Source organism: Dermacentor variabilis, chromosome 10, assembly GCF_050947875.1.
Source record: "Dermacentor variabilis isolate Ectoservices chromosome 10, ASM5094787v1, whole genome shotgun sequence".
In the NCBI taxonomy this organism is placed as follows: Eukaryota; Metazoa; Arthropoda; class Arachnida; order Ixodida; family Ixodidae; genus Dermacentor; species Dermacentor variabilis.
In genome coordinates, this window is record NC_134577.1 from 91,144,085 (window position 1) to 91,432,442 (window position 288,358).

The 288,358-nt window shown below is 46.7% G+C and overlaps 4 protein-coding genes and 1 long non-coding RNA gene across 6 annotated transcripts; 4 read left to right on the top strand and 1 right to left on the bottom strand.

The window, feature by feature from the left end:
* Positions 1-3,607: 3,607 nt before the first annotated feature.
* LOC142559656 (uncharacterized) lies at positions 3,608-93,198 on the top strand. The gene is made up of 7 exons (XM_075671226.1): positions 3,608-3,615; positions 10,744-10,939; positions 24,990-25,041; positions 63,201-63,295; positions 73,741-73,826; positions 77,156-77,381; positions 92,865-93,198. The coding sequence occupies exons 2-7, from the start codon at positions 10,796-10,798 to the stop codon at positions 92,883-92,885; spliced, it is 624 nt and encodes a 207-aa protein (XP_075527341.1). The 5' UTR covers positions 3,608-3,615; positions 10,744-10,795; the 3' UTR covers positions 92,886-93,198.
* Positions 93,199-100,835: 7,637 nt separating this feature from the next.
* LOC142560817 (uncharacterized) lies at positions 100,836-102,888 on the top strand. Its single transcript, XR_012823439.1, has 2 exons — positions 100,836-100,998; positions 101,084-102,888. It is a non-coding gene; the product is annotated as an uncharacterized LOC142560817 (long non-coding RNA).
* A 3,602-nt stretch (positions 102,889-106,490) lies between these two features.
* Positions 106,491-111,092, bottom strand: Mzt1 (Mitotic spindle organizing protein 1). Of its 2 annotated transcripts, none has more exons than XR_012823438.1 (4): positions 110,947-111,092; positions 110,705-110,859; positions 109,060-109,151; positions 106,491-106,961 (listed from the first exon to the last, which is right to left on the bottom strand). XR_012823438.1 is itself a non-coding variant. In XM_075673185.1 (4 exons), the coding sequence occupies exons 1-3, from the start codon at positions 110,999-111,001 to the stop codon at positions 109,122-109,124; spliced, it is 240 nt and encodes a 79-aa protein (XP_075529300.1). In that variant the 5' UTR covers positions 111,002-111,092; the 3' UTR covers positions 106,491-106,961; positions 109,081-109,121. The 2 variants fall into 2 exon arrangements, 1 of the variants encoding a protein (XP_075529300.1); XM_075673185.1 differs by having other exon boundaries at positions 109,081-109,151.
* Positions 111,093-111,474: 382 nt separating this feature from the next.
* LOC142560818 (protein aurora borealis-like) lies at positions 111,475-173,817 on the top strand. Its single transcript, XM_075673187.1, has 12 exons — positions 111,475-111,844; positions 116,910-117,147; positions 126,839-126,930; positions 128,913-129,037; positions 132,591-132,644; positions 137,521-137,577; positions 148,354-148,480; positions 150,664-150,708; positions 155,037-155,106; positions 157,593-157,722; positions 160,790-160,852; positions 170,394-173,817. Exons 1-12 carry the CDS (start codon positions 111,816-111,818, stop codon positions 170,540-170,542), a joined length of 1,179 nt encoding a protein of 392 aa, XP_075529302.1. The 5' UTR covers positions 111,475-111,815; the 3' UTR covers positions 170,543-173,817.
* Positions 173,818-185,786: 11,969 nt separating this feature from the next.
* On the top strand, positions 185,787-241,803 carry LOC142559334 (solute carrier organic anion transporter family member 4A1-like). The gene is made up of 11 exons (XM_075670948.1): positions 185,787-185,819; positions 199,835-200,187; positions 205,879-206,075; positions 207,423-207,522; positions 212,102-212,376; positions 214,114-214,203; positions 230,222-230,414; positions 232,611-232,752; positions 238,821-239,005; positions 240,046-240,110; positions 241,568-241,803. Exons 1-11 carry the CDS (start codon positions 185,787-185,789, stop codon positions 241,801-241,803), a joined length of 1,869 nt encoding a protein of 622 aa, XP_075527063.1.
* Positions 241,804-288,358: the final 46,555 nt, after the last annotated feature.

Below are 288,358 nucleotides of genomic sequence, written 5' to 3' on the forward strand. Positions count from 1 at the left end.
ACACAATCCATGTTACAGCTGTACAGGGTGTTGTTTGTCGGGTTCCTCCGGTACAGACTACCTGTAATATCCAACACCTGCAAAACCAATTTGCGTACATTTCAGAGTGTTCAAGCCGAAGCTCTGAGGATATGCCTTGGATTACCACGCAGTGCGTCTACGCCTGAAACTATTGCCATTGCTCAAGATTATTCCATCACGACGCACATCGTCGTCGAGACAATGCGTGCATATGTCAGGCACCCAGCCCGGACCCCTTGCCACGACCTCGCAGCACTCACCGTGGAAAGACCCCGCGCGTCATTTAGCACAACTGTTAGTGCATACCGTGCCTCGCTTACATAGGGATACACACCTGCGGCCAGGCCGGTTTCTCCTGCATGGTGCTTGTGCCGTCCTGAAGTACACATCAGATTCCAAGACATCAGAAAAAGTCAGATCTACCACCTCTTGCACTAAAACAATTGAGCTTACTCCTGTTGCATGAGAAATACAGTAGCCACATACACATCTTTACTGACTGATTGACCACATCGACCAGTTCTGTGGGTGCTGTGTTTATACCGACAAGAAGAGTAACGCTGTTATTCTAGACTTCACATGTCACGACGTCCACAGCTGCAGAACTCCCGGCTCTTCGTAGTGCGCTTCAGTTTATTGACACAGAATGTCCGGGTACATGGGGCGTGTTTTCCGACTCGAGATCGGCTTTACACAGCATGCAGTCAATTCTCAGACGTGGAGCTCACGAACAGCTAACATACGAAATCGTCAAACTTCATCACGACGTCAAACAGAAAGGGCATGAAATTATTTTCCACTGGCTACCTGGCCATTGCGAGATCAGTGGAAGTGATCAAGCAGACAAAGCTGCCCGAGAGTCACATCATGGACATCGTTCACACACATCGTTCTCATTACTCTTTCCAGGACAGACGCTGCAAGGCAGCTTCATCTGGCACGCAAGCTCTCTTTAACAGAGCGCAACGCCCCAAATATAAGGCACACCTGGTTGTACGAACTGAACCCTTCGCCACAAATCCGACCTCCACCCGGGATTAACCGACGTGAGGCATCGCTTCTATGCCGGCTGTGGTTGGGAGTGGCTTTCACGAAGGCGTACACTACTTTGATTGGAATTCCCGACAGTGCTGCATGCGACGTCTGTGGCGTAGAAGAGAATATCGAACATTTATCGCGCCATTGCCATCGGTTTCAGTCGGAAAGACAAACATTAGCTATCGCATTGCGACTACTAGACGATGGCCCGTTGTCTGTGCAGGTGCTACTTGAAGACCGTCCCCATCGCTCGTCGGCCCACAAAGCCATGAAGACACTTTTGTCTTTCTTGAGGGCGACTGGCCTATGTGAACATCTTCGACTCGCTGAGGCCCTCCGCGTGCGTGCGCAAGCTCCCCGCGGCTTTCCTCCCCCTCCCCTTCCTCTCTCTATCTTATCTTTCTATTTCCTCTTTCCCCTCCCCCATAGTAGGGTGGCCAACCAGACGCATTTCTGATTAACATCCCTGCCTTCTCTCCATATTTCCTCCTCTTTCTGGCAAGTTCTAAACCCTGATCACGCGCCAATCAGCCAATCATCACACTTACTAACACATTTGGCGAGGAAACGAGAGACGTTAAATGGGGAAATATATTTCACACCACATTCTCATCCGTCTCCGCAACCGGCACTAATATGTCATCATCTGGCCAACTGGCCAACCGAGATGACTTATGCCATCAGTTATATCTTCTGCGCACGGCATCACCTCTATCATCGAAAATATTAGGATGTCATCTTCTGCAGGCACTGACGAAATCAGCAGCAAACTTAAAAAATACTCGGCATGCTTCCTCAGTGTATCTATCATTAGTGTCCACGCAACCACTTGTCACGGGTGCCATACCCAGCGATTGCAAGATGGGGAAGGTCGTCCCGGTCTTCAAATTAGGTAACAAAGAATCACCCCTTAATTACCGCCCCATCTGTTTAATAAGTGTGCCATCCAAAATTATGGAACATATAATCTAATCTCACATAAAGAATTTTCTTGACTCTATTAATTCTTTCATCTTTCTCAACACGGATTCCGTAAGAAACTATCCTGTGAAACACGATTAGCTATTTTCGCCTATGAATTGCGTAATGCCAGTTTGCTACTAAATCTTTCTCGTTTAAACTTGCATCCTAAGATATTGCAGTGGATAAAGTAACTTCTGGCCTACCGTACCCAATTTGTTCATGTCAATAACCAAGCCTTTAGTTCTCTTCCAGTAACACCAGGCGTCCCACAAGGGCCGCCCTTGGTTCCCTCCTGTTGTTAATATGTAATAGCGACCTACCTGCAACGTAATATCTCCCGTGCCGTCCGCATCTTTGCCGATGACTGTGTTATCTATCACACCAGACACTATCACAAATCTATCACACAGTCACTAACCCCTTTGCCCGATCAACTCTTGAAACTGACTTATATTGTATCCAGGACTGGTGTAACCAATGGCTTATGGAACTCATCATTTAACCGAAAACGTAATCCGCTCCTGTTCCCTTATAGAGTTTCGCACGTCACAATAGAATTACCAGTCTTATAAATATCTCGGCGTGACGTTGTCCAATGATCTATCCTGGAGCGCGCATGTCACTGAAGTTATATCTGCTAAGAGAAGCCTTGAATTCTTAAAACGTTATCTACGACAGGCGCCACCAAACCTGAAATTGCTTGCCTGAAACGCTCTATAAGCTGGAGTATTCCTCTGCCATTTGGCGCCCTAACCAAAAATATTTAACAAACTGCCTAGAATCAGTACTAAATCGTGCCACAAGATTCATTCATTCATGTTATATACATAATACTAGTGTGTCACCTTTAAAACAGAATCCGGCCTAAAAGTTAACCCTGGCTTATCGGCGTCGTATCGCTAGTGTGTATACTTATTCCATAAGTTCTTTTTTTACAGCTCGCTTCATCATTCACCCAACATCATTCCTCCGGCACGCATTTCACTCCGCACTTGTCATCCCCTTCAAGTCATCCGTCCACTTGCTCACACTACCACATCTGCTTATCATTCGTTCCACGCTCAACCTCGGACTGGAACGACCTTCCACACGACATCGCCGCAATCGCCTACCCAGTCACATTGTTCAACTGATAACTACCATATTTAACAGAGAGCAAACGCGTACTTCAGCGTCTTTTCCTTGCGTATTTACTTTGCTTTATGTTTTTTTGTCCCACCCCTTATGTAATGCCCCCTGCCCTGGGGGGCCTTTAAGGTAATAGAGTGAAGTAAGAGGCTAGACAGATAAATAGGCTGAAAGCGCCGAATATTGACAAAACATGCTAATCGCATTAAAAAAGGAACGACAGGTTTTTTTCGATTCAAGTGGTCGTTGACGGCAATTATCTGTCGTTGTGATGGATTATTTTTGGGGGATGTTGCATTGTCAAGCGACGTGTTCGCCCTGACGTGATACTCAAGGTAACGAAAGCACGCCTTTTGTTTTCTTTCAGTACGGATACACAACGCTAAGCTGGAAGAATGACGAAACTCCCTCACCTAAAGTGATCGGATACACGGTGCGAATTTTCGGATTCTTCACGAACGACGGGTGAGGCGCCATTTGAAGGAACTGGCCGCACGGCATTGCAGTAGTGAGACGAATGGTCTTGAAAAAAAAGACATTGCTAAAGATATAGCTTTTAGAGCGCCGCTCTTAGGCGCTCATTCCTGTGGCAGACGTCGGCGTCAGGGTCCTACCTCGTAACTGAGCGAACGAGCACAGCTAAGGATGAAAGTGAACGCGGAGCGCAGCGGCAGATGAAAGACGGCAATAGCGAAGAGAGCGCGAGCAGTAGAGTGGCGTAGGAGGGTGCAGCGGAAAACAGGAGGCGGAAAGTAGAGGAGAAGGGTGCGGCAAAAGCGTGAGGAGAAAAGCGGCGACGGTGGCGACGAGATGGCACCAGATTAGCGCGCGTCGTCTGTATGGAAACAAAGCGCTGCATGAGCGGAGGTTGTCTGCGGAGGCAAATATGTGGCGAAATGAAAACACTTATACAGCTGCGCTCAAATTTAAAAAAATAATTAGATTACGGGATTTACGTGCCAAAACTGACATGCAAGGTTCGTAAAGTGCACACTAACGCTAAATCTCTGCCCTTTAAAATACCGTCCATTATCATTTATTTCACGTTGCATATTTCGGCCCGTATAGCAATTTATGAGTCCATTTGTGGCCCACCACGCAATGTCTCTTCGTAAATCTGCTTGATGAAATAGTCCTTCAAAATAATTGTTTTTGCGTCCGGTGGGAATTTAATTATAACATTCGTTACGTCTTAAAAGCGAAAAAGATATGGCTTCTTGTGCATAAAAAGTGATGATTCACCCGTGAACAAATGTATACGGACCACAAGGTCGCTGAAAATACAGAATTTCTTCGTGATTAACAGGCATAAACGGAAACAGACGAGAGCATTAGAAAATTCGCAACGACTGCAGTTTTTCATTTGAAGTTACACTCACAGCAGAGCAGAAAGTTAGTTTTATCACGCAATTCTTGGTTCGTACTCTTTTGCTCACGGGTGTACATTTGGTTGTTTTTTTTCGAACCAACCTCAGGCATTCATTTGTAAGCCACGGTTTGCGCAGCTCTTACACTTACGTGCATTTTTGCACTTAAAGGAATTGTATGTTTCATTTAGTATCCACATAAAAGCGTCGTAAGATTCATTGACGTTTGTGCATTGAAGTACCGAGCTCCAATGTTGCGTGAAGCAGCAGTCTCTCATTGAAGCCCCACAATACTCCCTGTCTCGTGGCAATATGCACAGCTTACGAATGAATTGCGCAGACAGACAGACAGACAATGAACTTTTATTCAGGTCCTGAGGGACTAGCCGGCGGAGACCCGTTGGGGCCCCCGGCTCGCCGCTGGCTGCTCCCATGTCGGAATGGGGAGGCCAAGCCTCTCCGCTCTTTCACGGGCCCTCTGGACGGCCATGGACTGGAGCTTAAGTTGCGTGCTAGATATGGCCTCGTCCCAGTCCCGTTCGCTGGTGAGGGACGTATCCCGTAACGCAGGACACTGCCAGAGCATATGAGGTAGAGTGCTAACCTCCCCACAATCCGGGCACTGTCGGTCAATTTCTGGAGAAATCCTGCTTAAGAAACTTCGGGAGGGATATGACCTCGTCTGAAGCATCCTAAGCGTGATCGATTGTGATCTGCATAGATTTGGATGCGGAGGCGGGAAGCGCCTGCGTTGTGGAAAATTTTAATGCGTTGGCATTCTTTGGGGTACCTAACGCACTTTCCGGGGGGCATTGAGTGCACTGGGTACGTGCGGCTTCTCAATGCACGTGTCGCCAACTTGAGTCGCTGAGAATGTATCGCGGAGTGTGTGGAGAGCGGGGTAGCAATTCTCAGCGTTCTCAGGCACCAGCGCGCTACGCTTCTAGTATCGGAGGCCACGCACGGACTACGCGGCAGCGCCGCTAGATGGCGCAACGTGTCCAGAGAGAAGCGCGAGGGAGGAGCCCGGTTGCCGTGTGACGCGTTTCTCAGCTGTTGCACACACCGGCACGCCAGGCATTTCGGAGGCTATGCGCAGGGTTCGCGTCGCCGCTACTAGATGGCGCCGAAAGTTCTTAAGAGAGCGCGAAAGGGGAGTTCCCCTGCAGTACACGCCTCATACAAAACTCGTTTCGACGGTGGCAATACTGGCTATACTGAATCAATGATGACGCATTACCGTCGACATGCAATCTTCGTGAAATGGGTTCTGCCGAAGTTTCTTATATATTTATCAAAGACAGAGTTGATTAGTGATAACACTCGTGTCGGCACGAACTGGGCTTTGATTCTACGCCTTGATAGCAGCATAGACAGCTAAGTCAGCAAATTTTTCGTTTTCTTGTGCAATGAGTACAGGACATGTGGTGAGCGAACTGTAGCGTATGATTTGAGGCGTCGCATACAGCACTAATTCGCACTGTATTACATAAATTTCAACTCGACGCTTTTAGTCCGTAGCAAACAAAGAGGCCAGAAATTGACATTTAGCTCAGTTTTATGCTTTTGAAAAAAAAACGAAGACAAAAGTAGCTTAGTATACTGGTGCCGTTGAACCCAGAGTCGTGCGCCGACTACACGCGGACAAAAAAGTCCAAATCACTCAGACTGTGCCCTGGGGATGACTTGCAGAAATCGAAACGCGTTGTACTCAGCTTGGAAGCGCCAAACGTGCATCAAACCATGGCGCGCAACAAAAGCAGATTTCTCGTGCCATTTACAGCCTTTGTATCAGCGCACCGATAATATGGCAGCATTCATTAGCGACCGCAGTGTCATCTGTGTTACCGTTACAAGAAACCTTGCCGATAAACTCCTGGGTTTACCTAGTTTCCCTTCTCGAGAACACCGTCTTTCTTGCTCTCCGTGTACTCTGGAATGCGCGTTTTACTGTTTATCTAGCAATATAGTAGTGAGCTGATCTTACAGCCTAATAGAGAGCTTCAACAGAAAACTCATTCTACGGAGCCCCTGAAACAACGTTGCAGCGGCGGAACACAACTTGCATGGCTCAGTTCAGAAGTGCAAGCGTCTCTACCTGGGTGCCCGTATAGCTGCCAGCACACACCTATGGTCTATCCTCATTCTCGTACACAACTCGGCTCGTGAGTCGTAACCTGCAAGTGTAGTACGCCGACTGAAGAAGTAATTATTTCGAAGACTCCCCTACCTATCAGCACCCGTTTTCACCATCCACCTTCAACCGTGTCCTGCCGAACCGGTAACCGACATGAATAGTTTTTTTTTTCGGTTCAATCGCGATTCAGATTCGGGAACGTTCAAAGAATATCGCTTCGAGTTCGGGTTCAGTTAAGGCTAAAATTTCCGTTCGATTACAGCTTTCGGTTCGGGTTCCGTTCGACACTCTGCTTAGAACAAAGACCTAACCGGAAGTTACTCAATATGTAGTCAATGTGTTTAAAACTATTTTCATCAGAACTTCCGGTTATGGCGCATTTGTACACGCAGCGCTTTAAAGAGAAATTTCCCTTCGGTGAAACGAAACTTCACCTTAGTATTGTGCTTACAAATGAACGCAATCTTGGACAAGCTTCAGGACTGATAATTACCTCATTATCTTATCAGAGACCCCTAAATAGCACGTATGCAGATAGCGTAATCACCTGTAAAACCCAGACCACAGCCTCTGAGATATCGGGCGCGCCGCGGGCGCCATCAAATCTCGGAGGTCGTACCGACAAACAGCGTTGGTTCTCAACGTTATGGGTTCTGTGTCATTTCCGGTGCGCGTACACCGCACCGCTCTTTGTATCTTTCTTTTTTTCATGTTGTGGCGTCAAAAGCATTCATGTTTGCGAGCTTTCCGTGCTGCAAGCACTCGTATTTCGAATGCAAAATTTTTTAGTGGAATTTGCTTAACTCACACTCAGGTTTTTTACACGGTCACAAATTTAATGGCGGTTGGCTCTTGAGGGTCTATGGGCGACCTGCACCAATCCTCCTGCGTAGACAATCAGACTCATCTTGAGTGAAACTTGTCGAAGATAAATAAGAAAGGTCACTGTTTCGCCCGAAAGGCGAAGCAGCGATTGCGATAGCAAATCAGCAGACAGCCATACGAAGTAAATTTAGTGCTTTTACTGGCCGTACCAACTTGTAAACATTCGCTTGCTAACTAAATGAACAAGCATGGTCTGAGCGCGCACAGCGAATATGAACACATCACACTCAATGACGCAGACATTCGCAGTCAAAGCGCTGGCGTGAGGAAACGCGACAGCAGCAGTGAGCGAAGTGAACTTCGTAGTGAGGGTGTCGAACCAGAACCGAACCGAAAACCGACACAAAACCCGAATTTTTGCCAGGAACCGGAACCGAACCGAAGCCGTATTTCTTCCGCCATTTTGGAACTGAACCCGAACCTGAACGAATCGAAGGAATTTCCGAATTGGTTCGGGAAAAGGAGATTTCGAGCAGAGCAGTATGGTAAAGAGAAAACTTTACTTGCTTTAAGCATTGTTGAGAAAAATGGGGAGACGCTGCCGAGAGATAACGCGGCGGCATCGTCCGTCCACGCTCTGCACATCCTTATAGAATCATCGTAAGTCGTAATAAACAAGTTAATTTTATCACCTTATCAACCTCTCGTGATCACCGTTTGTTTCAAGAAATCGGCGCACATGTGAAAAAGCCTACGCTGCTCGTGGAAACACGCGGGCGCGCGCCGTAGAAGCCTCCAGAACGATGGTGAGATATCGACTCGCGGTCCGCGTGTAGCCTTTGCAAGAGTGCTAAGGGGATCCATAGCCACTTTTCCTCGAGGACGGCTGCGCCGTGCCGGAGAGAACCGACTCGAACGCGCGGTTCTAAAATACGTGTGCGTGGTGACATTTGATGGTATCAGAAAAGATGGCGGACGGGAAGGCTGTCTGCTGCCCAGAGAAGTTGCCTGCCCGCCAAAGAGGCTGCCCGCTTGCCAGTACTATAGGTTACCTGCCTGCCTGCCTGCCAGCCAGGAGATTCAGGCGAGGATGCATGATTTGGAGAACGGCCCGTCACCGGCCGGCCACAGAGGGGGGCGTCGGCGGCCCCGGGGCGCTGCCCACCGGCCAGAAGATTGCCTTCCTGCTAGAAGGTTGCGACGAGGATGCATTATTTGGGGACGAGGTGCGGCCGGTCACTGGTCGACGAAGCGGGTGGAGCGCAAGTCGGCACCGCCGCAGCTACGCGGAGCCATTGTTGTTCTTTTCTTCAAGAAAACAACTGCAGAGTATGAAGCTGCGCGCTTATGAGCCAAGAATTAAATAACATTTAATGATATTAATGAGCTAAAAGGAACTTGCGGCCATAAATAGTAATGCTTTCATACTCACACACGTAAGCAACCTTAAAAGTCCCTGCGAACCTTTTATTTCGCTTCAGTTAGCGTTGCAATCGTTGCCGTCCCATGAAAAACATTTCGCTGTGGATTGCAAAGTGAAGTTGGCCAAGTCACAATATTTGCAAAAAGAAACGTACATTATTAATGTATTTTTATACCGACGTGACAGAGAAACGAAAATGCAGGACTAAAAGAGTAAAATAAGAAATACAGTCCTGCTTTTTATTCTCCGAACCCGTTTGAACCGGTTCGGAACCATGTCGAACCGGAAGGGAATGGTGCTCTGGAACCGAACCCGCAACAGAACCCGAAAGGCTTGAACCCGAACCCGAACCGAACCCGGAAAATTTCCGATTCTGCTGTGGATCATTTCAGCACAAAATGAGCGCCGACGACACAACACGCACAAAGCTACGAGCCGCCGGCAGACCTAACACTCTGGCCCCAACGCAGATCGCTCTCAAATATAGACCACACGCGGCTGCGTGTGGTCTATAGTGTGGTCTATTGCTCTATTGAGGCTTATAGCGCACCAAAGGACGAGTACACTGAAAGACGCGGTACACATGCAGGCGCTGACTTACAGCAGTGCTTATTTACTCGAAATAAACACTGTTGCAAGTCAGCGCCTGTGTGTGCCACGCCTTTCTGTGTCCTCGTCCTTTTGTGCGCTACAAGCCCGATCACGTCATACCAAGGCGCCCACAAGGGCTGCGTTGCCGAGCCGGTGTAGAGCGCCGCCCCTCCAACTCCCTTTCCTCCCCCTGGTGCCTCGCAGCGTTGGCTGCCTCATGCGCGAGAGAAGGCGCGCTTCCTCTTTCGCTTTTCCCGTCCGTTCCGCGCGGGCGAGATTGAGCCGCGATCGTCGGCTCCCCTCGCACGCCTTCATTCGCACGTGCAGCGTAGGGCGCGCGGCAGCGATGCTTGGACTTTATATACGCCGATGCCTACGGCAGGAATGCGCGTGGAGTGTCCATATAATTGCTGTCGCGATAAAAGAAAGAAGCCGCAGTTTCGCCCGAATGACGAAGCATCGATTACGATAGCAAATCAGTGGACAGCTATACGAAGTAAGGATAAAACTTTTATCGGCCGTACATACTTGTAAAGATAGGTATACTAACTCAATGAACAAACATGGTGTAACGTGCGCACAAGCCAACATGGATGCATCTCACTCGATCACAATGGGAACTCGCTGTCAAAACGCTGCAGTTTGGAAACGCGGCAGCAGCGGCGAACGATTCGACTTTCGTGCAGCCACTAGCATCAACGAGGAGTACGCCGCAAAAACACAGCGCAGCACTAACTCTGCACCCGTCGCAGACGGCTTTCAAGAAACAGTGGGCCCGTCCGGGGGCGCGTGGCCGCCCGGGCCACCCGGAGTAGAATGCCTCCCTCTCCCGTCATCCCATCCCCCCCCCCCCAAAGTCTTGCGCGCGACGGAAGGCGGCGCGCTTCCTCCCAGTTTCCCCCCGTTGCGTGCGCGAGATTAAGCCACGCTCGCCGGCTCACCCTCGCACGCTTTCCCTCACACATCAACACATACAGCACACGGCGACGATTTTATCGCCCTTGGATTTTATACGGAACATCACGCCGACGCCGACGCGGAACCAGACGGCAGAAATGCGCCTGGAGTGTGCACATAATTGCTATCGCAAGAAGAAAAAGTGAGAGCTAACTAGCTACATGAGTGCAATCGCTCTGTTTCCCGCTCCTCCGCACCTCCCATGCAGCGAATAACATTTTGTTGCAACAAGGTCACCTTGTGTCATAAAGGGTCCTTGATTTACTAAGTATGCATTCCTTTCTTTCTTTCAGTGGCACAACCGAAGTCAGACTTCGCTATTCAAATAAATACTTCCTGTCCACAATGATAGAGCAGAGCCAATACAAATGTTACTCATCCGGGTACGACAACACCGATAAGAAAAGGTCTCCCAAGAAACAGATACGACTGCCCGAGCAGAGCTTCTTTTCTATTGCTGTCAGAATACAGAAGTCGGACACACTTGCCGTGAGTATATCGAAGCGAAGTGTATTTCGCAAAGAACTGTCAACGCGTTAGGTGTAAGGATGCGCGATGTAAATTTTGAGCAGAAATTCGGAACAAGCGCAGGCAGCGCACGTAGATGCCTCGAGCGTAAAATAAGTGCTGACGCTGCCTGCGCCAGTGATGGAAGAAATAATACTGCGTACTTTTAAAAAAAGTTTGCACCATACCTGGCTTATCTCGTCCCAAAACGGTAATCGTCATCTGCCTGGCTTGCCCTTCCTTCCGTGAAAACTCTGCACTCGCTACTTTCCTGTAGAGAATACTATGTCATGCTGGTAACGCGCATGCCCTTCGTGACCGTGGAGTACCGGACTCGCGGCGCTAAATAAATGCGGCTAGGATTGATGACGATTACCGTTATATAAGCCGGTAAGGCTGCAAGCTGTCTTTGGCGAACTCGGCAAATCACACTGGTGCGCACCGGGCCGCGCTGGTGTGACGATGATTGGATGGAACGGGCGCACGAGGGCACCCCGAGTGGTACCAGTTCGATTTGTCGAGCATGCCATTAAAGGGACTGACAACCAATTCTCAAGGACTTCGTTTTCATGGCTCAACGCAAAGCTTATCCTCGGTAATGTTTACATCTGTAGCGGTTACTTCCAAAAGCGCGTGGATATTTGGTAAGCAGAACTTTTCGATCTGAGCAACCTATAAAAAATTTGGAGTCCCTCCTTCTTGCAACGCTGAGAAGTGAGAGCGATACCGGTAGCCCTCCTCACAAACCGTGAAAGCCGCCCACCGTTCCGGTTTCACAGGAGGGACTGTAGCTGTAGTTAACCACCTCCATTTTGACCTTTTCAACCACTTTTGAAAATAAAAAGCGGGTGCATTGAGTTTGTGTTGTTGTACAGACATTTTTTTTTATATTTCTACCGCGTTTTTCCCCAAGTACACGCCTACGTCATGCCTAGCTGGTCCCCATCGTCGTTACTCTGTCGATCGCCGAGCCAAGCCAACTCATCGATAACGAAGGCAAAGGTAGTGCCACTACAGTCAGTACAAACGAAGGCTTATCTGCACATTGTAAGTCAGGAAAAACTTATAATAATAAAAAGCACACTCCATTTCAATATCTTAAAAAGACCAGGAATCGCGTGCACTAGTAGAAGGTCAAGTGGTGGACCTCTTATGCAGCTTCATATTTTTGCCGCGTGGGGCGCCAAATGTAATTTTTTTTTTGCGACTTTTAGTGACGAATTAAAGATATCAACCAACGTGTAATGAGAAAAACATGGCTTGTTTTAGCCACTACAACAGGGAATCCTTCTATCAGCCGTGCTATCTCGATTCATGTTCTGAGCGGTTTTCTTTTCCTTTAAGAGGGTACCTTCTTTTACAATCTTCTTTGTTTGTCCTGCCACAACAATAATCGTCGTCTGTCTGCTTGCGTTTCTTTTCTTTAAAACTCCGCGTTCGCTGTCTTCCTGTCAAGAATGCTATGTCACGCTCATAACGCGCATGTCAGTACTGACCCTAATCATAGCATCTTATAGGAGGCTATGCCTGGATATACGGAACGCAGGGTTGCAAAATTGGGCTATTAATAGCCAAATTGGGCTACTTTTTATGCAGGTTGGGATACACGGCTATATTTTGGCTATTTTTGTCTTAAAGAGACACTAAATACAAGTACTAGATCGACGTGGACTTTATAAATACCATTCCAGAAACCGCTCAACGCTTGTTTCGCGCCAAGAAAAGACTTAGTTTACCAGAAAATTGCATCTGAAAGGTCCGAATACCTTTATCGCAATTCAAATCTCCCGCCACCTAGCCCGGGGGAATGGTGACGTTGCATACGCCTTCGCCACCCTTTGCCGTCGGTGAGTAAAACGGCGCCCGACAGACGGCGGTACCGAGCCAAGACCGAGCGGTGGATTCGCCGCTGCAGCTGCTTTCTTTGGTCAAGTGCCGTAGACCGTTCGGTCATCCCACGACCATCACATGAAAGTTGAATTCTCCGCTACTTGCAGTTTGTGCGAGTTTCGCGAGTCAGCAAAACCAGCGCAGCATTGCGCGATAAGAAAACTACTGAAACGCGAAAGCGTGGGCGGCGAGGAGTCGAGCGAAAACGAAGCCTTTCGTCAGCCCGCGTCGTTTTCATGAACTGAAATTGAACCGGAGAAGTAGCATTTTATTCCGTCTTATAATACCGTGCAATGATGTTTTTTTGCAACGAGTGGTTCACTACTATTGACACAATTTAGGTGAGGAGTGCGTTGGTCATCGGGCAAGTACTTGAATTTCCGGGGGAGTCTCTAGTCATGTCCGGCATTTACTTCAATTTATCGACTATTAAGGCTCTGTTCTCAATAATATCGACGCCTTAGGGATTCTCGAGCACTAATCTATTCACTTTACCTTGACTTAATATTCACCTTTAGTGTCCCTTTGGGTACTTCAGAGTCCCGAGGACCACGTCAACGCTGACAAAATTCGGGAACGGCTGTTTATGAAAACCCAAATCTCATTGCTGCTTCAAAGATATGTATGTAGTCTCAAAGGTTGTGTTTGCAGGCAATGCCGGCGCTTGGAGGATGGCGTTAAGTCATGGCTCCCATGTTTACACGTCATTAAAACACAAGGCTCTCTTCTTTTTGTTTTGGTTTAGGCGCCACGAGCGGTTCAGTAAGAAAAACGGTGGGACTGACAGGTGTCTAGTGCGTGTTCCGTGCCAGCTGCCACACAGCAAACTATAACGTGGATTTACACAACAGCTCACACATTCGCACGCATGTCGCGGCGAATCATTTTCGTCATTTCATTGTTTACGAAGGGTTCCCCGAAACCTCTTGCTTGGTTTTCCTGCCAATCACTGCGTTATTTATTTGCGCAGTAGCTTCACGAAAAAAAAATTCGCAAGTCGCTTTAAACAAGAAGTTCTCGTTTGACTATTACGTCAAACGAGAAATGTCCCCCCTATTGTATGTAGCGGGGACATTATATATATATATATATATATATATATATATATATATATATATATATATATATATATATATATATATATATATATGTGTGTGTGTGTGTGTGTGTGTGTGTGTGTGTGTGTGTGTGTGTGTGTGTGTGTGTGTGTGTGTGTGTGTGTGTGTGTGTGAAAGTGATCGCAGTATACAAGCCACCTGGAATTGCTCTGCCGCCGCTACTCTGTCCGCATTGACGCCCCACGCGAACGACAGCTGCACTACCTTGCATATAATTTTCCCCTATGACTTCTGCAGTACATTTTCGTTTTTCGTATGCTTGACCACAAAGCCGGACACTGAGGGCTCCTTCAGGCTAGGAGGGAGGTTAGGTAGATGCCACTTTAGCGGCCACAAACCAGTAAACGATGACACGTTCTTTTATTTGATTTGTTGATGACGCGTGGATTTGTTGGAAAATATTCAATGAATGTTATATGGAAGGTCACGTTCACGACTGGGCGGAGAATGCATACGCAGAGGGGGCCCAGGTGGCACGTATAATAAAGTTCGCCTCCTTGCGGATTACCCGACTGCCACTGCAATAAAAAAAGGACTGAAAAATGCATCAGTGAACGTTATCTTTGTCATCCACAGATCTAGTTTTCAATAGTACATTACGAACCATCACAGTCTTGTGTTGCCAAGATTTTAGGAAGCGTGCCACTGAAGTTAGACAAAAAAAAATCGCTAAAACTCTCGCTCTAACTGTGAAGTGCATTTTAAGAATGTAGGTATTTTGAAACACTCTAATGTAAGCTAGCGTGAAGTAAATATTTCACTTACACGTGTCATGTTGGTCTAATGTTTGTGCAGCTGAAGGAAAGCAGTGAATTTAGCAATAGAGTATAGAGCGTTTTAGCTTTAGTAATGTATTTACTCTAGGATAGCTGAATATCGAAGTTTCAAATATGAATAGTTGGTGTGTAATATTTTATTCGTATTCGAAAATTAACTATTTGGTAATTTCGAATATCAAAACGAACCAAATATCGCAACAACAGACAGTTCAAATCGGGTTACTGTTCTCCACCCGCTGAACAAAGTGTCGCAAATTATAATTATCAGCAGTAAAACTGCGAGAAGGTTTTTGGCGCAATGCAAAAACCAGATCGGTAATAGAAGCTTTGTTTTCGATTTTGCGGGACCCGCCTCGGTTGCTTAGTGGCTGTGGTGTTGGGCTGTAAAGATAAGGTCGCCGGATCGAACCCCGACTAGGGCGGCCGCATTTCGATCGGGGTGAAAGCACACCAGTGCACTTAAATTTACGTGCGTGTTAAAGAATCCTAGTTAGTCCAAATTTTCTGGACACTGAGTCCCCGGACACTACGGCGTGCCTCATGATCAAATGGTTCTAGCACGTAAAACCCCTTAATTTATTTTTTATTTATTTATTTTTTTTTTGCGGTGGAAGTTTTGCGCTGATCCCTGGGTTAGATCTTGTATACATACATAAACACCCAAAACTGCATGGACGTGGCAACTGCCGTCGTCATCATAGCACAATATTTAGGGCAACGCGCGCGTAATGCAGAGGTTGTGGATTCGGCTCTCACCGTCAGCAAGTTGAGTTTTCTTCCATTTCCGATTACCTGCTCATTTTTGCACTTCAACTACGAATAATAAATCATTTGCTTTCCGTTTCCTCATTCTCTCATTATCCTCATTATCTATCTTTTTTTCATATGGTTCTGACTAAAAACCGAGCACCTCGGTTCCCCTTTCCATCCAATACTTGACAATAGGCTATATTGTGCTTATGGCCTACCAATTAGTCTTTCTTGCAGTCTAGTCATGTAGGAGTTTTATCTCTTACGTTACAACCAGTGATCTTCTTTTCTTGTAAAAAGGCTCTGTATTCTTTCTACGGCTCACAAATACCTCCTTAGCGATTTATCTTCCTTTTCCATAACTTCTGATATTTTTTCAACAACTATTTATTATGCGTCTTTGAAAAGTTGGTCAGTTTCAAATGCCTGTCATTCTTGGAAAGCTTGTTTGCCACCAGGCTTAAAGGTGTCAGGCGGCTGTTCGTGCAGTTCTTTTCATGGCTGTTGTGATCTTGTGTTTAAAACGATCTTAATTCTGCGTGATAGTTCACTGCCTATTCAGTGCAAGCGTGTTCCTAATTAAACTGAAACAAGCATTCTTTCTGTAAATATTTCCTTCTGCGTTTGTCCGTTTGATATTCGATACTTACTATTCATATTCGATTCGTATTTGAAAAAGTCGACATTCGATCGTCCCTACCTGTGATATTTACATACTGGATTATGACAGCTTAAGTTGTTCATTATCTTGAGATTGGAAGGTTTCAAATACAGCACGATTCAAAAGAACACAAACAAAGTGCTTTTCTTAGCATTAAAATGCATTTAGTCTGCATATTATCCCAAATTTTTTTGTGCTTGTCGACTTTCGTGGTAGCAGAACTAGATTCTGTGGAACACGCTTGGCCGCATGTTGTTAACATGGTAATGACAATTGCCCGACCTTTGTACAGATTAAATACCGTATTTTTGCCCTTGATCTAGCTGAAATTAGCCGTGAAGTAGTGAATAGACCGAAAGGCGAGAAAGGGAAGCGATTTGTTCAGTCGCGCGTGAACAAGCTAGACCGTTCCTATATTTACGCTGTTACGCAGCCGATCTGTCTTATTCATCCGCTGAGTCCTAAATCTTGACAGAAAATTTATCCCACTTCGTTTTCGTAAATTAGTTCCCTGACACGCTTGCTAAGTGTCTACCAATCGAATGGATTTAGTGACACGCTGCGGATTCACATAGGTTTCGTGATATTCAATTATATGTATATTCAGTAGGTTTTATGAATAATAAATAAATTTCAATTTTGTGACGAGAATGTCAAGGCTATGGTTACCACTGTGCTGTAAAGCACTATCACAATGTGAAAGCTACCACTTTGAAGGCAACCGTTGGTGCATGATAGTCACGGAGCTTATGCGTCGTACAGCGAGTTTCGGCCACTAGCACGCGGCTTTTGAATATCAAAGCACGTTCTTTAAGGCCATTTTCCAGGCAATCTTTCTAACTTATCAGTCGTTAACGTATCGCCAACTGTTCATTCGTCACTTAAAAAGTCACTGATTTGCTAAATAGCAAGCTTTGCCGTAAACAGACAAAAAAAAATCACGATATCTAGCGTCAAAATCGCTAAAATGGCAACACTGATAAAGTGCCGGTAAATTATAAAAAACGAATTTGATTTTGTGTTTTCAAAGATGGTTAGGTAATTAGACGGCCCCAGCAAGCACGGGTTCATGCAAGTCATTGTCTTTTGGACAGCCTATAGCGATAGCTTTGTCAGCAATGCAGATTTGTGAGTCCCTCAAGTATTTCGCACCGCAAAGTGCGGTGTAACGCGTCATCTGCTGCAGCACGTGGAGGCGAGGCCTGAAAGCATGGGATACGTAATAAGTAAACCGTACGTGTGTGAGCCCAATTGTGAGAGAAAACGCGGCCTGAGCTGTTGTTTTGGTTGTATTTGTGCAGTGTGCAGCCGACAGCGCCCACTTTCCCAAGTGTGTGCGCGTGGGGGGGCGGATAAATGGCATACTTTTCATTTCAATTGTGGCTGTGGGGGAAGGGGCACACCTCCCCCGAAACCGGTGGATACGTGCCAAGGTTGAAGAGTGGGCGTGTTGCTATAGCATATTAGATGTCGGATTGCGCAACATTCTGACGATACACACAGAAGATAAAAAGCGTGTGTTTCTCTTCTGTGTGTCTCGACAAAGTGTTGCGCAATCCAACCTCTAGTAGGGTAGATACACCTATGACAAGCACGGAGTCACGCACGTACAGGCAAGCATAAACACATCTGACTCGATGACTACGAGCACGCGCTGTCACAACGCTCACGTGATGAAGACCGCCGGCAGCGAAAAGCGAACGCTTCGTGTTGCCTCAGTTTCACCGCGAGAACACCTTTCCCGACCAAGATGTGAAAGAAATCGCGAAAGTTCAGGAAACATCGATTGCGCTATTGAGGTTCAATTGCACTGTTGACAGACCGAGTAGCCAGAATCAATGTCTTGATGAAGACTTGAAAGACTACTGCAGACTTGCATAGGTGGGGAAATTTGCGAACTGTTGCCGAGTAGACTGTGTGCTTTATGAATACCAGTGATTAGTGCGCTGAAGAACCGATGTGGCTGAGATTCCAAGTAAAGCTGGTGAAGAGGCCAGAACCCTATAATCAGTGATTCAAGCCGCTTTCTGTAGAACCGAGGGATCTTGATTAGGACTCTAGGTGCATATACGCATTCACGGGTGTTACGATGGTGGACGGGCGGAGGCAACGCCCCTCCCGTAGTGAACGAGACAGTCGTTCTGGCCGAAGAACACCGTGTTTATTCACGCTCGGAAATATAAAGAAAAGTTAAGGAGAGAGGGAAGGTGTGACAAAGAGTGCGCACATGCGCACTGAAGGAAATAGCTTGCTTGTCATGTTCATGGCATTTGACATGTTCATTTCATGTTTGCCATGTTCATCGCATTTCTTCACCCTTAGTAACCAAAACGCACAACAGGTTTCTTTGATCGTGTGGAGCGACGTAGCTCCTGAGGTTGCGCTTCTGGTATTCTCTCAGATGTTTCAGAGGTCCTTGGTTCCTTTAATACCGGGGAACCCGTTGCAAGAAGCCTAGAAAGGTCGACGGCTGCTGGGGTCTCAGCTTTGCTCCGCTTACGAACTTGATCCTAGTGGCGGCGGACAAACCCGTCCGCAGTCTTAACATCCAGGAGGCGAGCGCCGGAAGTAGCTTCCACAGTGCCTGGGGCCCACTTATCGCCGACACCGTAATTTCGCACGTACACATAGCCTCCCGGTGCAAAGTTGCAGCTCGAGTCATTTACAACTTTGGCAGGGCAGGCTCTGGAAGGAAAAGACATGTCCAGTCTTGTGCGCAACCGGTAACCTAATAGCATCTCTGAAGGAAAAGGGCCTCCTTGGTGTGGTGCGTTTCGATAATTGCACAACAGCCGGGCCAACGACGTTATGATGCAACCGCCTCCTATCTTCCTCAAGCCTTCTTTGACGGTGCGCACGGCTCGATCGGCTAGGCCATTACTCTGGGGGTGATAGGGGGGTGCCCGAATATGCACTATTCCATTTCGTTTCATAAACTGCTCGAACTCCCATGCTGTGAATGGCGTCCCGTTGTCTGACACGACCGTGAGCGGTATACCGAAACGGCTAAATATTGTCCCGAGGGCATTAATGGTGCTGTGAGCGTTAGCCTGCGACATGGGTACCGCCTCAATCCACTTTGTGTGTGAATCAACGACTACCAGAATCATTTTCCCTTTGATTGGTCCCGCATAGTCGATATGCAAACACGACCACCTTTCGCGCGTATCGGGCCAACTTACTGATTCTTTCGCCTGAGGTGTGGGTAACGTTTGCACGCAGTTATGGCAGGTCGCTGCAATGCGCTCGAAGTCGTGGTCTAAGCCGGGCCACCAAAATTAAGTCCTGGCTTTTGCCTTCATAGCGGACACGCCTTGGTGGGCTGCATGTAGTAGCTTTAACAGCTTCCCTCGCGCATTTGTCGGCACTACAAGGCGATGACACCAGTAGAGCACTTCTTCAGTAACAGACAGCTCACGCCGCTTTTTGTTGAACTCTGCCATCTCTTTCGTTTCCATGTCAAAACTGCTCGGCCAACCTTCCCGTGTGTACTTGCGTACCTGTGAGAGTACCTTGTGTACTTGCGTACCTGTGAGAGTACCTCATCAGCGACAGCGAGTGCTTCGAGTTCCTTTAACGGCATGGAAGGCTGATCCCACTGGTCCAGGGTCAGTACAATTTGGGCCTCATCCTCTTGGTCCGCATCGTCCTGTAACGGTTGAGGTAGGCGGCTCAGGGCAAAAGGCATTGCACATGAATTTTCCAGGCTTATGTTGCAATCGATATCGGTAGGCCCCGAGTATCATTGCCCATCGCTGAATGCGGGCAGCGGCCATAACCGGCGTTTGCCTGTCCGCTCTTAGGAGACCCAACACGGGCTGGTGGTCAGTTATTAGTATGAATTGCCTGCCCAGCAGATAATCTCGGAACCTCGTGACTCCGTAGACGAGAGCTAATGCCTCACGCTCGATCTGCGAATAATTCTTTTCTGCGGCAGTGAGCGTCCGAGATCGGAATCCTAGGGGCTGATACTGTCCTGCAATGCGATGGAATAAAGCCGCTCCCACGCCGAAGGGTGACGCATCAGCCTCCAAAAACAGCTCTTTTGCGGAGTCGAAGTGAGTCAGCACCGGAACGGAACACAAAACGGCTTTAGCCTTCCGGAATGCCTCATCCTCAGGCCCCAAGATCATTTCGATTTCTTTTGCAGAAGTCGGTATAAGGGGCTGAGGAGCGTGGACAGATTAGGCAAGAATTTGTTATAAAAAGTTAGCATGCCCAAAAAGGACCGAAGCTCCGTAACGTTTCGAGGAGTCGGAGTTGGCTTAATTGCCTCGATGTTCTTCTCTAACGGGTGCAGCCCTGCGGCATCAATTCTATGTCCTGGATACGTAACGGACGGTTCGCCTACTCGGCACTTGTCCGCCCGGAGCTTGATGCCGTATTCCATGAAACGCTGCAGAACTGCTTGCAGATTCGTATTTGGCTGATCCTTCGCATCTGCTATTAAGACATCATCTAAGTACGCTTGAACCCCCGGAAGACCTTGCAGAACATACTCAATCGTGCTTTGAAAAATCGCAGGTGCAGACGCAATTCCAAATGGCAGTCGATGACAGTAGAAGAGGCCCTTGTGTGTGTTTATGACAGCTAATGTACGCGAATCTTCGTCTAGAAGAATTCGGTTGTAGGCATCGCGTAAATCCAAGATTCTGAACTGCTGTCCCTGGCGAAGCGGGGCGAAAATGTCGTCTACCACGGGTAGAGGATACCTTTCCATTTCACAAACTGGGTTCAGTGTTACATTAAAATTTCCACAGATGCGAACTGTCCCATCGCTTTTCAATACGGGAAACACCGGGTTGGCCCATTCTGCATAGGAAACAGGCGAGATAATGCCTACGGCCACGAGTCGGTCTAACTCGGGGGAGACCTTGTCTAACAGAGCGAACAGAACGTTTCTTGCCTTGCAGAACCGTAGTGTGGTTCCGTCCTTTATATGCAGCCGTGCGGGTGGCCCCTTGATGAGTCCCAGGCCCTCCGTGAAAAGGTCAGCGTACTGCTCCATCACGGGTGCGGCTCCTTGGCTTTCCAGCTTCACTTCGGTTGACTGCGACGTGATCTGAAGAAGCGGTGCCCCTTTTATTTCGAGTTTCTGCAGTAAGTCACGGCCACAAAGGCTAGGGCCTTCGCAGTTTAACACTACGAGATTGCAGTCAACTGTCGCAGACTTCTAGGAAGCTTGCATTTGCCAAACGCCCAGCACTGGTAGCTTTCCAAGGTAACATGAAAGGGTTAGCGCAGCCTCACAAAACGTGGCCACTTATGACGATGAGCTTCGTATATTGCTTTAGGCACCACGCAGACAGGCGAACCGGTGTCGATTATCAGCTTCAGCGGAATTCCATTCCACGTGACAAGTTTCTGTATGGGCGGGACCAGACATACATTGCTTTTTACTGACCGTATTTGCAATGCATTGCTGCCGCTGTCTTCAATTTCAGCTGAACATTCGGTTATCGCCAAGGTTCGATGGGCGGGAACTGTTTGCGAGCATACTCGCGCCAAGTGACCTTGTCGCCCACATTTGTAACAGCGGCGCCTTCGCAGCGAGCACGCAATGGCTTGACACCCTTGTCTGCGACAGCAGCTACATTGTTGCTCTGACATTCTCGGTTCATTCCTTGATATTGCGGGTTCCCCTTTCCGCTGAAAGTTGAGCCCATCGATGGCGTCACCTTGACTGTTCATCTGTTGCGAACCTAGCTCTGGGGGGGGGGGGGGCAAGTACCCCCTTGACCCCCCCCTCCCCGGTAGACACGCCTATGAGAAACGGCATTTCGAATGAGACACTGCAAGATTCCCTTCACGTTATACTTGGTCTGGCAGAGAGTGTGGACTGTTGCAAAGATTTTGAGCCATGCAGATGAACAGTTTCTGTCGCGCTTCAACTCTGAAGTTCCATGTGGTCCAAGTGGAAGTGGAAGTTAATTCAAATGGGACTAGATTATTTGTGTAATACATTTGCTAAATCCCCAGCGTGAGAAGTATGAACTGGGACTCTACGCAATGCCTTTTTTCAGTCTTTGTTTTAGTCAAGCAGCTTTGTATAACGTGAAATTTGTGATTGTTTCATAGGACTTCTTGAACGTTGCACATTATTAAAATGATAAGCTCTGTAAATATATAAAAAGCGATGTGACGATGGCAAGGCGATGACTCACCAAAGGTCGGTGAGTGATTGTCTTGCCAACGTCAGGTTGATAATTCGTCGGTTTTCCATCCGTACTCCTGCTACAATTTTTCCCTATTTAAGCATTGTGTGTACGATCGCGTAATTGCGATTGCGACATACTTTTTATATGCAAGTACTTTATGATTATTGTAATTATTCTTTGTTTGTCTTACTAGTCATTACAGTGTATTTGCTCAAGCGTATCTTCCAGCTGTGCTATCCAAGCCTCGTCACAAGTCCGTAGAAGCACCTTTCACATCAAGGACATAAATGCGACATCCCACATTTTTATACGAACTGACGCCACTTGGCGGTCTCTGGGGTCTCCATATATGGGACTGCATATTGTTTGAGTCGTAAGGGAAGTCGTAAGGGAATACATCTACTTAGGGCAGGTAGTGATGGCGGATCCGGATCATGAGACGGAAATAATCAGAAGAATAAGAATGGGCTGGAGTGCGTTTGGCAGGCATTCCCAAATCATGAACAGCAGGTTGCCGTTATCCCTCAAGAAAAAAGTATATAATAGCTGTGTCTTACCAGTACTCACCTACGGGGCAGAAACCTGGAGGCTTACGAAAAGAGTTCTACTCAAATTGAGGACGACACAACGAGCTATGGAAAGAAGAATGATAGGTGTAACGTTAAGGGATAAGAAAAGAGCTGATTGGGTGAGGGAACAAACGCGAGTTAATGACATCTTAGTTGAAATCAAGAAAAAGAAATGGGTATGGGCAGGACATGTAATGAGGAGGGAAGATAACCGATGGTCATTAAGGGTTACGGACTGGATCCCAAGGGAAGGGAAGCGTAGCAGGGGGCGGCAGAAAGTCAGGTGGGCGGATGAGATTAGGAAGTTTGCAGGGACGGCATGGCCACAATTAGTACATGACCGGGGTTGTTGGAGAAGTATGAGAGAGGCCTTTGCCCTGCAGTGCGCGTAACCTGGCTGATGATGATGATATTGTTTGAGACAGCAAGACCAAACACTTCCCAATTAACGTCGGTGGCAAGCTAACAGTCGCTTCTTTGACGTACTGAAACCTGCTTTCATCGACGACACCACCGTTGATAGTTTTGGCATTGCTCCGTTTTGTCCTCTTCCCTCGCCATCACTTCCTCCAGACTCTCGATGTTGCAAGCGCGTTCACTGGCAAACACACTCCGTCTCTCGAATCGGCGGCCCCTGAGGCGAAGTCTGGCCACGAAGCGCCCGGTGTTGGCGAAAGAAGAGGAGGCAGAAGAGACGTGAGCTCTGCGTTCGAAAAAAGAAAAAAAAAAACAGTGTGAAGGGTTATCCCTGCAGGAAGGTCGTATCTTAGGTCTTTCCTACTCTCGCGACACCTTAAGTCTCTCTTAAATAACAGGGGTAATTGGAGATCGCAAGGAGAGGCCTTCGTCCTGCAGTGGACATAAAACAGGATGATGATGATGATGATGATGATGATGATGATGATGATGATGATGATGATGATGATGACGACGACGACGACGACGACGACGACGACGACGACGACGATGATGATGAAATAAGTTCAACTTGATTAGCACCAAAGGTCATGGGTTCGGCCCCCAACAGTATTCGTAGGTTTGACTCCCACCAAAGGTCGTGGGTGCGAGTCCCAACAATGCTCGTGGGTGGCACCGTCAATTTTGGTGCCATAACGCCGGATGGTCAATTTTTCGATAACGCCGGGCAGCGGATTTCGAAACGTATTTCCTGGCAACGAATGTTTCGACTGATGAGGCGCTTAAGGCTTTCGCCTTAATAAGAACATTTGCTAGCTTGTTTTTTACAGCGAAGCTGTATATATAGTTACCCTTCGACGGTGGTCGATGTTCGTCCATCTTCGCGTCGCGTCGACACGAAAAAATTTTCGTCTCCAGTTTCCAGCGAATACTCTGCGGCTCTCAGTATAATGTAGGTATCTTGGAAAAAATAAACTGAAATTGGTGGCTAAGATGACTATGTCATTACGGCGAGTTTCATTTACTTATCTTAATTAGTTAGTCCACAGTGAAGTTATAAACGTTACAGAATATCCTTCTGCTGTCAATACATGGCCGTCTACGGAGGAAGTATTATGGTTACAGAAAACGGCTGTAACTCTTGTTTTATCGAAACTATCCTGAAACGAATTATATGACAATTAGCCGCTTAGACGACTCCAATATTATGCCGTGTTTCATATACTCTTCACTATTACGTAGTTCACAGAGAAGTTGTAAATATTGTGGAATTCCCGTCTGCCATGCGGCGGTACTTGCAGACGTCTCTACTTCATAAAAGAATAAGAACAAATCACTCCACAGTCGAAACATGTATTCGTTGTCTGTGTCCTTCTATAGTAATAATAATAACAATAGCTGTATATACAAAGCTGCGTCGATGGAGGTAAAACACACCACAGCTTCGCTACGCGTCCGTTTCCGCAGAGTGGAAGGGCTGATGAATCTTTGATTGCACTTTATCTTGTTTTGCACGATTTTGGTCACGGTCGTTCGCTCTAGCAGATAGAAAATAATTCGTGTTTTTTTTTTGTGCCTGAGGACGTTGTCGATGATTTCTTACGAATAGTAGCTTGATTTCTACCTTCGCGCAAGAACACTCAGAATTTATCTGCCATTCCATTTTAATTCGCTAACCCTTCTATTTCAGTCGCTGTACGAGGAGGACGTCATGTTCACCGAGAATGTTGGCGACATCCTGTGTAAGTTACAACTTTTCCCGTACTTAAGACCTAACGGTGGTACAGCACTCGAAATCTCGAATGCCAATTGAATTGTCTTTCCTCTTTGATGTCCGATGCACTGAAAGCTTTGCAGGATAAAACAAAGAAATCACGTCATTAAAAACTTCCTTCTACTGAAAACAGATACCATTATAACCGCATAATTCAACAAAGTCTGGACATGGGACGCAAACTAAAGGCGATATTTGGCAGAAGTACTACATTTGCCTATTACAAAGTTGATCAAAGACAACGTGGAAACTTCTGTGGCTGTACTAGCAAATGCATTTAATTATTCATTGCTTCCTAGCGACCGGTAATCTTTTGGAGGCAACAGCTTGTCCTACATGCAGCAGCCGCCCTGCAAGTTTCTGCCGCCAGTTCTTGTGACCAGTGTCTGAATCTGAAGTTATTAAAGCCTAGTTTAAATAAGAGCCCACCCACAGATATGATGGGTCTTCAAATAAAACTGGTGAGATTCGCTACTGACTTGATCAAGCATTGATAAATATATATAAATCTTGTCTGTCATCTGCTATGTTTTCTCGTAATTTTCTACAGCAATTTACAACAAAGGTAGATAAGAGTTATATTACGAAATACCGTCCCATTTTCATTCTAGCACATCTTTTTCGAAGTCTTTCGAAAATAATTTTAATACGTTTAGTTCATTTAGTAGTCGCTACAGCATACTAATTGTCTCACAGTAAGACTTCATAAAGAACAAATCTACCAAGCTCGCACTGCTCACGCAAGAAAAAATAAATATTACTGGAAACGTTTGAAAGTCAGAACTTGGTCCTTGGCACCTTTCTGGATTTCACAAAAGCATTCGATATAGTAGCCTTGCTCACATGGTCTGGGGTTACCCCCTGGCGCCGCGGCCAGGGCCACCAAGGAAGAGTATTACCGAGCTCTGAGCAGTTCGGACCTTGAAGCACAGCTGTAGGCTGTCCACCGGACCCGCGACATGGCGGAGGGGCGTGGCCTCTCTGTCCCAACGTGAGAGCGGCCCACTGCGCGACAATCGAGTGCACCGACAGACCTCAACAAAGTTATTCATCCATCCATTCGATAATATTAACCACACCATAGTTCTTTAAAAAATTGTAGCAGATGTTACTCGGGAGAAATCTCTCTCACTTATTTCGTCGTACCTACCGCATCAGTCGTAGTTATGTCATGGTTAATTGTCAGTATTCTTCAGTCAAGCCGTTTAATTTAGGTGTTCCACCAGAAAATATTGTCACAGTTTGTAATGTTTGAAGAAGAGGACATGGATGGTGGCCTTGGAGACGATGAAGATTTTGGGCTATCGCTTCTCTACACATGTTGGCTCCGCCATTAAAAATGAACTTCTTGCTTCACGACGTTATCTTTCACCACGCGCACCTCGTCAGTTCTCACCGATCGCGGAATATACTTTCTCGCCAAATTCATCGAGGGCTTACATCGATCATGTGCTACTAAACACAAACTTACTGCCGCTTACCATCCTCAAACTAACCGTCACACCCAAGCCTGAACCGCACATTAACTGACATGCTAGCAATGTTTGTTTTCTCCGATCCTCGCGAGTGGGACACTGCTGCTCTACCTTTTGTCACGTTCGCTTACAATTCCTCGCGCCACGACACAGTTGGCTACTCACCCTTCTATCTCCTCTTCCGCCGTGAGTACACTCGGGATGTCATAGCGACAGCGACCCAAGCACGCCAGATTGCCCGCTTTCGTCTTTCTGCTTCACAGACACGCCAAAAGTGCCGTTACGACCAGCGCCATCACGACGTGCATTACGAACCAGGTGCTCTTGTGCTAGTCTGGTATCCAACTCGGCGTGTTGGTCTTTCGGAGAAACTCCTCCCGTGATACCACGGCTCTTACCGCATCTTTCGCCTGGTGAGCCCTGTCACCTACAAAGTGTCTCCTCTGGATGCCACCGTACCTTCACCTCTATCTGACAACATCCACGTCAGCCGCTTCAAACCGCACCCTTCTCGAGCCAGTGAGCCGCACCAATAAGGCGCTTTTTCCCCCGGGTGTGTTGTCACAGCATGTAATGTTGGAAGAAGAGCATGGCGGCCTTGGGGACGAAGGAGATACTGGGCTATCGCTTCTCTACTCATGTTGGCTCCTACATTAAAAGCCATCTGTAAATAGACGTGCGCTGCTTCCTTCCCATCAGAATGTTCTGACCCTCTTCTTCTTGCTATTTTCATTAACGGTATAGTCTTCACATTGATCATATCGCCAAGCGTCTGATATACGCTGACGACACTAGGCTATATTTCGCCGGCTTGGATGTGGCATGCCTCTCTTTTGGCGCAAGTGAAACGTTTCGTTGCATTCACGCGGGAGCAACAGATAACGAATTAAAGCTAAACATTAGTAAAACTAAGACCATGTTGTTTTACCGCGAAACGAATTCTGCGAACTCTCCTAAGTGGTGCTTAATGATCTGTAAATACAGGCTATACCAAGTTTGAAAACGTTTCGCATAATTTCCTGCGATAATTTTTTCTGTAATGCTCACAATATTTACCTATCTAAAAAAACTACCCGAAGTGTTTAGTATTATGCGTCTACATTGCTTTACGTTCTATGTTAGCGTTAATAATATTTGTACACTGCTCTATTATCATACACGCTAAACTATGGTTCACTAGTATGGGGAACAACAGAAGAAGATCTTAAGAAACTTCTTTCACTTTAGAAGCCTGCAATACGCCTAAAGTTTAAAGTGCCTTACCTAAACCAGATATGACATGTTCAATCAATTTAAGATTGTTAACGAACAACGTATGTGCAATTTCAGACTAACGCGACACTACAAGTAGGACCAAATGAGCAACCTTCTGAAATCACTGGCTAGGTTGAAAAAAAAATTCTCCTACGTACCACACACGCAATCCAAAAATATGGAAAATTGACAAATGCCGCACAGCCAACGGTAACCAAATGTTAAGGCACACATTAACGACCGTGCTAAATGAGTTAGACACAAATGACAGAGATGTAGAATTGATCTCCTTGAGTGTGCTACGAAGCATACAAGTATAACTCTCCACTGATTTACCTTTTGCTGGAATACTGATCGTACGTCTCCATTTCTTTCGGATTTGACCAAGTGACTACTTCGTAATATTTTTGTGTGATTTATAGATTTCCTCTTTGAATATATTTACCTCCTCTTTCTATTGCTTGGTAGTTTTCTGTAGCTCTGTCGCATGTCCGGCATATTTATTTTCTCCTGTACATGTATAGAGTTGATACCACTGAGTGCTATGCTTTGGCGTACGGACCTAGTAAAGCCTTCTAAAGCTTCTCAAGCTCCTGATTTGTGGTTCTATTGGGGGCTCCCAAAGCTAACCGGCCTACCGATCTTTGGTTAACCTCCAACCGCGACAAACTATCCGATTTGAAGCATATAATGGCAATTGCGAACGTTAGCGCTGGCACCATTACTCGTTCCCAGATTCCACGCGCCCTCTGTGGTAAACTTAAGGCCTATATTTGTCGCTACGCTACCAGAGACATTGCAAAGTGTCTATAAATCTTTAATTGCCCGCTAGTAGCACTATGTCGTTCACTTGCATCAGTCCGGGGACTTCTGTTGCAGCATTGATCCATTACGCAAGCAGGATAAACCAAACCTTAAATCACTGTTTTCCAGTAATTTTTCTATGCCCTTAACATAACGCGTGAACAACAATGGAGACGAAGGACACCTCTGCTTCAGACCTCGCTGAATTTCCACTACTTCATTATATTTTCTGCCTTCTCATACAATTTGTCCTCGGTTGTATCTATATATTTCCCTCAGCAGTTCCACGAAATTGTAATCTACGCCTTCGTGCATGACAATATCCAATATCAATTTCCTATCTAAGTTGTCGTAAGCTCCTTTAATATATAGAAATGCTATCCATAAATGCATATTCTAAGCTACTGAAATCTCTACCCACTAAGTTAGTAGAAACACATTATTATTTAAACGTCTGCGTAGTCTGAACATATCCTGTAGTTCCCCTTGTACATCATTTTTCCGACCAACTTCGACCGTTCTAAATTTATGGCTTGCATTGCCATTCTAGATATCACCGACATTACCGCAACCGACCTGTACGAGCTCGTTCTGTCCTTATCACCTTTGCCTTTGTAGATGAGGTTCATCTTGGTTTCACACCATCCGACCGTAATTCTCTTCCTTCTAAAGACTCGCTCTGTGGCATTAGCCAGCACTGCCTTGCTCTATGGGCCGAGGTTTTTGATTAGATGTGTTGGGATTTCATCGGGTCCTGAGGCCTTTGTTATTAGGTACATTTTCTTCCTCTTTTTTTCAGTAAAAGTTTTCTATGCTGAGTTTTGATCTCTCGGGCTTCTCTGTCGCTGCGGAATCTGTTTGAGCCTGAACTACGTTCTATTTTGTACCTGCGTTATCCCTAATAGCATTCCTGATGTACCGCAGCGTGTGTCCTTCGAAGATGTTACCATCCTCATCCCTTATAACCATCTTCGAATTTTTTAGTTGGAGCTCTGAGGGCTCTTACATGGTTCCATAATCCTTTTGGTGTGCCTTTGTCTCCTTTGCGAATGTTGTGCATCCAACGTTCACTTGTGCAACGAATTTCCCTTGCACGACCTATCTCACCACACCTTACTTTTCTATGTATTTGTTCCACCGAAGAAGCACCTCTAATTCGTACAATCCCAACTTTCTGGCCTCTCGATGAAGCGTTGACGCCTCCTTACGCTCTTCTATGGTTTTATTTCCATGTTCCACCACTTACGTGATTCCCGCTTTCCAATCCAACAATTTTACAGTGAAGCTGTATATGACCAGGATCCCGAGATTTCTTTGTCTCCGCAGCCTAAAAGTCGACCGGTCACAGCGAGAGGTACGCGCCGCGTGCGCCTCTGGTTTCCTTGCAGTACCACGAGATGGCGCTCGCCTCTGCGTATCCGGTGCAGCGGGCGCGGGCCATGCGGGAGAAATAAAAAAAAACCAGAAAGCTCGCCTTCGTGCATAGCGTTTGCCGCAAGCGTTTCCTGGTAAAGATTACGGTCGCATAAGTTGCAGTTGCCCGGAAGTGGCAACTGTAGCCAGGGGCGTAGCCGGGGATGGGGGGAGGAGCCTATGGGGCTTCGTCAGCCCCCCCCCCCCCCCCGAATTTGTTGCGTGCTGTGCATGCACCGCCGACCAAAGCAACCCCCTGCACCGGAAATCATTCTGGATTCTGTCTATAATGTCTTTTTCACGCTCGAAAAGACATTTCACCGCAAACATTCCGAAATCGCGCTGGATTTTGCGGCAACGCCCATGCACCGGGAGTCACATAACGCAAGGAGCCCCATCCGACCACAAAGTTTCAAGGGCATTTTGGTGGTGAACGGGCTCGTCGCGGCATCTCGCGGAGGCCACGGAATCTATGGAGCGCATGGATTTCAATTCCGAAACTTTATTCGTATAAAGTTCTAAAACTTTTGATGTGAAAGGTGCATTGACATCGCCAAGGTTGTGCTTCAGATTTTCAATTCTCTAACTTTAGGGTTTGATGTTGTTATAAACATTTGACGGCAAAGGTGCATTGACTTTTCTAAAGTCGTACATCGGATCATACAACGAGACAAGCCAAATCAGCACACTATCAGACAAGTTGACAAAGCATGCACTGAGGTCCGATGAGACGAAGCGTTGTGGTGGTTCATTTGTGCCGTCGTGTCACAGAAAAAAATGCCATCATTTTTTTCATCTACGCCAAGGCATCCATCTCAAGACACTAAAGCCAGTAAAGATAACTACGTTCTTATTTATTTTTTCTACTTTGACTTTTAATCGCGAGGATGCATTGAGCATCCTCATTTTTTTTTCTCGCTACCCTACCCGCGGGCTGCCAGAGCCAGCCAGAGTGCATGCGTTTTTCTCCTGTTAACCCTAACACCGCGCGGCGCACTTCGGTGCGCGTTCAGTCTTCTCTGTCCTAGTGGAAGTGGATTTTCACCTGACAGAGTTTTGGACGCTTTCCAGCTAGCAGACGACAAACAAATAACTGGTCGCTCACCGCCATCACAGTGGGGACTCGACGGATTGCAACGCGTTCACTTGAGCGCAACCTCTCCGGAAAGTCTTGTCTCGCGGGTGTAGGATACCGAACAGTACGCGTATGGGTTGCACCAAGCGTCAAGTGCACCAAGCGTCTCACGTTTTCTTCAATATTCCTTCGTTAGCCACATTAGGTGCCCAAAATAGTCCTCTGATTGTGGCCAACATGCTTTCCTTGGCGGTTTTATTTTTTTCTCATTTCGGTGCCCCCGCCTCACTGTAGCGGGGCAGCGAAATGTCGCATGGTGAAAGTTCGATTTGTTACTTCTTCTTTTGCGGAAAGTAATGGGCCACGGGACCATTGAGTTGCCTGGATACTCTTATTATATTATTGCGATACAATTATATGGACACTCCAGGCGTATTCCTGCCGTCACCGTCGCCCTCATGTTCCGTTAAATGCAAAGCGCGATTGGATTGGATTGGGAAAACGCTTATTGAGCCTGCAGTATAGCGCGCAGGCGCACTTCGGACGTGGCCTACATCGTCATCGTAGCGGGTGCTCTGCGAGGATCCCCACTCGCCGTTGCCGGCTCGCCAGGCTCCTTTCGGACGTGGCCTACATCGTCATCGTAGCGGTTGCTCTGCGAGGATCCCCACTCGCCGTTGCCGGCTCGCCAGGCTCCTGCCTAGCCAGCGCCTCGATGACCTGCTAGACGGCCTGGAGTTGTTTCAACGCGATAGCGTTAAGGAGCTCGTGTCGCAGAAAAGCCGGTGTCGTCGGCGTCGGTGTCGGCGTCGGCGTCCGCGGCGTTGGCCGTGAGCGATAAATCACGGCAGGCACTTCATAAATAAAAAGCAACTTCCAAGATGGGATGGGTGGGAATCGAACCAGGGCCTCCGGAGTGTGAGACGGAGACGTTACCACTGAGCCACGAGTTTTTTTTCCTTTATTACCGGCTTGGCAAGTACGTACAAATATTGTCAAATAAAACCGAATGTTAAAACGTCTATTCGTTACTAAGACTGACGTGTCATGTTAAAATGGCTTCATCGAAGCCAAACTGTCCAACACTGAAAGCCAATTTGGCGGATCACTCAGCAGTTTCAACATTTCGCTTGTATAATTAACTTTCTCAGTAAAATAACACATTGCTGACCTTGCATCAACATCAGCATTGCGTACAGCCATACGAGTTCGCCACACACTTTGCATACACAATAGCATCAACATGTCCACCGGCACACCGCCAGGTTCAGCACATGGCAAAAACCTTATTCCGAACGCAGTGATAGGAAGCTCCTTTTTTAATGTTCTTTGCAGGATGTCCCAAAGAAAGCGGGCATCGTGGCAGTCAAGAAAAATATGTTCGACAGTTTCTTCCTTGTTACATATAAGACCGTTGTCTGACCATGGGACAAACAAGCCCTTGCTTCTTAGCCATGGCTTAACAGGCAGTGTGCCGGTATGCAGTTTGAAAAAGAATGATTTTGTGTTAGCTCGTACAGGCATATTATTGACTCGCTTGAAAACATCTCGTTCAGGCCCTAAGTAATTGTCACAGACCGGCGCCAACCATGTTATATGTATATTTCTTTAGAGTGCGTTTTCGGGCATACCGTTCCGAGGCTACGGGAAGAGGCCGCGAGAGAGGGCGGAGAGGACTGCCCAGGGTCGAGGGGCATCTGGAGACGGTCGGCTTTGTGAGCCGCGCAAGCGGCTGTTCTTCGGAGGCGGCTTCGCTGTCCCCTTCGACAGGAGTCGGGGCTTGGCCGCGGTGTAAGATTACCAGAGTGGAGCAGGCAGAGCGCACGGTGAAGAGAGTTGTGCGCCCTGTGTCCACCCACTGTTCGGTCGCTTCCGCTGGTCGGGATCGCGGAGACGGCCGGGCCATAAATCGACAGTGCGCATGCTGTCTTCGGTGGCGCCGAGGAAAAAAAAACGCCCGTAAATAACCGCTGGGCACAGCGCTGTCTTTAACCAGCGTCTTCGCTCCGCCAGCTCGTTAGCAGTTCGGTGGGAAGGGACACAGTCGGTTGGAAAGAGGCAGCGAAGAAGGTTGTGTGAGTCTTTGCGGCGTGCGGGGCCGAATTCCTGACGGCGAGGCGCGCGCTTCATCGCACCGGGCCCGCCGTCTTCGAGCCATCGCCGCAACGACTGCCACATGAGCCGTCCCCGTTCTTCGCCGCGCTCCGATATGGTCTGTCCGCCGGCTTGTCCTCTTCTTCTTTGTTCTGTTAACTCTCAATGACTCCTGTGCCTCTAAACTCCTTTGTTTACTGTTGTTGTAACCCTGCCTGATTATTGTATGTTCTGGTCGTGTTTCGAATTGTGTGTGCTTCTCGCCAATTCTGTTCGTTCCTACTTTGAATCCTTTGTTCTCTTACTGACCTTGATCAGTTTTGTGTATGATTAAATGCTTGTTGTCCCCTTTCAACGAGTTGCTTCGTGATTGCCGACGCACCGATACACGGGCGCCTTGCTCGGGCTGACCAACCCTGAATAAATAAATGTTGCACAAAGACCACTCGCTTGTAGGCCGGGGCGAAGCGTAAAGCGGACCCCTGTGCTCCGTCGGCTTGCGCCTGGCAGCCGGATCGGCGAGCGAGGTGCAAGTTTTTGTGACAATAATTGGCGTCCGCGACAGGACTTGGTCAGCCGCGTGTCGGTGCTGAGGATACGAAGGGATTCGTTTGAGGGGTCGTGCTAGTGGCAAGAAGTCCACTGTTTCGTTGAGCACGATGGCAGAGGCAGAGTTTGATAAACTCGTTGATCAGGGACGGAGCTTCGGCTTCGAAGGTAAAGAATTGTTTTCTTGGATAGAGCAAGAGAGAGCTAGACGTCGAGAAGAGCGCAATGCAGAACGCACTTGGCGGAGGGAAGAAGCTGAACGCGAAAAGACTATGAGAGAGGAAGAGTCCACCTTAAGAATGGCCATGCTTGAAAAAGAAAAGGAGGTGTTGTTGCTGAGGCAGCAACTCGGCAGTTCCTCGGAAACGGACTCTAGGTCCGGGTCGGAAGAGAGGGGGGCTATGCCGCGAAGCAAAGTGAACCCGCACAAAGTTATGCCTGTGTTCAATGAGCAACGTGATGACCTCGACGCGTATTTGATGCGTTTTGAGCGTGTGGCTCGAGGTCAAGGTTGGCCACAAGACCAGTGGTCCACGGCATTGAGCCTGTGTTTGAGCGGTGAGGCACTGAGCGTTTTCAGCAGGATGTCAGCGCCAGATTGCACGGATTATGATAAGTTAAAGCAAGCATTGATGCTACGTTTTAGAATGACCGAGGAAGGGTTTAGAGAAAAGTTTAAGGGTGCATCCCCCATGAACGGGGAAACGTGCTCCCAGTTTGTTACTCGGCTCACGAATTTCCTTGAGCGGTGGGTCGAGCTGTCCAACACCAAGAAGGAATACAATGATCTGTTCGAGCTGATGGTGAAGGACCAGTTCCTTTCAAGCTGCGCGGCACCACTGGAACTCTTCCTAAAAGAGAAAAAAGATGCTACTCTTCAAGAAATGATAGAAAGAGCGGAGCATTACGTAGACGCTCATGGATGGCCGAATTTCGCAAGACGTCCAGCTGCGAGGAAAGAGCCGTCAGCTACAACAGATGCGGAACAAAGAGCTGAAAGGAAAGACAGGAGCCAGTCAGCTGTGCAGGTGAGGGATCAGGAAGTGCAGAAATGCTTCCTTTGCTCTCGTATCGGCCATCGAGCCGAAAACTGTCGCGTAGACAAAGCGGAGGGTAACAACCAACCTCTGAAATGTTTCAATTGTGGCAAAAGCGGCCACACTAGTTGGAAGTGTTGGCAGAAGGGTCCAAGCAAGCCACAAGGCAAGGCAGAAGAATCGGCGTCGTTGTGCATTGAGAACGGATACGTTGAGCTGAAGAATGGGGAAAAGGTCCCGGTCGTTGGCGTGGGCCTGACAGATGAGCCCGTGAATGTTAATGAGAAACTTCCAGTAGTCACCGGGGTGGTTGGTAACCAAAGGGTTCGGGTGCTTAGAGACACTGGATGCAACACAGTGATAGTAAGGAGGAGTCTGGTCAATGATGGTGACCTCATAGGGTCCAACTCTCCCGTGTACCTCCTCGATCGGTCGGTTCTCCTGCTTCCAGAGGCTTGGATCAGCGTGGACACACCTTATTTCAAGGGCCGCCTTCGGGCGAAGTGTATGAAGGATCCCCTTTATGACCTGGTACTCGGCAACGTTGAAGGAGTTAGAAATGCCGCCGATCCGGATCTCGACTGGAGATTGGAGACGATGGCCGCGACTGTGCCCTTCTCGAAAGAAGTACAACCGTCAACGAGTATTAGCGCTGAGCAGGAGTGCGACACTGCTGGAAACGAGCGCTCGGCTATTGCAGACTCGGATGGGGACCAGGCAAACGCCGTAGTGACGAGATCGCAAGCCCGTGAGAAAAGACCGTTAAGAGGCCTTCGGGTGTCGGAGGATTCAGATAACGTAAGCCGGGAAGACCTAATCGAGGAGCAGACTATAGGAGTCGGATAGACTAATTCGCGGAGGCGTGTTGTTATCACTGTATAATGATGTTTGTTTTTCTCAACGTCAGGGCTTCTATGTATTCATGCCACTGACGATCTCATGCAGTATTCTTTATTATGTTCTTCCATGTGTTCTGTATGGAGGCATTAGGTCTAGCTTTGTGCAGCTATGATAATTACGATGTGGTTGCTGTCTTTGTGCCGTGCGTTATCATGTGCTTCTTAGTATGGACAATACTGTGGACTTCGCGAGTGCAGTGGGTGCGCGTCAGCTGACAGTGCCAGAGAACTGACAGTGCCCATGAGACTGGGTCCAGATCCTCATGCCATTGGAATTGGACTATATATATATATATATATATTTTTTGGACAATGCAACCGTGAAGTGTGCATATCCACCTGTTTGTCCGTAGATTCTACACTAGTTTTGAGAGTACATTCCTGCTCTGACGTTCGACGCTCACAGGTTTCTTGTTGTTATTGTGTGTGATTTGTCGCTGGCCTGTGGCTAGTAAAATATTACTCTGTAATATTCTTGAGCGGGGAGCAGTGTCACAGACCGGCGCCAACCATGTTATATGTATATTTCTTTAGAGTGCGTTTTCGGGCATACCGTTCCGAGGCTACGGGAAGAGGCCGCGAGAGAGGGCGGAGAGGACTGCCCAGGGTCGAGGGGCATCTGGAGACGGTCGGCTTTGTGAGCCGCGCAAGCGGCTGTTCTTCGGAGGCGGCTTCGCTGTCCCCTTCGACAGGAGTCGGGGCTTGGCCGCGGTGTAAGATTACCAGAGTGGAGCAGGCAGAGCGCACGGTGAAGAGAGTTGTGCGCCCTGTGTCCACCCACTGTTCGGTCGCTTCCGCTGGTCGGGATCGCGGAGACGGCCGGGCCATAAATCGACAGTGCGCATGCTGTCTTCGGTGGCGCCGAGGAAAAAAAAACGCCCGTAAATAACCGCTGGGCACAGCGCTGTCTTTAACCAGCGTCTTCGCTCCGCCAGCTCGTTAGCAGTTCGGTGGGAAGGGACACAGTCGGTTGGAAAGAGGCAGCGAAGAAGGTTGTGTGAGTCTTTGCGGCGTGCGGGGCCGAATTCCTGACGGCGAGGCGCGCGCTTCATCGCACCGGGCCCGCCGTCTTCGAGCCATCGCCGCAACGACTGCCACATGAGCCGTCCCCGTTCTTCGCCGCGCTCCGATATGGTCTGTCCGCCGGCTTGTCCTCTTCTTCTTTGTTCTGTTAACTCTCAATGACTCCTGTGCCTCTAAACTCCTTTGTTTACTGTTGTTGTAACCCTGCCTGATTATTGTATGTTCTGGTCGTGTTTCGAATTGTGTGTGCTTCTCGCCAATTCTGTTCGTTCCTACTTTGAATCCTTTGTTCTCTTACTGACCTTGATCAGTTTTGTGTATGATTAAATGCTTGTTGTCCCCTTTCAACGAGTTGCTTCGTGATTGCCGACGCACCGATACACGGGCGCCTTGCTCGGGCTGACCAACCCTGAATAAATAAATGTTGCACAAAGACCACTCGCTTGTAGGCCGGGGCGAAGCGTAAAGCGGACCCCTGTGCTCCGTCGGCTTGCGCCTGGCAGCCGGATCGGCGAGCGAGGTGTAAGTTTTTGTGACAGTAATACATAGAACGATACACTGGTGTAGGTACAAACACTTCAACAAGATCCTTATACAATTGTTTTCGTGAGACTGCAAACAAGTAGTCTTTCGAAAAACGAGCGTTCAGAAGACGTATCGCCATGGAAACTTCACGCAGATAGCCCTTTAGTGCCATCGGTTTGCTTGCGTGCGACGATACAACAAAATCGGGCAAAGCATCGCGCAATCTCACTTGGATTACCGTCCGCAGAAACCCATCGCTTTGGTCGCGGAAGAAAACAAATCTGGATACAAGTTGCTTGAAAAACAAATGCGTTAAACCAAGTCCCCCATCGCGCAATGTGTGAAACAAATTACTTCTGCTCGTGCGTTCCCACACCGATCCCCAAATAAACTCTGCAAACACTCTGTGTATTTTTTTTAATTGAAGATCGGCTCATGCATAGCACCTGCAGGACGTAGAACACTTTAGCTACTAAAAAGACATTACATACTTTGGCCCTAGCAAACATCGAAAAGTTGTGGCCTCCCCATTTGTTCGTTTGCTCTTTCATTCCGTCTCTCTCGTTCGTCCAGTATTCGATTGGCTCACGGTAGGCACTGAGCGGAACCCCAAGATAAGTGCCGGGTAATACACTCCACTGCATTTTGCAAGACTTCTGGTGCATCTGACCAATTCCCGTGCCAAAGCCCTAAACATTTTGACCAACTTATGGCACTACCAGAAGCATTGCAAAAAGCTTCAGCTTCTCTCACAGCTTCTGCAATGCTCTGTTTATCGCGACAGAACACTGCTATGTCGTCGGCATAAGCTAAAACTTTTATTTCTCTACCAAAGAATGTGTACCCGCGACTATTATGGCTATGTAGTAACTTTAAACAGAAAGGTTCTAAATAAAGTGCAAAGAGCAAGGCCGAGGTCGGACAGCCTTGCTTGATGCTAGACATTACTGCAATCCGCCTGCTCAGTTTGTTGTTAATAATTAAGTTTGTGGTACAACCATCATACATCATTTTTACCCCGTCCAAAATGACTGATCCGACATTAACATAATCAAGAAGCATAAGCAGGATTTCGTGGGACACCCTGTCAAAAGCTTTGGCCAAATCTAGTTGTAGCATAGCTACATGATCTCCCATCGTATCGCAACATTCAAGTATGCTTCGCGCTATATGTATATTTGTGAATATAGTCCTGCCTTTTATACCGCATGTCTGATGTGTACCTACTAGGGATTTGACTACACTTTGAAGGCGATGGGCGAGCACCTTCATAAATACTTTATAATCAATATTTGCTAAGCTTATTGGCCGGTAGGCCTCTACGGATTGAAGTTTAATGTGGTCTGTTGATTTAGGTATCAGTACTACGTGTGTCTGTCGGAAAGAAGGAGGCGTCCATTTTTGTTCGTAACACTTGGTTATGACGCGGTGCAGAGCCTCAGCCATTTCAACCTTGAAAATTTTATATATTGCTGCCCCAAGTCCGTCCGGTCCAGGCGATTTCCTTAAACTAAGGTCATCTATAGCCTTTTCAATTTCTGCTACAGAAATCGGCCTCTCAAGGGCATCCTTAAGTTCACCATCAATTTTCGGCATAAGAGGCAAATATTCACTCTTAAACGCAGAGATCTCGCTTGTCCTCTTGCTTAGCAGCGTGCTATAGTAGTCAACGAAGGCACGTTCTATCATTTCCCCGTCATTTGTAAGCTGCCCTTGATAAACGATTTCTTTTACTTCCTTGGTCATAGCGTACCTCTTCTCTTCACTTAAAGCTCGCTTGGTGGGCGTTTCACCCAGCCATACACGTTCAGCGCGTGCTCTTAAAACCGCGCCACGATATCTCTCTTCATCAATCACTTCAACTTTCACTTTAAGTTCTTTAATATCATGTGCAAATATACCAGCCCCACCGCTTTCCATGTTCAACAGGTATGCTAACGTGCATTGTAGTTGCTTTTCTTCTTGCTTTTGTTTCTGCCGCAACACGCATGCTCTCTCTAAAGCAATTGTTTTCGCTTCGGTTTTGAACATCTCCCAAGCTCCTACAACATTTCTTGCATCCTCAAGGAGAACAGCGTCTAATTTCTCTTTTATTCTGTTAAGAAATACTTCATCTTGCATAAGGTTGTCGTTAAGTTTCCATAGGTGCCAATTAAATTTCTGTTCTTTCTTTTTCGTACCTATCGTAACCGTTACCAAACAATGATCAGTGAAACTGATACATTCTACACCATATTCAGAAAGTAGTGGAACTAAGTGAACAGGAACATAGATGCGGTCTAACCTTGAGTGGCTGTCTCCTTGAAAATGCGTATATTGCACATGACTGTAAGAACCAAGAACACTCCCAACATCCTCTAGATCAACATCACACAAAATTTCATGCAGAAGTGCGGCACTTTTATCTTGGCTAAGTTGCTTTTTCGATCGATCTATCGGCCGGCATACACAATTGAAGTCGCCAAACATTAGAACGTGTCTTTCACACCGCAAGAAAGACCTCAGATAAACGAAAAATTGTTCACGTTCTCGAGCATTATTAGGGGCGTATACACAAACCGCCCGCCACAGCAATCCAGAAAAAGAAAAATCACAAATAAGCAAACGCCCTCCTTCACATGAAGTAACTTGTTGCTCTATTATCCCAATGCTATTTCTAATAAACAAAAGGCAGCCCCCAGAAGTACCACTCGCGTGGCAAACGCATACATTGTACTTATTTCTGAAAATTTCAACCAATCGAGCCGTTTTTTCTTCAGATTCAATTTTTGTTTCTTGGACAGCCATCAAATCACTGAGCCACGAGTTCGATGCTTCAAAGCGGTACAAAATCGCCTCTAGTGAACGCGGTGTTGCCTTAGAAACGAACTGTTTCTAATGCTCAGGCGTGCGTCGCTTGCTCAGGCGCACATTTCGTTGTCGCGCCGAACGCTGCGTTTCTCGACGCTCACCGCGTCCGATGCGGGGCGCGTAGTCGCTGCGCCGTAGCTCATTGTCTTACACCCCTTGTGGGTCGACGGGAACGCTGTCGCGTTCCACTCTTGAAGGCGAAGCTTAAGCGTCCTCCAATTTTTTCTTGGTCGTCGCTCCGCGTTGCTTCCTCGAGCTGCGGCGGTAACATCGTGACCACGCGTCGCATGCTGTATATGCGAGTGATAGCGTAAGGGGGGCGGGGGTGGGGGGAATGGGCGAACCGAGAGAGAAGGAGATTCTTGAGTATGGGAAGGAAAGGTTGGGGTAAAGTGCAGCGCAGTAACTGTCTCTCAGCAGAGGACACCTCAACCGCGCTGCACAGGGGGTAGGGAATGAAAGTAGGGGGAGAGAAGGAGCACCAGAAACAGCAGCACGCCGCGGAAATGTGATGGAGCTAAAGGCGGTCGGCGAGGCCGACAGCCTCGGCGAATGTCAGGAGCGCACGTAGAAGTGTCCTGTGGCGTGAAGGGCAGCCCGAGGGGTGCAGGAGTTCAGTCACGGTGTCGCACGGCAGGCCGTGCCCACGGTAAACACGGGCAAGGGACGCGCGCGCGAGCGAAAAGTTGGGGCACTCACATAGCAGGTGCTCGAGTGTCTCGATCGCGCCGCAGTCGCGGCAAAGGGGAGAGGGGGCTCCACGCAGTCGATGCAGCCGCTCGGCGGGCCACACAGAACCGGTGCGAAGGGCGAGGAGGAAGGCGCGCTCGCGCCTAGTGAATCCGGTCTGCGGGAGACGACGCGGTGGGCGCCCCTGCGCAACTCGGTCGTCGGGATGGCGGAGCGCGAGCTCCCGTCTGAAGTGGAGAATGGGCGAACCGACGATGGTGGCTCAGTCACAGAACACCTATACAAACTTAGAGAAGGGAAACTGTACCTTCCACAGTGCTACGGAAATAAGCGTAGCGGTGGCGTCGTGAACTAAAGTATGTGACCACGGGTGGCGCTGTACAACAGGAAACGGAAACGGGGTTTTGCACAGTATGGTCGCTTGACCTACTGGGTTCTGGCTGATGCGCATCGATCGTGCTCCCGCCAGTTAGGTTGCTGTGTGGCAAACGTAGCGCCTACATATGTATGTAGGCGCTACGTTTGCCACACAGCAACCAAACTGGCGGGAGCACGATCAAGGCGCAGCAGAATATATGTAGCGCTGAGTCATATCGAGTTAAGGCACACTCTGAACTGACTTTTAAGGGCATCCCGAGCGGTTTTTCATTTATTACGCCGCCGTTACCCCGAGTTGTGCCGCCGCGCTCCAGCTGTTGCATTTCGTGTAGGGCTACTGACAGAGTGCGGTTTCCAGGTGGCACGATGGCCTCGACTGGAATAAACGCACACACCAAAGATTGAGTAAGCTTGAAAATATTTTATTTGCATTTTACAAGTACAACAAAAAGCACACGTCTACGGATTCACACAAACGCGGTTACATAGTCAAGAACATAGTCAAGAAATGGCTCATTAATAAGGGTAGCACAGACGCACAAAAAAGAAGACCTAAGCTACAAGACGTACAGTCGGCTGCTAAACATAACTTCCCTGTCACCGCGTGTCACTTTTATACAGCATCTTTAGAGCACTACCAGGCCGGGTAATTCGGCGAAAAGAACGCAACAGCTTACGGCCGTCAGCTGCCTCTTCCTTACGGGTGTCATAATTATCCTAATCTCCGCATCAACGTCGTGCAAGTCCGCATACAGGTATCTGTATCTGAACCACATGTGCCAGCTTAATACATGTGTAGTGAAATTATGATAACCACTGCGTCTTATCAAACGTATTGGTTTTGCAAATGCGCATTACAGCTGACGGAACGACATACTGTAAGTGAAGCACAAGAGAACAAGGACAAAAGGAGGATGCAACACTTGAAGAAGAAGTGAAGAATTAGTAGGCGTACAGCAAACAAGCGATGACGGAGAACACACAATGATGCATCGGGTGTTCTGTGACATCGGTTTGCGTACTTACGGTGTTATGGAGATCAACGGCATAAAAACGTACCTTCAAGCGTATTCCGTCAACCTCCGCCGCATTCATTATGATAATCAACGCCTAAACAAAATGAGGCACTATTTTTTGCCAAGAGTAGATCTCTTTACAGCAAGTCTGTGTAATGACTCGCAGACGAAACCAGCATGCTTTCGAAAATCTTTTACCGCCGTAGTATTCGAACGCCAACGGCCAGGAAACACATCGATACCAATAGGCTGTCGGCAGTCGGTGGTTAATCAAGTACAAAAACCTTGACGCTATGACTAAAAAGCAGCTTCAACAATCAAATTAAAAAAAAATCAACTGCCTATTTGCCTGAGGTAAAAAAACATCCTTAGACACCTCGATTGTTCATGTCAATGGTTTGTGTAAATTAAAAAAATCAGCATGTTCAGCGCCCCTAGCAGAGAAAGCACCAATTAAAGTATTCGACCAAATTACAGTAGCTCCACTTGCGCGCTTAAGCTGAAACGCGCCTCGATTGATTTTTCGCCCTCTGTGGCCATTTGTTGAACTTGAGAGTGTGCGGGGCCTGGCTCAGTCTTGTGTGTGCAAGGGAGAAAAGTGGGGAGGAAACGCGCCGCCTTCCGTCGCGCGCGATACATCGGGGGAGTGGCGGGAAGGGGGCAGGTCCTAGGATTCTGTGATCTGTGAATCTGCGAATGCGCAACATGTTTATTTTCCTTGTTTGACGCATTACAAGCAGTGACTTTTTCTTAGAGGCGTAGATTGATTGGAGACTTATACGCGTATTTAAATATCTTGTTGCGAGGTTTTGCGTATACGTGCAGTGAACTTTGTTTCATGTGACACTTTTTTTGCCCTTTATCAAGCTGTATCTTCGCATTTGTATATTCCATTGTATCTTCGCATTTCTAGTGTACGAGGGTGAGTCAAATGAAATTGACCCAACCAATCCCGCGCAATAATAGAAGAAGAAGAAGAAGAAGAAGTTTATTTACCACATAAGTACACTGATATATACAAAGCGGTAGGGATGGCAGGATAAAAGCTGCATAACGGCAGCTTGACTAGTCCCACCTCCCCATGAACAACAGGCAGCAACATGGCAAGATATTCGTAGTACATTCTTGTGGCAAGGTCAATATATACATATTCACAGACGCATATATATACACACATTTATACATATATATATATATATATATATATATATATATATATATATATATATATAAATATATATATATATATTTTTATATATATATATATATATATATATATATATATATATATATATATATATATATATATACATATATATACATACACACATGCATATACACATACATGTTGTTACGTTTCGCCTACGACGCGCGGTTTAGCCGGCGCGACTGCAACAAAGCGGCAGACATTTTGGCCCGTTCGGCGTCGCCGCTACGCCTCCCCGCCAAGCGCGTCCAGGCATGTTCCGATGCCACGTGTCTTCATGTGCGTGTGTGAGTGTATGTGCCATTGTGCCCGACCGGCGGCGATACGACAGTAGGAGTCACCTTCTCCTCCCCATTGTGCCCGACCGGCGGCGATACGACAGTGTGAGTCACCTTCTCCTCCCCATTGTGCCCGACCGGCGGCGATACGACAGTAGGGGTCACCTTCTCCTCCTTGTGCCCGACCGGCGGCGATACGACAGTAGGGGTCACCTTCTCCTCCTTGTGCCCGACCGGCGGCGATACGACAGTAGGAGTCACCTTCTCCTCCCCATTGTGCCCGACCGGCGGCGATACGACAGTGTGAGTCACCTTCTCCGGCGACACGACAGTATGCGTCACCTTATCCCATTGTACAATCACGTGCTCGTCTATTGAGGGGTTCCTTCTTGCCCTCAACTGCGAGAGTATAAAAACAGCTGCCCCCGGACGCCAAAAGGAGGGCTCCGATTTCTTCAGTTGAGTAAAGTGCTCTCCCGTCTCTCTACTTCGGTCAACCTGACCGCCAACTCTTTGTGATGTTAGAATAAACAAGTTGTTTTGTTGTTACCAGTCGACTCATGCTTTGCCGGGACCTTCGGATGCTTCCAGTTGTACCCCAGGCCGCCAGGCCAACGCTACCCTTGGGGCTTGCGACCCAGGTGCAACAACGGGCGTCAGCGCCGAGTTCCCAACAGGTCGTACCATCGGTGCGACCACAACAACTGTCTGCCAGCGGTGAGATCGCGACAACGGAGGCCAGCAGCGAAGATATGCAGTTGACGGTATGCTGAGCAGCTCAACAACGATCCGGGAGCAGTGCAACGAGCCCTGTGTGATGACTGGTTGCCTGCAGCGGAACGACTGCGCTGAACTCTTGGCTGCGAGGTTTGGTGAGTGCGGGACTTTCTTCATCTGAGCTTTGCCAGGCTTTTGTTAGTGTCAGAAACAGAGCTGGTAATTGTGGTTGTCGTTGCTGCCGGGTTAGATTGCGGCAAGACAATAATAGGCAGTAGAGAAAGCAGCATTCAGAGCAGCCATGGATTTGAAGTCGTTGCGCAAACCGAAATTGCTGGAGCTTGCAAGAGAGTTGGGTGTGGATGTCTCAGACAAACTAAGAAAACCTGAACTGCTAAGGGCTATTCTTGAGTTAGAAGCTGAGGATGACGAGCTGTCGGAATGCCTTGAGACCATTGAGGAGAGGGAGACTGCAAAAAGACAGGAGCGCGAATTTAAAGAGCAAAAAGAAAAAGAAGAGCGCGAACTTAAAGAACAGAAAGAAAAAGAAGAGCGTGAACGTAAAGAACAGAAAGAAAAAGAAGAGCGTGAACGTAAAGAACAGAAAGAGCGAGAGCAACAAGAGCGTGACCGTCAACACGCTTTGGAAATGAAGCGTCTTGAGGTAGAGATGGAACGCGCTCGTAATGGAAGTCAGGCACACGGTGCAGGAGAACGCGTATTGTTCAAAATGACTGACCTGATGCGGCCGTTTAAGCTTGGAGAGGACATTGGTTTGTTCCTGGTTAACTTTGAGCGAACGTGCGAGAAGCAGGGGTTCTCTCGGGAAACGTGGCCACAGCGCTTGCTCACTTTGTTACCCGGCGAGGCGGCCGACGTAGTCGCTTGCTTGGATAGAGAGGAGGCAGAGGATTTCGACAAAGTGAAATCGAGTCTGCTAAAAAAGTACAGGCTGTCAGCAGAGGCGTTCCGTCGGAAGTTTCGGGAAAATGAGAAAGGCAAAAGTGAGTCATACACAGAGTTTGCGTACAGGCTAATGTCAAACATGCAGGAGTGGCTCAAAGAAGAGAAAGCGTTTGGTGACCACGATAAAGTTCTGCAGTGTTTCGGGCTAGAACAGTTTTATAGTCGGTTACCTGAGAACGTGCGGTACTGGGTCTTGGATAGGCCAGACGTTTGTACGGTGGCTAAAGCCGCTGAGCTAGCCGAGGAGTTTGTGACGCGTCGGGCTCGCGGAGCTAAGGACGGTCAAAAGGGTGAATTTGGCTCGAAGTTTGAGAGGCCGAAGTTCACGCCCATGAGAGCAAAGGGGAACACGCGTAGTGAGGATGCGAGCGAAAGCAGTCCGACCAAACGTAAAGAGACGGCGGCAGCCGAAGCCGAACGCAGAAAGCGGTTCGAGATGAGGCAAGCGCGCGTGTGTTATACGTGCCAGAAGCCGGGTCACTTTTCGGCGCAGTGTCCGGAAACAACACCAAAAGTTGTGTTTTTTTCATTATGCAGCACTGACGAGAACATGAAGCTTCTCGAGCCTTACATGCGAGACCTCCTCGTGAACGGGAAAGAGTGCCGTGTGCTTCGCGATTCCGCAGCTACAATGGATGTAGTTCACCCGTCTTACGTAGAACCCCATATGTTCACGGGCGAGTGCGCATGGATCAAGCAAGCCGTGGAAGCTCATAGCGTGTGTCTGCCGGTAGCAAAAGTGCTTATTGAAGGACCTTTCGGAGCGCTTGAGACGGAGGCGGCAGTGTCATCTATGCTGCCCCCCCAGTACCCGTACCTATTTTCAAACAGGTCCGATCACCTCCTGCGCGAGAAGGGGCTTTTGTTTGGTGAGGCTAGCGTTCAGGCCTTAACCAGGTCGAAGGTTCGGGAGCTCGCTGCAAAGGCGGTAGTTGCGGGGCCGACGTTATCGAACAATGAGAAAGGGTCAGAGGCGCAGCAAGCTGATATTCAGAGCACGCCCGAACGGAATAAACTTGAGTCTGTAACGTTGAAGGCGCCAGATACTGGAGAGGAAATGCCCGACACGGGAAAGTTAGAAGAGCTATCTACTGATTTGCTCATCGCGCCTACGTCAGACGGACTTAATAGGTTGCTAAAAGTCAGCCGGTCGGCTTTGATAGCCGAGCAAAAAAAGGATGGTAGCCTAGAAAACATACGCTGCAATGTCAAGGAAGGTATCGCCAGGAAAAATGCGCGTTTTGTGGAAAGAGCTGGAGTCCTGTACCGGAAGTATCTAGACCGCAGAGGAGTGGAGTTCGATCAGCTGATCGTGCCTCAATGCTATCGTCAGGATCTGTTGCGCTTGACGCATGGGGGTTCGTGGTCCGGACACCTAGGAGTTAAGAAAACTAAGGACCGTCTCTTGCAAGAGTACTATTGGCCAGGGTGTTTTCGGGACGCAGACCATTTCGTGAGGACATGTGACACTTGTCAGCGGGTGGGCAAACCAGGGGACAAATCAAGGGCGCCGTTGAAATTGGTACCTATCATTACGGAGCCTTTTAGACGGCTCGTTATTGATACAGTGGGACCTCTGCCGGTAACAGCCACGGGGTACAGACACATTTTGACTGTGATCTGCCCAGCGACAAAGTTCCCTGAAGCAGTGCCGCTTAAAGAACTCAGCTCAGTTGAGATAGTCAATGCACTACTGTCCATATTTGCGCGAGTTGGTTTCCCTGCGGAAATCCAATCAGATCAGGGCACAGTGTTTACTAGCGCTTTGACGACAACTTTTCTCGAAAGGTTTGGGGTAAAGCTGTTACACAGCTCAGTGTCCCACCCACAGTCGAATTCCGTTGAGAAGCTCCACTCCGTCATGAAGCGCGTGTTGAGAGCATTGTGTTTTGAACATCAAACTGACTGGGAGCTGTGTCTGCCTGGGGTGATGTTTGCATTACGGACCGCGCCGCATGCGGCTACGGGGTTTTCGCCAGCTGAGCTGGTGTACGGTCGCTCGCTTCGGTCTCCGCTTCGCATGCTTCGAGAATCGTGGGAAGGCAGGGGCGACGACCCAGTCGTGGTGGAGTACGTGCTTAAGCTCCTCGAACGCTTAAGAAGGGCACAGGAGTTGTCAGGTGAAGCAATGGCAAAGGCCCAGCAGAGGGCCAAGGTTTATTATGATCGGACAGCCAGGGCCCGTCGTTTTGAGGTGGGCGATGAGGTCATGATATTGCGCACATCGCTAAACAACAAACTAGACGTGCAGTGGGAGGGCCCAGCACGAATTGTTCAGAAACTGTCGGACGTTAACTACGTGGTAAGTCTGCCAGGAAAGCGGAAAGCACAGCAAGTTTACCACTGTAATCTGCTCAAACCCTATAAACAACGGGAAGCAGTGGTGTGCATGATGGTAAACGTTCCTGAAGAGCTTCCGGTCGAGCTTCCGGGACTAGGCTCAGTGACGAACAGGGAAGACACCGGTCAAGTCATTAGTGACTTAGTCAGTGGAGCATCGCTGTCGCGTGAGCAGAAAACCGAACTACACCAGCTCTTACAAGAGTTTCAAGGTCTGTTCTCTGAGAGGCCTGGTAGGACTTCTGTCCTTACTCATGATATAGAACTTACCTCCCCAGAGCCAGTACGATCCAAGGCGTATCGGGTGTCACCCCGCCAGAGCGATATTATGGAGGCTGAGGTAAAGAAAATGCTACAGCTCGGTGTTATTGAGGCAGGTGAGAGTAATTATACCTCCCCTTTGATTTAATTGAGGTACCGGGCAAGGAACCTCGTCCTTGCGTCGACTACCGCAGGCTTAATTCCATCACTAAGGATCAAATTTATCCGATCCCTAACATCGAGGAGCGCCTTGAGAAAGTTAGTAGCGCTCAGTTTATTTCCACCCTAGATCTTGTCAGGGGTTATTGGCAGGTTCCACTCACAGAAGAGGCTAGTAGGTATGCGGCGTTCATTTCACCAATGGGAACATTCCGTCCTAAAGTGTTGAGTTTTGGTTTGAAGAACGCGCCATACTGTTTTTCAAGCCTCATGGATAAAGTGTTGCGGGGACAGCAAGAATTCGCTTTACCGTATCTAGACGACGTAGCGATATTCTCCGCATCCTGGTCTGAGCATATGGCACACTTGCGGGCAGTGCTAACCCGCCTGCGCGAAGCGGGCTTGACAGTCAAGGCTCCTAAGTGCCAGTTAGCACAGGCCGAGGTTGTCTACCTCGGTCACGTGATTGGTCAGGGTCGTCGCCGCCCCTCTGAAATAAAGGTGGCCGCTGTGCGAGACTTCCCGCAACCACGCACGAAGACCGATATTCGGTCGTTCTTAGGTGTCGCCGGCTACTATCAGAGGTACATCCCCAGGTACTCTGATATCGCGGCTCCCCTGACGGATGCTCTAAGAAAGACAGAGCCTCAAACAGTCATCTGGGACGAGACAAAGGAAAGAGCTTTTAGCGCCCTAAAGAGTGCCCTAACAAGCCAGCCTGTGCTACGATCGCCAGACTATACAAAAGGGTTCGTTGTTCAGTGCGATGCTAGTGAGCGAGGCATGGGCGTTGTACTGTGCCAACGGGAAAATGGAGAAGTAGAACACCCCGTCCTGTATGCTAGTCGTAAGCTGACCAGTCGTGAGCAGGCGTATAGCGCCACCGAGAAAGAGTGTGCATGTCTCGTGTGGGCCGTTCAGAAATTGTCATGCTATCTAGCCGGCTCGAGGTTTATCATTGAGACGGATCACTGCCCTCTCCAATGGCTGCAGACCATCTCTCCCAAAAATGGCCGCCTCCTGAGCTGGAGCCTCGCTTTGCAACAATATTCCTTTGAGGTGCGTTACAAAAAGGGGAGTCTCAACGGTAACGCCGATGGCTTAAGTCGAAGCCCCTAACGTAGGAATCAGCCTCAAAATTGTTTGTTACTGATGTTTTTCTTCCTGAGGCAGGATTTTTAACATATTGCTTTTGTTTAGTGTTTCAAAGTGATGACATGCTTTCTAGTGAAATTTTCCAATTTGTGGACGCGTTCTAAGTGCTGCTAGACTACTGTAAGGAACTAGGCAGTGGTATAGAAGGGGAAAGAGCCTGGCAGGGCTTAGTGAGGGTTGTGCCGTGCTTGCTGACTAAGCGGTTGAGTTTCAGCGTAGTTCTAACGCTTGCCGGGAACGAGAACAAAAATGTGAACTCTCCCGAAGTCACTTTGCAGTGTCCTGTGCGAACCTGAACGAGAGAACGAGGCCTTCTCTGTGCGCTGCGCTCAAGAAACGTCGAGGGACGCCCGACTTCGGTTATGAGCATCATCGAGCGACATCCCTCCGGACAGCGGATGCAGTCCCCTGTCCATCGGGATCTCCTTCCCCCGGCGGGGCGGTCTGTTACGTTTCGCCTACGACGCGCGGTTTAGCCGGCGCGGCTGCAACAAAGCGGCAGACATTTTGGCCCGTTCGGCGTCGCCGCTACGCCTCCCCGCCAAGCGCGTCCAGGCATGTTCCGATGCCACGTGTCTTCATGTGCGTGTGTGAGTGTATGTGCCATTGTGCCCGACCGGCGGCGATACGACAGTAGGAGTCACCTTCTCCTCCCCATTGTGCCCGACCGGCGGCGATACGACAGTGTGAGTCACCTTCTCCTCCCCATTGTGCCCGACCGGCGGCGATACGACAGTAGGGGTCACCTTCTCCTCCTTGTGCCCGACCGGCGGCGATACGACAGTAGGGGTCACCTTCTCCTCCTTGTGCCCGACCGGCGGCGATACGACAGTAGGAGTCACCTTCTCCTCCCCATTGTGCCCGACCGGCGGCGATACGACAGTAGGAGTCACCTTCTCCTCCCCATTGTGCCCGACCGGCGGCGATACGACAGTGTGAGTCACCTTCTCCTGCGACACGACAGTATGCGTCACCTTATCCCATTGTACAATCACGTGCTCGTCTATTGAGGGGTTCCTTCTTGCCCTCAACTGCGAGAGTATAAAAACAGCTGCCCCCGGACGCCAAAAGGAGGGCTCCGATTTCTTCTGTTGAGTAAAGTGCTCTCCCGTCTCTCTACTTCGGTCAACCTGACCGCCAACTCTTTGCGATGTTAGAATAAACAAGTTGTTTTGTTGGTACCAGTCGACTCATGCTTTGCCGGGACCTTCGGATGCTTCCAGTTGTACCCCAGGCCGCCAGGCCAACGCTACCCTTGGGGCTTGCGACCCAGGTGCAACAACGGGCGTCAGCGCCGAGTTCCCAACAGGTCGTACCATCGGTGCGACCACAACAATGTATGCATGAAAACCAGAAATGACAACTTAGAAATAGCAAAGAAATACTTTTCAACCGACAAACCAAAAAGGTAATTATTCACAGAAATTTTTGCAGTAATGTGCTCTTGGATATATGGCGTATGTTTACATCATTTAGACTATATTTGTTAAGTGTAGAGGGAAGACAGTAGGAGAGTGCTTGAAGGCCATAGTTAGTCCGAGGGCGCGGGACTTCCCAGTGTTCCGTATATCGATTTAGGCGAAAAGAAGGATTCCGCTGCAAGTTCGCGATGTTTATGATATGATTAGTACCCTTAACCATGTCACGTTTAAAAGAACACATAAGTTGATACTCATAAAGGCGGTCTACACGTAAAATCTTGAACTTCCGGAATATGTCACGCGTATGTCCATTGTAAGGTAAGTCTGAAATAGCACGTAAGGCATTCTTTTGAACTGAAACTAAATTACCTAATGATTTCTTAGTACTATTTGACCAGACCAGGTTACAATAGCGCAAGTGAGAAACAAATAGTGCGTTATAAACCATAAGTTTCTGTGGTATTGGTAGTAGCCTCTGGCATCTGCGCCACATACCTAACGCTTTACTAAGTTTATTTCGTAAGTAATCGGTGTGGTGGTCCCATAGCATCAATTCATGGAAGATAACACCCAATGTTTTTGCTGTAGCGGAAAGTTCTATTTTTGTGTCATTGAGTGTGAGGCATTGGGTTAGATCACAAGGCGTGGACTTCGCTATCTAATGTTCGCTATCTAACGTTCGTTATCTCCGAGGCTTGCGCGTGGCTCACAGGCATCTCTCATTTACAAAAGTGACACGCATGTGTGAGGATAAATGTTCCTTAATGCTCTCATACACTGGGTTGAACAAGGTTGCGTGACATAACAGGCGCTCCAAAAGTTAAACAGCATGTTTTGCTGAGGTGTTTTGACAGCTGAAGGTATTTCTCAAAAAGAAATGAGTCACCATGTGGCTGCCGTGTACGTTGAACATTATATTTCGTTGGCGAGTGTGAAACGTTGGAGGAAATGGTTCAAAGGAGGACGTGAAAGTTGTAAAGACGATCTAAGACCGGGCCAAAGCCACCGTGCAATTACCCCCAACGCGATTGCAAAGGTTGATGAGCTGATTAAACAAGAACGGAGAATCAGCATCGTTAAACTGGCAGAGCGTGTGAACATCACTCACAGTTCGGTTCACGCCATAATTCATGAACATCTCGGTTATCCGTTCTTGTGTGCGCAATGGATGCCCAAGATTTGGAACCATTGCCAGAAGACGGAGAAGTTCGGCGCTTGCCTTGACTCATCTGATCCGGTATCACAATGAGGGTGACGACCTCTTGTCTGCAAATGGTACCGGGGACGAATCATGGAGCCACTACTACGAGCCTGAAACACGACGGCAAAGCTTACAGTCAAAACATTCGATTCACCACCCCCAAAGAAAGCAAAGGCCGTCACTTTAGCCGGAAAGGTGTTGTTGACTTTCTTTTTTAGATCGTCAGGAGCCATTACTGTCAGAATTTGCAAAATATCGAGAGGCTATCAATTGTTTTCGACATTGTGAAACGGCGGATCGGCTGCGTGTCGCAATCAAGAACAAACGACGTGAAAAAATGACGAATGGGGTCATTTTGCTCCACGACAATGCCCGTTCCCACGTAACTGATGTGGTTAATTCAAAACTGGCAAATTTCAAGTGGGAAACGGTGCAACATTCGCTATACAGCCCAGATCTGATTTATTTATTCTTTATTTACGACTTGTCGCCTTGCGACTTACACGTTTTAGGGCAACTGAAAAAACAGCTCAAGGGAACCAGATTCGTATGAGGCGATGACGTGAAAGAGTCAGTTAGAGACTTTTTGAAGCAGCAACCCAAGGTGTTATATCAGACGGTTATTACGCGACTCGTTAGTCAATGGGACAAATGTTTAAATGCACATGGAGACTACTTTGAAACAAAGTAGCCCGTTTGTCATATATTCGCATTGGTTCACTTTCATTTGACTCGGCCTCAAACATTTTGTAGAAGTCCTGCTTTTTATGCGTGCTCTATGTTGCGACTATAATTTTGGTGCAATTGCTCACAATACACGGCCGGTGACAGCTGCTGCTGCGTAATACAATGGAAGAAATGACAGCGTCGTTGAGATTTTTCACTGGTCGTTCCATATGTACAAAAATATAAACAAGGTACTTGAATGACAAAATTTCATTAACATATATGTCCTCTACTTCTTCATTTCACGGCCTTTACATTTTTCATATCAGCGGCATGCACTGCTTTGCTGATTTCGAAATAATTATTTCTAAAGTTGGTGTGATAATTTCTTTACTTATTAAATATACAAAAACATGGAAGCATTGATATCAGGTATTTTGGGCACAATTTTTGAGACATACGAGTATATTCTTTTATAAAAAAATACATATTTTACTTGTCTTGACAGTGCGTGGCACTCAAGAATTCATTTGCAGCATCTTTTGCAATGGCAATGCATTTATTATCCATGTATTTGATCCCTCCACAAAATATTTAAGGAGGAGGCTGAGCTGCAACGAGAGACCCCCACTCCCGAACAAGATTTCTCGCTACGCCACTGACTGTAGCATACGAAACAGGGAGCGACGTAGTTAAACTTTCTTATGTAAAGGAAGAACCCGCCTAGCAACTGATTTCATTTGTGTTCTGATAGCGCTATGGACAGACCACGCATAGTTTGTACTACCGAAGAGCAGCGTGATCACGATGAGCAGCGACGGGAACAGCAACGTCAATATGCACAACAGCGTCGTGCTCAGGCTAGGCCGGAACCTTGTTCAAAGCTACGTCACATTGGTCTGTCTGATCAGGTGATACCGCAGCTTCGCTGGTCAACCACATTATCAATATGGATTGGAGCCCACTCTATAGGCGTGTCTGTCTTATCTCCTGCTGCATAACGTCCACCACTTCCTTAATTTCCCAGTATGTTGTATGAAACGCCTACAGTTTCCTCTCTCTGTTTTTCGCGATCTCTGTTATTTGCTTTTCATTCATTTTATTGCGATAGTAACTATATTCACACTCCAGGCGCATTGCTGCCGTCGGCGTCGCCATGAGGTTCCGTATGAGTGAAAGCGTTTCAGGGTGAGCCGGCGAGCGCGGTTCAATGTCGCGTGCGCGAAGGAGGATGCGACCATAGCCCTGCCCCTCACAATCCCAAATTCATCAGTTATCGTTAGCAACCTGAAAACAGTCATACATAACTTCGGAGCGGCCAGGGTCCCTAAACCAGCCCTATTCCTACCTTTGACCCAAACTTTCTATCAGTCAGATTTCTTTTAGTCACCGCCGATTATCTTTCCTCGCCGCGATCACCCTAACAAAGTGAAACGCATTTTGTGTAGGTCATTAACTTTCGCTCAATCCTTCGTACCACGCACTATCATCGATTGGAACGATTTACCCTCATACATAGCCATGGAAACTGACATAGCCAAATTTAAGGAAACAATTTGCACTACTGTGAGAAGCTGTTAAAATGTTGTGTTTCCTTATTAAGTGTGTTTCCCTGATAATTTTTATGCTTTGTGACTTGTTGCTTGCCCCTGATGTTTTTATGTAACGTTTCTTCTTTTTTTTCTTTTTTTTTTCTTGGTTCCTTATGATGACTACACTGCCTTGTTGAACGAAAACAAAAAAAAAACACATGTCTTGTAAATGTATTTCTTTTTATGTATGCTGTACCTGCATGTACACGTGCTTTTCTTGTGACCCCCCCCCCCCTATGTAATACCCTGCTTCGAGGGCCTTTAGGGGTATTGTAAATAAATAAATAAATAAACTGTAGCATTAATCTGGACTCCCGCGCATGCGGGCCTTGCCGGAAACCAGGCGGTTGATGCCAGTGCCCGAGGATTTACGGTGCGGGCACAGACATCTGATGTGTCGGACCTCGCTACGGAGGAGGCGCCGTTTACAGTACGGGTCGGCTTATTACTTGCCACGACATCGGCACACACAGCCGATTAGACCGTTTAACCTTTCCACCACTCATGCGCAAATCCTCGCGCAAGTGTGAAGTTCTGTGGCGACAGCCTGGCAAACTCGCAGCTTTCCCTCCCCTGCCTCCTTCACCGCATTCATCGCTCTATTTACCATTCTCCCTCGTTTAAATTCTGCGTCTCTGCCAAAGCAGACTTCGACCATATCGTGTGGTAGTGCTTAAGGCACCCCTTCCCCTTTCCTCAAGCCATTAATATCTAATGAGGAGCAGTGGGAGGCTGCCTTGCGTAGCTCGAGGCCCGACCATTAGGAAGCTTCTTCTTCTTCTTCGTGATTTGGGAGAGGGAAAATACGCTCAGTTCTGCAGCCCATATGGAAGCACGGCGCAGCGTAATGGGGATGGGGGCGGGGAAAGAAAGATGAGAGGATAGAGGGGGAAAGGGAGAGTAGGCTTCAGGCAGCAGACGTCAGCATCATCCAGGGGCGATGGCCGGCGCTCGGGCAGAGGCCGTGCGAGGCCGAAGTCTATTGGCGATCTAGGAGCCCGTTTGAATACACATATTCAAGCAGGCTTGCCAGTGCTGGGAGGTGGTAGCGGGCCAGGAAGAGCAGGTGTGTCTCTGAGGTAGCCGGGAGTCCATACCGTCGGTAGGTGGCAGTGAGTGGAGCGCGCTCCTGGGCTAATGCAGGGCAGGTGCAGAGTAGGTGCTCGAGGGTCTCGGCGTCACCTCACCTTCTGCAGGCCGGCGAGGCGATGCGTCCTTTGGCATGGAGCCTAGCTGCCGTCCATACGGAGCCCGTGCGCAGACGAAGGAGTGTGGAACGGTCCCGTCGCGAGAGGCCGTTCTCAGGGAGGAGTTTTGGGGCGCGGTTGGTAGCTACCCTGCTATCCGGATGGCTGGATGTGAGCAGCTGTTTGAGTCTCTGCCTGGAGAAGTCCGATGCTGCGACTGCTCTGGTGAGTGGAACGGTCGGGTGGTGGGCGGCCTTAGCAAGGACATCCGCCTCCTCGTTTCCAGCGATCCCTACGTGGGAAGGCAGCCAGTGGAAGGAGATGGCTACCCCCACTGCAGAGAGGGCCGAGATTTTTGCTCTCAGGATGGTCTCAGTGACTCCGCGTCGATGGCGATCAGAGAGTGCCTGGAAAGCCAGTCGCGAGTCACTTAGCACCGCCACTGGTTTTGTCGGGGGGTCCTCAGCCAGGAGGTCTGCAGCCAGGTGGAGTCCCGCCAGCTCAGCTGCTGTGGAGCTCGCGCGAAAAGGAAGTCGGCACTGCCTGCATTAGGAAGCCACCCTGGATGGAGGAGGATGGAGGAGGCCTGCTTCAAGTAGTTCCTCTCCCCACACTCTATCACGTTGTCCCCTTCCCTTTACCAAGGGAAAAATAAAGTTGTTTTCATTCATTCGCGTACGCGAGCGAGGAACGCGGCCCGGATGCGTGCCCCCTCCTGTCGCGCGCGAGGCAGGGGGGTTCACGTGCGGGAGGAGGGGCGTCCTTCTCCGGCGGTTGCTAGGGTGCCTCGACGTCCTCCTCGCTCGCCGCTCCGGTTGTCCCCTTCCCTTTATCAAGGGACAAATAAAGTTGTTTTCATTCATTCGCGTACGCGAGCGAGGAACGCGGCCCGGATGCGTGCCCCCTCCTGTCGCGCGCGAGGCAGGGGGGTTCACGTGCGGGAGGAGGGGCGTCCTTCTCCGGCGGTTGCTAGTGCCTCGACGTCCTTCTCGCTCGCCGCTCCGCACAAAGCGTAGACAACCGCGGCGTCTACTACGGCGTTGGCCACGCCAATCGCGGACGACGCGTAGTAGACGCCTTTGGCGAATGCCGTAGGGACGCGTTGCCGGCGCTCGTGTGTCTTTCAAGCTAACAAATTTTGAAAGCGATCTGCGATGTGGCCAGAGTGCGCGCCCGCGCGGGCCTCATCTTCAAAACGATCTGCGATTTTCGGAGAGTGCGCGTATAGTGCCGGTAGCTTTGCGTGCGCTATGCTTTCGACGTTTCGTTCACGTTGAAGCGAGAGATGCATGAAGGTCAATTCGCTTACTACTGCCGCGATTCCTCATTGCAAAATTTTGACAGCGAGTTTCCGCGCTCATCGAGCGAGATGTGTCCATGTTTACCGGTGTGCGCCTGACGCCGTGCTGGTTAATTTAGTTAAAACACGTTGGCGGGCTAGTTGGTTTGAATCCACGATAAAAAGTGTAAGCGCGACTGAACAAAGACGTAAAAAGAAGCAGACACACAAAGACAGCACTGTCTCTGTGTGTCTCTTTCTTTCTACGTCTTCGTTGAGTCACGCTTACATTTTCTACTATTGTTAATTTAGTTAGTAAACGAATGTTTACAAGAATATATGGCCAATAACACTACTATCCTTACTACGTACAGCTATCTACTAATTTGCTATTGCAATCGGCATTTCGCCTTTCGGGTGGAACTGCGAATATACTTTTACATGTTCTGATGCTATTGGTTCTTGCTTTGCGTTAGTATCTCCCAAATTTTAAGGTCAGGCGTTTATGACCGCTAACCAGGCTATTTTTCCCTTTTCATCTATCATCATTTGTTCTAGTTGTTCGTACGCCGTTTCACAGACCAACGCATAGGCGATACATGGCTGCCCGCTTCCGCATTGCCACGTTATCTGTCCATGACACTCATTCCTTCTGTTAACTACTATAAGGTTCTGTTCATCGCACAGATCAAGCATTACAGAACTGTTGTAATCCATATAAATCTTGCATGTGCGTATTCGTACCTCATACTAAAGTCATGCCGTCTCCCCGACTTGACGCCACCTCGCGTTCACACAAATAAGAAAAACTATGAAAAGCCGAAATTACCGCCATTTTAAAGCAAATAGCTCTCTTTGGCTCTTTCGGTCATTTCGGTGGTAGGTGAATGGTGGTTAGAGGTAACACGCCGAGGGAAAGGGCGCGGGTTCTCGGGCAACCGACTTGTGAAGAGGAGCGTGGGGTAGTAGTGCATGGGGGATCGAGCTGCGCGGAGAGGAAAGAAGAAAGGGAGGGGCACTGTTGCTCGTTCGCTCGCTCGCTCGTCGCGGGAAGGCACGTACCCTCGGTCAAGCGAGTGGCCAGGAGAGGCCGGAGGGAGGAGGAAAGGCTCGTCGCGCGAAGGCGAGAGAAAGGGCGCGTGCTCTCGGGCAAGCAGGTTGCCATGAGGGTGGACAAAACGCTGTTGCTGGCTCGCTCGTCGCAGGAAGGTGACGGAGGAGATGCAGGAGGAGATGCGGTCGCTGGCGCGCTGAACCAAAGCCACCTTTGGCTGAACGCGTGAAGGCGAGAGAAAGGGCGTGTCCTCTCGGGAAAGGGAGTTGGCGATAGGGGCCACAAACACGAGGGCAGCCTGTACTTCGGTCGTTCACTCGCTCACTCGTCACGGAAAAGCGAGAAAAGGGGCCCATGCTCTCGGGCAAGTGAGTTGTTAGGAGGACCCGCTCGGAAGAGGGGAGGCTGTCGCTCGTTCGTTCGTTGTGGGAACGGGAAGTAAATGTGCCTGCTCCCGGACAAGCGAGTTGCCAGGCGGGGCCTTTGGGAGGAGAGGCTGTCGCCCGTGCACTCATTGCGGGAAGGCGAAGGAAGATGTGCGTGCTTTCGGGCGGGCAAGTTTCCAGGAGGCGCCATAGAATGAAAGGGAGTGTCGCTCACTAGCTAGTCGCGGAAAGGCGCGGAAAAGGGCGCTCGTCGTCAGGCAACCGTATTTCCAAGAGAAGCCAGAGAGAGCAGGAGAGCCTATCACTAGCTAGCTCGTTACGAGGGAAAGGGTGCGTACTCTCGGGAAAGTGACCCCATGAGAGACATTGCTTCAATTATCAGACATTGTTTGGGATATTATCGGCCTTAGTGAGATTAGAAGAACTGGTGAGGCTTACACGTTGCTAAATAACGGCCATGTCCTCTGCTATAGAGGTCTCTCTGATAAGAAGCAATACGGGGTAGGATTCCTAATCCATAGGGACATAGCGGGCAACATTGACGAATTCTGCAGCATTCACGAGAGGGTAGCAGTAGTCGTAATCAAACTTAATAGGAGGTATAGGCTAAAGGTAGTACAAGCCTACGCTCCAACATCCAGTCATGATGATGAGGAAGTAGATCAGTTTTATGAAGATGTTGAATTAGCGATGAGAAAAGTGCAAACCCGGTATACAGTATAGCAATGGGTGACTTCAATGCAAAAGTGGGGAAAACGCAGGCGGGTGAACTGGAAATTGGCAACTACGGTGTCGATTCTAGAAGTGCTAGAGGAGAGATGGTTGTAGAATTCGCAGAACGGAATAAGCTGAAAATAATGAACACCTTTTTCAGGAAACGTAACAACAGAAAGTGGACCTGGAAAAGCCCTAATGGTGAAACAAGAAATGAAATTGATTTCATACTTTTTGCCGATCCCAGCATAGAGCATGATGTAGGAGTGATAGGTAGGGTAAAGGTACAGTGATCATAGGTAAGTGAGGGCTAGAATTCACCTCAATTTGAACAGAGAAAGAGTAAAATTGGTCAAGAAAAACAGGTCAATTTAGAGGCAGTAAAGGTAAAAGCAGACAAATTTATGCTGGTACTTAGAAACATATATACAGCCTTAGAACAGAGAAGTGATGATGATGACATAGAGGAAATGAATGAAACCGTAACGAGGCTGGCTTCAGAGGCAGCAATAGAAGTGGGAGGCAAGGCACAAAAGCAACAAGTAGGCAAGCTCCCCCAAGTAACAAATGATCTAATAATGAAACGACAAAGAGTGAATAGAATTCGCGGAACTGTCAAACTGATCAACAAGGCGAAAATAAACGACACCCGAAATTATAACGTAGTGAGAATTTAACGTAGTTATAATCAGTGAGAAGGAAACGTGGCATAGGACAAACCAAGGTGTTCGCACGGAGAGATAAGCAAGGTAATATCATCACTAATTTCGCAGGTATAATAAAAGCAGCGGAAGAATTCTACACTGACCTGTATAGTACCCAGAGGACTCAGGAGTACTCTATAACAATAAGAAACAGTGTACAGAAACTCCTCCTATATCTAGATACAAGGTCAGAAGGGCCTTGCAAGGCATGAAACGGGGAAAAGCGGCAGGAGAGGATGGAATAACAGTCAATTTAATCAAAGATGGAGGAGACATAATGCTCGGAAAACTGGCGGCTCTCCATACGGACTGTCTATCGACTGAAAGGGTCCCAGAAAACTGGAAGAATGCAAACATTATACTAATCCACAAAAGGGGCGACGTTAAAAAACTGAAAAGTTATAAGTCCATTAGCTTACTCCCAGTATTATATAAAATATTTACCAAAATAATCTCCAACAGACTAAGGGCAACATTGGACTGTAGTCAACCAAGGGAACAGGCTGGCTTCAGGAAAGGATACTCTACAATGGATCACATCCATGTCATTAACCAGGTTATCGAGATATCCGCAGAGTACAATAAGCCTCTCTATATGGCTTTCATAGATTACGAAAAAGCATTTGATTCAGTAGAGATACCAGCAGTCATAGAGGCATTGCGTAATCAAGGAGTACAGACCGCTTACGTAAATACCCTGGAAAATATCTACAGAGATTCCACAGCCACCTTAACACTACACAAGAAAAGCAGCAAGATACCTATAAAGAAAGGGGTCAGACGAAGAGGCTCAATCTCTCCTATGCTATTCTCTGCGTGATTGGAAGAAGTATTCAAGCTATTAAACTGGGAAGTTTAGGAGTAAGGATCGACGGCGAATACCTCAGCAACCTTCGGTTTGCCGATGACATTGTTCTATTCAGCAACACTGCGGACGAATTACAACAAATGATTGAGGACCTTAACAGGGAGAGTGTAAGAGTGGGGCTGAAGATTAGTATGCAGAAGACAAAGATGATGATAAATAACCGGGCAAGGGAAGAAGAGTTCAAGATCGTAAGTCAGCCTCTAGAGTCTGTGAAGGAGTATGTTTATGTAGGTCAACTAATTACAGGGAACCCTGACCACGAGAAGGAAATTCGCAGTAGAATAAAAATGGGTTGGATCTCATACGGCAGACATCGTGAGCTCCTGTTTACCGTTATCATTGAAAAGGAAAATATAGAATCAGTGCACTCTACCGGTGCTGACATAAGGCGCAGAGACTTGCAGACTGGCAAAGAAGCTTGAGAACAAGTTAAGGACTTCTCAGAGAGCGATGGAACGAAGAATGCTAGGTATAATTCAAGAGACAGAAAAAGAGCGGATCAGAGAGCAAACCGGGTATAGACGATATTCTAATAGACATTAAGAGGAAAAAATGGCGCTGGGCAGGTCATGTAATGCGCAGACTAGATAACCGTTGGACCATTAGGGTGACAGAATTGGTACCAAGAGAAGGGAAGCGCCGTAGAGGACGGCATAAGAATAAGTGGTGCGACGAAATTAGGAAATTTGCGGGTGCTAGTTGGAATCGGTTGTCACAGGACAGGGGTAATTGGAGATCAGTGGCAGAGTCCTTCGTCCTGCAGTGGACATAAGTAGGATGATTACTATGATAATGACGATGATGATGATGATGGGTCAGAGAGAGGACGAGTGGCTGTCGCTCGCTCGTCGTGGTTTAGCGAGGGAAAGGGGCCGTGCTCTCGATAAGCGAGTTTACGGGAGTGGCCGGAGGGAAGAGAGGACCCTTTCGCTGGCTTGTTGGGAGTGGTAAGGCGAAGGAAAGTGCTCATGCTCTCGGGCAACCGAGTTGTGAAGAGGGGCGTTGGGGGAGGAGGGGGGGGTGGAGCTCGTACGTCCTGGCGCGGTCGAGCTGCACGGATGGGCGGAAAGAAAGGGAGGGGCACAAGACAGGGACGATAGGGGGGGGGGGGGAGGAGCATTTTGCAGATAGCTGGATATACAGCACCGCTTTGCATTCCGGAAAGCATTACCAGGTGGACGAACGTGTTTTGTAAGGCGAAGAGTTTTGTGTGACGAAAGCAGGAAGAGGGCGACGATGGTATGACGGTAATGGCATGAGTTTACGCCGGCCGTTTCACGCGAGTCCTCCACATGCTGATTGTTGAATTACACATAGGTACTGGACTTGCATATGCTAGAGAAACATGCACTGTGACGTCATATGCGACTAAGCGTTACATAATAGTGCGTACAGGGCTCGGCGATTCAAACGCGATACTCGGAGCGCATGTCGGTTGCCTTCACTTTTTGCGCCACCGTTGGAGTCTGGTCTGATTCATTGTGGTATACGATGTAAGCGGAGCCTTTATGACCCACTGACACTGTATTTGGTCCCCCCCCCCCCCGACCCCGCGTTCACCGCTATACGCTCCTGGCATCGCATTAGCTGCTACACGTTAAAGACTCCCGAATGTGGGACGATCGCGAAGAGTGTGCCGCCTAACAACGTCGTGAATGAAGAATGCGAGAAACTGTCCCATGATGCCCACACCAAACGAGAGAAGCATGCGTGAATAATAAATAATAAACAAAAAAAGTGATCACGTGGCCTAGTGGTTAGTGCATCGGAATGCTTGGTTCGAAGTCAGAGATTGTACGCCGGTCATGCATTTATCTTTTTCGAAGAGGCTCGCAACGAGGCGAGACAGGAAGCTATCTGTCGCAAAGCGCCTGCAGTGAGGCAAAGAATGCGTCACATGAAGACTAAATTCCGAAAGTCATCGTCATGTCTTCGTCGTCGCAATGACAAAATACAATATCGATGTCCCAAGAAAAGGAGCAGTCACATACCTGGATCCAATCCGAAAGGTTTCTCTGTGAAAGCTCAAGCCCGGGATGATTGGAACACAACCTGTCTTGTGTTACGACTTTGCACCGCTGCCACCACTGTTACGACTTCGCACCGCTGCCACCACTATTACGACTTTGAGGTGGTCCCGTAGCGCTCGTCACCCGTTTCGTGACAGAGCGTTGGTAGCGAAGACTCCGAGTCAGGCGTCGGTGGGAATAAAGAAAGGGACTTTATACATTATATACAGGTCATTATACAGGACAAGATCAGATCGGCACTGGGGCCGAGAGCTCACAGCAAACGTGACTGTTCCGCACGGCGACGTCCGGCGAAAACGCGTGACACATCTCACTCCACTCGAGAGCAGCACTCTGCTCCCGGTGGGTCGGTGGATCCGGTTTTTCAGGCGGCGCATCGGGCCTTATAATGCCCCGAGAAACCATTGTCACTCAAACGGCCCAATACAAAGCCAGCACTCGACGGTCGTCCGAGAGGTCCAACCAGCGACCGCGCTGGCCCCACGGTTCAAAGTTGGCGGGCGCGGTGACCTCCAGGCAAAGGGAGGTACGGCGCCGGGCTGTCTGGCACTTGGTTGCACGTTTGGACATGTCGCTCGCCAATACTTCTCCGCAGAACACCGCTGCCTGACGGCTCAGCATCTTGACTTGTCAAGGGAGAATTAGGGCGCTGTGCCTTTCGGCGCAGCCCCGGGTTTGTCCAAAGGGCGCTCACAGGATAAATTCTGCATCTTCTAGATTAGGAATCCGGGCTGGTGGTAATGGCACAACACTTGTTAGCGTATTATTTTTGCTGCTTTCAAAGACATGTACATTACGTGTAATAACTATATCAATAAAGCTTGAGTGCAGGACTGATGACATATGCACTTATTTTTCAGCGTATAAATACTACCTTGGTCTTGCAACTACTGGGCATTCTATAGTCTCCCTGCATATCACAAATGAAGTAGGAGACGCGGGACCACCGTACTGGGTAAGTTTCGCCCTTTATTTGGCTTTGTAGCAGATCTCGCAGTTGCACAGTGATAGGACAAGAGTGGGTTTAAGTGCTTATGCCGCGTGTAATAAAGCAGTGCTAAAGAGAATTATGATTAAAGCTATGTTAGTAAATTACCTTTCTAAACATCATAAAACAGCGCAAAATTTAACCATCGGTGGTGGTGAAAAACTTTTATTGATGAGAAGGCCAAAAGTAAAAACAAATTAAAAAGCAGCGTTGTGGGCGGCCTTCAGGCTGCCGGTTGTGGCGTCCAGGCCATGCCTAGTCGCGACGTCCTCCGCCCAGTTCACCAGCCGGAGTTGGATATCCGGCTCGGTGCTGGACAAAGCAGCCTCCCACTGCCGCGGATTGCTTAGGCGCCCAGAGACAGGGGGCAAGTGTGCCGGGCAGGAGAATAGGACGTGAGCGTAATCGGCGCGGGAGCCGTCACATAAGCGGCAAGCCGGCGAGTGCGTCCCGGGGTGGAAGAGGGCAAGACGTGCGGGAGTAAGATAGGTATGGGCCTGAAGGTGGCGCCATAAGTGTTGGTGGGGCTGGGAAAGAGGTTGGTGCGGAGGGGGAAAGGTGAGACGAGAGAGGCGATAGTGCTGCGTGATATCGCGGTACGTGAGGAGCGCGGCGCGCGTATCCATTCCCGGCGGGGGCGGGCTTGCTCGGTCAGTCGAATCTCGAGCGATGGAATTGGCCGCCTCGTTACCAGGATGGGCCGCGTGAGCGGGCACCCAGATGATTTCGATGGGGCGAGAGGGAACGGTATCGGAACGCAAGATTCCGATGGCCGGGTGTGCCACCCGTCCAACCGCGTAGTTGTAGACCGCAGGTTTGGAGTCGCTGAAGATGTACTTCGCGAAGGTTTGCGTGATGGCAAGGGCAATAGCTGCCTCCTCGGCCTCGACAGAGTTAGAAGTGTAGACTGAGGCAGTAAGAGTGGGTCGTAGAGAATTGTCAGTGACGGCAAGGGCATGTGCTGGGTAGCGGCGGTACGGGGCAGCATTTACGTAAGCCACGGCGGCCTGCCGTTCGTACTGACGCCAGAACGCGGAGGCTCGCGCTGCTCTACGGCAGGGGTGGTGTTCGGGATGCGTGTTTTTAGGGAGGGGATTAACGGTTAGGAGGGGGAAGACATGGGAAGGGATGGACAGTGATGTGGGAAGAGGAATAAGAGGGGAGAGATTAAGGGTGGAGAGAAGTGCGCGACCCGGGTGGGTGCGGGAGAGACGGAGGAGCTGGGCCGTGCGATGGGCCTCTGTCAGCTCCGTCAGGGAGTTGTGGACGCCCATCGACAGTAACCTAGCCGTCGATGTAGATGTGGGAAGGGACAGGGCTGACTTATATGCGTGGCGAATGAGGCTGTTTACTTCGTCTTCCTCGGTACGAGAAAGGTAGAGATACGGAAGAGAATAAATGAAGCGGCTGAGAACAAAGGCCTGGATCAGGCGGCGGAGGTCGTGTTCGCGCATGCCGTGGTGGCGGTTTGCAATGCGGCGTATGAGGCGGACATTGTGGTGTACAGTGTTTGTGAGTCGAGTGATGAGGGTGGTGTGCCTGCCATTGGACTGAAGAAAGAGTCCGAGGATGCGGAGGTTAGGGACGAGAGGAATGGGTGTGCGGTCAAGGTAGACGGTGAGTGGAGAAGGCGACAGGGGGGCCATCCGCCCAGGCCGAAGGAGCAAAAGCTCCGATTTGGTCGGGGAGCAGCTCAACCCGATGGCCCGGGCGTGAGTTGCTACCGCGTCCACACCTGCCTGTAGAGCGGTCTCCATGTCGCCAAGATGCCGGTGATGACACAAGATGCCGGTGATGACATCACCCAGAGGGTGATGTCATCGGCGTAGAAAGCATGAGGCAGAGCTGGGATAGCTCGTAGAGCACGTGGCAGTGGAAAGAGGGTTATGTTGAACAGAAGAGGGGACAAGGCAGAGCATTGGAGGGTACCCTTGTTGCCAAGGGAGAAGGAAGGAGAAGAAAGTGGGCCATATGAGATTTCGGCTGTGCGGTGGGCGAGGAACGCGGTGACGTAAGCATGGACGCGGGGTCCTAAATGGAGGGAGGAGAGAGCGTCCAGAATGGCGGTGTGGTGTACATTGTCGAATACTTTAGTAAGGTCCAGCGCAAGGATAGCTCGAGTGCGTTTGTGGTGGGAGGGGTGTAGGACATCCTCGGAAAGTTGGAGCATGACATCCTGGGTGGACAGCTGGGGACGAAAACCGAACATGGAGTCCGGATAAAAGTCATGATCGTCCAGATAGGTCTGGAGGCGGGCCAGGATGACATGCTCGAACAGCTTGCCGAGACAGAAGGTGAGAGAGATGGGGCGGAGGTGTTCGAGGGCAATAGGTTTGCCGGGTTTGGGGATGAATGAGACACGTGCATGGGTCCAGGAGGATGGAAGAGTGCCCGCCTGCCAATGTGTATTGAGGAGATCAGTAAGGGCTTCGAGAGAGGGGGTGTCTAGGTTGCGGAGTACCTTGTTAGTGATGCGGTCCGCCCCCGGGGCCGAGGTGGTGCGGAGTGTGAGTAGCGCCGCACGAACCTCGCCCAAGGAGACGTCCGCCTCAAGGTCAGGGTTTGGGGAGCCGGAGTAGGTGGGAAGCGGAGTAGGTAGGTCGTTGCAGAGGTAGTGGTCCCGGAGGGCCGCCAGGAATTCAGTATCGGTGAGTGGGGAGGAATGAAGCAGATGGGAGATATCCTTGCGTTGGGAAGCTTTAGTGTGTGTAGGGTCTAGCAGCACCCTGAGAAGCGACCACGTGTCGCGGAGGCCCACGTTGCCTGCCATGCGGTCGCAGGTCTGGCCCCACTGTTGTCTAACAAGAGAGGCGCAGTGCTCCTCCATATCCAACGCGAGTCGGGCCACACGGAGGCACAGGCGGCGATTGTATTTCTGAGCCTGTCGCCGGCGGTGCACAGCGTGATAGGCCTCCCAAAGGTGCAGCAGACAGCTGTCTGCCGTAGTGGAGTGTGGTGCTGTAGGGAGTATGGATGTGGCAGTGTGGACGTCCGCCACAAGGGTCTCGGTCCAGGCAGAGAGATCGGTGATAGGAGCAGAGGAGGAAGTAGACAGACTAGTGGAGCGAAAGCGGTCCCAGTCGACTATCTGGGTCAGACGAGTAGAGGCGCGAGCAAGGGAGGTTAGTGGGAAAGTTGTACAGAGGACGTAGTGATCGCTACCGAGGAAGACCCCTGTATTAGTCCAGGTCGGATTGGCGACATTTTTGGCGAGGGTAAGGTCCGGATTGGTGTCTCGTTGAACACTAGATCCGATCCTGGTGGGGCAAGCGAAGTCATTAAGGACTGAAAGGCACTCGTTGTGGATGAAAGTCCAGAGTGAGTGGCCTTTGCGAGTGTTCTGGGAGTAGGCTCAGCTGGTATGTGGGGTATTGAAGTCGCCAAGAACGACCAGGGCATTGTGGCCAGCGCAGGAGAGCGCTCTGCGGAGGACGAGGAGGAGAGGAGCGGAATGGGCTTTGGGAGGACTGTACGCGTTGAGAACAAAGAGGCTTGTCTCAGTGCGACGGCGAGGAAGGATTTCAAGGAGGAGATGGGCACAGTCCGAAACGTCCAACTGGTGCTGCAGGGCAGCAAGGTTGCGCTGCACCAGTGTGGCAACGTTTGGGTGGACCCCAGAATAAGGATGGAAGGAGGTGTAGTCGCGCAGTTTCACGGGAGTTAGTGGTTCCTGGAGTGCTAGGACGGAGGGTGGGAGTGTCGGGAGGGGTGTTCTGGAGGTGGAGCTGCAGGGTGTTCCGCTTGCTGCGGAACCCCCGACAGTTCCACTGCCAGAAATTAAGGCGCGTGGGGTGTCTGGCCATGATGGATGGCAGATTCCCCCGACAGAGTTGGGGTAGGTGCCGGGGTGAGTAGGGCAGGGAGCGACAGGTGTGCTACAGTGGCCTCAGTCACGCTTTGGCGGGTCTCTAAGGCCGCGACCCTGGTGTCTAGGGCGGTAAGGTGGGATTCGATGGCGGCCACACGGGTGTCGATACTGGCGACGCGCTCCTTAAGTCGCGCAAAGCGTGCCATGACGCACTTCTCAAACGCCTCCAAGAAGGAGGTTGTTTGGCGAATCGCATCACGCTCGGGCGCGACGGGGTCGGAGGAAGGTGATCGGCGTTTGAGCGGGGGACTGCGGTTGGGAGAGGAGGCGCGCGATGATGCAGCCGAGGATGCCGTATTCATCGGCTCCACAGCTAGCGACGGCGGCTGTGGAGGTGCGGGAGCTGGGGAAGTAGGAGGAGGAGCGGGGGAGGACAGACGCACTAGCGCGGCCTGCAGCTGGCGCGACAGCTCCTTAATTTGGAGCTGCTGGGCAGCGATAGTGGCCTCGAGGGCCGCGGTTTGGGTGTGCGACGTGTGAGGCTGCGTGGTGGCGGGGGCGGTGGACGCCTCGGACCTAGGCAGAGGCGGGAAGGAGACGGAGCGGTGGCGGCTGGCAGACTGGGCACCACGGGAGACAGAGTGGCGGCGGGGGCGGGAAGGCCGGGAGGTCTTGAGGAGGGGCACGGTGGGTGGCGCTGGTGGGGGAGTCTGGTGCTTGGATGTGGCCGGGGGCGATGACGGGCCGCTCCACTCGAACCGGAGCCCGCACGGGCGCGAGCCCGTGACGTGGGCTCCCTTGCACAGCATGCAGCAGGGGACGCAGGTCGGGCGCTCGACTGGCTTGTGGGCCTGGCCGCAGCGGTGACAGAGGGCGGACTTGGGCTTGGTGCAGTCATCCACTCGGTGGCCAGGAACCCAGCAGTTCGTGCAGGCCTCGGCTCTCGGGCGGAACGGGTGGCAGCGGTAGACCCCGCAGTTGAAGACGATGGTGGAGGGAAGAGTAGAAGCGCCGACGAAGGTGATGAGGATGGACTGGGAGCGACCCATCTGGCGTGCGTCAGCGATGGCGTAGAGGGTGTTCATGTTCATTGACTGGAGGTCTTGGACGATCTCGTCCTGGGTTTGGGAGTCCACTGCGTTGTGTATGATGCCACGGAGGACGTTGTCGGGTGCGGCCATGTAGGCACGCAGGGGGTAAGATATGGCACCCAGGCGGAGTTCCGAGACCCGGAGGTAGAGGCGAGCGCGCGGCTCAGATGGGGTGCTGACAGTAAGGGAGTTGTACGGATTTATCCGTACACGGTCGGCGGTGCGTGCGGTGGCGTAGTCGATGGTCGCATGAGTGCAAAGGATTTGGAGCAGGGCTCCGTTAGTGGTTGTGCGGAGGTCAAGTCCTCCTCCCTGTCTGTAGGGGAGTCCTCCTCCCGGCCGGCGAGGTAGGGGAGCGCGACGAAGGAGAGTGGTAGTGCAGGCATACTTGGATGGTGTCGAGGCAGGCGGTGGCGAGACGATGGGCTGGTGGGCCGCGGCTGCACGGTGTGCTTTCACGGCACGGACCCAGCGTGAGTCAGCTTCAAGCTCGGCAGGGCTGATGGAGGTGTCTGCGACTTGATATTCCATGTCGGCGTGTGAGCTGTATCGACGTAGGCGGCGAAATCGGGCGGCGTCGACAGCGGGCGTCGCGCGGAACGCAGCTCCCGCATAGGGAGAGTCCACTTCAAAAAGACGGTCGGTGGGAAATGGCGAGAAGGCCGCTTCCCAAATGACTCCCGACGATAGCGGCCCGGGCAAGGGCGGTCGGTGAAGGTCGCGTCGTCTCGGTGGTTACGGAGCGCGCTGACGACACGTCCGTTCACTTCGGCTGTCTCGTTGTTCTTCCTAACCATCGGCGATGTTTGTCAAAGTGAGCAAATAACAACACTCACAGCTATTCGCTTTATTAAAGTAAGGATGTGCTTGAAGGCGCACATTTCTTGCAGTGAGGGTATTCGGGTAGCACTTATGCATAGAGCCGGTAACTAGCACATTTGTAGCAGTGGTATAGGTGGCTATACGTATAAGGCCAAACCCCGTGTGAGCGATTGAGCGCTTCACAGCGACGGCACCGAACGTCGAAACAGGCCTTGGCGCCACAAGATCACTCGTTCTTGTCCGACCATAGCTCCGTTCGAGAAATCTTGAATTCGTCGTCCGTCGCCCGAAAGTTCTGTGAGAGACGAGCGAATAGAACGAAGCCGCAGCAGGGTGTACTTCACTGACGTCCTACCGGTTGTCCCGTGAAACCATGCACGGAAGGAGCGAATGACCGCATTTCGATCACGCGCAAGAGAAAGAAAACCCATACTGCAAGAGATTCGGATTTATTTCACGTTTGCTCTGTGTACAGCAAAACAAAATCAACTTAAGTTGCTAGAGCATGCGTCACGCCATTCTCGGGTGCGCATTTGCTGCCGTCATACCGGCAACACTGGACAGCCGTCGCTCCAAGCAGTCGCTCCCGAGCGCTCTGAGATCGGCCGCGATCGCCGCCGATCTCAGAGGTGCACGTTCTGCCGTACTAGATGGTTCGTAGATCTAGTACGGCAGAACGTGCACCTCTGAGATCGGCGGCGATCGCGGCCGGCGGTATCGTTTTCGCCTTTGTATCGGATTGGCGGTGCATGTACGACTGCTACCGAACGTGAAAATGGGTGAAAAAGCCAAACAGAGGCAGTGATTTCAAAGGGTCCTTCCTACTGCGAAAGGAGGCGTCGCAGGTTCCACCCCCTTCCCCAAAGACAAAAAAAAATAACGCAAAAACGAAATACGGGTGGCGACGCCGAGTTCAAGACCTGGAACTAGCTTGCCGAGCCTGAATTTGACGGCGCCTGCTGGGGCCTTGTTAATGTTTTCGCGTTAAAGATGGACTACATTGCAATCTAAAAGAGCCAGATACTGAACGTGGCAAGAGTTGTTTTCTTTTCCCAGGCTTCCAAGTAGACAATATTTCCGAGTGTCTTTGTCCCCGTCCGGCGGCAATTTGCAGTCATAGAGACAAACTCACTAATTCGCAAGTTTATTAAGAAATATTCAGATACTTTGTTCACCGGCGGCATATTATCAGCTCGCTCACTGTGTCACTTCTCATCCCTACACACCCATTTAAATACATTTGTGAATTGAGGCGGAACCCTTATTGTAACTCACCTAGCTTAAATTCTACCAATAGGTTCTTGCATACATGCTTTGTCATTCCTGAGTGGGCGGGACTACCAGCAGTTCACATTGTAACCGTCCCTTTTTCCAGTCTGGTCTTAAATCGAGTAACTTTCTATGCGTTTCGGCCGTTTTTGTTGTCGGTGATCAATGGTCTATGGTCGGTGGTCGGACTTGGCAAGAAATACGTTCGCTTGCTCTCTGTTTATCTCGCTAGCTCGCTTCTATGTTCGTTCGTTCGTTTGTCCACGCTGTGATTTTACATTGACAATCTTTCTCGATGATTCCTTTGCCACACAGCCCGGGGGGGGGGGGTGTGAGATAGCTGGCGACGACCGACCCTGTCAGTGCCAGAAGCCGCCTATGTGGACGTGCAACAAATTTGAATATTTTGTTTTAGTCCTACTATGTCGCGATATACAAAAATAAACGTGCAGTATTGTTGTTTGATTAGCACGGCTACCACTACGGATAGAGGTAGTGTAAACGGTTAGGGCTTACACCACAACTAAAACCACGACAAAAACCAAACCAATCTATCTTTGGCAATAAAACAGAACAAAAAGAAAGAAAAAAGATTCTACAAACGAGCTGTCCAGCATTTAGAAAGGGCATGTGGTTTATTTATTGTTGAAAAGAAAAGGCAAGAAAGCTGTGACATTGGACTTACCGACAGGGTGAAGTCATCACACGGGACATTTACTCAAAAGTCGGGACTGTCTCGCTAAATTCTGGACAGTTTTACAACAATAGCGACAAGTGATATTCGCAACAACTTATAGCTCGTCACGAATCATTGTGTGACGCCGGTTACATTTATATTGAGTTATCTGTTATGGTGTTCAAAATGTTGGTAACGAACTCGCCGGCTTCTTCGCAACGTTAAATTTTTGCTGGAATAAAGGCGTGATGCTACCTCGAGTGAATCCTTACAGATAGCAAGCCTGGGGCCGGATTCGAAAAGTTTTGTTGCGTAAGCGCTTTTCATATTGGCCGACCGCCTTCACTAATAACAAAAACACCGCCAAAACTGGCTGCCTTCTCTTCACCATTCTGGTGCAAAAATCGTTTCTGCGAGTACAGTTCACTATAGTTCGCTAATTCCCGCGGGGCAGTCATTTGTAATAACAAAATAAATAGCCCAACAACAACAAAGAAAGAGAGAGATGGCGCTATCTTCATGGTCAGATATGGACCGAGGAAAACAGCCTACTAGCGCATTCGCAGACCGTCACGTTGAACAAGAGTAAGAAAAAACAGTTTCGTGTATTTTTTCGATACCACAGACAAATAACGAATTAAAAATGAAGTTTTCTTCGGTTGTAATATACATCCAACGTAATTGAGCACAGTAATGAAATGAGACATTATAAAAGCCAAATACTATGTGGCAAAACAGCCCCGGGCATAAGAAGTCTCGCACTCTAAAAAAATGCCGCTTTTCTTTTGCGTGCTGCTGGCATAGTCAGGTTCTCTCCGAGTCTGGTCTACTCAGGTTCTCCTTAACTCCACTGATATTGGATGTTCGTGTGCTACAGATATCGTGCTCCCTTGCTGAGCTTACAGTATGACTTAAACGATGTTTTGTTCCTTCGATTATTTTCAATGGGTAAGCATTCTTTGGCGAGTACTCCAGAAAAATCTGTCTGTCACACGAAAAGTGTAATGTCTTGTATCTGCACAAAAATGCGGAATTTGCGAAGTTAAGACATTTAATCGTTATAATAGTATAATTGTGCGTAGATGATTGGTAGCTCTATAAGTGATAAGGAACAATTGAAAGAAAATTGATTAGAGAGAATACCCATAGGGACACATAGGTCCAACGAAAATCCATGGGGATTGGGGTGGGCCAACTTGAAATTTGGGGGTGGGCAAACTGAAATTTGGGGTTCGCCCAACTTAATTTTGGCAGTGAGCCTACATGAAATTTGTACATACGCTTACGCATACTTATACAACTCCAGTGCAATTTCTGCAGACTTTTTTTGCCCTAGTTTCTGTCTTAGCTTTTCTTGTTGACACGTTTGTTCTCCTTTATCTTCACACTTCTTAATTCCTGGGGCTGACACATTTGTTCTTCCTTTAACTTTATGTCATAGTTGGCCCTTCGGTGGCCTAATTTTTCAGGCTTGTAATATTTAAAGCGACTGACAACTGGGCAGAATGTGTCATCAGACGTTGATGGAAATAAAATGACCAGGATTTACAGTGATAGAAAGCAGCACGCATATACAACTTAAACTTAGCCAAGAAAGTTTCAAAACCCAGTCAGTGGCGCGGCCTGGCAATGAAATCTTGGTATCCCGAACGTAGCATACAAAATTACTGCACGTAAGTCGGCTATTATTAGGTGCAGCACACTTATTAGCTAAAATAGCAGTTCGTATATTTATTACATGCCGATGTAACCAGCGCAACAGCGGACACGGGACACTAGTAAGGCGTCAAGTACAAGCGCAATCCTGGTCGCCTTGCTAGTGTCCCGCGTCCGCTCTTGCGCTGGTTACATCAGCATGGAATACCAACTAGCCCGGTCTCATATCTTGCTTCGTTTAATAATAAACGCATTCGCTTTATTCTGTTCGTGTTATGAAGTAAAAGAAAAAAAGTCCACGCCAAAGAGCGGCACACGCTTCCCACAATGCATGGCGGCGCACCTGCTCTTGTGTGCGCGCGAGTTTGCAAGTTCCCAGAATTGTGTGGTCTTCCTGTGAGAAGACCACAAAAGTGCCATCGGCTGGCTGTGATTAAATGGGCGTCAGCACGGTAATATAAGCACACGAGTGGTTACGGCAACACGCTGAACTGCGTATCACGTGTGTAATCGTCGTTTCGCTTTGGAGGATTTGGCTTGGCAAGAAAAAATTAAAAAAAAAACACACTCTTGGCTGGTTATTTACCAAGGCAGTTGGACAGAAAACCACGAAGACATGTAGCTATTATTTCAGAGATATTTTAACACTTGGGAAGACACGAATCGCAGGAGCATCGGCTTTACAAACAAAATAATGCTTTCTCAGAGCTAAGACCCCGCTTGTTGTCGGCCTCCCACCAATTACGGCTTACAATTGCTATCGTGCTCACCTATCACTGTTTTCAGCATGCTTCCTGCGAACGAAGACATCCTTTCTGAAGATTGAAAAAAAGTCTACTAGAAATTTTTCTATGGTGTTTTCCGCTTTACCACTTCAAGATTATACACTCCGACCGGTAAGCTTTCTATTGCACTAAAAAAAGAAAAACGGGTACCACGAAAACTTGTTGTCAGTCCCTTTAATAAACAACAATCTTACCGCAAGTGCGGAGTCCGAAACTAACCAGTGAAGGAGGAAAGAAAATATTAATAAAGCATCATTTCTTTTCACAGCACTCTTATACAGTAGAGATGTTCCTTTTTCTTTCAGGGCAGTGACTCATTTGCCAAACTTGTTTTCCCAGTAAACACAGTTGGCGTCTACACAGTGTACGTGAAAGACGGCAACCCGGTCGAGTGAGTATACAACCTAAGACGCAGACGCGGTTGCCCCGAGTCGATTACTGCGCTAAGCAGCTCCCCCCCCCCCCCCTTCCTTTGACTTACACTCTTGAAGAAAGCCACTCGCAATGTTCACTACCTTGGTCTAACTGCACTTGATAGAATCGGTAATAATACTGAGTAAACAAGGTATTCACTTTCACTAACGGTTCTCAGCTACCAATTCCAATCAGTCCCGCCGGATACAGCGTTTCTAGCCTATAGCTCATTTACAGGACCTACTATAGACTGCGCTAGATGCGACGAAGGCGTCTCTGAACGCTGGCATGATGACGAAGGCCATCAGCGGTCTTATATATGTGTCCGTAGGCGCCGACTACGGGTGGGCTTCGGGGCCTGAGCCCCCTCCGGAGTTTTCCGGGGGGGGGGGGTGCTCAGCCCCCCTCCTCCGGCGATGCCAAAGCCTACCCCCTCCCTCCCCCCACCACCTAACGTGTAATTGCCAGAGTTTTGTCACCCACGGCATTTGCGGTTTATTTTGTTTATTTTGACTTGCCTCGACCTTCTCATTTAAAATTTTATTGTGGCTAATAGTTTACTGCATCATCGTTGGCTCGGAGGTGCACGGATTTTAATTCATACTTTGCTTTTCTTCTGCACATCCTGATAGGAGATCAAGCGCAATAGAAGAACCAGCGGCGGCTGCCTTATCCGTATTTTCTCACATCAGCATTGTTTTAAATTTCCACGGCAAACACAATGCACATACATAATATATTTAAATATATACACACGACGAAGCTTATTATATATTTAAATAGAAGGAGGTAGCCAATTGAAAATGATTTCTAAAGGTATGCATTGCTTATGCCTGGACGATGAGTACATTGCTGTATGTTCACCTCGCTTCAAAAGGCTTCGCATGTTTTTCTGACCGTGAAAAGAACCTGTAGACTTTAGTGACCCCTTCGACTGAGTCTTTCATCAAGGACGTGTGAAATGCACGTGAATGATATGTGTCTCAGTATTGCTTCTCTTTCCATTAAGCAATGCTAATAACTCATGAAAAAAAAAACACTTCCAATAATTTACAAGACTTTTTAGGGATGGAAGCATCGTCACTTGCATGCAGAGGTCATAAATATATACAGGGTGTCCAAGTTGACTATCATGCACTTAATTTAAAAAAGAAGAGCAATTTCGTTACCCGAAGTAAACTTAGTGCATATTGTTCCCAGTACAGTAGAGTAGCTGCAAGTAATTTTTTCATTACTGAGATTTATTTAGTCATATCATAAGAAGCCAACAAACGCTGACACCAAGGATAACATAGAAGAAATTGCTCGTGCTTAATAGATGAGATAAAGGAACGATAAATTAATGGAAATGAAAGTGGATGAAAAAACAACTAGCCGCAGGTGGGGAACGATCCCACAACCTTCACATTACGCGCGCGATGCTCTACCGATTGAGCTATCAGAGCGCCGTCTCCCCATCTTCTATACGATAGGAAACATAAATACCCAAGAAAGTGGATGGGGAAACGGCGTCACGGTAGTATGGCAGTATGGTATGGTCACGGTATGGTAGTATGGATATCAGACATGAGCGCATTGTTCAGGCCCCAGTACATGAATACTTCATTGAAAGTGTGTTATATATCCGCGAATTTTTCTGTGCACAGAGTGACCCTCCTGATTGGCTAAGTGCTCTAAACAAAGTGACTAGCCTACATCGTTCTTATCACACCACACTGATCCGGCGTTGACTAGTTGTTTTTTATGGCCATGTAATATTCACATTGTATTTTCTTTTGCCAAGCCGGTAATAAAAAAAAAAAGTCACGGTAGCTCAATTGGTAGAGCATCGCACGGGAAATGCGACGGTTGCGAGATCGTTCCCCACATGCGGCAAGTTGTTTTTTCATCCACTTCGATTTGCATTAATTTATCGTTCCTTTATTTCATTTATTAAGCACGAGTAATTTCCCCGATGTTGTTCTTTTTGTCAGTGTTTGTTGACTTTTTATGATATGACTAATAAATATCTGGCCTCTTGGTTAACCCCTTTTCTTCTCGTGAGATTTATTTAGGTAACTGTAATTAATTTTCTAACTCAAGATGCAATATACTTATTATCAAAATGTCAGTGAGTCGCCCCGTCCGCCTGCGTTTTACCGGAATACCGGACAAGCTAAAGCTCTCTAATAGAGACTTTTAGCCTGTCCGCTATTTTGGTAAACGGGAGTGGTTTGGGCGGATTGCCGGATTTGCGGGGGCGCAAACGTGAGCGGCCAGAGCGGTGCAGCCGCCTGGTAGCGTAGAGTTCAACCAGACAAACACAGAGCTAAAACTGCAGTAACCCACTATATCCTGCTTCGATACTCGTGCAAATTTTTGGCAGCAGCGTAATTGTGAACACGATTACGCCACTGTCAAAAATTTATACCAGCAGCTAAGCAGAATGTAGTAATTAGCTTTGTGCTTGTGTGGTTGAGCTTTGCAGCACGAACTGGCGCCACAAGTCTGGCCGCTCACGTTTACGCCCCCGCTAAACCGGCAAACCACCCGCGCTTGCCGGAATACCGGACGCACAAAAAGTCTCTATTAGAGAGAATTTGTGTTGAACTCTACGCCACCAGGCTGCTGCACCCCTCTGGCCGCTCACGTTTACACCCCCGCAAATCCGGCAATCCGCAAATCCGGCAATCCGCTCCCGTTTGCCGGATAGCGGACAGGCTAAAAGTCTAACGCGGAGTCCACTGCTGCGCCGTGCGTTTCACAACCAGATCGTGGTTGTGGCACGTAAAAGCCCAAATTTTTTTAAAGCAAACAACTTTCTTTTGGCTCCTCAGGCCGTTTTCCTGGTCGGAGGGTGGCAGTCGGTCTTTCACCGTCGATACGAAGGCGCCTACGCAAAGAACGCGCACGCAAACGAATTGCGAGGTGCGTTCATCGGCCGAAGGCCGGCCATGACAGCAGCTCCTTGAGGCGCGTGTTCTACCCGCTTGTACTGTACCGCCATAGATGTGCTAGGTTAGCTGGTTGACGGCTCTCTTCTCCGCGGAATGACCCAACAAAACAAGAAACGCTGCCTAAATATCCTCCCCGTAACACATTGAAATATGCGCCGTGAAACGCACTGTTCCATTAATCAAGCGAGTAGCCTTCTTGAAGAGTTCTGCTGTTTGCTTACATCGACAATCGTCGACGGCTTTTGTTCAAAAAAAAAAAAAACAAAGAAACAAAAATCTCAATATGTCGAGTGCGTGAGGAAGACAGTCGAGTAGCTGGGCGTATATTTAATATTTAACCCACCCTATACGCTCGTCTGTTTTAATACAGCGTGTACCTTCAATTGGAGGACGGGAGCGGCTCAGCGAAAGTATACTTCACCAATAAAGTCGCGCAGGGCCAAGAACTTTGCTTCGTCGTGACCTTGTCATCCAGGCAGCTCATGATCTCCAACGACTTCGACTTTAGGAAACCGGTCACCTTCGTTGGAATGTCGGCGCCCTACTACGTCGCTGTACACTTCCCCGCTGAGCTCGTCCTAAAAAAACTCGAAGTGGTAAGTGTTGTTCTCAGTTGCCTACGTTTCAAAGCGAAGCATTCTTTTTGCAAACGTTCCCGGACATTTGCTGGCCATGGCATGCTTTGCACACAAAATAATAATAATCATAATCATTGTTGCTTGTCACCAACCAGCAAACATAAATATAAAAGACAAATAAAAAATTGTATCGCAGAACCTAATACTCGTACAACGTCAAAAAAAATTAGGACGCAGGACCAGGATGCGGGAAACAAAAGCCATCTCCGTATTCAGAGACCACAAGAGCCGACGCGCCAACTTCGTCTTCCTTCAAAGCCGGCGTAGTCGCTGCTCGTGTCCCACAGTTCGTTTTCTTCTGTTATCTTGTTAGCCTTTACTCGTGACATTAGCATATCTTCCTATAAACCATTGTCCCGATGCGTTATCCTCACGGCAACAGGACCGGGACACACTTTCGCCGCAGTGAATTCACTCGGAAAAATAGGACTTCATCCGGACCACGTGCACAGCTTCCGGTAGATGCCGTCGACGCCTTGAGCAATGCGGACTATCGGGAGCAACCTCATTGTTCACATCAGTGAGCCGCCGAAGAACTTCATACGGCCCGAAGTAGCGCCTTAACAGTTTCTCCGAAAGGTCGCGACGACAAATGGGAGTCCAAACCGAAACTCTCTCTCCGTGCTCGTAGGGGACTGGTCAATGACGAAGATTATAGCGTCTCCAGTCGTAACCCTGCCGCCTATGAATACGTATGCGAGCAAGTTGTCGCGATTATTCAGCAGGCTGAGTGAAGTCTTCAGCATCCGTTTCGATGCCTTTACAATCCTGTGGCAGCGTCGCATCTAGCATAGTTGTGACTTCACGACCATGTGGGAGACGGAACGGTGTCATTCGTGTTGTCTCGTGCTGAGCTGTGTTGTATGCGAAGGTGACACACGGGAAGATTTCATCCCAGTTCTTGTGCTCCACATCCACATACATGGAGAGCATATCCGCCAGCGTCTCATTCAGGCGTTCTAGCTGTCAGTCCATTGGTTTGCGAATGGTACGCCGTTGTTCGCGGGTGAGCTATTCCACTAAGTATTAATAATATGTCCAATAGCTCGGCTGTAAATGCACTTCCCCTGTCATTTAATACTACTGCTGGAGCGCCGTGCTACAACATTCTCTATAAAAAAAATCGGGCTGCTTCGCTTGCCGTGTTCCACTCCAGAGCCTTGGTTTGAGCTTAGCGAGTAAGGTAGTCTGTGGCTACGATAGCCTATCTGTGACCCGCAGCAGAAGTTGGGAATTGGCCTAGAAGATCCATTCCGACTTGAGCAAATGGAGTTTCGGGCACTTCAACAGGATGGAGGAAGACTGCTGGTTTGACTGTCGACACTTTTCGCCGCTGGCATTCAAGTCGTGTCCTGACGTATTGCTGAACGGTCGCCGTGAGTCTTGGCCAATAGTATTTTTACCCCACCCTACACAGCGCTCGTGTGTAGCCCAAATGACCAGATTTTGCTTCATCACGGCATACCTGTAATACTTCACTCCTAAGAGGTGTTTGGACGACGAGTAAGTAGGTGTTTCCGTTCGGAGAGAAGTTCGCCTTATACAGGACGTCGTTACGCAAGCGAAATGATGGTAGTCCTCTTGCAAAAGGCTTTGGGAGAACGGAAGCGCAACCCTCCAAGAAACTAGTAATGGGTTGCAAGTGCGGGCCGTCGCGTTGCTGCTGGGCGATTGTAGCAGTGGGCAGGAGTGCCCACGGCTGGAACTGGCTGTGGGTTTGGACTGGAAGTGCCGTTCCGCAGAGGAGTCCCGAGCATCAGGTGTTGAAGTCCAGCACCTCTACCAGTGTCACGACGTCAAAAAAAAACAAGAAAAAAAACAAGACGCAGGACCAGGATGCGAGAAACAAATACCAGCTCTGCATTCAGAGACCACAAGAGCCGACGCGCCAACTTCGTCTTCGTTCAAAGAAAACGTGGTCACTGCCTAGTGAGTGAGTGAGACAACTTTGTTTGGTCCACTACAGACGTAAGCAAACTCCACGTCACCTGGCTAGGCCCACTCGGGGACCATCAGGTGAAACCTGACGGCCCTCTCACGAGCCCTCTGGACTGCCAGGATTTGAGAGGTCTGATCCTGGGCCCTAATTAGCTTCACCATTTCCTCTTGGGTGAAAGGGGGGCCGGCAGAGGCGCAGCCCCAAAGGACATGTTTGAAGTCCGCATAATCACCACACAGTCCGGGCTTGGGAACCGTTCGGGGTACATTGTGTGCAGCGCCGCGGGGCTCCGGTAAGTGCTTGTTTGCAGAAGTCTGAGAGTGACTGCCTGGGCCCTGCACAGCAAGGAGTGCGGCAAAGGTAGGAGTCTTCTTGACAGATAATTATATTTGCAGATTTCGTTGTACGAGCAGAGAGGCTCGGGTCGCCCAGGAGAGGACGCGTTACCCAGCGCACGGTCAGTCAAACCTCGTGCAGCCGAGTGCGCCTCCTCGTTGGGGTTGATCGAGGCACCCTCAATGGTTCCAAGGTGCGCAGGGAACCAGGCCAAAGAGTGATGTTTCATGTCTTTGGCACTTTGGATGATACGTAGGGCCTGGGGAGCCACCATTCCCATCTGAAAGGCTCTGACAGCGGCCTTGGAATCTGAATAAATCGTGTCATGTACACTGTCCGTCAATGCAAGAGCAATAGCAACCTGCTCTGCAACGCTGGAATTAGAAGTGCGGATGGCAGCGCAGCTAAGGATCTTAGAATCACAGTCGATGACCACTGAGGAGAAGGCCTCTTCTTGAACGTACGAAGCAGCGTCTACGAAGCATGTTCAGTCAAGCGGGCACTGGCGAGCAGAGCTTTACCTCTGGCTCGTCTTCGTCCTTCGTTGTAGGTGGGATGCATATTTCGTGGCATCCGCTGTATGTAAATCTTGGATCGTACGTCGCTGGGCAGCTTCACAGCGTCGAGACTGACGACCGTGGGGTTACGTCCCAGCTTGCAAAGTATGGCTCGGTCCGCTGGGGTACCGGAGAGTCTGACAAACTGGGAAAATTCTTAGGCTTCAACGATTTCTTCAAACGTGTTGTGAATTCCCAAATTGAGGAGGTCTTTTGTGTGCGTTCGGATGGGAAGGCCGAGGTCAAGCTTGAAGACTCATCTGATTAGGGCATTGATCATGTTGCGCTCCGATACGAGCCAGTTGTGCATAGCCCCTGAATAAGCGAAGTGGCATAGCACGAAGGCGTGGATAATCCGGATCAGATTGTCTTCCCTGATTCCGCGGTACCTGTCGGATCAGGCCGAGGGTGCTTTCGGTCTTGGAACAAATACGCTTGAGGGCGGCTCCATTGGCCCCGTTCGACTCGATAAACATTCCTAGGACCCTGATAGTGTCTACCCGCGGTACTGGGGAGCCATTACCGGTGAATAATGTAATGTGGCTCTCTGTTGCTGGCTTCCAAAACCGGCGTGAACCGCCTCTGGGCCTCTTCTTGTAGAGCAAGAGCTCTGATTTAGCGGGAGAGCACCTTAGCCCGGTGGGGATAAGACACCGCTCCGTCACATCTATGGCCTCTTGCAAAGCACTCGCGACCTGACCCTCACATCCACGGGAGCACCAGATGGTGATGTCATAAGCGTAGATCGTGTGGTTAATGTTCGGGATTTTGTTCAAGGCCCTCGACAGGTTGATCAGGGAGACGTTGAACAGCGTCGGGGAGATCACCGCCCCCTAAGGTGTTCCCTTTGGCCCAAGCTAGATTTCGTGGGTCAAAAACTCGTCAATCTTGAGTCTAGTGGACCTTGAGGAAAGGAAGGAGCACACGAAATTTTACGCCCGTTTGCCGACGTTACACTCTGTCAGGCTCTTGAGAATAAAGGCGTGCGATATGTTGTCAAAAGCCTTTTCCAGATCCAAGCCGAGAATTGCCTTAGTGTCGGCGGAGGTAGAGTCAATGATCTGGTGCTTGACCAGTCTCATGGCGTCCTGAGTCGAAAGCCCCGACCGAAAGCCAATCATGTTGTGTGTATAGCATTCGTTAGACTCGAGATGGTCAATGAGGCGGTTAAGCATGGCGTGCTCGGCCATCTTCCCAATACACGACGTCAGGGAGCTGGGCCTTAGATTGTCTATGCTCGGCGCCTTACCTGGCTTCGGTATGAGTACTGTGTAGGCTGTACTGTGTGTCACTGCCTAGTGTCACTCAATTCGTTTTCTTCCCTTCTATGGCTTGCCTTTAGTCGTGAATTTATAAGAAGTAGATATGCAGTATGTATACGTCAGTCCGGCTGGACTGGCCACGCCGTTTAAAATTCCCTGAGCGTTGTCAGAGGGTCTGCACTGGATAGTCACTCGGGAGCGCAATCTTTCAATGTACTTATAAAAATAAAAGAAAAATGTCAGCCGCAACTTTACCTGAGCACTGCGTAATGCGAAGCGTTGTTGTTTGGTAGTTGAAGGGCACTCACGAAGCCCTCACGAATTTCCTGAAGCGAAATATGCACCGCAGGTTGTGAAGATGAAATGTTTATATACAGGGTGTCCCACATAACTTGAACGAAGTATTTGAAAATAAAAGGCGCGTTGAAAGCGAATTGAGCCGAACGCATACTATTCGCCATAGCTTACAGAAACTCAACCTTTTGTTTTCCCCATAATTCACTGATTAATTAAGTTTGATTACCCAACTTAATTATTGGCGGAGAACCCCAAGTATGGTACGAATATTTGTAGGGCTCCTTCAGACACCACCGATCGAGTCGTTTCCTTTACGACACGTGCCACTTAGTCCTTTTTTCTGGCTTGCAAAGAAGGCCCGCGAAATATGAAAAAAAAGCCACGTGACGGACCATTTGCGCAGTAGTATCGTGCCGCTCTCAAGCATGCGTTCGGTGAACAAGGTCGGCTGCATCCTGACTGGCGACGAGGAAGCCGCAGGGCGTTCTTTATCTCATAGGCAGCGCTCAGCCAGCAGCATGCATTTCGCCGTCATCCAACGAGAGCCGACCTTGTTCTCCGAGCGCACGGTTGAGAGAAGCACGATACAACTGTGCAAGCGCTCCGCCACGTGGCTTTTTGCATATTCGCGGGCTTTCTTTGCAACGTGGGAAAAAGGACTACGTGATGCGTATCGTAAAGGGAACAGCTCGATATGTGGTTTCTTAAGGTGCTGTACAGTTCTGCATACCAAAATTGGGGTCCACAGCCAATAATTAAAAAAAGTTGGGTGATTAAACTTAATTAATTACTGATTTATGGGGAAAACAAAGTGTTGTCTGGGTTACTACAGGCTATTGCGAATAGTGTGCGTTCGGCTCAATTCGCTTCCAACGCGCCTTTCATTTTTAAATTCTTGGCTCAAATTATGTGCGACACCCTGTATATAAACATTGCATTGTTATACATGCAGCGAAGTCTAGCCATGTAGCGCGCGATGCCGGCATAAAGAGTGGCAGGAGAGGCACGAGCTCTGCGTTCGTCAGAAAGTAAAGATCAGACTCAAGGGTTAGCCTTGCAAGAGTGTCGTGTCTTAGGTCTCCCCGGTTCTCGCGACACTGGTGACCTCGGACCATGAACACAGCCGGACCTTCGACGGCGCCTTGACAGCTCAGCTACACATCGCTGCTCCTATTTCTATCCTTGTGGCGCACTACCGTGTCAAGGTGCAACCGTCCAGCCACCAGCATCTTGACATCTGGTTCCTTCAGGTGGAGGCCAGCTTCCAAGCTGAGCACGTAACCTCTCAGCAGGCCCGCTACGCCCACGTACCAGCGGCCCTACCTGGTGACGTCGCCATCTAGGTGTGTGATCTCATGGCCGCACTTCACTTTCCGGCGCCCTACGACACCCCCAAGGCTGCTATCCTGGAGCGCACGGTCCTTTACGAGAGACGCCTCCTGCAAGAGCTCCTATCCACCGCGCAGCTCGGTGATTGTCAGCCATCCCAGCTCCTTCGACATATGCAGCATCTACTTATAGGCCTCCACCTTCTATGGGGTATTCCTCAAGCACCTGTTCCTCCAGCGCCTCCCAGTTCCCGTCCAAATGGTGCTACTAGGCGCACCGGACCGCAGCCTTTCCGCTCTGGCGTCCTCGGACGACAAACTTTTTTGAGGTATCATCTCCAAACCGCGTTGCTTTCCAAGTGACCGTGGCCGAAACCGACAACGCCAGGATTCGTCCGCCTACTTCGCGATCGTTCACAAACCAGCATACCACGGCCGTTTCTTCGGCCCTTCACAAGGATATCCGACACCTCTCGTCGCTACTGCACTTAACGGTATGCCCACCAACTCGCGTGCTCGCCGTACGTTTCCCTCGCGGTCACCCTCGCCGGCTCCGCCGCTCCTCTGACCAGCTCCCATCCCTATGCTGGTATCGTCGACTTTTTGCCATTTCAGCACGTCGGTGCACTCGACTTCGTTCCTGGACGAGAAACGATCTCCGGGAGCATTAGCGGCGACAAGCGACCTCTGGGAAAACTCCAGCCGCCTTTTCTTCTTCCCTAACTCTGTCAATGGACTGTGATTTCCCGTTGACACAGCTTATGAGAGAGAGAGAAAAAAAACTTTATTTTGATGGGGCACGGAGAGGGGCGGATCCCTGCTATTGGTGGAGCCTTCAGTCAAAGGCCCTAGCGGCGGTGGCAGCACTCACGGCTCTGGCGATCAGCTTTCTCTGATACTCCGATGCCGAGTTGGCCAGCACCATCTCCCACTGCTCGTACGTTGCGTTTCGGTTGGGGGAAGGCAAACGTTGGACAACCATTCTGCAATTACGTTGCAAATCGCTAACTCTCAACTCGGCCTCCGTAGAACTTTTTGGTGGCTATTCCTTGTTTCTTCTGTTAGCCGTCATATACTACGTGCCGACTTTATCTCATTTCGGTCCCCATTGACATGGCCAAGAAGAGGATCCTAGATTCCACTGCCGGAATTAGCGTAGCTGGCAAGCCTTCTCCGGTAGTTCCGTTAGCGGTGCAACGCGCGGTACCGGAGCCGCTTGCTGCTCCCCATTGCGAACATTCGTATTGAAGTGCGTCGCCCGACTGGGCTAAACCAGTGCTTCACAGTGATTAGCATCATAAAATCACCAAAGGCCCGCCATGCCACGCATCGATCGCCACGTCGCCTTGTGCCAGAGAAGCTACGCATCGTCAGGAACGAGTTCCAGCATATGTTATAAATCGGTATTGGTCGTCCCTCCTGAAGCTCGTGGTCCTTGCCCCTTCAGATGGTGCCCCGAAAAACCAGTGACTGGCGCCCTTGCGGTGATTATCGCGCACTAAACGCTGCTGCAATTCCTGATCGATAACCTTTTACCAAACATTCAGGACTTCACTGCCGGTCTCCGTGGTGCCCAGATTTTGGCCAAGTTCGGCCTAGCCAAAGCCTACCGTCAAATTCGTATGGCTCCAAAGGACATTGCAAAAATAGCGATCACGACGCTGTTTGGCCTCTTTAAGTTCCCGCGGATGCCTTTCGACCTGACGAATGCCGCGCAGACGTTTCAGAGTTTCACTGATGATGTAGTTCGCAGACTGCGTTCGTTTTCGCCAACGTCGATGAAATGGCCATGGCCAGTATCTCATTAGAGACACAGGTTGAGCACCCTACGGCTTCTTTTCTATCGCCTTCAGTCTCACGGCCTTGTCATCAACGTCGCTAAGTGCGACTTTGGTTGTTGTTCTTTCGAGGTCCTCGGCTATCTCCTGAACGACGAACGCATCACACTTCATTCCAAATTCGAGGCCACCGCCAACTTTCTTCGCCCCACTTCAATGCGGCAGTTACGGCGCTTCCTCGGTTTGGTGAACGTTTACGGACATTTTATTCCGTATTGCGCTTCAACAATCAAACTTTTCGAAAGTCTTTTCAACATCTTCCAGCCCACATTACCGTTACTGTGGTCTTAGCCGCCAGACGAAGCCTTCGCGGAGATTAAAACGCTATTGGCGAATGCAATTTTTCTTCTAAACTAAGCACACAAGGCCCCCACTGACCTCATGATGGATGCTTCCAGCACTACCGTTGGCGCAGTGCTTCAGGAATACGTGACTGGCGTTTGGCATCCACTCGCCTTCTTCTAAAAAATATATATCAGAAGCAGAGAAAATGTGCAGCACTTTCGGCCACGAGTTTCGGGCAGCTTACCTGTCCGTCAAACACTTCTGCAACTCCCTCGAAGGACGGCCGTTTCACCTTGTTTACAAGACCGCAGAAGCATCCTTCAACTTCAAGGGCATAAATACGACATCCCTTGTTTTTCTGCGGACTGACGCCACTCGGTGATCGCTGGAGCCTCCGTTGCGGGACCGTGGCTTGTTCTAGACCGCAAGCCCAAACACTTCACAATTAACGTCGGTGATAAGCCAGCAGTCGTTTGCTTTGACAGACTCAAACCTGCTTTGATCGACAACACCACTCTTCAGTTTTGACATTGCTCCGTTTTCTCCCGTTCCCTCTCCATCCCTTTCTCCAGCCCCCCGACGTTACCACCGCGTTCACTGGCAAGCACACTCCGTCTCTCCAGGCTGTGGCGAAGTCTGGCCATGGAGGGCACGGTGCCGGTAAAACAAGATGCAGGAGAGGAGCGAGCTCTGCGTTCGTAAGAAAATAAAGATCAATGTTAAGTATTAGCCTTGCAAGGAGGCCGCATCTTAGGTCTTTCCGGTTCTCGCGACAGAGAAGATTGCTCGTGTACAATTTTACACTCTTGGAGTATGTAGTACATTTATACATATGTACACCACTTGACCAAATTACTCGATGTCCATCGGTTGACTGATTGCGGCTTAGACCGTGTCTTCATCATCATCATCATCATCATCAGCCTGGTTACGCCCACTGCAGGGCAAAGGCCTCTCCCATATTTCTCCAACAGCCCCGGTCATGTACTAATTGTGGCCATGCCGTCCCTGCAAACTTCTTAATCTCATCCGCCCACCTAACTTTCTGCCGCCCCCTGCTACGCTTCCCTTCCCTTGGAATCCAGTCCGTAACCCTTAATGACCATCGGTTATCTTCCCTCCTCATTACATGTCCTGCCCATGCCCATTTCTTTTTCTTGATTTCAACTAAGACGTCATTAACTCGCGTTTGTTCCCTCACCCAATCTGCTCTTTTCATATCCCTTAACGTTACACCTATCATTCTTCTTTCCATAGCTCGTTGCGTCGTCCTCAATTTGAGTAGAACCCTTTTCGTAAGCCTCCATGTTTCTGCCCCGTAGGTGAGTACTGGTAAGACACAGCTATTATACACTTTTCTCTTGAGGGATAATGGCAACCTGCTGTTCATGATCTGGAATGCCTGCCAAACGCAGCCCAGCCCATTCTTATTCTTCTGATTATTTCCGTCTCATGATCCGGATCCGCAGTCACTACCTGCCCGAAGTAGGTGTATCCCTTACGACTTCCAGTGCCTCGCTGCCTATTGTAAATTGCTGTTCTCTTCCGAGACTGTTAAACATTACTTTAGTTTTCTGCAGATTAATTTTTAGACCCACTCTTCTGCTTTGCCTCTCCAGGTCAGTGAGCATGCATTGCAGTTGGTCCCCTGAGTTACTAAGTAAGGCAATATCATCAGCGAATCGCAAGTTACTAAGGTATTCTCCATTAACTTTTATCCCCATTTCTTCCCAATCCAGGTCTCTGAATACCTCCTGTAAACATGCTGTGAATAGTATTGGAGAGATCGTATCTCCCTGCCTGACGCCTTTCTTTATTGGGATTTTGTTGCTTTCTTTATGGAGGACTATGGTGGCTGTGGAGCCGCTATAGATATCTTTCAGTATTTTTACATACGGCTCGTCTACACCCTGATTCCGTAATGCCTCCATGACTGCTGAAGTTTCGACAGAATCAAATGCTTTCTCGTAATCAATGAAAGCTATATATAAGGGTCGGTTATATTCCGCACATTTCTCTATCACCTGATTGATAGTGTGAATATGATCTATTGTTGAGTAGCCTTTACGGAAACCTGCCTGGTCCTTTGGTTGACAGAAGTCTAAGGTGTTCCTGATTCTGTTTGCGATTACCTTAGTAAACAGTTTGTAGGCAACGGACAGTAAGCTGATCGGTCTATAATTTTTCAAGTCTTTGGCGTCCCCTTTCTTATGGATTAGGATTATGTTAGCGTTTTTCCAAGATTGCGGTACGCTCGACGTCATGAGGCATTGCGTATGTGACATTGGTCAAGACCGTGTCTTGACCAATGTCATCTCTGGAGGTTTCACTGGTGGATTTACTGGCTAAGGCGGAGCAAGCCCAATGTACGTCATTGCTGGCGTCCGTGCGCAGTTGCGGAAGAACCCCGATGCGCCACGCATAAAATGCGAAAGTGATGTGCAAGCGATGGGTGATTGCATAATGTTTCATAGGCTCTCTACTGGGTCTCAGAGAGATATCGATAGATATATTGACGCTTAATAATAGCTGTGTGCTCCAAACGCAGTTCTAGGTCACTGTTTAATACGACGTGTTAGACCGCACTGCCTTCGGTGTCGGCCCACGTGAACAATTAGATGCATGGCAAGAAAAACTGGTCTGCATACGATAAGAATACGTCGCATCAAAAGTGTCATGCACTCTCAGGTGAACTGTCGGGCGGGTGACGCGCCCAGTTTGCAGGGAAACCCCGCCATAGACGGTGCGGTGCAGTCGGCGTTATCGTGTCGTCCATGCGATACTCAGTCGTCGCTTCTGCTGTGTTCCTGCTGTCTTTCCGAATAGCTTACCCCCACGCGGGACATGCACTGATGTAACAAATTTGTTTATACGGCGTGTTTTGTTTTATTGTTACCGGATTCTTTTTTTCCAAAATCAGCTGTGACATCTACCACAATGTCATTTCTTGAGCTAAATTTATCTCAAAAGCAGACATTAATTTCCCCATAAATGAAAATGAATATATTATTATTTGACGAATTTTAGGTAATGAACTTTTAAACTAACTGCTTTACGCCCCGTATTGCAAGTTAGGAACTGTAGCCGGTGACTTCTAAGGCCATATCCACTTCGAACGAATTCTGAGGATGACAGCAGTTTCGAGATATGCGTCCGGAAAGTTTGTCTCGGAATGCATTGATGTTTCATTGAATTTTTAGCTTCAACGAAGAAAGGGGCGTTTTGATAAAAAAGTAAGTGGACTAACAGTACATTTCTTTCCGCAAGTTTGACGGCACTTATCTCAAAACTGGTGCTAGTTTCTAAATACGTTTCAAGTGCACGCGGCTCGTGAAATTACTGGCTTCAATTCGTGCAAATGCGCGCTAAAATAATTAGTTTTAAAGTTAATTACATAAAGTTGGTTAATTATTCAACAAACCAGTATGAGGTCGTGCAAGTAATGCCCTTAAATGACTTATAGAATGCTCTTCGAGTATTCTAGCTCATTAAATACGTTTGTGCTAAATGCCAAAAAACAACACAACTGGTGGTGGCCACCGGCACATCTACAAACGGTGCCGAAATGTCCTCGGTGTAACAAATTCACGCCTTCAAGCACATAATTCCTCAATTATAGCAAAGCTCTCTACGCCTCCTTTCCCGGGGTGTGGTGCGCCTGCTCGGGCGGTTTGTGGCCGAGTAATATGAGCCCGATCTCGGAGGCAGTGCAATCACCGGTCACGTGGATCACAGGGGTCAAGTCATCAAGTGATCACATGGATCAGCTAGGGTTGCTAACTCTGGATTGGACGAAGTCCGGACGCGGGGGGAGAAAGGGGGGACGGGGAACGGCAGGCGACGACCGGCTCTGTCAGTGCCAGAAGCTGCCAATTTATACGTGCAGCAAAGTTGAACAATTTTTTTTTGGCCCTATCGTGTCATGATTTCTAACAAGGTGCAGTTTAGTTGCGGATGTATAGATGTGGACGGATGTATAGTAAGAGAGCAACTGTGAACGGTTAGGGTCTACAACCGAACTCGAAGCACGGCAAAAAGAAACCGCCTTTATGTTTATAAGCCACTATCAGGCGTTGTAAAAAAGAAGTCTGGTCTATTTAATGTTATCCAGCAGATGAAAAAGCAAAAATCAAGACATTAGGCCGTTCTGACTGGATCAAATAGGAACACGGGACATTCACTCAAAAGTCGAGACTGTCCAAGTAAATTCGGGACAGTTGGCAACCCTAGTGTATCCGTGTGTTGTTGACGAATCACGTAATCGCTAAGCTGTAAAAACGCGGTGCGGGAAATGACCAGTTTTGTACCGTTAAATTAACCGCTTCAACAAAGCGATCGCTTCACATAAATTCAAACACCTGCGTGGTATGCACACAACTTTATTTCTTTTTTTTTAATAGCAAGCCTCACCTGGAGGAGCTCATATCTAAATTCGTGGCAACGGAAAAGAAATTTGCTTTTTTTCTTGGCAACCACTTCACCAATTTCGGAGAAGGTTATTCTCTCGCATTTAAATGTAAAACTTAAAAGTACTCGCGGTAAGAGCAAGCTTTCTATTTAGGCCATCAAGGTTCTTGCGAAAATTCTTGAAAGTTACGAGATTTAGAAGATGCTGGAAAATCAAGTGTACATCTCTGTAACTCGGCAGAGCGTCGCTCGGGCCAAGCGAATTGTCTATTCAGCAAAGACCACGTTGAATTATAGACGAGCCAACGACTCCACATAGCAAGTTCCGAGAACTTGGCGCGATAACGACATAACTTGAAGAATATATACTTTGCAATAACTGAGTCACATTAACGTACTGGCGCTGAGAATTCGGCACGAAATCCAAAAAGTGTATGTCTGACCTTCATTTTCTCCACTAAAGGTCAACACCTTGGCCCAGTATTAATGACGATAATGTTTCGAAACAAGGGGTGACCATTCTAAACAGGTTGCTTTAGTGTTGCTTTTTCAATTCATTCATCCCCAGTACGTCAGCAAGTTGGAATCACCTTCCCCAATCTGTCCTCGAAATGTCTGATAATTAAAAATTCAAAGCGGCTTTAACTAACGTGCTGTTATTATAAACACAAGAAACTGTAGCGTTGTCATCCTTTTTATTCTTGCTTAGCCCATTTCTTTTCTCCTTTTTGATCCCACCAAACTTTGTTTTGTGGGCATATATATTACTGTTTACAGCGTCATTTCTTTTGTTGTCTTTCTTTGTTGATAAGTTCTCTTTATGCTTTGTATGCTCAGCGGTGTTTCTTTCTTTTCTTCCTTTGTACTGTGCGCTATTTACTGTTAATTTTCTTTTTTGTGCTGATGTGACGGTTTCTTTTTCTTTTTAGTTTTATCAAATTTACTGCTGATATTTTTTTTCGTTATCCACTTTATCGAATGTACCCACTCCCTTCTGTAATGCCCTCGGGCCCTAAGGGTAATGAAACAAACAAATAAACAAACAAATACACTTTCGGTGTTCAAGGGCTAACTTCAGTGCCTAAGCGTGCTTCCTAAACTATGCGGATTCCGAGCAGTCATCAAGTTTTCACTCTACGCCGATGACATCACTCTTTGGACGACTGGCGGCTCCGACGGAAAGATTCAAGACACTCTACAGGCCGCAGCAGACGCCGTCGTGGCTCATGCCGGGGCTATGAATCTCACATGCTCCCCTCAAAAATCCGAGCTGCTACTTCTGCCATCCCACCGGGGGAGCGGAAAACACATGTCTAGCATAGAGGTAATCCTAAACCACATCCCCGTTACTAGAGTGGACAGGCTCCGGGTGCTCGGTTTACACATTCAAAGCAACCGGCTCAACACATATACTCTACATACACTCCAGACCACAGTCGATCACACCCTGCGTCTTCTAGGGCGAGTCTCCAATAAACATGGCGGACTAAAGGAGGTCGAACTTCTCCGCTTGATTCAGGCCTTCGTTATCAGTAAGATTACATTCGCAACACCATATCTACATTTCCTGAAATCAGAATCAGATAAGATCGACACTCTTTTACGCAAAATATATAAATTCGCTCTCGGGGTCCCCATACGTACCTCCACTGAAAGGCTAATGCTTACTGGAACTTTCAACACACTTTCTGAACTCACAGAAGCCCACCTCACATCCCAATATAGCAGACTTTCCAATACCGCAACAGGTCGACACATTCTACAAACTCTTTCTATCACTCCGGCACCCATCATCAAGACTAAATACACCATTCCACATCACATACACGAGAACCTCTGCATCCCTCCCTTCCTAAAAACATGCACCCTGTGCATCACAAACAGCGCAGGAGGCAGCGAGCAAAGGCTCTCCAAAAACAATTCTCCACCTCTAAAGACGTGCTCTATGTTGATGCAGCCGAATATGGGAACAGAAATCATTACGCAATATCAGTCATTAACTCTCACGGGCAGGTCGCTGCGGCCGCCTCCATTCCTGGCTCTTCCTCGGAGGAGGCGGAGGAAGCGGCCATAGCCCTGGCCCTCACAATTCCAAATTCATCAATTATCGTTAGCGACTCCAAAGCAGCCATATATAACTTCGGAGCGGGTAGGGTCTCTAAGCCAGCTTTTTCTCTCCTCTTGGCTCATCCTTTCAATCAAACTGTGGCATTAATCTGGACTCCCGCGCATGCGGGCCTTGCCGGAAACGAGGCGGCTCATGCCAGTGCCCGAGGATTTACAGTCCGGGCTCGGGCATCAGATGCGTCGGACCTCGCCACGGAGGAGGCGCCGTTTACAGCGCGGGATCGACTTATTACTTACCACGAAATCTGCACACACTACCGATTAGACCGCTTAACCTTTCCGCCACTCATGGGCAATTCCCCGCGTAGGTGTGAAGTTCTGTGGCGACAGCTGCAGACTCGCACCTTTCCGTCCCCTTACCTCCTCCACCGCATTCATCCCGCCATTTACCTTTCTCCCTCTTGTAAATTCTGTGTATCTCCCAGAGCAGACTTAAACCATATCATGTGGGGGTGCCCTAAGCACCCCCTTCCCCCTTTCCTCAAGCAATTAATATCTAGTGAGGAGCAGTGGGAGGCTGCCTTGCGCAGCTCCAGGCCCGATCTTCAGGAGGCCATCCTGGAGTGGGCTGAGAGGATAAAGGAGGCCTACTTCAAGTAGTTCCTCCCCCCACCCTCTATTCCATTGCCCCCTTCCCTTTAAAGAGGGATAAATAAAGTTTTTCATCATCATCATCATCAGTATTCGTGGCCTTGATAATATAGAGTGCTTGGTTTGGAATCACGAGAATGGCTGCTACAGTACTAACACCATTGCTAATGGTCTCTTGTTCTATATATATATATATATATATATATATATATATATATATATATATATATATATATATATATATATATATATATTGATGTTGACATGCGACCACACTCATAGGTGCAGTGACGTCTGTCGAGGACGTCAATGGACATATTTTGCACGAGATCTCTTTTGAAAAAAAACTGGGCGTGAAGTTGACGGATGATTTTGAAGAGTTTAAATTAAAATTACTTGGAAGTGAAGCATAATTCTTCCGCAATCTGTCAGTATTAAAGAGGCTTCGGGTTACGTTTCTTCTTTTTCTTTTAGGTGAGCACCAGACCTTACTAAGAAGGCGACGAGCGGTTTTCGTACTTCTTCACAAGGCGTACGAAAGTCTCTGTTTCACTTTATTGCAGAAAATTATGCTAAACGGAGGTTCCCTTTGAAAGGAAATAAATTGTTTTACTGACAAAGCGTAACTTTGGAGAATCAGGTGACCTAGACTTCATTGAGTTTGAGCGCTCAAACCATCTTTTTCCTGCACTGTGTGACCATAGGTAAGTACTCTTGACACCCTTGACAAGCAGTAAGAACTTTGCTGAGGCGTAGCCAAGATGATTTCGTGGAGCAGGATATAGGTTGCGCCTAGATGGTTGAATAATTCGAGGAATATTTGTTCTTATTGGAACAACAGGAAAAGTATCGCTAATGAAGGATCCCGATATCTTGAAATATTAGCTCCCAAGACAACTTAAAACAATAAGAAACCCTGTGCTAGAGGACAGGGTTAGCAATAACGCATTACTGAGTATGTTCTCGCGATCATGAAATAAACCAATAACGTTGCTCGGCCAACTGCTTTCAATAACGACACCATGGATGCGAGAGCGAGCGACTGTTTACTGCTTTGGACACGATATTGTAAATTCGCTGCTACATGCAACGCAATAATATTTATTTTATTTGTTCATTTATTAGACTCGCATGTTCACAGGAGCCTCTTTAACAGATCGGCAATGTTATTTTACTACGTTCAAAAATTGTTTGAGGGTCCTTTTACTTTCTTGCTTGCTTGTACGCCCTGTCACGTGCTGTAGGCGCAAGACGCGCGGTTCGTGCCAAGATGTTTTCCAGGTGCGGTAGAAGCCTTAACCTGGCCAGCTACCTCAACGCACACGACGTCGCCGCTTCCGTGGAAATCATTTTCTAATACACTTATTGTTACTACGATTGAACGTGTTAAAAATAGAACCGCTATATCTATCACTAACAACCAGAACCGGACTGCTCGTGTCACGGCCATGAAAGGTTCCACTGTATTGACCTCAATTGCTTCCCGCCTTTAATGTTTTGGGCTTTCTTTATCTCGCAAAATCTAATATCACATCCCGCGGCTACGCTTTGATGCAATTTCTTTACCCTGGTATAATTCTTCACGCAATGATCACAGCAGCGAGGTCGCGATTACGTATGTCGCGCAAAAATGCATGGCTCTACTCATTTATCCCAGCAACTCAGGAGGATTGCAATCACTTTCCCGGATAATTCTCCTTGCGACACATTGTTCAATAAAAAATAATGCAGTTTTACGTTCCAAAACCACCATCTGCTAATCAGGCAGACCATTTTTTTTTGTTTTTTGCGCAATATTGGCAAGCATTGTTGTATAACCAGGTATTTTTTTCTACGACTATATTGCAGTTACGATATCGAAAGCTACAATAAACAAAAAAAGCAAACACCGCAATATTTTTGTTGTACTTTTTTTATTACGAACTCGTCATAAATCTCAATACCACCGAAGTGCAACACCAGCCTCGCACTATAGATATATTGATTTACTTTTCACCCTGAAACAATCGAGGGACGCGTAAACAAAAAGTGACGGTAATTCACTTGAAGGAGGTTCAGGACGCCTTTTAAAGGAAGGCAACATGTAAACACAAAGAAGCAGAGTGTGCTCCTATTCCGTGTGCGCTCAATTTATTGAGCAGCCGGTGGTACAAACGGCACGAGGTTGCGTGCGCTAACAGAATCCAGTGTGGTCGACGTTGAGGCGGGTAATCGGTATAGCGATTTTAAGGACCGCGTTAGGATTACTTTAACGCTGTGCTTATTTTCTGTACGGAGATCGAAAGACGGGAGCTGATGAGCCTCGGCATCGCTCTCTCTCTCTCTCTCCTAATAACTACAGATTCCTTACTCTACGTCATTCAAAGTTTCTACACATTCCCCTGTAAAGGGTGCACCTCCGCAGACTTAGTCTTCGTGCGGGGAAGACGTCCCAACGTTTTCTCGCGTAAGCATTGTCGGACAACAAAGTCGAACAGCGAAAAGTGGATACTTAAGTTGGACCAGGTAAGTGCTCCAGGTGCTACGATGCCCCAAAATGAAAGCCTCGATTTCAATCACGGCGGCTCTGCTATCAAAACGCCCTACCACGTTGATGGTGGTCTTCCCCTTTGAATCGAGTGGGCACCGCGCAGTGTACTGACCGCAAGCCGGACTTGTACACGTCACCGAAAAAAAAAAACCAATTACGTCATTCAACAATGTAACTGATTACAGTTACCAATTGCTGCCCTACGAAAGTAGTCGAGTATTTACTAAAGTGTAATCGACTAATTTTACGTTAGTTTCCTCCCAACCATTACTGACATCGCACAAATACAGCAAACAAGCTGGCCTGGCCCTTTCAGTGCGCCCTCTGCAGCGCTTAACTTGTTGCTTATCTTCACTAACAATTTCTTTCAGATATTTCCCTAGGTTATATTCCCTTGTTTCCTTGCGAAAGCATTGGCAGCGACAATGAATACACGCTCGATGCGCGTGATGGTGGGAAAGGTGGTGTTGTAGCATACGAACAAGCTTACGCACAGGGCTGTGTGTTGTTATTCAATGCTGCGGCGCTCGCGTACATACGGCAGGGTCCTCTATGAAGCACAGGGAATCATCACTGCTTGGGCTCGGAGAAGGCGCTCCCGGTAAGGGCCGACGTAAAGCCGAAAAGAAAAAAAAAACAAACGCTCGTAAGCGATTTTCTCGCACTAACGTCTGCAGTTGCCATAGCTATCGAGCCATAGCAGCGATGGTTAAAATTGTCGGTCAGCACGTCTATAATAGATAACTAGGAAACTGACAACCGATTTTGAAGGACCTAGTCTTTTTATGGCGCTACCAAAAGCTCAGCATAAGTAGTGTTAGCACCAGCAGCGGTTACTTCTAAAAGCGCGTGCATATTTTGTAAGCACGATTTTTTGATCTGAGCAGCCTGTCAAAAAATAAAGAGTCCTTCCTCCAGAAACGCTAAGAAATGAGAACTATGTCGATAGCCCGTCTCGCTAATTATGTAAGCCACCCACCATAGGAGTGAGTGCAACTGTGGTTAACCACCTACATTTGGGCCCTTTCAAACACTTTGTAAAATAAACAGCTGGTACAATAAGCTTGCATTGTTGCACAGACATTTCTTATATTTGTACCACGTTTCCCCCAAGTACACGTCTACGTCATGGCTGGCTGGCCCCCGTCGCTGTTATTCTGTCGACAGACAAGCCAATTGAGCCAACTCATCGAAATCGAAGGCACCGCCACTTTTCTGCTCGCAACAAACGAAGGTTCATCTGCACATTGTGACTTAGAAAAAACTTGTTAAAAAAGTCTACTGGATTTCAATAATAACAAAAAGACCAGGAACCGCGTGCACTAATGAAAGGTTGCGTGACAGGCCACTTATGCCTCTTGATATGTTGCCGCGTGGGGTGCCAAAGGTAATTTTTCTGGACATTCAGCGAATTAAAAATACAAATTCCCAGTTAGCCAGAAAACAAAATTCCCTTCCACTCTGTGAAGCCTAGTACGAGCAGCAAAGCTGTGGTACTAGGCTTCGACGCATGTATGCATAGGTATTATTATTATTATTATTATTATTATTATTATTATTATTATTATTATTATTATTATTATTATTATTATTATTATTATTATTATTGTTATTATTATTATTATTATTATTGTTGTTGTTGTTGTTGTTGCTGTTGTTCAAGGACACAGACAACAAATACATCTCTTGACTGTGGAGTGATTTATTCTTATTCTTTAATGAATTAGTGACGTGTGCAACCACCGCCGCATGGCAGACGGAAGTTCCACAATATTTACAACTTCACTCTGAACTACGTGCTTTTAAAAGCTAGATGAAACTCGGCGTAATATTAGATTCGCCTTGGCGGCTAATTCTGATATAATTTGTTTCAGAATAGTTTCAATAAAAGAAGAGTTACAACAGTTTTCTGGAACCATACTCCCTCCATAGACGGCCATGTAAAGGCAGCAGACGAGAATTCTGTAACGTTTACAACTTCACTGTGAACTAACTAAACACGACGAAAAGTAAATGAAACTCGGCGTTATGACAGAGTAGTCTCAGCGGCCAATTTCTGTATGATTTTTTTTCCAAGATATGCCTACATCAGATTGGGAGCTACAGAGCATTTGCGAGAAACTGAAGCCAAAATAATTTTTCGTGTCGACGCCGCGCAGACGGACGGACATCGGCCACCGCCGGAGAGTAACTATATACAGCTTTGGTGTAAAAAAAATTGCCTCCAATACACGCTGTGCAGGGATCCACGCTCTTACAGCGAAGCAGAAAAGGACGGCTAGAGCGATTACCCATTGCGACGTATTAGTGACGTGGCGACATTCGCATGCACTTCGCCTAATTAACGGCCAGCGACTTGGCCTGCGCCACCCGCTGTGGTTGCTCAGTGGCTATGGTGTTGGGCTGCTGAGCACGAGGTCGCGGGATCGAATCCCGGCCACGGCGGCCGCATTTCGATGGGGGCGAAATGCGAAAACACCCGTGTGCTTAGATTTAGAACCCCAGGTGGTCAAAATTTCCGGAGTCCTCCACTACGGCGTGCCTCATAATCAGAAAGTGGTTTTGGCACGTAAAACCCCAAATATTATTATTATTGGCCTGCGCCGCTGCTTTGTGCACCTACAGGGAGCTGGACCAGAGAGATGAGAATTTCGCGGCGCCTCGTAAGCACGCCGCTCTCCAGGAGTCCTCGCTATACATGGCCTTCCCGTAGCACCGTCACAACAAAAATCAGTTGCCAGGCGGGCTCTTCTTTTACGTACGAAAGTGTAGTTACGCCACTCCCTGCTTAGTACGCTACAGTCAAGCTGCCGTCGCCGCGGCAGATTGCGCAACAGTAATCTTTGCCGGGAAATGTACGCGGGGAGCTTCCCATTGCATGTAGGCGCAGGAGTGCCTTATCATCAATTATGTGGTTCGGATGCTTGTTTTGCGCTTGTTTTTTATTGAAAAGTATGCTGCTCTTTATGTTGTATGTGTGATTCCAAAGAATGTAAGTACTGTTCGCTTCACTTTGCTGAGTGATTGTAGCCTCTCCCTTATGGGGGTATGAACCATTGCATTTGGGGGAATGAGCGATAGATGATGAAAGTTTTCTGTTGACGTTACGCCACGAAGAAATCCCGGGATAGACAGCTTCGCTGTAAAACATGGGTCGTTTTAACCAAAACGATTGGTAAATTTCCATCAGCAGGGTTATCTCCGTTCATGTTCTGAGCGGCTGTCTGACCTTTAAGATGAGTAAACCAATACTGAGCACCAGGGGTTGGACTGTCTGAAAATGCACATCCGCGAGGCTGCTGCGGGTTATCCAGAGCAGATCTTCGACTGAGTAGTTTGCATGCAGCTGCATACATGTTGCATACTTGCCGAAGCAACAGCAGTTTTACAATGACCACTACAGATGTTAAATAAACGTGACTTTATAAATATCGTGTGTGGCTACATCTCTTGAATGCTAATAGCATTACCATCGACAGTCAATGCGAGATAAGTTGTGCTCTAATAGTCTTTCACATTTACTGCCATATTAATGGGCACCATTATCCAACACGGCTCTCTGACGGCTTGTCAGTGCCTTCTGGATGCTCAAAAGTGGGTGAAAAAACATGGTGTGCTTTCCGAATCGCTGGGGACTCGCAGGGGGTGCAAATGCTTGAGATATGGACGTCCTTGGCCTGCATCCCTTTGTCGTAGGTCAAGCATGCTCTTGCTAAATTGAATCATTCTTGGCCGCTTAAAGGGACGCTAAAGTGAAAAATGATTTCTTCTGCATCAGTAAATTACCGTTCTACAACACCAAAAACACCCCTCTCACAACGATAAGACGTTTGGTAAGCCAGAAAAAAGCGCAAGAACGAAATACGGATGGCGACGCCTACTTAAGTTCCCGCAACTGTGGGCTGTGACGTCTTGGATTTTTATGGCATTTTCTAGGGCCTACTAATTACATTTGGTGGTACAGATTGACTACATTGTGTTCTAAAGGAACCAAATATTAAACATAGCAAGTTTCGGGAACCTTTATTCAGCCAACGCGGCCCAAATGCGAAAACATTCTTTGGAATCCCTGACGTCACGCTGACGTACGGGCGCTGGGGTTTAAGCGCGAAATTCAAATACTGATACTTAGAGCTTCATTTTCTCATCTAATAATCAAACTATTTTTTAATGACTACCTGCAGGGTTCTCAAACAATGCTTCATTAGTCTAAGCTGATTTATTGTTTCGCTGTAGTGTCCCTTTAACTGCTTAAATGTTAAGGAGGTCACTAAAACTAAGTACCTACTTAATACTAAACTCTTTAAAGAAAGTTCAGGAGTAAATTAACTAAAAGTTACTGTGCCTAAATGCACTTCACCGGTGCAACAATGAAAAGTTTGTGTCATCAGAATTGTAGAATGTGTAGAATATTGTGTGTTTATACATATTCTGACATACGTAGTGACCTATAGAAAGATAATGAAAGAGCCGTATTGAGCAGAAATTGGGAAACATAATAAATTGACTAAGTCTAGTTTAGTCTAATTGGTAAACTTACTGGGGCAGTTTCGCTTCAAATAAACATTTAGCGTTCCAGGATTGTGTCCATTCCATTCGAAATTCCATTCCGGAAACTCGGGCTCTCATTCCATTCCCATTCCATTCAGGGCTTTTGAAAATGTGGAATCATCCCTGAATTATTCCAACTCCTCAGTAGCCACAACATATCTCTGGTGCTAACCATGGCAAATTCACCTGTAACTTTTTTACAAAATCGCGGTCAAACTATACAGTAAACAAATGCCGCCATTTGCAGCTTTTGCCTTCTGTAATACCATACCACTTTGTTGAAACAATCTTCATCCATACAAGTATATGGAAAATGGCGGCTATAGTTTTTAACACATATGTATTGGTAATTTTTCCCAATGTTATAAATGTATTGTTTTTATTGCTCGGTTCTGAAATCGCCGCAGTGACCACCAACTTCCTGAAAAATATTGCAAATAATCCCTTTACAAAAATGCAAATAATCTAAGCTTTTCCTTTTTTTTTTACGTGCATGCGATTACACAAAGTTCGTTTCTGGACTGTAAAGATTTTTTTTTTTTTCACAAGAATGTCATGAGCAGGGAGAACATCGAGTTTTTGCAAAGGAATATCTAAGTGAGGCTGACACATTTTTCATTTTGAGGACAGTCGTTTATATTGCAAATTTATAGGAAGTCATATTTTACAGCACCATCACGTAAAAAAAAAAAAAGATTTTAAAATCTCATTTAACTCGAGATATTCATCATCGAATTTCAATGCTCTGTCCCAGCAATATCAACACCCGAGTGGGCTATGAGCTCAAGAAATTCCGTGACGAAAAGCGTTATGAAGTTTTGAACTGAAAGTCACCACCAGTCGTGGCAGTTACTGACACAGGACGTTTTCTCAGGCAAGCATCTGCCGTGGTATGAGAGATCAGTATTTGCCGTGACATGCCTTCATTAAAGCTTCGTCAATACACATCATTCTCGACCTCATTATGTAAACTGTTTTGTGCGGCCAAAGGCATTGCCAGAAATACTGCTTAGTACCTAGGCGGTGCATCAGTGCTTTGCTTTTTCACGAACATTTTGCGACATGCGGGTAATTCATTGTAATACTTTTACAAGTGTCTGTAACTATATACGCTGTACCTTACTTTCTTTTTTTTCCTGATATTGCCACAGATCCTTATTTTACCTCTTAAAACACATTCGGGACCGACCTATAGGCCATCGATCATATGATCGACGGTTTTGCGCGCGCTGCCACGTTAAAATTTCCGCGCGCTTGGACAAGTAGCCCATCTCGAAGGTCGTCGGAAACTAGACTCTCGGTTTTGGCGTAGTTTCTATTGTTTTCCAGCAGGCGGCGATACGTGAGAGAGCATCGTGCTTGCGTGAGGTCGCTCCGCTGTCAATCGCGCGATTCCGCTGCTTTGGCAACGAATTTTTTTCATTGACCGAGCAGCCAAGAGTCTGACGACGACTTCGGCAGCTCCGATTTCATTTCGGACTCTGATTCGGGCGATGACGAACCGCGGACTTCATCTAGTAGCCGAAGGTGAGCACAGTTCCACATTCAGTTGTCTCTGGAGTAGGTAAACGGGCTCGCTATATGTTCTCATTATTTTATCTCTACTTGGTAGGCTCTCGACAAGCTGCAGGAATGATCTGCTGCCCCCAGCGGAGAAGCGGATCGAGTTTTCGCCGAGACGGGAACCCGACGTGTACTGGGACGCTGATGCGGGCGTGGCGCTCAGAAGCGGAGAAAAAGAAATCCTGACTGCTCTGAACTTCTTTTTTCTGTTTTTCTTCGATGAATGTGATCGAAACCATTTGCAAAAACACGAACAAATATGCTTGGACCCACATTTTGGAGAAGCCAACGCATGCTTGTTTCGACGGATCTTGAGAAGTCATCCCAAGTGAAATGCTGAAGTTCATCGGACTCGTAACTTATATGGGCATTGTGAGGGTTCCTCGGCTGAAGTTGTATTGGAATGTAGGAAATCTGTACAGTGGTCTGCTCCCACCACGGATCACGCGGCGACGCCGGTTTATAGCTCTCCTTGCAATGCTGGATGTTGCAGACTTGGAGGATGCGAGTCAAAATTAAAGAAGAAAGCGCCGATACATGTGGTGGCTCCTGGAGCACATGAACGAAGTGTCGGCGAACCATTACCAGCCACGTCGCTATCTTTCCGTGGATGAGCACATGCTCAAATAGGAAGGGCGGTCAGGCATCTGACAGTACATCAAAGATAGAGTAACAAAATGGGGCGCCCCATTTTGTTACAGCTTGCAGCGCTACAAGCTGTGGGTCCTAGCTGACCCTGCAACAGGATATACTCTGCAGTTCAGTGTGTATACCGGTAAGCGTGAGCAGCCAGGGCCCCATAGGTTGGCTTTCGATGTAGTTTGCCCGCTGTGTCACAAATAACTTGATCAGGGCTACAGGATCTTTATGGACAATTTTTACACCTCTACGCGCTTGGTTAGTGATCTTCTCAACCGAAAAACATTGGCTTCCGGAACCACACACAAGGATCGCCGAGGATTTCCTGCCGAACTGAAGGACGTACGATGGGAAAAAAAAGCTCGACGCGGCGACATTCGATGGTTGCACGATCAGAATATTCCGTAGCTTCAGTGGAAAGACCAGCGTGTTGCCAACATGATGAGCACGGTTCATACTGCAAATGACACGGTCACCGCAAAATGAAGTGAAAGAAGGCAAAACTCCTGGACTCGGGTATCTGTAACAAAGCCTCTGCTAATCCGTGATTATAATGGTGGCATGCTAGGCATAGATAAATCGGATCAAATGATTGGCTATTATAATGGTCTAATGAGAAAGCGTGCAGTGGTGGTAGACTGTTCTTCCACTGTGTCAATATTGCATGCGTGAGCAGTTTTTATGCTGTTCCCAGCTCACCGCACATTGCACCCAGAGATTGCCGAGCTGGCATGCGCTGCCGGGTTTGACCACCTAGCTTCTAGAGAAGAGCTCATTCAGCAGCTTCTGAATCTTGACAGTGCCAAGCAAGCTCTCACGCCTCCACCATCTGTTGCATAACAGGCACACCAAAAGCCGGGAAAGTGGCAAAACGCAGAAACTGCAATCTGTGCTGTGAACAGAAGAAAATCGAGCACAATACAAATGTCTTTTTGCAGCACATGCCAGGTTCATTTGTGTTTTATGACTACCCGGAACTGTTTGGTCGAGTGGCACAAGAACCGTGGGGACTGAGCGCTGACCACTGGTGCCAGAGTTCACCCACAAAAAGAGACAGTGGTAGATAGTCATGCCAAATTTTCACAAGCAAGAAACGAGGCAATGTACCACATTTTGTATATTTTGGATTTTTTTATTATGTTTTTTCACTTGTATATCCATGCCTTTTCCAACTTTTTTATCTTGTTCTCTCAGCAAATCTTGAATTTGAGATTTTTTTCTAAACATTGTATATCACGTTGAAGTCTAATATTTGTTTATGCATGAAAGACCATCTAGTTAGCTAAATTTTGATATATGTTACAGCAATATAGCGCAGCGACTATTTGTAATAAAAAATAATTTCTGACACCCATCAGAATTGCCTGTTCTTTCTGCGGTCCGACCTGTTAAGCACTTTATTGGCGTTAATGTACGACTTCGTGTAAAGTGTCACTTCCTAAACAAACTTTATTTTTAGTATTTTGTTGATATGTACTTCAAATAATTTCATTGTAACCAGTTGACCCATCAAGTACAACCCTACTCTTTCAGTTCTTTCAGTCGTCATACATTTTTTAAAAGGCAATTACATAATATAGCGCATTATTGTGCATAGCTTAGAAAAGCTGCTAGTAGATAACCACTTTACTGCATACTGTTTGAGTGTGTGTTAATTCTAAAAGCTATTGTCAGTAGACCTTGACAGCGTTCACATACATGGCGTCATCAGGAGTCATCCGTGACTCGACAATACATGACATGATCAGCTAATGCAGCTAGCTGCCCTGCTGGACAGCACTCACTGTACACAGCAAGAATAAAATAATTTGTTTGTGTCTTTATCCAGTTAGTACTTGTTATTGTGGGAGCACTGTTAAGGGGCATCAAAAATTCAATAATGCTACAAAGTGAAATGCAAAACAAGATAACTGGGCAGATTTTCTTAAGGACAACACAGAAACCAACATCTATGGTGAATGTTGTTCTTAAAAGACCATTTAACATTGATTACTTTTGTACTTTTCACTCAAACTTCGCAAGATTGCATTTTTTTTTTGTGCATCCTCCAGTAAAACAATTTGCTTCATTGTTTACCTGGTTGGCCTAGTGACTTAGTTGCAAGCAGACAGCAAACCTGTTGGACAGCAAGTGACTTCTCTGATGGTAGGTTGCACATACAATGGGTAGTGTATGAGCTGCTGTGTAATTTCTGTAACTGGCGCATTTGTCATGAAGTGACTGTATGTCGGTGAGGTCACTCATAGGTCAACTCAAAGTCCGAACCACCTGTGAGTCTGAATTAGTTGTGATGACACTGAGCAGGTGCGAGTCAAAGTGAGTCCTCACGTGTAATTTCCAAGCGGAATGAGATGAAGTTAGTCTGTGTGGCGCGAGTCCAAGTTAGAGTGGGCCTGAACATGTTGTAGTCTATGCGAGCCTGAGCCCATGAAACTTTATGCAAAATCTATGTGCACCCAAGTGCTCCTCACCATTCCCCATAGCAAATTTTGGTTATATGCTGGAAGTTGTTACGTGTCCTCTAAGGAGCGTTCTGCTGCAAAAATTTTTCAGATTGGCTCATTAATATCCGAGATAGAAATATTTCAGTGCTGTGAACTCATGATTTCAGCAGGTGGGCTCCACTGCTAAGCAAGACTCTCTCCTGACTCGCCCCGTCTAGCCTACTCAAGCGAAATTCCTTCCCTGTGTTCTCCCATACTGGACCTCGAGGATCGTGTGACGCATACGTTGCAGGTCTCACCTTCATTTTTTTTGCTCCTCACTTTTTTTTTTGGCGCAACGCACTTCCGCCGACGGCGTCGTGCGCAAGCTGTTGTCTCGTTTGCGCAGCGCACAATTTTGCACGCTGTGTACAAGGAAAAATGACTAGCGGTATACATAATTCAGTGCTACACGAATACTCGGGCAGGACAAGTGGATCGCAGAGCATGATCCCGCGCTGGAACACTGTAGAAAATGGCAGTTTCAGTACATGCACACGTGACCGCATGACCGTGGAAACAAGCAGACGAAGCGGAAGTACATCTCTCTTGCTTCAGTGCAAAGTAAAACAAAAAAACACGCAGACATACAGTTTGTGTGTTTTATTATTTCTCTAAACTTCAATTCAAGCAACAGATTGCACAGATAACAGCTTTGTCTTGAATAATTCTTGGAGTCGCGTGTGGCCACGAGCGATGTCACAGTGTGGACACGACTACGTCACCGTCCGGCTTGGTGCGCAGCGGCCATGAGGAGAAGTAAAAACGGCATTCAGTGCAAAATTTCAGATCCTTCCGCGGCGCGTAGTGATGTAATACTTTGCAGACATGATGATTATCGCGCAATATATGCTCTGCGCTTGTAAGCTCAAACTGGCCAGACCTGGTGAAGGGCCCTTTAAGAGGAAGCCTTAGCTTGGGTCTAACTGCAACGCGGCCTATTCAAATAGTACATATCAAATGCAAAAACCTTTTTCTAAGATAGCCCCTGGACCGATTTGAATTAAATTTGTTGCATTTGGAAGAGACAGTTAAATTCTAGTGACTGCGGAAAGTAGAATTTCAATTTAGAGCCTAAATTTTGTTAAAAGGATTTTCAAAAACTCAAAAGCTTAAAAAAAAAAAAAGAAGACACACGAAGTTTACAAATTAATAGCTCCGCAGCAAGAACAGATATCACAGTTCTGTAAACGGCATCCATTAGATCATTGAAAGCGAACAAATTCGGTATGTCATTTTACATCACAAGGTGAATTTGTTACGTTGTGTACAAGGGTTCTGCAAAAGCTGTATTTCCGTATTAATACATTTTTTTTAGATTCATGTGTAACATATCAATTTTGTCCATTTTACATGTACTATCATATGCAATTCACAGAATTGTGATATCGTTTTTCCTTGCTGAGTTAGAGTTGTAAACCTGATAGTTTCATTTTCTAAAAATTTTCAATTTTTGTCAGTCTTTAAGAAAAAAACTGACAACCTAAACAAAAATTCGAAACCAACAGTGGCTAGACTAAGTTTTATTTTAAATGCAGCAAACCTCGCCAAATTTGGTGTAGTGGTAACCGAGAAAAACGAGTTCTCTTTTTACATGTACATTTAGATAGGAGCCCTGAGCTCAAGGCTCAAGCTCCCTCTTAGAATATTTCACAGCCTTTGTTCTGTGGGGACACTGTGAATAAGCACTCTTTTCAGCACAGTCGCAGCTGCAAAGACTTACATCACAAACAAAAACATTCATGAAATTATTCATTAAATATTAATGTAACGGCGACCGACATTTTGGTTACCGTTATATGTTATAAGCTGGCTTAGTGGAGAGGGTTGCAGTGCTGCAGGTATGCCTCTTAATGAAGTGGGTATGAAAAATCATGTTCTGCAAATTAGTTGGTGACAGTATATATGTATTTTTTTGAAATAGAATCTGTACTAAGCTGACTGGAAATAAAAAGAAAACCAATATTACTGGTGTCTGCACAAAAATCATAAGCATGCTCTAAAAATTGGGCGTCTTATAATGAATGCTTAAAAATTGGCAGCTTGTGTGTAAGCCAGGCAGTCTGAAAGGTTGTCAAGAGCACGCTCTGTCAGAGAAGATTGTAAATGACAGCTGCGGGCCCATAGAAGATACAGAAATGAACAGTAACATTGTCATTGTGCTCGTCCCGAGTATGTACTTGCCTGAAACAAGCCGTCCTCTTCCATTGAGCTCTCTATACAATGTGGGGTTGAGCTTTGGCATGTATGGAATTCCTCTGATCCTTCCACTTTCAGAGTAATTGCAGACGCAATTCTTTAAGACCTCTCAGAAACATTTTCAATGCCTTGACACTGCATTGCAATCCTTTATTGCTGTGAGTGAATTGTTCAAGGCTTCTAAAATTAAAACACTATCCTGAGATGTGTCAGACAATAAATTAAGAAGGTAAATAAACAGGTTGCATATATTCCAGCATCTCATGCCACTGTTCGGTAACAATGTTCACTTAATTTCTGCAGTTGAAGGGAGGTCTGGACACCCCCAGTAAAAGTAACACTGATCCCGCAATGCTACGTTGAATGGACAGCACATGAGAAAGCCTTAAGTGCATTTCAGAAACAACTTATATGCTGCTGGCCGCTTCCTCGTGGTCCACTTGCGGACACATGGAGGCCCAGAAATGTGGTGCTTCTGCCTTTGACGAAAAGACTCAGCGACCAAAGCGCACAGGTGCCACGGAGTTTTGAAGCAGCTACGCAAAGCCGTTCTCGTTGATTTGCAGAGTAGCGAGCAGGGGTAACCATGGCCACTCCTGGAGTAATCTGCAACAAAGTTTTCAAACTGATATCTTGGACAGGCTGGACAAGGCACTATAGAGAATCACTAGACCAGTTTACACTCGTAAAGTACTCCTTTAATTAAGACTCTACTTTCGTGAATTTCACAATATGACAGCGATCACTATAAGAAAAAGCTAAGGTTATAGTTCCATTTCACTAATTTCACACCATGACCCCAGTGGCCACACATCAGAGCGACGTCATGGATTTCAAAATGTTTTGCGCTCACTGGGGGAAGGGTGCTCTGGGGTGCAGGAAATGTTCTTGGAACTAGCAACGTTCAGTTTTTGGTTTCTTTACAACACAATCTAGTCCATATTTACCACTTAAAAGTTAACTAAGCCAGAGCATGTGCTGTCAAAATCCATGACTCCACAGTGAGCTGGCGCAGGAACTTCAAGGCAGTAGCGCCACCTGTCTTTCGTTATTGCATTTCTTTTTTGTCGCTTTTTAAGCCTCTCTTCATCGCATGAGTGGCTTTTGCGGTATCATAAATGCGAAATTTACTACAAATACAAATAAACTTTATTTCCACTTTAGTGTCTCTTTAAAGCACTCTAAAGAGAAACATTCCATCAGCTTTCAACAGCAAAGATACAACTCAAAGCTCTCCGCTCTCAAAATTACACACGTCTTATCGTGCAATGTTGTCCCGCAGCAATAATAGTCTAGTGTACAATTTTATTTGCCAATGCTCCGCAACCAGTAGTACTGTCCTGTGAGAAATGCTACGCCACACCAATACGATGCAAACATGCAACTGACAAATAGACGGAGACGCAGGTGGCATTCCTGATATGGTGGGCATGAAAAAATTTAAACCATAATTTACTGCTTTTAGGAGTGAATTCAAACTTCTTGGCAAAAGGGGGTTAATTACTAGAAAATCTTAACACTGCTGACATTAGCATGATGCCATGGACTTTGCTGAATTTCCGTGAATTTGAGCTGTTGCTCTGAGAAATTAGTTGAGAAAAAAAAGTAATAAAAGATCAGTAGATCTCTGTGATTGCACTGCAGGATTTGTAGTTGTTATTGCAAAAAAAAAAAAAGAGTTAATCAGTTTTAAATGACTTTAGGGCTTGAAAACACATGTTCAAGGATTAAAGCACCACAATGTCTGGCAACTAGAAGAGAAAACACTGTTTTAGACAAGGAAGCATTCCTTTTATTGTGCACCGAATGAAAGAATGAAGAAGTGCACAGTGAGCATTTTTCAAGTAAACCATCACCAGCCACCACAAACAACATGGCTCCTACCACAAAAATACTAATCGGATCACATGAGCTGCAATCTTTCCTTGCATAACCTCATAATCGGCACGTAAATAAAATTCATGAAGCTTAGCTGGAAGCAAAATTCAAGGATTTTTGAGCACTCTGTGAAACTTGAAGGCTTTCAAGGCCTTGAACGTGACGGTTTCATTTCAGATTCAAGGGCGTTGAAAGGTATCAAGGATCACAACAAATCCTGCTCTCACTCCAAAATCTTACAGCAAACACCACCACCTTGCTTTCTTCTCAAAAATGGCACTAACTTCTTGAACAACTTTCCTGCAATGCACACGTCGTCTACACCCAATAGCATTGTATTTCCCCTTTATTTTATTATGCACATTTTCTTTAATTCGTTTCAAAATTAACTTGAAAGCAATTATGTAAAATAGCATTATTCCTGATGCATGCGGAATTGTATCGAAGCAGTTTAATAATATTCTTGCCTTCAGGGTTTGTAAAAATTGAGACTAATTTGATCAAGACTGATGTGCTGTCACAGACAAAGTGAAGTATCTTTGAAGTGCATTTTAAATAGCAGGAGTTGCAACGAAAATCCAGGCTCTAGCATCAGCATGCCAACTTGCCATACAATGTTAACACCTTTGTCTGTGTTTAGATCATTAAAGGGCATCTCACCAGGTTTAGGAACTGCAAACTGCATCATATCTCATGCTGCAGATGACTCGTGTCAGTGATGCAGCTGCACACACGGACACCTGTGTCATTTGTTGCCTTTATTTTAGTGGCGTCTTCGCGCTGTTTGCTTCAGTATGTCGTAGTACCCACAAGCCCAACTACCAACCATTTTGCCAAAAGAACTCGCCTTGTAGGCCAGCTGCATCTTTAAGGAGAAGACGTGCTCAGTCACCGTTCGGCATGTTCAGGGCGCAGGCTCTGCACAAGAGAAGGGAAGTGACAATAAGTCGCACATTAAATTGCGGGGTCTCACTGCTGAAACCTGCAAATGAGGCGTCTCAGGTGATAGACAACCGCATATGCTTATGCTCTCATGTTAGCCTCTATGTCCGTGCCCCAGTTGTTGCCCCATCTACAGTGCATGCTACATTGCAAGGCACTAGGCCCATTTTGGGCATTCTTTAACGCACACTAGCAGCCGCACACACGCACCTACTGTGCTCTATGCTACATCTTACCAGCTCTGTGCAGTGTATTGAAAGCAATGGCCTGTGCCAGAAAACCAGAAGAAGGGCTAGTCCACTGTATGGCTCTGATCATCCCCTGCATGATGCCGACTGAATGGAAGCATCATGGAAGGATTAATAGCGCACAATGGGCGAGCCCTCCTCCATTCTTTGTAACACACATCTGCCCTTCGTTACTGATTTGCCGACACGAGGCCTAGCCTCCGCTGCGTGGTGCTTGAGGTGGAGTGCAGCGTCCACGTTTGGAGTGATTTTCACACAGTGGCTACTTTTAGTGGAGCCGGGTCTCAGCGTCAGGTTTCACCCAAACAGATTATAGGTGGCATCCAAACTGCACCAGTATCTTTCGGCTCACTCACATAATGAAACCCATCATAACGAAACACATTTCAGAAATGAAATTAAATGGAAAAAGGAAAGAAAGAAGGAAATAAAGGAAGTGGATCGAGCGTGTGTGGACTGTGGCTTCGCATAGTCATGGCCGTACAAGGTGTCATGGAATGTTAGGGATGCATGTACAAGTATTCGGCTTCTACCAAGAGCTCCCCAAGCTCGTAGAGGTTTGCTAAAGCACTACAAATGCAACGATCTTGCATACTCTCCAGGATTGCGGCTTGATGTCCGCACAAAAGCTGGCGTGAGAAGATCGTACCTCCGAGGTCACTGTTTTAGAATCGTCATATCTCGCGATTGGAAAATCGGAACACATAATTAACGAGTTGAAATGCATCGCAGACACAGCGGTCAATGAAGAAAAATTTTGCAGTATGTTAATTACGGTGGCGTCAAAGCGGAACGCATAAGAAACTGTCAGGCAGCATACGACAAACCGGCCAATGGGTTAGCGTATTGGCCACGCAGTAGACGTAACACGTTGCTCTGACGTCCGGATGGTTTGAACAAACAGCATTGATGTGTCGTCTCAGAAGATGACAACGATGAAGTACACGCGCTAGTTGCACTGGCACTTGGGCACGAGCGCGCCTCACCTGGCGAACTTGTGCTTGTTCCAACGCCAAGCAATGTAGCAGTTTCCTGCTGTTATGTTCCTCATTGCTTGAACTTCATCGTCGGCAGCCACCAATGGCTGTGCAGATGCAACACGCCTGAAATAGCAAAGCCACTCGCGCTGCATGTATTTTGTTTGTCGTTTGCCTTAGTCTTGTTCTGTGGGTGTGTATGCAAACGTTTCTGCGTGCATGACAATCGCAGCGTCAGAGCAAACAGCGGTGTTTACAAACGCCAGAAAATGACCAGTTTGATTGCTAAAGACATCACACTGACCCAAGTGGTGACGCTGGGTGCCGTTCGGGCGCGTAGCTCCTTGATGAGGCCGGCCAGAGCTTCGGGGTTTGCGCCACTCTCGCACAGTTGGACGCACAGCGCCAGCGACTGTGCGTCCAGGCCTGTGTTGAGCAGTTGGGACATTTCCAACAGCACTGCACGGACAGATTTGATGCGCACTGTTTACTTCCGTTGTACTGGAAAGAAAGCGCACGGCCAGTAAGAGAGGAAACTGTACGAACCATCGAAAGTTTCCTTGAGAGCCTTTCGTCGATCATCAACATTGGGCGCCGCCATCTTTCGCGTTTCGTAGTCGGCAGCAGCTGGCAGTATGGCTAGGGTGTCTAGTATGGCTATATTCTAGGCACTATAGTATGGCTATTCTATGGCCTGCAGCCACGTGCCCGCAGCTAAGTTATGCATAGTTATGCCAAGTCCGAGTTTCGTTATGTTCGTGTTTTGTTCTTGCTTATCCGTTCAAAAGGGCGTTATAAGAGTTCTGTTGAAGGCACTCCCAATTGAACCTTTTGTTCAAGATATCTAGTTATTCTATGTAATAAATATTTGCTACAAAAATCGTATCTCAACCAGAAAAAAGAAAATGAAACTCTGCACAAGAACGTTAAACCATCGCGAGCCGAGCGCAGGTTAGCCAATCACAAATCCAGCTTTGATTGGTCCTTTTATTTAAACACTGCAAACGTGATTGGTTACTTCAAAAGAGGCATCTGCAGCGGGTCGCCCGCATACCGGCGCCGCGGTGCCTTTAAATGCCCGGGATCATGGTGCTGTGGCGCATGGCACAACAATAGATACGGTGAAGCACGTCTGATGGGTTCATTCGTGTTGAACTAGTCAAACTTTGATAAAGCTGCGTTTTGCATGACCCATCACAGTTACAGGTGTGCGTGGATGACTACCTTTGGGCCCGTCAGTGCCGTCCCACGGAGACGCCTCATCCTTGTCACTGAAAACATGCGCCTTTCTGTGGCAACGACTTCTTGACACTCCTTGCCAGCTTTGCGAGTCTGCTAGCGCTGTGAGTGGCTGAGGCATCACAGGGAGGCTGGGGATATTGGAAAGACTGCAGCGTGGTCCCGGAACAGTGCCAATGAATGATTTTAAGCAGTCATCAGTGCGGTAAGTTCTTTGACCTTTCATTGAAGTTGAGCCGTGGTTGTCGCGTACCGTGTTGATCCGGCATGTTCTTTATTTTTCTGCAAAGCAAGGTGTTTAGACTCGGCAACATGCGTGTTGAGCCGCCGCTGACGAGTTACGTTGCGTGTAATGTTGCTGACCTCTATTTAATTTTTCTTGATACAGCAAATTAATGAGGTCGCGGCTCGGATTCCTTGCCGATCCTGTCGTCACCTTTGCACTAGAAGTCTCAACACTTCGTTTTTTTTTCATTTTTGGTGTTTTGGGCTCGCACGTTCCCTAGATTGCTGTTACTGGCAGTGGCGTAGCCAGGAGGGAAGGGGGGGGGGGGCATACCGGGCTTGTGCTACCCTCCGAAACAGATTACTGGCTGCGCCACTCGTTATGGGTGCATGGTTTTGTGCTTAGATAAGTCTACGCCCTCCAGCTCGACGGAAGGACACTCGGTGTAGCTACACGCGCGAAGCGACTTCCCGGATGTTCTGACGCCAGAGCGCTTCCAGATTTGCAATCGCAGTGGGCTGGCAGCTAATCACATTTAGACCCAACCGCTCTGTAAAAAACCGCAGTGCTGCAGGAAAGAAAAAGAAATCGGGAACCCAAGACTGAGGAACTCGATAGTAGGCGTTTACATTCACGGGGTTTATGGACTCCTAAAATCTTTGGGCTTTGATTTGCTTCAGAAAGCTTAAATACACTCGCAGTGCGTAGTGATATTTGCTATTCATTGTTTTTAAACCTTCTATCCCAGTCACACACAACAAAGAAAGTTTGAAAAAACAAATGCTCTTGGGTGCTTATTTTGTGCATCCCAAACATGCGTTGCCAAATGATATCCAAATTGCCAAAAGGGTATCCTTACAGGTTCCAAGGTAGAGGTTTGCAAACCAAGCAGCCTGCTCCAACTCTGCAGCGACTTCTTTGGTTGACAGCTTGCTTCACCGGAACTAACTAGCACCAATTAAAAGGGCGCTGAAATGCTTTTCTAACTAATCATAGAATGACATCACTATTAAATTACGTTGCCTCAATAATCTCCGGCTGCAAAAAAATGTCTATATCCTTCAAGCACAACTGGAATAAGATGTAGTTCTTTGACCGATAAGTGGACTTCCTTCTCCTTTAATTTCCACTAGCGTGTTGGAAGCTACACAATGGAGACAGCAAGGGGGCATAAGGGAGCATTGCTAGACTTGCCCCACCAGGAGGTCGAATGCCTCGGCGGCGAGATGGCTCGTAACGGCATCCCATGGCTGCCGTGGTATCTGTGCTACTTCTCATCTCTGATGCCTAGGGCAGCAACGTGTGGCTGTTGTGTGCGGACAAGCAGTGCAAAGATGAATTATTCTTTCTGTCTTTTTGAGATTGCAATCATATATTTTTCATTTACCTTGGATGAGCAATAATTGTATTACTGATGATGTTCTCGTGACTGTGAAATCGCCCAATAGCTGTTGTAGCGATTTTTCACTGCTTTTGACATGAGATCGCAAATTCTCTGCTGCATGCAGCGCAGTGATATTTGGCTTACACGGTCGCAGAAGCCTCGTCAACAAATCGGCAACGTTTCTTGTTATTATCAAAAAGTATTTCAGGGCCCCTCTAAATATTTGGTTAGCAGCATATATGTGTGTCTTACCCTCCCATTAATGCAGATTATTGGGCTGGTTGATATTTCTCTTTCGTAAGCACTGCAGTGCATAAGCCACAGATACAGAAGGCAACAAATAAGTCGCCATGATGCACCGCTTCCGATTTATTGCAGAGAACACAGGTCTTGTGCACATCTTCTTGGTTTGTAGTACAAAGGGACACAGACGGAGACTGGAAGACGGGACAAGCGTTCATCCTGTCTCCTTCTAGTCTTTGCCTTTGTCGCTTCGTGATACAAACCAAGAATATGTTACTGCAGCAACTCGCCCAACTGTCAATCCGTTTGTCTGCATCCAAACCCATTTTTCTTTTTGCCAACATCGCTGTGTCTGTCTGCAAGAGCACAATTTCTTTGACGTGATAAGTCATCGGATGCAACGCACGCTGATTCTACCCTTCTGATGCAGTCCACTTCAGTTGTTTCATGCATCATTTTGTATTAGTAGTGTGCGAGTACAACTCAACTGGTGAACAAAGGTACGCAGCCGCACCCGCACCAAAATACATAAATGTGGCCGTCCTAATGATTTCTGGCAGTGTAGTTGCAGTTGTGTGATCTGTCGTTAAGAAGCCTGCTCGTTCGTCTAACATACTTTTCTACATGGCATGGAAATCTGATAGACTGGCCCTTCCATGCACTCCGCAATCAGTCTTGTGTTTCTTAGCAGCAAGGGTTTTTGAGTTTCCATCAGGATCTTATCCTGCCACGCACACTTGCACAGGATCCACTTTCTGTCATCTGCTTTCATTCCTCTTGTGTCCAGTCACACTAACACTGGAATTAGTAACCACGCCAACCTGTTTAGTCCATTCAGAGTACTGACTATAGATGCAAGGCAGTATTGCATTTACTTGATTAGATACTTGCCAAGTCTCCCAAACTTAATGTATTTATGAGTTAGGGCTCGTTTTAAGATTTTACAAATGTTGCACCAATATTTCTGTTTTTTTTAAAAAAAGAACTTCACTCGTTAGTCTCCGAACCTTCCATTGGAAGTCTTGTGTTGGTAAAAGTACAAAAGAGGGGTACTTGCTTTGAGCTAGTTAATACAAATTCGTGAAGCCGGCAAAGTTGGCCACAGCAAAGTCGCTGTGTTCTAAAAACGGTGCGTTGCTTGTCAGTATTTGCAGTTCCAAGTTTGCTGCCATTTTTATACTGCATCTAAAAGTAACTCTTTGTTATTAAAGTGCGTGTGTGTCTCTCAAAAGGCACGAGCTCTGGGCGAGCTTTAAAGAATGCATGCTATTTTCCCACTCTCCTTTGGTATTGTGTCCACAAGATTTTAAAAATTTTTATGTTCGCAGGTGTGTAATTCTAATGTGCACTCTTTTTCGAGGAAAATTCGCTAAAGCATGACATGCGCATTAGAGTCAAGTAAGAAACCAAAAACGGTAATAGGCGGTGTACAAATCGCAGCCCCCTAATCGCGAATCCCACCTTCTATCCTTGAAAGCCGTGCTTTGTCGTACTGTAGGTATGCAGAGCTCACACAAATGATGGCAGTTTGCTATTATAGTACGCTAACTGTCATAGTTATGAAAGGTGCCGGATCTCAGATGCCATGAACGGAACCAAAGATGGCATGTGCTGGGGAATTTATAGCAATAATAAGGCCATGGACAGCAACAAGTGATGCGCATTCCAGTGTGGTTCAGATGCAACAGATTCTTGTTTTTTCAAGTGAGAACTAATTACTATTTCTCTCTTACCATAAAAATCTGGTGAGGGAACAATTCAGGGAATTGCATTTTTTGCTTTGTTTTGTTTGAAGCATGAAAATTGGGAGTGTGCGTTACAGTAGCATGCATTGCATTTTCCAATTTGCCTTGAAGAGTCGGGTGCATGGTGCAACTGAGGCTGTATTAGAATCAAGTAAATCTAGTAATCATTAGAAAAGTGCCAACCAGGGGGGCTATTCTGTAAGAGTCCTCCAAGTGGGCTGTCCATTTCTGCCGCTGCTGTTTAGATGCAGCTGTACGAGTGAGGAGGAGAAGAGGGGCCTCAGCCAATCAGCAGTGGCCATAATGGACAGTCCACTAGGTGGACTCCTACAGAATACCTCCCCAGTATGGCCTTCGGAGAACACTTTGATCATTGCTTCTGTAGGGTGCAAGAAACACTCAAATGCTCAAAACTCGAATTGTACCTCGCTAACATGCATTTTCTTTCTGGGAATATCCAGCTGCAAATCGCCCTGCAAAGAAAATTTATCGGCAAAATAGAATCGCCCCGCTAACCAAGCTTGCCATGCACTTATGCACTACACTTGCAGCTAGCTCTCTCTCGAGTTGACACATTGGCTGTTCCAGCATTGACAACCAGTAAGTGAGTGATGATTATTGACCAGTTCGTTTGATCTTGTTATCTTTCATTATGCCACCAGCCTTATTGCAACCACCAACCGCTGCTTAGTTCTACTTTCTGTTTTGCAGGCTTATGTTCACTTTGCAAACAGCGTTGCTCTCGTATGTTTTTTGTCACCCGCCTGTTTTGGTCGCAAGTGGTGCGCCATGGCTGCTGGTCGCAGAAACATGTCAATCCGCTTGTTTGGCGATGAATAGGTTCAGACCTGCGATGCAGTCTGTGTAACAATTGCATCATATTTTTGCGGCATAGAATTGTGAGGCTTAATGCTATATCGAATTGCACAATACTTGCATGTGTCCCTCATCCTCGGCCTATTTATGTCCACGGGTTGAGGAAGGCCTCTCCTTGCAATCTTCCTGCTCCCCCTGTTTTGTGGCAGCGGATCCTATGTTATGGTTAAAGGTGGTTGAGCACAGGAAAACACAAGGACAAAAGAGGGCACATATGATGCGCAGGCATCCTATGTGCCTTCTTTTGTCCTCATGTTTACCTGTACTCAACCACCCTTAGTCAAGGTGTGCCAACAAGCCCACATCGCTGCCCTTGTTGCTTATGTTATGCCTGCAAAGTTCTAACATCACCACGCCACTTAATTTGTCTACCTTCGTCGGCTGCACTTACCTTCTCTTGGTACCCACTCTGCAACTCTAAAACACCACCGGTTTTCAGCCCTGCACCAGTTTTCAGCCCTGCATGGCCTTCCAAATTCATTTTCCCCTCTTAACGTCAATCAGAATATTGACCATTCTCATTTGTTCTCATGTCCAAAGCATTTTCATCCTGTACCTTAATGTTATGCCTATTGTTTTCTTTCTATTGCTCATTGCATGGTCTTTAACTTCTCTGCAAGTTTCCTTAACCCTCAAGTTTCTTCCCCATTTATTAGTATATCCCTCACGGCTCTGGAGGATGTGTGATGCACTATTTCTTGGTTATTAATGCGAGCAGCGAGAACTTGCAGAGTGTCGCCTGCTAAACATGCAACATAGTATAGATTGGCGGCCTCTCTTTTGTGACTCATTTCAGTGGTAGCACCAGCAGCACTGATGCTTGCACACGCGGCGAAGATGGTGGCTCCTCTGTCAACGGCCCCACCTCCCCACTCAGTCGGAGCAGCGCATTGGCCGGGGTGGCGCTTCTGGCGACGCCTGGCGACAATGCTAGCAGCAACACCAATCCTTTTGACGTGGAGCCTGAGCAGCTTACACAGCCATCCTGTTCGCCGTCCATGTTCCTGTCGAGAAGCCGTCAGACGCCAGGATCGGTGCGTGTGTGCCAACAGGAGACTCGCTTTTCTAATTTGCACGCTGGCCTTGGCCTGCTGCTTTTATACTTTATAAGGGCTGATTGTGGAGCTAGTTGCTCTGGCATTGTGACTACAATAGTTAGTATGAAGCAGTGGACAGACACGTGAAAAACGCAAAAAAGGACGCAGGTAACTATAAACTGCTTAATAACGGGAGAAAACCCATTGATATCTTTGTCTACAATCTGTCTCTTGACTTCTGGAGCCAAATATTCTAGGCAGGAGCTAAGTCAGCTTTAATCGTTTTGGACAAGAGACGCTCCTTCGTGAATTTATTGATTTTTCAATCGACAGATGGCAGTATGTGCCCGGTGGTTTTTCTTCATCTGGAACACATTTTTCATGTGGCAACTGGCGTTTTAAAAATGGTGTCTAATGGAGGTTATGCCTGTATCATCAGCTCATCTTCCTGAAAAAGAGGCACTTCTTCGCCTTCTTCTTCCGACAATAATGATTCAGATACCAAGGAGTACATAGTTTTGAGAAGCAAAGACAAATGAGATGTTGACTGAGGTCAGTAGCTGCTTGGAGGAAGAGGACAAAGAGGAAAGCTTACATGACAACATCACAAGTGGATGTCTGTGGACTGAAATTAATGTGAACAGCGGAATGCTCAAGCCTCTGCTGTTTCCTTTTGTTTCTATACCCTGTAAGTTTAGCGTAAGCTTGCGAGCTGAATTGCTTTCCTATATGGAGTTGTTTCTAGAGGATGAGCTGGTTGGGTGATTGTGGGTGAAACAAATCGGGAAGTGACTCTGTGTAATCCCTTGTTTTGAGGTGTGCCACATGCCAAAGGTGTGCCAAAGCTCTCTTAGTGAAATAACACATGGTTAGAACGCGCAGCTAATGGGACAAAGGCAAAAAAATTCTCTATATATTCCATAATATTTGTTGATTACTAGAACTTGGTTGGTGAATGTATGCTATGGTATACACTAAACTTCAGTAACCTACTTTTATTTATTGTGTGAGTTGGTTACCCTTTTCTGCCTCAAAGTCTCCTTTTTGTCACAAGGATATTCACACTTGGCAATAAAAAAAGAACCATTCTTTGTAAGATCTTTTTGATAAAACAAAACTGCTAAGGAGTTAATTGCAACCTTGGACAAGGAGATTATCGGCACTTTTGAGCAGGTGCGATCAGCTCATGCGCTGCGCCCAGGAGAAGCCAGCACGCAATTCCCCAGCGTTTCAGTGAGATCACGGCTTGAAGCGCGCTCGCTTCACGTTTGCGCGATACTGAGGCTTAAATGCCGCATCTCTTGTGGGTGTCAGCTAAAGGCGTGACGATTGTGCTCTTCCGTAGCGTTGATTTTCGAAGTTAAATTGTTCGCAATTCATTGTGATGCTGAACGTAGCAGGGTCAGCTGTTTGTATGTCTCAAAAATGGTTATGCTGGGATGACTGGCTTGAGATATTGTATTAGGAGCAATTGTCTTGAGTCAGCGAATCGCAAGTTACTAAGGTATTCTCCATTAACTTTTATCCCCAATGCTTCCCAATCCAGGTCTCTGAATACCTCTTGTAAACACGCTGTGAATAGAGCTGGAGAGATCGTATCTCCCTGCCTGACGCCTTTCCTTATTGGGATTTTGTTGCTTTCTTTATGGAAGACTACGGTGGCTGCGGAGCCACTATAGATATCTTTCATTATTTTTGCATACGGCTCGTCTACACCCTGATTCCGTAATGCCTCCATGACTGCTGAGGTTTTGACAGAATCAAACGCTTTATCGTAATCAATGAAAGCTATATATTAGGGTTGGTTATATTCCACACATTTCTCTATCACCTGATTGATAGTGTGAATATGGTCTATTGTTGAGTAGTCTCTACGGAATCCTGCCTGGTCCTTTGCTTGACAGAAGTCTAAAGTGTTCCTGATTCTATTTACGATTACCTTAGTAAATAGTCTGTAGGCAACTGACGGTAAGCTGATCGGTCTATAATTTTTCAAGTCTTTGGCATCCCCTTTCTTATGGATTAGGATTATGTTAGCATTCTTCCAAGATTCCGGTACGCTCGAGGTCATGAGGCATTGCGTATACAGGGTGGCCAGTTTCTCTAGAACAATCTGCCCACCATCCTTCAACAAATCTGCTGTTACCTGATCCTCCCCAGCTGCCTTCCCCCTTTGCATAGCTCCTAAGGCTTTCTTTACTTCTTCCGGCGTTACCTGTGGGATTTCGAATTCCTCTAGACTATACTCTCTTCCATTGTCGTCGTGGGTGCCACTGGTACTGTATAAATCTCTATAGAACTCCTCAGCCACTTGAACTATCTCATCCAAATTAGTAATGATATTGCCGGCTTTGTCTCTTAACGCATACATCTGACTCTTGCCTATTCCTAGTTTCTTCTTCACTGCTTTTAGGCTTCCTCCGTTCCTGAGAGCATGTTCAATTCTATCCATATTATACTTCCTTATGTCAGCTGTCCTACGCTTGTTGATTAACTTCGAAAGTTCTGCCAGTTCGATTCTAACTGTAGTGTTAGAGGCTTTCATACATTGGCGTTTCTTGATCAGATCTTTCGTCTCCTGCGATAGCTTACTGGTATCCTGTCTAACGGAGTTACCACCAACTTCTATTGCACATTCCTTAATGACGCCCACAAGATTGTCGTTCATTGCTTCAACACTAAGGTCCTCTTCCTTAGTTAAAGCCGAATACCTGTTCTGTAGTTTGATCTGGAATTCCTCTATTTTCCCTCTTACCGCTAATTCATTGATCGGCTTCTTATGTACCAGTTTCCTCCGTTCCCTCCTCAGGTCTAGGCTAATTCGAGTTCTTACCATGCTATGGTCACTGCAGCGCACCTTGCTGAGCACGTCCAAATCTTGTATGATGCCAGGGTTAGCGCAGAGTATGAAGTCTATTTCATTTCTAGTCTCGCCTTTCAGGCTCCTCCACGTCCACTTGCGGCTATCCCGCTTGCAGAAGAACGTATTCATTATCCGCATATTGTTCTGTTCCGCAAACTCTACTAATAACTCTCCCCTGCTATTCCTAGTGCCTATGCCATATTCCCCCACTGCCTTCTCTCCAGCCTGCTTCTTGCCTACCTTGGCATTGAAGTCGCCCATCAGTATAGTGTATTTTGTTTTCACTCTACCCATCGCCGATTCCACGTCTTCATAGAAGCTTTCGACTTCCTGGTCATCATGACTGTGTGTAGGGGCGTAGACCTGTACAACCTTCATTTTGTACCTCTTATTAAGTTTCACAACAAGACCTGCCACCCTCTCGGTAATGCTATAGAGCTCCTGTATGTTACCAGCTATATTCTTATTAATCAGGAATCCGACTCCTAGTTCTCGTCTCTCCGCTAAGCCCCGGTAGCACAGGATGTGCCCGCTTTTTAGCACTGTATATGCTTCTTTTGGCTTCCTAACTTCACTGAGCCCTATTATATCCAATTTACTGACCTCTAATTCCTCCAATAGCACTGCTAGACTCCCTCACTAGATAACGTTCTGGCGTTAAATGTTGCTAGGTTCATATTCCAATGGTGGCCGGTCCGGAGCCAGGGATTCTTAGCACCCTCTGCCGCGTCGCAGGTCTGACCACCACCGTGGTCAGTTGCTTCGCAGCTGCTGGGGACTGAGGGCCGGGGTTTGATTGTTGTGTTCCTATAGGAAGTTGTGGCCAAGTACTGCACCAGGGTGGCCAATCCTGCTCTGGTGAGGGAGTGCGTTACCGGTTCTGGTCACCAGGATCAGGCCATACTCCAGGCCTCTTTATGCAATTTCATCAACACGCTGATTTTTTAAAAATCCGGTGGTAAATTGCGCGGCACAGGGATTCGAACCACGGACCTCTTGCACACGAGGCAGGTGTTCTACCTCTACGCCACCGCTGCACTTTTTTTTTGCTGGGACGACATGGCCACAATTAGTACATGACCGGGGTTGTTGAGGTATGGAAGAGGCCTTTGCGCTGCAGTGGGTGTAACAGGCTGATGATAATGATGATGGTGAGTCTGTGCCAAGCATGCTGTCTTGGCATAGTGCCATTAATACCATTGCCAGTAGACGTCGATATCTCCAGGGCTAATGCACACGAAAGTGACCGAAAATGTCACCAGCGGCGTTTCGCAAAGGCTCCATATGGTCTATGCGCGGCCACTTATCCACTTATCTCGAAATTTTTCCTATTTTTTACAGCTTCGAGTTAATGGGGGTTCCCTATAGTTCATATATTGGTCGGTGGTCCCCTTTTAATAAAGAGTGGTTCGTAGCGCTAGGCCTTGTCTGTTTTTTTGTTAGTGTTTGTCTGCCACTATGTCTGTTTGTACACCTCCTTGAAATCCTCCAAAAGCCTCGAATATGGAAAGAGATTCCAGGCCCCTTAAAACTACTTTAAAATAGATGTGCTCCTGGAATTCCTTCAAAACTGAGGTTGTCGGTGGCTTGAACATTCAATGTAACAAACTCTGTATGGAGGCTATGCCATGGACACTGCCTGTCGGGGAAACAATTCTAGATAATTTCTTTTGAAAGCGTGTATAAACGATAGCAATTCCACCGACAGTTAGCCTGTTTAAATTGCCATTATTTTCATATAGCTAGAAAAGGCTAGATCAAGCAACCAAGCTATGTCAGCATTTGGTAGGTCTGTTAATTTTTTCACATAGCAGCCATCATGGCTCCATGTTCAAGCCATCGGCTGTAAAAATGTCTACCGGAAAGTAAGTTTCAGCTGGTTGCCTTTAACACGACAAGCATATTAGGCTGTAGTATCTCGGGACACTTCTAACCATCAATCCATAATCCGACTGACACTTGACGATGAAAAAGTCAACTTAGAAAAGCCACCTGAAAAGCTTTAAGCATGTGTCCAACTCAGCAGCTGCTTAGCTGAAGGAAATTGCAGCTGAGAAGGAGACATCACTATTTTTCAGTATATTTACGAATAAGCTTTAATTCCTCCTCTCTAAATTTTATCCTTCAGCATCCTTGAAATCCTTGGATTCGAAGTCAGCTGTTATATACGAACCTTGCTATGTGCTAAGTTATTACAGTCAGCATGTCCACTAGCTTGACTGATTAATCGACTGATGCATACCTGCCCACTCTTCTGAATTTTCCACTCGGTTACAAATTTTGGCTCATTCTACGATGTTATGAATGTTGCACCAAGTTTTACGAAAAATAAATCTTGCTCGCGAAAAAAATTTTGCTTGTCGGTCTTGGACTGCGTACACATTTGGAAGGCGGTGAAGGGTACTTGCTTCGAGCAAGTTTAGTCGAACAAGTTCATGAAGCAGGTAAAATCTGCAATTGCCAAGTCCTTGCAAAAGTTGCTGTGACATAAAAAAACAACAAAATATTGCTTGTTGGTCTCTTCTGTTTGAAATTTGCTGTAGCATGTGTGCTGCATAAAATCATCATTCAGGCGATATGCTCCTTAGAAATCTATTTTCATTAATAATGAAACTAACTCGAAGAAATTTACAAATAGCATACAGTTCGACTTCTAATTTTAAAATATATTTTTGATTTATCATAGTCTTATTTAGTTATTCTTCTGTGGCCCCTGCAAGTGGAATAAGTATGGTCGCTTGTGCAAGTTAGAAGTTTCGTATCACGGCTAAGAAAGTCATAAAATAGCCTAATTGGTCCACTTGGAACACCAATTGCAAGGATGCTAAAACTAACTTGGTCTGCTTTATTCTTAAAGGAGTACTGACACAAAAATTTTCGATCTTGTTCTTTCTGCTGCAATAAGTAGGTAATGATCCAGTAATCATGGCACGAAACATCATTAGCTTCATAGCATGACAGATAGTTATTCGGAGTCTTGTTTGTGGCGACCAGTTCATGTTTCGGTTTGAGAGAGCAACGAGATGGGCCAAAGAAGGAATGTAAACACATCTGGGCATGTGATCGCACAAAAATGTGATGTGCACACGCCAGCACGTTCGCCGGTGCGAGAGCTTCGTGTTGCTAGTTCATCTGTTATGCCTGCATGTGCTTTGTGATGTTCTCGCCATCATCGTCGTCCTTGTTTTTGTTGTCCAGCCAAGGCTATTTCCTGCTTGCGGTAGTCGTCGCCGAATTAGAGGTGGCCAACCACATTTGATTAGATCCGCTACAAAGCAGCGACTCGGAAAGCGCGGCTAGCGACGGCTATCAATATGCGTACGCACCGGTACAAGTAGTACGAGCCATTTGTCGAGGGCGCTTTGGGAATGAAAGCATATTCCGGAGCAGGACACAAGGCGAGGTAAATGTTAACACAGCATCGGGATTGGGGGTACATAGCCTTGGTGGAAGATCATCGGACTGCTCTAAGCTCGGCCAGTTTTGTTTATACCAGGCACGCTCGAAATGAAACGAGCAAATCTGGCTGCTCTTCAGCGGAGTCCATTCTAAGCATCCAGCGTTGCGCACGAACTAGAACCACTTCTGCCACTGTTTGACTCTGACGGTATGGCCAACGAGCAAGTTAAGTGAGCTGGTGATCGCTGGGAAACAGTATATAGCCTAGCGCGCTGGCCGTCGGAACTGAGGCCGACGGCCCAGGCATGGACCCCAGGCCCCCCCTCCTCCGAAGTTAAGTGGCATACCCCCTCCCCCCCTCTGCTCACACCACCACTCCTTGCACACATTCCTAAAGCACCGCCAAATCAATCATGAGGACTTGACAGCTATTCGGTGGTCAACATTTTGCTGCCTCTTTCACTCCTTTTGCATGACGGTAGTTAACGGCATCGCCTGGGCTGTAAAGGCCAGTTTTCTCATCAATTTGGTGCCCGCGCGATTAACTCAAGATCTGTTCAGCTGTCACCATCTGCTGCAACAGTCGCGCGATTGCTGTTCCTTCATTTGTTCAACCTTCTTTGTTTACACTCATCCAGGAACCAGGAAAGGGATTCAGTTCATAGTAAGGTGGTCTGCATGCTCTTGGAGCTAGTCGCAGCCGGAGGAAACACCAGCTGTGTTTAACTTTTCCTTTTGCCTCATTACTTCCTCGAGTGATGGCTCGCTGCGATACTAGCAGATCCTCGGAACCATATATGCATGATATGGGTTAGAAAGGTGGAAAACAAGACCATGCGAAACAGCGTCCGTCATCAAAGCCTGCAATAACCGTTAAACCCATAAGCAATATGAATGTCACCTGTTACCTCGTCTGGTTTTTCCCTAATTGTACAGCACTTTCCCGCAAATTGGTAACTGGAAACAAGAGTCACAAGGAGTTTAGAAATTACACAATCTACTAAGGGAGAGAGCCGAGGCAACAGCCAAACAGGAAGGAAAAGCGAAAATTAACAAATTTAACCGCTGTTTGTGAAAATATTTATGGGTCATCTTTTTATTTAAAAAGGAAGTAGAAAAAAACGCTGCTGGAAGGGGAGAATGATTCCGTGTGTTTTGAATTTTGCTTCTACAGTTATCAGTCAAGCCACCTGACGTAGCCACTTCTCTGCTATGCTTATGTGGGTGTTTTTTTGACATTTCCCGGTGGGTTCTAGATGTACTGCAGCGCATTACATCTAGAACCGCAGTGTCCGGCGCTCTAGGTGGTTGTACGGGACCGGCGACCTCGCATTGTTACGCAACTTACCAATCAACGATATGAGTTGGTTTTGGCACTTGGTATAGCAGTAAACGAGGGATTCAGAAGAACTGTGACTGTTCTCTAATTCTTTAATTTATTTCTCTAATTCTTCCAGACATGAGTAAAGAAAACACTACTAGAAATCTTTATTTTAAATAGACTTTCGCTTGTTGACTTGTTCTTGGCAGTGTTCTTCCTGCGCGAGTCCATTTGATGTTGTTCCTTGTTTGTCAAGTAAAGGAGAGGTGTATCTCACAGGCGTACCTGTGAGATAAACCTTATTTCATTTCTCTTTTGCGGGTTTACGTGTTTTTGCAGCGAACGGTAGGCATTATTCACTTTTCTACTATTAATAGCATCCCCCCCCTTATTTTCGTAGAAAAGTTACCTTGTCTTGCCCCCCCCCCCCCCTTCGAAAAAAAAATCCTGGGGACGTGCCTGCGACGGCCTTTGCAACCCGTCTGCAGCTGGTAATAAAGCATCTATATTCATCAACACAATCAATGTCTGCACATTTATGCTGCTCATAAGTGACAATACAATTAGTCTTCCCGATGCTGTTGGCAGCGATGAGAAAACATGTTACCCAGGCGAGCTGCTTCGCAGAGATGATTGCAGCGGCGCCTGCGCTGACCGCTCGCGAGTCAAAGTCACGCCAACGATTTACTATATTGTGCAACGTTTTATAACATGCACAGTTTCGACGTTTTATGAGTTATTTTGTGTCGGAAATAAATTTTAGCCAATTTTTTTGCCGCCCTCAGCAGTGAAAGAGGTCAGCGTCGTGACCAGGGGAAGAAAAAAAAATAAAGACATCGGGACGATCAGAGCGGCAAGGAACTTGCTCGCAGGGCCCGCCCTGACGGCAGCGCAAACTCGCGACATAGCGTTTTCTCGGTTGTTTACATTCCTTTGTTGATGTCGCGAGGTGCTGCGTTTCGTGGTTGGCTGTGCGCACATGCTTTAAAATTTATTTTAAATACGTTCTAAGCTGTATTTGCCATTGATATTTTGCAGACGATCTGTGTGTGCCCACATAAAGCATCTCGCATGTTAACTCGACTTCGAAATTTTGTGTCAGTACTCCTTTAAAACATTGTTTAATAGCAGTTGATAGTACAAACATTTTCTTGAAATAATAAGTGCCAAAGTTAATTTTTTAGCTTTCTTGCAAACTGTGCTTTAATGTGGAACAAAGTCGGCTACATTATAACACTGTGTTGTCTTGATATGAAGCTGCAAACTTGCATCGAGAGACCATACTTCTTTCACTTTCAGGGGGCACAGAGAAGTAACTAAATAAGATTTTGATAAACTGAAAAGAAACACATTCCAAATGGGAGATTAAGCTCCATACATACACAAATACGTACAAAATGTGTGGTGGCATTTCTGAAATCTTGAAAATATGTGTCAGCCCTTTTAAGTTTAACAGTGCATAGCACAACTATGTGAAGTAGGATGTATTAACGATAAAAATGCAAAGTAGCGAAGAATACATGACTGCAAAGTGACTGAAAACATGAAATTCGCATCGCCTGACTCTGTCAACAATGCATTTCATCACAATTTTAACGGCTTGGGCTGTTTGATGACTTGAAAAGGATTCTAGGGTTCAACATTATATTTTGAATATTTCTCATATTCAAAGTACTGTATGTTATATTTTGAACATGTTTGTGCTACTTCAGTCAACTTTTGCAATCAATAATTGGCTGCACGCAACTACTGTTTGTCTTAGACTTGCTCCTGGGAAAGGTCTGCTTTAATATTTATTGTCTGTTTTATTTGGAATTGCTTTGACTCTACATAGCTTTAGCTGCAGAAAAAGGAATAGGTAGTGTTAAATTTTGTTTTAGATTCACCGTACAGGGGAACAGCGCAGAAATTTGACGAATACGAACAGATTCACAGAAAAGACACAGCATCTTTTTCATGCTTTTCCGGGAGTGTAGTTTCTGTGCCTCTTTTCCTCTTTGTCGGACGTGTGAGCTGTTGCCCTGTACGATCAACAACCAATAAGACCAAGTGGGAACACTCATCTGCGTTCTTTTTTTTTGAGCAGTATTCTTTTTCATTTGCAGCGCCGGTCATTCAGGTGGTCAATCGAGCAGATGGCCGGCTTGTGGCCTGTGAACATCGAGGAGGAAGAGCCCAGCTTTCCGCAGACAGCAAGGTAAACCATGGACTTGTTTGCTCGCGTCAAGTTGTTTAAAGGGTCCTAAAGAGAACAATAATTTGCACTGTATTACTAAATTACGTTCTATGATATCAAAAAAGCCATTCTGATCATGGAAGGAGACTTGACAAGCTAGAAAACATTAGAGGTGTCCTCATTTATGAAACCCACTACATATCAAATAGTGCCAGGAGCAAATTGAATTGAATACTTTTTTAATAATCGGCAACCACTCTCGCCATTACTATAAAACAATGTTCACATCCTAGCAGATAGTCACTAAGTTAGCAAGCTTCTGTCATTAAAAGGACTTGCTGAGGACCTATTTGGTGCATACTTAACATAATACTCACGAAAAACAAACTCAGACGAAAGAAAAGAGGGCGTGCACAGGACGAGTGCCTATGTCATTAGGTTGTACATTGTGAAACATTGTTATTAAAAGCATAAATACAGCATTGGGAACAAACGTGCAGTTTCTTTGCATATTCGGGACTCTTCAGTGAGTGTAGAGTGGCTCAGATGTTCAACACTCACTGAAGAGTCCCAAATATGCATAGAAACTGCACATTTCTTCCTAGTGCTGTATTTATGCTTTCAATAACAGTTCTACATGCAATATATCCTGAAAGGTATCCCAGTGCGGACTGCCCTGCTTGTGGACTAACAGCAGCATTGGATCATATTTTGTGGAAGTGCGAAGCCATCGGCTCCTCCTTCAGCGAGGATAGGTGGGCTGTGCTCTTGGGCAGCCCCGAGCTCAACGGCCAAACCCTGGCCGTCCAGAGTGCCCGCAATCGGGCCGTCAAGCTCGGCTTGGCAGTCCCTACGTGGGACTAGCCGGGCGGCGCGGGGTCTCCCCTGCGTCTGCTCTGGACCGAATAGGGTTATGTCACTCACTCACTAACTTCAGGGAGTGCGATTGATATTGGTTTATCCAGAAAAGTCTGTGCCTCTCAAGTGGCGTAACAGTGTGCTCCACTATTGTCATGCTGTGTGTCTACTAAAGCCGCCAGGGGGAAATTTATTTCGCTCTTTCTCCAATTTTTGTGTTTAATTGCCCTATGAATATTTAAAACTTATTTGAAAAGTATTTGCACTTACAAATAGTGATAGTTCAATTCGAAAAGTGAATCAAATTTAACAATATTCAATTCGTTATTTGAAAGTTTAGAATATTTGCACACCCCGACCGAAAAGAATAAATAAAACGGGCGAAGGATGGCGCAGCCACTGTGAAGTTCTCGTACCACCTCAACTTGACATGAAGTATTTTGATGGCAACTGCTGGGGCCTAGCTAATCTTGCTATCTTTTTCTTTAGATGAACGACATTGTGTTCTAAAGTAGCCCAGGTCTAGAAAATTTCAAGATGTTCTACTGACTCGTAACTGCCCAAATGCTAGAAAATAATTTGAAATCTATCGCATCACCCTGATGTACAGGCACTGAGATTTCAGTGCGAAATTCAGAAAAGTTAATTTCTCGACCTTCATTTTTTCGGTCATTAGTTGGCCAATACAGCAAAATTAACGAAAAGTAACATCCTACCCTAGGAAGGAAATGCAAGCATAATGCTTCAATTTCATGCCATCATAGTTCCCTTACACCCCACACCTGGCCACTGAGGGGGAATGTGTTGTTACCATTGAATAACCTTTATCATCACCTAAACTTTGCGGAATAGAGGGGTGTGTGTTCGGTTTGGCCATGTTGAAGGCAGAGCTGTTGCATGTTCTACTTGTCAGTGTTTGAGAGTATTTTGGTTGGAAAATAATTTTGTGCAGGCCCAGCAACATTTTTTGCAAATCGTCCATCGGAGATCGCTGGGAGAGGTCCTCGTATGGCAGTAGACATAAAGTAGGCTAATGATTATGAATAAACCCCATAAATGTCTCTCACATTTATGTCTATTAATACTCGTAAATGCTCCCTACGAAGAAACAGGAGTCGAAATGGTGGCCTATGCCATGCATGCAGGAGCGACGCTCTCTACGAGGAGCAGTCCCAGCAGGCCATCGAGCTGTTCTTCTCGCGCCACGAGATTGTCCCGTCACCATGGGAGGCACCATCGAGGATGAGGAGCGCGTTTGTGGCCTCGAAAGGTGACGTCGCAGTTGCTAGTCTTTATGGCACAAAGCTACACTGGGCTGTCAATAGCATTGTGGCAGAAGCCTCGGGCACTTCACAATGGCAGCGGAAAGTCGAGCAAGTCGGTAGGGATTCGCATCGCACAAAGGCAGGCATGCCAACACGAACACTAATAGGCGCGGGCAACCACAAGCTTGTGCTATCCCTTTTGTTCTTACTTGTGTCCGTGTCAGCACGCCTGCTCTTTGGTAACGGGAATCTCTCCAGTAGTGTTTGTACACACATGATTCAATTCAGTTTTGTTTTCTGGCAAACCTATGCATCTTGGAGGCCTCCTTGGCAAGACAGCTGGATCAAATAGCTTGACGGAGCCAAGAAGCCACAGGCAGGCAACAGGGCTCAACGAATAGCAATATATCGTGGTGACCAATTATCATGTTATAAAACATGATTGAAACAGCAAATGGGAATTAGTCCACGGAATGCCATTTCTTTCAAACAACACATGACAATGAAGTTGAGTATTTCTTTATGCAGCAGAACCTCGTTGGTACGATCCCATTTAGTATGATTTCCTGGCACCAACATTCGTGATTAAGAATAAATAAGGCTATGAGCCAATACAGTGATGCTTCTTTTTTTACCATGTAATATGTTGCCAGAAAACACTGTCTTTCTTTTGGCATTTGTCCAAACCGCAATCGTGTAACACATTTTCCGGCCGCCAGATTCCACATAAACATGCAGTCGAAAGCAAGGCGACCGCCATGGTAGCTTCCCTGCAGTACTCTCCTGCTTGTGTCGCTTGCTACTAGCAAATCTCCTCGAGGGTCATTGTATATCTCACTCGCAGCTATTGCCGCCAACCCTATCAGGATAAGAACTTCCACCTACCTGATTCACAGCGCGTATGGCTCAGTGCCGTTGGAAGGTACTGCACTATTTAATAGATAAGTGAAACGTGTCACCATTCTGTGCTGTAGGCAATTTGAAGTGAACGTGATGTTTTGCTCTGGCAGCACCGTGTTCCGGCATTGCTCACCAGCTCGAAGAGCGTTGGCATCTTGTGTGGCAATGATTCTCGCCGAGTGGATGCATTTAAAACTTCCTGTCGAAAGGCCATTCCGACGAAGCCTTTGACCCAGGCCAAATTCGAGAAGCACAAACATAAGCTTGCCAAAGCCACAAAGATGACAACGCACGTCTTGAGCCCCACCAGCTCGACGCGCCAGTGTCTCGTGCTGTGATGATTCGCTCATCGCTTTGCATTATGTAGAGGTTAGCTACATTTGAGTCTGCCAAATATTTTTGTAACTTCAGATAGTAAGTTTTCCTAGTGAATAGGTTTCTTCTCATTTTTTCTCCCCCGAAAATGTATGATTGATGTGCTACTGTAATCATTGTGCACAGTGTAGAAAATATGACGTTCCTATATGATGGTAGCAATGTCTTGTGTTTTGTAGTGCTGTTGAAGTAAAACAGAGCAAGGGGACACTGACACACACGCATGTGAAAATGATCCTGACAACTTGCAACCCAATGCAATCTGAAGGCAGGTCAGCCAGCCATCGCCATAGCTCAATTTGTAGAGCAGTGCACATATAATGGGAGGATGTAATTTGGCTCCAACCGGTGGCAAATCATTTTAGTGTCCACTTTCATTTCTCTTTAGCTTTTCATTCGTACACTTCAATTAGGAACAACAAATGATTTCCCCTATGCTTTCTTTGTCAGGATTGTCTGTTGGCTTCATGGAGTAGCGTGCAAAAAAAAAAAAAAAACAAAGCTCATCGGTTCTCTGTCTTCTCATTCATTGAACGATTGCTGTTGGCCCAGTAATTATGGTGTCGAGAGCACAATGAGTAATTACCTCACCTTTCACGGAAACAGTTTGGGATGCCTTCTCACATGATGCGGTAGGCTGGATATCTAGTGGAAAGCTGATGTGCTGGTATGCCATGCACCAGTCGTGTGCACCCTCGCACCATGACCATGCCACCAAATGCAGAATTCAATGAACAGTCAATCGGATATGAGAGGAGAGAATGTGTAATGGACACCCTGCATTCTCAGGAGTAACAGCAGTCGTCCAGGCTTAGCCCATGTCAAATGTGGTGCAATGCAGTATGGGGCAAAATTGTATAGTGTTGTAGTAGTGGTGACGAAGGAAGCACTGCTGTGACTGCAGGTTAAGAATTTGGTATCGTGCCTTTATTTCTTGAAAGTGCAACGAGTAATTGCATCACCTTTCATGCAGACAAAAATTGTAATAGTGGTGAGCACAGTTATTAGTCGTTAGAATCTAACTCGCGGGTCAAGATGGCTGCAATCTTGGCATGTATCAAAGTGCATTCCAATGTAATCGCTGGTACTCACATACATTAGAAAACACACAATACCATTTGTGTTGGGCATGCAATCTGATTGGACAAGATTCTTTCGCTGTAGATTCGACAACATTAAAAAGATTTTTGGTGTAGTAGGGTGCGTCTTATGCTGACCAATAATTGTGCTGAGCAGTCACATGGGAGTAGGACATTGTGCAATTCTGGTAATTGCTTGGTCGTCTGTCGCGCTACTACATTGGGCCATACAATGCATAGCTGCATAACGGATGACTGATGAAGCTGGAGCAAGGGCCCAAAAAAATCACTCCAACGTGACCACCTTCTACATCATGACATCGTGGTGCATACATCTCCTGGGAAATAGAACCAAAACTGGCTCATGGAAGGCTATTATTTGAACTTGTGCAAATTAAAAGAAATTTGAATTAAAAACACTTGTTGTTGCAGTATTTGTGCACCATAGCACGATGTACGAACGGTGCGAGTCGTGAAATATTGCGGCGCAAGCACACCGCGAGCGAGGACCATGAAACTGCCCACGGTGGCCAACACTCGCTCGCTTCCCGATAATGGCAGGAAAAAAAAACTTCAAGGAACGCGCGCAGAGACCGTCGAAGGTGAGTGAGTTACGAGGGTGTTGAGAGAGAGAGGGCAAGCGGAGTGTAGTTTGGCATGCTGCTGAGAGCATTGTCAGAATGAGGTATGTTCGAATTAGCCGTCGCAAATGCTTGCGTGTTCGAATTACTAGGCATTTTCACCATTTGCAGTACACATTACTTTGATGGGACCACTGCGTCAGTTTGAATAAACCGGAAGTTCGAATTAAGCGTGTTAGAATTGACGAGATTCAGCTGTACGTTATTCGACAGCGTTCTGATGCTTCCCAATATTTTCTTTCTAGGTTTTAGAGGAGTAGGACGTTCGTTTAATGCAAGCAACTTAATAGTCAGAAATGTCATGTCAGTGATCCTTAAGCTTCTTGCCTGCAGCATTGTGCAGCACACAGGATATTTGTGGCTGCAGCCCCAGTTGTCGCTTGTGTAGCCGCAATGTTTTGCATAGCTACCTTGATATGGACAAGCATGGGATCTGTTGTACTGCATAGAATAATATGTATGCTCATTATGTTCAAGCAAAATCATTCCACGTTCTTACATCAGATCCTGTGCCCAGGATAGAGTGAACAACAAATTGTTGTTTTTCTGTTTTCATTTTGCAGGCCTTCTTGATGGCAACAACACATTATCAGGACGGGAGCCTCAGTCATCCTCAGGTATGGGCTCCTTCTCATCTGCACATTCTTTATCTGGCTTGAAGAGAATGTTGTTACTTATTATCATTGTTTTCCCAATTTTACAGTGCGATTGCTGCTTTCAGTGATCTGAAAACGCACTGTGTTGATGTCAGAGGAGTTTATTTTTTATTCTTGCTTCAATGATTGTTTAAGGGGACACTAAATAGGGAAATGCAGAACCGGTTTAGAGCTATGAAGTATTCTTTTGGAACTATGTTTTCCATGATTTTGTATGAGCTTCATAATTAGAATAGGAAATGAAGATCACTGCTGCACCATTCCAATTTTGCGTCAAAACCCCAGAGCCTGCACATCAGTACAACATCATGAATTTCGAAGTACTTTTTCTTATTTTGGCTGCTGTGACATTGTAACAGTTCTCGAAGCTGGCCAAAGTTCAGTCTGGCTTTACGTGGTCCAGCTTTACTGATAACAAAAAGTTATAATGGAATCTGATTAAAAGGGCACTAAAAAGAAAAATGATTTCTTCTGAATCAGTAAATTTCCTTTTACGACACTGAAAACACCACTCTTACCACAACAAGATGCTTGGCAAGCAAGAAAAATTGCAAGAACGAAAGACGGGTGGCGACGCCTCCCTGAAGTTCCTGCACCGGGTCGCTGTGACGTCATGAATTTTAATGGCATCTTCTAGGGCCTACTTCCTTATATAGTGGTAGCGATTAACTAAATTGTTTTCTGAAGAAACCAAATATTAAACATAGCATCTTTGGGAACCTTCACTTAGCCAACACGGCCCAAATGCAAAAACATACTTTGGAATTCCTGACGTCGCACTGACATACCGGCGTTGGGGTTTCTGCGCGCAATTCAAATACTGATACTTCGACCTTCATTTTCTCATCTAATAAACTATTATTTTGAAATGACGGCCTGCAGGGTTCTCACACAATGCTTTGTCAGTCTAAACTGATTTATTGTTTTGCTTTAGTGTCCCCTTTAAATTGAACTTCCAGTTTATTCAAACTGACGATGCGGTCCGGTTAAAAATTATGTGTATTTCACTTTTTGAGGGTTAACTTGAACCACTTATCATGCTCTCAGCGGCATGCCAGCTCGCCTGGCAGCACTTTCGAGCTGACTGCTGCTCCCATTGCACGTACCATATTTTGGCACATATAACCTGCATGAAAATTGAAAAAGAAAACTCTTCGTGTGTGAAGTCGATGTGTAGGCTATTTGCGAATTGTACCTTAAGGTGCGGCTTCACGGTAGCAGAAATTTCAGCTAGGAGTGTGGCTTCACGGTTGCGCACGCCATGCTGCCAGGAAGCCACTTTTCCTGACATGTCAGGACAAGATAAGCCAAGACACGTCACTCATGTCTTGGCTTGTCTTGTCTGCAACGCAGCACTACCTAGTGCTGGACTAAGATGGAAAAAAAAAACAGTAACGCTAGAAAATGAGAATGAGATGAGCATACAGGTCTGGCGTTTGCCGTGCGCTTGTCTCGTTCACGTTTTTTACGTGCTGCCGTTCTTTATTTCTTTTTTTTCTTCTATGTGCACTTAGCTTCGAACTCCATTCGTTCAGAAAATAATGTCGTCGACTCTGGTTCCTCCGTATGTTCTATTAGAACGAGAAACACAGCACGTTATCACGTCACATCACTTCTTTTGCTGAATGTTGCTACCGAAGGTAGACGTTGTTGGAAGAGTGCGAGATTAAGTCTGTAAGTTGTCAGCTTTAATCAGCAGTGGCATAGTATGATTACTCTGTAATTACGAGCCATGTCAAATGCGCTAGAAACATTTCATGCTAGCACATGTTTTGCATTCTCTTCTGTACATCGCCGGTCTCAGCTGCTACCAGCTGGTAAATAAAGCTACTCAACATCGAGCGATTTAGCTTCGGGAATGCTAGTAATGTGTAGCACCTATTTGCACTGGGCCCCTTCGATCGCAATCAATTTTGATCAGGCTCGGTTGTGATCGAAAGCGCCAGTGTAACACCAATATAAGAATAAAAAACTGCTAGACAGAACGACAGACAGCGGAGCTAGTTGGTAAGGATTGATTATGCAAAAAAGAAGTGAGGCGTGCAGACAGGACTCAAGAGTATAGAAGTGGGCAACATGAATGCCGACTATCAACCGCTAGACATAGTTGCTGAAAATAAATTGACACGAGGGGGATTCCATGAGAGATCGAACGTGCATGTTCGCGTGATATTTTTTTTTTCAGTTTTTTTTATGTTATGTAGGGATGTTGACACTGCGTGGAACCGAAAATTTATTCCCCAGAACTGTTCCCAGCATGTCAAAAAAAAAAGAAAAAGAAACTTGAAAATGGCACTGCGTATGTCCTGCTACTGCTTACTCCAATATTTTCCAACTTCATGGCTGAATTCAATGCACACTAAGAAAAGTTGTGTAGAAAACACTTTCTGTTTGTTTTAGTACGCCTAAAGACTCTTTAACATACCTACAGACTCTCTTGTTATTGTTACTGGAGCCAGACTACTGGCTCTGGTAACACTAAGTGAGGGTGATGGTGACAGAAAGCCTTAAAGTGGATTTTGGCAGAAGGAGTAGTGCATTCTTGAAACAATGTGATTAAGGCCAGGTAGCAGATGGAAAGTTATTTTGATGGCCATATTTATTTGTTTCAAAAGGAGCGGCGAGTGCTGGAAATTAATAGTTTGTTACATTGCAGGTATCGTTAAATCACAGTTTGACTGTAGATCTGTTGGCCAATTTCGTTCGCTTATTTTGTGATGTTGCAGCTGATGCAGACTTCTTAGCAATATCTGTGTCTCTCGGGAACTGCAGAGAGCTGCGTTTTTCTCTCCAAAATTTTAAAGCCTCTCTGCTTACCACTGCTCTCTTTGCTCAAATTTTGCAGCAGGGTCATATTTTGTGGTTCGGGTAGTTCAATATAACACTTGGCATTGTTACTTGCTTGGTTTATCAATAAAAGAAAAATGTGAATTTGCTTTCGTTGGCCTTCTTAGTGTCCGCGTCACACCCCCAAGAGATGAAACGGAATCCAATCTCCAAGGCAATGTTTTGCCGCACTGCAGATGGCAGAGTTAACATAGCTGCCATGTTTTAAACATGGCTCACTGCAAAAGGCCCAGACGAATGCAGGTTCATTCTTTCATGACAAACTAGGGAATTAACTGTGCAAATTCTGATATTTCAAATGATGATGACAATAAAAGCTGTTCTGGGAAATTTGAGCAAGAACACTTTTTTTATTTTTCATGATTTGTAAGAGAAAGCTGTGCCTGGGAGTATAGAAGCACTGCGGTTTCGTAGGTGGAGCTTGTAAAGAATTCTCAGGTTGTGACCTTGCTATAGATCCTAAAGGAAAAAAAAATTTAATTTATTCATGCAGAAGCAATGATGCTATCAAAAATTTTCATTAGAGCCTTAGTACACTCAACAGTTACTAAGGAACATACTTTTATGTAATTCACAGGGTATGAAACGTTTTTAATATTGCTCATTGTCAGGTGTCTTTGCCTGGTCTTGTGTAACTATTTCTGCTAATACAATTAAACCTCGATGTAATGAAGTAGGTAAAACCAGCAATTTGCTTCGCTATATTGAAATTTCATTGGATTGAAATTTGACCTTTTATGCAAATAAGTACAGTCGGCGATCAATTTTGTTGCACACAAAGGGGCCGCATAATTTTCCGAATTACGGGGCTATAAAAAAAAAAGCAAATTTGAATGAGAGAACAATTCAGTTTGATGAATTCGGGACGCGGCGACGAATGGTACCGCTTCATGCCACGTCGAAGATATCTTCACAGCGGCGGTACGAAATAAGCGAAGCCAGCCATGCTTTCGCTTGCACTTCGCCCTCGCGGCTGACAGCGTCACCCGAACTAGCACGACTCTATCTGGAATAGTGCCGGCAGCTGGGAGCAAGTGCTTCGTACGTCTCTCGATTCAACGGGTCACCTGAACTCGAAATTACACAACCTCCAATACTAAACGAGCGGGAAGACAGCTTGCATGATGCATGCTGCCTCGGCACGCCCACTCTTTGCACATGCCGCAGATTGCCTCTAAAGCAGGGTGCGCGGCTGCATATGCGCTCAGCCGCAATTACAGCCATGCGCAGCCACGGCCGAGCTGCATGCCAGAAATCGCGATGTACGGTAACTTACCACCCCCACCCCACGCCATCTGCCCCTCGCGTGTGCTTGATCGCATTACTGCGAGCTCTCTCCCCTGCCTCCTCTTTCCCTTTGCTTGCACGGGAAGGCGGCACTCGTGAAGCCACAGTCTTTCTTGTCTCACCCTCTCACACTTTCACTCGTACCTAAAGCACAAAGTGTGCGGGGCGCATTAGGATCTTATTGCACTAAGACTTTATACGGAACATGATGCAGCTCTCCTTCGGCAATCACTCTTGTCATGCTGCGCCCGGTTTGAGAGGTGTCTGCAAGCAGCCCCTTGTAATTCAATCATTTGACCATCTGCATCCGCGGAAGTTTCCATTTATTGTCGCGGCATTCCTTTGTGGCGGGAGCGAAATTTTGTTATATTGAAATCACATACAAACACACTTTACTATATTGGGGTTTTCAATACATGGTGTTCCATGGATGAAAGGTCATGACGAGTTAAATACTTCACTATATTGAAAGTTTCGTTCTATTGCAGTTCATTATATTGAGCTTTAACTGTACTACACTATAAATGTAATCCATTGTTGAACGAGATAGCATCATCCTTGTTCCTGTGAACATGGAGCTTGATATTTCGTTCATCAGGGCACCATTACTTTGCCTCATGTTCCTGTAATCATCAGTTTGTTTATCTGGCATAGTCAGTACATCTTTGTTGATGATTCTTCACATGCTCATTGCTATGTGCAGCTTGGAGCCAGACGACCCTCTCGATACCCCCGGATGCTGACCTCAGCTCGCTTTTGGGTAAGATTGCATGACTACATTCAAATGCCGTGCAGTCAAATGACAGTGGTTCTGGCATGTTGAAGCGAGGGATTCTGGCAGGCAAACAGGTGTGATTGGGTTTGATTTTGATTGGGTTTATTGGGATGAGATTTTGATTAGGTTAACATGATATGGCTAATCAGCAGCATAAGTTGGTGGCAGTGATTGTTGCGGCGTGGTTGGCTTAGAATGGCTTGAAAGATGTGGCTCACAACTGGCCCCTAATTTGTTTGATATTTGTAGTTGATTTTTACAAATTGAAAAGCACCATCTGCAGTGATATAAATTTTAATAGCAGACTGCAGTGTTTTTGTGCAATTTAGCAAAAAGCAGATAGCACGAAGCTGTATCACGAACTCTTATGTCAGGAGCATTGGTTGTAACACATTGTAGTTGGTTTTACATGTCCTTGTCCTTTGGTTTCCACTATTGGCAGCTCCCAAATCCGCTACTTGAGCTGGCAACGCTGTCTAAATAAAGATGGCTACGACATCCAGCCTCATGGCGGCTCTTTCGCTTGGTGCTGTGGTCGCGTTTCTCTTTCATGGTGTCGAATTGAGGTGTTTTATGGAAGCCAAAAAAGTCGTTGCTGCCGATCATTTTACTTTGATTGGTCTCGAGCATTTGAGGGATGAAATCACGGACATAGTTATGCTGTACATGCCTGCCCAGCGAGCCGCATCAGATTTTTAATGATGAAGACCCTTTCGGGTGAGCTAGACACTTTAAAAAGGGAGGTGTTTGTGCGTAGCAGGCCTTCGAAAGTTTCAAGCACTTGTTCGCAGCGTTGCTTCATTGGTACAGGTACGATACTCGACTGTTTTCAATTTTTATAGGCGACTCTGCACTGAGATTTGTGTTGCAGTATACCACACATAGCATCTCGCAATACATAGGCAGTATCGTCTGTCTCGCTTTCAGAAGGTAAATATGGATATTTGGCACTGAGGCTCAAAATGGTAACATTATTTGGTCAGCGTGTCTGGGGATAAAAACAAATGAGTTACATTTGTGAGTCAGGGTGCGTCTTTTTTTATACTTCGCTAATAGGTGTGATAAGGTCATCTGCGTCCGATGACTTGCGCTTGTTTGTGCTCGCAGTACGCAGTGTTCAAGTTAGGGCCTGGGCTTAGGCATACAGCAGACAACTGCTACCGCTAGAAATTTTCAAATCTGGTGAAACGTGAAAAGTGAATTTCACTTTTCACGTTTGTTGTAAGAAACTCAACTTCCAACAGTTTCCAAAATTTAGTGAGGGATTTCTTTTGGCAAAGTCAGTTTTGTTAGTGTAAAATGTAAATGCATGACTTGGAAATGGATTGCACCAGTTGAAATGTAATTAGCTGTTTGCACAGTGTCGGAAAGCAAAGTAATGGTGCTGTGCTCATTTGAACACTCCACAGCTGGAGCAAGCGCTGTTTTCAGTTGAATCTGAATTTCTTGCGAGCTAATGAATTGGCAACTCACCGCATTGAATGAGAAAGCAGCATCTTCTGCTTGTACCGCTAAAGCACGCTATGAAAACGGTATGTCGCTTCGCGGCATAACATGTCATTATCAACTTCAGACCTTCCAAGGCAGTTATCATTTCTGCTACCGTGCCTGCACACAAAATTACATTAGGGAAAATATTCCTGCTGCTTAAAGCATTATTAACACTAATACTGGGACAGAAAACTATATGAACAGACAAAACCCCAATGAAGTTTAAGTGTATATCACTATAATTTATCAAAATGCTTGCCTGAACAAGGTACACTCTGCAATTTAAAACTGCAGCAGGATACTTAAAATAAACAAAAAGAAAGCAATGGTCTACTCGCTGGGAATAAAGGTCATCCCAAGTGAAGTTATCTAAGTTATCTAAGCTATCTTACCAGTTCATGGCTTGTCCAGCCGCACAAACCACTCCAGAGTGGTTTACCCTTCCCCAGCGCAAACTATCACTCTTCAATTCTTTTTCTGATGACCGCATAGGACTGGAACCATCTACCTGCAATCGCCGTGCACCACTCCAATCCACATCAATTCAAGGCGGCACTGGAATTGCATTTTCATTGTAATTAAAACCCATCCCTCATGTAATACTCCAACTGGAGCCTTTGAGGTATAATAAATGAAATGAAGTGTTTCGATACTGGCATAGTACCGTATCTACTTGCATAATGATCACACTTTCTTGTCAAAAAAATTTCCACAAGTTCAGGGGTGCGATCATTGCAAGAGTTAAATTTCCCGCGAAAAGAAAACTTTTTTTTTCATCCCACATTTCCTGCGGGGTGACAACAGGTCAACAAACAGGCAGCGGCCGCTATAACAGTGCGGGACACCAAAACAAAAATGGCAGCTGGCAGAGCAAGCTGAATGCGCCGTACGCTATTATTTTACTTTTCGTGAGTACATGACATGCATGAAACAGTTTCTTCCGTATCAGTAATGAACAATATTGTTAATATCGGCAAGTTTGTGGCAATATCGTAGCCATGTCCACTTTGAGGGGACAGAAACAGATGGGCGCGCTTAGCTGCCAGTGACATGGAAATGCATGGCGGGTATGCTGCGGAAACCGCAGCATTTGTCTTCGCTACTATCCTAATACGGCACGTTTTTGCTAAGGGTGGGCGAATATCTTAGTTGTTACAAGCATCGGCGTATGAATAGGGTACGCTTCCAGCATATCGGTGTAAACGTGGCTACTATCGTTGCCGCTCGCAATTTGTTGCGTGCCCACGAGTGCAGACGAGAAAAATTGAAAGGCTCCTTTTTGTTGTTGTTGTTAACCACAATCATTATAAAGCCTACAAATAATAAAGCCAAGGCAAGTTTGGTTGTAGCTTTTTTTTTTCATGGAAGGGGGGGAAAGTGATGAAAGGAATGAAATGGGGCATCTGCTTAAGGATGTTTGGTGCAGGCAGACCGCTTGGTATGTCTTGAAGAGTCGTTCGCGTAGAATTCGGCAGATGGTAAGCGCGATCATCATTAGCTAGACTTGGCTCACAACATATTGCTGCGGCAAGTTCGGGGTGCACTCATTACGCGAATGCGATCATTATGCAAGTCAATACGGTATCGGTCAACTTTTGCCAATGCGGAAGTGTTGAGACTCGAGGTAGCGTTTACACAAGGGATCCTTCGTGCCATATGGATGAGTATGTCCGGGAGTAGGAGTGAAAGAAAGATGCTTATTTACATATTGAAACAAGTAGTCCGATTATAGTCGGAGCTCTTGCATGACTGCAGACATCAAGACACCTCACCACTCCACTCGCTGCACCAAAGGCCTGCTTTAAAACGTGCTTCTTCCCTAGTTCCATACACAAGGGACGCCAATGAGCTTGTTGTGGCCAAACGGAGATGACGTACAATTCACAGAACTCTGCATCTCTTAACCAATCTTTGAAGCAAGGACGAAGCAATCTGGAGACAGCTTGTTCGCGCTCCTTCCACGAAACAGTTCACGCTTGTTACTGCCTCAAGGAAGGGTGGCGGACGTGGTCGCTTAAGAGAACTACTTGTTTGGCCGTCACAGTCTGTGTCGGGCACTGGTGAAGGGGACTGCTTCGAGGGAAGGGAGAGGAGGTTCTACTCCGGCGGCTGCTGCTGCTTACGGCGTGGTTGCACGGGCGCCGTATCTTGAAAGCAATCTGCGATGTGGACAAAGTGTGCTTTGCCATGGGGCTCATCTTCAAAGCAGTCTGTGATGGGGACAAAGTGTACCCAGTGGCGATAGCTTTGTATGCGCTGTGCTTTTGATGTTTAGTTGGTGTTAAAACAAGAGACAGCACGAAGGTCAATTTGCTCACTGCTGCTGCCGCACTTCGTCACTTCAACCTTCTGACAGTGACTTTCCGTGGTCATCGAGTGAGATGTGTTCATGTTTACTTGTGTGCACATGACACCATGCTTGTTAATTTAGTATGCAAATGTTTGCAACTTTATACACCCAATAAAACTACTATACTTGCTTCACATAACTGTCTATTAATTTGCTATGGCAATCGATGCTTCGCCTTTCGGGCAAAACTGAAACTTTCTTTTTTTTGGATGTTCATTACTCACTCTTTGCAATGACGTTGTTAGACATTGTGACCAAAGCTTCGGAAGTGAGGTGTTTTGGATATTGCAGACTTTGGATAAAATGGACATTTTTTGTCTGATTATCAGGGTCCATTGTAATGAGAGTTGACTGTGCAGCAGCGTACCTGCCAACTCTCCCAAATTGTCCGGGAGCCTCCCAAATTTTAATAACCTCTCCAGACTCTACAGACGCGGCCTCAAATCTCCGAAAAGTTGCCGTCGCAGCACAGTATTTTTTTTTTTTTTACCATGCGGAAAAGCAGCACGGGAGCAGTTAGTCACCAGCACGTGCTTCTTGAACTGAGGTAGCGGCCGCCAGCACCACCATGAATGCGAGCAACCGACGGGCACTGCCATATTGAATTTGCCAGATTGGCTTGTCTCGGGCTGGATCGTGCGTTTTTTGCAATCCAGTCATTATATGACCGTGGGTGTCCTAGGCTTCAGCTGGCTTTGTCAGGTCAATGAGTGAAGTGCAGAACATCAAACTACTCTTTGCGTTTCCCCGAGTTTATTTAGAATGATCAGTGGTGCCTTCAAAAAGCAAGAAGTACTTGCAAGTATTTCCGAGATCATGCACAACTGAGTTTCCGTGCTTTGTCACTTTGCGGAGAGGTGACAAGTTTGGATACTGTAGCATGTGCGCCTGTGGTGCGAGCATTTCACACAGCTGCAAGGCTGACATCAAGATACACATCGCTTCACAAAAGCATCGGAACTATGTTCGTGATGCAGAAGTGCAGGGCACCATTGGCAGTTTTCTCCAAAACAACTGTGAAGACAGTGCGATTCGCGCAGAGTGCCCTTTCACGTTATTTCAGAAAATGTTCCCCAAGTGTGACGGCACGAAGCGCTACGAATGCGGACGTACCAAAGCAACTGGCATCGTCTGGGAGATGGCTGCGGACGCTGAAAGCTCAATGCTGGAGTCTGAAATGTCGTGCTTTCGCAATCGCTGTGGATGCGAGCAACGACGGTGGTATGCAAATGTATCCCATCGTGGCAACTTACTACATCGAGGAATCGCGGAATGTCGAAAGCAGACTGCTTTGGTTGCAAGGACTGCAAGGAGAGGCCACCAGGTGGAAGATTGGAAACCTCTTCTGGACATGGCTGAAGTCGCGCGATATGCCCATGGAAAACTGCATGGCAGCTGTGATAAAAGAAACCCAAGAGAGTTTGATAGCTGTTGGCTGCCCGTGTTACCTCGTCACTGTTGCGGCCAAGAAAGGAGCCGGCTGCTTACCTGCGAAATTTGATGAGGTGCTCGTGGACATCTTCTACTTTTTCGGAAAGATCGCCAAATGAAAAGGCAGGCTTGTTGAACTTCAAGAGAGGTGCGAAAGATTTTGGAGCACATGCCGATGCGGTGGCTATCGCCGGGGAAGTGCCAGGCCAGATTGCTGGAGCTATGGCAGCCTTTGGTGAGCTTCTTTCTAAACGAGACAAAGCCAAAAAACCAGCAGTGTTCATTCTTTCTAGGGTCGCACCAGAACCCCAAGGTAGCTAGAGCTCTGGGAGAAGATAAGAGGGATGAAGTCCAGCGAGATCTCCAAATACGGAAGGAGCCAAGAGGCAAGATGGATGCAACCCTGGCAAAGAGAGTGAAGCTTTCATCCGAGGGCACCGGACATGTCTGCTTTACCCGTGAGGAGCGGCTGTTCTACTTCCTGATCTCTGACATCAACTTGGCGTATGGCCATTTTTTGAAGAGTGTAATCCCTGTTTTTGAAAACTTCGATCCCAGGCACTTCAAGTTCATCTGCACCGTCTGTCTCAGGGCAGCCCCTAAAGGGCCTTATGGCTAGATTTATCAACCCCTTCGCCATGAAGGCCTGTGCTTCACCACTAGAGGTCCCCTGCCAAAGAACCAAAAAGCCAATGAAGATCTGGTCCTTGGGAGCACATCGTCTGTTGTGGAGGGCTGCCTACCAGCGACAGCCTTTTTTTTTTCTGCTTTTTGGCAGTACTTTGCTGTGGCATGTGACTACATATGGTAGAAATTGCCACTGGAAGATGAAACCTTGAAGAAAGCAGGAGTCGCCAATTTGAAGTTATTGAGCAGCGTATCCTTCAAGAGCCTTTTCTTCTTCATTGAGTCCTTCCTGCCACTTCTGTCCCAGACTAGGCCTTGGATGCCCTGGAAGTGGAATTTGCAGGGCTGCATGCACATGATGTTTCTAAGGAGATCAGTGCTCAGAAGTGAGAAGAATCGCTAACATTTATGGAAGAGTGAAGTTTGGCAGAACGGCAAAGGTGATGCTACAACTATTTGCCAGGCCACACAGCAATGCTGACTGTGAGCGGACCTTTAGTGCGATTACGAAAACGAGAACCGTATTCCTGTCTTCGCTTTCCAACCAGACTCGGCGACCTCCTCATGGTGAAGGGTCGCCAATCCAGACATTGTTTTGAGTGCACCTATTCTGACAGGCTTTTTAAGCTTGTGAAGCGTGTGACTGCCAGGTCCCTTCACAACTAAATAATTTTGGCCTCTCCACAGCAAGCACCAGGAGTCGAGACACTGGTCTTCCTGACCCCACGGGGAAGAGTTTCTGACGAGGCAACAATGAAGAGATCAGTTCAAAATAGACTAGGGGGCCTAAACCCTCGCCTCCTTCCGATGTCAGTCAATAGTTTGTGGATTGATAAACTAAACATTGCTTTTTTACCCCCCTTCGCGTGGCAGACTCCCGAATTTTCATGTTGCTAGGTTTGCAGGTATGCTACAGGTAAACATTGATATAATATATTCAATATAACAAAATTCTTTATATAATGAAGTACAGTCTAACTTTGTTATAACAAAGCTGCATCTGACATAAAAATGGTTTCATTATATCCAGTATTCGTTATATGCATATATCTGCACACAAACAGCAGCGAGGCTGTTTTTACTTACTTTGTTATACCCGATAATTTGTTATATCCATGTTTGTTACGCCGAGGTTCGACTGTAAGTTTTTATAACTTGTCTATAGAACACCTGGTATTTTCAACCTCGATATTTATTTACTTATTTACCCTCAGGGCCATTCGGCATTAGAGAGGGGGGTGGGTTATACAACAAATAAGAAGGAAATAAATTACGAGCTTATACGCAATATTTGCTAATTATACAATGTTAGCTGAAAGTATGATAAATACAGTAATAGAACATGACATCAAAAGTAACATTAAATAAGAAAAAAAGGAAAACACCAACAGTAGTTCGTACAAATGTTTGCTATTCTACAGGGTTAGCTAGTGCTTTTCGAAAATTATTAATAAAATTATTATTAATAATAAATTAATAATAAATTATTAAAATTGTTAATAGAAACAATGTCAGAAGGAAGTTAATTCCAACCTTTCGACGTGCATGGAAAAAATGAGCGTAAAAAATGTCGTTACATGCACCAGTTCTAACTTTAATGAACGGCGGGAAATTCTTCGACGTGTTGCTAGCGGTTGAAGACCCAGATTCGATTTCATTGAAGATACGCTCGCACCAAGGTTGTAGTTCCAAAGAATAAAATGAGTGGCATTGTTTTGGATTAGTTCGAGGGAAGGTATTAGGTTTTCGTGGAAAGGGTCCCATATAGCTGAAGCGTATTCTAATTTTAGCCGTAGCAGGGTTTTATAAAGTAGTAATTTTAAAAGAGATGGAGCACGAGAAAAGTTACAGCGCAAGTATCCCAGCAAGCTGTTGGCTTGGTTAATTATATATCCGACGTGATGATTCCACGTTAACTTAGATGTTATATGCAATCCTAAGTATTTATGTGAACTTGTCGATTCTAAAGCAATGTTATTCAAGTAGTAAACAGGCAGGTTATCGCTAGATCGGGACAATCTCGGAAGTTTGCACTTGTAAATGTTGAGTTCCATTCGCCACAATCGGCCCCATTTGCTGATGTTATTAAGATCGGCCTGAAGCAAGGTGATGTCATGTTCGTTAGTTATTTCTCTGAGGATTACACAGTCTGCAAATAAATGTACGTCAGAAGTTATTGCTGAAGGTAGGTCATTAATATAGGTAAGGAATAATAGAGGTCCCAGAACAGAGCCTTGTGGAACACCGGACTGAACGTCCCCATGAGGTGAGTCATGACCATTAGCTGTTACGGACTGAGGACGGTTAACGAGAAGTGACTCAGTCCATTTTAGAATGTTATGATCGAGGTTTAATTTGCTTAGTTTATAAAGTAAAAGGTTATGACACACTTTGTCAAAGGCTTTCGAAAAATCTAAAAAGATGCAATCGGCAAGAGAACAGTTAAGTATTTGGTAAAGTTTGTGAGTAAATGTTAATAATTGTGATTCACATGAGAATGACTTTCAAAAACCATGTTGTGATGGCGAAAATAAGAATGATTCAAGAAAATCTGCAAGTTTAGTAAAAATATGTTCTAGCAGTTTGCAGCAGGTACTGGTTAATGATATCAGGCTTCGGGAAATTTGTAGGTGATGTATTGCTGCCAGATTTATGCAAAGGAATTATTTTTCCTATTTTACATTCTGATGGAACAACAGATGTGTTGAGTGGTTGTTGAAATATTTTGGGTAATATAATGGAACTATAAGAGCAGGTGTTCTTCAGAAATTTAGCACTGATGTTATCAAAGCCGGGTGACGAATGTATCTTCAATTAATCTATTAGTCTAATAGCGTGTGCAACACGCGACTTAGCACCTGACGCGACGGCCTTGAGACAGCTGCCTTCTTTTCCACTGTGATGGTCTTTTGCATCCCCTTTCGACTTGGCTCGTCGTGGTCGAACAGCACGGAGCAGCTGCACAGATGCCAGTGCAGTGCTTAGATTTAGGTGCACGTTAAAGAACCCCAGGTGGTCAAAATTTCCGGAGTCCTCCACTACGGCGTGCCTCATAATCAGAAAGTGGTTTTGGCACGTAAGACCCCAAATATTATTATGCCAGTGCAATCTCGGGGGCCCCACCCAGCTGCCAGCCAACGCAGCAAGCTGAAGGAGAGGGATCAGTGAATGCACGCCCAGCCCGGGCATGACCCCCAAGCTTGCACCGGGAGATCTGAGGCCAGACTCAGCTGTGGCTGCCTCTGTAGTGCGCCGTAGAGAAAGAGAAGTGAATGCACTAATCCTTCGCACCGCCGCACGTAGCCGTGCAGGCTTGCGTGTAACCTGCCCCGAGATTGCGCCGGGGAGATCTCTGAAGCCACGCCCAGCTGCGCCTGCCCGTGTGGCACGCAGTAGAAGTGAATCGACCGTTTTGCACAACCGTGCACAGCCAGTGACGCGGAAGAGAGAGAGGATAGTGGAGAACTGTGATAGTGAGCTGCTGCTTGTGTGCAGGTATGCAGCTGCGTGCAGCAGTGAGAAAGACCAGCGTTACTTGAAACTGTACTTGATGCGGGGACTCTGGAGTCTTGAACTGCCATGCTGAACGAATGCTGAACCCTGCAGAAGGCCATGTACTTGATGCGCAACGGTCAGATTATTTTTTTCCTCTGATACGAATAATGTTCCCTTTATCAATTGGCAGGACAATATCACTTCTCTAAAATGAGGCTTTCAACATGTAGATCTTTATGGGGATTTCAAAGGGAATTTCATTTACTTCCTTATATCCATTATTTTGTTATATCCTATTTCGTTATAACCAGGTTAGAGGGTTTAACCAAATGTGTTTAATAACGAAATTTCACTGCCGCTGCGCCCGCTTTGGGCACTGTTTGTATGCACTTTGTGCACTGTCTTCCTGTGCATTTAGGGCTGGACATTGCATAATCTTGACTATTGGAGACATATTCAAGCAAGAGGCAGACCAAACATTCGCTCCTGCGTTGCCCTACTGCGAGTGAAACTACCAGCCGCACGAGCGGAGTGAATGCAAAAGCATGGCTGACTTCACTTTTTACAGCCGATGTGAAGGTATCGTCTAGACTATGAAATCCTCGTAAGAAAAATCCATCGGCGGCGACTGTACTCATTTGCATAAAAAATTTAATTTCATTATATGCAGCGAAGTTTCGATATAACTAAGCAAATTGCCACCTTTACCGACTTCGTTATATTGGGGTTTAACTGTACCAGACTATGGTCCTGCCTTATTAGCAGTGGGAATGCTATTGATGTAATGAGGATGTCTCATGCAAAATCTGCAAGTAAGCATTGATAGCAAAATTCCTTGCTGGGATTGTATCACGCTCTTGTAGCCTCTTTTTCCTCCAAGTTTTTGTGATACTTATGTCACGTTTTTCTTTCTTTTATTTGTTTTTATTCACTACAAATGGAGGAGGCCTGGATAACAGCTGCGTAAACGCAGCTTGGGGTGCCCTTGACACCTGACGATGGCAGGAGAGAGAGTCATGCAATACAGAAACAAATATTACATTTTAACAAAACATGTCCGGCAGACAGGAGGATACTGTCGATTGAAAAGTCTGAGCAGACACATGACATATAATAACATGTCAGAATAAAGATTGCACAAAATCTGTGAGCTGACGTTTTATAATTCGTTCAATGTTAACACCGGACATCAATGCCTAAGCATTGATAGTGCAGAGACCAGTAGCTCAAATTTTGTTAGGCACCTCACATCAGCAGAGTAAGGAGTGTTCAAGCTATAATGTGTGTGCATGTGTGTACATGGCTACTTCATAAAGGCATGCAACAGTGAGGTTGTTTTCAAAGTAAGGCGTGCTCTTGTTTTGCAGGCGAGTACTTCACCTTCCATGCGGCTCAGGACAAGCAGACGGCCAGTCAAGCAAACAACTCCCGTGACTCCCTTCGGCGAAAGCTTTTCTGCAATGCCGTGGAGGGGAAAGTGAACTATCCCGAGAGGTGGGTGGATGTGAAGTTGCCGGCCAGGCATGCTTAAGGGGACACTAAAGCGAAACAATAAATCAGTTTAGACTAATGAAGCATTGTTTGAGAACCCTGCAGGCAGTCATTTCAAAAAGATCCTTTGAATATTAGATGAGAAAGTGACGGTCCAAGTATCCAAGTATTTGAATTACGTGCCGAAGCCCCAGCGCCGGTACGTCAGCGTGACGTCAGGGATTCCAAAGTATGTATTCGCATTTGGGCTGCGTTGGCAGAACGAAGGTTCCCGAAACTTGCCATGCTTAATGTTTGGTTCCTTTAGAAGACAATGTAGTCAATCTGCACCGCTATATAAATTCGTAGGCCCTAGAAGATGCCATCAAAATCCAAGACGTCGCAGCCCCCAGGTGCGAGAACTTAAGTAGGCGTCGCCACCCGTATTTCGTTCTTGCGCTTTTTCTGGCTTACCAAACGTTCTATTGTTGTGAGAGTGGTGTTTTTGGTGTTGTAGAACGGTAATTTACTGATGCAGAAGAAATCATTTTTCACTTTAATGTCCCTTTAACCCTGTAATGCCCAAGTGCAGTTTCATACCAGGGAAATTTGGAATTTAGTCACCTTTGTTTTTGGCCATGAAAAGATCATTTGCACAATGAAACAAAGTGCTAGTTAAGTCATAATTTAATTGGTATATTCACTAATTGGTTTTGGTAACTGTCCAGTTGAAAATTTTGTTTACAAAAAAAACAAAAAAAAACGGCAGTGGAGCGGTTGCACCTGGTAACAGCAATGATGATGGCGATTGCAGCTTGTCCTTTGCAATGGGCGAGCACCACGCAGTATCCTTACCGGAAATTTAACATGTAAATCAAACAACAAAACAAAAAGATGACGAAATAAAGCAGTGGTAACCTCACGGTAGGCACATTTATATCCAGTGTGCCATCACGGCATCAGCAAACGCAGAGCAGCACGCCTGCGAGGCATGCTGATCCATAAACGCAGACTATCCAAATCCACATGTGAAGACTCCGGTGATGCTTTGTGCTTGTCTACCGGACATGTGATCGCACGTGCACAGTGTGTGTTACGGTCGGACCGTCTGCTTTGACTGACTGGCTGACTTTTATTTCCTTCTTATGTAACAAAGTTTGCACACACTGAGTGGACCCTTAGCCCTAGGTTGGTTTCGGTCACAAAAAAAAAAAAAAATTTATTTTTACAACGGCAGCTTGAACAGGGTAAACAGCATTGAACAAAGTCAAATACACAATCATTAAATATCAAATCAGCAGTTCATCACCAACTTGCTGCCAAGGTGCCGCCTCCAACCAAAAAATGTAAATTTTGATGCTACCAGATAAGGCTGCAACTATTGCCCAGGTTGAAAAGGGCTAGAAGATGGAGATGACCCGCCGTGGTTGCTCAGTGGCTATGTTGTTGGGCTGCTAGGCACGATGTCGCGGGATTGAATCCTCGCCATGGCAGCCGCATTTCGATGGGGGCGAAATGCAAAAACACCCATGTACTTAGATGTAGGCACACATTAAAGAACCCCAGGTGGTCGAAATTTCCGGAGTCCTCCACTATAGTGTGCCTCATAATCAGAAAGTGGTTTTGGCACGTAAAACTCCATAATTTTTTAAGATGGAGATCGTTGATCAGTTTGGAATTGCCTGCAGCTCGCTGTCCACAATTTTGTAGACAAAATTGTAGACAATTCTAGAAAAAATTGTAGCTTGGAAATGGTGTGGTAAAATGTGTCCGGCTGTGATTGCAAATTGTTTTAAGCATGGTAGCTTCTTTGCTACACAGCAGGCATCATGCGCTGATTCAGCGGCACCAGAGGAAGATTTTCCTGAATACGCAATCGATAACAGTGCTACCGGAGCAGTGCCGCCATTGCCGCCATTGCCGACTAATGCATGGAGCAAACTTTGTGCTATGGGAGACGAAGTTTCAGATGGCTTCAGCATCGAGTTCATTCGTGCAGATGAAGACGTTATTGTGCACGAGGAGGGGACTGAATAGGTCACCATAAGTAATGTATGCGAAGCTGACGATGCCGAGGACCACCAAGGATCAAAACATCAAGGGAAGACGACGAATCGACGGGATGTGTTATTTGCCTTTGACACAATTTGTTCTTTTTTTTTTTTTGTAAGCTCAGTGGCGATTTGGCAATGGACCACTTTTTGCAGTGCAAAGCAGAGCTGTCAAGTCGCTGAAAGACAAGGCTTGGTGAAGTAAGCTTACCAACTTTTCGCAATAAATTTTTGTCTTGTGAGCCATTTTCTTACCTTTTCTGTCTGTCTCGTGCCAGCGAAATTGCAGTGGAAGCAAATTTTTCCGTTTTTCCTGGCGATTTTGTCGTTGTGGGTTTTGACCGTATACCTAAATTTGGCATGTGACAATATTAAAAATATTTTCCGATAGAAAGCCTTTCAGATGTTTTAGAATGTAGTATCAGAAGTTTCTTGAATTACATATTTGGTTTAACTGCCAGTATTGAGCTGAGGTTTTGAGGTACTAGGCAAATGCTGTCCTTGTCAGGCTTCATAAAGTACAAAACATTTTGTACAAGCTATTGCCAAATTTCTTACAATGCATGCTAGTTTCCTGATGGCAGTGGGAATAAATCATTCGTCTATTCTGCGGAGTCCTAGCGTTGTCAGTCTAGCCAAATCTCTTTGCTATTTTCAATATATATTGTCGGTACTTAGCATGTGGTTACTTACAGCCATAAGCCTTCTGGTATATGCCTGCTAGAGGTTTTTAGTTGTTAGCAAGTCAGCTTTGACTTTCACCCTTTGCAGCTTGAACACATTGTTGACACACCCATGAAAAAGGGGAAGGAAGTAGCAAAGAATACCACATCTTGCCTATATGGCAGCGTCTTATAATGCAATGTTTTGGTCAAATCTCTTCATTTTTCCCATGTTAGCATTGTACCCGGCAATTATAAAAGGTTCTGACCTTTTGCCATGACATTTGAATTGCTTTCTCTGAAGTGTGCCATTACCAGTCATTTGTGTTCCGCACGATGAGCGTTATAGGTGAAAGAAAAAAAAACTTTTCTATCACTTAGTTATGGTTTATGGAGAATTACCTCAAAATCTTAATCAACTTAGTAAACGAGTCACAAAAGTGCTGCCGGCAGATGGTTCATACTGGTGGCATATTCATTATGGATTTCCTCATCAGTTATTACTGCAGTGCGACGAGGCGGAAGGATGTATACAGATGAGGACACGTCATCACGAATGTCTCTTGGTTCAAAATTATCTTCAGCCTTTGGGTGATCCTTTATTTGCAAAAACTTGAGTGAGGAATCTCTTCCTCTCAACAAAAAAGAACAAGTTCATGTGAAACACACGAATTCTTGATTATGTTAAGTGTCAATTAGATAGCATGTTTGGCGCACCTATTACTACTTTTACTATTACTATACTTTTACTGTTTACTATTTTACTATTACTATAGTTTTACTTTTACTATTACTATTAAGTTTCTTGTACTTAAGTCGGTATTTCGAGGTGTCTAACTCGGCATAGCATTATGTGACACATTGAGCATTACAAGGTTAAAGGGCCCCTAAACCACCTCCAATATTTTTTAAACATTTCAAGTAAATGCGCGCATTGAGTTCAGAATGCAGTCACGACCAACAATGCCAAACGCTGCCGGGCTATGCACCGTGGGTGCGCCATGAAATCAAAAAGCAATCCTGTGCTCCTCTCCAAGCCTTTCCGGTATTCCCAGTGCTCGTCGTGACTTCACCAGGGTGCATCTGATTATGTCACCAGAGGCAGACGCTGTTTATTGATCGAACAAGAACCTATGACTTCTGTTTAGTCTGCTAGCAGGTACGTACGCTCCCTGCTTATCCTCGTCGTGTTGGTCGCTTGTACGCACTTGCGAATCAGTAACTACAGCCCACACGCAACGAAAGTGCCAAATCGCTCGCGTTCCAACGGTCATGCTTAGCAGTCCGATTAGCTGCGCGAATAGAATCTGACAGTGCTTTGCGATGCCTAGAAGGCATCCGTGTGCGGTGCTTGGCTGCAAGAGCGCCGAATGGAAAAAACGAAGCGATTCGACACCGGCTGCCTCATGATGACGCCCTGCGCAATGTTTGGCTTGAGCGCATTGGAGTTCGGGCAGAATCAAAGGGCAATGGCAGTTTGTGTTTGTGGGCGCCACTTCGATGCCGCACGCGCACTTGCATTGACGATGCCATTGGCGTTGAACGGGCTAACAGCCAGCGGGCGAAAACAGCAGAACACACCAACCCATATCGTCGCCGTGATCTGGGGAAGGCGGCGATGGTGGCTGTTCATCTCCAGTGGAGGTGCTTCGGCAGGGCGTGTTACCTTATGAGTCTATTATATCGGTGAGCCTTTCTAGAGGTCCGTGCAACACAAGGTCCACAGCAGTGTGCTTCGTTGGAGCACAGGCCGGCATGGCAGCATGACAGTGGGTAGTCGAGAAGCACGGAGTTGCGATAACTGGAAGTGGACAGTGTTCCGAAAAGCGCGTTGGCCGATGATGTATGTCACGTGACATTTGGAGGAGTACTTGTTGAGGAGGAGACCAGCCGACGAACGGAGAGTAGCGAAGAGCAAAATGAGCGAGGCCCGCATTTAGATCATCAGACACGTCTAACTCTGGTATTATGTGAACATTTTGAAAAATTTTCACGTCTACGTGTTCGTTGCACACTCGTGCACAACTGTAGCCTCGCAACTAAATTTCGACCTCTGGGTGGTTTAGGGGCCCTGACTTTATGCAGTCCATAGCTGCTTGCTGTGTAGGAGCCCATACATATTTACAGGCCCAGCTTTAGTTATTTCGATCCTAAAGTTGTCCTTTGCTGTATAGTTCAAACTTGACTCATCAGCATGCAGATCAGCACATTGACCCGAATGCAAAGGGGACCTTAGTTGCGTCCCCTTTAAGCAGTACTATCTGTATTGACAGAGCTTAGGGGACAGTGAATATGTCATCATCATCATCAGCCTGGTTACGGCCACTGCAGGGCAAAGGCCTCTCCCATACTTCTCCAACTACCCCGGTCATGTGCTAATTGTGGCCATGTTGTCCATGCAAACTTCTTCATCTCATCCGCCCACCCAACTTTCTGCCGCCCCCTGCTACGCTTCCCTTCCCTTGGGATCCAGTCCGTAACCCTTAATGACCATCGGTTATCTTCCCTCCTCATTACATGTCCTGCCCATGCCCGTTTCTTTTTCTGGATTTCAACTAAGATGTCATTAAATCGTGTTTTTTCCTTCACCCAATCTGCTCTTTTCTTATCCCTTAACGTTAACCCATCATTCTTCTTTCCTTAGCTCATTGCGTCGTCCTCAATTTAAGTAGAACCCTTTTCGTAAGCCTCCAGGTTTCTGCCTCGTACGTGAGTATTGGTTATATGTCAAACACACAATATTCTCTGCTGAAAACGCGTACTTTCGGGCTACCATAGGATGATTTTCATGCGAAAGCTATGGTTCACATGGAATAATTACAGTATTTATCGAATCGTAAACATGTTTCTTTTCCCAAAGAAACTGGTCTGAAAATTACTTGCACAGTGTAATCTGATACAAAACAGCATTTACAACAGGCTACCAACAGAGCCAGCATTGTCACCGTTGCCATCAAAAGACAGTGACTTACATACCATGCTCAAAATCACCATTCCTGTTTGTCACTCTAACCGTTGACAACAGATGATCCTACTTGCAAACTGCCCTCTTCTTGCCAAGCTGTTGTTTCTCCTGATCACTATCATGTTTTTAAAACGCCCCACAATATATTACCTCCTTTGCACCTTTCTGTGTCAGTGCATTGCTTTCTGAAAGTGAACATCACCAAAATTCTGCGGCAGTTTCACCAAGTTTCCTCTGGTGCTGCGGAAGACATTGCCAGCATGAAATGGTAAATGTATCACAAAATTCGTTGGCAAGAGTATAATAATTGCCTGCATGTCATCGCTGCATCTGGCGTAACAGATGTTTGGGCAACCAATTGGATGGCGTGCACACAGGTGGCATCACGCAATAGGGAAAGAGCAGGGTGCGTGCCAGCTACAAGCACCCCATCTGCAAAAGACACTTCCATGTCAAGCACGGTCGCTGGATGGATAGCTGTTGAAACAAAGTTGCAGCCAGGATACTAGCAATAGCGGGGGCTGCTACAGAGTTTCAACTGGGATGTCATGATTGCAGCAAGATATATTGCGGTATAGCATTATTTGGCGCTGAGGTTGGCAGTGAGATTGCCTCTTCGTATTTCTACTGATGTGCCCATAAGGTTTTGTGATTCACGGATGGCATGGGGGCGTGCAGCAAGTCGCACAAAAAAAACTATCGCTAACTTTGACAGTCATCTTCGATGGTTTCTGCTGCATTTTACTCTCACTGTAAAGAATAGTTTAAGTGGGTTGTTTCCCGTATGCTTACTTATCACTCTGTGTTGTCTGTATTTACTATTTAGCATTGCTAAATTATGAATCGCAGCACTCTTGACCCGTTAGCCTATCCTTGTCAAATTGACATCATTTGTGTTGCAGGCGGGAGAGCCAACGGCTAAGCGTGTTGATGGACGGCCCCATCAGGAGACAATCTTCGACGCCCGTGCATGTGAGTCACCTGCCAGCTGCTGCAGCAGAAACAGTGTTATTCATTTGCAGTAGCATGAAGAGACATGAGGAGAGTGGTGTGGAATCTGACAGCAAATGGGGATAGTCGATATTTTAGTTGACATTAAGAGAAAAAGATGGAGCTGGGCAGGCCATGTAATACCGTATTTGCTCGCATAATGATCGCAGTCGCGTAATGATCGTACCCTGAACTTGCCGCAGCGATGTGTCGTGTGCCAAGTCTAGCTAATGATGATCGCGCTTACCATTCGTCGAATGCTACTCAAACTACTCTTGAAGACATACCAAGTGGTCTGCATGCACCGAACATTAATAAGCAGATGCGCCATCTAATTCCTTTCATCACTTTCCGCACTTCGCAAACTTTAATATCGGTAATCATTGATATCGCGGACTTGCCGATATTAACGACATTATTCATTACTGATATGGAAGAAATTGTTTCAATGCGCGTAATGTACTCGCTAGAAGAAAATAATCGCATACGGCACATTCGGCTTTCTCTGCTGGCTGCCATTTTTGCTTTGGTGTCCCACACTGACAGCGGCAGCTGCCTGCTTGTCATCCCCCAGCAAATACGGGATGAAAAAAAAAATTTTTCTTTTCGTGGGAAATTTACCCCACATAATGATCACACCCCTGAATTTGCGTCAAATTTTTTTACAAGAAAGTGCGATCATTATGCGAGTAAATACGGTATGTAGGGCAGATAACCGGTGGACCATTAGAGTTACAGAATGGGTGCCAAGGGAGGGGAAGCGCAGTCCAGGACAGCAGTATACTAGGTGGGGTGATAAAATTAAGAAATTTCAAGGCAGGTTGGAATCGGCGAGCGCAAGACGGGTAATTTTTAATAGCAGGGAGGGGCCTTCGTCCTGCAGTGGACATCAAAAATAAGCTGGTGACTAGGAATAGCATGAAATAAACAGATGCAGACATCAGCGATCTCCCATGTTCTACAGCTTACTTTATAGAATGTGGCTTCCTGTAATTTCAGTCGTATGGAAACTTTTTCTTCCACTGTTGTTTCGTAACCCTGAAACTATATTGAAAACTAACTTGTGAATGTGAAATTCGAAGGGTAACGATGTTGCAAGGAAGCTAGCTGTAAGTGCCATGCTAGGAGCCAGGCAAAAGAAAGTGATAGGGGTGGCATTAACCTGGGCATTGCAAGAACAAGTTACAACATTCCAACATTGCCCACTAGAAGCTTTGCCGTTTGGCCACAGTGCTACTGTTTAATGACAACACGAAAACTTAAAATGGTATAGAGCTGTTTTGGACTGCCTGGCCTCCTGTCGCATCAGAGACCTCATAATGACTGTAAATGAGAGTGGCTTGCCATGGCTGCCATTAGACCATTCCTGCTACATATGACAGGAAATGCAGGAAAAACAAACATGCAAGTATTTTAAGCCATTTGATCTGCTTGTCATTTCATGTTGGGTGGCATCCACAGCCATGTGTTCTCTGCTGTTTAGTTTTAGTTTCAGCTGGAAAGTAGCAGCTGCTTTGTATCGCTAAACATCATGTTTGTGGTGCTCCAAACTTGCTGCTGCCTGGGACTTGTCCGCACTAACCAGGGCTGCAAAAATGTACTCAAATTGACTAGCATTCGATGCCACACAGGGCTACATAATTTTAATGTAAAAGAATGGACAGCTGGGCGAGTTTGTACGGTAACATATTCTTGGTTTTTAGCGCAAAGGGATAGCGCTCGTCCTGTCTTCTTCTAGTCTTCGTCTGTGTAACTTCATGTTAAAAACCACCTGCCGTGGTTGCCCAGTGGCTGCGGTGTAGGGCTTCTGAGCACGAGGTCGCGGGATCGAATCCCGGCCACAGCGGCTGTATTTTGATGGGGGCGAAATGCAAAAACACCCGTGGTACTTAGATTTAGGTGCACATTAAAGAGCCCCAGCTGGTGAAAATTTCTGGAGTCTCCCACTACGGCGTGCCTCATAATCGGAAAGTAGTTTTGGCACGTAAAACCCCATAATTAAATTTTGTGTTAAAAACGAAGAACACATAATTTTAGCTTGCAGGCACCAATTAGAAAGTGCAAGCTATTCAAATTAAAATAACATGTTTGGTGAGGATCAATCTCAACTGCCTTTATTTGCACTTGATTCGCTGTTTGAAATTCTGAAATATTTGTAGTACATTTTTTTATGCGTAGGTATCCGTGTGCGCATATTTAAATCAGCAGCTGTTAGTCAGGTCTGGAGCTCTGTACTGGACACTGTCAAATTTGGCTTATTGTCGAGTTTGCGATTGTGTCAGTTTTTATTGGCTCAAGATATCATCATGGTGGAATACGATGTGTGCGACATAACACCCCCGGTCTGTGTTAGCTGTTTTCCTTTACTTTCATGTCAGTACCAGTTCCAAGTGTTCCAAGGCAGCTGTTCATATACCTGTAGCAAAGAGGTTGAACAGCTGGTGCTTGAGCTACCTTTTCGTGTGCAGATGGCACTGTGCTCGAGCCCTATTGGTGGCGGTGGCCTGCGTGCACGTTGCAGCCAGGGTTCGAGTCCAGAAGGGGAAGGCATGCAGCTGTCGCCCATCTGCCGCCAAGCACGCACCAAGCCATTGCTTGGTGAGTGCTGGACTCCGAAACTTTTACTTTCTTTTAGGTGCATTGGGCTTTTTGTGTATCTCAATGCTTGGAGTCTGTGCCGTGGAGGAGCCCTCTCATTTTTTTGAATGGGGCCCTCATCATTAATTCAATATATCATTGCCAATTATTTGGACATCCCAGGCGCATTTCTGCCGTTGGCGTCGCCATGAGGTTCTGCATAAAGTCCTAGGGTGATAAAACCATCGCTGCGTGCTGTATGCTGTATGTGCGAGTGAAAGCATGTGAGGGTGAACCAGCGAACGAGGCAGAGGGGTCAGGCGAGACAGGAGGGGCATTCTCCTCCGGTGGCTGCTGCTAAGGTGCCTTGATGTCCTCCTCGCCTGCTGCTCTGTACAGAGTGGAGACAACTGCGGCGTCTACTATGGCGTTCGCCACACGAATCATGGATGCCGTAGTAGATGCCTTTGGCGGACGCCGTAGGGATGCATTGCCAGGGCTCGTGCATCTTGAAAGAGATCTGCGACGTGGCCAAAGTGGGTGCCTGCGCGGACCTCATCTTCAAAACGATCTGCGATTTTTGCAGAGTGCCCATAGTGCCGGTAGTTTCGCATGCGCTCTGGTTTCGCCGTTTCGTTCGCTTTGAAGCGAGAGATGCATGAAGGTCAATTTGCTTGCTACTGCCGCGATTCCTCACTGCAGAATTTTGACAGCGAGTTTCTGCACTCATCGAGCAAGATGTGTTCATGTTTACCGGTGCGCCCCTGACACAGTGCTGGTTAATTTAGTTAAAACACATTGGCGAGCTAGTTTGTTTGAATCCATGATAGAATGTGTAAGCATGACTGAACAAGGATGTAGAATGAAGCAGACACAAAGACAGCGCTGTCTTTTTGTTTCTTCCTACGTCCTCGTTCTGTCACGCTTACACATTCGATCATTGTTAATTTAGTTAGTAAGTAAATGCTTACAAGTTTATGTGTCCGCGAAGACTACTAACTTTACTTCGTACAGCTATCCACTAATTTGCTATCACAATCAGTGCTTCGCCTTTCAGGCGAAAATGCTTTTTTTTTACCATACACCTGTCCTCTCCGCTCCTTTGACAAGCATAATCCATGGTTCCATTGTGATAGCAACTATATAGACACTCCAGGCAAATTTTCCCAGTCACCCTGATGTTTTCTATATATATTTATGTATATGTATGCTATATATTTACCTATGCCATATATGCAAAGTAGATGCAATACTATTCAACCGCTAAGGTTGTTCAAGCCCAGTCCTATGTTGTCGACTGGACTATGTTTGAGAATTTTTTGGAATTGCAGCGTGCAAACAGGTTGTGAAACATTTCATTCACAGCTTATGCCTTTTATCTTAAGTCTTCTCGGACTATTAAAAAGTGCAAAGCAATATCAATGCTCATGATTTGAAATGTAATTTAACTGGTGCCACTATACAGGCAGTGTAGTGGGGCCTGTGCGATGCCATCACACATCTTGCATGTTTTACACGGCATGTTACAGCTTTTAAGAGAGGCAAACATTGTGCCGCACACGCATGTGTTGTATTGGTTAGAACACTGTTTGAGAAACTTGAGTGCACCGCTAAACCTTGCTGTCATTATCAATGCTTCGCCCTTCGGGCAAAACTGCCAGCATCTTGTCCTCTTAACATAGCTGCGTCGACATCCCACAGTGTGCATCCGCCTAGATCGGTGTTTGCATTTCACTTTTGAATGATGTAGTGCATAAAAATAAGTATTGCGTGATATTGCGTGATATTGCACATTGGCGTCAAGTGAAAATAAGCTCTATTGTATGCATTGCATTTAGTTGTATCGCATTTAATCATTTGATTAATTGCTTCACGAAAGCTTCACTTCACATAGATCCATACATGTACATTGGATCCTCACTATTATTAAAAAAAAATTTATGAATAAATATGGGAAGCTTTTGACATATTTAGTGCAAGGTATTTCAAAACTGACCTATGTGTTCCGTATATGTTAGAAACCATTTTAACTGACTTTATTACTGTACATTTATCTGTTGCCTTCATTAAAGGGGCCCTGGACCACTTTCTACCGAAGTAGAGAAAGGCATTTGAAGTGAAGCTAGGCTATTTCAGAAATACTTTGCTGCAAGAAGTACTTCAATGCTTTCAGCAGAAGCAGAGTTATTGGCAATCAAACACAGCTTCCGCTCTGCTCCCGTTCCTTCTTCAGTGCCTCGCACTGGGAAAGCTACGGGGGAGTAAGGCGTGCCCATAACGCTCTGCCTTCTAAATGTAACCTTGGTGTGCAGTTAAAATTTCATTGTGGATGTTAACGTAGACGCCACGACTTCAGATTTCGGTGTCTATGACGAGAGAGAGAGAGAGAAAAGGATGCATAGAAAGGCAGGGAGGTTAACCAGAGGCAGTTCCAGTTGGCTACCCTGCACGGGGGGAAGGGGGAAGGGGGGCAAAAAGAGAAAGAGAACGGAAGGGGGAGATAGAGACGAATAGACACGCGCACAAACAAACTGCGTACACTACAGAGCGCTAGGGGGTGGAGTTTTTACAGTCTGTCGTGAAGCCCCGCAGACTGTAGGAACCTTAATAACGCCAGAAAGGCCTTTAGCGTGGATGTTCATAGCGTGCCTATGACGAAATTAACATAAGCCAAATGCGGTTGTCCTCAGCTGGCCGCAGTGTGCTTAGCCAGTGGACTCGTGGCGGCACCCCGTGGTGGCTGTGGTATCTACGCCACATAGCTGACTGCAGCTACCAATAGCAGCCGCATATGGGAATCTGCTTTGTTACGAAATAAAGCATCCAGAAGAGAATGAGGAGAAGGCTTCTGTGAGAAGAGAGCGTTTAAGAGACGGGTGACTTCGCGCTCTGCTTGCGAGCTCCACGCACCGTGTACGACCGCAAAACTTGGCTTAGATGTTCAAGCAGTATATGCTATCCATGGACTATGCTATTTTACGAAGCCCGAGGGATGGTTCAGGGCCCCTTTAAAGTGAACTGAAAAGCTGTAGTGGTGCAAGAAATTTTTTACTACAAGCTTTTGCATCTCGTTTCTTTGCACATGCAGGAACCCCTCAGCAGCAACGGAACCTGAAAATACGCGAGCCTGAGGAATCTCTTCCCTCCACTGGTGAGCAAATGCTTGGCCGAGTAGGGCAGCACTTGTGTTGTTTTCAGTGCAGTTGTATTATTTCCTTTTTTTTTTCTTTAAAGTGAAGCTTTATTTGCCTCTTCTGCCCACTTTTTGGGTGTAGGCGGCTGTCATCTTGCTGATTATACAAGTTGGGTCACTGAGTGTTGGCAACTGGAGTATCATAGTGAGTCACTGACGGACATCCACAGTCAACTGACATCCACTGCGAGGACATACATCTGCCAGGGTTGCGTTGAATACATCTAGCAAATGTTCCTCGCGTGATCGTTTGGATACGCTTTCCGTGTCCTGCGGACATCACTCGCCCGCATCGGGGGGACATGCTGCGTACATTCCATGGATGTGTTGGTGCCTCTTGTGCAGCATTTGTTGTGATGAATATTCCCTTCGCAGCAGGTGCTGCGTGACACATGCAACTGGCAGAAGGCCCACATAGCAAGAATGAGGTACATTGCAAGCACATGCATGTGTAGATGCGTGTGCAGAAGTGCGATGTACTCCTTGATCTCCTTAGTCTTCTTCCAAACGGGAGTGCGATATTGAGCTGTCTAAAGTTTTCAAAGTAGTTGCGCCTTTCTGAAAGTAAATTTTTTAATTTTCCCTCAAATTTTCCCTAAATTGGTTCACGGATATTGGGACATCAAATTTGATGTCCCATGGACCAATTATTTTCATTGGTCTGGATTGGCCTGAACAGACAGAATTGGACCACTGGGTATCTGGAGCTATGCTTGTGCCACTGTATACGTATGCAAATGTTCTTGGCCTATCTCCAAGAATGGGTGTGTTCTGAACAGACAAGCAAAAGAGGCATGAAGAAGAAATATGTGAACAGGAAATCAAAGAAGTCTGTTCCACAGAAGGGAAGAAGGCGCCGTCGAAAGCAGCTGAGTGTGGAAAAAGAACTGTAAGCATTTAGCAAGGATTGTTGAGCTACACAGACGTGAAGAACAAGAAGTGAAGGGAAGACATTTCGGTGAACATTAGGTAAAGTATTGCCAAGTGCCGTTGTTATCTTAAATCTTAAAAGGCCCTGGAACACTTTTCTAACTTATCATAGTTTGGCCTGACTACAATAAAGGATGTAATCTTGTAAATCGCATGGCGCAAAATTTTTTCGAGTCCTTCTACTGTAAATGGAGTTATCACACCAATACCCAGCTTCCTCTCTCTTTTTGTCTCTGCTAGCACGCTGGAAGCTACACAGTGCAGAAGCCAAGGGGGCAAAGCCCCGGCCAAAAGTTGAGTGTCGCGGCAGAGAAAGGGCTCGTTGTCGTTGTGGTAGCCTATGCAATGCAGCACGCCACTTCCATCTCGAAGGCCGTGCCCAACTGATGCAGCTACGTGCAGTGCAAGGATGAAAGATTTTTCGATATTTTTGAGACCGTAGACAAATATACTCAAAATTAGCAGTTGCATATTATTGAGAATGTTCTCGCCATCGCGAAATCAACCAAGGCGTTGGTGGGCTAGCTGCTTTCGATATGATGCTGCATGACGACATTGCGGAAGTGAGAGCGAGCAATCTTTTGCCATTTTTGACACGAGATTGTAAATTCCCTGCTGCATACAGTGGAGTAATATTTGGCTGACATGTTCACAGTATTCCCTATGACAGATTGGCAATATTTTCTTGCTGTGTTCAAAAAGCATTTCAGGGCCCCATTATTGAACTGTAAAATGCAACTTAGTCAGTTTAGACTTAAATTTGCTCTGCTTTACTTGGTTACCTTGGGGAATCCCAATAGGCATGGACTGCAGAAGTGCTCTGTACCATTCCCCAGGTGCACATTAAGCAATGCCTGATGGTCATAGTTAATCCAAATCCCTCCATTAAGGTATCTCTTGCTAGACCCTGTGCTGGTTTGGTGTTAGATACCATCAACAATCAATTGTTTAGGCTGTGGCATGTCCTGAAAAATATAGAAGAGATTGATTTGAGGAAAGTCAGAGAACTTGTCCTGAGGTGACCCTCTACTAGACCGCTGCTGATCTGCTTTGAGAGAAGGGGGGAAAGGGAATGAGAGGGGTGATAATGGGCAGTAAAGTGTGAATGTACAGCTGAAGCTTCATGTAAGGAACAACATATATAAATATTTATTTGATAACAAGCTAAATCTAAAACGTGTCTTGCTGACTTTGGCATCACAGTAAATCCTCAAAAATTCAACCTTAGTTAATTTATAACATCGGATAACTTGGACTTGTCCTCTGATCCCGGCAGGCGCATGCATTACAGTAAAACCTTGTAAACTCGAACTCGGTTAATTCGAAAGCCCAGATGATTCGAAGTTCTCTGTGGTCCCGTATATTCCAATCTAAATTTGACCGGATAATTCGAACCGGCCGCCTAGGCCAACCTGGTTAATTCGAAGAATTGGGGCACTATATGGCAATTCCCGATCCCCATTTCACCGCAAACCCAATGAAACGACAGCCATTTGGAGCCACGAGGCGATGCCACATAGCAATCGCGATTATTTATAGACGAAGCGCCCGACTCGTAGTACTGCTAGCACAAAAATCAGTCCACCGTACAACCTGCGCACCGCCGAAACGCGTGCCTGTAGAGGAGAAGACATGCTTCGCTGCAATGCAGCAGGCATACCGGTTTTTGTCAAGTGCTCTCGTCCCCCACTCTGCACGCTCCTCGCAGCCGCAGCGGTCGCAGCGTCAGCGCGTTTCGTGCCGCTGCCACTGGCTGCCGTTTGCCCATTCTCTCTCCGTGCCTGGAGCGACGTGTGCGCGTGCTACGCCAGTCTGCGCCGTTGCTTTGTGTGTGGTGGTTAGAGGTGTTGCATCTAGTGTGGTGTTTTTTTTTTTTCTGAACTGTGCAAAAGTGCCAGTGAGCGAAGATGCCAAAGTATCAGACTTTAACGCTGCAGCAGAAGTTCGGCTTGATCCAAGAAGCGGGTATGAACACATGTTCCAAGACTAAGTTGGCTGAAAAGCACAACGTGCCCCTCTCGACGTTGTCCACAATATTGAAGAGCAAGTCAAAGGTACTGGAGGCCTACAGCAAGACATATTCTTCGAAGCCGTCGCGAGTACAGGCTCCCACGTACCAAGATGTGGAATCAGCTTCACTTCGCTGGCTGCAGAAAGCAAACGCAACCCACCTTCCCGTCAGTGGAATGATACCGTGGGACAAGGCCAACGACTTGGCTCTACAACTTGGGCACGAAGAGCTCAAGTGTAGCAATGGATGGTGCAGTCGTTTTAAAGAGTGCAATAATTTGACCTTCGTAGCCGTCCGTAGGGAGAGTGGCAGCGGAAACGAGAGCGTCGTCGACGACTGGAAGAAACATACGTTGGCTCCATTGCTTAGCGAGTACAGCGCAGATGATGGGTACAACTTTGACGAGGCAGCCTTTTTGACAAGATGCTGCCCACAAAAACGTTCACAGGGAAGGACACCGCAGTCAAGGGTCGTCGAAAGCAGGACAAGGAAAGAATTACCGTTCTGTTCGGTGCGAACACGTGCTGCAAACACAAGCTGCCGCTACTCATAGTTCGAAAGCCTGGGAAGCCTCGCTGCTTTAAAGATGCACGGCTGCCGCCAAGGGATGAGCTTATCTACCGGCACAACAAGAAAGCCTTGGTCACAGGTGCAATATTTGCAGATTGCGCTCGGTAGCTTGACCACAAGTTTGCGGCCACAGGCAGGAATGTTGTTAATTGCCCAGCGCATGGTGACATCCCACACCTGAAAGCTATCAGGATGGTATTTCTTCCTCCGAAAACCACGTCCATCTCGCAGCTAATGGACCAAGGCATCGTTCACCTCATGAGGAAGATTTACCGACACCACCTGCTCAAGCGCATGCTCCTTTGCTACGACAACGGCAAGGAGTACTCCATCTACCTCCTTGGGGCTATATGTCTTATTGTGTGTGCATGGAAGCAAGTGGAACCCACTTTGATCATGTGGTGTTTTGAACACGCTGGCTTTTCGAAGGAAAGCACCATCGATGCTGATGCTGACTGTTCATGTGCACTTGATGAAGAAGGAGCCAAGTACTGCGACCGCATCAATGCACTCTGCGCAGAGGATAGCAAATCCGGTGCTGTCGGCTTTGCCGAGTATCTGAACATTGAAAGTGATCAACAAACATGCTACCCAGACTTGGAGAATCAAGCTACCGCTGATGCGGCCGTGTGTGATGACGACGACGATGCTAACGAGCCCTCCCCGAGCACCCACTCTCGGGGAAGATATCGGATCGCTGAACGTTGTCCACAGTTTTGTTGAGTGCCACGGTGGAAATTCTCAAATGCTGCACATAGTTGGCCAACTAGAAAACATGACCATTGGATCCTTGAACTACAGGACGCGGCAAACCCGCATCTCTGATTACCTTAAGTAATCCAAAGATCGCCAAATAAAGGTAGTGCATTCCTGCAGCGAAATTTTTTGTCTGGGTTGCATTTTTTTGTGTGTTTGGTTGATTCCAAAACCCGCTTAATTCGAAGATTTCTCGCGGTCCCGATAACTTCGAATTAACAAGGTTTTACTGTATTTAATGCAACGAAACTCGTTAATTTGTCCTGACAATATGTCAGCACTGTTGAGGTTGACTTGCTCAATGTTGACAGAATCTCACTTGTGTCAAAGTTCAGGCCTCATACGAATGAGCTTGCCATGAGTTAATAGAAATAGCTGATATCCGAAAATATTTGCTTCTTTATGCATCTCCTTTTTATTCGTATTTGAGAATGCTTGACTCGATTTGCAATAGGTCTTGCCATTTTTTTTTTTTTTTTCGAAGATAGTTTATTTGCTGTGCAGTTTACTAACTATGCCCTTCTGTTTTCTTATTGAGTAATGTACACACTGCTCCTATTCAAACTGCATGAAGTCGTTTTTTATTTTTTAACATGCTTACTAAAGAGTAGCAGCATCGAGTGACGTGGTGTCAACCCGTCTAGACATAAAACAAAGTTCTGTGTGACTCGGGGAATTTTGCAAAGGTACTCAGGGAAGACCTGGAAGACTCTGGGAATTCGGAAATGTCAACTTGGTAGACGCCCTGCTTCAGATCCGCAAGGTTGCCGTCCATGATTGTGTCGATAGTAGCCACTATTTCGTCCACAATGGTTGTGGCAAGCAGTAGTCTAGTATTCACTCAGCGCAAAGCTGTCGTGGACGAAGAGTACCCGCTACATCGCAATGGACGGACTATCTGTTCGCAACCAACTCACTGGTGAAAAAATAATGAGGACGTGTGCGCGGTAGTGAATAGCATGTCTCAGATGAAAATGCATGTCATGGCCGCGCTGCAAAGGAAGTCGTGAGGCCTTTGCTGCTGCGAGCGCTAATCAATCATCCGAGGCCGAAAATTGTAGCTTCTGTACTGCTCTTGTGCAAAATAGAAACGTGGTTTGTTGATTCATTCAGTAAATAAAAGCATGTTGACATAGTAAGCATTTGTTTATTGTTTTCGTGGTACCCTCGATAAGTCGACTATCGTTTAATTCATAAATTTTTTTCGGTCCCATGAAATCTGAATTAATGAGGTTTTACTGCAGCAAATGCCCACTGTGGCGTTCCAGTCTTGCCTAGAGCGAAAGCGCATTCTTGCTCGTGGCTCGCAAGCTGGCCTACCAAGATCTGTGGCGGTGATTTGAAGGATGACGATGGATGGCAATGATGACGCTACATGTACTTATAAGGAATGTTATATAGTGTAGGTACCATACATGTATTTTCATTTCAGCTATCACTGTTGTGGCAAGGTTTGACTGCACTGCAAAGTCATGTCCACAAAGCCCGATGACAGATGTGCATTTAGACCAATGTTGCTCAAAAAATCAATGAAAAGGCTTTACAGGATCACCTCAGTCAAAGATGTTAAAGGTAGCGCTAGGAAAAGTCGCACTTTCTCCCAAATGGCGAAGCATTTATTGCGATTGCACATTATTAGGGAGCTCTACAGAATAAAGTTAGTAGTTTTATCAGCTACATAAACTGTTGTAAACATTTGCTTGCCAACTAAATCAACAAGCACGCTGTCACGTACTCGCATGCAAACACGAACACTTCTCAATCAGTTACCGTGGACACTCGCTGTCGGAACCCTGGCTTGATAAAAAGTGGCAACAGAGGCGAGTGAATTCCCCCTTCATGCAGCCTCTCGCTTAAATGCAAGCTAGCCACACAAGAACACAACACACACAAAGGCATAAACTATCTCAGGTCGGCTAGCCTTCTAAATAGGCGCAGATTGCCTCCAAGATAAGTTGCTGGTGTTCGCGCTCGGCCATCGGAGTAGAAGAGCCCCCCTCCTAGCGTGCGCACGTCTGCCCGCTGCCCTTCTTGCACACATTAGAGGACGCTGCCAGATAAATCCACCATCCTCCTTTGCTCACCTTTGCAAGCGTACCCTTGCACCTGCAGCATATGGCGCACAGCCGCAATGTTATTGCATCTAAATTTTGTACGGAAGGTCACAGCGGCGCCGATGGCAGAAGTTTGCCTGGAGTGTCCATATAGTTACTATCGCAGTGCAGTGCTTGTAAGAGTTGGGGACACTTTGGTGGCTTGCTTGAGGCATGAACTATGCCACTGCAGCAGGGCAACACTAAGTGCTCTGTGATCCCAGGCGATTTCCTTTCCGATTTCAGTCGACCCTTGATATAATAGTCGCACCATACACGTAAATACCTTTGTTATATCAATATTCGTTATAAGCATACACTCCGATAATGGTTATAAAGTAACTTGCAGTGAAGCCTTTGTGAAAGAAACAAGTATGATGCCTCAGACGAGCCATCAAGGAGTCTCCTGCTGATTTTGGTGGCCCATCACTGCCTGCAGTGCTGATACGTCGCACATTAACAACACTCAATTGCAAGCCTATGTTTTGCACCATTACTGATATGGGATTGTGCCATCGGCATGATCGCACAAGATCGGCACATTCGATTGCTGGCTGCAAACCAGCCAAGCCAAGCTGTTGGCCAATATGCAGATTTGCATCCAGAATGTCCTTTTGAAACTTTTCGCTTGTGGAGTATTTGATATTTTTGCTACTAGAATGCATATTTTCAACCACATGCAAACAAATGTATGCTTCGCTGAACCGGTACCACATTGTATGGCACAGTATTGGTTTTGTCGTAACAGTAAAATACTCGTTGAAATAGAGCACGGTCAACCACATTTTAGAGGCACTTTGTTATATCCAATAATATTTTTTATATCCATGTTTGTTATATAGAAGTTAAACGGTTACTGAAAAAATTATTGCATTGATTTGGTGATCTAACAAGAATCAACATATTTAGTGTGATGCAGCTGATGGCCAACACTAATGAAGTCACCAGATAAGTGAGGTGTTGATTTGGGATCAGCTGCTTAGGTTCTGCAGCCACCACAGGGGGAGACGGTGGTGGGAGTTGAGGGCTGTCCTTCCTGATCTCTCCATCACAGGACGTAAACTTTCAGACAACCCAACACGTGCATTTGAAAGAGCTATAATAGTTGGCAAACGGCAGTGAATGTGCCGTGCAACTCGTTCGAACGAGACCATGTCTCCTTTTGCACGGGCACCGTTGTATAGACGGTGAAGTTCGACCACGATGTCTTTGGTATACCTGCAGCAGTGGCTCTGTGGCTATGGCCTTTTTTGCAGCTGAGCTCGAAGTCTTGAGCTCGGTCTCTTGCTGCAGTGGCTGTATTTTGATGTGTGTGCTTGCGAAGCCGTTGGTGCACTTAAATTTGGGTGCATGTTAATGAGCTCCTAAATTGGGGCTCGTAGTGGATCTCGAGACCCTTTCATCATCATCAACCTATGTTTATGGCCACAGGCAAAGCGAAGGCCTCTCCCAGTGACCTCCGGTTACTCCTGACTTGCGCTGATTCTAACTTGCACCTGCAAATTTGCATATACATACCGTCACCTAATTTTCTGCTGTCTTTTAAAAACCTTTTAAAAACCCTTGAATGGGGAAACTGCCATTTGCAAGGCCTTGAAAGCCCCGAAGTTTTTCAGAATGCTTGAATTTTGTTTTCAGCTAAGTTTAGGTATGCTTATTTGTATATTTGATCATGAGGTTTATGCTAGCCAATAGTCAAGTCAATCCAATTCGATTATACCATCTTTGTAGATTAAAGGCATCTTGTTTGTGGTGGTCGGTGACACAGTAAAACCTCGTTAATTTGAGCCTCGTTAATTCGGAAAATTAGATCGTTCGTACTCGTGCCCTGGCCCTGGCAGGCTTATGTACTATTTAATGCAATGAAACACGTTAATTTGGATGTATTTGGCCACACATCGGTTAATTCGGACAACTCTCAGAGCTTGGCAAGCGTGGAGTGCCGCAAATGTGCGACGCAAAAGTGCAGAAACGGCATCCACCAAAACAAAGCAGCTGAGCTCGCGTCGCCATCGTCATCACTGGAAATCATACGTGAATGACAGCAATGCCTGAATGCTTCGTGCCCCTATTTGTGTCTTTTAAGCCTTTATCCTTGCGTTTACCACCGCGCATAGCACCGCGTTGGTCGCGTGCCTTCATGACTGAGTAGTCGCCATCCACGATTGTGTCGATAGCGGTCGCGGTTTTGTCCCCAGCTGTTGCCACTAGCAGTAGTCTTGTTCTGACTCGGTATGCGTGTCGGCCGCGTGCCTTCATAACTGTGTAGTCGCCATCTATGACCGTGTCGATAGTGACTGCTGTTTCGTCCGCAGTTGTAGCAAACGGTCGTTCCATTTTAACTCGGTGCGTGCGTCGGCCACTCGCCTTCAGAAGGTCGCCGACCATGATCACGTCGACAGCGGCTGTGATTTCATCTGCAGCGGTTGCGGCAAACAGTAGTTTCGTTTTTACTCAGTGCAGAGCTGTCGAGGATGACCAGCACCGTCTACGTCATGACGGGTGGTGACCTGGCGACACTGGTGACCAAATAATAGGGATGTGCACGCGGTAGTGAAAAACGTGTCTCAGGTGACGCGCGCCGTGGCCACACTGTGAAGGAAGTCGCGAGGCCTTCGCTGCTGCAAGTGCTAATCGGTCACGAGATGACGAGAAATGCAGCTACTGCACTGCTTTTGTGCAAAATAGAAACAGGATTGGCTGATTCATTCAGTAAAGAAAAGCATGTTGACGTAGTAAGCATTTGCTTATTGTTTTTTTGATGCCTTCGATAATTAGGTTAATTCGGACATTCTTTTTTCGGTCCCATGAAATCCGAATTAACGAGGTTTTACTGTAGTTCATGTGAAAAAAGCAGCTTCTATTGTTTTTTATATCGGTCCACTTGCTATTAAAAGATGTTTTGCTCGTCGTTTAAGATGTTGTGTTCAAGCTGTCAGGCCTCATGGGCAGTCAGAAATGCTTTCTCAGGGCTTCGAAAGACCTTGAAAACCCTGGAATTTCTTTCCACGAAGGTTGCCGTAAACTGCAAAATTAACCTCAAGCCCTCCATTATGTCTGTCATGGCCCCAGTGACACTTGGCATCTTAAATGTGAATGATTGAATCAATTGCCATTCTGTGGCGGCCATTTTATGCAGACGAGGATGACCGCAGTGACCACACCGATGAGAGCGTAGCAACCAGCGGAGGTGCGGGAGACATGTCAGTGCTGACGGCTGGTGACCGGTCGGACTTCATGCAGCTCAGCCCTTCTTCCAACGGATCAAGGCAGCGCGAACCTCTATGACGACGGCCACATTTTAGTCTCGCAAAAAGTGACTTCTGTTTTCACACTGCCATTAGGGGTAGTCGTGTTTGTACCTCCCGGCCGTCTGTGGTCAAGTCTGTTGGCGTGACTGCATGCAGTGATGTCCTTCCCACAGTGTGATGTAGCGGACACGTGGCAGAAAGGGAACTCTGGTACGAAGATGTTTGCAACTTACTTCAAACTTGGATGAGCAAACGTGTATGCTCCAGTGCTGCTTCGGTGCTTGGCACGCCTTGAAAATTGCTGAAGTGTGATGCCGAGGCGTGATGCTCATCTGTTCCTTGTCTTTGGAGCGCAGTGCTTTCTGCTGGTGCAGTGCCTGTGGTTGAATGTGTTTGACAGTGCGTGAAATACTATCGAGAGTGTGCTTCTCTGCCTTGCTTTGCTTGGCCCAGCCATGATGGGCTTCGCACCAAAAAAAAAAAGAAAGATGCAATCACGAGGGTTTATGCCACTGTTCTTGCAACTTTTCAGTCCCCCCTCCTTTCTTAGATAAGCACACAGCCTTTATAGTCATCAGCAATGCAATTGTGATAACTGCCGTTCTAGTTAGGGCAGTCCTTGCATGCAGAGAAGCCTACTTGCGGAATATCGCACGATCTCTTATACTGTGGTTTCGAATTGCCAGCAGCTTGAGTTGAAATACATATGTGGCTATACAGGTATACCCGGGCATTATGTAAACAAAAACATTTGTAGCTGAAAGCACTGGATATGCTTTTACTGGTCCAAAGAATATCATATCTGCCAGATACTTGCATTCGAGTCTGTTTATGCCAGCAGCACTTGCTTCCGCATTACTTCTGCAGTGGAATACAGTGGCATGCGAGGCATTTCTCTCTCGAAAGTGTCATTGACACTGGCTGAAAAGTTGATATAAGGTGGGCTGTGCTCACAAGAGTGGAAGGTTGTTAGGCTTGTTGACTTTTTTTGATAATTAAGCGTGCAAAAGGCACGAGAGACAGCAGGCATCTGTATTTTTTGTCATCTCTTGTGTTTTCTTTTGTACTGTACACCCTTGTCACATTAGCAAGTTGAGCTTCCTTTTGAGTTGCAGGTTTTCATGTCTAAAGCTTTGTGACACTATAAGAACACTTTGTAACTGTGTCAGGCTTGTGAAGTTAGAAGTATCGCACAACCATAGTTGGGCAGGCGAGCTTGCATACAGCAGAGAAATTGTTTATAGCTTTTTTTTTTTTACTTTTATGCGAAGGCATTGTTTTATATTTTCAAATTTTAGGCATTCTGGCATCATATCATTGCATACAACTTTGTCTATTTTTCGAAGCTTTTAGTTCTGTTTTACTCTGTTGAAGGATTGTGGGAAAATGGAACCTATTCTTTACTGCCCCCTGTGTTCTGCGAGTTGGTGTGCTGTAGTTTTAACATCTGACTTCTCATAGGGGTGTTCAAATAACAAGTTTCATATTGAGCACGAAGATTAAGAGGAAAACTTGCTTCAGTTATGTTGAATGCTGGTTGTATCGTTATAGCTAAAAATATATATATACTTTGCATAAGTTGAGGCAACTAATCTAGATTACATCGTATGAGAAATAAATATTTCACGCATTATCTTCAAAACTGCATCAGCATTGCCTATTGAAGCGTAGCTTCTTCAAGCGGTGTTTACAGGCATGGGCAAATATTTTTAGTTGAGCTGTATTTGTAGCAAATATCTTAAAGGGGTACTAAGGAGAAATATTTGGTCAAGCTGTAATAGTAAATTATGTTGCTGTAATCGCGCATCTACCACTCTTTAACCATGACAGGAGACTTGGAAGCAATAAAAAAATGCAAAAACACAGAAAAACACACACAATGCTTAACTGAAGCTCCTGTACCAGTTCTGCAGGATGTCATAGACTTTTAAATCATCTACTCGGGCCTTCTTAGCTCTAAATGATGCAGCAGTAATGTAGCCCCCAGCCATGGTGGCTACGTGGATATGGCGTTGCACTACTCAGCACGAGGTCGCGGGTTCTGCTTCAGACTGCGGGAGCCGGATTTCAGTAAGGATGGAATCTGGAAACACTCCTGTACAGCACCTGGAGTATGTTATAGAAGCCTAGGTTGTCAAAGTAAACATTGTAATGTTGAGCATATCATTTATGCTTTGCCGAGTTTGATACCTCATAGTTCTGATTTAAGCACGAGATACATAACGCAGCCTATAGTAGCATTCTTGGTTGGCTGGAGCAAGTGTTCAATAATGTATATTTCAGCAAGCCCAGTGGCTGAGTAATTACTATAATAATGAAGTTTTTACTCGAAATGTACAGTGCCTGGCAATTAAAATGTGGTACTTGGGCCACATGGTGGCGAGCGCTTTTTGCGCCACCGGTGGGCACTGATGGGGGCCGTATGCAGCCATAGTGAATTGCAAATGGTCTCGCTCTCATTTTGTACCACAATGCATCAGCTTGGTTTTCGCAGTTCCACCGGTGGCCCAACAAGAGCACTTACGAATCACATTTGCATCGTAGAGCACCGTACTTGCCATTGCAAAAAATACAGGTCAAGGGTGTATAAGAAGAAGGGTGCCTGTGCATGTACATAAACGCTATTTTTGGTAGTAAGCGCTGGTGCATGTCACTTCCATTCGTACGTCCTTGTTTCCTGCAACTGTCCTTGTTCTATTGCCAGCTTGATTCATATTTGAAATTTCGAACATTTGGACACTCCTACTCCTCGGTCGTAGATTCTTTTTTCTGGAGTCTGCCAAAGGAGCCATGAGCACTGCAGCAATAAGATTTTTGTGCCATTGAACATACCGGGTCATGTCAGACTTGCCGAGTTTAGTGATTGCAATGTTTCCTTCCACTTTCTTGAAACTCGATGTGTTTATTTGCATGCAAGTGTGAAAAGGTCTTAAAGTGCTGCTTTTACTTTGTTGAAACCTACTCTGTGGTTGTATTGAAGTGTGCAATGAATCTGAGTTGTCTAAGCCTGTCAGAATTGCTTTTTGTAGCCTAGAAATGCCTGTTACCTCATTTTAGGATATTTCTTTATTTTTATTGCTTGCATGTTATTATGCAACATTTATTCTTTTCTTCACTCATCCCATTGGCACTCCTGTGAAAGTGCCACCACATTTCTAGTGATGGCATTCTGTTTTAATCTACGAGTGCAGGGCTTTCTGGTTCTCGTGTGAACTTGGCTACTGTTTTTTACCATAGCAGTATACTTTACATTTTATCCTCATCTTCTCACGTGTTCTAAAATGCTCTCATGAACATGATTCTGAATGATTCTTTTGTCTGATTCCTCTCTAAGCAAATGCTGAACTGATCCAGACGACCCTCGGAGGTGGGTCTCAGTGACTATAGCGTTCTGCTGCTTAACACGCAGTCATGGTGGCTGTTGCTGCATCAGGATAGGGGTGGAATGCAAAAGACTTCCATACTGACACCTTGGTGCGGGCTAAGGAACCCTAGCCAGGTAGTCAAAATTAATGCTGAGCCTATGTTGTCTCATTGATGCTATGTACTCTTGTGTAAGTATGCATTGTGATTTAATCAAATTCATACGTAGCAACTCTCGTCGTAAAATGCACAATTTCTAGAGCTTGTTTACAGTTGTCTTGCTGACAACAATAATTTTATTTTTCATTCGCATCCTATTTAGGACAAAGCCGGTCTCCCTTGGGCTGCTGAGCGTGAGGTAGTGGGATCGAATCCCGGCCACAGCAGCCACATTTCGATGGGGGCGAAATGCGAAAACACCTGTGTACTTAGATTTAGGTGCACGTTAAAGAACCCCAGGTGGTCCAAATTTCCGGAGTTTTCTACCACGGGGTGCCTCATAACCAGAAAGTGGTTTTGGCACGTAAAATCCCATAATTTTAAAACCAATCTCAACAGAATGCGGGCTTAGTCGTACAGCAATTTTTTCAGAGCCTGGCTTTTTGGACTCGCTGGCAGCTAAAATGGCAGGTGAAATTTTGGCTGCCATTAAATGGGTGTTTTACAAATAACCACCAGGAACAGTTCTGTGATGCAGATCATATTTGCTGCAAATATAGAGCAGCACCCCTAATGAACAATGTCACTAACTTTTCTTTAGTAGACTGTGTTGCTTTCGAGTAAGAAAATCGTTAGTATTTCTGACAAAATTTTAACATTTCTTGGCTTTGGCAGTAGTATCTTAACATTTTGAGGTGGGCAGGTGTCCAAGTTTCCAAGGTGTCCAAATGATGGTCTAATTGTTGGCACGTTCGGTTTCTGGGGGACTTGGTCGCTTTGGGTGTTGAGAAAACTGCCAGAAATTTTAACATGTAAAGGAAAAGGAATACTTGCATAAAGTGCCTCAGTTATGTCAAGGCAGGAACATCATCTTTGTTTGGTTACACCTGTCAAATTTCACAGTGGGCAGAACTGGTGACATCCATGTCAATAATACAAGTGAATCCATTTCAATAATACATGTGAGGTGATTTCAGCTGTTATCTGTGAATCCTCTGAATGTTAAAATGTCGGGGATCGCGTGTGCGTTTGTGTAACTTGCATATCTAGCCTACTATGAAGGTTCTAATAGGTCTTTATTTATTACGTTGGAAGTGCCACTGTTTGCATTCTGGAATTTTTAAGGCTTTTTGTATGTGTTCAACGCAATGGCAAAAGGCTTCACTGAATTATTGCTCTTGCTGCAATTATTTAAGACCTTCAGATTAGCCATTTATAATAATTGGCTTCCATTTGTTGCCGACTTATTCATTTCTTATACCATCTTCAGGTAGGAAGGCAAAGAGTGAATGTCAGTTTGCAGGGTGGCTGATCGGGCAAGTTGGCGATTCATAATCGTAAGTCTACAGCGTTAAGTTTTAACGTGGACAGGACAATTGACACGGACAAGTGCTGGCTGCTAATTGAAGTTTTATCATTGCGCTGAATTTATACAGAGGAGTAAAAGAAGTAGCTGGAAAAAGCTGCAGTTTGCCCTAAAAAGCGAATCATTGATTGCAATAGCAAATTATTGCACAGCTAGCTAAACGAAATAGGGATAGCAGTTTTATAGCCCGTATTAACTTGAAAGCATAGGCATAGTACCTGAATTAACAAGCATAGTGTCATGCGCGCACAAGCAAACATGAACACATCTCACCCGATGGCAGAGGAAACTCGCTGTCAAAACGCTGCGGTGAGGAAATGTGGGAGCAGCAGCAGTGACGAATTGACTTTGCCACCTCTCGCAAGTAAGTCGCGAAAGTGTAGCACAGACTCTGTCCTGTCGCATGTGGCTGTACCCGTCGCAGATGGCGTTGCCAAAGCCACCTTCCAGGCACCATTGCCTCACGCGAGGACTGCTTAGTCAAAGCGGACTCGCTCTTTTTTCCAAGTCTTTAGTACGGTGGCTTTGCCTCATTACGTTAATAACTACGGCAGTGCATCCTCTACAGGAGAATAGGGAAATGTGGTTAACCCTTGACTATATTGGCGCCTATTACGCCTATACCCTTATTGTTACCTACTGTGCAAGTGATTCTCGCCTATTGTGGGCCCTGGCAAAGTCACCTTCCAGGCACCATTGCCTCCCACGAGGACTGCTTAGTCAGAGCGAACTCGCTCCATTTTCCAATAGTGCTCAGTGCGGCGGCTTTGCCTCATTACGTCAAAATCTGCGGCAGTGCTTCTACAGGAGAATAGTGAAATGTGGCTAATCCTTCATTACTTTAGGGCGAATTACTCTATGCCCTTATTGTTACCTACTGTGCAATTGATTCTCGCTTATTGTGGGCGCTGGCAAAGTCACCTTCCAGGCACCATTGGCTCATTCGAGGACCGCTTAGTCAAAGCGGACTCTCTCTTTTTTCCAAAAGTCTTTGGAAAATTTCGGGAAATTTAATCCAAACAACAGTTCGAGCGGGCCCGCAAAAGCCTAAGGGCCGTGAACTCCGCATAACGAACTGTGACTATTTCCGGCAGGCCAGAGCTCTCGCCTCTTTCTCCGGTACCCAACCTCCTTTCGAAGATTGGGTCGCATTTTTGCTGCAAGACGCGAGCGAAGCCACTAAATTGGTGCCTGAGGAAGCCAACCTGCAGGAGGCAGATAGAAAGTTACTGCATATGTGGGAAGCATTCGCCAATCTGCAACAAGCTCAAACGAGCTCAAACAAGCTCAAACGAACGCCCGGTAAACGCATTAGCACTCTCACTCTTCACATCGAAAACTATGCACAGCAACTTACTCGTCAAAATTTGCACAGCACATGCGACAGCATGGAGCGGCAACCAAACCTGTCCAAAACGTGGAATATCCTCCGTTGCCTCCTCGATCCGGCCAACAGCAAGAACACACAACAGCACAACTTGCAAAAAATCATTCACACCCATCCGGACACGGACGCACAATTTCTTCAAGAGCTGATAGACCGATACGTAGGACCTCAACCTACTACACCCGCTCCAGCATACACTGGCCCCGCTAGCGACCACCTGGACACGCCTATACAAGCAGCAGAGGTACGTGAAGCCATCCTCGCACTCCGCCCTAACTAGGCCTCGGGACCTGATGACATTACTAATAAAATGCTTCGCAACCTAGATGACGATTCTATACTAGCCCTCGCAGGTTATTTTAACGCGTACTGGGAAACTGGAAACCTCCCCTCACAATGGAAAGAAGCCAAAATTATGATTCCGAAACCAGGGAAGCGCCTCCTCGAAAACCTCCGCCCTATCTCCCTTACTTCATGTGTCGGAAAGGTCCTCGAACACGTCATCGTCACATGCTTACACAGACTTATCAACGACAACGACCTCTTCCTCAATACCATGGTTGGCTTCCGTCCGAAACTTTCTGCTCAAGATATGATTCAGCTCAAGCACGAAATAATCGATGGCGATAAAAGCTCCTGGCTGGACACCAGAGCCATCTTGGGGCTAGATCTAACGAAGGCCTTCGATAACGTCACGCATGAGGCCGTACTGGACCAACTGGGACAACTCCAGGTCGGACATCGAACATATAACTACATATAACAATTTCCTTAAAGGTCGCACAGCCACCATTATCATGGGAGGGTTGCAGCCGCCAATTATTCACTTCGGCAGCAAAGGCACGCCGTAAGGATCCGTTCTGTCCCCGTTTCTGTTCAACGCGGCCTTGCTCGGACTACCCCCTGCATTAGCTAGCATCCCCAACCTCAAGCACAGCCTCTACGCAGACGATATCACCCTGTGGGTCACCGGAGCAGCGACGGGGACCCAGGACACGCTGCAGCAAGCCATCAACGAGGTCGTTGCATACGTAGAACCGCGTGGCTTAGTGTGCTCCCCACAGAATCGGAGCTCCATCTGTACAAGCCTAATTGGGGAAATCGACGTCCAGACCCTCACCCGCCCGAGCTAGAACTCCCCGTGCACCAGCGACGCATACCTACTGTACCTAGCATCCGTATCCTTGGCTTACGCATACAACAAAATGGCAGAAATACGGAGATACTCAAGCAATTAGATACTCATTTACACCAAACCACCTCCTCATAGCACGCATCGCAAATCGACATCACGGCATGAAAGAAAACAACCTTATTCGCCTGGTAACCACCTACGCCCTAAGCAGGATCACCTGTGTCGCCCCGCACCTCAGCCTCAATGCAACTGACAACCTCAAACTGAATACCATGATCAAGAGGGCCGATAAACAAGCCCTACATCTTCCCATATCCACCTCTAACGAGAAACTGGACGCCATCGGCATTCACAACACCATAGACGAGCTTATTGAAGCGCCGCGCATTAGCCAATATGAACGACTCGCCAATTCCACCACGGGCAGGCACATTCTAGGCACCCTAGGCATAACCTACACCACCCAATTCGGACCAAAAGTACCCATCCCTCCAAACATTCGCGCTCAGCTAGTTATCCCGCCCATACTTCGCAATATGCACCCTGAACACAATCCGGAGCGAGGTGCAGAAAGAGCTAAACAACTACAAAAGCGCTACGACCAAGCCGCTGACGTAGCCTACGTGGACACAGCGGAATACCCCAACCAAAACACCATGGCGGTCGTCGCGGGCTCGCAGTACCGCCTCGCTGCGGCCGCATCAATACTCACAACGCAATCCGAAGAAGGAGAAGAAACGGCCATCGCTTTGGCCTACGCGGCTACCAATGCACACTGCATTATCAGCGACTCAAAAACGGCCATTCGCAACTACACAAGAGGACTGATAGCGCCCCACACGCAGAAGATACTCTCTGGCACTCCTTCCCCAAGGCAATGCCACGTCCAGATCATCTGGGCCCCTGGTCACTAGGGTCTGGCTGGAAACGAAGCCACCAAAGATGCCGCCCGAGCTCTCGCACACCGGGCGCATCATCCTTCTCCTGAGTCTTCCGATCCTGGCCAGCCCTTTGTTCTGCATCGCGGTCACTCGCGGGACCAAATGGTCACGTTCACAGAAATTCTTCACTACCGCAGAGACCGGGGACGCTACCCCCCAGCACACAATACACTGAATAAATATCAATCCACCGTTGGTAACTCCTTCAGACGCGAGCGAACTTTCCCGAACCCCGTGCTTTACAACCGCATTTACCCCGATGCATGCTCCCCACTCTGCAAAGCGTGCGAGGCCCGCGCTGACCTCGATCACATCATCTGGCAATGCCCCAAAGCCTCGCCCACCAACACCTACCGCACTAACACACGCATCATAACTACGGCCAAGCAGTGAGAAACTGCGGCTCAGCTTGGACCCAGAGGAGCAGCTCTGGGCCGTCCGGATGGCCGAAGACGCCACCAGAAATGAAGGACTGGCCGCCGTCTGAGGAAGGGGGGAACTGGGGGTTAGTCTCCCGACCCCCGCCACCCCTGTACCCCATCAAGCACATAATAAAGTTATATTTCTATCTCTCTCCAAAAGTCTTTAGTGCGGCGGCTTTGCCTCATTACGTCAATATCTACGGCAGTGCATCCTCTTCAGGAGAATCCTTGACTATATTAGCTCCAATTACGCCTATACCCTTATTGTTACGTACTGTGCAATTGATGCTCGCCTATTGTGGGCCCTGGCAAAGTCACCTTCCAGGCACAGTTGCCTCGCGCGAGGACTGCTTAGTCAAAGCGAACTGGCTCCATTTTCCAATAGTGTTCAGTGCGGCGGCTTTGCCTCATTACGTCAATTTCTACGGCAGTGCATCCTCTACAGGAGAATAATAAAATGCGGTTAATTCTTGACCATATTGGCGCCAATCACGCCTATACCCTTATTGTTACCTACTGTGCAATTGATTCTAGCCCATTGTGGGCGCTGGCAAAGTCGCCTTCCAGGCACCATTGCCTCGCGCGGGGACAGACTACTCAAAGCGAACTCGATCTTTTTTCCAAAAGTTTTTAGTACGGTGGCCTTGCCTCATTACGTCAATATCTACGGCAGTGCATCCTCTACAGGAGAATAGTAAAATGCGGTTAATTCTTGACCATATTGGCGCCAATCACGCCTATACCCTTATTGTTACCTACGGTGCAATTGATTCTCGCCTATTGTGGGCGCTGGCAAAGTCACCTTCCAGGCACCATTGCCTCGCGCGAGGACTGCTTAGTCAAAGCGAACTCGCTCCTCCAATAGTGTTCAGTACGGTGGCTTTGTCTCATTACGTCAGTATCTACGGCGGTGCATCCTTTACAGGAGAATAGTGCAATGTGCTTAATCCTTGGCTGTATTGGTGCCAATAACGCGTGTACCCTTAATGTTACCTACTCTGCGGCTCAAAGCACGAGGTCGCCGGATCGAATCCCGGTCACGGCGGCCGCATTTATTTTTGCGTGAAATGCGAAAACAGCCCCGCACTTCGATTTAGGTGCACGTTAAAGAACGCCAGGTGATCCAAATTTCCGGAGTCCCCCTCTACGGCCTGCCTCATAATGAGAAATAAGTGGGCTAGACAGAGAGGGACGCGCTCGTCGGAAGACTCCTTCTGGCTGCGTGTAGAAAATCGTGCACTTGCATTACGTTTGCAACGCCTCTTTGTCCTTGGTTTTCCATCGTGGTATTGCTCAAGATGCGCGAAGAAATTACGGTATCACGTAGCTATTCTTGCGCGCCTGGAGTTGCGGGTTTTTAGAACTGCCACACTGGTACCACACAGGTTTGTCCGATCAGATTCGGTTGATTGCTTCATGGCGTTTAACGTATCAAAACAACGCTGAGGTTACGGTAGACTTCGTATTGGAGGGCTACAGATTAATTTTGTACACATTGGATTATTTCACGAGAAGCTAAACCTAAGTACATGAGCACTTTCGCATTCTCGTGATTTTAAAACCGTGTCACTCTAAGGTCGTGTTCTAACGGGAATCGCTGCGTTGGGAAGGGTCTTTATGCACTGCGTCATTGTCAGCGGCGACTGGCTCTTTAGAATTTCCGGTGCCCCCTGTGTGCGTAGACGTGTGGCTACTGCATGCTGGCATGGCTGCTGGCCCAACTGGCCAGCTCGTGGTCAAACCTGGTTGCTCCAAGAAAACTTCACAGTTATAAGTTTTGTACAAGTGTGTGGCCACAAGGAGCTTCGAACAACTTTGAGCAGACTAAATATACATGTACAGTTATCCTTCTCTACGCAACACCCTCTCTCTCACTCTCCCTTCGATCGCCCATTGTCAGCGGGAATAAAGGCTGGCGACGGTCTTTATATTGCCAACGCATTAACGGGTATAGCAACCTGATGAGGTTTGCCCGGTGGCATTGTGCTCAAAGTGCGTATCTCGTTTCGTTAAAGTACTTGTCTGTCTGCGCATAGCGCGAGGATTATTTTTGTTGCGAGCTTTGCGGCAGTTACGATGAAAATTTAATGACCGCAACCTGACAGGATGCACCAATAATGAAGTTTCCTACAACAAGCACTATAGAGAAATCTTGCGATAGCGTTTAAGGGCACTGCAAGCAGGACGATTCATACACATATGGGAATTTCGCGTAGCACTTGAAATTGTCTAAACTTTGTGCTTCTGGTTTCTAAAGGTTTGTGATTTCCACAAACCGATAATTTTGGACAAAATATTGCGTTAAAAGTGTAGCGATTCACAGTGATTATACATGCGCTGAGAAACTTATTGCCTTCGGGCTATGGCACATAAATGCGATTTCACTAAAGATTTAACTAGATAAATCACAATAAGTAACGTGAGAAGAACTTCTTAAGTCATAAGCAGAGACGTTAGACAAATCCGTGCCCATAAAGTTGACCTTGTTGCGAAAGTTGACCTTTTTTTCTACGATTTTAAGAGACAAATGTTCAGCTACCTACGGTAGCTGAACGATCGCAGCGAGTAATATTTTGAAGAACAACAAAATTGCTGATGTTTGTGAAAGGTTATGCGAAGCGGTTCTACTGAAAAAATATCAAAATTGGGCATGTAACATAGTCTAGCAAAAAGCGCACTGCGCAAGCTCTGCGAAACCCAGGAATAAAAAAAGACCCCCCGCCTCCTCCATCTCATTCCCCAATTTACCAGCAAGGCAGCAAAACATAGCACCGGACACAAAATCGTCCAGACTATGATTAGCTGAATTTCATTGCGCACGAGCGTGTTACTCTGCAGCTCTGTCCGCGTTTCTTGGCTCTGCTTGTAACATCTTAACCATGAATAATTATCACCTCACCCAACTTTCAGTGCTTTCATGCGTAATGGTTTGGAAGTTGTTGCGTTATGATATTTTTGAGTGTTATCAGTTTTCAAAGTAGCGAGTTCGTTTGAAGCCGGAAGGACAATGTTTTGGGCAAATCTATGCAGGATGCCCGTCGCTCCTTTTCTGTGTGAATCTAAACGCTTGCAACTCCTGCGGACACCGGCGCCATAGTTGCCTGCAGTGATTTCGAAGGAAAACTCTCTGGTCACCATGAGACGTCTGGCATCACCCTGTGCTGTTTATTGTTAGCTGCTAAGCAGGTCCCTCTTGTGGAGTAACGATTGGACACTACACAAGGACAGCATTTCAACAACAAGAGGACACCCAAATGCTATCGCAGCATGTGATATGTATCTAGGACCAGCTGAGACGTGCGCTTTATTTTTTCTTCAGGGTAACCTTGGTTGCGTGTATAACCGGCGCTACCCTTTCCGTTTTGCGAGTACCTTGTTAAGTCACCATTCTGATGCGAGTAGTCAGAGTCATTGAAGTGGCCTGTACAAATTCCGATGTCGTAGAGCGAATTGCAGTGATGGTATATTTGTACTCGAGGGTGAATCTGGTGTACAGAATAGAGAAGGTAGTTTAGTTACGTATTGTCGCACAGATCACGTAATTTGCCTAAGATATTCGTAAAATACGCGAAATTATCGATTTACTCACCCACATAACGCGATGAAGCGGTGGAATTGTATCCCATGAAACCACATTTAACAAGCACATTTCTGTGGGGATCCTCCGGTAAAGAAGGAGTACTGACATGAAAATTTCGCATCTCTCTTCTTTCGCTTTCTTAGGCAGCTGTCAACTCCATGCTCACTCTACAGAGTCGCGTTTTTTCGAAATAGCTAGAAATATTTGATTACAGCACCTTTAACACCGCGCGCTCGAAACCTTCACCAAACACAGAGTGGTTACGAATACGACAAAGGAGACTCATCACCTGGCCAAAAAACAGAGGTGGCGACCACGTGCTGTCAAAAACAACTTAATTAAGCGTCCGCGGGCGAACACGCCATGGAAGTTGAAGGCCATGCAACGACCGCGTCACCTGAAGCTGCGAAATGGGCCCCTGTAATTGTTCGTTTCTCTTGGAGATGCCGTGAAACACACTCATCACTCGTGTCCCGTCGGTTCGCGAATGGGCTCGACTTTTGCCGGCATTGCCACAGTGCGTGCGAACGCGTCAGTGGTGTCTGGTGCCACAAGACGGCCACGAAAGGTTTCCATGACGTGATGAGTCTCCTCTTTCGAGCCCGAAACCACGCTACCCTTGGCAAGCGTTTCAAACGGCTGGCAATGAAACTTAGCATGTATAATTATTTGTAGCGCTCTCGGAGAATGGAAGCTAAGTAGCGTAATTACAGGGTTGACGGCCATCCCATCAAGCAATAAGGACGATAAATGTGTTAATGTATATGCTTCAAGTTGACAGAGTCATTTAGAGTTGCATAAATTTATTTTTCATTTCATTTATTTCATTTATTGATACTGTCAGCCCAACTTTGGGCTGTTACAGGAGTGGTAGGTGACAATACAAGCAACAATATATTTACAGGATAAAGAAAAAAAATAAGAGTACATTTTGGGGAATGCACTGATAGTAATATCGTGGCAAATACAGCATGTAATACAATGCCAAGGTGATTACAGTATTAACATTTGGCCGAGTTATGGTATGTGTGCACATGTGCTTTTGACATATTCAAGAAAGTGGCGTATAGATGACGTCCTTACGATTGAGTCTGATAATAGATTCCATTCTCTTATTGCTCACGGAAAGAAGCTATATTTAAAACAATCATTGCGAGTAGTAGAAAAAGAGATATACATGCCGTGGCGATTACGAAAATAGCTACTAGGAGAGAACTGAAGATAGTCATCTTTATAAGTTTTAACATGGTCATGAATAATAAGAAAAAAGAAATTTCAAACGGTCATACTCAGTTCTAGACTCTAGAGAGGGAAGTTCAGCAAGTTCACATAACTGAGTAGGAGAGTGAGAACGACGATATTTGTTAAAAATAAATCGTGCAGCAAGCCGCTGAATTTTATCTAGCTTAGAGTAATTAGATGAAGTGTATGGGTCCCACACAATTTTTCCGTACTGCATAACCGGTCGAATCAGGCATTTTAGTTCAGGAGTATCATTATGCACATTTCTTCTAAGCGACCACAAGGCTTTCTGGTCCTTCGTAGATACGTAATAAACGTGTTCATTCCAACACAAATCCGAGGTAAGCTTTAAACCCAACTATTTAAATGTTGATACTTTTTTTAACAAGACACCTTCAATGGAATAAGCGTAATCAACAATACTTCGTTTTCTAGTGATAGACATGTAAACCGTTCCTTCAGAGTTCGAAACTGTTTGCCAGGTGTCACACCAATTTTTTTACCTTTTGCAAGTGTGAATTTAAATCGGTCTGATCGGCAGGCAATTCAATAGGGTTATACAGTACGCAGTCATCTGCGAAGAGTCCTATGGGAACTGTAATGTCTTGCGGCATGTCATTGATAAATAATAAAAAATAACAGGGGGGCCCAATACACTTCCCTGGGGTACTCCACGAAAGCATGAGCAAGTTACATCACATAAGGCTTGCTGACCGGCTTTCGGCAAGTGGTTTTATATTCTTCAAACGCGGACTCGACGACCTTGGTACGTTCGCTGTACGTCTTGCAGTGCGACCACGTGACGTCGCTGTCATTTGCGGTACGGGTACCTACGCAATCAGAGTGGCCGCGCTTTGTTTGTTGGCACGAGAGCTCTTGAATATGAAGTTATGGTGCGTAATATGCCCTGACTCACGAAAGAAAGCCCTGTCTGCAGGAGATTGTTCCGTGCGTTCACAAAATAACGTAGTAAAAGATGCCTACAAAGGAGCGAAATCACCCGGGTTGTTGCTTCTTCAAAATGGCGTATCGCTGCCTCAAACACTCCACCGCGATCGACGATCGCTGATAACTCAGACGCAAGCCCACTACGACGAACAAGCCAAGTGCCTAGTGAAAAATGTCGTATAGCTGGAGCAGTATTTACTTAAGTTATACAGAAAACTTCAAAGGGCCCCCTGTGTGTTTTTCAATATTCCTTTTCATATGACGTGGTTAATATATAAATGAGGAGTACGTACAACACGTTAACTAATTCCACACTGTCAGTTACTACCGTGTAAGCGGGGGCTCGAAGCTTCTCAAGTGGATAGATCCGATTTCTTTCAGACCCTTCCCGTAATATTTGGGGATGGAATAAAATAGATTTGATTTGATAAATCTTGCAACAGTTTTGAAACCAGCAGCTCCTTTGTTTTGAGAGGTACAGGATGTGAATTATAACAAGACAACTTTGTCCAATTAATAACGTTGTGCAATTTATTGTGCGGCCCGTTACTTTCACCGTAAACTTCACTCTAAATGCGACTGAATCAACTTTTTTTCTTTATGCAGTCGTTTAGGTTTGAGAAGTAACCCTGGGCTGCTTCCTAATGAAACTATGGCCTGCGGACTAAGAAGAGGAAGACGAGGTGACCGACCTGCCCAGACCGACGGGGCGTCAACAAAAACAGCGACAGGACAACCATGGAGGAGCAGAAGCAGTCCACGAGCACGCGGGTATGCACAAATTTAGTCGGTTCGTTCACTCCGGCTGTCCTCGCGCTAAAGCATTTTGGGTTTTTGATCCAGTGCCTGCTGTGTAGAGACTACCAACTGAAGCGCAGGGAAAATAATGGCTACGCGTTTAATTGAGACGTAAAAATAATAAGGAAAATGCAAATCAATGTGGACAGAAAGAGAACCCGTGACAGGTGAAAGCCTAGCTCACGTATACAGAAATCCCCCGTGCAATGCTCTAAGCTACCGTGACGGCCGTCATACAAACAACTTTGTTGGGCAGTTTGTTGTGTATTGCCCATGATGACCTCTGCAAGTATTAGTGCCACTGCGGTTATATCTAACAAAAAGTCGAATACCTCGGTTCTTTCTTTTCCTTCTTGTTCCTTTATGAGAGCCAAAAAGGTTAAGCCTGGCCACTTTTTACAGAAATACCGAGTTACGGTATACGAACACGGCAGATGATGATGATGATGATTACTCAGCGGAAATATTGTGTTTTTGTGCAATACTGGCGATCTCGTCGAATCAATTGAAAGCTAAAGGGACTGCATGTCATGGGTAGCAATGTTGCCGACGCTTTACACGAGCAGATGAGTAGCGTATGGTCAGCTACTGTAATAATAACTCTGTCTCCTTTCTATGGAAACTCTGAGCCACAAGATGTCGTCACAAGGTGACGCCACCAACCCGGCTGCTCACGTTAATGCTCCCGGTAATGCAGTATTCCATAAACAGTGATTACGTGGACGTAAAAGCTATTTTTTTTAGTGTCACTGGACAAAACTGTTACTTGTCTTTTTTGCTTCCATATACGGTTACGACATGCTTGTATATTATTTCGGAGCTTGTTTTCAAGCAAAGTTGCAAGTTTTCACTAAAGAGACAGGTAAGCAGATGGAAACAGTGATGGTTCCCGTTAGTGCGATAAATTATGACAATGAAGTGTTTCAATCGCCCAGAATCACTGGTTCACACAATTTAAGATTCACTGAACAAACATCAGTCTCATGTCAGAAGGATATCAACGCTGTGAGTTTTTCTTTTGGAAAGTCTTGCAGCGAACTGGACTGAGTGAGGGTGTCTTCTCTTTTATTTTTTATTTTTCACGCGTAAAGCCAGGTTAACTGTACAAGTGAGAAAACGACAAGATGTTTTTGTAACAATGAAGTATCACAGTTCTCAAGAGGAAGCTTTAGCTTGGGAGCTCCTATATAAATGCACGGGAACGGAGAAATAATTTTTATCAGCAATTTTTCTTCACTGATTTTGACGTGGTTTATTGCATTTCAAAAGAAGTTAAAATAAAGTAGCACTAGTCAGTACATCTTCAATTTATGATACCAATTTCTCATTCTGAAAAACTGCAAAATAAAAATATGCGGATCCCACGCACTGTGGGCATCGATATAAAAGATGCCTTCTGTGCTGTTAGCGTTGATTGACAATAATTAGCGGTGATGTTTCTTCAACTTTCAACTTCAATTCTGCGATCTTCATATGATAAAAAAGGGGGACCTAGCTATAACCAAGTTCAAGGGGAGGCACAGTTACTTCGCTGTATCGATTACTTCGTTAGATCTATTGGTGCACGTAATGCAGTATCAATCTCTATGGTTACTTCAAAGAGGATTTCACTCACTTTGTAATATCCATTATTTCGGTATACGCAGTTTCGTTATAACAAGGTTGGAAAAGGCTTAGGTTTACGAAATTGTTTTATTTCGCAGCACTAATAAATACACGACTTGTTTGTGAGCAGGACTGTTGCAGATTCCTCGTAAATATTGTAACGGTTCCACAGAAGCAGCAAAGTCACGGATCACATTTATACACTTGAGACGCTCCCACAGGCGCAGTTTCCAGAACTTCAATACCTGCTATTAGTGCGGAGTTGCAGATGTGTAAATTTCGGGCTTTTAGTTTTCTTGAAACTTACCAATTTTCGGCGAAATTTGTGAATATGTTTACGTTCTGAATCGTAATTCTGCTTCCTAGGATTGCTAGAATGTACGTCTGCTTCCTAGAGTTACTAGAATCAGACAACAGCGGTTGTCTGATACGAGCATTCACGCGTTTTACATGCATTTGAATAGGGAAATAAACGCCGGTCCCGAGTTAAACCTTCCCCTTAACAACCAAAGCCAGTACTGTGCGCGTTGTCCTAACGTTGAGGCAGCAGACGCACGCCCACCGACTTGAAGACGGGCGCACTCGCTCGAGGCCGAAATGTAGAGAAAGGTTGCCTGCGTAATAAATTTGGATTTGGTTTTCTCCGTAAACTGGAGCCGCATAAGGCTTTGAGCAAGGAGGCAACCGAGAGAGACCGTTAAGGCACACGTAGACTAAAGTGCGAACAATGTACCCAAACAGGCCGAGTAGGATACAAATGAAACGACCAAGAATTGATGACGTATAGAAGCAAAATAGACCGACAGACGGACGGACTAGAAATAAACAGAACATTGTACATATCCTACGCGCTGAGGAAATCAATGTTATGCGAACAATTCTGCAGGTAGCTGGCTGGTTTCGCAACGTTTCTGCAAATCGTTAACCGGATAGACCAACGTGTTTGTGTAAGGCGATCGATTGTGGGCCTAGCTGACGCGAGCGTGGGTATGGCGGTAGCGGTGAGACAGCGATGACAGTAGTAATATGACAGCAGTGGTGATGAGATATGAATCCTAAAGGGCATAACTTTCAATGGCTCATTCGCCCGTCCTCGTGATGATGATGATGATGATGATGATGATGATGGTCAAAAACTTTATTTATCCCTCTTTAAAGGGGAATGGGCAATGGAATAGAGGGTGGGAGGAGGAACTACTTGAAGTAGGCCTCCTTTATCCTCTCAGCCCACTCCAGGATGGCCTCCTGAAGATCAGGCCTGGAGCTGCGCAAGGCAGCCTCCCACTGCTCCTCACTAGATATTAATTGCTTGAGGAAAGAGGGAAGGGGGTGCTTAGGGCACCCCACATAATGTGGTTTAAGTCTGCTCTGGGAGAGATACAGAATCTACAAGAGGGAGAAAGGTAAATGGCGGGATGAATGCGGTGGAGGAGGTAAGGGTACAGAAAGGTGCGAGTCTGCAGCCGTCGCCACAGAACTTCACACCTACGCGGGGATTTGCCCATGAGTGGCGGAAAGGTTAAGAGGTCTAATCGGTAGTGTGTGCAGATGTCGTGGTAAGTAATAAGTCGATCCCGCGCTGTAAACGGCGCCTCCTCCGTGGCGAGGTCGGACACATCTGATGCCTGAGCCCGGACTGTAAATCCTCGGGCACTGGCATGAGCCGCCTCGTTTCCGGCAAGGCCCGCATGCGCGGGAGTCCAGATTAATGCCACAGTTTGATGGAAAAGACGGGCCAAGAGGAGAGAAAGGGCTAGCTTAGAGACCCTACCCGCTCCGAAGTTATGTATGGCTGCTTTGGAGTCGCTAACGATAACTGATGAATTTGGAATTGGGAGGCCCAGGGCTATGGCCGTTTCCTCCGCCTCCTCCGAGGAAGAGCCAGGAATGGAGGCGGCCGGAGCGACCTGGCCGTGAGAGTTAATGACTGATATTGCGTAATGATTTCTGTTCCCATATTCGGCGGCATCAACATAGAGCACGTCTTTAGAGGTGGAGAATTGTTTTTGGAGAGCCTTTGCTCGCTGCCTCCTGCGCTGTTTGTGATGCACAGGGTGCATGTTTTTAGGAAGTGGGGGGATGCAGAGGTTCTCGTGTATGTGATGTGGAATGGTGTATTTAGTCTTGATGATGGGTGCCGGAGTGATAGACAGAGTTTGTAGAATGTGTCGACCTGTTGCGGTGTTAGAATGTCTGCTATACTGGGATGTGAGGTGGGCTTCTGTGAGTTCAGTAAGTGTGTTGAAAGTTCCAGTAAGCATTAGCCTTTCAGTGGAGGTACGTATGGGGACCCCGAGAGCGAATTTATATATTTTGCGTAAAAGAGTGTCGATCTTTTCTGATTCTGATTTAAGGAAATGTAGATATGGTGTTGCGAATGTAATCTTACTGATAACGAAGGCCTGAATCAAGCGGAGAAGTTCGGCCTCCTTTAGTCCGCCATATTTATTGGAGACTTGCCCTAGAAGACGCAGGGTGTGATCGACTGTGGTGTGGAGTGTATGTAGGGTATATGTGTTGAGCCGGTTGCTTTGAATGTGTAAACCGAGCACCCGGAGCCTGTCCACTCTAGTAACGGGGATGTGGTTTAGGATGACCTGTATACTAGACATGTGTTTCCCGGCCCCCCGGTGGGATGGCAGAAGAAGTAGCTCGGATTTTTGAGGGGAGCATGTGAGATTCATAGCCCCGGCATGAGCCACGACGGCGTCTGCTGCGGCCTGTAGAGTGTCTTGAATCTCTCCATCGGAGACGCCAGTCGTCCAAAGAGTGATGTCATCGACGTAGAGCGAAAACTTGAGATCGGGAATAGACCGCAATGCTTGCGCCATCGGCATCATAGAAAGATTAAAAATAAAAGGGGACAGCACTGAGCCTTGGGGCGTGCCGTAGCTACCTAAAGCGTATGAAATGGATTGCTCTGTGCCTATGTGTATCGTTGCGGTACGGTTGGATAAGAAGGTACATATGTAGTCATATGTCTTTCCGCCAACCCCAATGAGATTAAGCTCTCGGAGGATCGTGGAATGTGAAACGTTATTGAAGGCTCCGTGGAGGTCCAGACTGAGAATTGCTTGCGTATCTAGACTGCTATTGGGTGTAATGATGTCATGCTTCATTCGAAGCATGATATCTTGGCATGAGAGAGATTTTCGAAAGCCTACCATTTCTGATGGATAAAGATTGTTGTCCTCCATGTATTTACTGAGTCGGTTGAGGATGACGTGTTCGAGTGTTTTACCTAGACAAGAGGTTAGTGATATAGGTCTGAGATTAGAAGTGTTGAGGGGTTTGTTTGGCTTTGGGATAAAAATTACCCTGGCATCTTTCCACGAACTAGGGAGGGTGCCAGTGTCAAAGCAGTGATTGAAGTACGCCGTGATGGCTGTGACAGAGTTGTCGTCTAGATTGCGGAGTATTTTATTGTTAATAAGGTCGAGGCCCGGTGCTGACATTGTGCGCAGGGTGGCGAGGGCATGACGAACCTCTGCTTCCGTGATAGCAGCGCTAAGTAGGTCGTTGGGTTCGCCAGTATATTTCGGCATGTCATACTTCTGAGCGGGAGGCAGATGTTTATGGCGGAGGTCGTCGAAGAATCCGTTGAGATTGTTTTTGTGTGCATGTAGCAGTTTGTTTATGCTATGGTTGTGGTGTGTGCGCGATGTGGTAGGGTCTAATAAGTGTCGCAAGAGCTGCCATGTGCGCTTGTTATCGAGGTTGTCATGCATGCTTTCACATACCTGGCCCCACTGCTGGCAAGCCAGTTGTGTGGCGTACTCCTGGATCTGGAGGTCTAATTTGGCAATTCTGAGTCTTAGTTTTCGGTTGAACCGTTGCCTCTTCCACCGTTTGAGAAGGGACTGTTTGGCTTCCCACATGTGTAGAAGCTTGGAATCAACCGTAGTGAGAGCGGTTTCGGGGGGCAGAGTGGTAGTGTGCGTCTGGGCGTCTGAGTGTAGTTGCTGAACCCATTCTGAAATGTCTTGAATGTTTGTGGGAGCTGATATCTGGCGGGCCTCTCGAAAATTGTCCCAATTGTTAAGGCTGAGGCGTTTGGGTGCAAAGGGTTTGTGTTTGAATTGTAGTGTGATGGTAATGATGTAATGGTCGCTGCCGAGCTTAACTTGTGAGTTGTGCCATGTGACGTGTTGGATTCTGTGTGTAAGCGTAAGATCGGGGGAGGTGTCCTTAGCTACGCTATTGCCTAGCCTGGTTGGTGCATCGATGTCGTTATGTAATGTAAGTCTGTGGCCTTGTATGTGGATCCATAGGGCTCTGCCCTTAGGAGTAGAAACGGAGTGACCCCACAAATGGTTGGGTGCGTTGAAATCTCCAAGGATTAGGAGGGGGTGGTGGGTGGCAGCGGCAATAGCTTGAGCGAAAAGGGAGTCAAAGCGGTGATGTTTGTCTTGTGGACGACTATAGATATTGAGAATGCAAAGGCCAGGTGCATTATTATTGCGAGGAATAATTTCTAGAAAGTCATGCTCTATATCGACGCTGTCGAATTGGGAGTGATTGGCAGTGAGGTGCTTTTGCATAATAATTGCCGTATCGGGCCGGGAGATTTTATTGGTCTGATAGACATTATAACCTGGGAAGCTGATTAGTCCGTGAGTTTCCTGAAGCGCAATGACAGCTGGGAGATTAGAAGAGGAGGCTAGAAACTGCTGGAGGTGGGCTTTCTTTTCTCGAAACCCCCTACAGTTCCACTGCCACACTTCAAACTCGGAGCGGGTCGGGTTATTGGCCATTCTTAAGCGGAGCTGGTGGGGAGGCGGATCGAGCAGGTGCAACTATGTTAGGATGATTCGCGGTGACTCCAGCTATCCAACTTGTAATTTGTTGGATGTGTGCTTGTACGAATTCAATAAATTTGTCGAGCTTTTCATTCCTGGCTGTGTAATCTGTATTGATTTTTTCAATTGCAGTGAGTATATTATGGAATTTAGTCTGCAAAGCGGTTAGCCTGTCGTTATAATTTAAGATTGTCTCGTCCAGGGTGTCCTCTGATCGCGGAGTGCTCGGAGTTTTACGTTTGCTGGGGGGAGGGTGAAGCGGTTCCCGTTCAGTGGAGGGGCTAGTGTCCATGGGGCGGTGTGAGAGGTTTCAGGTAGGGCTGATGGATGATGAGTCAAAAGGGTCGTGTTAGAGAGAGGGGCTTCAGAGGTTGAAGTAGAGGGGTGACGAGATTGGAGTTCTAATTTAAGTCTTTGAATTTCGGCTTTTAGAATTGTATTTTCTTGAAGGAGGGATTCATTAGTAGCAGTCTGGTTTGAGGAGCAGCTGGAAGAGGCTACCTTAGCCCAGCTTACCTGGGGTGGGTTGCGCGAGGAGTTGGCGAGAGTAGGGCTTGATGATAGAGCTGGCCAGGCGACGTCTTGGGTTGCATAGCCAGGCCCATGGTCCTTGCTTTTGCTGCGACTTCTTCGCCGGCTTGAGTCGCGAGTACGGTCGAGACTGGGAGTTCGGTTGGTGGGTGAAGTGTCTTGTTTGTGCCTGGGACGGGTAGGGCGCGGTTTGAACTTTTGTTTGCAGAGCGAGGAGCCGGTTTGATGGTTTCCGTTGCACAAAACACATATCGGGTCACATTCGTGGTCCATGGGTGCGTCTTTCATTCCACACTTGGGGCAGAGTGTGTCGGTGGCATTTGTGCAGACGTCCTGGCGATGACCAATCCCGCGGTATCGGGTGCAGGCTTCTACCTTCTGCCTGAAGGGGCGGCATCGAAGTGAACAGCCGTCGTAGTTGACATAGAAAGGGATGATTTCGCCTTGGAATATGACCGTGATGGTTTCAGTATTGCCCAGGCGTCGTGCACCCCCAATAATCAATGTTGGGTTGCATCTGCGGAGGGTTGAGGCGATGTCATCTTCTGAGTAATCTGGGGGCAAGTGAATGCATCCTCTACAGGTATCGATGGGATCGGCCACATGGGTGGCGACTTCGTAAGGGTTACCATTGAATTGCAGACTCTGGATGTTGTGGTAGAGATCTGCACGTCCCATGTCTGGTGTGCTGATTAGAACGGTATTGTTGATGGTGTTGACACGAATTTGGTCAGAACTGGTGCGGTCGGTGATGGGGAGTCCCGCAGCCTTGAGGATGACTTGTCTGAGGATGCATGCATGGATTCCAGCGCAGTTGAGGCCCCCACGAACTCTTAGGATGATTTTATAATCGCTGCGCGGCAGCGGCGGGGGCTTCGGTTCAGCTCTTGATTGAGTCCTATGGGCCACTGTGAGGTATGCTGGTGGCGAAGGATGCTGACGCTGTTTCGAGAGGTTATTGTGGATCTCGCGCCAGGTGCGCGCGCCATCGCGCTCCGTTCATGCGCCCATGCTAGGCGGAGCTAGGCCCAGCAGCGAGACGGTCAGCCGAGAGCCCTAAAAAGGGCTGCGGCTCGCGTAAGGGACGTCGGAGTTGCTAAAAGAACTGTCAAGAAGTGCCGATAACACTCACATAGGTCCAGGCAGGAAATCAGGCTCTTGAAGCGATTGGGTAGGCACAAAAAGAAAAAATGCAGGAGCCGAGGCAACATGCGACCGCTCGCACCGTCGTCGTCTTCTTCCTCCAACGGCTCCTCGTGATCGTCGGCTAGACCTTCTGCGCAGATGCAAAGACACCGACGCAAAGGGCACGTGCTCTGGCGCGACACACATGCTTATGGGACCCCTTCTTCGCATAATGCAAATCACGTAACTGTTGAGACTGGCGAGCTCTCTCGCGACAACTTTGGGCCGTCCCAAGCTTTCAATTCTTCAGTCTGTGATGACGGCTGAGTCACAAGTCGTTGCCGCCTGGGTAGGCGGTTGCGGAGAGCGTTCGTCGCCGAAGTCCGCTGTGCAGCTATTGTCGGGATGCACCGTTTCATCTTGCCAGCTCACCACAGCTTCACTTACGCAAACTCATAGAGTGAGCCAGATTTGCGTGATCCCAAAGTAAATAGTGTCGCGGAGTATATGGCCTCTGTGGAGTAACCGAGCGGAGAAGGCAGGGGACGTATGCAGCCGCTGTGACGCCATTTTCGTAACGTTGTCGGTATTCCGTTGTTGTCGTGCCTCTACCCTCGTGCCGTCGTCGTCTCGCAGTCATCATTCCGGTGCGATTCCTTCTTGTCATACTGCGATCATCGTCGCACCATCATTCTTTTGATGCCATTGTCGTCACGCTAACATGCCATCTAACAATGCATGTCATTGATAATTTCTGCCACCATCATTAAATACCGCTGTCGCCATCAGCAGTACACCTCGGAATTTTTCTAGTGTTTGTGATTTCTACGGTCCGCTTCGTTTGAAAACCACCTTAGGTGGTTTCTGCACAATTTTTTTTTGTGAACTAAATGAACCATTGCTTTCAATTTATTTCTGGTAGAAAAAGCCTGGTCGTTCAACGTCATTGGGGGAAAATGCACGATGAATGAATGAGTTACATATGTAAGAAAATAGACTGAGGCAGTTGGCTTGCCACGGACATGTTACACAAGTATTTCGGTGACTTCTATCGCTGCAACCCACGGGAAGCGACGTATCAACATAAGGCACAAGCGGGTTGGGGGGGGGATACTACAATAGTGAGCGTGAAACCATCGCTGCGCATGAGTATTGTACACGAATGAGCAACAAGGGAGCAGAATTCTAGTAAACCAGTGGCAGACGCTCGTGCAGCAAATAGTATGCGCTGTGGCCACTTAGCTGTGGCCACTTAGCTTCAGCCAGCGCCTAGGCGATGCTTCATCAGTGCTGACTTGGCGCCGTAGCGAAGAGGGTTTGACAAAAATGTTCACGAGTCATTCCACTCTGTAAATGTGGACGACCAGCGAAGACTGTCTAGCGCACGACACAGAGGTTATCCAGAATATTGAACAAACGTACGAACATATTCATTGTCATATTCTGTGGTTCCATAATATATGCTTTCAAAAGCCGTTTCATATGTCAAGGCCAGTTACATTGCTGCATGGGACACACATCTTTGCTTGTCACGTCTGGTGGCAGTCTGGCGCATGTATTAACGGGCGTCTCGGTTGGTTTCGGCGACGCATCCCTATCCGAAGTAAACAGCCGTTTCCTGGCGTCCCCCAAGTTTACAACTGTGAGTTCGAGCATTCTTAGTTCACCACTGCACCGCACGTGCAAATCCTACGCACCTTTCTTGTCTTGACAACGGGCGTAATAACTAGTGAACTGGCCAGCGCATCAGGGACGAAGGGGGGAAGGAGGGGGACGATAAATGGCTTCCAACTTTCCCTTCGGTTGGCCTCTTCTACACTTGTCGTCCCGGACTGATCAGTGCTACCCGAAGCACTGCGATTGAGCGTTGGCGTTTCGGGCGGCTCCGGTAGCTTCTGCCCGTCCAGGGTGACAGACGAAGAGACCGAGTGCGGCGCCTTTGAGATGCAGTTGTCGCTGAGCTGGCGTTGACTGGGCGTCGAATACGATCCCTTCATTGTCCTCAGTGGACAAAAAAAGACTTTATGGTCAGCGGCGTCTCGTTACTCTTCCCGTCAAAAGAGCCGGAAGAATCAGCGCCGCTCGTTTCTCAGGAAAGCTAGCGTCGGCAACTCTTGTACTCTCGACTCCGCTTCGGGCTGACCGGCGGCTCGCGTCAGTGCTGCCGTTTCCACTAGTGTGTTGTCTTCAAAAAATGGCAGGGCGCGCGTTTCTGGTGTTACAGCAGCGGCATACGAGCGTGGCCGCACTTTTCCAACGGCGGCTGCACGATGCAGGGCACGTCGCGGTCTTGCAGCCCAAAATGGCACCTCACGCACGTCTAGTGGTTGAGCAATCCGCCATAAAATGGCGTTCTGCACCACACATGAAGCGCGCTCTTCATTCCTTTGTATTCTAGCATTAGCCGAAAGCCAGACACCACGATGAAACAATGATGATGCTTCACGAACTCGAGCTTCACAAGCCAGCGGCATTTACCAAGCGGTGCAAGTTGGCCAGCTTCAGAGAGTCGGTGCTGGCAGCAGGTGCAAGGCAGTACTTCGTCGAGTAGACTAGAGTATAGCCGTGCGTTCCAGCGGTATATACTCTTCTTCAGCAGCAGAAGATAGTCTTCTGTCGTAATCCTGGCGGCTCGAGGCGCAGTGCAGAGAGCTACCAATAACCTGTTGCCGCCCTGCTGCAGCAATCCTCTGCCGCCTCAGTGATGGCGTCAACCGTCATGTAAACTGACACGCTGAAGAGAAAGCACTGTTCTTTCTTTGGGTCTCCACAACCACTTCGTCTGAGCATCCACGACGAAAAGCGTGATGCCTCAGCAGCTGAGGAGTAGGACGAAAGGGTTAAAGCTCTCGAAACGCGCCAAAACGGTGAGCAAAGAGTAGTTTATCCGTACTAGTGTAATTTGGTAGTTTCACACGAAGGGGGGGGGGCGAAACACTGAAATGTAGAAGGTCTCGCGTTTTGCAGGAGCTCATCGGAGGGTGCTCCAACCACACACCCGCCGTGGTGGCTTGTCGGCTATCACGTTGAGCTTCTAAGCACGAGGTCGCAGGTTTGATTTCCGACCCTGGCGGCCGCGTTCGATGGAGGGTGAAATGCAAAAATGGGGAATGACGATCGCGCCTAAATCTTGCGCCCAATAGGGAGGGAAGCAGGAATGCAGCGTGGGAGGGAATGGTGGTGGGGGCTGCTTCGACTCCACCAAGAAGTGCGTATCTCGCACGGCGGCGAGCGGCCGCGTGCGCCGTATCTTTATAGGAATTTGCACAGGCTCATACTTTTGTGCGCGCTCTATTCTAGTCGCTCTTGCGTTGAAGCGATAGGCAGCACGAAGGTCACTTCGCTCGTTGCTGCGACCGCGCTTGCTCACACCAGTGTTTTGACAGCGAGTGCCTGTGCGGATAGAGTGTGATGTGTTCATGTTTGCTTCTACGCGCTTAAACCATGCTTGTTAATTCAGTTAGTAAGCGATTGTTTCAAAGGTCATACGATCGACAAAAGTACTATCCGTACTTAGTATAGAGGTCTGCTAATTGGCTATCGCAATCGATGCTTTGCCTTTCGGGTTAAACTGCGACCTTTTTTCATAGTTTCGCAGGCGCAGATACTTAAAATGCAGACTTAAATGTGCTTTTCTGAACTACTTTTTTGTCGTCGCGAGGTGGCGTCAGGTCGCAGAAGCGTCTTCCAGACGGCTCTAAATGCGTTCCATTACTTGGCATCGAAGCTGTTTCGGCTGTTTCCTTAGCTGGGATTTCTGGGATTGCTGGGATTTCTCGACACGCATGGCGGCTGCCATTATCCGCCATGTTGACTCTCTGATTGGCTGTCGAGAGGTCACGTGTTTTAAATTTGTGCCAGAAACGGAAGTTCTGCAAAATGCAATTGTGCGTTTTTATCAAAATGACATGACGTGACATGATTGCGAAATTAATCGAGTAATACTTTTTTTGCACGTCCTTGGCAACTATATTGCACTTTACCAATTTAATAAGGAAGTGGATGGTAGCGTTCAGGAGTCCGTGTAATGCACCTACAATTTCACGAATATAGGGTTGGCGATTAAAGATAGCCGCCATGTCAGCTTGCTGATTGGCTGAAGGAATATCCCGTGAAGAGCGTCAGAGGAGGGGCCCTTTCTTAAGCGTCAATTTGACGCTGCCTCACGTTGCGCTGGGGCACCGTTGTGGAGATTTCCCGCCATGATTTCGCGAGCCTTGCGCGAGCCTTAACATCATTCGCGAGCCTCGCGAATTATGTTAATGAGCGGCCACGCATATGCAATGGCAGACGAGAAGCGTGCGTATAACCGCACTTTCACCCGTCGTTCGGGGCCTTGAAGATATTTTTGTTCGTAACGCCTGGTCATACAATTTGCGACGCTCTCGGATGGCGTTGGCATTTGTGCCCTGCAATTTCGCCGACGGCGAAGTACGGACCTCGCGTTGTCGTCCGAAATCGAGCGGGACAGGATGAAAGTTGGGTGGTAGGCGACTGCGGAGGGCTTCCTCGCCGTGTTGTTTCGTGAACCGGGGGCACCAGCAGTTCGGTGGGTGAGCGCGAGCCCTCGCGGTCGCAAAGCTGGCGCGACGAGGAGCGCCGGAAGCGAAAAGCGCACGCGTTTATTCGAAAGCGAACGTTGCGTGCCGTCGCTTTAATTTCAGTTTCACTCGGCCGCGCCTCCGTGACTGAGCTGATTACACGGTCTCCAACACTGGAGGCGTGGAGCGCGCGTCACAGCAATGAGCCTTCTCACTGTTCGGTTGGTATGGTGACGCTCTCGGCAGATCACGTGCTACTCGTCGCGCGGGTCTCACGAGCGGCGTCATACGCATGACACGCCGGCGACGAAGCGAGCGAAGAGTGAAATATGATGTACTTTGATAAGTGTGTCAACCGTGTAGAATTCTTCTTCAACATAACGCAGACGGCAATGAAGGACAGTCAAGGTGCCAGGAAGATCATTCGTACTCTTTCAGGTGAGTCCTCGTAATTCCTGAGTAATTGAACCTTTACTTTTTTGTGCAGCCACTCATGTCACGTTTCTTTTTCCCCTGAAAACTGAATCCCTGGATGAAAGACTGTGCACAACTACTGGCTGGAGGCATCAGGGGAAAATGAATAATTATTCTTTCCCCTTAGGTGACGGAACGTTGCAGTTTCGACCCTTTGAAGATGGTTGTGCTTTCGAAAATCCGAGGACACCTAAGCACCTCTTATGAGTTATGAATGCGAAAGCACTAACGTCTAATTGAACGCCACTGAATGGTCCTTCCAGTCTTGCGGTACGGGTAATGTACCATAGCGGTATGTGCTGCCCGAGGCAGCAAGCAGCAGCGAGCAGCCTGCGGTGCCAACGCCGCATGCCACCGATGTCCTGCGCGACGAGAGACCGAGAAAGCACGAGAGACCCAGAAAGCAGCAGCGGCCACCAATTCCGGCAGGCGTGCGCAGCAGCTCAGTAGGAGGGAGAGAGGGGGAGATACGGAACGCGCGGCCTTCTGAGAGTGAGGGTGAAGTGGTATAGCAGCAATGTCCTCTCCCCTTACGCAACATCTGGCGCACTCTTGCAGTGGCAGGCGTTTCTTTTCGCTAGCTCTGCTGCGTCGAGGCCCGCTCGTGACGTTGCGTCGCAGCCAATGGGAATTTAGGTGCCGTTTCGCTGCTACAGACGACAGTCACCAGGTTTCTTGCTGAACGGGCCACTTGGTTGATGCTTTCGCATACATAATGTAGTCGTACGTTTGGGAACACGCTGCATGCTGCAGCAAAAAGAATGCAGTCGCTGTGGGTAAGCAGAGTTAGTTTTACCGGCAGCGTAACGCAAGTGATATTTGCTGGACAGAACGGGGATAAACAAGTAGTCTGCAAAAACGTGTACGCCTCAACAGGAGGAGATAATTACTGCCGGTACATTATACCGCGCAGAACGAGGACACCCGGTGTGGCTGGCTCGGCTTTTCCCCGTCGGTGGCGCAGCGGTTCGCCAGGTCCGAGTGGGTGCTGGCGTGCTTCTGCGCGGCCGGCTTCGTGCAGGGCATGGTGATCAGCGGCTTCGTCAACGTGTCGTTGCCCACGCTCGAGCGGCGCTTCCACCTGCGCAGCGTCGAGACGGGCCTCATCGTGTCCATGTACAACGTGGGCTCGCTGCTCTTCATGGCGCCCGTCACCTTCTTCGGGAGCGACAGGCACAAACCGCGCATCATGGCCGTGGGCGTCGCGCTGATGGGCGTCGGCTCGTTCATCTACAGCGCGCCCCACTTCATCGCGCCGCAGTACAAGTACGATAGACCGCCGTATAACCGCCTGTGCAAATGTCCCGTGTCATGCACGAAGACTTAAAACGAAAAAAGGACTGATCGTTTTGCGCCTCTGACTAGGAAAAAGTCTCTCTTGAGCTTCACGTGACAGTTTCGAATTCTAGTTATAGTATAGTGATAGCAATCTGGTTATGAAACTTCTGCGTAACGCTATGGGAAGGCTTCGTGTAGCGTCCGCCGTCGACGTACTGCGGCGCTGGCGCAAGCAGAAGGTGAACTGCAGCAGAAGCCGAACAGACGTCACAAGCGTTCTGTGCGTACGCTCGCTATTGCGCAATGGTCGACTGCCTGTGTCGGCGTGTGAATATTGTCGACACAGCGTGCAAATTGCCGCCCTGTTTCTATACAGTGGTCAGAAACTTAAAGGCGAACACTTTCGAAACGACTACAACGCTTTAATTCATTCCAAGTTCAACTGCGTTCCCAACAGCGGCTTAATTTATAATTCAAATTGCGCACTTGGACTGCTCCATCGTTAGTATAACCGACTACAGGGGGAATTGACGTCGCACTTTTATGTAAATGTGCGTAAAGACAACCTGCGTTTCAAACTAACAGTGCTACACAACTGAATAACTAATTAAAGAAATTGGTAATAACTAACTTAATTACGAAATTACTAAGGTTATTGTTACTTATCACTAAATTAATACAAAATTATTATTGGATTATTACAAATTATAACTAGTATAATCAATGAAATGATTGCCAACTAATTACTAAACTAACAAATCTAGCCACCTGACTAAGCTAACAAACTGGTAATTACTATACTAACTATAAAACTAATAAATAACTAACCTAACTTACTAAATAATCTAACCACTACACTAACTAAACTCAAGAATAAGTAACGTAACAAACTACAATAACAAAACCAACTTAACCAATAAACTAATTACACAATAACTAATACACCAACTAAACTGACTAAGTAAATAAGCGAACTACGTAAACTAATTAAATAACCAATCTAACAAAGTTAACCAACTGATTAACTAAGTTATCTGACTGAAATAGCAAAATTCTTCACTTAGAACCGGCCTAACTATAATAACCAAGAAAATATATTTAACTTACGAGCTAATCAACTAATAATTAACACAGCGAACTAGCTAACCAAACATAACTGACTTATCCAACTAATTAACAAGACAAAGTGCAAATAGAGACAGCCGAACGAAACAGTTTGTGCAAGGAAGGCTACTAGGGGGGAGATACCATGTATAATTTAAACACAAACGCATCGCACATTAAGTTATTTTGCCAAAAGTTCCCCTTGCATTCTCACTCTACAAGTATTCCGAAATGAATGGGGGAGAGGCGTCTTTGCTCGTGAAAGATTTGCGTGATCGTGCAGCCCGTCCAGATTGCTCACCGGATGGATGGATGTTATGAGCGTCCCCTTTGGAACGGGGTGGTGGGTTGCGCCACCAAGCTCTTTCTATTATGCTGCCTAATGTCCTACCTAGCTTAAACAATAAAAAAAAAACACTATGAACTACCATGCCCAAATTTTCTGATCCCCTATTGCAAACTGTGCTTTTGTACGTCTCGTCTTTTGTCGTCTCCCTACTTTTCTTCCACCAATCCCCCAATCGCCTCTTGCTAATGCCTATTGCGGACATGTTTACTTTACCACTGCTCCCGCTGAACCCAAGGGCTCCAAGGAGGCCAGTGGTGCCTAAATCGACCGCTGGGTAGACGTCTTCAGATTGTAATAAAACATGCTCCATAGTTTCCCTAGCTTTACCGCAGCAAGTGCATGCTTCTTCTTGCTTCTTATATCTCGCTTTATAGGTGCGTGTTCTAAGGCATCTCGATCTCGCTTCGAAAAGTAATGAGCCTTCTACTTACGCCATCACCTTCTACTTAAGCCAACGCCTCTGGTGCCACCTTCTGTCCCTACATAAGTTTCTCGAGGAAGTTTCAGGAACAGATGTGGTAGTTTTACCCCTAGACGAGACTCTGAAAATGAAAGCAAGATTTAGCGTTACGCTGAAGGCGTCTCAGAACGTCGATGTGACGGCGAACGCTGCAAGCGGCGTCGTGGACGTCGCACCTCGGTGGCGCAAGAAATGAGACCCCCCTCCCCTCAAAAAAAAAATAAAAATAAAATAAAAGCCATTGATGTTTGTCAGTGCCCATAGAACGGATTAGATAAACTCGGCTTGACGTTAACGGTTCGTTTCGCTCAGAGTGGTCTACGCACCACACTGCAGTATGGAAAATCTGTCCTGCGGAGGCCCGGAAGGTGGAGGAAGGTTCGTGAAAAAGTTCAGTTGGGTAGGTGCAACACCCTGTAGAGAACTTAAGGCCTTCTGGCTGTACCCTCTCCGCTTGAGCTACGTCACGCAAAAGAGGCCCACATAGAAGTTCCGTGCAGCGTTCTACGAAGCTACGAGCGGCGCACCTGTGTTGAAAATGAGACGCGGAAGACCGAATGGGCGACGACGGCGATAACAATTCGATTAGTTCCGAGAACCCTGCCGCTCCTTGGATAGCTGCGGGCTTAGAAAAGTCCTGGCATGCTGCTACATGCTTCCGAGTGCACTTTTTTTCTGGACGTGAACCGTGCATGCAGTCTCTGCGCTTGTGCTGCGATTGTGGTTGCGTCTCCGGCAAGCCTTCATTGCTGCGGAATCTAGATTACGTTCATGTCAGGATATGCCTAATAAGTGCTGCGTGCCCAATTGCTGGCGCAATTACAAATCGGGGCCGAAAAATTATGCGTTCATGTTTCCGCAAGATCAATGACAATATTGGGTGCCAATGCTAAGCCAAAGAAGAAAAAAGCTGGAATTATGCGGATTAAGGCAGCTGTTTCTTTGTATATTGTCACGTGGTGTTGACGTCAAAGAACACAGTAGCAATACTGTGAAAGGCAAAACTAGCTTTTATTGGGCGAACCTGGGCCCACAAAACAGGCTACACTTAAAGCACAACGAGAGCGGCGAACACAGTCGGCGATCGTCGAAAATCTGATCAGCGGGTCAAGCGCGTCGGCTTTTACACAACAGTCATCGAATGTTCGAGACTAATCGTTGGGACCCGCATGCCTTCCACAAAGTTCTACACCATTCGAGTCACGCGATGAAATCAGATAACACAAGGTTCGGCGACAACAGACAGCGGATAGAAGCATCGATAACTATCCAGAAACTTCGGATACAGGCAGGCGCGTCAAGCGCTGTGCGATAACATTTGTTAGGCGGCGAAACGTGGTCGCCCGATAAATATAAGTACACGTGTCAATATAGTTGCACGAATGTTTTGTGTCTCCATTGCTGAACTCATTTGAGGTGTTGTAAATACATGAACTGCGGTACTGCATGAAATAACGCCTCGAAAGCGAAATTATTCGTTTAGGGCCTAATCTAGACTGGAATAAATACATGTGTCCCGAACGTGAAGAAGGGCACACCAGTGAAGTTGTCATGAGATATGTGTTATGGTGCAGTGATAACATCTTGTTGAAGAACTTCTATGCTCGCATGAACGGCACGCTCTTTGGCGCCGACGATAAATCGAGGCAAAGAAGCCACTCTGAAGAAGAGGGCAGCACTGTGACTTATCAATATACGCCTTGCTCCCTGTTATCATTTACCAGAAGTCCGTTCTCAGTCCTAAGGTTGAACCAGTTTATTCTTTATGGACGGGTTGTTTAATAATGCAGCGCGTAAATAGTTTTGCATAAATAAAATAATCTTGGAACACCCTCGGTTCTCTGCGGGCCATCTGCTCAACTATGCCTAAAAAAAAAAAACTGCCCTCTGGTTAGCGTTGTCCGTAAGGGCGCGACCCATCCATTCAACCCGTATCCCGGAGCAAGCCGCCGGCCTCTTCTCCATGACGTCACTCGCCGAGCGCTCAGTCCTCCTCTTGTTGCTAGGTGACGACATTTCCCTTTTTCAGCTGTGTGCGCTGTACTGTGCGTCACGCTCACCCCAGGGCGGCGTCTCCACAACTGCTACCACAACAAATATGCACAGGAAAATGTCACGGGTAATAGACGCTGAGCATGTGAGGCGGCAGTTTCAGGCAGCCGAGCGCGCCGAGGGCGCTGTAGAGAAGCGAGCGGGTGATGGAGTGCGATCACACTGACGACGTCATTAAGGGCTATCGCTAAGAAAACTGAGCCTTGGAAGGTATGTCAACCGTGGGGAACCGATGTCACAAAAGGCAACGCGAAAAAAAAAAAAAAGAAAGGCCCAGGAGGAGAGAAGGGGTGGTGCATAGGGGTTGGCTTGCCAAGGCTGGCCGCCTGCTCTCTCCCAGTATTTTTCTTACTTCACCTTTTACTCGAAGAAAACCAAGTGCATGTTGTTCTAAGCTTGTTGAGAAATCGCTAATAATTTTTGGTTCCTAACATACACGTTGTTAATTAAAACTATTTAGCTTGCTTTTAATTGCCCTAATTGTCGAGACGTCTACTAGGGAGTTGTACAGAATCGTAACACACGTGAAAATGAGACGTTTAACGCAAGGCACACGTCGTGTGTTGATTTTTTCCGCCGAAGAGAATAAGCCCCCGCGAAATAGGAAAAGTACCGTGCGACTATCTACCGGCGTGCACCGTGTAGCGGCATGATCAGTCTCGCAACTATTATTACCATAACTTTCGCTGCTTTTATTTTCTTCTAAAATTCGTTTATCCTCGATCAATATATTTCTCTAGGAGAAACTTTACGTCGTTTTTTTAATGTAATGGTACAGCGAAACTGTTAAGAGATACTTTCCCCCACACTATTACACTCTAAAAACAGTTGCACCCTTTGGGGTGTATATTTGCCGCACAACAATAAGCGTCATCTGTCTTGCCCGCGTGTCCTTTGTTTAACGCTGCGAGCCCGGTAATTCCAAGTCACGAACAGCGTGCGCGTTATCAGCGTGACAGAGCATTCTCGACAGGAAAGTAACGAGCGCAGCGTTTTCATGAAAGGAAATGCGGGCAAGACAGATGACGATTATAGTTGTGCGGCAAATATACACCCCAAAGGGTGTAAACTTAGCGTGTAGACAAATGTGCCCTGTATCTGCCATTTGAACGTCCGCCATTGGAAATGACAAATAAAACATCACCGTACTAGAAGTTCCAGCTAGAGTGATGTTGTTAACAGACATTATGAAGAACCCAGAAGCAATATCTTTTGTTACTCATTTGGGCAGTAACTAGCCTATCTAATGCGGTCCTCTTCAAAGAGTTGGGTTCAGTGACCGCATAATTTTATCTTTAGCGGGTTGCCCAGGTGATCTCGTTTTGTTATCTCAAACTAGCCCGGATAACGGCGCTGGTTTTTGGCTCAAGGTCACATAAATGTCGCCGGCAGCGGGAGCTAAAAGCATTTCATGCTTGAAATGGAGCTAGGCAGGCCATGTAGTGCCTGGGACGGATAAGCAAGGGTCTATTGGATTTAGAGAATAAATGTCAGGAGAAAAGAAGCGCAGTCGACGACAGCAGAGAATTAAGTTGTTTGGATGAAATTAGAAAATTTGCAAGCAGGAGATGGAGTCGGCTGACGCAAGAGCGAGGTAGTTGGGGGATCTCTGGGAGAGGCCTCCGTACCGCAGCAGGCAGAAGTAGACTGATGATGGATCTGCCAAAAAGAGGGCCTGGGATTCAGATGTTCTTCATTCGTCGTTGGACCCCAGGTTCAGCCAAGCGCTGAAGGACCTGTGCCCGTTCGTGAGCGGACCAACGTTCCAACCAGTCAGCGGGCTCCGAAGCTACCGTTTCATTTTCATGCTCGCCAACTTGGTGCATGGGTGTGCCACGGTACCTTTCTACACGTTGTCAGTGGCCTACATGGACGACAACCTCACGCCCCAGAAGTCCAGCTGGTATATCGGTACGGCCGCATGAGCTGGGGTATTCGACCGCTGTTGAAGCCCATGAATGCAATCAATCAATCAATCAATCAATCAATCAATCAATCAATCAATCAATCAATCAATCAATCAATCAATCAATCAATCAATCAATCAATCTTCAACCGCTGTACGAATCCATGCAATCAATCAATAAATTAATCAATCAATGAAATCAGTATTGTGCTTTAAGAATATGAAATTATTTCATACATATAGGCAGACAAGGGTCCCATATTCAGTGTCTGTACCAGTACCCTCGATGAAAGTTAAATGAAATAAAAAGCAACGATATAGCGAAGAAGGCAAAGTTTCAGAAACTCCGGCAATAGTCACACGGACAATACATCAGTACAATAAGAGACTGAATTGTCGGAAGCACAGTATAAGCTACTACGATAAAAAGCGGTGGCATTGAGATATGAATTTACTAAGCAGTTTTTAGATAGATCTTGAAACGCAACAAAAGTACCCGCGTTACCCAACCTAATCTATACCCAACCCGCAAGAACATTTTAAAGCGGTATTCATGCAAAATAAATAAAAGCACCTATTAGGCAAAATCAATAAAAATAAACAAGAATTTGGGGATATCCAACTCTCAGTGCCTGTACAACCTACTTATTCATTTTCTTGCCACGCGCATGCTTTTCAAACATGTTTCTGCCTGATCATGCAACTGAGCATGCTTGGCAGCATGTTCGGACGTGACCGGGCACGTTGTAAACAGATAAAGGATCTGGGCCCTCCAAGTTTGCTGCGTTACATACACGTGCTGCTGCGAGGGTCAGGTCCATGGAGGAAGAAAAAATATAGGAGGGAGCATTACGCCACGAAGCCAGTCTTGGCAAGCGAACGCTCCGTGAAGCCACAGTGGTGGTACAACACGTGACTTCTTGCGTCGAGATCGCGGAGCAAGAATCGATATCTGCTGAGACGTTTGGTTCCCAGTAGCTATGCCAGCAGTTTCCATTCGGTGCGCGCTTGCTCAGCGGCCCTGCCATGGCCGTGCCTGCAGAGCGGAAACACTAAAATCAACCACGCACTTCGACGTGCGATCACCTGTTGGGCCGACGGGTTCGGCTTCAGTCGCGTTGCGGTACGCCCCCTCCTGCCCTTTTTCTTTCCACATGGCCAGGTCTCTAGGAGGTGACTCAGCACTGTCTCACAGCTTTATTTTACCCAGTGTACGCCGAACTCATCGTATAAAAGTTTGTCATGCAAGGATTAGGGTACTTAGAATTTCTAATGTATCCAACTGCTTTTGAAGAAGAATCAGTTAGTGTTAACAGAATTTTACTGCAGTGATTTGACTGGGCCAATCGCAGGCATCTACTACACCGCAGCCATCATGGGGCCAGGTGTCGGCTTCATCCTGGGAGGCATGTTTCTCGGCATCTACACTGACGTCAGCGTAGACCCGTCGAGGTGAATCTCGCAGCACGAATATACTAATGCCGAATGCCTCTTGTAGACAGAGGTACATCGAAGACATTCTTTGCTTTTGGTAGTGAAGGACATGTACTCTGCCCAGCGATTGAAACGCGAATATCGGGATGCAGGGTTTTCGCGAAACTTAGCGAAAAGCAAGGGACGCGATAGATGTGCGACCAACTTTGACGTGTCCGTGACGTATCACAATTTGTGGCGCATCTTCTGGGCCCTTTTCTACTCACTAGATTGCGCGAAAAAAAAAAAAAAAAAGCTAAGCACCTCGACGTTCGCGTTTCAAGCGGTGGCGGAGCGACGCTCACGTTTCCTCAGATAAATGGGTTCAGCCAAGCACTTCGCCGCGACGCTCTTATGTGACTGAAATTGCATTGACACCATAATATGACACCTAGAGTCTACTCACTTATGAAAATACCCACCGTCAAGTGTTCATCACCTGTTATGCATTACGCAGGGAATGTGACGCGCACAGAAAGAAATCTGATTTTTTTCTGTCGAGCACAGCGTCCCAATGCTTGCGGTGCTATAGACACAGGCCTACGCACATCACTCGGGAAGTAGCGCGTCTAATTACCTCACTGCACGTGCGCGAGCTTGCGTGATCCTTCAATTTTCTCTGTGGTGTTCAGCAGTGTTACGTGTTGTTGTTCTGGGCGCACTGCACCTAGAATCTGTAACATTTAGAATCTGTATCGGTGTTACCGCCAGACAGTAAAGCAGCAGCAAATATTTGGCGACGGAAGATGCGGAAATTTCCGTTTTCATCAAAGAAGCGGGCAAGCCTGGAACTGTTGATTTTGCAGGTGCCTCAATATAGAATTTTCTGGTTCACCAACTATGCCATTTATTACAGGTTATTTGTTGTCATTGCAGTAACATAGAACAGTCACAAACTTCGGCGTTTTCTTTTTTTTTGGAAAAAACAGTAAGGGTATAAAGGATGCTTCCTACTTGTTGAAAGCCCCTTTTCACACTCGTTAGCTGAACAGTGTTAGTAGCTTTCTTCCTTTAGAGATCAGTAAGCATTTGTAGAAAAGAAAAAAATAATTTTCATTTGTCTGTCTTCCACTTTGTCGACTCTGTGGTGCCTTCAAGAGCTTGTGTTATTCAATAAATGCTTTTTTGTGCGAAGTAATTTCTTCGTAAAAGTTTTGGAGGGTTTTATTTTTATTAGAATACCTGTAAATTCTGACGTGCAGATGGTTAAATCAATGGTTAGCCAATTCAATATTTTTTGAAGTATTGCTAAACTTGCTCAAAGTTGGAGGCCATAGAAAGATGTGATTCAGAGAATAAATGAAGTGATGGTTCTTGCCTAAGTTAACACATAGTTTCTCTAAACTTCACTCAGACACGTGGTCAGTGAAGTCCTGTATGGAGTAGTTGCGCGTATTCCTTCATTGGAGCGCCGACTACTTTCTTTTTATGAAGCATGAGATCGTTGAGGATGTGTTTTTAAATTGCTGCAAGAGAATGTGGTTTTGACATGTACTCTGGGGAAAAGCTAATACAGGATTGCCACTGACTGACCACACGCACTATATTGAGGTTTATCCTGACCTATAGATACATGATATAATCATTCGTCGAAGAGTGATGACATCAAGCAGGCCGCAGTGCTTAGAGGTCCAGATAAGACTGGGGGCATTAAGGAATTGCGATTTGTGTGCATAGTCCTACGGCGAGGATATTGCGTAGAACAAGTACAAATTGCGCGAAATCTTATGCGCGAAAAGCTGTGAGGACGATATTCTGAGAACTAATTAATCAATTCACCGCCATGATAGGCCTTTCCAGGTTACTGTCAGTCAATAGCTGAACAACACAACTTAAGAACTTATTGTGAATGCTGTATTGATGTACCGTTTGTACGTGGCTTCTAACGATACATAGGAAAAAAAGAAAGAAAAACGGCTGCATGCAGTGGTGCAGCGCTTAGAACAACTGACTCACCAACAATTCGTTATAGGTTTGGATCTCGTCGGGGATGATTTAATTTTACGAAAAACGAAGGTCTTGAGTCTAATTTTTTATGACAAACCTATCAGCACGAGCTTCCCTGAATGATCTGGGTCAATGCCTCCTTTACTAGATGCCTGCCGCGTTGTCCGGTAATCTCGGTTCCGGGCCCTCTCCCTTTTCCCTCCTCCGCGAAAGGGCAACGAGCACCTCTCATGGCGAACGCCTGCAACTTAGATCACTTGCTGCGGCCTCTGAGATTCCCATGGCATCTGTCACGGTCTCGGAAGCCCGCGATAACGCTCGCTAACAGACACCCGCGCATATAACGCGCCGGCGGATGCATTCAGCCGCCGCTGCCACATCCGCCGGAAGTTGAAAAGGCAACGCGCGCCGCCTCACGGAATTTATGCTGAACTAAGGGGACCGCCGCTACAATGGGAAAGCGAGCAACGCGGCGGGCATCTAGTAAAGGAGGCATTGTCTGGATAATGACTACTGGCATCAAAAAAAAAAAAAAAAACGCCGCTATGTGCTTGCTCACTCGGAGTCGTGTTAGGAGCACAAAATTTTCGGTTTCTCTGAGGCTCCGCAACTCAAACACGAGGATATATGTAACCGGAAATCTTTTGAGAAAAAAAAAAACTATGTATTTATTTTTTACGAAACAACCCTATGACCCCGAAGGTACTCTCCATTACACGGAATACAGTTGTCCATTCTGCGATTCCATTCTTCGAAACATTTTCCAAACTCATCTGTTTTTATGGCCTAATAGCTCCTCTCTCGTTTTTTCCCTTCAGCTTTTCTATGTCGTGAAATCAGTCTTTTCATGTTATTCTTCATCCGAGGAGGAAAAAAAAAAACACGTCCCACGGTGTGAGGTAAGATGAGTAAGCGGCGCTGGCACCTGATCTCTCTCCGTGCGACTTTCTTTTGCTTCCTTGGATGGAGAATGACATGGTCTGATTTCACGACGTAGAAGAGGCGAGGAAAAAAAAAAGCGAGAGAGGAGCTATTAGGCCATAAAAACAGGCGAGTTTGGAAAATGTTTCGAAGAATGGAATCGCAGAGTGGACAAATGTATTACGTGTAATGGAGAGTACCGCCGGGGTGATAGGTTTGTTTCGTAAGAAAATAAATAAATACATAGCTTTTTCCAAAGATTTCGGCTTACTTCTCGGTACCCCACCGTATGCTGCGACTTAACACTGCAGAACTTTGTCAATTATGCTTGCTGCTTGGAAGAACTCTTTGTTTTTCAGCAGTTAGTGTAACTGAAAACGAAAGAACACGCCCAGCATTCACGCTAGAACAAGCGCTGAAAAGTTCTTGACTTGAGAGCCTGTTTCAGCTACAAAATACCAAGTTTGTGTTTTGCCCAAATAACTGATAGATTTAGGCGTGTAGAAGTACGTAAAAAGTTTGCTATTGAGAGAAATGCTTCTTCCCGTTTAGGACAGAAGTTTGAACTTTGATTCCGATAATACTGCAATGTAATGAAGGGATATGTAACTATTAAGTCTCTTTTATGGTACCGCCTATTGTGTTCTCAGTTCCTAGAGCAGCTATCTTCGTTTTGCTATTGTTCGTCGCGTATTTATACCTCTCTTATCGAGTTTTTTTCTGTTCAACAACAGCAACAACAACAAAAAATTGTTGTGCTCCCTTCGCATATATATGAAAGGTTGTGCTGAGTGTAGGTCTGTTAAACATGTCACATACTAAACATTCCATGCATGCATTATAATACGCATAGATGTGATCCTGCTTGCCACGTAACATTGAGCGCCACCTTGTCGACGTCCACTTCACTGGCTTTATGCTGAAGCAAAGTTCATGCTTGAAGAGTACACCGCGCAACGACTTCTAGAGAAGACGATGGTCCACACGAAGGAAGAAGGAGACCCAAAAGCGATTACCAGTCGCCTAACCAGGGATGTCTTAGTAGGGACGTTCACATAAATGTGATAAGTGCCACATCGCGTCGCATATCTAGCGCGTCGCATCCGTGTAAACAGCGGTTATGTGCTAGGAAGGTGCACGACAGTGTTGCCACAGGGGAGGCTACAGTTCGAGACGGAGTGAGTCGTCTTGTGGATTGCATGTAGACCCTCGCATATCGCATTGAGGCAGTGAGGGAAAGTGAGACGGGCTGCCGCCAGGCACTCGCCTTCACTCACCGGCGCAATGCAAATCTCGGGAGATGGGTCCGGGCCTATTTTGGACGAAGAGAAATGCGCCCCATTGGAACGATGTCGCACAACGTTGCCGTGATTCGCTAAGAGATGCCATACGCTACGGTCGCATTAACATAAAGGGCGCTAGCCTCTAGCCTCAGACATTCCTGGGTACAGGCGTGCCGGAACACAGCGAAAAACAGTGGTGGTTTGAGAAGGTGTTCGGCTCATTGTTGTGTGGGGAGTAGGATCACATGTCTGGGTAGCACGTTGACCAGCCCTTGCTCTCGATAAATCTGAGACTACGACAGCGCTTCTGTGGCTCCCGCCCGAGGTATGCCCCGTTCTAGCGGCGTAGACCAATTTTGTCAACGCCACATTTGAAATAGCCAGATGCGCTGTTGTGGCTTGTGCAGCATCGGCATGTCGCCGTCCAGCAACGTGTGGATCGGTGCCTGGTGGATCGGCTTCGTGATTGCCGGCATTTCGGCGCTGATCGTCAGCTTGCCTACGTTTGGCTTTCCAAAGAGACTTCCGGACGCCGTGAACACCCACAAGGCACACGAGGTGGACTTCCGCGCGCTAAAGGGCGACACGGTGCAGGTGCGCCTCGCCGACATGCCCAGAGCCGTGTTTTACCTGCTGCAAAACTACACCTTCTTGTTCATCAGCCTGGCCGCCACCGTCGAGAGTGAGTCGAGTTCGAGAAGCCGCCGGTTACATAGGCCGCCAGCCCAAGCCGGTTTTCGCTCATAACGCTTCAATATTTTCGCAAGCTGCGTAATCACGCTCCATCACGCGCTCTCACACTTGACGGCACTCACTCGCGTTCACAGTCCCTGCCATTCACACTCACCGGCGGCCAGTCACCCTCGTGCTTGCGTTCAGTTGCCTGCACTTACTCACACACGCAATTACGTCCACCATCACCAACTTACTGTCGCTCGCGCTCAAGCTCTCGCCCACGCGATGTGATTGTCACCGAATTTTGTTCTCACTGGCATTATCGGACACCCACTCCTGCTCATACTGACCTCCACTCAGAGCCTTCGTCGCTCACTCACACTATATCACTCGTAAGTGTCCACTAGTGCACGCTAATGTGTCCACTCAGTGCACTTGTGAGTGGGTATGCCGACCTTTGCTTAGTCGAGGCTCTTCGAGTAAAAGCCAGCCGACGTGGTGGCCCATCGGTTTTCGGTGCTCTGCTGGCCGAGCACGACATAGCGGGTTGTCTTCCCGGCCGTGACCACTGCATTCCAATGGAAGGAAACCAGCGGTACTTTCGTGTGCTGCCCTTTCTGGGCACGCTAAACAATCTCGTGTGGTCGAGGTTTCGGTGTATCCTACAGCCCGTGAGTTGCGTTGGCAGTCTAAAATAAGTGTTTGCGTCGGGAGTTGCCATCTAACTACATACGAAGGAAAAATTGCTATGCTCGGGATTCATTACATTCAAATTTATTAGGTTTGTTGCAATTAAAAGCAAAACTCAATGTCTACCGTTTATTAGGGAGCCGGTTGCTTATTTGCGCTGTAATTTAAAACAAAAGGATTAATGTAAGCATGTCACGCAAGCTGCAAACTTAGCGTCTGCTTCAGATACCCGAAGAAATGTAGTTTAGAATACTGGAATGTCGGTTTACGGCGGATAGCATATACAGTAACTTTATGCTAAAAGGCACAGCGCACGAGACCTATGCCAACCTGACTGAACTCGGCTTCTCTTATTGGCTTTGTCTAGTGATTTACTTGGTTTGCTTGTTATGTTCAGGATGTACTGCAGAGCCCTATTAAGCGACGAATACAGCGACAGTGTGCTAGTATTTTCACGTTGTAGGGACGGTCAAGAACACAGCAGCAAAACTGAGAATCACGGAACTAACTTCTCATAGAGCGAACTTACGCCCCTAAAAGCAAGTAACATTAATATCATAACGATGGCGGTGAACGCAGTCGACGATCGTCGATAATCTGATCTCTGCGTCAAGCGCGTCGGCTTTTATAGAAGAATCGTCGAACGTTCCAGCGTAATCGCTGGTGCCCACGTGTATTCCAGAAAGTACTACACAATTTGTGTCGCGCATACCATCAGGTTACACTAGTCTCGGTGACAACAGACAACGGATAGAACCATCAATGACATTCGACAAACTTCGGATTCATGTAGGCACGTCCTGCACCGAGCGATAACATTTAGCGCTTGTTAGCCGGTAAAATGCGGTCACCGGGCACAGATAAAGAGTATGCGTGTCAGTTTTAATAGAGCTATATGCCGGGAAGATCAGTGACGCTTTAAAGAAAATGTAGACGAAGGACAGAGTCAGTGTTATTTTGCAAGCAACAAGGGCACATTTTTAATTTTATATATGTTGCTGTCCTTCACGTGTCGTCAAAATCTACAAGGAGTCGCCGCCCATTTTTCCTGCAGTGATGATTGGCTCTGGCTACACGAACTTCGTCACCAAACTGTTCGAGAGCCAGTTCGGCATGACTTCGTCCGGAGCAGCACTCCTGCTTGGTGAGAGCGATCAGTAGTTTCTCTCTGAAATTACGAGCAACATGACTTCACATATCCTATACGAACACTAAATGCGGCCCGAGGCAGCGTTGCTAAAGAAGGCTTACGTTTCGGCTTCCACACAACAGCCTCATTCACTCCCGTGACTTGCGTAAAAGAGGATTCCGCCCAGGAGCCGAAACGTCAATTTTTCTAACGCAATTTTCACTTTCTAACGCAATTTATTTCTCGTCCAGACAGGATGTTCTCCAAATCGTTATTTGAGTAGCTCGACTTGGCCGGTCGATTGCGGCATTGTAACGGCGACCATTGAAATACGGCAACAGGGAGCCAGTTTCGGAGTTTTTTGGAAAAGGGAGGAGCACTGGGACGTGTACACACTGTGGCCTAACTCGCAGACTACAGCCTTAAGAATGCTAAGGCAAAACCTGAGGCAGCGAACGATACAAGTAAGACGGCAGCGTGATAGGAGCTAATAGAGCGTGTCCACGGCGAACTTCATTACGCCACCCCTTCTGCAAACGATGCCTGTTAGTAGTTCGTAGCGGAACAAACAGCATGTATGCTTCGAAGAACGTAGCTTTCTTTTCATGTTTCATTCCTTTCATCCGACTTTCCCCGTTTTCTTACCGTGGAAAACCGGCTGGGGCCTTGGAATGAATGAGCAGGGAGGTAATGGAGACTATGGGATTGGAGCTGGGGTAGAGGAAGGCATGCCACTAGAAAAGAAACCCAATCAAGCGTACAATGCACTTTGCCTCGTCATTCTGCCCAAGGTGCCTTGAAGTGAAATGCAACAGAAAAGCGGCGCCAGAGTTCAAGCGCCTATGCTCTATGAATTCAGTGAGTTCGATTTATTCATATCATATACTTTGACTGTGAACACGGTAGCTTTGTTTTTCTGGTGCCAAAAGTAGAGGAGAGGGATCAGCGTAAAAGCTATGAAAATATCTTCTATAAAATGCATGTTAACTCTTTTTTTTAAATATATTGGCGATTGATGGATGGATGGTTGTTATGAGCGTCTTCTTTGGAACGGGGCGGTGGGTTGCGCCACCAAGCTCTTGCTACTATACTGCTTAATGTACTACCCAAGTTAAACAAGGAAAAAGAAACACTATGAACTCCCAAAACAAAATTTTCTGATCCCCTATTGCGAACTTTGTTTTTGTACGTCTTCGTTTTTTGTCGTTTCCCTACTTTTCTTCCACCAACCCTCCAATCGCCTCTTACTAATGCCTGTTGCGGACATGTTTACTTTTCCACTGCTCTCGCTGTACCCAAGGGCTTCAAGGACGCCAGTGGTGCCTAAATCGACCGCTGGGAAGACGTCTTCACATTCTAATAAAACATGCTCCATAGTTTCCCTAGCTTTACCGCAGCAAGCACATGCTTCTTCTTCTTACTTGTATGTCGCTTTATAGGTGCGTGTTCTAAGGCATCCCGATCTCGCTTCGAAAAGTAATGAGCTTCCCTTTGAGTTGCCATAAATTGTTTCTTTCCTGATTTTGTTTTTTCCTCTTAAGTAGTTACTCGTGGCAGGTTTCTTTTCCGTTGCCGCCACCCATGAGATTATTTCAGCCTCTCTGACTTTCCGATTGACGTTCTTTGTTGCTGTGTTGCCGACCCTACAGGCCGCATACTTGCTGGTAAGCTTCCTAGTTCTTTTACTCCACTGTGAATCAAGGTTTTTCCTGTACAGATACCTCAACACTCTCCCAGCCCATTTACTTTCTTCCACATTCCTCAGTCGTTCTTCATACTCAATTTTACGGCAAGATTCCCTCACTTCAAAACTAGTCCAGCCCATGTCACCCTGCACAGCTTCATTTTTAGTCTTCCCGTGAGCGCCCAATGTGAGGCGTCCCACTGACCTTTCGTTCCCATCGAGTCCTGATTGTACCAGGGATTTAAAGCAAACAACAGCATTTCCAAAAGTAAATCCTGGAACCATTACACCTTTCCACATACCTCGGAGCACCTCGTACCTATTGTATCCCCATAGCGCTCTGTGCTTCATTACGGCTACATTTCTCTTCCCCTTCACTGTTTTTGTTTTTTCCCGTGTTCCCATATATCTAATGCCTTCGTTTATCCATATATCAAGGTATTTATATTCTGTACCCGAGGTATTTCCTGGCCCTGTATTACCACTGTCTGTTCACTGTTTTCATTGAATACCATAACACCTGATTTTCTAACACTGAATTTCAAACATAAATTGTTGCCTTCCTGTCCACAGATATTAGCCAGGCGTTGGAAATCACTGCTTGTTAGCTAGCAACACAATGTTGTCCACATAAGATAAACCTGGAAGCTGCTGCTCTACTACTGTACCCACCTGTTTGTATGAGAGGTTAAATCCGATATTACTTCCTTCTAGCGCTCTCTCCATCCTCACCATGCACATCATAAACAGCAGTGGGGATAAGGGCACCCCTGCCTCAGACACTTCTTGATATCAACTTTCTCCTCGGTCCACCCTTCGCATTCAGCGCAAGCGGTATTTTCTAGGTAAATCTCTCTCAAAAGCTGTAGACAATCGTCCCCTAAACCTTCCCCTTCCAGAATATTCCACAAAATGTTGCGGTCTACGTTGTCATAGGCTTCTGTAATGTCTAAAGCGGCCACATATAAAGGTCTGCTTTCTAGTTTTGATATTTCAATACATTGTGTGAGAACAAATAAATCCTCATTTAAACGCCTGCCTACTGTGAAGCCATTCTGAAGTTCTCCCAGAATGCCATTATTCTCTGCCCATGCTTGCAGCTTTAATTTGATTGTGTGCATTGCTACCCTGTATATGACCGATGTAATGGTCAACGGTCTATACGAGTGAATTATCTATTTCTCCCCCTTATCTTTGTAAATTAAATTCATTCTATTTTGTCGCCCACTGTCTGGCGACTCCAACTAAATGCTCGACCACTAGCGGCCACGCCGAGAAACTGCTCATCCAGGTTGAAGCTTGAAGCAAAAGAGGGCCTCCTATGATGGCATACGCTAAGTGCCTCGTAGTTCTGAAATCGTCGTGATGACGCCGCGCGCAAGTCCGAAAATGAAAAAAAAAAAGATGTGGATGTCGAAAGATTCGTTGCGCACCATTGTTCGTGTCATCGCGGTGGAAAGACAGCAATGTATGATTTCATATTTTTCGTTAAAGAAGCAGAAGACGCGCATCCATCGGAGCGCGACTTGGATACAAAACTTGGCCTTGAGAAAAGGTGGCGACTGCTGGCGGTATACCGGTTTGCTCGAAACACTTCACTCCGGACTTCTTTCTTCCCGGCAAGCGGAACATTGATTTCAATATCTTGCTGGCGTTTCAAATCGCTGAACGTGCTTTGTTTAGGCAGGCACTTTGATAAGTTATAGTGATGTGCTTTAATTTTTAATATTCATTTGGTTTTCTTCGTTTCTAACTATCGGCCCTAGAATCAGTGTTACTAGTGCTCTAAGTCGCAGGATTATTCTCGCTAACGTACTTTTTCTCTGCAGACACGGTAGCAGGAATGATAACTGCCTCGGGACGTCTGAAGTTGATCGTGGCAAATGTTATGCCACGAGGCGGCATATCGTTTTTCATAGCGTGCTTTAGTTTAGCAGTGCAAGCGGAATATACTGTGTTTTTCATTCAGGGAGTGAAGTTGTCAGCTGATTTGTTTGCAAGATTTTTAGAAGCAAGAGCAAACAGCGCTCGTTCCAGCTTTGGAGCGCTCTACCTGCGCACAGCTAAATTCGCCGTGCACACAGCTAAATTCCATTACAACTGATTCGATTCGTTTCCAAGTCATGCACTTACAGCAACAGAAGTGACTTTGCCCAAAAGAAAACCTTCGGCAAATTTTGAAAACCTCTCAGAAGAAACTCAACTTGGTTCGATTGGCTGTTATTCACTTCCCGCGTTTCACTTGGGTTTTGAGAAATTCTACGGGCAGCGGGTGCCTGCCGTGTTCGCAAGCCCGAGCTCTGTACCTGGAATGATTGAGGTCACATCACTGGATTCATACCCGCCGTGGTTGCTCAGTGGCTATGGTGTTGGGCTGCTGAGCACGAGGTCGCGGGATCGAATCCCGGCCACGGCGGCCGCATTTCGATGGGGGCGAAATGCGAAAACACCCGTGTGCTTAGATTTAGGTGCACGTTAAATTGAGGACGACACAACGAGCTATGGAAAGACGAATGATAGGTGTAACGTTAAGCGATAAGAAAAGAGCAGATTGGGTGCGGGAACAAACGCGAGTTAATGACATCTTAGTTGAAATCAAGAAAAAGAAATGGGCATGGGCAGGACATGTAATGAGGAGGGAAGATAACCGATGGTCATTAAGGGTTACGGACTGGATCCCAAGGGAAGGGAAGCGTAGCAGGGGGCGGCAGAAAGTTAGGTGGGCGGATGAGATTAAGAAGTTTGCAGGGACGGCATGGCCACAATTAGTACATGACCGGGGTTGTTGGAGAATTATGGGAGAGGCCTTTGCCCTGCAGTGGGCGTAACCAGGCTGATGATGATGATGAAAGAACCCCAGGTGGTCAAAATTTCCGGAGTCCTCCACTACGGCGTGCCTCATAATCAGAAAGTGGTTTTGGAACGTAAAACCCCAAATATTATTATTATTATTCACTGGATTCATACGGACAAGAAAGACGACAGGTCGTGCGCTAACTACCAACTTATTTTATTTCCGAAGAGCATGGTGCTATAGCGACAAGACGAGTAGAAATCGAAGCACGCGCGAACCAACATTTTCCAGATATGCACTTTCATCTCTGCTCCGAGTAATCGACGGGGCGCTGAGCCAGTTAGCACCCTGTACTGAGTGCCACACACTGCGCACTTTGAGCACTAACAATTAAGCATCAGTCGACGGACACAGGTGACCTTATCGCACGTATCAGCAAACTACAGAAAGGAAGCCACCGCCCTCGACTTCCAAATGGAACTCTCTTCTTTGTTTTTATCCCCAGACACAAAGACCAGGTATAACGTTACAGTTTTTCTTTCGTGCTTTTGCAATACACATTGGCATCAAAATGTAGGAGCTATATGTACCAAGGTGCCGCTATAGACTTAAGTATTTCAATATCTAATGCCAGCGCTACACAAGACGAGAGAACCACTTCAAAAACGAAAAGTTTATCAGAAATACAATTACTATAAGAAATGCCGCATATTAAAAGAAAATACTTGTAACAACAAAAAAGACACACGCCATGACTTTATAAGTTCCATAACTTGATTTAGTTAAAACAGGGGCAAGGTGGTTTGATGGAAATTCAAGACGATGAGCAAAACGGGAACAAGTTGAAAGCGTGAGCCAACGTTTCGACAAGGGGACTTGAAATACCTTGAAGAAGGCAAGTCCACTTGTCGAAACGATGGCTGCTGCATTCACCTTGTTATCGTTATGCTCATCGTAACTTGATTTAGTCATTCATGGCCTAAAAGAATAGTATACGCTTGCGTATGGAAAACGAAAACTATGTATAAACTCTGAAAGCAGAAGCACGGATGCGGAACCAACGTTTTTTTTTTGTCTCACAGAAACTTACGAGGCGTGCTAGCACGCATGAATATTTCTTTTGCGTGGAAAGAATTACAGCGCTGGCAGGCAGACGCGGGCAACACCATATTCCTCTTGTCTCCGTTTGCCAGTGCTGTAGTGATTTCTATGCATGTTTACAAACAGTCCCAGCACACAGCTGTTCTAATGTACTCCTCCCAGACTGACCCCTTGTCTTCTAAAGAATGCTGTCTTGCTTAGCAGCGCCTCACAACTACATATTTCACAATGGTCTGGCAAATCGCCGTCACACTTATTACACACGGCGAGGTTGTGCTTTTCTAGACCGCTTATTAAAACAACGTCCACTTTATTCAGTGTATTCCCGGCCCCAGCTCAAAGCAAATATTAATGAAGTTTTACTTCCCTTTGCTGAGCGAAAATTCGTCCTGGACGGATGTCGAACCAACGACCAACGCCTTTGCTTCAAGTGTTCGTGTGCTTTCAGCAGTCGATTATTTCACCCTCACTCTGAAACTTCCTAGACTCTGAGTTAACTCAGATCTTAGAGCGACTGCTCCGGAAAGGCGTTTGTTGCGGATTCCAACCACGGACTAGGACAAATTCTTCTGCAACTTCAAAGCTTTCGTTCTGAGAAATATGTGTGGTTTTTCTTCGTAGCTTCGCTCTACGCTCAGGTATACGGTATTTCTTTTCTTTCATAAAGTTTCGTCCCATGACATCGAGGCCTCGCATTGCATAGCGAGCCCTCGTATCCGGGTGCACTGATGCCTTCAGGCAGCATGTGTGGGTTTATTAACCAGTTGCCTTCACCCAAAAAGATCACATGCACGTGACACCTACAACAAAAATGAATCTTCCACAGCCGCCGTCGAGGTCGTGAGGTGTGGCGCTGACTAAGAATCGCAGGTTTAGTTCCAGTAGATAAACGTGAATACCCCAAAAAGTGTAGGGTAAAACGGCGCCGCGGTAGTTCACTTGGTAAGAGCGTCGCACGCGTAATGCGAAGACGTGGGTTCGCGGCCCACCTGCGGCCATTTGTTTTCTCATCCACTTTCATTTCCACGAATTTGTAATTTCTTTACTTCTAATAATAAGTACTGCAGTGAAGAGGAATGCCGGGCGACACAGCCACATCGCCAGTCGCCCGGGAGGCGTGAGCTCGAGATTGCCCGGACTGCTCTTATTGTGACGCTGCCAACGCTGCCTGCTGCTCGTTTGTCCTGTGCTTTGTTCGCATTCGGTTTTGGTAGAGTTATGCGGTTTTCCCCACCCTGCAATTATGCAATCGAACTCTGCCGTCCGTCATGCCTGACGACGCCAGCCAGACATGCCCACCAGTTTCACCCGCCATCTTGTGTGCCGTTGCCCAGCGTCAGCGGGATCTTGACATCTTCAGCGGCACCAATTATAAACTCGTTGAAGGTTGGCTGGCACTGTGTGAAAGAGCGAGCACCACCAACCAATGGGACGATCCCCAAATGCTCAACAACGCGATCTTCCATTTATTGGGCGTCGCCCAGCTGTTGCTTAAAAACTACGACGCCGATCTCTGCACGTGGTCTACCAGCATCGCGTAAGTTTTCAGCCGCCCTGGCGTGCGCAAGCTTCGCATTCAACAACGCCTACTAAGCTGATCCCAGCAAACTGCCGCAATGTTCGCCAGCTATATGGAGGACATCGTCGACTTCTGCCGGTGTGTCAACGCAACAATGGCGGAGGCGTACAAGGTACGTCACATCGTGAAAGCTTTTCTCACGATACCTTTCATATGTTGTCAAAAAGGCCCTGGCACTGTTACTCACATCACTTGAGCTTTGCCAGAGTTTCGACGAGCTCTGCAGACAGCGTCATCTCAAGCGGCGCCCACCTGTGTCCGACGACACCCTCGCGAGCAAGGTCACCCCTCCTAACATTGACTCCTTGGTTTGCTATCTAAAGAAGTTCGTCCTTTCTGAGGTCGCTCGTCAGTTTTCGCTGCTGTCTTCAGCCGCGCAACCACCTTCGAATTTGACTGCCAACCTTCGCCAAATCATACATCAGCAAGTTTGCGCAGCTCTGCCTTCTGTCCGTGAGACTCCATCAGTGCTGCCTCCCGTTGCCTATCCCGAGGTGAATGAACCTCTCAGCTATGCCGAAGCTATCGCATTGCCACCACCTCGGCCATATGCGCCATTTCCATCAGCCGTGCCACTCACTTCGTTTCCCCAACGTACCCATACATCAGTGGCGTACTCCTTACAACGGGCCAGTATGTTTTGCGTGTGACCATATTGCACGATTCTGTCGCCGCCGCGCGACATCCTAGCGCCGTAGCTTCGACTACGATCTATATGTTTCACCGCGCCCGTTGTCCTCGGCATCTCGGAACCCCGGCCAGGGATCTTGATACTCGGACCACCGCCCTCTTGCTGATCGCCGTTCGCCATCGCCTCAACGCCGCTCGCTTTCACCCTCGCGTCGTCGTCCTACGCCGGAACGGGAAAACTAATCGACACAGTTCCATAGGCAGGAACTGTGTCACCCACGAAAAGTCCAAGGCTTCTCCCTTCTTCGACTAATGTGATTGATGTATATGTGGACGGTGTCGCTGCACTCACCCTCATCGGCACTGGTGCCGCAGTTTCAGTTCTTAGTGTCAAACTTTGCCGTTTGCTCAGAAAGGCTGCGATGCCAGTGTCAAACGTGTCACTTCGTAATGCAAAGAAAGGTTAAGGCGTACAGATACGGACACAAGAGTGTCCGTGTCTGCACGCCTTACCCCTTCCTTGCATTATGAATCCTTACCAACTAGCTCAGCTTTCTGTCGTTCTAGGTGTCACTTCGTACTGCCAGCACAGACCGCATCACGCCGGCGGCTGCATGCACTGCTCACATTGTGATCAAAGGTCTCCTCTACATTGTCGAATTTTAAACGCTAAACTCTTGTTGCCATGATCTTATTTTGGGCTGGGGCGTCCCGCTAATAAAGCCCTCATCGACTGTTCTCGTGCTGAAGTGTAATTTCAAACGCTTTGAGATGTCCCGTTTCTTGACGCTCGTGAAGCTAAAATATTTGTTGCAGAAGAAGTTGCAATTCCACCGCACTCCTCTGCCAATTTACCGCGGTGTCATGCAACGTTGTTGCTGATACAAATGCGATTTTCACGCCATCTGCCATTTTCTTTCATCGAAAATGTTCCCCGCTGCATTTGGCTCGTATACAACAAATTATCATGTCCGCTAACTTTGCTTAGTGGGGAATGCGTTGGCCACCTTCAGTATGTCGCTGCCGTCATTGACATGGCAACTTGTTCCATCACCACTCAAGAGGTCACCGGAGTGACCTGGAAGCCCGCGCAAGAGCCGACTTCGAACGATGTTCTAAATAGCTCCCTCGCCAACACATCGACTGTTTCCCAATGCGCCCAGCTTCGGCGCCTTCTCGACAAGTTCCGTTATTCCTTTCACTGCCAGCCTGTTTGCCGCAATTGGCCGCACGCCATCAATTTGTTACCGCATCGACACGGGGGCCAATGTACCACTGCGAAAAAGACCATACCGTTTGTCCGCGACAGAGCGCTGTGTTACCGATGACGAAGAAGCCGATATTCTCAAGCGCGGCGTCATCCAGCTTTCGAATAGCCCCTGCTCATCCCCAGTTGTTCTTGTTAAGAAGTCTGATGGATCGATTCGTTTCTTTGTCAGTTATCGTGGCCAAAATCGCTCGCAAAGATGTTTACAATTTGCCGGAGAACTGGCGATGCCTATGACTGCATTCAAGGCGCAGACTTGTTCTAGTCTATCGACTTACGCAGAGGCTATTGACAACTCACCATGGCGCCAAGTTTCACATATAAAATGACCTTTGTCACGCCAGATGTCCTTTATGAATTTCGCGTCATGCCCTTCGGGCTTTGCCTCGCCCCCGCGACATTGGAGCGTCTGTCTGATGTACAAGCTTTTGCGTGGTCTCAAGCGGGAAACGTGCCTGTGCTACTTTGATGATGCGGTTACTTTTCCACTCGAGTTTTTCATACATCGCTGTAGGCTAAAAGTGTTGCAGTGCCTAACTGATGCCAGCCTTCTGCAAAACCTGAAGAAATACCGATTTGGCACAAGTCAGCTCACCATCCTTGGCCATGCGGTATGTAAAGACGGTACCCTTCCCGACGCCGCCAAGTCTCTTGCAGTTGCTGATATTCCCAAACCTTCCTCCGTAAAATACCTTCGCAGCTTCCTTAGCCTCTGTTCTTACTTTCGTCGCTGCGTTCAGAACTTTGCTTCCATCAACGGTCCTTTGAATTGGCTTCTACGGAGCGTCTCGAACAATTACGCCTGGTCGTCCGCCTGTGACAATGTCTTCCAAGAGTGGCGCCATCTACTAACCTCGCCGCCGATGCTGCGTCACAGTTCTCACCAAAGTACACACCGACACCAGCGGTGTTAGACTCGGCGTTGTGCTTGCGCAGCGCAAGCCTGGCTTCGACGAGTACGCCATTGCATGCGCAAGCCGCACCCTCACCAAAACAGAGATGAATTATTTCGTTAGGGCAAAAGAATGTTTCGCCATCATCTGGGCACTTGGTAAATTTAGATCTTATCTCTATGACCGCAACTTCGGTTTAATTATAGACGGCCATGTGCTTTGCTGGCAGTGCATGTTGAAGGACCCCTTAGGCCGATCAGCACGCTGCGCTTTGCAGTTGCAAGGTTTCGACATGCGCGTTGACTACAGGTCTGGCCGCCACCACACCAACGCCGACACGCTGTCACGTTCGCTTGTGACAACCTAAGGGGCTACCTGCCTGTCTGCCGTTCACGAAGTACTTTCATTCCCAGCAGGCGGCGACATGACTTCGGAGCAACGCAAGGATGCCTGAATAAGCCCTCTTCTTCGCTTACTTGCGTACTAATCGACTCTTATTCCACCTTCCACCTTACCGAGCTTTTCGCCGTCAAGCTTCTTGCTTCGAGATGGGGGATGACATTCTCTATCGCTGGAGCTATCTGTCTGATGGCCGCAAGTGGCTGCTGGTCATACATCGACATCTTCGTGGTGAAATATGTTCTGCCTTCCACGGGGGGAGGGGGGGGCTGACTCACAGACAGCGCATGCGTTTGTCTTCAAAACGTACGCCCAACTTCGCTCCAGATTTTACTCGCATGGCACGCTCACCATCATGTACAAATACATTCGAACGTAGCCTCAGTGCCAACGCCGCGTGGTTCCTGCTCAGCATGTCTCTTGTCCACTCCAGCCATTTCCGTGCCCTACCAGGCCCTTCGATCGCACAGACATTAATCTGTACGGACCACTTCCGAACACGGCTTCCGGAAACCGCTGGACAGTCGCTGCCAACGATAATCTGACACGATACGCAGAAACAGCCGCTCAGCCTGCTGTCACAACCCGTAATACGGCAGCCTTCCTTAAGAGAAACTTCATTCTCCGTCACGACGCACCTCGCGAACTTTTGGGCGATAGAGGTTGTGTGTTCCTCTACGAAGTCGTAAAAGCGTTCCTTGCTGAATGTCAGATCGTTCATCGCACCACCAGCGCCTACCATCCTCAATATAATGGTTTCACTGTAAGATAGAACCAGACTTTTGGTGACAGGTTCCTCAAATACGTTCTCTCTGATCACATTGATTTACACCTTATTTGGTGGTCATGATGTACGCCTGCAACACTATGTCACAGGCGACCACAGGTTTCCCCATACTTTTTCTTGTATGGCCTCGAACCTTCGACCACACACGGCACCATTATTCCGCACCGACCCGACTCATCTGAATGCCGACCCATCTCTGGAGCTTCCCGCCGCGCCGAGTAATGCCGTCAGTTCGCCCGCTCCGCCACAACCGTTGATCATTGGCTTAAAAAATGTCGATGTGATCATGACCACACGCCTTGTCACTTTCTTCCAGACTCCATTTTATGGCTTTGGGTTCGAGCTGTCCCTGCTGGCCTCTCCTCTAAGCTTGTCTCTAGATATCAAGGTCCCTACCGTGTCCTAGCGCAGACATCGCCTGTGAACTATATCGTCGAGCCTTTCCCGCCATCTGCGGGCCAACGCTGCCGTGGTCGCGAAACCGTCTACGTACAGCGCCTTAATCCGTATTACGACCCACTCATAATATGTTAACCATGAGTTGCTAGGATGGTTCCTTTTCCGATTGGGGGAGGGGTGATTGTAGTGAAGAAGAATGCCCGTCGCTGCCGCCTCATCGCCAGTCGTCGGAGGCGCGAGCTCGAGGTTGCCCGAGGCTACTCCGGTTTACCAACGCTGCCTGCTGCTCTCTTGTCCTGTCCTTTGTCCGGATTAGAATACACGTAATTTCCCCTATGCTGTCCTTGATGTCTGTTTGTTGGCTTCTTATGATATGACCAATGAAAATCGGGCCCTCAGTTTCCTTTCTTCTCGTTCAATACATAGCGGGGCCTCGAATCCGGAGGCATTCTTGCCTTCAGATAGCATGTAATTATTAACCAGTTGCCTTCATCAGAAAAGATCACGTACACGTGACGCCTACGACAAAATACGATGTTTCACATCCGCCCTCAAGGCCGTGAGGTGTGTCGCTGGCTAACACTCCCAGGTTTATTTCTAGTAGATACACATAAATACCTTAGAAAGTGGATGGGAAAGTGGCGCCGCGGTAGCTCAACTGGTAAGTGCATCGTACACGTACTTTGAAGACGTGGGTTTGTGCCCCATGTACGGTCAGTTGTTTTTTCATTCAATTTCAATTCCAATAATTTATCATCATCACCATCATTATCAGCCTGGTTGCGCCCACTGCAGGGCAAAGGCCTCTCCCATACTTCTCCAACTACCCCGGTCATGTACTAATCGTGGCCATGTCTTCCCTGCAAACTTCTTAATCTCATCCGCCCACCTAACCTTCTACCGCCCCCTGATATACTTCCAGTCCCTTGGAATCCAGTCCGTAACCCTTAATGACCATCGGTTATCTTCCCTCCTCATTACATGTCCTGCCCATGCCCATTTATTTTTATTGAATTCAACTAAGATGTCATTAACTCGAGTTTGTTCCATCACCCAATCTGCTCTTTTCTTATCCCTTAATATTACACCTACCATTCTTCTTTACATAGCTCGTTGCGTCGTCCTCAACATAAGTAGAACCCTTTTCGTAAGCCTCCAGGTTTCTGCCCCGTACGTCAGTACTAGTAAGACACAGCTGTTATACACTTTTCTCTTGAGGAATAATGGCAACCTGCTGTTCGTGATCTGAGAATACCTGCCAAACGCACCCCAGCCCATTCTTATTCTTCTCATTATCTTAGTCTCATGATCCGGATCCGCGGTCGCTACCTGCCCTAAGTAGATGTATTCCCTTACCACTTCCAGTGCCTCGCTACCAATCGTAAACTGCTGTTCTGTTCCGAGGCTGTTAACCATTACTTTAGTTTTCTGCAGATTAATTTTTAGACCCACTCTTCTGCTTTGCCTCTCCAGGTCAGTGAGCATGCATTGCAGTTGGTCCCCTGAGTTACTAAGCAAGGCAATATCATCAGCGAATCGCAAGTTACTAAGGTATTCTCCATTAACTCTTATCCCCAATTCTTCCCAATCCAGGTCTCTGAATACCTCCTGTAAACACGCTGTGAATAGCATTGGAGAGATCGTATCTCCCTGCCTGACGTCTATCTTTATTGGGATTTTGTTGCTTTCTTTATGGAGGACTACGGTGGCTGTGCAGCCGCTATAAATACCTTTCAGTATTTTTACATACGGCTCGTCTACACCCTGATTCCGTAATGCCTCCATGACTGCTGACGTTTCGGCAGAATCAAACGCTTTCTCGTAATCAATGAAAGCTATATATAAGGGTTGGTTATATTCTGCACATTTCTCTATCACCTGACTGATAATGTGAATATGGTCTATTGTTGAGTAGCCTTTACGGAATCCTGCCTGGTCCTTCAGTTGACAGAAGTCTAAGGATTTCCTGATTCTATTTGCGATTACCTTAGTAAATAGTTTGTAGGCAACTGACAGTAAGCCGATCGGTCTATAATTTTTCAACTCTTTGGCGTCCCCTTTCTTATGGATTAGGATTATGTTAGCATGCTTCCAAGATTCCGGTACGATCGAAGTCATCAGGCATTGCGTATAAAGGGGTGGTCAGTTTTTCTAGAACAATCTGCCCACCATCCTTCAACAAATCTGCTGTTACCTGATCCTCCCCAGCTTCCTCCCCCCCTTTGCATTGCTCCCAAGGCTTTCTTTACTTCTTCCGGCGTTACCTGTGGGATTTCTTATTCCTCTAGACTATTCTCTCTTCCATTGTCGTCATGGGTGCCACTGGTACTGTATAAATCTCTATAGAACTCCTCTGCGACTTGAGCTATCTCATCCATATTAGTAATGATGTTGCCGGCTTTGTCTCTTAACCCATACATCTGATTCTTGCCAATTCCTAGTTTCTTCACTGCTTTTAGGCTTCATCCGTTCCTCAGAGCGTGTTAAATTCTATCCATATTATACTTCCTTATGTCAGCTGTCTTACGCTTGTTGATTAACTTGGAAAGTTCTGCCAGTTCTATTCTAGCTGTAGGGTTAGAGGCTTTCATACATTGGCGTTTCTTGATCAGATCTTTCGTCTCCTGTGATAGCTTACTTGTATTCTGTCTAACGGAGTTACCACTGACTTCTATTGCACACTCCTTAATGATGCCCATGAGATAGTCGTTCATTGCTTCAACACTAAGGTCCTCTTCCTGAGTTAAAGCCGAACACCTGTTCTGTAGCTTGATCCGGAATTCCTCTAATTTACCTCTTACCGCTAACTCATTGATTGGCTTCTTGTGTACCAGTTTCTTCCGTTCCCTCCTCAAGTCTAGGCTAATTCGAGTTCTTACCATCCTATGGTCACTGCAGCGTACCTTGCCGAGCACGTCTACATCTTGTATGATGCCAGGGTTCGCGCAGAGTATGAAGTCGATTTCATTTCTAGTCTCACCATTCGGGCTCCTCCACGTCCAGTTTCGACTAACCCGCTTGCGGAAAAAGGTGTTCATTATCCGCATATTATTCTGTTCTGCAAACTCTACTAATAATTCTCCTCTGCTATTCCTAGAGCCTATGCCATATTCCCCCACTGACTTGTCTCCAGCCTGCTTCTTGCCTACTCTGGCTTTGTATTGTGATTGTATTGATATGGGAGGTTGTGGCCAAGTACTGCACCAGGGTGGCCAATCGTGCTCTGGTGAGGGAGTGCGTTACTGGTTCTGGTCACCGGGATCAGGCCGCACTCCAGGCCTGTTTATGCAATTTTATCAACACGCGGATGTTTTTCTTTTTTTCATCCAGTGGGAAAGTGCGCGGCACCGGGATTCGAACCACAGTCCTCTTGCACGCGAGGCGTATGTTCTACCTTGATTGATTGATTCTTTATTGGTTTATCACATATACATGTGATGGGAGGCGGAGGGAAAAGCCATTAAAGGATGGCTTGAGGGAGTCCTTCGCCCCCATACTGGCAGAGACAACAGCAGAGGCACACACGTTTTGTTCACATGGTCGTACACTTTTACAAAACCATCATATTAAGCACAACATTGTCATAAACTTTGACAAAACCATAAAATTAAACACATTAGTTACTGTCCTACGTAGGGCATCATGCGTTAACATACTTAACTTCACCTCAGCATCGACGCCACACCTCTACGCCACACCTACGCCAGCACCTCTACGCCACACCTCTACGTCAGCACCTCTACGCCACCTCTACACCACCTTAATTAATAATTAATAATTTATAATTTATACCTTAATTCAAACAGAAGTACAAGTAATTTCCCCTATGATTTTCTTATAGCCTTGGTTTGTTGGCTTCTTATGATAAAGGCGAAAACATGTGGCAGTAAGGACCACGAGGATGGTCCTCAAGTCTTGAACAGCTACAAATTCCCATTTCAGAATTTCGATGAACCAACATATTAATGCAAAGCACTGGCCACACGCAGAAAGATGTCTTACACATACTACTACGAGACTTGTTGCTTTGCCTTAAGGTAGACAGGGATAGGCGAGAATGAGACAAGATTGGGAACGTCTTGAAAGGACAAGCTTACGGCATAGCAAGACTTTTGATATTTTGGAATTGTACCCGCATTGATGATGCCATTATGGAATGCCGCTATTGCTTCGAGCTGGCAAACAATAGCCGCATGGGACATCTTTTCGCTCGACGGCTGAACGCCGCTATTACGTGTGCGTACAAGAACCGAACCGCCTGTTCCCTTTTTCCGCCTTCAGCAGAACTGGTACGTACTGTATACAGCAGTTCTAGCACCATGAAGTCGAAGCAGTGGCTTCGGGTGTTCTTTCCAGTGCCAACAAATGTTTCGCCCAGCTTCAGTTTTCTTCGCTTGCATCATCTAAGTTCTACATATGTTATCTAAGTTGTTATATAAATTTGGGGACTGGGAAAAACGATGAATGCAGTTGACAGGGGCGCTGCCACGGCGTTTGCAGGCATGATCGGTATTCCGAGCGCTAGCCTGGGCTGCTTCATGGGTGGCTACGTGGTTTCCAAGCTGAACCTGAGCTGCTCCAACATCATACGCATGTGCATACTCATCTCGGTGTTGAACTGGTTCGTATTCTACGCGCTGCTCATCGCCTGCCCGAACCAGCGCTTCGAGGGCATCGACATTGAGAACAAGTTGTGAGTGCTGCGGGTCCCCCTGCGAGCGCAGTGTGCGCCAGTGCCACTGATACTCGCGGACGTCTTCCCTGCGGCTACGAAGGGAAACTTGCGGGAGGAGAAGCGCACGCACGACAGCGCTCCTGAATATAGCCCCGAGTTTTCATTCTACGTCTTCAATCTAGGATCGCCAATATCGCACGCGTTTGTCTGAAGGAGTATTGGGACGACATTTTCAACTCCTTATTGCTCGCGTGAATTGAAGTTCATGGGCCTGCAAGCCACAGAAAAATACTGGCAAGCCATGAACTGGCGTTAATAATTTAATAATAAAAAAAGAATTTTCTACGAACCGGGGGCCGAATTCACAAGGCTCGTAAGTGCTATTATTGATTGGCTGGCCGTTTCTTTTCTAACAATATGCCCAGCATCGGTATTGGCGGAAATTTTCTCTTATGAACGGTTCTATCAGGGGACATTTTTTTGGGGGGAATACGGGCCCAGTTCCCGTTTGGCTACCCAGGATGTGTATGTTTCGTGATCTCAGGGAAGAGGACGTCGCGACGTTCAGGCACAGCCTTTGGCTCACTTGGTCGTCTGATGTGGGGCTAAATTACGCCGTGCAATAAGTGCAGCATATGTCAGTATTTCTAGTTGCTGAGGAACAGTGAACACTACTAGCCTCACTGCATGATTGTCACTGCATGATTGATGAACAGTGAACACTACTAGCCTCACACATGGAACGCTTTGTGTGTCGGTGTCCGTCAGCGCAAAACTTTTCGCAATGCATTACCGGCTCTTCAACATCGCGACTTTGAATGCACCAATTTCATATGTTAAGAAATGCAGAACACCGCTGAGCGCCAAACTTAAATTTTCTGCTTTGCACTTCCATGTTTCGGAAAATGCGGTACCATCGCAAGGAGCAAGCTACGCTGAATCAGTATAGATCCGAGTGACTGCAACACTAAACTGCTTAAAACTTCCGGACTAGTCGGCGCAGTGACACGTGCGTGGAAGTCCCACCTCCGTCACTGTACTTTCCCCTTCATTGCGCATATTTCCCCTAGGAAAATTACTAGAGGGAACTATGGCGCTAGGGTCTACGGGAGCTACAAGCTTGGCGGTTCGGCGAGAATGAGAAGGATGGTCACAGTACACGTATTTCCCTAAACTTCCTGCTTCTGGCTTCAAACTTCTTTGTGACTTTGCAAATTGATTGAGTATAGACCGCCTTGCCATTTTGCTTGCAGACACCCTTGAAATATTCGTTTTTTTTCCCAGAAATAGAGCTGGCAAGGAAGGCATGACGAGCCACAGTAGTGAGACGAAGCAGGCGCCCGCAGATTTTTAGCAGGCTTCATGTGCGGCTAATTACAAATATCGCAGTTTTGGGACTATAAGTCGCACCTCTGCTTAACTCGATCACGCCCCTTACTTATCGCGATTTTAGAAGAAAAAAAAAGTGGTGTGTAAGTCGCACCGGAGTATAAGACGCACTTAGTTCACCTTGGTTGGCATGATACAACGCACGCTTTACTTACCCATTTCAAAGCATTCAATTTCCGTCAACAAACTTTTTTACCAGCCACTGATTTTAGCAGAAAGAAGTAACAATACATTTAGGTGCAGAAAATCAACATTTCTTGCACTTCTGTTGTAGCCATCGAAGACCTCATCCTCCGACGCAGTCAGACAATTCACCTGTTAGGGCCGGGAGTTTGGTTGGGCCATCGTCGTCGGCTTCTGAGTAACTTTTAGGGGATGTTGTAGGAACGTAGCACTTAAAAATGTAGTAGGGTCTTGTGCGAGCCACCTTGAAAACACGTATTACTTTTTTGCATAGCAGGCTGACAGTGCACGGGATCCACATTTCCTTGGACCCGTAGGGTCACTGCTGCTAAGGCGGATGCGAAACTGCCGGTAGCACAGTTTCCAACAAAAATTGCTCAGTAAAACTCGAGGAAAGTTAGGTTAGACAAATCCATGTAAGTTGACCACATCTGTGGCAGCCGAACGATTGCACTGCGAGAGTTGCGTCTAGTAATTTTTCGCAGGAGACTTCGTGCTCTATACATAGCCTTCAAGACCGGGTGGGGGCGCGCGGTGTCAGCGCGTCTCGCCTGATCTCTGAGGCCGTGGTCTATAGAGAGCATCGCGCGAGCGTGCCCCCGTCACTCTGTTGCCTCCTCCTCCTCCTCCTCCTCGCCGCAGGGTACTCACGCCCAAGTGCAGCAGCGACTGCATGTGTCCGCTCAGCTTCAATCCCATCTGTGGTCGGGACTCCAAGATGTACACGTCACCGTGCCTGGCCGGCTGCCGCAACGAGACCCAGGACGTCAAGGCCTCAACCACGGTCAGTGGCTCGGCTGCACGAGTGCCCGCTGTCGGGGAGCTTTCGCCGACCCGTGTTTAGGAACATTGCGCACCGCCATTTTCGGAACACCGAATTAGAGGACGGCGCGTAGTTTCGCACAAATGTTGCTAGATAGAAAAATGGCGCCAGTGCTCTAGGGGAGCGTTAAGTATGGCGTGTCGGCCAGAGTACAGAGTGGGGATGCACCTCAATAACCTTTCTCTCTGTGCACCAGCTTTTCATGAAAAATCGCAGATAGTGAAAACTACTGTTATCCCTAAAGCGAGTGCCGCATCAAATTTGCCTTGATTTCGAGCAATCTCCATTATTCCGATAATAGAAAAGAATAGAGAAGACGAAATTAGGCAAGTTCTTAGGGAATAAATCTGTCTGACCTAATTGTCGGTTGGCATTCCGACAGCAAATATGCACATAAATAGCACTGATGAAATAAAAGGGCATAAGAAATAGCGCATTTGCAGCAGAATAATTGGTTCTTGATATATATGTGGACTTTTCGATAGCATTCGACCTACGCAATGAACATCACGAAAACGGCGACATTATGTAATTAGAAGAACAGACTAGCATTACTAGAATCGTGCCTGAAACAGCGAAAACCGGTTGATTGTTAAGGGCAACGTGCATTCTGAACTAGCATCCCTCTTATCTGGTGCACCAGAAGGAAGAATTTTGGGGCCTCTGCTGGTCCTTCTGTACATTAACACTAATACTAATTTCTTGCCGTCATTGCAGAAAATATTATAGTACGCTGACGATATAACCATGCTGATTTCAAGTAAAACGGAACTTCAACTATGCATTACAGGCAATTATCTTCTGGAATATTTAAGGCAATGGGCACTGAAAATTGCCAAATGATTATTCAACATAAAAGCAATTCAAATTTGCTTATACCGAAAAAAATCTGTATATGGCTCCAACTTTTATCTTACTTCAGACAATAGTAAAATGAAGATTGTACAAGCAGTAAAATCCTTGGGTGTAGTTTCTGCTGAATCCTTTCGTTTGGTCCATAGTATAAGATTAAGAATAAATAGAATATATTATATAGTGGATCGCCGTAAACGCGTACTATAGTTCAACAAGCAATGATTCTGGCATACTATGGTTATACATGACAAATTATTTTTTGCTTAAACAACGTGCGCGAAACAACAAAACAAAATGAACTGAAAATTCTTCTTGCTCATGAAGGCACGACACCTTTATTCGCGAACTTGGCGATAGTGCGAACCAACACTCGCCCAGACTTCATTGCGTTTGATCTTCTCAATGTCACCGTGCTGGATCACTGTAGCTAACTGATAATGTACAAAATCGCAGTTCTTGGTAATAATAACATTCTCGTTTTCTCGTTGAAACTAAATCGTTCCATGCTTGCTTACAATACGCGACATCCTGTTCAATGATGTAAACACTTTTGTCCTACTACATATCACCGCAAGTCGCCACCATACGCTTTAATGAGGTATATCCTAAAATTCTTAATGAAAATAAAACTTGGAGCACTCTTAAGCTTCGACTTTAATAGTGTAACGGGAAAGCATTCAAAGATCTCTGACTGCTCCTCACGTTTCCTGATAACTGGAGCTCATGTGACTGTAAGGTTTTCCCGGAAACGTTGGCGTCTAACACTGTGCACGAAGACAAGCTTTCTGGCTCTTTATTTTCTCTCCTCCTACGCCTGCGTACATCGTGTACATACGAATTTTCTTACGCATCTTTCTTTTTAGTAATTCAGTCAGTTCAGTAACTACTATGCGACACGCGGAGGGCCTGCGGGGTTCGGTATGCGTCGTTCGGAATGATTTTTCGCTCACGAGATGGCCAGCGCTGACGCCTGACGCCGCCACAAGCTTTTCTGCGGCACAGGGCCCTTAACGGTAGCCCGTTAACGTTTGTGTAGAACAAATCTCAAAGGCGACACTGATTAACCATCTTTACTTATTTGAGAAAGTTTAGTAGTTCAGACTGTTACCAAGGTGTTTATTGACAATGTGGGCAATACTCTGACAGAGCACAGTTTTACTAACCAATGTTGTAATTGTTCTGCCATCACTTATGTGATTGCTTATGCTGTCAGTCTGCTGAAGTCAGTTTGTTACAGTAGAAATGTTCACGTGAAATAATTGTGCTATTTATTTGCACTCTGCTTCATTTGGCCGAATAAAGCAAACCTGATTCACCAAATCACAATCACAAGCTATGTCACGGGGTGTTTGATATAGCTGTATTTCTGTGGAAGTTGCTACTGTTATCAGGAGACATTGAAACAAACCCTCGCCCTGAACTAAAGGACATCGTTAAGCAACTGAAGGAAATTGCTGCTGATATCAAAGAAATAAAGGAAGAACATCTTGCAGATACAGAGACCAAGTTAGATACCATAGCCCTTCTAGAAAATAAAGTACAATCTTTTCAGACCGAGATTTCCCGCATCAGTCGCATAATAGAAACCATGGAACAAAAAATCGATGACCTTGAGAACAGAAGCAGGAGAGCTTACTTAATAGTTTATGGCATACCGGAATTGTAAGAAGAAACGAGCGACAGTCTTGAACAGACAGTTAGCACAGATATCGTACAAGATATCCTAGAGCTGGACCCAGTTACCATAGAACGCATACACCGGTTAGGCAGACCGCAAGCGAAAAGGACTAGGCCGGTAATTTCTAAACTTCTAAATTCCCGCGACAGATCAGCAATATTGAAAAAAACGTTTTAAACTTAAAGGCTCAAAACTCGCCATTGGGGAAGATGTTTCTCCTAAAATTGGGGACATTAGAAAGAAACTGTGGAACAGTGCCAAAGAAAATCGCGAATAACACGACAAAGTCTCCCTCGCCTTTGACAAACTGTACATCAACAGTCGCGCCTTTTATGCGACGAAACCAATGAAAAAGTACCCCTTAAAAAAACGAAGAGGAATAAAAAAAAATAAGCGGCCCGCCAATGACGCGGGGAACAGCTCGATAAGACAACTGACAATCATAAATGTAAATGCAAGAAGCTTACTAAACAAAATATAATCTTTCGAAAACCTGTTAACTCCAGCCACGAAATCATTCCGCCGAGCTATTCAGTCATTTGCAAAGATCGGGGTTCCCGTGGCGGTGGCGTAGCTCTTGTGATAAAGAAAAACCTCACATTTGTTTAATGCCAGATGTGTCAGGTCAGCGCGTTTTGCAGACTTCTTCGTAACAATACTACTATTTGTGTAGGTTACTTCTGTAGAAGCCCCTCTTCTGGTGATGAGAGCACTTCTGCCATTGATGAGTTTCTACACCGATATGCTAACAACTCTAGAATTATCCTTATGGGAGATTTTAACCTTCCGGACGTGAACTGGCTAACTATGCATCACACATCATCATCTTCAGAAATTCTGGTTCACCTCATGTTATTTAAACCTCACCAAATAATCCTGAAACCTACGCGTAAGCAAAGTTCAGCAAACAATATCCTTGACCTTATACTAATCAGCGATCATTTTTCAGGGCACCAAGCACAGACAGAAATTATTGCAGGCATTTCAGATCACAACATCCCGCTATGCTTCTTGCCTCTGGACTGCTCGATAAGAACGCGTTGTAGTATATCGAAGGGGAGGAATGCATTTGAAGCTAAAACATGCTATTTCAGAAATACTTTGCCGCAAAAAAAGGACTTCAGTGCATTCAGCAGAAGCGAAGTTATTGGCAAATAATCGAACACACTCATTGCTGTGCTGCCGCTCCTTCTTCTATGCCTTGCACTGCGAAGACTACGGCGTAGCGGTGCACACCCACAGCGCCCCGCCTTCTAAATGTCACCGTGGCACGCAGTTCAGGTTTGTTTTTGGATGTTAACGTAGACGCCACTACTTCCGATTTCGGTGCCCATGACGCGCCTGACGTAAGCCAAACGCGGTCGCCCTCGGCGAGGCGCAGTGCGCTTAGCCGGCGTTGCCAGTGCACTCGTGGAGGCACACGGCGGCGGCCGCGGTATCTACACTGCGTACATGCTGCGTGGAAGACCGCAGCTACACAGCTACACGCAGCTGCTGCAGTGCGTATGCGCAGCGTTTGCTTTTTGCGTGACAGGGTTTGAGTGCGTGCTCGCGCTTATTTCCTACAGTCTGACCGAGCTACGTGGTGCGGGCACCCGCTGTGGCCAGCTTAACTTAACCAGCCTAACTTAACCAGTTTAACTTAGCTTAACCAGCTTAACTTAACCAGCTTAACCGACGAATAGTAGCCACATGCAAACTGCGCATGTGGCTACTATCAATTAGTCTGCCAAGGCGTCTGGCCAGGAGCGGCCAGGAGTGAGCACGTGCTGGCAAGCGCGCGTGGGGTCTAACCTTTAGTTCCGCGTGCTTCGAGGCCAGTTGAGTGTTCAAAACTAGCCGAAATTAGCGAGGCTCGCGACGATACCTTCAAGCAGGATGGCCAAAGTTTATATTACTACGCGGGCGGCCGCGACTGAGAGTACATGAGTATAGCTATAGTCGGCTTCTTCCGGAAGCACGTAACTATTATCGACATTCGAAAGCAAATTTTTGCTTACTTAACCCTGTTTATTGAACTTCGTAAATAAATATACACACTACGAGTAGCAAAAAGTGCGCTGATCCAGACAACGCTATTGATTGGCGTTAGTTCTTGCTCAAAGCAACCGCGTGTGGAATCCGCTTTATTACGAAATAAAGCGTCCAGAAGAGAATGAGAAGTAGGCTTCTGTTGAAAAGAGAGTGTTTGAAAGAAAGGATACTTCGCGCCCGGACTGCGAGCTTCACGCACCGCGTACTACAGCAAAACTTGGCTGAAATGTTCACAGCAGCGTATGATATCTTATCCGCAGACTACTGGGGGTTGGTTTATGACCACTTAATATGTGTCACTTCGTCGGCGTTGATCTTCAATCAACCTCTGCCATGATAACTTGGGTAACTTGGTAAGTACCAGTAGGTGTGCACCGCTCTTCAGTGAACGTCTTCGATGCCAACTTGAGCAAATAGGTACATGAAATCGGTACGAACCGCTGTACGATCACAAAAAGGATCCCTTAAATTTATCCAACATTGAGCGGCATCGAACCCACGTCACAAGGGTTCCTTAAGGACAGCAACCCGACGCACTATCCGGCTGCGCCACAAAGGAACCGGGTATGCGTCGTTTTCCAAAGAACGCCTTCCATGCCATCACCTTAGCGAGATGCTTCATGAATGCACTGACTATGTGTACCTCTCCTATAAACTCCTGGTGCCACTGAGTGTGCAGAAAGCGAGGGAAGAATTGTTGGGAGCTCGGTTAATTGCAGGCAAGGAATACACATTCTGGCAGCTTCAGCACGGGAAGTCGACTGGCTTTATTCAAAGGTAAAAGCGGGTTTACCGAGTGGCTGTGGTGGCGCCCCAGTCGGGGAGGCGCCTGGATTCCAAGAAAGAGCAGGAGGCAGTGATTCCCACGGCGAGTCACGGCGAGGTAAACTGGCTTTCCGCGGAGCGGTGACAACGTAGAGGCGGCCGGTTGCTACACAATCATCAGCGTTCGCACGCACAGGCGCACCACACTTATCGTCTCGGAGGCCTAACGCAGACTACTCGATAGTGTGACTAGATGACGCAGCATGTCGGGAAAGAAGCGCAAGAGAGGAGTTCGGTGGCCGCATAACGCGTTTCTCAGCATTCGTTCGCACCGCCGCGTCGTGCGTTTCGGAGGCCATGCACAAGCCTCGCGGCGGCAGCGCTAGATGGCGCGAAGCGTTCTTAGGCAAGTGCAAAAGAGGAGTCCGGCTGCAGTACACGCCTCATACAGAAACTCGTTTCGACGGCGGCAACGCGTGTTGTCGCAATGTTGGTTGAATGCTACCGCATTACCATCGACAGTCGACGGGACATGGCTTCTGTCATAATTAATTAATTTATTTATTTCGCCGCCCCTCGAAAAGAAGTTATTGCGTGGAACTATAATGCGTCGTACGCGTGAGTTTAATTCCTTTATTGCAGTGGCGGCACGTTTCCAACGCTATTATGCTAAGTCAAGCGTGACGCTCGCCTGCAGCTCTACACTGATTGCGACTGCATCGAATTAGAAGGCGACTACAACGACACCGAACACGTGGTGGAGGCCGAGCGGGTGCGCTGTACGCAGGAGTGCTCCGCCTACACCTTCTACATGGCGGCCACATTCGTTTGCCTCTTCAGTACCTTCTACATCAGTGCGCCGGGCATCAGCGTCACCATCAGGTGGGCTTCCGTACAACCAATACTGTGAGACGATGTTGCCGGTTGCTAGAATTGTGGAACGCGTTTCCCGCGCGAATTTTAAGGAGCGCGCCGTGCACTTTGTCTCGTGCAGGTACGAAGTGCTTTGCAAGCTAGAAGACTGTGGGGTGCGCATGTGGCGCGCCTGCTCTAACGGTAAGACCAGAACGTGCCTAAATGGCAGGTTAACGAGGGACCGCGCGCAAGGAGAGCCTACAGAGGAGCGACATCATCTATAGCTAATCACTGTCGAAGGTACCATTAAATAACTTCCTCATTTCAGAACACAGGTGTCCTACATCAGCGTGAGTGTAAAACGCGTTCTCTATTTGAAGCATTTTGCATCGAGAACTGCGGGAACAAGGAGGCTTGAATTAGTTGGTTTGTGTTTATAACTTAAAAACGAAACAGCACTGCATGTAACAGACGAGGCTAAAGAAAGGGCCGTCTTAGTGCTGTTTCGTAAAGTATCCATTTATTGCAGTCGTCCCGGTCTCCTCGGCATTTTTGACAAACTAGGGCACGACACATCTCAATCGTGGGCTCCACGCTGGGCCATGTATAGTTGAGTGTCTTTCATAGCCAGCAGCATGGGAATTCCTTTGGTAATTACTTGCACGTTGTGCTTAGGCTTTAGCGCATAATCATTCTGCAAGCTTGAATAATATTGTTTTTTGTAAGGTCGTGTTTGATCGGTGTAATCGTAGTTGGCCATGGAGCAAAATGTGAAAGTAAACACCTAAGGCCACTGTCACTGTCGGCGACGTGTTGGTCAGCACAGTCCGTGAACAACCTGCATGACATGTTTACCGCTGAGGAAGGGTAAACCACTAGGTGCCACTAGGTTTTCATATGTGCAATAAACAAGTCATGCAATAAATGCCAACTACGCTAAGTCCACGGTCTTCTACAGTTCAAATAGCCTGTTTGACGTAACTAGACGTTCGGCTACTTTGAGTCGTCTTTAGACGTGCAGCGCTGTTGTAAACTGTCTTTTTCTACACGCGAATTTTTATGTGCAGGTGCGTCACGCCAAAGCAGAAGTCGTTCGCCTTAGGTGTACAGTGGGCCTGCATACGTCTCCTAGGTGAGGCATTTCGTTGTCCTCCATTAAGAGGGTACAAGCGGTCATCCTTGACGGCATTATTGGGGTTTCCTGGGTGTCCCCCTTTCTCCCCCCCTCCCCCCCCACACACATCCTGGATGACAAAAACTTATGCAGATCCAACGCACATGTTGATATCGAGGTGAAGCGGCCACTTAAATGCTGTGAAAGCAAATACAGTCCGTACAAGTTTCTTTGTTGTGATTGTATGCAACTGATAATGTCACGCAATGTTTATGCACTATCGAGTTCACAAGCTATGCAGAAATGTAAACAGCAGTTTATGCAAATACGTAGTGCTAGACACCGACGCAGCGAACCGTGTCGTGAGGGCGAAAGCGATGTTTGTTGCTTGTCGTAGGAAGGATTGCGAGGAGACACGTAAGGGTGCACCGGCGATTATTCCAAAAACACATCTACCCTAGTCCGGTCGTCTTACACCACTGCTACCCAGGATTATACCCAACCGATGCGTGGAAAGCGTGCGGACAGAGAGCAACGTTGCGACACCTGCTCTGGAATGTGCCGGCAACAACGGTACTGAAACCGCCGCCGTTCGCGACGCGTTCATAAGCGCGGCCATTGCCAGCGTACGGGAAGCCTCTAGCTCGCATCTTCCCGACGCCGTCCCAGCTGCGGGGGCCGCCGGGGGCCTTCTCCGTCTGCGTCGCCGTCGCTGGGAGGTGGCTCTCAAAAGTTCGTAGTTGAAAGACCAACTCTGGGCCGTCCGGCAATCCGTAGATGCCGGCCGAATCCAAGGACTTCGACCCGCCACCTGAGGCCACCACAACCAAAACTGCTGGACCATCCTTTTCAATAAACAATTTTCTTCATCGGCGATTACGGTGCTCCCTAATGCAAAATTTGAGCGCAGCTCCATACGTGCTTTCATTTCGCTACACATTGGTTGGCGCCAGCACTCCGTCTCGTGCGGCAGGTTGAAAACGGAGCGAAGTGCGGCGGAACTGCCTCACTACTCTGGTAATCGCGAGAGGCAACGCGTGGGTGACCCGTGTGAGCGATTCACAGCAGCAACCACCCCGACAGACCTCCCCGACGACGCGCGCTGCTTTCTCCATCGTCGCCGTACTACGCTGTTCTTCTCACGCTTTCGCATATAGCCTCCTCCTCCGCTTTCCGCCTCACGGTACCGCTGCACTCTCCTCTCCCGCTTTCCTCCTCGCGTCTTTCATCCCCCGCTGCGCTCCGCGTTCGTTGTTTCAACCTTCGCTGTGCTCGTTCGATCGCTTACGCCGATGCTGGCCGCAAGAACGGGCGACTAGGTGGTGCGCTTTAAAAAATGTACGGTGCGAAAGGACAGGCCGACTTTACGCTCACTCGACTGAATGCTGCAATTTACGCTCGACTCGATCGATCGTCGTTCTTTCCGTGTAACGGGAAACTGAACTCAAGGTTCGCCCTCCGCCCTAAAAACGCAGGCACCATTCCGGCTCCGCTCATCTTCGGCAAGGCAGTGGACATGGCCTGCGAGATCTGGTCGTCCGTGTTCGACGGCGACACGAACGACTCCGGCCACTGCGCCATCTACGACAACGCGGCGTTGAGCCGCAACATGGCCGCCATGCTCGTGCTGCTCAAGACCATGTCGGTGGCGCTCTTCGCGTGCGCCAGCTTCACCTACCAGCCGACGACGACAGCACCGTCTCCCACATAAAACTGCCGAAGCGCGCCATTCAGGCTGCTCACGTTTACTGCGCTCGTGCGACATCCTCTTGCTAGTAGTTAGTGGACGGGCCCGCTGCGTCGCCGGTGCCAGAACGAACGCGCGGGCGCATGTACGTGTAAGCACATCGCGAAACACTCGTAGGTACCAGCAATGTTCTTTTTCTAATTGACCCAACTTTAAAGAGCACGATTTAAAGGAAAGCTTTCTTTGCCTAGCCCCTGGTCATTGGCGGGGGGGGGGGGAGGTAAAGGGCATTTCTCGCCGAGTTGACGGGGCATTCTCGAGACATCGTAATCAGCTTGTGTAGCTGTCCGTATTGCCCTTACAGGTGTGCCGCTGACTGGCTTTGTTCCCTACGGCATTATGCGCAGTCAAACAAGACATTGTATCTGATATTCTTACTGGAAAAAAAACACACGCGCATTGGGATAAAGGAAATTGTATTTATTTATTGGTGCTGCAACTCCGACACTTAAAATTTACGCAGGGTGGTTTACACCAGAAATAGAAAACACAAGAACAGGAAGAATGCAGGTTTAAGCATAGCGTCGGCTTAAAACAGAAAATATATAACCTAATATTAATATATAAGTTATATATATATATATATAGTAAATATATATATTAGTAAGATAAATATAGTACATTTGTACACGAAACAACACGTGTTTTAATTTATAACGTAATGTAGTAAATATTTAGTAATTGGTCTGTTGAGCCATTCACAACTGTAAATTTGCACCGGCATGTGAAAAAGGTACTGGTTGCGTGTTGTTGCCCGCGCCTTAATCAGATATATGAGATATCGAACTTGTGCTGCTGTATTGATATTGTTTACTTATACCCTCCTCCCAGTGTTGCTCGTATCAGCAGATTGAACTTAACCCTGGTCATTGCCTTCGTTATGTAGCAACGCAAACTCCAGGTGACCTTATGTCCACTCTCGACGAAGTAGGAGCGGGACAACTGTCCCTCCTGAATGAAATGAAAGCCATCCGAACCAAATTGTCCCTTAACGACGCAGCATTCGAAGATATAGAGAACCGGATTGCGAAAATTGGACAAGGCTGTTCTTCAATCGCTGCAATAGGGCTAAAAGTGTATGACATTCAGAATCCATAGCCGAAGTAAACGCCGGCAACGTCGCCGAGCTTACGTGCAGAATAAACAGCTGTGAGAACAGGGCGCGTCGGTCGAGAGTGGTCCAACAGATTACAGCCGCTAAACACGGGTCCAGTCTGAGGCTTCTTGGAGATCGAGGGTTACAAAATCAATCTTGATACTGTCGTTCGATCGGACGACATTGAACATGCTCGCCGAAGAGGAGTCTTTTAAAGGTAATGAAAATAAAAGAATCATAGTAAAATTTTCTGATTTAAACGCGAAAAAAAAAATAACGCGTTCTGTCAGGTTTATCTAAAATAAGAAAGCTCTGGTATTAGCATTCTACTCCCCGAATATTCACCAAACACTAGTCTCGCCCGTTAACAACCTACGGTACTTAAGAAATTTCAGTAGAAACCAATCAGACTTCACTCTGATAAAGAAATAGTCGCGAGCTGCACTTGCATTTATGATCATTCTGCGCAAAGAGTTACTCCACAATCACCATATCTATCTGCTAATAGTAGAACAGTAACCTGTTCATGTCCGCTGCCTATTGTTTACACTGACAACAGAAGCGTGCTGCCTAAGTGCGATTACACTGGAAGTCTCATCAGCACCTCTGATAGCAGCGTTCGCATGCTAACGCAAACTTGATTAAACTCATCAACAGATAATTCGGAACTGCCTTCTCGACGTTTCATGTGACATTTCGTGACGTCCGTGTGGAAGGACGCGGCGGTGGTGTGTTAACAGCTACGAATCGCCATTTCTACTGTCACGCACTTGACATCTCTTCCCCGTTGGAAATTCTTTTTGTAATCCCGAAAGGTCCCGATGAACCTAATAATATTAGAGTATGCTATCGCTCTTCCGATGCTAATACCAGCTATATGTCACATTTTCGCGGAACTATTTGTGAAATAACACTATCATACCCAAAGGCTCCTATCCTACTATTCGGCGGCTTGGATTTTCCTGGCTTAACATGGTCTAATCCTGCTAACACAACCACAAGATAACAATATCGCAAGTGAATTCGTCAACACGTGCCTTATGTTTGAATTATCGCTACTCGTTATAACACCAGACAAAGCCTTCATTCCACGAGCGCTCTCAATCTGTTCGCCTCTTATGCAGATAACCTATCTGCCTCTTCCTTTCTTACTCAGACTAAGCGATCACGCTATAATACATGGTTCTTACCACTCAAGGTTTACGCCCCATCCTAGGAAAGTAAAAAAAAAAAAAACGTTTTACGAAAAGGAGCCTATGCCGCATTTACCGAATAATTATTAAAAATTCGCTATCTCTTTTTCGATCAAATACCTAGGCGTTAACTTCAGGACCACTGATTACTTTTTAAAGATAAAATACTGCAGGTCATAAGAACGTATATTCATGTTATCACTGTGACGGCACGTCTATCTTCGTCCAGGTTTAAAAGACGCTAAAACGCCTCAACAACAGGAAGAAAGGGCTCTTCCAAATCCTTAGACAATCTAAGAGCTAGATTCTTTGGTAAAAGTAAGAACTCCCCGATGAAGCCTTCCAATCACTCACTCACAAGACTAAACTTGCATTTTTCACTATCACACTTCCAGCCAGGCTACATAACAGGCCCCGCCAATTTCGTAAATTTCTTGAGCCGAAACCACAGAAACAATTATAGTCTTTTGATGAAGATAATGTCCCTATTACCGACGAAGATGCCGCTTCAGAATTTCATGCTGCATTTCGTTCTTTATACACAACGAAGCTTGATGATGACCTCCCATATTCCCCGAACTTCCGCTACACTTTAATTTCAAAAATTGAACCTAACGGTAGCATTAAATTAATGATTGTCTTAAGCTAACATTTTCTGCTGGAATATACGGAAGTGACGTCAAACTTTTTAGCAACACAAAAGTGGTTGCAAGTGTCATTTTCTCTGCCATATTTCAAGAGCTGTCGCCGTTTTCTGGAGTGGCGACACTGGAGTGGAAATTAGGTAATATCATTTCGGTTCCCTAAACATATCCGTCTTTTTGCCTGAACTAGACAGGTATTTCTCTCACCAGTGCTTGTTTTAAGCTGAGGAATCACATTCCTATTATAGTGTTTCTCCAGCCCAACGATTTTTTCACATCATCTCAGCATGTATATTTTGAAATCGCTTTCTTGTTAAACACAACTTGACATTTTGATTAATGACATCAGCTCCAATGTTGACCTCAACATACCTAATGATGCGTTATTTTTTGATTTTGAAAAAGCCTTTGACAAAGTCCCCCATAACAGGATACTAATAAAACTTTCGTGTTTAAATCTTGATCGCCTAGTTTCGAACTGGATATGTGAACGTTTAGCTATTCGACAGCAGTTTGTGTTCGTGAATAAGCACTGCTCTTCTAATTCTCACGTACATTCCGGTGTCCCACAAGGCACCGTCCTGGGCACCCTTCTGTTCTTAATATATATCTTCTAATCTATCTTAATATATTTTCTTAATATACCTCCTAATATACCTTCCTAATATATCTTCTTAATATACCTCCTAATATAACTTCCTAATATATTTTCTTAATATATCTTCTGCTATTGTCGGGAGATGTGGAAGTAAATCCAGGTCCTTTCACACTCGTACCCAAATAATCGGCGGTGATTCGAGCACAGACACCTCGAACGAGGAGAGTAACCTTGCCGCTAATGTCATATTAACACAATCGGAGCAAAACATGGAAATACTTCGTATCTTGAAAGAACTGCAGGCACAGTCAGTCGCCCTTTCAGCAAATAACAAAGATATAAAGAAAACCACGGTAGAACTACGAACCGGACAGCAGAGTATTAATTCAGCCCTCGCCAATATGAATTCCAGGCTTACGACAGCTCAACACTCACTTGAAGCAAGTGACAAAGTAAAGCAGGACCTCGAATGCACTGCTCTGGATATACGCAAACAAAATCAACTGCTTCAGGCACGAATTCATGAATTAGAAGACCAGAGTCGTAGAAATAATTTAGTTTTTCATGGTATGGCCGATAAGAATGACCATGGAACATGGGATGAAACGGAAAAAAACCTTCTAAATGCCCTGTCAAAATAGGTTGACCCCGAACTCTCGCCGAATGACATAGATAGGGCTCATCGATTAGGGCAGTATTCTGATTCTAGATGCCGTCCGGTGATTGTGAAGTTCAACAACTTCAAAACCAGAGAAAAAATTCTGAAGTGTAAGAAAGGACATAAGAGAAGACATTCAAGTGACAGAAGATTACTCGTTTGCCACACGCCAAGCTCGCAAAGAAACTTATTGGCTTCGCCAAATCACTGCCCGGCTCCCCATGTTTTAAGCTGAAATACAATAAGTTGGTCGTGAACGACAGATCCTACATGTATGACCCTGTCAACGATAAAACACTTGAGATTACCGTAAAAAGCACCAAGCCGGTAACTCAGCGCGTGCCTTCGTCTCTCCCCGCTGCATCGAGCTCTTGTAAATCTGCCAACGGTTACCGAGGGACAGTGACCGTTTAAGCGCAGCTCAAACATCAGTTTTATTTACTAATATTCGAAGCGTCATCTAAAGACGTACTGAACTCTCCTCTGCCATGAGTGCGTGCTCCGCTGACATCGTCGTCCTAACTGAAACTTGGCTGCATGAACACATACTTGATTCTGAGATATTCGATTCATCAAATCAGTTCCACTTCTATCGTTGTGACAGGAAAGATCGGCAAGGTGGTGGCGTACTAATAGCAGTCAGTAAAAAAATAGAGTCACATTCTCTTCTCATAACGTCAAGCATTGAAATTATATGGGTATCTCTTCAACTAGGCTACCGCAGAATAATCCTAGGCGCATGCTATCGACCGCCTAATGCCTCTCCTGCATTTGTTGTAGAGCTTCATGATACCATTAATGTCATAGTAACACGTTACTCTTCGTCATCTATCTTTCTATTGGGTGATTTTGACTTTCCGGGCATCGATTGGTCCTCGGTGAAACCATCCTCCTCTTTGGCGCTATGCAAGGAATTCACTAATTTACGCTCACTGTTCAATCTTACCCAAATTGTTACTCAGCCTACAAGAATTACTGAAGTTATAACAAGTCCATTAGACCTCGTACTAACAACATGCCTAGAACTGTGTTCAGAAATAACTTACATGCCCCAGTTAAGCGACCATTTTTTGCTAAATTTTTCTGTGAACATTCCCATACAAAAATCTGCTGGTCACACTAAAATAATACGCATGTATCATCGCGCTGATTTCAACAAAGTTAATAATGAACTAGGCTCTTTCCTGGCCACCTTTTTCGACGAATTCGACTCGCGATCGGTGAATGCAAACTGGCTTTTATTCAAGAACAAAATCTTAGATCTCACTAGCCGTTTCATACCCACTCGCGCAATGTCTTACCACCTGCATGCGCCATGGTATAACGCGCATCTTAAGCGCTTGGCTAACCGTAACAAACGCTTCTTCCGTTCAGTTAAAGAATCACGCACTGAACATTATTGGTTCCCGTTATCGCTCTGCAGCTTACATTTACAATTCTGCCGTAATGAACGCTAAAGCAAATTACCAGAATAGCACTCTACCTGGTATGTTGCTCAATAACCCAAGAAAATTTTGAAGCGTCATTAACCCCTCCGAAACGTCTAGAATAATACTAACGAATTCAAGTGACGAACCTATATCTGATACTGCCTGTGCAAATGTACTGAATGATGTTTTTTCGAACTTTTTTTCAAGTGGTGAAACTACGGATTTCCCTCAACTGGCTCATAACAACTTCCTCCAAATGTACCCTGTGGTCATCCATCCTGACGGTATAGCTAAAATAATTGATAATCTTAAGATATCTTCCCGTGCTGGTGTTGATTGCATTACTACAAAGTTCCTGGAAAGTGCTAAAATGTATTCATCGCTTGCCCTAACTAAAATATTTCAGCAATCATTGGAAAACGGTGAACTACCGGCCGAATGGAAGATAGGTAAGGTGGTTCCTGTGCATGAATCTGGTAATAAACACTCACCTTTTAACTAACGGCCCATATCTATTACCAGCATCCTATGCAAAATCTTAGAGAACATACTTTTTTCACATATTGTCACCTTCCTCGAATGAAACTCGTTTTTTCATCCTTCTGAGCACGGTTTTAGGAAGTCCTATTCATGCGAAACACAGCTACTCTAACTCACGCACAAACTTCACGCAATTTTAGACTGCCGCTCGATCGCCGACTGCATCTTTCTAGATTTCGCGAAGGTATTTGATAAGGTTTCCCATCATCTTTTGTTACTAAAGCTGCGCATGGTAGGATTAGACACTAACATTCTAAAATGGCTTGAAGTGTTCCTTACCCGTCGTCAGCAATTTGTTGCAGTCAACAATGTTAATTTCCCTGTTCACCCTGTTCTTCCCGGTGTGCCCCAAGGCACCGTCTTTGGGCCCCTGCTTTTTCTAATATTTATCAACGACTTACCCAGTAACCTTTCTTCTTCTGTACATCTTCTTGCCGATGACTGCGTCCTTTTTCGGGAAATAACAAATGATAGTGACAAGCACATGATTCAGTCTGATCTTAACGCTATCTCAACATGGTGCAAAACTTGGAATATAACTTTAAATGCTGAAAGGGGCAAACTTATGCGCATCTCTCGTGTTAATGGTGAATTGCCAGTATATAGTCTTAATGGTGTGTTACTTGATCCTGTTACAAGATATAAGTTCCTCGGAATACATGTTACGTCTAACCTTAACTGGCATGCGCACATTGAGCACATCACTAACAAAGCTAATCGCATGCTCGGATATCTGAGACGTAACTTTCACGCAGCCCCAGATAGCATTAAACTTCTATTCTATACCACACTCGTACGTTCCCAACTAGAATATGCTTCATCAATCTGGGACTCTGGTGTTAATTAAGAGTTTGATCGACCTACTGGAGATGGTACAACACAAATCAGCGCGGTTTATTCTCTCTGACTTTCGGCGTACATCAAGCGTAACCACTATGAAGACTACCCTTGGCCTAACTTCACTTGCACCACGACGCAAAATTGCATGTCTGTATCTTTCTCACAAAATATTTCATCATGAGTCTATTTGCTACGAGTTACTTCTTCCCCCTTCATATATTTCACGCCGCACAGATCACACACATATGGTAGGCATTTCTACATGCAAAACTAAAACATTCTCGGATTATTTTATTCCTCGCACGTCACATGACTGAAACCACCTTCCTTCCTCAATTGCCACAATTCCTGACCCTGTATTGTTTCGGACTGCTGTTACCGCTTCTATTGAATGATATATTGTTTTGATCACTTATTCTAACTTATCTATGTCGTGGTAATTTATTGTTCTCTGCTGTTGTTTGTATTTTCAGTGTTATTATGTATTACCCACTCCCTTCTGTAATGCCTTGCCCCGAGGGTAAAATAAATAAATAAATAAATAAACGACTTCCGGCCACCATTTTTTCCAACAATTATATGTTTGCGGACGATTGTGTTATCTACCGGCCTCTTAATAGCACTTTTAACTTTAATATGCTTCAGCAGTGCTTGGATATATAAGAAGAATGGCGTAATACGTGGTTAATGCCTAAGAACATTAACAAAACTTTCCTGGTCTCTTTCCATCGGCGTCAGTTCGATGATACTTCCAAATAAATTATTGACAACACTAATTTCTCTTGTTGAATATTTGTAATATTGCGCATCACCCTAATCCACGATCTTTCTGGGTCAAAGCATATCAGAAAAATAGGTAACGCGCCTAACCGCGTTCTGGCTAACTTTCGTCGCTCTTTGAAACTCGCTTCACCTCCTGTAAAATTACTAGCGTACTTAAGTACTTAAGTACTAGCGTACTTAAGTACTGCACAGCCTAAACTAGAATATGCATGCGAAGTTTGGTGTTCCTCATTGATGCAACCTTTCTACTTGAATGTATTCAAAACCGCGCAGCCACATTTATTTAAAATGATTACTCCTACTACAACAGCGTGTCTTTCTTAAAACTTCGAGCTAATCTGCACGACATAGAACTAAGACTGCGACCTTCTAAAACAACGAGCTTGCCGTGTTGAGTACCTTGCATAATGTTCACAGTTGAATGTAAAATTTCAGTTGACCCTGTCTGTGCTTGCATGTTCTTGACATTTATTTCAAGGCTATTGAAACGTGAAGCAAAGTTATTAATCGCCGATTCAGTCGAATCAAGGCGCGTTTTGAATTCTACAAATTCAGAACGAATTTACGCTTGCCTCTGCAAATGGCTTTCGAATATCTCTAACATCAGGTCCAGGATTCTCTTCAACGTCCCCACAGAGCAACATTTTACAAACAAAAAGACACTCGCATGCAATATTCAAACATGTGGGTGTTCTTTTTTTTTTGCCTATCACAAACAAGCGCAGTGAAACGCGACAAAGTAAGCAGGTAGTGACGTTTTCAAAGTCTACGATGCGCTTGCTGAACCACTAGCGTCATCTACAAATAGTATGCTGAACTCGAGGGTGTGCCTCTATTTGGCGGCTGGCATTGCGCGGCAACAAATAATAATAAAAAAGGAAAGAACGCATGCTCGACAAACCTTGCCTGATTATAGGGAAAATTTCAGGTCCCGCTGGTTTTACACGTGAGTCTATATATCCATCCACCATACAGAGAAAACGTCAACAAGAGGGGACACTCGGCTGAAACTGGCAACAGGATACACGTCACGCCTAGTGTTCGCCTCGTCCGTTAGATAACGCGAGCATCTGAAAAATAAAAGAATGTCAAATGAACCTACAGACAATGTTTTATATATTCTTAATTCTTTTGTGCTAAAACTAAAATGTTCTGCGTATAAAACGAGTTGCACTTGGCCACCTACTTACTACAAGACAACACATGCCAGACGCGCCAGATGCACGCGTCATGCGCCAAACACGCCACCGAAGCGAGTGAGGCCAGCTACACGTACGAGCGCTCTCGCCTGTATGGCGACCTGTCTGTATTCTTTTAATGTAGCCTGGTTTCTTGGGCTTCCGGCGTATTCTGCGTTCCTCCTACACTTCGACGTGGTACCTCTGCGCCACTGGACTAGGGCAAGGTGAGAAATCTTGTTTGAAAGTCGTCTGCGCTGCATTTCAAGCACTTTAGACGTATACGGCACGACGCAGTTAGAGAAAAACAGCTCGGCCGTTATGGCCAATTAATTTGTCGTGTACGGAATCTTTCTGGGAGATGTTTTTGGCGCTTTCCCTGACCCCACACATTAGCTTAACTAATTTCTTTACTTTTTGAGGTATACTTTGGAGCACGGTGGCCGCTTCCGGCATTTTGACGCAGTTAGCGAAAAGCAGCTCGGCTGTGGTGTGGTGACGACAGTTTCACGTGTACTGAAGCTTACTGGGAAAAGTTTGTGACGATTTTTATGCCCACCCTCCCCAACAATATATACCTGCTTTCTGTACTGACACTTGTCGAAAACGCGGTGAGCGATTGCCAAGAGCGATAACACGGACGGCTATTGGTTGCACCGGCAGAACGCGCGAAAGACAACGCCGACAAGCTTTAAAACGAGAACTTGTGACTCGAAATTTCCGTCTTCTGAAAGACTGAAAATAGGCTTTGTACCCACGAATTTGTCGTTGGTGCGAGTAAAAAATTGTAGGTTTTATGTGCAAAAACCACTTTCTGATTATGAGGCACGCCGTAGGGGAGGACTCCGGAAATTTGGACCACCTAAGATTCTTCAACGCGCACCTAAATCTCGGTACAAGGGTGTTTTCGCATTTCGCCCCCATCGAATTGCTGTCGCCGTGGCCGGAATTCGATTCCGAGCTCTCGTGCTCCGCAGCCCAACACCATAGCCATTGAGCAACCAGGGCGGGTAAAAGTGCGAGGAAAATGCACTATGCCAGTGTCTGTCTGGGAGCCTTTGTAGTGGCCACCTCTGCATACGTTGCGTACCATCGCGTTGGCGGTAATAGGCGTGTGCGCATGTATTTGGTGGTGCGCGAATTCTTCTCGACGCCCTCTCCCTCACCACAACATATTCCTATTCTCGCTTATTCGCAATCTGTTCACATCCTCTTAGTTGTGTGAGGATTGGGAGGTCAATCCCACCGATCGCAACCAGTTGTCAAGATTGGAGTCGGGCATGAATTAGATGGTAGCTGGCCCATGCCGTCGTCCAACTTATCCACGCTGAGGACGTTGTTGAAGGGAAGGACTGCTTCTCATCGAGAACGAGGAATATGGGTTTATTTGCAGTATCTACATAAGGACGTTGCAGTTGATCAGTCTAGCATGACTGCGAGAGGAAAGTACACTGAGCAGCCGCACTACAGCGGTTTATAAACACTCGGTTCTCCCTCGATCCCTAGGTGAGGGAAACATTCGACCAGCAGACGAGCCGCCTCTCTGCCGAAGGGACACACACACACTCACACACACACTTCCGCACAGGTTCACGGCCCCCGCCGACGTCAGATGGTCTTCGCAGAGCTCGGGGCTTACGTCAGGAAAAGCGCATTTTATTCCCCGAGCTGACCCCCGCAGCGCGGCCGCCGGTGCTCCATTGTCTTGCGCCTTGAAAGGCGCGTGGGAAGGGGCCTCCAAAGACGTTCCCTCGGGACCTCCCCTTGCTCACGGCAGATCGGGTCGGCGGTGGCGTGTTTAGTCACAAAGCCTGGTTCGTCGAACTCATCTCGTCAATCCCGCGACGCAGAGTGGCGGACGTGCGCATTGTCCTGCGCACACAGTAGACTTAGTGACGCCGTGTGGCTAGGGGGTTGCTGTGGCGTTCCAGGAAAAGTTGACGCCGCTGTCGCAACTGGCTGGCAAAACTTGCACCTCAGCGGGCCGTTCTTAACAGTTGCCTTATACCGCTCTGCACCCACTTTGTTTCACACTCCAATGGTCCACTGACGCATGGTCTTGATGGACGCAATGAAGCTGACACGTTAAATTCTAAGCCGGTAATGTGACAGCAACCTTACTGGTCCTCGCATCATCATCATCATCATCATCATCATCATCATCATCATATGTCCACTGCAGGGCGAAGGCCTCTCCCTGCGATCTCCAATTACCCATGTCCAGCGCCAACCGATTCCAACTAGCACACGCAAATTTCCTAATTTTATCGCTCCACCTGGTCTTCTGGCATCCTCTACTGCACTTCCCTTCTCTTGGTACTCATTCTCGCCCGAATGGTCCAACGGTTATCTAATCTGCGCGTTACATTACATTACGTTACATCACTGTACATGCGATGGCTTCACGAGTCAAATTGGTGACATTAGTGGCAAACGGCTCCCCAACAATTTTAGTCGACCATTTTTCATACCAAAGTAAGGCCTCTAGTGTTTTAAAGCGAAAGCTTTGCAGGCCGCGAACTTACGATTTCGCCGTGGCCGTGCTTCGAGGAGGCACATGACGTCACACCGCGTTCTTCGTCGCACCGCGTTCCTGGTCATTGCGCTCGCCTCCGCTCGCTTCGCCAGCTGCGTCGCATGCCTGATAACATGTCGGAGGATTGAAAAGGAGAGCTCGCGTGCGCCGCAACCGCATTTGAGGCAGCTGTATGGACGGCGACAATTCTGATAACCAGGAGGAGGCCCGGAATCGACATCGGAATGAAATGAAGAGGAAACGAATCGCCCAGGAAATATACGAACAGCGCGCCGTACAACTGGCTAAACGCCGCAACATAGCTAGACAACCAGACTAACCTGGACTTGTAATCAAGATTAACCAACGATAACCAATCTATGCCTTAGCTTTCGCTACGTGTATCCTGGCATAGCCGAGCTAAGCCACTGCAAATGTTTTTTGAAACTCACGAAATCTCGAAGACGAAGGCGCACACTTTCCAGAAAAATCTCTCCTTAATACAATTTTTCGCCTAGTATCCTATGGTTTGGCCTAGGTCGGTCGACGGTCTTTCTGTCGGTCGGTCACAAACATATTGCCTCAGAGAGAACCAGTTGTGATACATCCTGCACAACATTTATAGCAACCCGTTTGGGAAATTTGTATGACCTATAAAGGAAGTGTCTTGCTAACTTCCCCCGTGCCATTCAGCGCTTGGAGACACTTAGCGCGATAATTGCGTCATGTGACCGCAATTTAATTGTAAAGGTGAGATCGTGCGCTATTGTAGCTGTTAATGAATGTAGAATGTTTACGACAAAACAAAGGTCTCTAAAGCCGCGTCGTCGTGTTTCCTAAGCTGTATATGTGGAACCGCAATTTTACATCTTCAGTGGGGCAGAACTGGCTTAGGTTGGGAGGCCGTGTTCAGTGAAGCTACTTTAGGTGTGCTCGGAGCTGTTCGAATGTTTAGGTGTTTTCGATGGAAACCAGTGCGTTGTTCTTTTTAATGCAGAGTTAAACTTCTTGATCAGTCCGCCACGGCTCGCAATCCGATGTTTGTCCACAGACGCCGTCCCCAATCTTTCCCCTGGCAGAGAGGGGCGTCACCATGTATCAATTCACCAGCACCTTGAGGCGCTCGCAATGCCAGCGCTCTTGCAACATTGCTGCTCGCTTAGCAGTTGTTTCGCGATGGTCCGGCGGTAGAGTAGCCAAGCAGCCTGGTAATGTTGCATGACGAACTGCCCCAACAAAAACACGCCGGACCTGCAGCTGCCTGTCAAGTTCTACATTTTCCCTGGTAAATGGTATGAAAGCGAACACAAATAGGCATTGAAAACCGCTGTCGGTTGAATCAAGTATGTCAGAATGCGAAACTATCGCATTTTACTTAAAATGACCCTGAAACACTATTTATCGAAGTGTAGAAAAGCATTTCAAGTGAAAATAGGCCATTTCAGGATCGCTTTGCAGCGAAAAGTACTTCAATTCGTTCAGGAAAAGCGGAGTTATTGGCATCAAACAACGGCCTGCGCTGCCCTGCCGTTCCTTCTTCAATGCCTCGCACTGCGAAGGCTACGGCGCAGTGGGACGTGCCCACAACGCTCGGCCTACTAACTGTCACCGTGGTATGCAGTTCAAATTTCATTTTGCATGTTAACGTCCAACTGCCTGTCTGGTTGCACGATGAATCAGCGCCGGTGTTCACGGACAGTGCGGGTCGTTGTGGTAGTCACGGCACATGGTTCTACCACCATGGAAGCATCGGCAGCATACCACGGTGGTTTGGAGGTCGAAGTAGTACCTGGGAAGATGTTGTCGCTAAAAGCAATGTGGACGGCGTTCCCAGGCAGGACGGGTCCAAGACTGGGACATGTTGAAAATGAATCAACCGCTGACGGATGCGAAGGCGTTGGCCATAACCTTGAGCTGGTGTGACAGCTTGGTGATTGCTTGGACGAGATCACCGGTACAGTGCTGTCCTAGACGGTGCGCTGGGCGGTTCCGATGGTGGCAGGGTGGCCGGCTCCATAACCGAGGACGCGTGTACGGCGTTCCTGGGCAGGAGGGATCCGGCACGCCGAAGGACCGCGAGGACACACTTAGGGCGGGAACGCTTTAACGCAGGTTCACTGTAGGCTGTGCCATTGTAATGAAGATACTACAGAGAACACCCGTTCATTTAGGCCGGCTTGTGCTGTATTTCCCCTCGTCATCGCGCTTACTTGCGAGTGCCCTATGCCTAATACACTTCATCTTCACTATATATATAGAGCACTGAATCACATGATTCGGCACAGACATAGTTGGAGGAATAGAAGCAATTAAGAAACATGACTGGACATTACTGACGTTTCGGCCGGGATCTGGCCTCAATGCCTGACCCCGTCCGAAACGTCACTAAAGTCCTGTTATTTTTCCAACGTGCTTCTGCTCTTTAAACTATATGTGTATATATACATAGGTGCCATTAATTAAGGAATCCGATGTGGTGAAAACGAACCTGGACCCGTCCAGTACATTCCCTCCCGTAGCTATAGGGCCGCTCTTGGACATTAAGTCCCACGGATTAATTAATCACTCAGTTTAGGCAAAGTCGGGTAAGGTTGGATTAGTTGAATGAGTAGGTAAGTGATAATGTACGAGAGATTACAAATTTCCTTGTTTGACACTTAACAAGGCACGTATTTGATTACTACTATCATTAAATTATGGGTTTTACGTGCCGCAACCACGATCTGTTCATGCGGCACGCTGTAGTGAACTCCGGAATAAAGTGGAGCACCTGGGGTTCTTTAACGTGCACCTAAATCTAAGCACACGGGTGTTTTCGCATTTCGCCCCCATGGGAATGCAGTGGCCGCGGCCGGGATTCGATCCCGCAACCTCGTGCCTAGCAGCCCAACACCCAGGCCATTAAGCAACCAGTACACGTGTTTGAATAATTTGAAAATATTTGCAATTCAGTATTTTCTCCGCATTATGCCTCGAGCCAACTGGCCGATTGCAGTGATCCCGAAAGCACAGTTAATGACGAAGGGCAGAAATAATGGTAAATCAAACTGAAAATTACGGCGCCTAATCAGCACTTTCAGAACTGCGCTTTGCAGTGTAGTGTAAAGTAAGTGGCTTTAACAAAGTCGTTCTCAGAGTGAGCTGAAAAAAAAAAAAGGCTGTTCTGATCGGCGGTGAAGCACCATCATTCACGAGGTAGTGCTCACTCCTTTCGGAATGTATTCTTTACATTCGCTGTAATATGTAAGCTTTTTGCGAAGCGAGTTGAAGTTGACTGGGCCTTAGAAGTTATCTGAAGATTGATTGTGTAGGCAGTACATGAACTGCGAAGAACACCCAACGGTGATGTTTCCGATGGGTGAGACTGCTACAGTTTCTTGTACTCGTATTTTGCTGACATTATTTTTTTCGTTTAAAAAGTTTCAATGTCTCCTTTTTGTTGGCGTGCTCCTGTAATTTGTCTTCTTGTAGTTCCTCCACAATGTGTGGGTCTGATATATTGCGCTAGCCGTTTCCCTAGGCGTGTCCCGTGCTCTCCGCGAGACGCAATAAGTGGGCTCATCTGTCTTTTGGCCACGCAAGTGTCGCTCTCCTAAGAACCTCCACATAACGAGGTTCGCCGTAGCGAGCCCAATTACGCCAGTGATCTCACGGACCGCTGCCTACGTAACAGAATTGATGAAGTGCAAAATTGGTTTTGTCATCGGTTGGCGCGGTGCCAGTTATACCACGTGCCGTGAATGTCCAAACTTTCATACTCAATCTTGAACGTCGCGTAAGTGGTCATCCTCTCTCGGCAAATGTTGCTGCCGAGAAACAGTAGGAGGAGGGAGGAGGAGTAAATTTTAATGAAGAGAAAGGAGGAGAGGTCGGCCTGGAGAGCGTGTCTATAGCCTTCTTCTCCTCACTGGGGAAAGGGGAAGTGGGAAATACAGGGAAAGGTAGGGGGCGGGTGATTATGTTATGGTAGAATGAGATACTATATACACGTTGTCCAATATGCGGATGCGCACTGTAGACGCAATACACGTAAGAGTAATCTTGTCTATACAAAAAGCAGAAATAGTAGAAACAGGCAAGACATAGGGGCGAGACCACGGGGTGCTATTCTGGGAAACCTTCGAAAGCTGCGTCTTGCGTGAATGCGACTGTTAGTCTCGAAAATTTTTGTGAGCCAATAAACGTAGCTGTTGCTCCCTTCTTTTTGCGTACCTCTCTCACGGTGTATCTAGATATTCCTGAAGCGAAGATATTGATGCGTGCTACCTGATTTAATCTCTCCTATTTTTTTTTATTCTGTAGGTATTGATTATTGCATTAGAAATTGGAAATGATCGACTTCATGAAGCATCGATGGTAATAATTAGCAGTCGGTAAAAAGCACATCTGTATACTCATCTGCTATTGTGTCTGAGCTGTTTTCGCAGTGCCTGTAGTGCTGTACCATGCTGAGCGATTGCAAGGTGGGAAATGTAGTTCCTGCATACTAATCAGGTGACGCTAACTCTCCCTCGAATTACAGGCCCATATCACTGACCCGTGTACTATACTGACTCATGGGATGCGTCTTTTATTCTAATCAGATCAGTTTTGTACTATCAAACTCGTTCTTCGCATAGCTTGGTCTAGAAACATTATTTTCCTGAATAATCCAGCGTTTATCTTCAGAGATAATCTTTTCCGCGGCATTGATGCAACATTAACAATTCAACTCAATTTTTGGTTGATTTTTCCAAGGCCTTCGATGAAGTCTCGCACGAGCTCCCTATTTTTAAACATTCTATATGTAATAACGACCCCGACGTCTTGGACTTGATGAAATGCTTATTGTTAAACAGGTTCAAGCATGTTTCTGCGAACAGTCATAATTCCTCAACTGCAGTAACTTCAGGCGTACCTCGATATCCACGACTTTTGCTTTTATATATTAAAGACCTTAGTACTAATTTATCATCCTGTATCAAATATTTCGCTGATGAGTGCATTATTTATCGTGCTACCACTAATTATTATGCCCACCTGGCGCAACAGTGCGATTTAAATACTATTTCCTTTTTTTTTGGTACTGCCGATAATTTATGACGCCAAACAATGACAAGAGCAAACGCACTCGTGTTTCGTGTCTTGCTATTTTTGCTGGCTTCTTTTCGTGAAACCTTAATGGTAGGCCACTAAATTTTGGTCCCTCTTACAGGTGTCTCGGCATTCACATTGCTAACAACCTATATTGGAGCAAGTATGGTAACTACACATCACTAATAATGCCAATCGCAGGGTTGCTTTTCTGCGCCCTAACTTTTCTCCTGCGACTGCGTGTGCCAACTGCAACTTCAAAATACTTTAGCTAGAAGAAAACTTGAGTATGCACGTGCGATTTCTGATCCGCGTCAGTCAACTCTAAGATGCTATAGAATCGATGTAGAAACAAGCTACCGGCTTTATTCTATCAAAGTTTTCACGCTAGTGGGTCCACACTGAAACAGAACGTCGACTTACAAGACGTTTATTTCTTGACGCGCTTTGACAAGCGTTGGTCCTCGCGCCCTAAAACCCTGTACATTATGAGACTTAGAAGACGTTTTGACCGTAAGATTCACCGCCTTGGTCTCCTTAAGAGAGTTCATTTCTTGAAATGCCTTCTCAGATACCAATTATTACTACGCTCGTATTGTGTGCTACCTCGTACAGATCATCCATTCGAAGTTGGCGTTCCATCATGTCGTTCCAATATTTATTTTAACTCTTTCATCGAAAGAACAGCTTACGAGTGGATTCACCTTCCTGACTCCATATTTGCCATATCCGATGCCACGCGTTTCAAAGAAGCAGTGACCAACTAATCTCGCTAATCTCAGTAAGGCCTTCGATTCCTAAATATACGGAGCCAAATAAAAAAAAATGAGTAACTATTGTAGAACATCGAATGGTGGCGATTTGAGCTAACGAGGAAGGCCGTAGGAAATCCGTGGGTGAATCAGAGCAGACAGGATGGCGAATGTGACAATACGACGAAATTCGAGAGTCCACTTATGAGAACCCCTGGCCTACGCGGACTGAACTGATGATGTGAGGAGAGAAAACGACGAAGAGGTCCACCCACAGAGTTTTGAAGAGTATGCATACGAAGTGCAAATGCTGGATAAAACATTGATTAATAACGCGTGCGTCCACAACACGAGTGCCGTGGTGGCCTTATTCGCCAAGTTATTCCAGGCCACGGTTGTGGCATTTCGATGGGGGCGAAATGCGAAAACGCCCGTATACTTAGATTTAGGTGAACGTTAAAGATCCCCAGGTGGTCCGAATTTCCGAAGTCCCCAGCTACGGAGTGCCCCGTAATGAAATCGTTGATTGGCACGTAAAACCCCATAACTTATTTTTTTTAACTCCCCAAGATATGCGGAGACTGTCATATGTTAATTTTGTGTTGAATGAAAACTAATTTGGATTGTCAAAGGGGCTCAAGTGGAGACACTTGTCAAATATCTTATCCTTTCCATCATTTGGATTAGGTTACTCATTTTTCTTAATTAATTTTGTTGACTTGCGTGTATTGACTAGGTTACTTACATCGTACGCTGCGTCTTGCTCGTCAAGAAACTAAACTACTCACATATAAAACCTTCATTCGCCCCATCCTCGAATATGGCTGCGTTGTGTGGAAACCATACAGACACTGTGACGTTAAAAAAAAAAAAAACTAGAATCAGTGCAATAAAAGGCAGTGCATTTTGTTTGTAGGAGATATGACAAGGAACTTTCGCCGCCTAACTCTCTTCCCCTAGTTGGTCTCACTCCTCTTGTAGAGCGTCGCAAACTTGAATGCCTAAAATTCTTTCACACGCTAATCGATCCTCCTCGCCTCTCCTCTCTAGATAACTACATAACTTTTTACAAACCCTCATGTATGAGGAGTCACTATGCTCTAAATATCTCAACCTTTTTTGCCCGCACTGATTACATTAAACACAGTTTTTTCCATGAACAACTAAAGTCTGGAATTCATTACAGGGCAACATCCATTCACTACCACTGAAACAATTCACGCAAGCTTGTTTATAAATGTTGCATGTTTGTTGTTCATCCCACTCCTGCGATAGCCTCATTGATGCTGCAGTATGTAAAAATAAAAGAATAAATAAATAAATAAATAAATGAATAAATAAATGAATAAATAAATAAATAAGTAAGTTCATTAATAAATACACAATTCTGTGCCCGAAAAATGCACAGGTGATATCTTTTTTGCTTCTCTCAAACTTCTTCACCACATCGATATCTGCCATTTGGTATGGTTGACAGCACTGCTAATTAGTGCACATAGCAAGGCGAGTTGGCGCAGTTGGCACATGCCAAGTTGGTGTACACACATCGCAAGCGCATAACTGCGTGGGCTGACTGAAGGTCGTGGACAGCCAGTTTCTCTTCTTAGCTGAAAATTAGCTTATGCACAAAATATTTTCCACCAGTACTGCGCTATTGACGACACATTACATTCGCATGATATATAAGCATACAGAAAAATGCCAAAAAGTCACGAATTGTAAAATGGAGCCGGTCTACCAGTAAACTTTCTCTCTCTCTCTCTCTCTCTCTCTCTCTCTCTCTCTATATATATATATATATATATATATATATATATATATATATATATATATATATATATGCATTCAACACAGTGCCAAGGTTGGAACGAAAAAGCTAAATGTGAACAATATTTAAAGATTAAGATTTGTAAAGCTGAAAGAAAATTTGAATTGCTTAAATGGTGATGCCGGAAGCGGCCAAAATTTTTAGCTATAACGAATTTTAGAAGCAATAACCTGAAGGGGCTCGAACCAACCCTCGTGCTTGGTGAAAAAACACAGCCCGTGGATAGCATATGCCGCTGTGAACATCTAAGCCAAATTTTGCAGTTATGCCTGGCACGTGGATCTCTCAATCACTTTTCTCTCAAACGCTCTCTTTTCGACAGAAGCATGCTCCTTGCTCTTTTCTGGACGCTTTATTTTATAATATAGCAGATTCCCATTCGCGGCAACTATTGGCCAATAGCTGACATCAATCAGGAAGCCTGTTATTATGAGTGCGCGGCTTCTTACTGTTACTGTGTATATTTATTGTCGCAGTTTAATAAACAGGCTGGATGATGCGAAAACCTGGTTTCCAATTTCTATAATAATTACGTACCTCTGGAAGACGCCGACTAGCGTCTTCTCACGCTAGGCCGTGGCCGTCCGCGTAGGTATTAAACTGTGGCTATCCTTCATATCAGTGTCCTAGCCCTCGGGTCTCGCTGATATTGATTAGTCTTAAACACTCAACAAGCTTCGAACCGCACGGAACTTAACGTCAGACCGCACGTACACTTGCCAGCGCGCGCTCACTCTTGGCTGCTGCTGTTTAGACGCCTTGGCAGACTTCGCTTTGTAATGAGCTATTCATGACGCCTCACAATGCTCAAGTTGGATGTGGCTACTATCTGTCGGTCCAGCTGGTGCAGGACACAGCCGATCGACACCACGTAGCAAGGCGACGCAGGAGCATATGACCACAAGCGCGCTCATGTGTTCTAGCGCTGTCGTTCACAAAGCATGCGCAGCAGGTGTATGTAGCTGCCGTCTGCTAGAGTGCCGTAGTTACCTCGGCCGCCGCTGGGTGTCGCGACGAGTCCGCTGGCTGAGCGCATTGCGGCTCGCTGAGGACAACCGCGTTTGGCTAAAGCCCCTCAATTATTAGCGTTTGGTGCGTCGTAGGCGCCAAAATCGGAAGTACTGACGTCTGCGTGAACAATGAAAGTCAAGTTTTGGGTGGCGCGTTGTGGGCGGCTCGACCGTAGCCTTCGCAGTGCAAATCATTGAAGAAGAAGCGGAAGTACCACGAACGGTATGTTTGATTGCCAATAACTCCGCTTCTGCTGAACGCACTGAACAACCTTTTTTTTTTTGCGGGAAAGTATTTCTCAAATAGAGTGATTTAACCTCAAGTGCGTTTCTAAACTTCGATAGAAAAGGGTTCAGGGCTCCTTTAACAAAACATTTGCGTCTGTCTAGGACACATGATGTAAGGTGAGGTTCGTGGAAGCTATTGGAGATGACGTATCCTGAAAGGAGGGGGGGGGGGAGACTCATGTTTATATATGAACGCACAAGAGGGGCATAATGATACAAATAGTCCGGCAACAAGTTTTATGGTGTGAACCTAGAAGAGGGAAGCTGGCCGTCCTATTAGTCGAAAAGTAATATTTCCACTGGAAAGTGTCTGCATTGGAATACCTAGGGAGTATTTAGCGAAAAGACTGCAGCGATCCGAGGGGCTAATGTTTTCTTTGTTGCGACTGTACGCATGAAGAAAAGGGTCGTTGAAACCAGAGAGCTCACCGGGAAAGTTATTTGTCAGGTTTTATTGAAATGTAGAAATAAGGAAAATGTACATAATGCGAATGGATAGATAACTTGCCGCAGGTGCGACTCCATCCCATATCTTCCGTGTGTCACGTGGGGCGCTTTACCATTTACACTACCGTGGTGGTTGTTCTCCTGTACACCTTCTCTGGTGCTTGTGCATGGGCAAATATTAGCCCTGATTGTGCTAACCGGCGTCATGCGTTGACGGCCACGGCACGGATGTAAAAAGAAATAAAGCTTGGGGTTTTACGAGCCCAGACAACGATATGATTACGAGACACGCCTTAGTATGGGACTCCTGAATAATTAAGGCCACGTGGTATTATATAATGTGTATCTAATACAAGCTAAACAGGCGTTTCTTCATTTAACCCCCATCGAAGTGTGTCTGCCGCGGCTAGGATTTGGTCCCGTGTCCTCGGGCTTTGCAGCGTGGGGCCGATGTAAAATATTCTCGGCTACATAACGTAGAACTATTCTATTCTGATGTTATTCCTATGTCCTGACCTAAACTTACGTAACCGTTGAAGCAAGCAACGGGTGCTGAGCCGCGGCGTTGTTTGAAATGCCGAATGAAGCGCTCTCCTCCTTTATGGGAGGTCGCTTCGGTTTGTTTTCAACACAAATAGCATTACCTGCCTTGAAGGATTTTTGCAATCGAATTGACCGACAAGAGCCGAGGAGTACGCAGATGCGGAGAGTGTTTCGGTGGGTCCAAGCCGTCACAGTGAAAGTAGATAACAGGGCGAGGAAGGCGGTGCCGGCGTGTGTGATTGTTGCCCTTACCCATGCTTACCTTGCGGTAGCCGGTCGACAGCCGCAGGGACACGCAACTGAAAGTTAAAGAGTGCCACTAAAACGGATCCTCAGCTAAGAAGAATTGGTACTAGACAATGTTACACTGCTCCGGAAAATGTTTATTATACGTATAAAAATTCATTCTTCTCGTCATCTACGAGTAGTTAGTGTCGGAGCTATCGGCGGGCAGCCATCTTTTATTTCTTTCGGAACAAGGCGTTCTCTAGGTATTAAAAAAAATCAGTTCGGTCAAGAATACCGGTGCCTCTTTACTGCTTACATGTCCCTCGGTTGCGATGAATTCTCGTGGCTTTGTGACGTCGCGGGACAGCCGAAGTGGCCGCAGTGGAACAATTTTTTACCACTAATGGAGGCCAAATGGTGAAAAAAGGCGTAGAGTCGCAAAGACTTACTTTTCTCTTGTCTGGCCTAATCATGGATAATCAGTGTGTATAGGTCATGTCAGGTGAGGACTTTTCGGGGTTTTTGTAAAGTGACGTGACGGACAGGGGTAGTGGGAATGGCCCGAACGCTTTTTGACCAATCGTGGAGGGTTAGGTAACGAAATGGGAAACAAACTGATTGGAATAGCTTTGCGTCAAAGTGCCCTCTGTTAACCGCAGGCGTCGCGCATTACATGAGATTAGGAGCAGGAAACAGTAAGCATGTGCACAGATAATGTACTGTTAGTTTGAAAAAAAAAAGCTAATTAAGGAGCCTTTGTCCTAAAATTGCTTAGCTCCGTCCTTTCGTAGTAGTCCTTACTGCATTGCTCTTTTTTAAGCTCTTGTCAGAAAAAATCTAAACCCGGCTGCTATTGCATTATCGAGCATTAGGAAAGTGTTCCTGTCTTTACAAAGAGCGTATTTCTGTGGAACCTTCAAGTGAAATCAAACATCAAATTTACATCTGCTTCTTTGAGAAGGCTCTTCTTGACCTGGCGACAATTAGAGCCTTTGAGAACCTACAGAGGGGCTATATAGTGTAAAAAACGACAAAATACTATACAAAATCAACCGTGAACAAGAGGTTCTTGTATACCACGTGCGTATACCTGGAGCTTTCAAAACGGAATAAATTACGAGCTTTCACACAGCTTCTGCAGTGGTCCATTTGACGTCACGACCACATCTCGAACCTTTGTAAGTGTAAGGTGCTGCAGACGATAACAAAAACGGAGGGGCAAGAAAGCATGATGAGATGAGTAGAAATAGAAACAAAAGAAACAAGGGAAAGGATAATTAAACACATCATACACAGGCCGACGGAAGGCCTTCTGGCGTGTGCAGTGTTTTTCTTGTGGGTGTTGTCTGCCCAGCGCCTTGGCCTCCAGTCTCAAGAATTTTCAGCTTTCTCTCGATAGCACCAGATGACGCCGGTGTCGCGCGAAAGATCGTCAGAGCGACCTCGTACAGTGTATGCGTGCTGCACACGGCTCTCCATTTTTCTTTTTTTTTTTCGCCCATTGGCGTCTTTCACTAGACAAAATCTGTAAAAAAAAAAGAAAGGGGTGAAAACAAGGAAGATGGCGTGGCCTGGCTTTGTTCCATTTGGCTAGAACAACCACAAAACAAATCACGGGCATTAAAAAGCGCATTAACGCCCACGCGGCGCACGCGCCTACGCAGCCTTGCGGTGGCATGCGAAACTCAACAATGTCCCTGGCATAGTTTTGTTCAATTACCCGATGAGATGGGCGCGAAATGCGAAAGCACCCGTGTACTTAGATTTAAGTGCATGATAAAGAACCCCAGGTGGTCGAAATTTCCGGAGTCCCCAACTACCGCGTGCCTCATTATTAGAAAGTGGTTCTGGCACGTAAAACCCCATAATTTGTTTAATTACCCGATGAAACTGTGACGCCAGTGTCTACGGCAGCTCCAAGCAGCGCCGTACCGCCAGAGTGGGAATGATGGCTAGTGCATGGATTCACCTAAACTTCGTCCGTCTGTTCTTTAAATGGCTTCGTGACATTGCAAGGTGGTCCTTTTTAAGGAAGTGCTGCTGCATAAGCAATGAAATAAACATTATCGAAATTGTCCGACGACCAAATTCGAAAACAGGATCGTTGGAATAGAAGCCCGATATCGAAACCACTACGCCTCGGATGCATAGACTCGCGGAACCACTGCAATTAGCAGCGCGCTTTATGCGAGCGTCGAGTCTTATTACCTCCTGCTTAAAAAAAAGATAAATTGCGTCGAACCTTAGTCAAATTTTGGCTCAGATGAAGTATAGTAAACGAAACCACGGGAATGTCTCAAGCCCCAAGTATGAAGATCAGACAAATCCATGTACTACCCATCATTACCATGAAGGCTGAACGATCGCAGCGTCAGAGTTTCCTGTAGTAATTGTAGGAAACTCTGTGGTCCTTGGTACAAGAATTACGCTGCGCACCGGGGCATGGCATGGCTACATATATCCTTGTCTGACCACCTTGTGCAGGATAACGTACGCTGCTTTCAATCTTGTTTCGAAATTAACGTCGGAGGGTTTGCCAAAAGTACTTAACCTGCATATAAAATCAGGAGTATGCGAAATATACGGAAACTTTTGCGATATGATTTCGTAATATTTTCACCAATAACGTCTGTGTGTTTACTTTGGGACAGAGAACTGGTGGACTCAGAGGCGTGGCCCCCCAAGGGGCCCTTCCCGACGCCCAATCGTTTGCAGCGACGTATTGCAGCAGCACAAAATTAATTGAGCAATTACTAAAAATGTAATTGATTGCTTTTTAAGTGACTTTACTTACAGCTTGTATTATCATTGAGCAAATGCAGTAAACAGAAGGAGCTGTCGTGCTCTACAGATCGTCATCAAGAGACATTTCCCCCGTTCTTATGTTCATTGCCGATCACTTTACGAAACTTTCGTTGGTCACTCTTTTTTAATTGTCCGGTGAGGACATCAGTGGTGGCACTGACCACTCGCGTGACGTGTGCAGAACAGTAAAGGGCGCTGTTTCAACATCTGGTCACACCTGACACAAGATTGCAGTTACTCAGTGCTCTACGCTCGTGTCTGGGGCCTGTGTGAAGCTCAGCGCTTTATCCTTGTTGGAGCTCAAACAAGGTGCTCCGCTTATGGCCGATCAGAAGCGAAAAAAAAAAAACAGTCGTCCCTATGGGATTTTCTCGCATGAACCTCCGAAGTGGCCATCGCTATGCAGCCATATCAGCACCAGTTCAATTCGTTGCGCAATAAGTGGTGGAGCGCAAAGATGACAAAGCAAATAACTGAATCAAGAAATCACACAAATATTAGGAAATAACTGAATTCGCCCTCGCGCTGCGACCTGCTAGCCTCCTGGTTAGCTCAGACGGTAAAAACCGGCCCAGAAGGGCATCGGTTTGAACTTCAATTCTCAAACCAGTGGGAATTTTTCCTGAACTGCGAAGCTTTCACTCTGTGACTAATGTAGCTTCATGCTACATTTGGGTGGATGATAATTCATTCGGACGGATGACAATTACTTGTTATATCACATGAGGCCTAAAAAACGGAAGCGGATCCTTCGATCCAAACCCGAGCCTGCTGTGCCTAATTGGAGCCAATTCAGTATGGTGGCCTCTTGAAGAGTAAGTACTTGACCACAGATGTGGAGGTTTGCGGAGCGTCCAGGAATTGTTGCGGATTGCGTTTTTTCTGCGCTGAAAGGCTTTGGGGCTGTCAAATTTAGGACAGGTGACAGAGCTTCGAGCGCAAGAGTTTCATCTTTGTCAATTCCTTTAATTCTTACGTGAGGCGGAGCGCACGGAAATTTTGCCTTGTAGCCTCCGCTCTTGAGGATTCCAAGCCAGGGCTAGATATTACTTAATAAACTTGTCACGAGACAGCTCCGGATATACTTGTAGCTCTGACTTGAGTTAGTGCGACAACACCTAGTGCAGGATAGGTCCTCAGTTTTCCATGAGCAACCATGATTGCAGTACTTTCCAAACTTGAAGAAACTAAGGGGTTCAGCTGCCCAGAGTATGACGCGGCATGGAAGTGTATGAAGAATTCATCGGCACAGCTGTTTAGCATTTACACACGATGAACTGTTTGCGTAGGATTGTGGGTGGTTTTGGTGCGCCGAACTCAATTCATCCAGTACAAAATACTTTGCTTCGGCAGTTGCAATGGTGCATCTTGCAGGCAGTCGGGTACACTGACGCTCTAGGTAACTCCATCAAGTGATCGTTGCAGCTTCGCGTGACTCCATTATCGGTAGTTGAAGCCAAACAATAGGAAAATATCTTCATTTAATCGCAGCATAAAGATGAAAGGGGATTCTTGTACGCGCTCGCCGAAGAACCACCAATGCAACACGCCAATGCCAAAGTTGCCTTTTCCCATCTCTGAAAGTTAGATAAACTGCGTAAAACATATGACCATGTTAAAAGGTATCCAGCCGTTGCTGCCCATTGCGTGGCTCCGAACCCCGTACCTTGGAGGTAATCTTCGGTGGGTGTAAAATAAAAAAAAACGGCTTATCAAATCAAATCAATCTTTATTTTCCAGTAAAATAAACAACCGGATGGTAATATTGGGCTAAAAGCTACGATAGTAGTATGCCGGGACCCAAAAGATTCTACATGGCAACATCAACTTTGCACATGATCAAAACGCTGTTGTGTGTTTGTGCACGATCAGAAACACGATAGTCATGAGTGCATTACAAATAAGTATGTCATTGTGCATCGTAATAATGACAGGAAATGCATATGCAGAAGAAAAAAAACATGCGTTTCTGCAAAAAAAAAAGAACATTTGGACACTAGGAAAAAAAAGAAATTACCTTAAAAAAGAAGAAAAAAAAATCAAAAATAGCGTGGAAAGAAAAAAAGAGGCAAGCATAATTGACTGATTGCTTCGTTGCTACTGTGTCTCTGCAAGCCTAGTGTTGGTGGACGCGTCGTCAAATTTCGAAGACGCGTAGAAGTGAGAGGAAGCACGAAGCGTTCGCTCGCTGCTGCTGCCGCTCCTCGTCCCAACAGCGCTGTGACAGCGAGTGTCCGCTGTCATCGAGTGAGATCTGCTCAGTTTGCCTGTGTGCACACGACACAGTGGTTGATAATTTAATCAGTAAGTGCATGCTTACCGCAGTTTAGGTGGCCCATAAAACTACTACCCTTCGTGTACGGTTCTAACACTTTTATCGGTCTCAGTGCTTCAGCTTTCAAACAATAATGCCACTTTTTATTACAAAAGAACAAAAGACTGAGCTTCGAAAGGCCAGGTAACTTTTGCGGAGGTACAGCATTCCACAAACGAAAAAAACAACTAAAAATATGAAATTCTTGAGTTTGAATTGTATGGCCCGACGCTCGGGTTTCGGTGTCAAACTTAGAAAATGAACTTTGAGTTGATTTTCTGTTATTAAGCACTCAGCATATCACCGGAAAATTAAGAAATCCATAGGGTAAAAAATACTAATCATTTAAAACTAATTTAGTTTTTTTTCTATTTGGTGTCTCTTTTGGTATCGTCCACAGCTCTTTTGGCCTTTTCGAAGGTTTCACTTCAGACGACTGGTTAAAAGAAAAAAAAAACACTTGACAGAGCATTTTCTCTTCCGAAAGCTCTAAAAGGAACCATTTCGAAAACGGCGTTTTGCAGTACCAGGGTAGAAGCAAAATGTAAAAAAAAATGCTACGAATGGCAGCAGCGCTCTGCGATAAGCGCAACCCGCGGTCTGAGTCTTGGTAGCTGAAGTTGGTCTAGTGAACACAGTGCGGAAATAGAGAGAAACGAGCCATCCTTTACGGTGACGGATCTGAGAAATGGGAGTTGCGTTGGCGGACCACTTTACTTTCAACTGAAATGTCAGACGAAACTACAGTGGTCTTTCCATCTTCTCTAAGCTCTGTCATGGATCGGTTGACGAAAAGTTGACGATAATGCGCATGCCATCGTAGCAGCGGTATCAAGAAGCATTACACTACGATCTAGAATAGGATGGCGTTCTGTTTAATATATCTAGAGCTGATTGATTGATAGATTGATTGATTGATTGCTAGGCTTTGTGGCACAAGGGCAAGTTCTGGCCAAACAGTGACGAATACATGATGCAATGTGTTAACAATGGTTCGAGGAGTCAAGGATGAAACATAGCTCTAAAGGAGCCTAAAATCAGTAGCTGTATAAATGCATAAGAACTATGTGTGCTAAAATATGACAATGACAGGTGAGGTGTACTATGGCCATAAAATATATTGTTACAAGGCATCGCGTATGAGCAGGCTGTTAAAGGACCGCTTCGCTCCGTGAAGAGAAAGATGGTACATGCCACGTGATATGCTGTCAGCTATTCTGCGGTAGCAGCAGCCTGCATATATTGTAATATACAGTTTTGTCGCTTCCCCGTGTACTCGTGAGTCCCCGTGACAACATGTTGCGAAGTGATCATAGGATAAAACTGTAAGCGTATGCAAGTAGCACTGATACCTCACCCAGGTCATTGAGTGCAAGGAGGGGGAAGCACGCGCTCGGAATACGATCGCAGCAGCAGCCCCTAATAAGAGGCTGCGCTACGGTACGCTTGTGTGTATAACATGAACTACACCATCGTTTAAAAACACTAGGGCTAGTTTGTTGTCAATGAGCGGGTTTGTGCCTAGGAGCATTGCTCACTGGAATGGAACTTGTTGACAGTGTGCTAAACGAACATGTTTTTTTCTTCTGCGGGCCTCTAATTTCTGACGTTCAAGCAAACCGGGGAGGGCAGTCAACGTCACGCCACATTTTCGCTTTTCTACATTGGCGGTGGAATCGTCTTGTGTTCTGCTATTTCTTTATATTTCAGGACTGGTTCTGCACAGTGTGTGGAGTTAGCCACATGTTCGAAATGTTCCCCAAGAACATCTGCTTGACCTTCTAAACTCTTCCCTTGCTCATTTACCAGTGGAAACGGGTCGATTTGTTGCTGCTTTAGCCTTCTGAGCCCATTCCGTACTCTTGCTTCTTGTGCACCGGAATTAATTCCCCAGAGAAACCTCCCACACCTTCCTAGCCTAGCCTGCCGCCGCTTCCACCTTCCCATTGATTGAACGTGTTTAAAGTCAAGATTCTCCGTATTTGGGCAACGACGCCGTGTACCCTCAGCTTTGTTTTGTTTCCTTTGCGCATTTCTGCCCTCGTTGTTTCGCGAGGAAACACGTCTCTTGCATGACTGCCAATTTGTCTGCTGAATGAACGTTCATGCAGCGTCGATAATGATCGTTGTAAAATAGGCTACTGCATCGTCAATACTAAAGACGCTGATAAAATCGCGTGATGAGTATGTATGTTGTTTAAAATTATTCCGATCAGCGGAGCCTAGTCTCTATCGAGAAACATGTGGAGGAGAGTCTTGTTGCTCTTTTAAATTCAGTGCAATCGGGAAGTACTCGCTATCAAACGAATTTTTGAATATATGCCATTTTACTACAGAAAAATCGTGAAAAATCGAAGCACTAGATTGACCGAAGAATAGGAATTACGTGCTAGATTGTGGCAGGTGATCTTGTTAAGTAAGCACACATAAGAGGTCACGAGAAAGTTAAAGATTAGTCGAGCGCTCATGTCACACCGCGAGTGTCGCCACAAATTATTGTGGGCATTAAAGTCCTCGACGACCAGATAAGGTTAGGAAGCTAGTCAATAAGGCCATAGATTCCGTTTGGCTCCAATTAAGTTTGAATATATATAAATATACATATGTTCAATTTGTATTCAGTGCCTGTGTTTGCAGTTGTACACAATCTTTTTTCTGTATTGCAGTGTGTCATGCTGCATTTATTTCTTGGTCTATATATATATATATATATATATATATATATATATATATATATATATATATATATATATATAAAACGAGAAGAAAGGGGGTTAACCGAGGGGCCCGATTTTTATTAGTCATATCATAAGAAGCCAGCAAACACTGACACCAAGGACAACATAGGGGAAATTACTTGTGCTTAATTAATGAAATAAAAAACGATAAATTAATGGAAATTAAAGTGGATGAAAAACAACTTACCGCAGGTTCGGGAACCGAACCCACAACCTTTGCATTTCGCGTGCGATGCTCTACCAATTGAGCTACCGCGGCGCCGTTCTCCGATCCACTTTCTTGGGTATTTATGTGTCCTAGTAGAACCCTGGGAGTGTTAGCCAGTGCCACCACTCACAGACCTTGGCGGCGGACGTGGAACGTCTTTTTTTGCCGTAGGCGTCACGAGAACGTGATCTTTTTAGGGTGAAGGCAACTGGTCAATAAACCCACATATGCTACCTGAAGGCATCAATGTTGCCGGATTCGAGACCCTCGTTATGTAATAACGAGAAGAAAGGGGGTTAACCGAGGGGCCCGATTTTTATTAGTCATATCATAAGAAGCTAACAAACACTGACACCAAGGACAACATAGGGCAAATTACTTGTGCTAAATAATGGAATAAAGAAACGATGAATTAATGGATATTAAAGTGGATGAAAAAACAACTTGCCGCAGGTGGGAACCAAACCCACTAGATTCAGGTAGCACTTCAGGTAGCATATGTGGGTTTATTGACCAGTTGCCTTCACCCTAAAAAAAGATCACGTTCTCATGAAGCCTGCGGCAAGAAAGACGTTCCATGTCCGCCGCCAAGGTCTGTGAGTGGTGGCACTGGCTAACACTTCCAGGGTGACACATAAATAACCAAGAAAGTGGATGGGAAAACGGCGCCGCAGCAGCTCGATTGGTAGAGCATCGCACGCGAAATGCGATGGTTGTGGGTTCGGTTCCTATCTGCGGCAAGTTGCTTTTCATCCACTTTAATTTCCATTAATTTATCGTTTCTTTATTTCATTAATTAAGCACAAGTAATTTCCCCTATATTGTCCTTGGTGTCAGTGTTTGTTGGCTTCTGATGATATGACTATATATCTGTGTGTGTGTGTAGTCGCCACACGGTACCTCCCGCAACTGTCACCATGATTTATCATATAAAAAGCTTTACAGAATTCTACGTTTTATTTATGTACTAGAAACTTGTGACCACATAAACAAAAATTATGGTACGCGATGTATAGTATATACGTAAAATCCCTGCGAACTTCATCTAGTGCGAAGACCACAAAATGGTATTGTGGGCAGAGATGCAGAATGCAAGTGACTATACGTCTAATACAAGTAATTATGTGGATGAAAAGCTGGTAACGAAATGAAGTACGACGTCGTACGTTTTAGAGATGTTATCATAAACATAATTTCAGGAGTCCAATTTATGATTACTGTGAGAAATCGTAACGTTCTGCTTTCATTACTGGTGTAATTTTACCTTTCAAGTGATGTGCGTTATCTAATACAAATGCATTTAAAGTTAATTATCAGCGGTCGAACAAAGAGAACCTAAGCCAGAGGCGAACGCTTCGACACAAATTGGAATTCGAGATTAGCAGAAAATCTACAGAAAAAAAAGCTGTTTTAGATCTAGAGCGCCATCAGATGCGTTATGAACTCACCGTGAAATCTTCGCGCTACGGGAGTAATGCAAAAACATAAACAGGCTTACGAGTAACCTCGTTACATCAGACTCAAAACTAAATGTTTCCTCGCAATACACCGTTACCTGGCGCGAAATAAACGAGGTGTATGGCATCAAAACAACCGTATGACGTGTGCTTGTGTAAACTTCCCTTCATTTTTTTGCCACCAAGTTCGGGCTACAACGGCAGGCAATGCCCTATTTTTTTTTTTTTTACAAACGCAAAAGCCGCAAAGATCGCAAGAGCCACTTCACATAGCCCTGTAATCGAATACCGCGCGTGCTAAATTCACCAGCCAGCTGGGGTGACCAGCGATAACGGAGGTGCACACAATTTCCGGTTCCTCTCTTCATGCACAAGTATATGTGTTGTTCAAATAGATATTCCATTCTCACACGTTTAAAACCAGCCAGCGAAACGCGATAAGGCAAAGCGAAGCCTTCAGGAGCTGCTATACCGAGGAAAGGGATAAGAAAGAGGCTGCGTTGGGCGAGGCATCGCAAGCAGCGCTTTAAAACGAGGCGAGCGGTCGAGAGAAAGCGCGGAGAGGCGTAATAAAACTCTGAAGAGCGAGAGTTCATGCGAAATGGCTTTAAGAAAAATATGGATCGCTAAATGAAGTGAGCAGAGGCTGCTGGTTTCGTTCGGAGCAAGTGGCGGTGGCAAGGCTTTAAGCGGGTATACAGGAGAAAAGAAACTGTGCCTCTGCGACCGTCGACAATTGCGGCGGTGAAAAATTGCAGCGAAGAAATTGCGTAGATGCCTGCCCAGATCGAGGCTTGGGAGCGTACAGAGAATTTGAGAATGAAGGCGGAGCGGTAATTAAGGCAAGAAATGGGCCTCTGGGTCGTGGCAGTGGCTGATACGCGCATGGCTTCGGCCTTTATACGTAGAGCGGGTGACTGGCTTCGTTTTTGTACCGCGTGTCATACTCGAGTGCTGTTTTCTGGGATCGCGCATGAACACATCTTTTCATTAACCATGCTAATTTAGCAAGCGTGTCGTTGTTGCTGGTAACATGGGCGTGGCTGGAATATACCCTAGGGTGATGACCGCTTCCGATGTAGGTCGAACGCAAAAATTCACTGTTTCTCCGAAAAGGCGAAGCACCGATTGAGATAGCAAATTAGTCGATAGCTGTACGAAGTAAGGATAGCAGTTATAGTGGCCGTACAAACTTGTAAGCATTAGCTTATCTATTAAATTAACAATGATAGAAAGTGTAAGCGCGACTGAACAAGGACGTAGGAAGAAGCAGACACACAGAGACAGCGCTGTTTTTGCGTGTCTGCTTCTTCCTACGTCCTTGTTCAGTCGCACTTGCACATTATTCATGGAATAAGATCAACTACACCGTCAACGTGTTTTAACTAAATTAACCAACACGGTTTCATGCGCGCACAGGTAAACATGAACACTTCTCGCTCAATGACAGCAGAAAGTGTCTGTGAAAACGCAGCAGTTAGGAATCACGGCAACAGGCTACAGCCAATTGACCTCCGTGCATCTGTCGCTTCAACGCGTACGAAACGTCGAAAGCACAGCGCATACGAAGCTACCGGCACCACGCGCACTCTGCAAACATCGCAGATCGCTTTGAAGATGAGGCCGCGAGGGCGCGCCCTTCAGCCACGTCGCAAACCGCTTGCAAGACACACGAGCGCCGGCAACGCGTCCCTATGGCAACCGCCAAAGGCGTCTACTGTGGCGTCCGCGATTCGCCCGCAGTGGACGCCGTGGTTGTGTCCGCTCTGTGCGCAGCGGCGCTAGGAGGACATCCAGGCACCGTAGCAGTCGCCGGAGAAGAGTGCCCCTCCTCCTTGCCTCACCCCCCTGCCTCCCGCGCCAAAGGAGAGGGCACGCATCCGGTCTGCGTTCCTGACTCGCGCACGAGAGACTAAACCTGTTTACGCTCGAGCCTCCCATCGCCGCAAGCCGCACCGCACGCGTGCGGTCGCGCAAAGAATTGCACGTATCCAGCACTTGTGCACAAATTACTCTTTACACTGTGTACACAGTGTACACCTTACACATTGTAAACCGAAATTTGTGCACAAGTGTTTGATACGTGCAATCTTCCGCGCGACCGCACGCGTGCGGTGCGGCTTGCGGCGTTGGGCGGCTCGAGCGTAAACAGGCCCTAAGGGCCGATTTACGCTCAAACCGCCCATCGCCGCACGCCGCACCGCATGCATGCGGTTCGTGAAAAACGGGCGGTCGTCGCGATCGGTCACAAAATTGCATTTACGCTGAAACCGCATGATGCGTCGCGGTTCGCATGCGCCCTCTGGTTGTCCAAATAGGTAACCAGCAACTGGCAACATGCATCAGCGAGTTGGCAGCCTCGTGTGCTGGCGACCAGCAATATTTCGCATCGTGCCAGGATATTGTTATTACGTTTGCTGTGTTATTAGTTATTTTTTTATTAGTTAGCTCGAGCGGTTCGAATGCGCCTGCATCCGCACTTCGGTTTGGGGACGCGACGTCTGTTGAAAGCTGGCAAACATTCGGCAGTGCGCAGAACAACACTGTTCGAAGTCGGCAACTATCGCCAACAGCAGACGACACTGTCATATTTTTGTCGATGCAGGTTGAAGCTTTCGCGTCATGGTGAAAACGCGACTCTTGCACTGTCATATTCTGTGCTGCATGTGTGGTATTGACGTGATGACCCACCTTTGGAACACTGTGCAGTCGTCTTACCTGTGCCGCTTCTTTTATTATTTATTTATTGCTACCGCGTAATGTTGCGACAACATACGTCACTATGTGCTCGGTTGTGTACGGCGCGATGGCGCATTTTTTGTAGCTGTGCTAGGGAACGCTTGTGTTGTGGAGAAGCGACGCACCATCGCTCCTCGGCTGGACGAAGCACCAGCGCGGAAAAACGGGAAGCGACCCCATCCCGAGTCGAGTTCTGAGAGAGAGAAAAAACTTTATTTTCATGTTCGGTGGTAACGTGGAAAGGCCCTCAGTCCAGAGCCTCGCTTGCGGCATTCTTCAATGCAGCACTGATAAACGCCGCAAGGTACCGTTGGTCGTCGGCGCTGGCTGCTTCTGTCAGCCACCCGGCATGGGGTTTAGGGGAAAGATTTGTGGGGGCAGGAAGGGGAGGTGGGGGTGGTCCACAGGACCAGAGGATATGTGATGTGTTCGGGTGTTCGCCACAGTATCGGCAGGGTGGGGGATCTTCAGGTAAGAGGCCGCGGAGGAGGTGCATTCTTGCTGGTGTAGGGAGTGTTTCAGTCTGGGCCTGACGAATCAGTACACCTTGTTCACGGGTGAGCACTTTGCTGAGCTTGGGGAACTTGCGTCTTGCCTCTTGATATGGCCGCAGAAGCAGGGGAGCCCACCTTTTCGTCTGGGCTGGTCGCGGAATGCAGGGTGCCTGGTTCAAAGTCTCGCAGGCGAGCTGATTAGCTCTTTCATTTCCCGGCAGTCCGTCATGACCAGGTATCCAGATGATTTCCAGAGGACCCTGAAGGTGCTCTTGAATAAATGTCGAAGTGTGGGCAGGGAGATCGTTGTGCAACAATTTCCTGCAAGCCGCCATGGAGTCGGTAAATATGATTCTTGGGTAGGCTGAGTTACTAAGGGGCATGTGTTTGATCGCAGTTGCGATGGCTGTCAGTTCCGCTAAGGTCGGATCTGTCTCTGGGAGTAACTCAGTATGTAGAGTTTGGAGGTTGTTATTCACGACTGCTATAGCGGAGCCCCGTGCACCAACGCTAGCATCAGCGTACAAGTATATGCCGTCAGGGTGTCTTGCCGTGTACCTCTTGAAGTAGGCAACTCGCTGTCGTCGCCTCTCCTTGCCTCGTTCTGGATTCATGTGGCGCGGCAGTGGAGCTATAGTTAGAAGTTCGCGTTGTTTCGGGGGTAGTGGGCGCGTGTTCAGAAGGGGCGCAGCTTCAGGATGATGGCCGATGCTGTGGAGGATGTGCGTACCTTGACACGTGCGCTGCAAACGCAGTTCTTGGGAACGACGATGAATGCTGACTAGTTCCTCCACCGTGTTATGGCAACCGATGTCAAGTAGGAGCTTAGTGCTGGCACTAAACGGGATGCCGATGGCCAGCTTTGTCGCCTTCCTGATGAGCGCATCAAGGCGTTTGATATCTTGCTTGCGGAGATTGGTATAGGGCAGGTGATAGCGCAGGCGCGACATAATTAGTGCGTTTCTTAGTTGAAGCATATCCGCCTCTTTCACTCCATTTGCTCGGTTGGAGACCCTACGCATCATGTGCAGCACCTGTTCTCCTTGTCTGAGCAGGTGATGCACCGTCGCAGCGGGACCTCCATCTTTCTGGATATGGAGACCGAGTACCTTAATACATTTTGGTTGGGAAATCGGCACGCTTTCGTTTACAATTTGTATAGTGGGCGGTCTCCATCTTTTGTGATGGACCAGTAGCAACTCAGATTTTTCCGGCGCACATCTAAGGCCAATAGTTTGAGCAGCCTCATGCACTCTGTTCATAGCCTGTTGGAGAGTTTCTTGGATATGCCCTGGCGAACCCGTGTTGATCCAGATGGTGATATCATCTGCGTAGATCGCATACTTGATGTCGGGGATGTCTCGTAGCGCTCTATGGACTACGCACATGGCAAGATTAAAGAGAGTGGGCGAGATCACGGAACCCTGCGGGATACCTCTCTGCGGATGGGGATACTGTTGTGAGGTGATGTCGCCTACTCGTAGCGTGTACGTGCGACTCCGTAAGAAGTCCCTAATATAGTTATAAAGCTTGGTTCCGCAGCCAGTAGCTTCGAGCTCTTGCAGCATAGCATCGTGGTTAACATAGTCAAAAGCTTTCTTGAGGTCTATGGCAAGAATAGCTTTAAGTTGAGCGCTGCTTGTTTCCTTCGTGATTTCTTCGTGTAGCTGCAGCAGAACGTCTTGAGTAGATAAGTGATGTCTGTATCCAATCAAATTATGGGGTAGGTGTTGTGATTGCTCAAGGTGAATTAGAAGTCTGTTAAGCACGATGCGCTCCATTAGCTTGCCGACGCATGATGTTAGCGATATTGGACGCAGATTCGCTATGGCTTGGGGCTTGCCAGGCTTCGGAATGAAAATGATGCTGGCTGTCTTCCACTCTTCAGGCAAGCTGCCCGTGTCCCACACATTGTTAATTTGCTGAAGTAAGAATGCATGATCGGCTTCTGTAAGGTTGCGGAGCTGTGTTGTCGTAATTTGGTCTGGTCCTGGCGCTTTATTCGGCTTTGCTTCTGCTAAGGCACGCTGTAGTTCCGCTAATGTGATTGGGCCGGTGAGACCCTCATTTTCTGGCTCTGCGCTTTTGTAGTCGGCATACTGTGGTTGCACTGGATCCGCAATGTGTGTTGTTATAAGCTCGTTGAATAGGTCATCGGTATGCTCAAATGTTTCGAGCAGCTTTCGGAGCTTATGGGACGTTTCCGTCTTTGTCTGGGTTGGGTCAATGAGTGATCGGATGAGATTCCACGTGGAGCTCATATTCAATGTGTCATTGAGCTTGTTGCACGTATCGTACCACTGCTCACGAGTGAGATGTTCAGTGTAGTGGACGATCTGCTCGTTGAGCGTGTTGATGCGTGAGCGTAGTTTTCGATTGAGCTTATTTCTTTTCCATCTCTTAATGAGGGCATGTCGTGCCTCCCAGAGATGAAGAAGATGCCTGTCCGTGCTTGGTTGCTCCCACTTCTCTATTATTTCCTTCGTGTGTGATTGGATTCGTTGCCTGACCATCTCTACCCAATCTTTCAAGTGCATGTTGTGGAAGTCTCCTACATGTGTCTTTCGAAACTCATTCCAATCCGTCAGGCGATGCTTGCGCTGGCGTTTTGGGAATCCTTTGATTTGTAGAAACATCTTTATGACAGTGTGGTCACTCGTTAAAGTATCGTGCGTGTTAACCCATTGCGCTGACAGTCGTCCTTTAATGAAGGCGAGATCAGGCGTGGTATCTCTTTCTACGGAGTTTCCGTGCCGCGTCGGGGAGTCGGTCTCGTTAAGGAGAGTTAGCTGGGCCTGTTGCATATGGTATAGTAGTGCGGATCCTTTGGAGGAGTTTTTTGTGTATCCCCATGAAGTGTGTGGCGCGTTGAAGTCGCCTGCTATTAGATGATCAAAATACTTCGTTGGCCGCAGATTCGCAACCTCCTTGAAGAAGTCTACTTTCTGTTTTGGCGGGCTATAAACATTTGTGATGAATAAGTGGGGCTGTGCCTTGCTCTTGACAATCTTAGTAGGAAAGACACGTACAGTGAGGCTCTGTTCAGTGCTGTGGACAACATTTGCCGCTATATCTTTACGAATAAGAATGGCCAATGCAGAATTATGGCTATGCGCCGTATAGCCTGCAAGATGAGGTGTTTGGTTAGTTTCCTGGAGTAGGAGAATGTCGGGTCGACGATCTTGAGCGGCAATGTACTGCGTGAGAAGGCCCCGTTTTCGAGCAATCCCTCTACAGTTCCACTGCCACACCACCAGATTAGTCGCCATTGTTCTACTGATGATTTTGCGGAGCGCCCGCTGTAGGGTAAGGAGTGGGTCGCGTTACGCTGGTAGATCGACGTGCTCTAGGTAGTTCGCGCTCTTCCTGGCGCGGTAATGCGGCCATCGCAGCCTGCACTTGCGTAGAGACAATCGCCTCTGCCTGGCTCCTGAGGAGCTCGTTGAACAGGGAGCGCATTTGGCTCATTATTTGTTGAGTGTATGTTTTTAGCGCCTCCTCAACTTGAGCAGCAACTTGTTGAGCTATCTTGGCCTCTAAACTGGTTTGCATGTCTTTCATTTCGTCCCTTAGTTGCTTAAAATCTGCTTCAAGGTGTTGTAGGGCTGTTGTGTGGTATCTTGCCTTTTTCATTGCCGGTTGCAATGACGCTGGTTCTGCTTCCTGTGATAAAGGTTGCTCTATATCACCCAATGGTGTAACTTCAGGTGCGCGTGCCTCTGCTTGCATGTCCATGCCTTCGGTAGGCTCTAGTGATTGTGACGATAGTGTTGATATTTCATTAGGTCTGCGAGTTTGAAGTAGAGCGTTCTTATAATCTTTGGCTACTATGTGAGCTCGTGTTTGAACTTGAGATGCATAGGTCACGGGGGGAAAAGGGGACGTGCCGGGTGACTGACTCACGTTTCGCTGGTTTGCGGGTTGCTCGTCTTGTTGACCTCGGGAATGATTGTGATCCGGAGACTGGCTGCCACCACCGAGCCGGTTGCAGTCCCCGGACTGGCCGCCGCTCCCGGACTGGCCACTGCTGCCGGACTGGCTTTGGTCCCCGAAGTGGTCCCGGCCCCTGGAATGACCGCGTCCCCTAGATCGGCTGCGGCCCCTGGATCGGCTTTTGCCTCTGGAGCGGCTGCGGCCCCTGGAGCGCTGACGGCTTCTGGAGCTACTTCTGTCTCTCGATGTGTTGTCGGAGTTGCGTTTTGGGCTTGGGCTTCGGCTTGCGATGGTGACTGTTTTCATTTGCTTGTCGTCCTTTCGTTGTTTCAAACGCTTCAGGTAGGCCGCTTCTCTGACCGCTCTATCAGCGGCTCGTCGCACTTCACAAGTTGGGTCATCTGCCTTGTGGTCCTTGCCACAATTAGGGCAGCCTGGTTTGCAGTCATGATCCCCTACAGGATCTCCGACAGACTTTCCACATGTTCTGCACCTTTGTTTTCCATTGTCGCGACAAACGTCTGATCGGTGTCCTATAGCAAAGCATGTTGAGCAAAATTGCGCCTTGGGTCGGTGAGGGACGCAGCGGTATACACCTCCGCCGAAGATGACCTGGCGAGGTACATGTGAGCCCTTGAAAGTTATGATTGCAGTGGCTGTTCTACCCATCATACGAGCCGCAATAATCTCATAATTTGGGGCTCGGAGCTCACGCATCAATTCTTCGGTTGGGGTGTTCAGTTCCACGTTGTGAATCACACCTCTGCACGAGTTATGGGGTGAAGCGATATAGATGTGGACAGGGTAAGTTTTGCCATTAATAGTGGTTTCATTAATGCGCTGGAGTTTTTCTGTCGCCGAGGGGTCATCACTGGTTATTATAGCCAAGTTCTTTTCTTTTTTGATGTCTACTGTAGCGGCGCGAGCCTCTGCAGCAGTCAGAGCTGCTGAGACGCTTAGCGCGTCGTGAAGCGTTCGTGGGCTCCACTGAGGTAGGAAAAGGCCAGTTGGCGGACGCAGAATGAGCGTTGCAACGTGCTGCGTACCTTGGGAACGTTTTGATACTCGAGTGGTCCATCCATCAGTGTCGGTGACGAATTTCGGGGCCATTGCTGCTGAAGGAGTGCGGGCCGTTGGCGTACTTGACGGCAGGCCTACTCCCCTAGCCGTTAGGGCTAGCTGAGCACCCTGCCAGGTCCGTGACAAAAGCACAGAAACTCACAGTACGTTGGTCCGATCACAGCAGAAGTTGGCCAAAATGTTCGGATGATGTTCTAGAGGAGCCGAGCCGTGTCTGAGGACTGGTCCTTGTCGAATAAGTTGGCATTCGGGTCTTTCCTGTGGAGCGATGCGAAGGCACGTATGCTCGGACAGGAGCGACGCTCGCGTCCCCCTCGAGTTCTGAGAATCCTCCGTTGCCCTCAGCGTCTCGGCTACCGGACAGGGACCGAGAGTTTGCCTCCTCGAACACATGCAGCTCTCGCCTGCGTCTTTTGTAGAAAATAAACGCAGTCTGTTTTCTGCCACCAACCGATGCGCAGATTTCACGGATGGGGCCAGACCCCGTACGTAACACTGGCGATGAGGCAGGAGTTGCGAAGCGGATCTATAAGTTTTCAAAGTTAAGGCCATGGCTACAGGACGAATGCACGGCGCTGTCGAGCCTTTCTCGGCCAAATCATGGGAATCGTGGATCCAGCGCCTCGACATTTACTTCGTGGGGAGCGACGTCAGCGAAGAAGCGGGCACTTCTCCTCACGCTTTGTGGAGCCGACACTTTCGAACACCGTGTGCGCGCTGATATACGCCGAAGAACCCGGCAGAAGTCAACTTAAATGATTTAGTGACACTTGTTAGGCGGTACTTCGACACCAGGACATCCGAGCTTTAGAGCCGGTACGTGTTTCAAAGACCCGACCAACGGCCAGACGAGTCGATCAGCAGCTAAGCTGCGGCCCTCGGAACGTTGACAGCCGACTGCAACTTCGGAGCGCTGCCTTCGTCTACAATATCGACGACGTCACCTGACACCCAAACGACCGCTTCAGCGGCGAACCCAACTATGCCGCCCCAAGATGTGATGCTGCGGGAGAAGTTCGTCCGCGGCGTCTGCTGGGACGAACGTCTTCCGCAGACACTGTTCGCAGAAAAAGCCTGACATTTCAATGCGCTGTGGACTTAGCCTTGTCAGCGGAAAGTGCGTCAAGGCATCAGCGACATATCAAGGGAGTGGCAAACTCGGAGGAAATTAACAGGACGTCGCAAATCAAGCCAGGAGGCAAGCATACGTCAGCGTGAAATTGCTATCGATGCGACGGCTTGCACGCCCCTGAAACATGCAAATTCAAGACTGCCGAGTGCCGTTTCTGCTCCAAGGAAGGTCACATCGAGCATGCCTGCATCTCAAAGAAAAAGAAAAACACGGAACCACGCTCCGACAATTAACAGCTATGGGCACACAGTGTCAAACCACCACGTGTCAGCAAATCCTGCTGCAAGCTGCACACAGATAGTGTACATACACACTGCCCCAAGTTGCTCGTGGACTTGATAGTGGAGGGAAAGCCAGTCCAGTTTGAGGTGGACACAGGTACAGCATGCTCCCTGATAAGCGAAGACACGGACTACAGAAGGTGGAAGAAAAACACTCCGTGGCTTTCATGCGAGCCGCTCAATTTGTGCACATGGTCAGGTAAACAATTACACGTCCTGGGCTCCACACAAGTTCATGTGATGTTGAGATCAAAGGACTATCTGCTGTCGTTGTTGGTTATGACGGGCACCGGGTGCAGCCTCCGAGGCAGAGATTGGTTTTTGGCACTTCAAATTCAGGTGAAGGGGATCAACCACGTTGGAGAGCCAGCACTAGAAATTACAGAGGTCGTGGGATGACACCCAGATGTCTTCAAGGAAGACATTGGAAGCTATACAGGTCCTTTAGTTCACCTGGAACTCGAAGACGGTGCGACAGCAATGTTTTGCAAGGCTCGTCCGATTTCAGTGGTGCTGCAGGCGCTTATGGAACATAAGCTTGACCATCTACAGCGCCAAGGCATCCTAAAACCAACGCAGCATACCAAATGGGCAACCCCATTGGTACTTGTTCAGAAGACCGACGGTACATTCAATGTCTGTGGTGACTACAGGAGTACTGTTAAAACTGTTACTGTTAATGCAGCAGCAAAGAAGGCATCTTACCCGCTACCAACTATAGATGAAGTGTTTGCAAACCTGCATGGTGGAACCCTCTTCTCAATGTTGGATCTTTATCAAGCATATCAACAACTGAAAGTTGATGAAAACACAGCAGCACTGCTCACAGTGAACACCACAAAACGACTATTCAGGGTGGAATGCCTCCCATTCTGAATTTCCGCTGCAACAGCTATCTTCCAGTGCGTGAGGGAGACAAAGATACCTGGAATTCCAGGGGTGAGTGTTCCCCTTGACGACATCATTGTCAACAGGAATAGTGCAAATGAGCACGCACAGTGTCTGAATCAGGTTCTGTCGAGACTGAGAAAGGCTTACGCCTCAAGAAAGGAAAGTGCAGGTTCGGAATTACGTCAGTTTAGTTTCTGAGACATCGAATTGATTTGCAGTGGTGTTTGCAACACCGAGAAAAAGTTTGAGGCTATACTTCAAGCACCCAAACCATCTGACAAGACATCCCTAAGGGCTTTTCTGGGCCTTATTTCATCTGACGACTGCGTTTTGGAGAACAGAGCAATGGTCGTGGGGGAATTGTATAGGCTCCTAGAGAAAAACACGCACTGGAAGTGGAAGAGCAAGCATCAAGCCAATTTCGAGGCACTTAAGGAGATGATTCGTGCATCTACAGTGCTCGCTCACTACGACGGGACGAATCCCCTTCTTTTGTCTGTGGACGCATCGCCGTACGGCGTTGATGCCGTCCTCGCTCGGGAAGATGCTATTTGCCGAGAGGCGCCCATTGCATTCAGTTCATGAACACTGGGAAGTGCCGAAAAGAGCTACTTCCAGCTCAACAAAGAAAGTGCAGCAGTCATCTACAGCATCAGTCACTTTCATAAGTACATAGCTGGCCGGCATGTGACCATAACAGATCACCAGGCATTGATTGTAATCGTGAGTGAAACAAAGCAAGTACCCCGGGTCTTTTCATCAAGGATTACGCAATGGTGCAATGTACGATTACAAGTTGCTGTACAGGCCTGGCCTACTGCACCAAAATGCGGACACTCTAAGCTGACTTCCACTACCGGCACAAGATAAACCTTATCTCCTAAGAGACGTGCTCGTGTTGGCTACCATTCCCAGCTTCGAGCTTTCACCGCGTCAACTAGCACGAATGACTCGAGAAGACTCAGTTCGGTCCCAAGTGCTGGAGGCTGTTTCAAATGGTGAAGTTCATAAACTGCCAAAAGAACAGTTTTCATCGTGCCGGAAACTGAAGACTGAGCTTTCAGCGCAGGAAGGGTGCCTTGTTAGAGGCTTCCGGATGGAAACTCCAAAAAAGGCAAGAAACTACCTTCTTAAACTCGCACCTGCAAACCACCATATAATTGTGGTCATGAAGGCATGTGCATGAAGGTACTTTTGTTGGGCAGGCATTCACTTTTGTTGGGCAGGCAGGCATAACAGGCCATCCTTCGTTTCAGTAGAAGTTGAGAGCTTCCTAAAGAAGAATGGGGTGGTCCATGTAACAAGCACACCGTACCATCCTACAAAAAATGGCCAAGCAGAAAGGATGGCTTTTGAAACAAAACGAGCATTAGCCAAAAACAAGGACGGAACATTCGCGTGTAGGCTGGCCCACTTTTTCTAAAGCAACACACCACAATCTACACATCAACAGGTGAAATGTCAGCTGCACTTGTGTTTGGGCGTGAGCTGGATACAGCTCTCACGTGCATTCAGCCCCAAGCAAAAGCGAACGAAATCCATACCAACTGCAACAGGGACACAAAGTCAAGAGTACTCGGTGTAGGACAAGCAGTTTTCTTTTGAAACTTTGGATGGAATCTGATCTGGACAGAGGGAACGGTTTTGGAAAAGCTAGGCCACAGATTGTGGCTCATTAAAGGCCCCAACAGGTTAGTGCGATGACAATGTGACCACATCAAGCCTGGTATTTTGAGACACCCCACAGAAGATTCGGCGACACAGGATAAGGGCTGTACGCTAACCGCGAGCAGTGTCCCGCTCCCATTTATGCTTGGGATAAAAGCAGATAACTCCACGTCGTCAGAGGCCACTCTCTCAGGAATGCTGGAGCCTTCGCAATCATCGGTGACCAAACCAGAGATTGGCACTGCCCCTGAGACCGTGCCAAACACAACTGCAGAGTCATGCCCGCAGCGGGAACGACACCCTCCGGATCACTACGGCGACTCCATCTGAGAAGGGAGGCAAGTGTTTTGTACAAGCGATGCACCACCACTCCTCGGCTGAATAAGGCACCAGTGCAGACGAAACAGGAAGCCACCCCGCCCCGAGTCGAGTTCCAAGAATTCTCCATCACCCTCAGCGTCTCCGCCACTAGACAGGGACCGAGAGTTTGCCCCCTCGAACACATGCGGCTCTCTTCTGCATCCGTTGTATAAAATAAACTCGGTCTGTTTTCTGCCACCAACCAATGCGAATTCCTTTCACGGATGGGGCCAGACCCTGTACGTAACAGCTTGGAAGAAAACGCATACTCGAACACACAGGTGTATCTAAGCCAATGAGCAAGGGATCTGTCACAGCAACAGCGTAGCACGCTGAAGCGCCGCAGCATTATCTATTAACATACTCCTATACAGATGTTCTATTATCACGGAATACAGCTGTGTTGATTGACAAGTCACTTCATCACCGAGCACGCATGTGAATCATCAACAGTGGCTTGTTGATTTAGTTGCACTTTGCTGCTGAGGTCTCTTTAGTAGCTGTCAAGTTAATAGTGAGCCTACAATTGCTTACATGATGTAATATGGCATTGCACTTCTGAACAATGATGTTACACCGAACGAACGCACAGGGGCGCACAGAGCTAGCATTTGTTCATTCTATGTTATGTCATTATTTCAAAGTGCACTGCCACGTTAAGTCATGACTAAACAACTAGCCATCAGTACGTCTTGAGCAATTGATTACAATTATGACATACATAAAAGTGATATGTACATATCACAGTTACTTCTTCAGGCAGAGATGCTTGTCAGATATGTTTTCAAGAGAAGAATGTTTGCATGAAAATAAATATTAATTCATATTGCTGAAAAGACACTACATATAGGCGTGAATTCACCTAATGTTTACATTTCTTGTTGGTGCTAAAAATGTCCGTGCCAATAGAAGTAGTGTTATGTCATTCATGCCTTAAGAGATGACAGAGCTTTACAGGGCACACAAGGCAGCAATGCCCATGCATAAAGGCCTGGGTGGCCAATCTGCTGCCCCTTCACTATTTATCCATACTTCTATCAGCATTTAAACAATGTACAGCCTGTGGTCAAAGTGAATACAGGCATGCTTGCTCTCTCAGCAATGGCGACAATCAAGGATGATTGCCTTGAGACCGTTTGCTGCTGTCAACATCATTTATGCATGCATTCTCTTTTTATTCTTTTCCCTAGACAAAAAAGAAGCTTGCACAGTCAGTGAGCTATAGCAAAGTAATGTTACTTGATTGCGTTGGGCTTGGCCCAAACGTCATTCATGTAGTGACAACCTAGCTAGCTGATGCACAGCCACATTAAAAAGAAAGAGAAGTGCATAGGCTAAGAAACAGGTGCACAGTACGTGTACTTCATCTCAAAGCAGAGCGAGATTATCAAGCGACTATATAGAGATCTAGATTAAGGGGACGCAAGCATTGAGGCCCCCTAGTACTTCGAGCCTCAACGATTGCATCCCCCTGATCTAAAGCTCTCTAATAAGCATTGTAATGAGTGCAAGGATCTTGCATGCAAAATGGTTGACGTAGTAAGTCACTTTATATTTGCCTTTCTGAATCAGTAACAGCTTAAACAGGTACATGACAATGAAATGAAATGCTGGCTCATATGGTGCACAAGACACAAGTAGGGGAGAACATTTGCCATGCCTGCTGTAACACCGATTCCAACATGCAGTAGCTTGTGGGCAATGAATGCATGTTCATTGTGTCAGGGCAACTTGCACCTAACCCTAATGAAAGAACAGAATGTCTGCATTGTAGACATTAGTTAATTAGCAGCATGTGCGGGACAGCACAAGAAAGTAAGGGAATGTTTGTTGCCATTTTTTATTTTCATAACCAACAGACAGTTTCTTGGGTGGAGCTTTATGATGAATTCATATTATGTTTTGTGTAAATCTGTAATGTGGGCATGTTCTATTATGCAATCACTTCATAAGTAGTCAAATGAATGCAGATAGCCCCATAAGCACTGTGAAACGGAACGCACAAATTTCCACTTAAGAAGCCATAGTTACTCACACTCTGTGCTGAACATAAAATAGAAAAAATGCGTAGTGGCAAATTGAGTGCACATTCTCATCTGCCATACAAATCCATATATTACAAGTAATCTTTTACTCGTTCTCGTATTGCTTACAGTTGCACGAACCTTACTGCAGCATCCTCTGTGGAGTAAAATAATCTTGCCAGTCACAGCTACTTGTTCACTCTGTTAACATATATTAGCCCCCAGGCTCTCCTGTATCCCTTCATGCATGCTACAATACCATGGCTGTGCTCAATCACCTCTTTCCGTTCCACTGAAATGAAGATGGCATATATTTGTTACCGAAATATGCTGTAAAGCATAACTGTTCATCATTCTTTAAGCCTCTGAGAAGCAAGGATGGATGTTCAGCCTTGCTGTTGTGGGATTTCATAGGTTCTAACCCACCGTCTGTATTTCTAAACAAGCAATGATGAAATTATATAACCAAGCCATACCATCAGTACAACTGAGGTATTGCTTCCCCAGGGAGTCTCACTGCTACCCCAATTTCGTAAATATTTAGACATGTTAACAACCTAGACATGCTGAATTTAACTTCACAGCCTGTGTTTTAACACGACAAATAATCCAGGTTAACCCAACAGCCCTTATATCATTATCTTAATCACTTGAAATACTAACTAGCACAAGGCATTATAGTCATATTATATTCTGTTTGTATGTTTGGTGAATTGCACAAATAATTTTTGTTGCCCTTACAGCCTAGCTG

Coding starts and splice junctions, on each gene's coding strand:
- LOC142560818 (XM_075673187.1), top strand. CDS start 111,816: ATGAATGATTTTAAGCAGTCATCAGTGCG. Junction 150,709..155,036: donor GAAAGACAAGGCTTGGTGAA/GTAAGCTTACCA, acceptor TTTGTGTTGCAG/GCGGGAGAGCCAACGGCTAA. Junction 157,723..160,789: donor ACGCACCAAGCCATTGCTTG/GTGAGTGCTGGA, acceptor TTGCACATGCAG/GAACCCCTCAGCAGCAACGG.
- Mzt1 (XM_075673185.1), bottom strand. CDS start 111,001: ATGGCGGCGCCCAATGTTGATGATCGACGAAAGGCTCTCAAGGAAACT. Junction 110,860..110,946: donor TCTCAAGGAAACTTTCGATG/GTTCGTACAGTT, acceptor CTGTCCGTGCAG/TGCTGTTGGAAATGTCCCAA. Junction 109,152..110,704: donor CACCCAGCGTCACCACTTGG/GTCAGTGTGATG, acceptor TCTCTTGTGCAG/AGCCTGCGCCCTGAACATGC.
- LOC142559656 (XM_075671226.1), top strand. CDS start 10,796: ATGATAGAGCAGAGCCAATACAAATGTTACTCATCCGGGTACGACAAC. Junction 73,827..77,155: donor AAAGACGGCAACCCGGTCGA/GTGAGTATACAA, acceptor GTTTTAATACAG/CGTGTACCTTCAATTGGAGG. Junction 77,382..92,864: donor TCCTAAAAAAACTCGAAGTG/GTAAGTGTTGTT, acceptor TTTTTCTTTTAG/GTGAGCACCAGACCTTACTA.
- LOC142559334 (XM_075670948.1), top strand. CDS start 185,787: ATGGAGGAGCAGAAGCAGTCCACGAGCACGCGG. Junction 214,204..230,221: donor CGGAGCAGCACTCCTGCTTG/GTGAGAGCGATC, acceptor CGGCGTTTGCAG/GCATGATCGGTATTCCGAGC. Junction 239,006..240,045: donor GGCATCAGCGTCACCATCAG/GTGGGCTTCCGT, acceptor TTTTATGTGCAG/GTGCGTCACGCCAAAGCAGA.